The following is a 288,358-nucleotide window of genomic DNA, read 5'->3' as shown; positions in this document are numbered from 1 at the left end:
CTTCTGCCTTCTTTCGATTGCCAATGATAGTGATCACCCCTTTAGGACCAGGCATCTTTAATTTGAGGTACACGTAACATGGTCGAGCCATAAAACGTGCATAAGCTGGCCTGCCCAGAATAGCATGATAAGCACTCTGGAAATCCACGACTTCAAATGTCAACTTTTCTTTGCGGTAATTCTTGGAATCACCGAAAACTACATCAAGGGTGATCTGGCTGAGTGATGCAGTCTTCTTGCCAGGAATAACTCCATGGAAACTCATATTGCTTTCACTAAGTCTGGACATCGGAATGCCCATTCCTTTCAACGTCTCTACATACAGTATATTCAGACCACTGCCACCGTCCATCAGAACCTTAGTCAATCGAGTACCTTCGACTACTAGGTCGACCACTAGCGCTTGCCTCCCAAGGGTGGCTATATGCGCTGGGTGATCGGACTGGTCAAATGTAATGGCAGTCTGAGACCACTTCAAATAACTGGGTGTCACCGGGGCGACCATGTTCACTTCTCTGTTTATGACTTTTAGTCGACTCTTACTCTCAACATCAGCGAAAATCATCAGAGTGGAATTGACGTGGGGGTAACCATCATCATCCTCTTCCTCATCCTCGACTTTGTCCACTTCCTTCTCCTTTTCCTTGGGATGTTTCTCTCGGAATTGCTGGATTAGGAGTCGACACTGTCGAGTGGTATGCTTTGGATAAATGAAATTACCCTCTTCATCTTTCTTGGTGTGAATGTGGCATGGTAAATCTAGCACATAATTTCCATCTTGATCTTTTACTTTCTTGGGGTTCCACGGCCCTTTGGGTTTCCCTTTGAACTTTCCTTGAGTCACGGCTAAGGCTTCACTAGGAGCGGCTGGCTCGGCTTTGCGCTTCTGCTTCCGACTGGAGTTCCCTCCTCCAGTTTCGTGGGCGACTGTTTTGTGCTTGCCACTCCAGAGTCGGTCCTCTTCTTCACCATTGGCGTACTTGGTGGCAATCTCCATCATCCGAGTCAGAGTCATATCTCCTGTACGATCGAATTTCAGATTCAACTCCCGATACTTAATGCCTTCTTTGAAGGCACAAATTGCCTGGTGATCCGACACATTCTCCACTGTGTGGTGCAACGTGATCCATCTTTGGATATAATCCCTCAAAGTTTCATTCGGTTTCTGAACGCAACACTGTAATTCTGTCAGCCCTGCCGGCTGTTTGCAAGTACCTTCAAATGTTCTGACAAACACTCGGGCAAGATCTTCCCAAGTATAAATACTACCAGGCACCAACTGATTTAGCCACGCTATGGCCGAGCCCTCCAACATCAAAGGAAGGTGCTTCATGGCAACCTCATCGTTGCCACCACCAATCTGTACAGCCACTCGGTAATCCTCAAGCCAAGTGTCAGGCTTGGACTCACCAGTGAACTTACTAACTCAAGTCGCCAACTTGAAGTTGGGAGGAATCACTACAGCCCTTATGGCTCTGCTGAAGCACTCTGGACCTGAGACATGCACTCTGTTGTTGGTTGGAAAATCTCTGTTGGGGCCCTCTCTATGAGCTACGTTTCTGTCAACCAAAGCTTGAACGAGAATAGATCTCGCATCAAAGCCCGGTTCTCTAGGGTCGACTGGAATCCTTCATTCACCACTGTGAGGACGTCTGTCCTCATGCTGCCGAGGCACGTATGACCCACTCCTTGGGGGAGGCGTGGGCACTCGACGACGATTATCGTGATCGAGTCGGTGATCATACTGCTCACGGTTTCTGTACTGATCTCGCCGATCCCCACGTCCCTCATGCCTCGGGGCGATCTCGGGTTGTGAGCCGACTGGAATGTGTCTGCAACCACGGATCTGCTATGGATCCTATTCCGCGACTGAGATACTGCTGTATTCTGCTCCCCTGCTGCTCGGAGCAAAGCCCGGATCTGCACCAAACCTCGACCAGCTTCTGACTGGGAAGGTTGAATTGACTCCGCTATTCGGGCCGCAGTTGCGAGATTCTGGATTGGAGTTCGGTATACCTGAGTCGGAGGTGGAAAAAGTTGACATCGACTGGACTCGGGGATACGCTGCCGAGCACGCTCGTCGAGTGCGCGCTGGAGGTTCTCTAGTCGAGTGCGCTCAGCCAAGTTGGCCAGGCGCACCTCCTCCAAGGCCTGGGCCTCGGGGGTTTCTCCAACGATAGGAGTGTGAAGCGCATCCATGTTCCAGCCGCGAAGTTCTTCCCTGCGCTGCGAAGAGAGGGGTTCGGGGTGGTACTCTTCGTGAGCACGCGACGGATCGCCGCCCCCATCGCCTCCATCTTCACGGGTGAAGCCAGGAGGACTACATGGTCCATTGACCATCAAAACTTCCATCGCGGGGTCGCTGCTGTCACACTCGGATGCAGTTTCTACGGAACCAGTCGAACATGCCGTAGAGAGTTTCGTCGGGCTCGATTGCCGTGACTTGGGGGGTGGCCGACTGGCAAGCCACCGCATGCCTCACCCACCGCTGAAGCCTCGACCGACCAGAACGTTTGCTCCGGCGGGCTGCAGGGAGTGAGGTCAACACAAGAGCCGACCGATGCTGAGTCGACGGCTGCCGTAGGAGGACGCCATGGACGCATGCGCGAAAGTGCGTTGCTCCGCGGACGGGGAGCGCCTCGAGGTCGAGTGGCGCTTCTTGGAGCCAAGCGGAGTCGTCGACTACGAATATGAGCGCACCGAGACGGATCTCGCGGCCCTCGGCCAAACCTCCGCCTGAAACCATGTTGATGGGGATCGGAAAAATCGCAACTTCTCCAACAAGTCGCTAAGACACCAGCTCCAAGGTGGGCGCCAACTGTCGTGGTTCTAAGTCTGACAGTAGAATGTAGGGGGGGGGGTAGGAATATAGAGGCAAGATCCTAGCTATGGAGGAGTTGTACATGCGAGGTTTACGAGTTCAGGCCCTTCTCGGAGGAAGTAACAGCCCTATGTCTTGGAGCCCGGAGGCGGTCGACTGGATTATATGCGTGTGAGTTACATGGGGTGCGAACCCTTGTGCCTGTGGAGGGGGGTGGCCTATATAGAGTGCGCCAGGACCCCAGCCAGCCCACGACACAGAGGGTTTAAGGTACATTGAAGAGAGAACGTTACTGGTAACGCCCACATTTAAGTGCTGTGAATGCCAATTAAGCCTATGAGTAAATGCTCGACCGTTGCATATGTAGAGTGGCTTTAGCTCTTCTGCCCGTCGAGTGACTTCTGCGACGGTCGAGTGACATCGATTCTTCCGAGTGGAAAGTTTCATGGTCGAGTGGATGATGGTACCCTTTGGATGATCCTGGCTTTAGGGTGCTGTCCTAGGGGAGGATGTCTAGGTCAAGTCTATGACCCTACCCTAGGTACGTAGCTTCATCATCAGGTACTCACCTTGAGTGTAGAACCTGTCTTCTAATCTGTCAAACTAGCTCATGGAAAAGCAAGATGTCCCTTCTTAGCTCCTCTCTGTAATTCAGCTAGCCCTATCTTTGTAATTCATGTTGTACTATGTACCTGAGCTGAGTTTGAATGAAAGTTTGGCACTCCGGGTGCCTTTTCTTGTTAAAAAAAGACTAAAGCAGCCCACGACGGGGGCATGGATACCATCAAGACACCCTGACACCGTCTCCTTTGCCGACTACCCGCCCTCGCTATCTGCAACGGCGCCATCATGTTGTTGGGGAACGCAGTATTTCAAATTTTTTACCTACGATCACACAAGATCTATCTAGGAGATGCATAGCAACGAGAGGGGAGAGTGTGTCTATGTACCCTTGTAGACCGAAAGCGGAAGTGTTTATCAATGCGGTTGAAGTAGTCATACACCTTCACGATCCGTCCCGATCAACTACCGAACGTACGGCACCTCCACGTTCAACACACGTTCAGCTCGATGACGTTCTCTCCTTCTTGATCCAGCAAGAGGGGCGAAGTAGTAGATGAGTTCCGGCAACACGACGGCGTGGTGACGGTGTTGGTGAAGAACAATCTCCGCAGGGCTTCGCCTAAGCACTACGAAAACTATGACAAAGGATAAACTAGAGGGGACAGGGTTGCCGACACACGGCTTGGTGTTTCTTGATGTGTCTTGGGTGCTAGCTCTACCCCTCTATTTATATGTAGAGCCTTGGGGTCAAAACTTGGAGTAAAAGCCTACACAAAGTCAGTTTCACCCGAAAGGCAAGAGTCCTTCTCGGACTCCAGGACCAGACGCCACAATCCTTGGCATCTGGCCCAGACGCCATGGGCCTCGGCGTCTAGCCCAGGGCCAAATGCCAGGGTCTCTGGCGTTTGGCCCCCTGGCCTCCGCAAAACTCCTTTTGCGCCGACCTAAAGCCTTGTGGGCTTCACCCCTTGGCCGAACCAAATCATCCTATATATCAATCTTTACCTCCGGACCATTCTGGAGCTCCTCGTCATGTGTGTGATCTCATCCGGGACTCCGAACAACATTCGGTCACCAACATACATAACTCATATAATACTATATCGTCAACGAACGTTAAGCGTGCGGACCCTACGGGTTCGAGAACTATGTAGACATGATCGAGACACTTCTCCGGTCAATAACCAATAGCGAAACCTGGTTGCCCATATTGGCTCCTACATATTCTATGAAGATCTTTATCGGTCGAACCGCATAACAACATACGTTGTTCCCTTTGTCATTGGTATGTTACTTGCCCGAGATTCGATCGTCGGTATCATCATTCATACCTAGTTCAATCTTGTTACCGGCAAGTCTCTTTAGTCATTCCGTAATGCAACATCCCGTAACTAACTCATTAGTCACATTGCTTGCAAGGCTTATAGTGATGTGCATTACCGAGAGGGCCTAGAGATACCTCTCCGATAATCAGAGTGACAAATCCTAATCTCGATCTATGCCAACTCAACAAACACCATCGAAGACACTTGTAGAGCATCTTTATAATCACCCAATTACGTTGTGATGTTTGATAGCACACCAGGTGTTCCTCTGGTATTCGGGAGTTGTATAATATCATAGTCAGAGGAACATGTATAAGTCATGATGAAAGCAATAGCAATAAAACTAAACGATCATTTATGCTAAGCTAACGAATGGGTCTTGTCCATCACATCATTCTCTAATGATGTTCCCGTTCATCAAATGAAAACACATGTCTATGGTCAGGAAACTTAACCATCTTTGATTAACGAGCTAGTCAAGTAGAGGCATACTAGGGACACTTTGTTTTGTCTATGTATTCACACATGTACAAAGTTTCCGGTTAATACAATTCTAGCATGAATAATAAACATTTATCATGATATAAGGAAATATAAATAACAACTTTATTATTGTCTCTAGAGCATATTTCCTTCAGTCTCCCACTTGCACTAGAGTCAGTAATCTAGTTCACATCGCCATGTGATTTAACACCAATAGTTCACATCTTTATGTGATTAGTTCACATCTCCATGTGACTAATACCCAAAGGGTTTACTAGAGTCAATAATCTAGTTCACATCTCTATGTGATTAACACCCAAAGAGTTATCATGTTTTGCTTGTGAGAGAAATTTAGTCATCGGGTCTGCCACATTCAGAGCCGTATGTATTTTGCAAATTTTCTATGTCTACAATGCTCTGCACGTAGCTACTCTAGCTAATCGCTCCCACTTTCAATATGTATCTAGATCGAGACTTAGAGTCATCCAGATCAGTGTCAAAGCTTGCATCGACGTAACTCCTTACGACGAACTCTTTGTCACCTCATAACCGAGAAACATTTCCTTATTCCACTAAGGATAATTTTGACCGCTGTTCAGTGATCCACTCCTGGATCACTATTGTACCCTCTTGCCAAACTCATGGTGAGGTACACAATAGGTCTGGTACACATCATAGCATACTTTATAGAACCTATGACCGAGGCATGGGGAATGACTTTTCATTCTCTTTCTATTTTCTGCCGTGGTCGGGTTTTGAGTCTTTACTCAACTTCACACCTTGCAACACAGGCAAGAACTCCTTCTTTGACTGTTCCATTTTGAACTACTTCAAAAACTTGTCAAGGTATGTACTCATTGAAAAAAATTATCAAGCGTCTTGTTCTATCTCTATAGATCTTGATGCTCAATATGTAAGCAGCTTCACCAAGGTCTTTCTTTGAAAAACTCTTTTCAAACACTCCTTTATGCTTTCCAGAAAATTCTACATTATTTCTGATCAACAATATGTCATTCACATATACTTATCAGAAATGCTGTAGTGCTCCCACTCACTTTCTTGTAAACACAGGCTTCACCACAAGTCTGTATAAAACTATATGCTTTGATCAACTCATCAAAGCGTATATTCCAACTCCGAGATGTTTGCACCAGTCCATAGATGGATCGCTGGAGCTTGCACACTTTGTTAGCACCTTTAGGATTGACAAAAATTTCTTGTTGTATCATATACAACTCTTCTTTAAGAAATCCATTAAGGAATGCAGTTTGACATCCATTTGCCAGATTTCATAAAATGTGAAAATTGCTAACATGATTCAGACAGACTTAAGCATCGCTACGAGTGAGAAAATCTCATCGTAGCCAACACCTTGAACTTGTCAAAAACTTTTTGCGATGATTCGAGATTTGTAGATAGTAACATTATTATTAGTGTCCGTCTTCCTTTTGAAGATCCATTTATTCTCAATGGCTTTCCTATCAACGGGCAAGTCCACCTGTGACACCCTGATAGTTAAGCTACAGTAAACCCTGCTAATGATGCCAGGGCATCATGATTAATTTTTGCTAAACCTTACTCATTTCAAACTGAGTTCAATTTCAAATTTAAATAACAAGTCAAATTATAAATTCATCAAACAGAGATTTGAAAAGGTTCAAAGGGTTGTAAATATTCACTAACTAATTATAGAGCATCAATCAGCATTTTGGAAATAATCATGTGCCTCTAAATTAATTAAAACAGGAACCAACTTCATTTCAATTAACCATTTGCGGTTGAACAGATATTTAAACTAATCAAAATTATTTCAAACTTTTTGTGCAACCTAATAATATTGCATAACATTTATGTGTGAAGTTTCGTACTAAACAAAACTCACTAGCTAGCAAAATAATTTACAAAACATTAGCTAAGTGAATAACAGAAAAGAAAAATGAAAACTAAAAAAATAGGAGAAAAAGGAAGCCCCCCACATCCCAGTGGGCCTTAGGTAGGCCTGCTAGGCCTAGGTGCACCCACCTTCTCCTTAACCCTAGCCTGCTACCAGCCTCCTCTCAATCCCCCACTACCCGTGCCTGATCCCTTCGCTCGCGCTCCACCTCCTACCGTCGGCGCCCTGCTATCCTCCGTGCGCCCCGCCTCCTACTGCCGGAGCCCCACCCCTGCCGGCGCACCCGTGCCCGAGGAACCGCCACCTCTGCCACGCAGCTCGTCCCGCTGTCCCTTGCCACCACCTCGCTAGAGCTCCTGCCACGGCCGCCGCCGCCTGGTTTGCTGCATCTGTGCCGCGCCAAGCTGCCTCGTCGCCGGAGAAGGACGGATCCCGGAAGCCCCGTTGCAGATCTGGCTTCCCTCCTTCTCCTCCATGTCCGCGCCTACCCCTCTGCTCCGCCCGTCGTCGCCCCGGCCCGACCACCTCGTCACCGGCGGCCCACACCTCGTCGGCCACTTTTCCGAACCGCTCCGGCTTCACCGAGTACTCCACAGCTTCAATGTGAGCTCCCACCTGCTTCCCCTCTATCCCACTCGAATCAACCACAGAGGCATCGTCCCCTGCGAGCCCCAAAGTTGTCGTCCGTCTTGGCCGATGAATGCATCACTGCCATGCTCCCCGTTGCGTTTTGTTAGTGTGCGCGAGCTCTAGGAGCTGTACAGATGTCACCTGGCCCTTTTCCTCGCCCATTCTCCTCTTGTTTCACCGGATCAGTCAAGCTCTTGTTTCGGCTGCCGCTTGACCTCGTCGTCGGCGTCCATCCCGGCACCTCCAGCACCAAACCACTAGCCTCACTCAAATGCGTGCCAACACGCTCGTCTTACGGATGCTCATGGGTGACCAAATGGTCGCCGAAACGCAACACCGGCGAGCCTCCGCCGTGTACTGTGGCTATCGGCGGCTAAACGCCGATGTGCTGATGTGGCACCACTAACTTAGCTCCTAATGATGCCCTGTGTCTCTGACAAACGGGACCCATCTAATTAATCATGGGCATAATTAAAAGACTAATTAAACAAATCCTGATAGCCATTGACGGTGGGCCATGCAACTATAGCGTTAGGTTTAACTCAAATAAAATCTGTTAGCAATTTGACCCACTGACCACTAGGCCCCACCCCGACAAATTAAGTTAATTAGTTCAGATAAACTCTGTTAATATTGCCACTGTCTATGACATGTGGCCCCACCTTGACCAGTCAAAGTGCTGACCGTGTATCACCTAGCCAATGACAGATGGCCCCCACCTGGAGTGTTCACAATTGACCTGGTCCACTTTGACTGCTTAGTCAGCAGCTGCCTGGACCCACCTGTTAGTCTCTGACTGGGTGTAATACTGGGTGCACTTAATGAAATAGCTATTCAATATTTCGAACTTAATTAAATACAGTAATGTCAGAAAATGAATTGAAACTTTAAAAATTAATATAAAATAATCCGTAACTCGGATGAAAAAACTTTGTACACGAAATTTGCCCAGAGCGATGAGACGAATCCGAATACGCAGTCCGTTCATCTGCCACACATCCCTAGCATAGTGAATGTGCAACATTCCACCTCCGGTTCATCTGTCCAAAAACGGAAACACCGGGAATACTTTCCCAGATGTTTCCCCTCTTTGCCGGTATCACCTACTGGCGCGTTAGGGCACACCTAGCACCGCTCATTGTCATGTCATACATCGTCGTGCATATGTTTGCATTATATTTATTGTTTCTTCCCCCTCTTCTCTCGTTAGACACTGAGATCGACGCCACTGCTACCCAGTACGATTACGATGTTGACGACCCCTCCTTACCAGAGCAACCAGGCAAGCCCCCCCTTTGATCAACCCGATATCGCCTATTCCTTTTCTCTACTGCTTGCATTAGAGTAGTGTAGCATGATACTGCTTTCCGTTAATCCTATCCCGATGCATAGCCTGTCTTTGCTACCACTGTTGTTACCTTTACCTGCAATCCTAAATGCTTAGTATAGGATGCTACTTTATCATCAGTGGACCTACATTCTTGTCCGTCTACCATGCTATACTACCGGGCCATGATCACTCGGGAGGTGATCACGGGTTTACATGATATATGATACATGTGGTGACTAAAGTCGGGTCGGCTCGTAGAGTACGTGTGAGTGATTCACGGATTGGGGGCTGAAAGGACCTTTGTCCCGACGGCCCTCTGGGTGGATCTTTGTGGCAGAGCGTCAGGGCATGTTGAGACCACCTAGGAGAGAGGTGGGCCTAGCCCTGGTCAGCGTTCGCTGTTAATTCAATTAACACGCTTAACAAGATCTTGGTATTTGATCCGAGTCTGGCCACTGGCATATACACACTAACCAACTACGCGGGAACAGTTATGGGCACTCGGCGTCGTGGTATCAACCGAAGCTTTCTTGACGTCAGTGACTGAGCGGCGCACGCCGGATTGAACCGTAAGCCTACGCTTGTATTAAGGGGGCTAGGTCTGCTTCCGACCACGTACGCAACATGCAGGTGTGCAATGGACGACGGGCCCAGACCCCTACGCGCATAGGATTTAGACCGGCGTGCTGACCTCTCTGTTGTGCCGTGGTGGGGCTACGACGTATTGATCTTCTGAGGATGGGCATGACCCAGGAAAGTGTGTCCGGCCAGAGGGATCAAGCGTGTTGGGAAATGTGGTGCACCCCTGCAGGGAAGTTTATTTATTCGAATAGTTGTGTCCCTCGGTAAAAGGACGACCCGGTGTTGTACCTTGACCTTATGACAACTAGAACCGGATACTTAATAAAATACACCCTTCCAAGTGCCAGATACAACCCGTTGACCGCTCTCTCATAGGGCGACGAGGAGAGGATCGTCGGGTAGGATTTATGCTATGCGATGATACTTGGTTAACTTACCATTTACTCTCTTCCACTGCTTCAAGATGGAGGCTGCCAAAAGCGTAGTCTTCGATAGGACTAGCTATCCCCCTCTTATTCTGGCATTCTGCAGTTTAATCCATAGATACTACCCATTTCATTGATACCAATGCATATGTAGTGTAGTTCCTTGCTTGCGAGTACTTTGGATGAGTACTCACGGTTGCTTTGCTACTTCTTTTCCCCCTTTCCCGGTTATTGCGATCATATGATGGAGTCCAGGAGCCAGAGGATCCCGAGGATGATTCTATGTGGAGTTCGACTTCGAGGAGTAGTTAGGAGGTCCTAGGCAAGAGGCCTTGCCTTTTCAATCGTTACTACTTTTGTGCTAGCCTTCTTAAGGCAAACTTGTTTAACTTATGTCTATACTCAGATATTATTGCTTCTGCTGACTCTTGTGTATTTGAGCTTATGTATTCGAGCCCTCGAGGCCCCTGGCTTGTAATATAAAGCTTGTATTATTTTAATTTGTGTCTAGAGTTGTGTTGTGATATCTTCTAGTGAGTCCCTGATCCTGGTCGTACACATTTGCGTGCATGATTAGTGTATGGTCAAATCGGGGGCGTCACACCACCAAAGTTGTCGGGACCCCGATTCTAAGTCACACCGATCTAGCATGTAACACCTCATATCACTTTGCGGCCTCACGCACGGTATTCCCACGGGCGTCGCCTTACCATCGCCCGGGACCGTTTGCGCCTTTTGGCTCACGTATATGATAGTGTTGCTAGCATCCATATGACAGAGAACCCTGGCCGACATGACTAGTCGTGAACCCAAAGTGGCACTAACTTACGGGGACAGGCATACATGAAACAACATCGAGCATGTCGGTCAGCAGCGTGTGAATCCGGGCTGTAGCAACTGGGCTAACAGGACTCCGGGAACCCGGGCTGTAGCAGGCTAGGCAGGACTCCGGATGTCACCGCGTGACATTTCCCCGAAGGGACAGACACAGGAACGAAGTGAATCACATGCCGGCCAGTCTGAGTGTTCTAGAGCAGTAGTGCTGGGCTAGCAGGACTCCGGTAAACCGGGCTGTAGCGGACTACCATGGCTCGGTGGAAGCACTAAACTACATTTCCCCATAAGAGAGGCTACCAAGGATAGACAACTAGGTTGTCGGATCCCACACATAGCAATACACGTTACACGTACGCATAACATGCAAGTATGTGCTGTACAACATGGCATCACAACATAACGCAAGCTCATATAGATAAAGGCCCAGAAGAGCCACATAGCATTAAATACAAACAGGGGTCACATGACCCATCATTCAGAGCATACAAGCAACGGAAGCATTACATGTCTGAGTACAGACAACTACAAAAGAAAAAGGCTAAGAAACCTGACTATCTACAAGTCCCTCCAAGGTACAAGATCGTAGCTGAGGTAACAAGCTACTCGTCGAAGTCCAAGCGACACTACTAGTGAGATAGACGTCTCACCTGCAAAACATAAATAAAGCAAACGTGAGTACAAAGGTACTCAGCAAGACTTACATCAGATCCTATCATACATGCATTTGTATCAAGAAGGTAATGTGGGGTTTAGTTGGAGCAAGCCAGCTTTGACTCAGTGGCTATCCTGTTCTACGACAATGAGAAACTTCTTTGAGATGAGGCAGCGCACACGAGTCCACTAAGCACCACATCAATACACTACTATGGATTCATCCTCGTCTCCTGATGAGGAGGCCATCCATAGCACTCACACTTGTCTTGAGCATTTTAGAGTATCCACTTTAAGTTGTTTATGTACCACGTAAGCATCCAAGAAGTCCATAACTGAGGACACGACTATTCGAATAGATCATGATAACCCTGCAGGGGTGTACTTCTTCACACACGCTCTCACCACTTATCACCATGTACACGTCATGTACCTCGGCAACCTTCAAGCGGAAGCCTGGCGAGGGTGTCGGCCACGACCTGACTAACCACACACGACTCTAATCCAGGTTTATCGCCTATTCGGGTTCCATCCGCAAGGAGATCCGGCCGGGGTGTCGCTCACGGCCCCAAACGATATGTGCAGGGTTCCCAAGCCCACCTCGCCGGATGGATCTACGCTTGGTACATCGTGCCACTTGTGCCTAGTCTGTCCCAAGCCCACCTGGCCGGGTGCCACTTGGTAGACTACTAACACTACCTACAAACACCAGAAACTATTTGCGACTCCTGGACAGAGATCAAGTTGGCTAATAAGTCGAGAGGGGCACTTAAGAATTCCAATGTGTGGTAGTAGCTAGTCATTGGACAACATACACGGAACTCAGTGCTTAAGGACGGTTCCAGTGAGACAACCCACCATGTACTCCTACATGGCCTCTCACCGCTACCTTTACCAAATCGTGTTCACACGCTTAACTCTCAGCACCAGAACATATCGTACCACTCCAATTCATTCCTGATGAATCAGACCTGACACAACTCTAAGCAATAGCAGGCATGGCATGGCAAGAACACAACATGGCTCGATCAACTCCTACACATGCTAGTGGGTTTTAACCATTTACTGTGGCAATGACAGGTCATGCAGAGGAATGGGTTCAACTACCGCAGCATAAAGTAGCAGTTGAATCGTTGTTGTCCTAATGCAATAAATGAGAGCAGGAGCGAGAGAGTAGGATTGTATCGGAATGAACAAGGGGGTTTGCTTGCCTGGTAGATCAACGGAGGGGGCACTGCTCCTCTGACAGGTACTCTGGATCGGTCTCTGGAGCAGTACCTATCGAGAAGGAACGGTGTCGACAATCAATACACAAGCATATGCAACAATATGATGCATGAACATGGCATGAAGATGTGATGTTGTTTGAGCTAATGCAACTAGCATTCATTTGGTTAAAGTCCATTTGAACTAAAGATTCAAATGCAACTCCAAAATAAGCTCTTATAAATGCCATTCATGTGTTTTCATATATACAACATGTATAGGTTGGTTTGTCATGCATGAAAATGGTACAGATGGATAGATTGAATTTTTCTGATAATTTTTCATATATAAATTATTTCAATTTGAGCTACGGTTGAATTTCTATGAATTTTTGAAGTTTATATCATTTTCTGGAATTTCCTGATTTATTTTAATACCGGAAAATGATATATTGCGTCAGCATGACAGCAGCATTGCGTCAACAGGTCAAAGGAGCTGACCAAGTCAAACCTGACGTGTGGGGTCCACATGTCAGTGACTCAATTAGTTCACAGGGGGTTTATTTAGCCTAATTAGGATTAGTGGGCGCCGGGCTCACTGGTCAGTGACTAACTAGGTAACTAACCTAGGTTAATTAGTGTTAAATTAATACTAACTAAATGTCAGGAGGGTGGCCCACGCATCAGTGACACAAGGGGGAGGTCAAACTGGGCCCACCCAGTCAACGGTCAGCGGGGTCAAAGCCACCGGCGGTTTGACGCCGGCGAGCCAGACGCGGCGGAGGGCCTCGGATTTCGCCCTCCGATGACCATTTGGACGGCGGAGACCACTGGCGAGGAGCCAGCGCTCGTCCGCGTCATCTGGAGCAAGTGGGAGAGGCGGGGACGGCCGGAGCTCGCCAGAGCGGAGCTCGGGGCGGCGGCCGGAGCACGGGCTTCAAGCGGGAGCGGGCTGTGGGGCACGGGGAGGCCACCCGAGGGGCTCTGCGGCACCCTCGTGGCACCAGGAGCACGGTGACGTGCTTGGTTGCGGGCTGTGGTGGCCAGGGCGACGGTGGCGACATAGACGGTGGCGAGGAGCTACGACCACGGCGGGGAAAGGGGCTACGACGTGCAGGCGGCTAAACGGAGAGAGGGGAATGGCGTAGAAGCTCATGGTGGTTCGGACGAGGCGGTCGGCGAGCTCGGGGACGCGTTGAAGACGACGGGGCGGCGAAGACGATCTCTGGCGACCGGAGATGAAGACGGCGGCGAGGCGGCTCTCCAGGGCCTCCCGAGGCGCGTGGCTTGACGGAGAGGTGGAGGATGACGTGGCGGAGCTTCTGGACTCCAAGAGAGGGCGAGGGGGAGGCGGTGGCCGCGGCAATGGCGTGCGGCGGCGACGGTGGTGCTCGGGCGGTCGCGCGGAAGAGAACCAGAGGAGGAGGGAGAGCGAAGGAGAGGGAGAGAGGTCGAGGCAGTGCGTGGCGTCGCGCGGGGCATCCAGACGACGAGGAGGAGAAGCAGGAGGTGGCGGGGAACGTGGCCCCGGCCGGACGCGTGGCCGCGCGCGCCGGCGCGTGCCCCTGTCCTTCTGTCGTTGCCAGGAGGACGATGGTTGGCGGTTGGGCCAGTGGGCCGCACCACTGGGCCGGCTGAGGCGCCAGATGGCTGTAGGTAAGCGCCAGGTAAGCTTTCTGTTTTTGTTTCTTTCCTATTTTTCTGACATTTGTTTGGTTTAATAAAAATACTAAACCATTTTATTTTATTATGCCAATTTTTGTAGGGGCTAGTGGTATTATTCCAGAGCTCCTCAACAAATGGCACAATTTTTGGACATATAATATATATATAACATTTATATATCCAAAGCAAATAATTACTGCATTGATTCCAAATGCCCAAAATAAATACTTATGAGCTCCTAAAAATATTGGTTTGATTTTCATCTCTGTCCAATATTTTTAGAGAACAACATGAACATTTTCTTGGACCTTTTTGGAGCAATTTTTATCTGGGTCATTTCCAGAAATGATTCTAAGGGTTTCACAAATCCTCATTTCAAATTTAAATGAAATTTAAACATGATGCACACCTGACTAGCTAGCCTCGAGCATACCAGAACTAGGGGTGTGACAAAAGTCCACACTTTGTTTTCATACATGGATTCTATCTCAGATTTCATGGCCTCAAGCCATTTTGCAGAATCTGGGCTCATCATCTCTTCCTCATAGTTTGTAGGTTCATCATGGTCATGTAACATGACCTCTAGAACAGGATTACCGTACCACTCTGGTGCGGATCTTACTCTGGTTAACCCACGAGGTTCGGTAGTAACTTGATCAGAAGTTTTCATGATCATCATCATTAGCTTCCTCACTGATTGGTGTAGGAATCACTGGAACTGATTTCTGTGATGAACTACTTTCCAATAAGGGAGCAGGTACAGTTACCTCATCAAGCTCTACTTTCCTCCCACTCACTTCTTTCGAGAGGAACTCCTTCTCTAGAAAGGATCCACTCTTAGCAACAAAGATCTTGCCTTCGGATCTGTGATAGAAGGTGTACCCAACAGTTTCTTTTGGGTATCCTATGAAGACGCACTTCTCCGATTTGGGTTTGAGCTTATCAGGTTGAAACTTTTTCACATAAGCATCACAACCCCAAACTTTAAGAAATGACAGCTTAGGTTTCTTGCTAAACCACAGTTCATATGGGGTCATCTCAACAGATTTAGATGGTGCCCTATTTAACGTGAATGCAGCTGTCTCTAATGCATAACCCCAAAACGACATTGGTAAATCGGTAAGAGACATCATAGATCGCACCATATCTAATAAATTACGGTTACGATGTTCAGACACACCATTACTCTGTGGTGTTCCAGGTGGCATGTGCTACGTCTTGAGCTTGCGTTGGTTTTCCCCAAAGAGGAAGGGATGATGCAGCAGGGTAGCGTAAGTATTTCCCTCAGTTTTTGAGAACCAAGGTATCAATCCAGTAGGAGGCCACACTCAAGTCCCTCATACCTGCACAAAACGATAGCTACTCGCAACCAACGCGATTAGGGGTTGTCAATCCCTTCACGGTCACTTACGAGAGTGAGATCCGATAGATATAATATTTTTGGTATTTTTGATATAAAGATGCAAAGTAAAAAGTAAAGGCAAAGTAAAAAGCAAAATAAGATTAAAGTGATGGAGATTGATATGATGAGAATAGACCCGGGGGCCATAGGTTTCACTAGTGGCTTCTCTCAAGAGCATAACTATTCTATGGTGGGTGAACAAATTACTGTTGAGCAATTGACAGAATTGAGCATAGTTATGAGAATATCTAGGCATGATCATGTATATAGGCATCACGTCCGTGACAAGTAGACCAAAACGATTCTGCATCTACTACTATTACTCCACTCATCGACCGCTATCCAGCATGCATCTAGAGTATTAAGTTAAAAACAGAGTAACGCCTTAAGCAAGATGACATGATGTAGAGATATAAATTCATGAAATATGAAATAAACCCCATCTTGTTATCCTCGATGGCAACGATGCAATACGTGCCTTGCTACCCCTTCTGTCACTGGGAAAGGACACCGCAAGATCGAACCCAAAGCTAAGAACTTTTCCCATGGCAAGAACTACCAATCTAGTTGGCCAAACCAAACGGATAATTCAAAGAGACTTGCAAAGATAACCAATCATGCATAAAAGAATTCAGAGAAGATTCAAATATTATTCATAGATAGACTTGATCATAAACCCACAATTGATCAATCTCAACAAAAACACCGCAAAAAGAAGATTACATCGAATAGATCTCCACAAGAGAGGGGGAGAACTTTGTATTGAGATTCAAAGAGAGAGAAGAAGCCATCTAGCTACTAACTATGGACCCGAAGGTCTGAGGTAAACTACTCACACTTCATCGGAGGGGCTAGGATGATGTAGAAGCCCTCCGTGATGACGGCCCTCTTCCGGCGGAGCTCCGGAACAGGCCCCAAGATGGGAACTCATGGATACAGAAAGTTGCGGCGGTGGAATTAGGTTTTTGGCTCCTGTTCTGATCGTTTGGGGGTACGTAAGTATATATAGGAGGAAGGAGTACGTCGATGGAGCACCGAGGGGCCCACGAGGCAGGGGGCGCTTCCTAGGGGGGGCGCCCCCCACCCTCGTGACCTCCTCTTTGACTCCTCGGAGTAGGGTCCAAGTTTGCTGGATCACGTTCGGTGAGAAAATCACGTTCCTGAAGATTTTATTCCGTTTGGACTCCGTTTGATATTCTGTTTCTCCGAAACACTGAAATAGGCAAAAAACATCAATTCTGGGCTGGGCCTCCAGTTAATAGGTTAGTCCCAAAAATAATATAAAAGTGGAAAATAAAGCCCAATATAGTCCAAAACAGTAGATAATATAGCATGGAGCAATCAAAAATTATAGATACATTGGAGACGTATCAGGCATCCCCAAGCTTAATTCCTGCTCGTCCTCGAGTAGGTAAATGATAAAAAGAGAATTTTTGATGCGGAGTGCTACTTGGCATAATTTCAATGCAAATCTTATTAATTGTGGTATGAATATTCAGATTATAAAAATTCAAGACAAAAGTTTATATTGACATAAAAATAATAATACTTCAAGCATACTAACAAAGCAATTATGTCTTCTCAAAATAACATGGCCAAAGAAAGTTATCCCTACAAAATCATATAGTCTGGCTATGCTCCATCTTCACCACACAAAGTATTTAAATCATGCACAACCCCGATGACAAGCCAAGCAATTATTTCATACTCTAACTTTTTCAAAACTGTTTCAATTTTCACGCAATACATGAGCGTGAGCCATGGATATAGCACTATAGGTGGAATAGAATGGTGGTTGTGGAGAAGACAAAAGGAGAAGATAGTCTCACATCAACTAGGCGTATCAACAGGCTATGGAGATGCCCATCAATAGATATCAATGTGAGTGAGTAGGGATTGCCATGCAACGGATGCACTAGAGCTATAAATGTATGAAAGCTCAACAAAAGAAACTAGTGGGTGTGCATCAACTTGCTTGCTCACGAATACCTAGGGCAATTTGAGGAAGCCCATCATTGGAATATACAAGCCAAGTTCTATATTGTAAAATTCCCACTAGTATATGAAAGTGACAACATATGAGACTCTCTATATTAAGAACATGGTGCTACTTTGAAGCACAATATATGAGACTCGCTATATCATGGTGCTACTTTGAAGCACAAGTGTGGAAAAAAAGATAGTAGCATTGCCCCTTTTTATTTTTTTTATTTTTTTGGGCCTTCTTTTTTTCTTTGGCCTTTTTTTGGGACAATGCTCTATTGAATGATGATCATCACACTTTTATTTATTTACAACTCAATGATTACAACTCGATTCTAAAACAAAGTATGACTCTATATGGATGCCTCCGGCGGTGTACCGGGATATGCAATGAATCAAGAGTGACAAGTATGAAAAAATTATGAACGGTGGCTTTGCCACAAATACTATGTCAACTACATGATCATGCTAAGCAATATGACAATGATGAATGTGTCATGGTGAACTAGATGGTGGAAAGTTGCATGGCAATATATCTCGGAATGGCTATGGAAATGCCATAATAGGTAGGTATGGTGGCTGTTTTGAGGAAGGTATATGGTAGGTGTATGATACCGGCGAAAGGTGCGCGATATTAGAGAGGCTAGCAAAGGTGGAAGGGTGAGAGTGCGTATGATCCATGGACTCAACATTAGTCATAAAGAACTCATATACTTATTGCAAAAATCTAGAAGTTATCAAAGCAAAGTACTACGCGCATGCTCCTAGGGGGATAGATTGGTAGGAAAAGACCATCGCTCGTCCCCGACCACCACTCATAAGGAAGACAATCAATAAATAAATCATGCTCCAACTTCATCACATAACGGTTCACCATACGTGCATGCTACGGGAATCACAAGCTTCAACACAAGTATTCTTTAAATTCACAACTACTCAACTAGCATGACTTTAATATTATCACCTCCATATCTCAAAACAATTATCATGCTTCAATCTTTTCTTAGTATTCAACACACTCAAAAGAAAGTTTCACAAATCTTGAATACCAAGCATATTATTATTAAGCAAATTACCATGCTATTAAGAGACTCTCAAAATAATTTAAGTGAAGCATGAGAGATAAATAGTTTCTCTAAAACAAATCCACCACCGTGCTCTAAAAGATCTAAGTGAAGCACATAGAGCAAAATTATAACGCTCAAAAGATATAAGTGAAGCACATAGAGCAAAACTACTTAGCTCAAAAGATACAAGTGAAGAACATATAGAGCAAAACTACTTAGCTCAAAAGATATAAGTGAAGCAAATAGAGTAAAACTACTTAGCTCAAAAGATATAAGTGAAGCATATAGAGCAAAACTACTTAGATCAAAAGATATAAGTGAAGCACATAGAGCAAAACTACTTAGCTCAAAAGATATAAGTGAAGCACATAGAGTATTCTATCAAATTTTAATTCATGTATGGCTCTCTCAAAAGGTGTGTACAGCAAGGATGATTGTGTCATACTAACAAACAAAGACACAAATAATACAAGACGCTCCAAGCAAAAAACATATCATGTTGGTGAATAAAAATATAGCTCCAAGTAAATTACCGATGGAAGTGGACGAAAGAGGGGATGCCTTCCGGGGCATCCCCAACCTTTGACTTTTTGGTGTCCTTGGATTATCTTGGGGGTGACATGGTAATCCCCAAGCTTAGGCTCTTGCCACTCCTTTTTCCATAATCTATCACAAGAATTCACCCAAAACTTGAAAACTTCACAACACAAAACTCAAAATAGAAAACTCGTGAGCTCCGTTAGCGAAAGAAAACAAAAGACCACTTCAAGGTACTGTAATGAACTCATTATTTATTTATATTAGTGTTAAACCTACTGTATTCCAAATTCTCTATGGATTATAAACTATTTTACTAGCCATAGATTCATCAAAATAAGCAAACAACACACGAAAAACAGAATCTGTCAAAAACAGAACATTCTGTAGTAATCTGTAGCTAGAGCAAGCTCTGGAACCCCAAAAATTCTAAAATAAATTGCTGGACGTGAGGAATTTATCTATTAATCATCTTAAAAAATAATTAACTAAATATCACTCTTTAAATAAAAATTATAGCAGTTCTCGTGAGCGCTAAAGTTTCTGTTTTTTACAGCAAGTTCAACAAGACTTTCCCCAAGTCTTCCCAACGGTTCTACTTGGCACAAACACTAATTAAACACAAAAAACACAACCAAAACAGAGGCTAGATAATTTATTTATTACTAAACAGGATAAAAATCAAGGAATAAAAATAAAATTGGGTTGCCTCCCAACAAGCGCTATCGTTTAACGCCCCTAGCTAGGCATAAAAGCGAGGATAGATCTAAGTATTGCCATCTTTGGTAGGCAATCCATAAGTGGCTCTCATGATAGTTTCATATGGTAATTTTATTTTCTTTCTTGGAAATTGTTCCATGCCCTTTTTTAATGGAAATTTAAATCTAATATTCCCTTCCTTCATATCAATAATCGCACCAACCGTTCTAAGGAAAGGTCTACTAAGAATAATAGGGCAAGAAGGATTGCAATCTATATCAAGAACAATGAAATCTACGGGCACATAATTCCTATTTGCAACGATAGGAACATCATTAATTCTTCCCATAGGTTTCTTAATAGTGGAATCCGCAAGATGCAAGTTTAGAGAGCAACCATCAAAATTACGGAAATCTAGCAAATCACAAAAGTCTTGGGAATAGTAGAGACACTAGCACCCAAATCACACAAAGCATAAAACTCATGATCTTTAATTTTAATTTTAATAGTTGGTTCCCACTCATCATAGAGTTTTCTAGGGATAGAAACTTTCAACTCAAGTTTTTCTTCATAAGATTGCATCAAGGCATCAACAATATGTTCGGTGAAGGCTTTATTTCGACTATAAGCATGAGGAGAATTTAGCACGGATTACAAAAAGGAAATACAATCAATCAAAGAGCAACTTTCATAATTAAATTCCTTGAAATCCAATATAGTGGGTTTAGCAACATCTAGATTTTTATTTATTTCACTCCCACTTTCATCAATTTCATCATTAAGATCTAAATACTCCGAATTTTTAGAACGTCTTCTAGGTAAAGGAAGATGAAATTCAGTTTCATCAAGATTCATATTGAAAAACAAAGATTTAATAGGAGACACATCAATAACTTTTAGATCTTCATCTTGATTTTCATAGGAATTGGAAGAACACGCTTTAATAAAGGCATCTTTGGAAGCACGCATCCTAGCGGTTCTTTCCTTACACTCATCAATTAAAATTCTCATGGATTTGAGAGACTCATTGATATCATGCTTAGGTGGAATAGATCTAAGTTTCAAAGAATCAACATCAAGATCAATTCTATCAACGTTCCTAGCCAAATCATTAATCTTAAGCAATTTTTCTTCAATCATAGCACTAAAATTCTTTTGCGAAGAAATAAATTATTTAATATTAGATTCAAAATCAGAGGGCATCTTATTATAATTTCCATAAGAGTTATTGTAGGAATTCCCATAATTATTAGAAGGATTACTAGGATATGGCCTAGGATTAAAATTCCCTCTATAAGCGTTGTTACCAAAATTATTCCTACCAACAAAATTCACATCCATAGATTCATTGTTATTCTCAATCAAAGTAGACAAAGGCATATCATTAGGATCATAAGAAACACTCTTAGTAGCAAATAATTTCATAAGTTCATCCATCTTTCCACTCAACACATTAATTTCTTCTATCGCATGCACTTTTTTACTAGAAGATCTTCCAGTGTGCCATTGAGAATAATTAACCATAATATTATCTAGGAGTTTAGTAGCATCTCCTAAAGTGATTTCCATAAAAGCGCCTCCCGCGGCCGAATCTAAAAGATTTCTAGAAGCAAAATTCAATCTGGCATAAAAATTCTGTATAATCATCCACAAATTCAAACCATGAGTAGGGCAATTACATATCATTAATTTCATTCTCTCCCAAGCTTGTGCAACATTTTCATGATCAAGTTGTTTAAAGTTCATAATATCGTTTCTAAGAGTGATGATCTTAGCGGGAGGAAAATACTTAGAGATAAAAGCATCTTTGCACTTGTTCCACGAATCAATACTATTTTTAGGCAAAGACGAAAACCAAGCTTTAGCACGATCTCTAAGCGAAAAAGGAAATAGCTTCAATTTAACGACATCATTATCAACATCTTTTTTCTTTTGCATATCACAGAAATCAACGAAGCTATTCAGATGAGTAGCGGCATCTTCACTAGGAAGGCTGGCGAATTGATCTTTCATAACAAGATTCAACAAAGCAGTATTAATTTCACAAGATTCAACATCGGTAAGAGGAGTAATCGGAGTGCTAAGGAAATCATTATTATTGGTATTGGTGAAGTCACACAATTTAGTATTATCTTGAGCCATCGTGACAAACAAGCAATCTAACACACGAGCAAACAAGAGCAAATGGGCAAAAGAGGCAAATAGAGAGGTAGGATAGAGAGAGAGAGAGGGCGAATAAAACGGCAAGGGTGAAGTGGGGGAGAGGAAAATGAGAGGCAAATGGCAAATAATGTAATGCGAGAGATATGGATTGTGATGGGTACTTGGTATATTGACTTCTTGCGTAGACTCCCCGGCAACGGTGCCAGAAATGGCTCGTTGTCGGGAGTCAAATCTTGACTTGCGCGAACCTCCCCGCAACGGTGACAGAAATCCTTCTTGCTATGTCTTGATCTTGCGTTGGTTTTCCCGAAGAGGAAGGGATGATGCAGCAGAGTAGCGTAAGTATTTCCCTCAGTTTTTGAGAACCAAGGTATCAATCCAGTAGGAGGCCACGCTCAAGTCCCTCGTACCTGCACAAAATGATAGCTACTCGCAACGAACGCGATTAGGGGTTGTCAATCCCTTCACGGTCACTTACGAGAGTGAGATCTGATAGATATAATGTTTTTGGTATTTTTGTTATAAAGATGCAAAGTAAAAAGTAAAGGCAAAGTAAAAAGCAAAATAAGATTAAAGTGATGGAGATTGATATGATGAGAATAGACCTGGGGGCCATAGGTTTCACTATTGGCTTCTCTCAAGAGCATAAGTATTCTACGGTGGGTGAACAAATTACTGTTGAGCAATTGACAGAATTGAGCATAGTTATGAGAATATCTAGGCATGATCATGTATATAGGCATCACATCCGTGACAAGTTGACCGAAATGATTCTGCATCTACTACTATTACTCCAGTCATCGACCGCTATCCAGCATGCATCTAGAGTACTAAGTTAAAAACAGAGTAACGCCTTAAGCAAGATGACATGATGTAGAGATATAAATTCATGCAATATGAAATAAACCCCATCTTGTTATCCTCGATGGCAATGATGCAATACGTGCCTTGCTGCCCCTTGTGTCACTGGGAAAGGACACCGCAAGATCGAACCCAAAGCTAAGCACTTCTCCCATGGCAAGAACTACCAATCTAGTTGGCCAAACCAAACGGATAATTCGAAGAGACTTGCAAAGATAACCAATCATACATAAAAGAATTCAGAGAAGATTCAAATATTATTCATAGATAGACTTGATCATAAACCCACAATGCATCGGTCTCAACAAACACACTGCAAAAAGAAGATTACATCGAATAGATCTCCACAAGAGAGGGGGAGAACTTTGTATTGAGATTCAAAGAGAGAGAAGAAGCCATCTAGCTACTAACTATGGGCCTGAAGGTCTGAGGTAAACTACTCACACTTCATCGGAGGGGCTAGGATGATGTAGAAGCCCTCCGTGATGACGACCCTCTTCCGGCGGAGCTCCGGAACATGCCCCAAGATGGGATCTCATGGATACAGAAAGTTGCGGCGGTGGAATTAGGTTTTTGGCTCCTGTTCTGATCGTTTGGGGGTACGTAGGTATATATAGGAGGAAGGAGTACGTCGGTGGAGCACCGAGGGGCCCATAAGGCAGGGGGGCGCGCCCTAGGGGGGCGGCGCCCCCCACCCCCGTGACCTCCTCTTTGACTCGTTGGAGTAGGGTCCAAGTCTCCTGGATCACGTTCGGAGAGAAAATCACGTTCCCGAAGATTTTATTCCGTTTGGACTCCATTTGATATTCTATTTCTCCGAAACACTGAAATAGGCAAAAAACAGCAATTCTGGGCTGGGCCTCCGGTTAATAGGTTAGTCCCAAAAATAATATAAAAGTGGAAAATAAAGCCCAATATAGTCCAAAACAGTAGATAATATAGCATGGAGCAATAAAAAATTATAGATACATTGGAGACGTATCAGCATGAGTTGTGAAACTTATTCCACATTGTTTTTAAATGAAGGCCAAACTCGTAACTCAAATATTTTCCTCCGCGACCAGATCGTAGAAACTTTATTTTCTTGTTACGATGATTCTTAACTTCACTCTGAATTTCTTTGAACTTTTCAAATGTTTCAGACTTGTGTTTCATTAAGTAGATATACCTATATCTGCTTAAATCATCTGTGAAGGTCAGAAAATAACAATACCCGTCGCGAGCCTCTACACTCATCAGACCGCATACATCAGTATGTATTATTTCCAATAAGTCAGTGGTTCGCTCCATTGTTTCGGAGAACAGAGTCTTAGTCATCTTGCCCATGAGGCATGGTTCGCAAGCATCAAATGATTCATAATCAAGTGATTCCAAAAGTCCATCCGCATGGAGTTTCTTCATGCGCTTTACACCAATATGACCTAAACGGTAGTGCCACTAGTATGTTGCACTATCATTATCAAATTTGCATCTTTTGGCATCAATATTATGAATATGTGTATTACTACGATCGAGATTCAATAAACCATTCACCTTGGGTGTATGACCACAGAAGGTTTTATTCATGTAAACAGAACAACAATTATTGTTTGACTTAAATGAATAACCGTATTGCAATAAACATGATCCAATCCTATTATGCTCAATGCAAGACACCAAATAACATTTATTTTAGGTTCAACACTAATCCCGAAGGTAAAGGGATACTGCGACGGTGATCTTATCATCCTTGGAATTACTTCCAACACACATCTTCACCTCGCCCTCAACTAGTCTCTGTTCATTTTGTAACTCCTGTTTCAAGTTACTAATCATAGAAACTGAACCAATATCAAATACCCAGGGGCTACTTATGAACACTAGTAAAGTACACATCAATAACATGTATATCATATATAATTTTGTTCACTTTGCCATCCTTCTTATCCGCGAAGTATTTGGGTCAGTTCCGCTTCTAGTGACCATTTCCTTTGCAGTAGAAGCACTCAGTTTCAGGCTTGGGTCCAGCTTTGGGCTTCTTCATGGGAGTGGCAACTTGCTTGCCATTCTTCTTGAAGTTCCCTTTCTTTCCCTTACCCTTTTACTTGAAACTAGTGGTCTTGTAAACCATCAACATTTGATGCTTTTATTGATTTCTACCTCCGTTGATTTCAGCATTATGAAGAGCTCGGGAATCGTTTTCGTCATCCCTTGCATATTATAGTTCATCATGAAGTTGCAGTAACTTGGCGATAGTGACTAGAGAACTCTGTCAATCACTGTCTTATCTGGAAGATTAAGTCCCACTTGATTCAAGCAATTTTAGTACCCAGACAATCTGAGCACATGCTCACTGGTTGAGCTATTCTCCTCCATCTTGTAGGCAAAGTATTGTCAGAGGTCTCATACCTCTCGACATGGGCATGAGTCTGAAATACTAATTTCAACTCTTGGAACATCTTATATGCTCTGTGGCATTCAAAACGTTTTTGAAGTCCCGGTTCTAAGCCGCAAAGCATGGCACACTAAACTATCAAGTAGTCATCATACCGAGCTTGCCAAACGTTCATAACGTCTGCATCTCCTCCTGCACCTAGCGGTGCATCAAGGACATAATTCTTCTGTGCAGCAATGAGGATAATCCTTAGATCACGGAGCTAGTCCGCATCATTGCTACTAACATATTTCAACATAGTTTTCTCTAGGAACATATCATAAATAAAACGGGGAAGCTATACGCGAGCAATTGATCTACAACATAGATATGCAAATACTATCAAGACTAAGTTCATGATAACTTTAAGTTCAATTAATCATATTACTTAAGAACTCCCAGTTAGATAGACATCCCTCTAATCATCTAAGTGATTACGTGATCCATATCAACTAAACCATGTCCGATCATCATGTGAGATGGAGTAGCTTTCAATGGTGAACATCACTATGTTGATCATATCTACTATATGATTCACGCTCGACCTTTCGGTCTCAGTGTTCCGAGGCCATATGATGTGGAGCATCCCAAGGTCATCCCCATGGACCTACCATCGTCTCACCAAGTGACTAGCGGACCAATGACACGAGCACCTGCAAGAGCTCTCGAAACTAAGGTGAACTCACTCCTCTCCGAACTACCACTTTCCATGCATGAGAATTGGGTACTACCTCAAGCGGAAACCCTATGTGTGATCAGGTGCTTGGAGGAAAGCCACAAACCGACTACATTCAACGGACAAGACAGTGATGATGCCAAGTTCACGGAACAAGAAGAAGAACTGCTCGAAGTCCCCATGCTCTGGACGACCGACGAACCCCAGACGTCCGACGACGTCCAGGCTCCGGACGTCCGGCCCTCTTCGGACGACCGACACTCCCATACCTGAGCCAAAACTATGGACTTCCGAAACGCTATGGACGACCGGCGACCTCCAGGCTCCGGATGTCCGACACCGACTGGACGTCTGACCGAAGTCCACCCGAGCCGAATCTACGGATGTCCGACAGGCACCGGACGTCCGGACCCTCGCGAGCCTCCGGACAGCCAGTGACTCCCGAACGTCCGACGCCTGTGTGCTGCCATGAGTTGGGCCGCAACCCATGTACCCTCCATTTCTCCCCCTTTTGCACTAAGGCTATAAATATACCTCCTATTCCTCCTAGCTAGGGTTAGCATTGGTTTAGCTCATATTTAGACATAGAGCATTGCTCATCCACATCGGATCTACTCCACGAGAGAGACCGCGACCCCTCTTTGGAGAAGATCCCTTTGGATTCAAGACCTCCTCACGGAGAAGACCGGCTACCTTTGTATCGTCCTTAGTTGTCCATGGATCGTGTGATCTCTTATGTACTCGAGGATCTAGCACATGTGTGACTATTTCGTGTTGGTTTAGTGTTCCTCTTGTGTTTTTCCCCGTGTTTTCCCTCCTCGGGTTCTTCGTGCTCGTCGCGGGATCCGCTCCTTTCGTGAAAGATCGGCCGATTAGGGTTCCTACTCTACATCATCTTGGTATCTAGAGCCACGTTGATCACGATTTCAGAGCCTCCCCATTGTGTTGCTAGCCTAGTTTTTATTGATTTTGTCCCTAATTCGAAAATTCCCCACAAAAATAGCCCCAATTTTTTTGTGATTTGTTGGTGTGTTGAAATTTTGTTGGATTTGATCCGTGGATTTGCTTTGTTTTGAGTGGATCTAGCTTCCCCCTTTCCCCACCTTTCCATCCACGAAATCGCCCGGATTCGACGAATTTCAACTTCTCCACCTTGTACACGCGCAGTTCATCCCGTGCCCAAAAATCGTCCAGGCACCGGACGTGCGATGACCGGCCCAGCCCGGACATCCGACGATCCCTGACGAAACTGAATTTTTTCAGTTTAGTCACCACCACCGACCCACATTTCCACATACGCACTCCCACCGCTATACAACATCACCACTTCCGCATACCACCACCTTTGCTTACCCGTTTTGCACTCCGACACGTGTTGCCACTTCAAACTTTGAGAATTTGAGTTGCGGTTCCGTATCCTTTTGTGTTTCGGCTATCTAGGTATGTTTCGACATCAACATCACCGCCGCCCATCTTCGCCACGGACGCGTCATCAACAACGACCACCTTGACTACATCTTGGTATTCGTGCCACCATTTTAACACCATACCATACGCAAGAAACGGTAACCTCACCTTGGTATTGGACATATCACTCTTGCCATTACTTTGATAGACATCATAGCCTTACTCCTTTGTGTCGCTTACCCATCAAGACTAGCCGTTGAGTATTGCCGGCAACGAGACTTGTGCACATTAGTGATCATACTTCCCATATAATACATACATCATTGTTGCATATCTTGGTATCATCTCTCATGTAACAAGGTTGTCATCGCATACACAATTGCTATCTTGGTTCGTGAAGCATTGCATGAGAAAAGAGCTCAAACAACAAAGAGCCAAACAAGCTTTTAAGCAAAAGGGAAAGATAAGCAAAGATCTTTTAAGCAAGAACCATAGCATCATACAACATTAAGATTGTCACACTCGATCATCTTGGATCATATCATAGAAACACCTTGCATAGAGCATACTTGGGATAGAAGTCGTTGCATTTTCGCTTAGTAGGTTGTGCACAAGTCTTTGTATCCGCCTATTGTGCAATCATGCTAGCGTCTCTCTAGTGTTTTGCAACGAGAGCATTTTTGTGGATTCCACATTTTGGCTCACCCTTGGTTGCACGACCCCACTTATCCTTTTGCGTGTGTGTTTCCGTGTACCTTATATTGCTTGGTCTACTTGTTGCATTGCTATCTTGCGAATCTTTTCCAACATTATTGAAGCTCACTTCCAATTGCCCTAAATTTTGTGCCACCAACCTAACCAAGCTCCACCATAAGCTTTTACTTGTGTAGGTGTGAGAAACCGACAAGAATTGGTACCAATTGTGCTATTTCCTTGTCCACATTGGAGTGATCATTGATCCACTTTGAACTTCGGTCAAGGTACATTTGGTATTCGTTCTTCTCTTTCCACCACTCACATTTTTCTCTTGGAATGATGGATAGGCCAAGTACCTCTACCAACCCACTCTTCATTGAGCACGACGATGATATGAACTCCTACGTCACCAAGAGCCACCTCTTTGGTGCACAACATGCTTTGCATCAAGAGCAACAAGCAATGAGTGAACACATCGACAACCTCGCCGCCGACTTGCGACTCTCCGAGCAACGTACAAGGGACTACTTCGACCACAAGCTCGACGATCACAAGCAAGAGAATGATGCAAGGATGGACGAGATTTGCGCTTTGTTGCTCAACCGCTCTTCTTCCACTTCATCTTCTTCAAGAAGGAGCCGTTCAAGTCGACACTCCGACTTCACCCTCTCCGACTCAAGTACACCGACATCGAACACTTTTCGATGTGCCGTGCGCAATGATCGTCAAGCAAGCCTCAATCCGCTATGCGACACCAACTCTCAAGAGCACCGACAACGTCAAACTCAAGAGGCTTTTGCGCTAGCAAGAGAAAGGCAACGACAACGCCAACATGAAGCGGAAGAGCGCGCGCGTCTACACCAAGAAGCACAAGATGCCGAGGCACAACATCAAGAGCAACAATTGCGAGATGCTCAAGCACTTGAGGCGCAACAAGCCCTCCAAGATGCAAGTCACGCCATAGCCAACCGAGGCCAACAAACTCGTGAACATGAAGAAGCACTTCGCGAAGAAGCTAACGAACGGAGATTTCAAGATCGCGTGCATCGTCAAGTTCCTCAAGTTCCTCCTCGAGCTCGACAAGCTCCTCCACAAGCTCGCCAAGAACGTCAAGTTCATCAAGAGCATGAATACAATGGAAATCCTCCACGACAAAAGCAACATGAGGTTGACCATCCTCCTCACCAAGAGCAACACGAGTTTGACAATCATCAACCACATGGACGTCATCATCCCCGACCCCAACACAATGAAGAGCAATTCTACGGCAAACTCAAGTTCACCATGCCCAAGTTCAATGGAAGCAATGATCCTGAAGAGTATCTTTCATGGGCATTTAAGGTCGATAAAATCTTTCGTTTGCACAACTATGAAGAAGAGAAGAAGATCGCGATGGCATCCCTTGAGTTTCAAGACTATGTCCTCCTTTGGTGGGAACAAGTCATCGAGCGCCGTGAGGCAAGAGGTGAACCACCCATCACTACTTGGGAGCAAATGAAGGTTGTCATGAGAGCATGCTTTGTGCCTACCTACTACAACCGCGACCTCTTCAAGAAACTTCAACTACTCAAGCAAGGAACCAAGAGCGTTGAAGAGTACTACAAGGAGATGAAGATTGCCATGATATGAGCCAATGTCACGGAAGATGATGAGCAAACTATGGCACGTTTCTTGAATGGACTCAAACATCCTATCAAGAAGATCGCCGACTTCCAACCATACTCGAACCTCATCGAGCTAGTGCATCAAGCTACCAAAGCGGAACGTCAAGTGCAAGACGATTACAAGTATGCCAAGTTCTCATCCAGGTCATACAGTTTCTCTAACACCCAAGCTTCAACGACTCCAACTGATAAGGACATGACTACCTTGGATACGACCAAAAATATTGCATACATGCATATTTGTCAGGTGATTTCCAGTGCAAACTATTCAATATTCTATTTATGTTATCCAGAACAAAAATACTTCACACACTTTTGTGTTTTGTCTAATTGCAGGTGTATGGGACATTTGTACAATCCACATATGAAGATAAGGTAAAAGGAGAAGTTTAGGTTCTGTTCAAAAAGTTCTCTCACGTCACTTTTGGGCCAAGAGAAGATAGAGTCCAAGTCTCTCATGTTCTGCATTCAGATTCGGACTGCACAGACATACCTAACTCAAAACGTCAACAACTTTTTCATATGAACTCCGAATTGGGTGATTCTTTTTTTGTTGGAACATAGATTTCGTGCTCTTTCTAACCCAATTTGAATCACCTTCAAATTCTTCCTGAGCATTGAGATATCGAAGAAACAATCTGACACTGCAGCAGAATCCGAGTCAAACAACAAGTCCAAAGGTGTTGCACCACCTCCACTTGGGCCCATGAGCCTTGTACAACCTAGGGTTTGTTTTAGGCTTCCTTGGGACGTCCTTCCACCTCCTTGGCCGCCACCCCTTGCTCCTATATAAGTAGATCCATCTAGTAGCTTTTTCCTTGGGATTTGTTTAGTTAAAAGTTAGCCATTGCAACTTCGTGTACTTCGTTTGTGTCCAACGACCAGTCCAAGACCGCTTTCGGATCCCCACCTTTATCAATACTCATCTATATTCGCAATATTCAGATTGCATTATCATATTCTTGCTTGTTCTTCGATTGCTTGCAGGAATAGACCTTCGTGGTCAGGCTGACCGTGCTTCCGACATCGTCAGTAACCTCAGGAGATTGGTTTAGCGATTGCTAAGGCGCAACGTCGTGCATGTTTGTAGTCAGATCGTCAAAGTCATCTCCACCAAATTGATAGTTATCATCTCATCGAAAGATCAGGACACCCTCGCCTCTATTACCAACACCGTCTACCAAGCCTTCTACAAGCAACATCGACAAGTCGAGTTCAAAGAAAGCTTCGTCAACTCCAAGTCATCCTCCTACTACAAACAACTTCAAGCCGGGAGCTTCATCATCATCAACCCCCACCGATGAGACCATCAAGACGAGTTCCTTCAAATGCTTCACATGCGGAGGCCGAGACCACAAGTCCTATGAGTGCACCAACAAGCGGACCATGATCCTCAACGACGATGACACTTACGACTCAATAAGTGAAGGAGAAATGGACGCCCTCAAGCAAGTCGCCATGCACCGGCAAGTGAGCGATGAAGAAGAACAAGTCTTTTGCGATGAATATTCAAGTCCCGCTCTTGTTGTCTCCAAGGTCTTGACTCTCCAACATCACCAAGAAGAAGACCAAAGATGCCATATCTTTCATACCAAGGCCGGCATCAATGGACGATCCGTCAAGGTCATCATCGATGGAGGGAGTTGTCATAACCTCGCAAGTGAAGAACTTTGCTCCAAGCTCCAATTGCCCAAGACGAAGCACCCACATCCATACAAAGTTCAATGGCTTAGCGACTCCGACACTCTCCAAGTCGAACATCGAGTACAAGTCTCCTTCAAAATTGGTGCCTACGAAGACACGTTGGAGTGCGGCGTCGTTCCAATGACCGTTTGCCACCTTCTCCTTGGACGCCCATGGAAATTTGATAGAGGTGTCATTCACAATGGCCGAACGAATCACTATGTCTTCAAGATGAAAGGAAAGGAGTACGTACTTCACCCCATGTCGCCAAGCCAAGTGATCACCGACAAGCAAGCCACCCATCATGGAGAAAATAGTGAGAGAGCGAGCCAACAAAAAGAGAGTGAGCGCCACAAGCCCAAATCGAGCGCCTCCATGATGAGCAACAAGAAGAACCTAGTTCTATTTGGCACCAAAAGTGAGACAAGAGGATTGTGTGAGAACCCATCTAGTGTCCTACACTACGTCCTTTTCTGCAAGGACAATGCAACACAAGCTAACACTTCTCACACTCTACCTCTAGTGTTGTCTTCTCTTTTGCAGGAATTTCAAGATGTTTTCCCCGACAAGCTACCTCCAGGACTACCTCCACTACTAGGCATCGAGCACCGCATCAACCTCATCCCCAGAGCACCTCTTCCAAACAAAGCTCCCTACCGCGTCAACCCCGAAGAAACCAAAGAAATATAAAGGCAAGTAAAGCAACTCATAGACCATGGACATGTGCGTGAAAGTTCGAGCCCTTGTGCTGTCCCGGTCATTCTTGTGCCAAAACGAGACGGTAGCTTTCGCATGTGCTCCGATTGTAGACCTATCAATGCTATCACTATTCTATAGGTATCCCATTCCACGCCTTGATGATATGCTTGATGAAGTTAGTGGTGCCACTATCTTTTCAAAAATTGATATTAAGAGTGGTTACTATCAAATCCGCATACAAGAGGGCGATGAATGGAAAACCGCTTTCAAAACCAAGTTTGGCTTGTATGAGTGGTTAGTCATGCCTATGGGTCTATCGGAAACACCGGGTACTTTTATGCGTCTTATGTATCATGTCTTTCGCCCTTACATTGGTGTGTTTGTTGTGGTCTACTTCGATGATATCCTTGTTTTTAGCAAGTCTCTCAAAGAGCATGTCACCCATGTCCGAACCGTTTTACAAACTCTTCAAAAAGAGCATCTCTATGCTAATATGGAGAAATGCCTTTTTGGCGTTGACAAGCTCGTTTTCTTGGGTTTTGTTGTATCTTCTAAGTGTGTTCATGTAGATGAGTCCAAGATCAATGCTATTAAGACTTGGCCCCAACTAACCAACTTGCTTCAAGTGCGTATCTTTCTTGGCCTTGCAGGTTTCTATCGTCGCTCTGTGAAAGATTTTAGCACCATTGCTTTGCCTTTGCATGCTTTGAGCAAGAAGAATGCACCTTTCGTTTGGGGACCATCCCAAGATACCGCTTTCAATGAGCTCAAGAATTTGCTTACTCATGCTCCCGTGCTTTCATTACCCAACTTTGACAAACCCTTTGAGATTCATTGCGATGCTAGCGGTAATGGCATAGGAGGTGTGTTAATGCAAGAGAAGCGCCCATAACTTACTTTAGTGAGAAACTTTCCGGAGCGCAACTCAATTACCCCATATATGACAAAGAGCTATATGCTCTAGTCCATGTTTTGCATGAATGGGAACACTATCTTCGCCCTCACGAATGTATCATTCATACCGATCATGAAACACTCAAGTATATTAAGGGCCAAACCAAGTTGAACAAGCGTCATGCAAATGGAGTGAATTTATTGAGTCTTTTCCTTATGTCATCAAGTATATTAAAGGTAAGGACAATATTGTTGCGGATGCCCTTTCCCGCATATGCATGCTTGTTACTCAACTTGAATTGGATTTCATTGGCTTTGAGCATATAAAATACTTGTATGAGCATGATCCTACTTTTGCTACTCCTTATGCCAAGTGTTTGACGCACACCTCTTGGGAACGCTATTACATCCAAGATGGATGTCTTATGAGAGCTAACAAGCTTTGCATCCCCGAGTCTTCTCTTTGTTTGTTGCTTTTACAGGAATCTCATGGAGGAGGCTTAATGGGACATTTTGGACGCGACAAGACTTTCGCCACGCTCTCCAAGAACTATTATTGGCCCAAGATGTTTCGTGACGTCAACCGCTTCACCAACCGATGCTCTACATGTCGCAAAGCTAAGTCTAAAGCTCAATCCCATGGCCTTTACATGCCTCTCCCAATTCCATATCAACCATGGGAAGACATTAGCATGGATTTTGTACTTGGATTGCCTAGGACTAGAAATGGAAAGGATTCAGTATTTGTTGTTGTGGACCGTTTCTCTAAGACGGCACATTTCATTCCTTGCAACAAGATAGACAATGCTTCACATGTTGCTAATCTCTTTTTTAGGGAAATATTGCGTCTACATGGAGTGCCAAAGACGATCGTCTTGGACCGCGACGTCAAGTTCCTTAGCTACTTTTGGAAGACCCTATGCGCCAAGCTCGGAATCAAGCTACTCTTCTCCACGACGTATCATCCACAAACCGACGGCCAAATGGAGGTGACTAACTGCACACTCTCCGCTCTACTTCGAGTCCTCATCAAGAATAACATCAAGGAGTGGGAAGAGTGCCTACCTATCGCCGAGTTCGCCTACAACCGAGCAAGACACTCAACAACCTGCAAGTCCCCTTTCGAGGTCATCTACGGATTCAACCCATTGTCACAATTGGACATTCTTCCTCTACCACTCCAAGAGCGCATCAATTTGGATGCAAGTGCACGTGTGACTCATCTCAAGAAGGTGCATGAAGATACAAGACATACTATCGAGTGCCAAGTACAACGACTTGTGACCAAGCTCAACATCGACAAGCACGCCATGGTCTTCAACATTGGTGATCTTGTGTGGCTACACCTTCGTAAGGACCGCTCTCCCCAAGAATACAAGTCCAAAGACTCTTCAAGGTGCTTGCATGCTACAACGACAATGCTTACAAGATCAACCACCCCCGTGACAAGTACAACGTGAGCGATATCTTCAACATCAAGGACCTCTCGCCCTTCCATGGTGATGAAAATTTTTATCCGAGGATGGATCTTCCCCAAGGGAGGGGAGATGATGCGGAGCATCCCAAGGTCATCCCCATGGACCTACCATCGTCTCACCAAGTGACTAGCGGACCCATGACACGAGCACGTGCAAGAGCTCTCGAAACTAAGGTGAACTCACTCCTCTCCGAACTACCACTTTCCATGCATGAGAATTGGCTACTACCTCAAGCAGAAACCCTATGTGTGATCAGGTTCTTGGAGGAAAGCCATGGACCAACTACATTCAACGGACAAGACGGTGAGGACACCAAGTTCACGGGACAAGAAGAAGAACTACTTGAAGTCCCCAGGCTCCGGACGACCGACGAACCCCGGACGTCCGACGACCTCCAGGATTCGGACGTCCGACCCTCTCCGGACGACTAACACTTCCATACCCGAGCCAAAACTATGGACTTCCGAAGCGCTACGGACGACGGACGACCTCCAGGCTCCTAACGTCCGACCCCAACCGGACGTCCGACCGAAGTCCACCCGAGCCGAATATACGGACGTCCGACAGTCACCGGACGTCTGGACCCTCGCAAGCCTCCGGACGACCGGTGACTCCCAGACGTCCGGCGCCTGTGTGCTGCCATGAGTTGGGCCGCAAGCCATGTACCCCCACTTCTCCCCCTTTTGCACTAGGGTTAGCATTGGTTTAGCTCATATTTAGAGATAGAGCATTGCTCATCCACATCAGATCTACTCCACGAGAGAGACCGCGGCCCCTCTTCAGAGAAGATCCCTTTGGATTCAAGACCTCCTTGCGGAGAAGAACATCAAGACCTCCTCATGGAGAAGACCGGCTACCTTTGTATCGTCCTTAGTTGTTCATGGATCGTGTGATCTCTTATGTACTCGAGGATCTAGCACATGTGTGACTATTTTGTGTTGGTTTAGTGTTCCTCTTGTGTTTTCCCTTGTTTCCCTCCTTGTGTTCTTCGTGTTCGTTGCGATATCTGCTCCATTTGTGAAAGATCGGCCGATTAGGGTTCCTACCGTACATCATCATGTCTGCATATGCTAGGCTCGTCAAGTTTAACCAGAGTATTCTGCGTGTGCAAAACTGGCTTGCACCCGTTGTATGTGAACATAGAGCTTATCACACCCGATCATCACGTGGTGTCTCGGCATGACGAACTATCGCAATGATGCATACTTAGGGATAACACTTATACCTTGAAATTTTAGTAAGGGATCATCTCATAATGCTACCGTCGTACTAAGAAAAATAGGATGCATAAAAGATAAACATCACATGCAATCAAAATATGTGGCATGATATGGCCATCACCATCTTGTGCCTTTGATCTCCATCTCCAAAGTACCGTCATGATCTCCATCGTCATCGGCATGACACCATGATCTCCATCATCTTGATCTTTATCAACGTGTCGTCGCATGCTCATCTCGCCAACTATTGCTTTTGCAACTATTGCTATCGCATAACAATAAAGTAAAGCAATTATATGACGCTTGCATCTTATGCAATAAAGAGACAACCATAAGGCTCCTGCCAGTTGCCGATAACTTCAACAAAACATGATAATCGTATACAACAATTTATATCTCATCACGTCTTGACCATATCACATCACATCATGCCCTGCAAAAACAAGTTAGACGTCCTCTACTTTGTTGTTGCAAGTTTTACGTGGCTGCTACGGGCTTAGGAAGAACCGTTCTTACCTACGGCATAAAAACCACAATGTGGAATAGTGGTTGCTTTTTGATCTTCAGAAAGAACACTATTCATTGAATCTGATTCAACTAAAGTTGGAGAAACAGACACCCGCCAGCCACCTGTGTGCAAAGCATGTCGGTAGAACCAGTCTCATGAACGCGGTCATGTAATGTCAGTCCGGGCCGCTTCATCCAACAATGCCGCTGAATCAAGAAACAACTAGTGACGGCAAAAAATATGTATATACCCACGCCCACAACTCCTTTGTGTTCTACTCATGCATATAACATCTACTCATAGACCTGGCTCGGATACCACTGTTGGGGAACGCAGTATTTCAAAAAATTTACCTACGATCATGCAAGATCTATCTAGGAGATGCATAGCAACGAGAGGGGAGAGTGTGTCTACGTACCCTCATAGACCGAAAGCGGAAGCATTTATCAACGCGGTTGAAGTAGTTGTACACATTCACGATCCGTCCCGATCAAGTACCAAACGTACGACACCTCCGCATTCAGCACACGTTCAGCTCGATGACGTCCTTGCCTTCTTGATCTAGCAAGAGGGGCGAAGTAGTAGATGAGTTCCGGCTGCACGATGGCGTGGTGACGGTGTTGGTGAAGAACAATCTCCGCAGGGCTTCGCCTAAGCACTACAAAAACTATGACGGAGTATAAACTAGAGGGGACGGGGTTGCCAGCACACGGCTTGGTGTTTCTTGATGTGTCTTGGGTGCTAGCCCTACCTCTCTATTTATATGTTGAGCCTTGGGGTCGAAACTTGGAGTAAAAGCCTACACAAAGTCGGTTTCACCCGAAAGGCAAGAGTCCTTCTCGGACACTGGGACCGGATGCCACAATCCTTGGCGTCTCGCCCAGACGCCATGGGCCTCGGCGTTTGGGCCCCTCGCCTCCGCAAAACTCCTTTTACACCGACCTACAACCTCATGGGCTTCACCCCTTGGCCGAACCATATCATACTATATATCAATCTTTACCTCCGGACCATTCTGGAGCTCCTCGTCATGTCCGTGATCTCATTCGGGACTCTGAACAACATTCGGTCACCAACATACATAACTCATATAATACTATATCATCAATGAACATTAAGCGTGCGGACCCTATGGTTCGAGAACTATGTAGACATGACCGAGAAACTTCTCCGGTCAATAACCAATAGCGGAACCTGGATCCCATATTGGCTCCTACATATTCTACGAAGATCTTTATCGGTCGAACCGCATAACAACATACGTTGGTCCCTTTGTCATCGGTATGTTACTTGCTCGAGATTCGATCATCGGTATCATCATACCTAGTTCAATATCGTTACCGGCAAGTCTCTTTACTCGTTCTGTAATGCAAAATCCCGCAACTAACTCATTAGTCACATTGCTTGCAATTCTTATAGTGATGTGCATTACCGAGAGGGCCCAGAGATACCTCTCCGACAATCGAGTGACAAATCCTAATCTCGATCTATGCCAACTCAACAAACACCATCGAAGACACCTGTAGAGCATCTTTATAATCACCCAGTTACGTTGTGACGTTTGATAGCACACAAGGTGTTTCTCCGGTATTCGAGAGTTGTATAATCTTATAGTCAGAGGAACATGTATAAGTCATAATGAAAGCAATAACAATAAAACTAAAAGATCATTTATGCTAAGCTAATGAATGGGTCTTGTCCATCACATCATTCCCTAATGATGTGATCCCGTTCATCAAATGACAACACATGTCTATGGTAAGGAAACTTAACCATCTTTGATTAATGAGCTAGTCAAGTAGACGCATACTAGGGACACTCTGTTTTGTCTAGGTATTCATACATGTACTAAGTTTCCGGTTAATACAATTCTAGCATGAATAATAAACATTTATCATGATATAAGGAAATATAAATAACAACTTTATTATTGCCTCTAGGGCATATCTCCTTCACATGTTGGGCGGAGGGCAGATCAAACGGAGCGTCTAGGCACACAAATAAACAGCCGCACCCATAGGTCCATGACAGCGGCGGAGTCCACATCACTCAGCAGGGCGCAGGAGCGGTTAGCCGTATCCAGATGCGGATGACAACAACACGACACGTGCCTCCGGGGTGATGACAGACGGCTGACTGATATGTCTCCAAAGTATCTATAATTTATGAAGTATTCATGCCATGTTTACAACAATTTTATATGGTTTTAATATGATTTGATTAGAACTAATCCGGACTGACGCTGTTTTCAGCAGAATTACCGTGGTGTCGTTTTTTTGTGCAGAAATCAAAGTTCTCGGAATGGGCTGAAAATTTATGGTGATTTTTATGGACCAAAAGAGATCCCCGAAGCACAATAGTTGGACTAGAAGCTTCGTAAGGAAGCAGCAAGGCAGGGGGCGCGTCCTCCCCCCGGGAGGGTGTTCCTGTCTTGCCGCTGCCTCGCAAACCCCCTTGATGTGAGACCGACGCCAAAAATTCCAATAAATACCAAAACCCGTAGAAAGAAACCTAGATCAAAAGTTCCGCCACCACAAGCCTCTGTAACCACGAAAAATCAATCTAGGCCCTCTCTGGCACCCTGCCGGAGTGGGCCATCATCATCGGAGGCCATGGAGGAGGAAGCCGGAGGGGGCCATCATCGCCATGGATGCGACCAGAGGGAGAACCTCTCCCCATCTAGGGGGGAGGCCATGGAGGAGGAAGCACAAGGGGGAGACTCTCCCCCCTCTCTCTCGGTGGCGCCGGAGTGCCACTGGGGGAATCATCGCCGCGATGACTATCTTCATCAACATCACCATCTTCATCTCCTTCCTCATCTCTTTTAAGCGGTCCACTCTCCTGCACCCCGCTGTAATCCCCTACTAGAACATGGTGCTTTATGCCGCATATTATGATCCAATGATGTGTTGCCATCCTATGATGTTTTGAGTAGATTTCTTTTGTCTTTTGGGTTGATTGATGATCTAGATTGGTTTGAGTTGTATGTTTTATTTTGGTGATTTCCTATGGTGCCTTCTGTGCCGCACACACATGAAGGATTCCTGTTGTAGGGTGTTGCAATACGTTCATGATTCGCTTATAGCGGGTTGCTAGAGCGACAGAAGCTTAAACCCGAGTAAGGGGGTTGTTGCGTATGGGATAAAGGGGACTTGATACTTTAATTCTATGGTTGGGTTTTACCTTAATGGTCTTTAGTAGTTGCGGATGCTTGCTAGTGTTCCAATCATAAGTGCATATGAGCCAAGTAGAGAAAGTATGTTAGCTTATGCCTCTCCCTCATATAAAATTGCAATAATGATTGCCGATCTTGTTAACAATTGCCTAGGACAATTCCGCAAACCGATGCATCATTATTCCACACTCGCTATTTGTAATATATTATAACTTTATGTTAACAGCACCTACTTTTATATTTTTTTCTCCGATATCATGCAAAGCTATCCTCTTCATACCCACAACGTAGTTTTATTTCTCGTTTCTAGATGGAAGCGAACGTTCGGTGTACATAGAGTCGTATTAGTGGCAGATAGGACTTGACAGAATATTGATCTTACCTTTAGCTCCTTGTGGATTCGACACTCCATACTTATCACTTCCATCTTTGGAAATTGCTACGATGATTCCTTGCACTTGGGGATTACCAAGCTCTTTTCTAGCGCTGTTGCCGGGGAGCAATAGTGTGGGTTGATATTCTCGTGTGTGCTTGTTTACTTTATTCACTAACTATATTTTGTTTTCCCTTTTTTTAGTTGTGGGTGAAACAAACAAAAAATTTAAATAATGCAAAATAGAAAAAAATAATACTTGCCTCTTATGCCTAAAAACTTTTTCAAAAAGAGAAGTGATTGGAAGATTATGCATTGGAGAAGTGAGGGTCGACCTATAACACTTGTGTTCATGCTCATGGAAACAATGTATAATTTTTCATGGAAATTTATCAAAAATAATTGTCCCCTTGTATATATCCATTGTAGTATAAAAATAATATGCCAAGTTTTTGTTTTAGGATGATTAGATTGCTTGTTTTATATGTGCGGTGCAAAAACAGAAACTTTGGCTGTAGTGCGTGAATTTACATTTTTTATTGGAACGTCAAAATTTTCTGAAATTTTGACACAGTACTGCTATGGAAATTGTATATTTTTTCCTAATTTTTTAGAATTGTTGGAGTTATAGAATTATATGAAGTTTCCAGATTGCTACAGATTCTCCTATTTTTGACAGATTCTGTTTTCTATGTGTTGTTCGCTTATTTTGATGAATATATGGGTTGTATCGGGGGGTATGAACCATGGTGAAGTTCTAATACAGTAGATATAATGCTAATACGAAATTGGAATGAGTTTACAATAGTAGCTAAAAGTAGTGATTTGCTTTATTATACTAACGGATCTCACAAGGTTTTTTGTTATGTTTTGTGTGGATGAAGTGTTCGAAGATCGAGGAGTTATCGATATGAGAAGAATAAGGAGAGCCAAGACTTCAAGCTTGGGGATGCCCAAGGCACCCCAAGTAAATATTTCAAGGATACTCAAGCATCTAAGCTTGGGGAAGCCCCGGTTGGTATCCCATCTTTATTCCTCAACAATTATTGGTATACCTCGGTTTTTGTTTTGTTCACATGCTATGTGTCTTTTGAGTTTATTTTTCCTTTCTTTTCCTTTATGCCCCATGCTAGTATGAGATAGTCCTTCATTGATTTATAGAATGCTTCATGCACTTCACTTAAATCTTTTGAGTATGGCTTTATAGAATGCTCTTTGTGCTTCACTTAATTCTTTTGAGTATGGCTTTCTAGAATGCTTCGTGTGCTTGACTTACATATTTGAGCTTGGATGTTGGTAAATCTATATTAATTGTGTAATGCTCCATGAACTTCACTTATATCTTTCTGAGTATGAATAAGACTATGATCGAAATTGGGCTTGGAAGAGTATCATTAAAATATCATGCCTAGCTAGGGGCCTTAAACAATAGCGCTTGTTGGGAGGCAACCCAATTTTATTTTTATGCTTTTGGTTTTTGTTTCTGTTTTTCAATAAATACACTTTATTACCTCTGTAGTAATTTTGTTTTGGTGTATTAAATAGTGTTTGGGCCAAGTAAGACCTTTGGGATGGCTTACGGTGATAGTTGATTTGATCTTGTTGAAAAACAGAAACTTTTGCGCCTAGTAAAATAATTTTCAAAACTCACAGAAGTGTTCTTTTGATCTGAATTTTTACACAAGATTGATATACAAATTGCCTATCTTATCCTAATTTTTCAGAATTTTTGGAGTAGCAGAAGTATGGTTGCTATTCAGATCATTATAGACTATTCTGTTTCTGACAGATTCTGTTCTCAATGCATAGTTTGCTTGCTTTCTAGTTTCTATGGCTTATATTGCTCAATATAAATTGTAGAAATGTTTTGGTACATTAGGCATTGTGTGAGAACACTTATGAATCTTATCTTGATAGTACTAAAGTGAATGATTTGCTCTTTATCATACTAACCCATCTCACGAAGTTCCGTTAAGTTTTGTGTGATTGAAGTTTTCAAGTTTTGGGTTAGATATTGATACGAGGATAATAAGGAGTGGAAAGACCCTAAGCTTGGGGATGCCCAAGGAACCGCAAGGTAATATTCAAGGAAGAGTCAAGCGCCTAAGCTTGGGGATGCCCGAGAAAGCATCCCCTCTTTCGTCTTCAAAACCATCGGTATACCTTACTCGGAGCTATATTTTTATTCGTCACATGATATGTGTTTTGCTTGGAGCATATTTTAATTTTACTTGATGTTTGAATAAAATCATTGGATCTGAAATCTTGAATGAGAGAGAGTCCTCCCATGGCTAGTTAATTATTTGACTACTCATTGATCTTCACTTATACCCTTTTGAAGTAGTTTGTCATTTACTCTTGTGCTTCACTTATATTCTATGAGTAAATGGTTACATGAATTGAATATGATAAATATGAAATTATATATGTTTCATATGCTTATCCCATGGGGAGTAATGACTTCACATATAAGAAGTACAAGTGGCAGAATTTATTGAAATTTAGCAAACACAACATTGGTCACTTGGACAATTCATGAAAGAATATTGAAGGAAGAGAGATTTCACATCTAAATATACTATCTTGGACACCTTCTATGATTGTGAGCCCCATTAGTAATTTTCAAACTTGAGCAAATTAGTTGAAGTTGGACAAGGAAGACAACGCAATGAGTTATGTTTGGGTATATTTGCATAGAAGTTATATTGTTATGGATCCTCTAACATGTGGTGCTTGCTTAGGATCTTTTGCTAGCCAAAATTTTGTACTAAGTAGAGATACTACTTATGCATCCAAAACCCTTAAACCCCATCTCATGCCATGAGTGTCCACCATGGGTTGAATAAGATCCTTCAAGTAAGTTGTCATCGGTGCAAAAAGCAATAAAAATTGCTCCTAAATATGTATGATCTTTTATTGTAAGGGAAAATAAGCGTTGTACGAACTTGTGATGGTAAAGAAATAAAAGTGACGAACTGCATAATAAAGGTTGCTATCACAAAGGGTAATACAATTTGATGTTCCTTTGCATTAAGGGTTTGCACATCCAAAATTAAAAAGCGCATGACAACCTCTGCTTCCCTCTACGAAGGGCCTATCTTTTACTTTCATGTATTTACTTTTATGCAAGATTCAATAGCATTCCTTCTTAGTTTAACCTCAGTTATTCTTTAGTCGGCAAGCATTATGTGGTGGGGAAAGATCTAAGCATATATGGCCATATCAGTCTGAGTGTTGTCTATATTAAAATATGCATCATGAATTATTATTGTTGACAATTATCTATATGATAAATAAGTTGGGAGGCGAAACATTAAGCCTGTATCTTTCTTTGTGTTCGATGGATGCTATTTGTTCTAAAAATATGCTTGAGTGTTAACAATCCTGGAAGACTATATGATAGTTGAGTATGTGGGATTTGGTAAATCAAAGCTCTTACATAGACCCTTCCTGAAAATAAGATGAATTGCAATTGTTTGGTGACCGAGAACATGGTTTGTTAGTTTTCAAGAAACTTTATGGTCTATACTTTAACATATGAATAGCTTGTTACTTGATCATGAGAAGTTTTATGAGATGAGCTACTGTTTATGATATAGAATGATGCTAGAAAAAGTGATTGAAATTATCATTGATCAAACTTATGCACTATGCTAGCATTCACACTTCATAAATTATTTCTTTTATCATTTACCTACTCAAGGACAAGCAGGAATTAAGCTTGGGGATACTGATACGTCTCCAACGCATCTATAATTGATGGAGTATTCATGCCATGTTTACAATAATTTTATATGGTTTTGATATGATTTGATTAGAACTAACCCGGACTGACATTGTTTTCAGCAGACCTACCATGGTGTCGTTTTTTGTGCAGAAATAGAAGTTCTCAGAATGGGCTGAAAATTTATAAGATTTTTTATGGACCAAAAGAGATCCCCGAAGCACAAGAGTTGGACCAGAAGCTTCGCAAGGAAGCGGCAAGGCAGGGGCGCACCCTCCCCCCGGGATGGTGCTCCTGTCTTGCCGCTGCCTCGTGGACCCCCTTGACGTGAGACCGACGCCAAAAATTCCTATAAATACTAAAAACCCCAGAAAGAAACCTAGATTGGAAGTTCCGCCACCACAAGCCTCTGTAGCCACGAAAAACCAATCTAGGCCCTCTTCGGCACCCTACCGGAGGGGGCCATTATCACCGGAGGCCATGGAGTAGGAAGTCGAAGGGGGCCATCATCGCCATGGATGCCAAGGACCAGAGGGAGAACCTATCCCCATCTAGGGGGAGGCCATGGAGGAAGAAGAACGAGGGGGAGACTCTCTCCCCCTCTCTCGCGGTGGCGCCAGAGTGCCGCCCGGGGAATCATCGCCGCGGTTATCGTCTTCATCAACATCACCATCTTCATCACCTTCCTCATCTCTTTTAAGCGTTCCACTCTCCCGCACCCCGTTGCAATCCCCTACTTGAACATGGTGCTTTATGCCGCATATTATGATCCAATGATGTGTTGCCATCCTATGATGTTTTGAGTAGATTTCTTTTGTCTTTTGGGTTGACTGATGATCTAGATTGGTTTGAATTGGATGTTTTATTTTGGTGCTGTCCTATGGCACGTGAAGGATTCCCGCTGTAGGGTGTTGCAATACATTCATGATTCGCTTATAGTGGGTTGCTAGAGTGACAAAAGCTTAAACCCGAGTAAGGGGGTTGTTGCGTATGGGATAAAGGGGACTTGATACTTTAATGTTATGGTTGGGTTTTACCTTGATGATCTTTAGTAGTTGCATATGCTTGCTAGAGTTCCAATCATAAGTGCATATGATCCAAGTGGAGAAAGTATGTTAGCTTATGCCTCTCCCTCATATAAAATTGCAATAATGATTACCAATCTTGTTAACAATTTCCTAGGACAATTCCGCAGACCGATCCATCATTATTCTAGAGTCACTGTTTGTAATATATTATAATATATTCTAAATTTATGTTAACAACACTTACTTTTATATTTAGTTCTCCGATATCATGTAAAGCTATCCTCTTCATACCTACACATAGTTTTATTTCTCGTTTCTAGATGGAAGCAAATGTTCGGTGTACGTAGAGTCGTATCAGTGGCAGATAGGACTTGAGAGAATATTGATCTTACCTTTAGCTCCTTGTGGGTTCGACACTCCATACTTATCACTTCCACCTTTAGAAATTGCTACGATGATTCCTTGCACTTGGGGATTATCACCGAATCTCGCGAATTGATGAACACAGATCAAATCAAACCCTATAGTAGCGGCAAAGAACACTTGGGACAAAGAAGGAAGCTAAAAAAGAGGGGGAACCCCACCGCCAACGGCCTCATCCGATGGCGGCGGGATGAGCAAGGCATCATGGAGGCGGTTTTTTGCATGGCGGCTGTGTCCCTCCCTATTTGTCGGCGAGAACAACATTGTTCGTCTGTCCCGGGGCCATTTGTGCCCTCTTCGAGAATACACAAAGCTTGCGTACCATTCATTAATAGAAGGAGTTAGAACGAGTACAGGTAGGAGTACATTACACAACACAAACGCAAGGAGGCGTGTACATGGCACCCGAAGCAGAGAGAAATGGGATGCTCGGCCCAAGCAGAGGAAACTACACAGCTAAACCCACAAAACCCCAAACAAGAGAAGCAAATCGAATCAACAAGACATCCAACATCGTCAAAGCCAGCATCTAGGACACCACGAGCTACAAGGTCACGCCTTCAAGAAGGAAGGTGGCACCAGAGTGCCGCTGCCATCCGGTTCGAAGAACCAGACCTAAGGGTTTTCCATGAGCTCAAAGAGGGGCGCAGATGAAGGCCATGGTAGCACCTCCAAGAAGGAAAATGACACCGCGAGCGTCGCCGCTGCCAGCACCGGCAAGCTAGGGCCGGAGCCGCCAAGTCTGTAGGGAGTGGTTGGCCGCTGGAAGGTGACACCTAGCACCATCGGACACACAACATATGATCTTCACTGTTGCCGATCTGTTGCCGATCAAGGGGCTAGCCTAGCCAATTGCTCGACCTTGGCAAGGAAGGAGCTTACGGCTCTCACATGGCGGAGCAGATCACATGGCTTTTGCAATGTACCTACCAACCTAGCGAGTAGCTTCTCTGCCCAAGAGTGGACACCTTTTACTGATCCACTCTGTTCTTTTCCCCATACCACTGCATGTGATGATGGCTTTGAATCTGCCTCTAAAAATGATCACGGCTTTGAACAAACTCATAAGAGGTTTTCTTTGGTATGTGCATGCGGAGGCCAGCAGGGGAAACTGATTGGTCACGTGGTCTGTCGTGTGTGCACCTAAGTGGGCAGGGGACTTGGGATCCCAAATCTATGGTGGTTGAACATAGCGATGCAAGCAAGGTGGCCATGCCTGCAGTTTGTTGATCAAACGAGATATTGGCAAGTTCCAGATGATGGTACCTGACGTAGCTTTGCAGTTATTCCAAGCCACAATGAGAGTTACACTCAGAGATGGTCAAAACACATCATTCTGGGAAGACCACTGATTGAATGGTTTCCACATCGAGGAATTGGCATCGACTCTATATGCTAAGGTATCGACAAGAATTCACTAGTTGCAGCGTGTGTGCTATTGGAATACATGCGACTATGGCCTGATCTTGAGTTCAACGTGATATTGGAATACGTGCGACTATGGCCAAGATTGGCAGGGGTAGTACTCCAAGAGGGAGTCACCGATGAGATAGCTTGGTCTAGGGAGAGACAAGGGGACTTCTTTGTCCAATCGGCGTACACGACAAAGTTTGTCGGTCATGAGATTATGCCCATCACGGATATTACGTGGAAATCTCGTGCACAACTACAATGCCGCTTTTTCGCATGGCTTGCGCTACGAAATGTTGGACGCCTGACATGTTGGCTAGGAAGGGCTTGCCTCATCGGGACTCCTGCCTGTTCTGCCATCAAAAAGAGGAAACCATCAGCCACATCCTACTCAGTTGTGTGTTGTCTAGAGAGGTCTGCTTCCGAGTATGTGTGGCGATGGAGGTGTGAGCATGCTGCATGGGTGCCCTCCATGGAGGATACAGTTTAGATGTGGTGCTTCAGCAAGATCAAAGAAGGGCAACACATAAAAGACATTATGGCCATTCTACTTTTAGTCTTATGGGAGTTGTGGAAGCATCGAAACACGGTGCTTTTTTTTGACGAAGCCACTCCTGATATGCATGAGGTTGTGCGACGTGTGGAATGTGAGGGAACTACGTGGCGATCTGAGGGACTGCTAAAGGTGATCTTGATGTGTTCCTAGGAATGCTAAACATGTGGGCGTGTCGAGAGTAGTTGTGTAGGGTTAGTTGTCAAGGTACATGTGTGGATGCCTAGTTAGTGCAACTGTGTAATATGTAAAAAAGTAACACCGGTGGAGGGTTTCTTATGCCCTTTTCCTCTATTTAATAGATGATATACATGCTTGGTGTATTCGAGAAAAAAGGGAAAGACAGTGTCATGGCAACATCAACAGACTGAGAGATCCTTGATGAGTCCTTGCATCACATTTTACCTTTAGTTTTGTGTCATAGTCATAAGTTTTGTTGGAATTTTACCGTGTTTGCGCACTCTTTCTCTCGATTTCACCAGGATCTTAACCGGGGAGGGGATCTGGAGCATTAAAGAGAATGCATGTCTATGGGTGAAAATCACGTTATTTGGCGTGATGGAAACCTGCCATAAAGATGAGCAATGAAGCAAAGTAATTTCCCACCGAAAAAGGGCATCCAGTAGAGAAGACATGCTTGGTACGAGCGCACCCGCTCATAGCAGCACTTGTACCAAGTGGTGTTGCCTCCCCTAGATCGACAATTTATCTCGGTGGCTTCAAATCATGAATGAGAGCATCAAATACACCAGAAACCTCACCAGAACCAAGAACCCTAACCCCTGGAAGGGGTCTGGAGGGGGATTCAAAGGAAAGGCTCTGCTACACCATCATCTCAACCAAGGAAACTCTGGCATCAACCATCGTCATTAACATCCTCTATTCAGCTCTTTGTAATACCAAACCCTAGGTGGAAACCTATGTGTATTACTTTGATCGTTCACCCATGTTTACCATGATTTACCCGTAATGTTTGTCGTCTATATGGCCGAGTAAAACCCCTAGTTCTCAGGGATATGGAGAAACCTTAGTATTTTAGGTGTTGAATATTGATAGAATTAGACATCCTCTTTGTATGTTTATTTTAGCAATCTTCTCGGTGTTGGGTGAAGTCGTCCACTCCACATTTTGTTGGGGAACGTAGCATGCAATTTCAAAAAAATTCCTATGATCACGCAAGATCTATCTAGGAGATGCATAGCAACGAGAGGGGGAGAGTGTGTCCACATACCCTCATAGACCAAAAGCAGAAGCGTTAGGTTAACGCGGTTGATGTAGTTGAACGTCTTCACGATCCAACCGATCGTAGTACCAAACATACGACATCTTCGTGTTCAGCACACGCTCAGCTCGATGACGTCCCTCGAACTCTTGATCCAGCAGAGGGTCGAGGGAGAGTTTTGTCAGCACGACAGCATGGTGATGGTGATGTGATCCGCGCAGGGCTTCGCCTAAGCACTACAACGCTATGACCGGAGGAGTAAACTATGGAGGGGGCACCGCACACGACTAAGAGAACAATTGATGTGCCTTTGGGGTGCCCCCCCGCCCATGTATATAAAGGATGAGAGGGGAGGCCAGCCAGCCCTAGGGGCGCTCCATGTGGGGGGAGTCCCACTAGGACTCCTAGTCCTAGTCGGCTCCCCCTTCCTTCCAACGGAGAGGGGGAAAGGGGAAAGAGGGGGAGAGGGAGAAGGAAAGGGGGGGGGCGCATGCCCACCCCTTGTACAATTCAGACTGCTATGGGGGGGCGCCACCTCCTATGGCCTGCCTCCTCCTCTCCACTATGGCCCATGAGGCCCATTAACTTTCCCGGGGGTTCCGGTAACCTCCCGTTTCTCCAAAAAATCCCCGAACCTCTTCGAAACCATTCTGGTGTTCGTGCATAACCTTCCAATATATGAATCTTTACCTCTCGACCATTTCGAGATTCCTCATCATGTCCATGATCTCATCCGGGACTCCGAACAAACTTCGGTCACCAAAACACATAACTCATAATACAAATCATCATCAAACGTTAAGCGTGCGGACCCTATGGGTTCGAGAACTATGTAGACATGACCAAGACACATCTCCGGTCAATAACCAATAGCGTTACCTGGATGCTCATTTTGGTTCCTACATATTCTACGAAGATATTTATCGGTCAAACCGCAATAACAACATACGATATTCCCTTTGTCATCGGTATGTTACTTGCCGGAGATTTGATCGTCGGTATCATCATACCTAGTTCAATCTCGTTACCGGCAAGTCTCCTTACTCGTTCCGCAATACATCATCCCGCAACTAACTCATTAGTCACATTGCTTGCAAGGCTTATAGTGATGTGCATTACCTAGAGGGCCCAGAGATACCTCTCCGATACTTAGAGTGACAAATCCTAATTTTAATCTATGCCAACACAACAAACACCTTCGGAGACACCTGGAGAGCATCTTTATAATCACCCAGTTACGTTGTGACGTTTGATAGCACATAAGGTGTTCCTCTGGTATTCAGGAGTTGCATAATCTCATAGTTAGAGGAATATGTATAAGTCATTGAAGAAAGCAATACCAATAAAATTTAACGATCATTATGCTAAGCTAACGGATGGGTCTTGTCCATCACATCATTCTCTAATGATGTGATCCCGTTCATCAAATGACAACACATGTCTATGGTTAGGAAACTTAATCATCTTTGATTAACGAGCTAGTCAAGTAGAGGCATACTAGGGTCACTCTATTTTTGTCTATGTATTCACACATGTACTAAGTTTCCGGTTAATACAATTCTAGCATGAATAATAAACATTTATCATGATATAAGGAAATATAAATAACAACTTTATTATTGCCTCTAGGGCATATTTCCTTCAGTCTCCCACTTGCACTAGAGTCAATAATCTAGATTACATAGTAATGATTCTAACACCCATGGAGTCTTGGTGCTGATCATGTTTTGCTCGTGGAAGAGGCTTAGTGAACGGGTCTGCAACATTCAGATTCATATGTATCTTGCAAATCTCTATGTCTCCCTCCTTGACTTGATCGCTGATGGAATTGAAGCGTCTCTTGATGTGTTTGGTTCTCTTGTGAAATCTGGATTCCTTCGCCATGGTAATTGCTCTAGTATTGTCAAAAAAGATTTTCATTAGACCTGATGCACTAGGTATTACACCTAGATCGGATATGAACTCCTTCATCCAGACTCCTTCATTTGCTGCCTCTAAAGCAGCTATGTACTCCGCTTCACACGTAGATCCCGCCATGACGCTCTGCTTGGAAGTGCACCAACTTACAGCTCCACCATTCAATATAAATACGTATCCGGTTTGTGACTTAGAGTCATCCGGATCAGTGTCGAAGCTTGCATCGACGTAACCATTTACGACAAGCTCTTTGTCACCTCTATAAACGAGAAACATATCCTTAGTCCTTTTTAGGTATTTCAGGATATTCTTGACCGTTGTCTAGTGGTCCACTCCTAGATTACTTTGGTACCTCCCTGCTAAACTTATAGCAAGGCACACATCAGGTCTGGTACACAACATTGCATACATGATAGGACCTATGGCTGAGGCATAGGGAATGACTTTCATTTTCTCTCTATCTTCTGCTGTGGTCGGGCATTGAGTTCGACTCAACTTCACACCTTATAACACATGCAAGAACCCTTTCTTTGACTGATCCATTTTGAACTTCTTCAAAACTTTATCAAGGTATGTCCTTTGTGAAAGTCCAATTAAGCATCTTGATCTATCTCTATAGATATTGCTGCCCAATATATAAGCAGCTTCACCGAGGTCTTTCATTGAAAAATTCTTATTCAAGTATCCTTTTATGCTATCCAGAAATTCTGTATTATTTCCAATCAACAATATGTCATCCACATATAATATTAGAAATGCTACAGAGCTCCCACTCACTTTCTTGTAAATATAGGCTTCTCCAAAAGTCTGTATAAAACCATATGCTTTGATCACACTATCAAAGCATACATTCCAACTCTGAGATGCTTGCACCAGTCTATAAATGGATTGCTGGAGCTTGCACACTTTGTTAGTACCTTTAGGATCGATAAAACCTTCTGGTTGCATCATATACAACTCTTTTTTAAGAAATCCATTATGGAATGCAGTTTTGACATCCATTTGCCAAATTTCATAATCATAAAATGCGGCAATTGGTAACATGATTCGGACAGACTTAAGCATCGCTACAGGTGAGAAGGTGTCATCATAGTCAACTCCTTGAACTTGTCCAAAACCTTTCACAACAAGTCGAGCTTTGTAGATAGTAACATTACCGTCAGTGTCGGTCTTCTTCTTGAAGATCCATTAATTCTCTATGGCTTGCCGATCGTCGGGAAAGTCAACCAAAGTCTGCACTTTGTTCTCATACATGGATCCCATCTCAGATTTCAAGGACTCAAGCCATTCCGTAGAATCTGGGCTCATCATCGCTTCATCATAGTTCATAGGTTCGTCATGGTCTAGGAACATGACTTCTTGAACAGGATTACTGTACCACTCTGGGGCGGACCATACTCTGGTTGACCTATGAGGTTCGGTAGTAACTTGATCTGAAGTTTCATGATCATCATCATTAACTTCCTCTCTAATTGGTGTAGGAATCACTGGAACTTATTTCCGTGATGAACTACTTTCCAATTCGGGAGAAGGTACAATTACCTCATCAAGTTCTACTTTCCTCCCACTCACTTCTTTCGAGAGAAACTCCTTCTCTAGAAAGGATCCATTCTTAGCAACGAATATCTTGCCTTCAGATCTGTGATAGAAGGTGTACCCAACAGTTTCGTTTGGGTATCCTATGAAGACACATTTCTCCGATTTGGGTTCGAGCTTATCAGGTTGAAGCTTTTTCACATAAGCATCATAGCCCCAAACTTTAAGAAACGACAACTTAGGTTTCTTGCTAAACCACAGTTCATATGGGGTCGTCTCAACGGATTTAGATGGTGCCCTTTTTAACGTGAATGCAGCCGTCTCTAAAGCATAACCCCAAAACGATAGCGGTAAATCGGTAAGAGACATCATAGATCGCACCATATCTAATAAAGTACGGTTACGACGTTCGGACACACCATTATGCTGTGGTGTTCTAGGTGGCGTGAGTTGCGAAACTATTCCACATTGTTTCAAATGAAGACCAAACTCATAACTCAAATATTCACCTCCACGATCAGATTGCAGAAACTTCATTTTCTTGTTATGATGATTTTGGAGTTCACTCTGAAATTCTTTGAACTTTTTAAATGTTCCAGACTTATGTTTCATTAAGTAGATATACCCATATCTACGCAAATCATCTGTGAAGGTCAGGAAATAATGGTACCTGCCACGAGCCTCAACACTCATTGGACTGCATACATCATTATGTATTATTTCCAATAAGTCAGTGGCCCGCTCCATTGTTCCGGAGAATGGAGTCTTAGTCATCTTGCCCATGAGGCATGGTTCACAAGTATCAAGTGATTCATAATCAAGTGATTCCAAAAGCCCATCAGCATGGAGTTTCTTCATGCACTTTACACCAATATGACCTAAACGGCAGTGCCACAAATAAGTTGCACCATCATTATTAACTTTGCATCTTTTTCCTTCAATATTATGAATATGTATATCACTACGATCAAGATTCAACAAAAATAGACCACTCATCAAGGGTGCATGACCATAAAAGATATTACTCATATAAATAGAACAAGCATTATTCTCTGATTTGAAGGAATAACTGTCTAGCATCAAACAAGATCCAGTTATATTGTTCATGCTCAATGCTGGCACCAAATAACAATTATTCAGGTCTAAAACTAATCCCGATGGTAGATGTAGAGATAGCGTGCCGACGGCGATCACATCAACCTTGGAACCATTTCTGACGCACATCGTCACCTCGTCCCTAGACAATCTTCGTTTAATCCATAGCCCCTGTTTTGAGTTGCAAATATGAGCAATAGAACCAGTATCAAATACCTAGGCACTACTATGAACAATAGCTAGTAAGGTACACATCAATAACATGTATATCAAATATACCTTTCACTTTGCCCTCCTTCTTATCCGCCAAATACTTGGGGCAGTTCCGCTTGAAGTGACCAGTTGAAAGTGCAATCATGCCCTTACATCATGTTTTGGTGTTGATGACAATATACATGTGATGACCCACAAGTATAGGGGATCTATCATAGTCCTTTCGATAAGTAAGAGTGTCGAACCCAACGAGGAGCAGAAGGAAATGATAAGTAGTTTTCAGTAAGGTATTCTCTGCAAGCACTGAAATTATCGGTTACAGATAGTTTTGTGATAAGGTAATTTGTAACAGGTAACAAGTAATAAAAGTAAATAAGGTGCAACAAGATGGCCCAATCCTTTTTGTAGCAAAGGACAAGCCTGGACAAACTCTTATATAAAGAAAAGCGCTCCCGAGGACACATGGGAATTATCGTCAAGCTAGTTTTCATCACGTTCATATGATTCGCGTTCGGTACTTTGATAATTTGATATGTGGGTGGACCGGTGCTTGGGTGCTGACCTTCCTTGGACAAGCATCCCACTTATGATTAACCCCTCTTGCAAGCATCCGCAACTACAAAAGAAGTATTAAGGTAAACCTAACCATAGCATGAAACATATGGATCCAAATCAGCCCCTTACGAAGCAACTCATAAACTAGGGTTTAAGCTTCTATCACTCTAGCAACCCATCATCTACTTATTACTCCCCAATGGTGAAGTGTCATGTAGTCTACGTTCACATGATACCACTAGAGGAGAGACAACATACATCTCATCAAAATATCGAACGAATACCAAATTCACATGGCTACTTATAGCAAGACTTCTCCCATGTCCTCAGGAACAAACGTAACTACTCACAAATCATATTCATGTTCATAATCAGAGGGGTACTAATATGCATAAAGGATCTGAACATACGATCTTCCATCGAATAAACCAACTAGCATCAACTACAAGGAGTAATCAACACTACTAGCAACCCACAGGTACCAATCTGAGGTTTTGAGACAAAGATTGGATACAAGAGATGAACTAGGGTTTGAGATAAGATGGTGCTGGTGAAGATGTTGATGGACATTGACCCCCTCCCGATGAGAGGATCGATGGTGATGATTTCCCCCTCCCGGAGGGAAGTTTCCCCGGCAGAACAGCTCCGCTAGAGCCCTAGATTGGTTCCACCAAGGTTCCGCCTCGTGGCAGCGGAGTTTCGTCCCGTGAGCTTGCTTATGATTTTTTTTCTAGACGAAAGACCTCATATAGCAGAAGATGGGCATCAGAGGGCTGCCAGAGGGCCCACGAGGTAGGAGGGCGCGCCCAAGGGGGTAGGGCGCGCCCCCACCATCGTGGATGGTGGGTGTCCCCCTCTGGTACTTCTTTCGCCCAATATTTTTTATATATTATGAAACATGCTCCCGTGAAGTTTCAGGACTTTTGGAGATGTGCAGAATAGGTCACTAATATTTGCTCCTCTTCCAGCCTAGAATTCCAGCTGCCGGCATTCTCCCTCTTCATGTAAACCTTGTAAAATAAGAGAGAATAGGCATAAGTATTGTGATATATTGTGTAATAACAGCCCATAATGCAATAAATATCGATATAAAAGCATGATGCAAAATGGATGTATCAACTCCCCCAATCTTAGACCTCGCTTGTCCTCAAGCGGAAACCGAGATCGAAAAATATGTCCACGTGTTTAGAGATAGAGGTGTCGATAAAATAAAATACGGACATGAGGGTATCATGATCATTCTTAGGACATCAACATATATATATATATATATTGTCATATGGTTTCTTATGCTAAAGTAACAATTCAATCACAATTTCAAGTATGAATCAGAAACTTCATTGAAAACTAACAAACTATAATCTCAGTCATTGACGCAATTGCAATTTATCATGACATAGGAAAGAGTCAATATAAGAGCTTTTCAGCAAGTCCACATACTCAACTATCATTTAGTATTTCACAATTGCTAACACTCACGCAGTATTTATGGTTATGAAGTTTTAGTCGGACACAGAGAAAGATAGGGGCTTATGGTTTTGCCTCCCAACCTTTTAGCTCAAGGGTAATGTCAAAAATAATAGTTCATGAAAACTTACATCCAATTAACTATATATATATCAGGATCTTTCCAACACATTGTGCTTGCCAAAGGATAAAATGTAAAAAGGTAAGGTGAAGATCACCATGACTCTTGTATGAAGTATAAGACAAGAATAAAAGATAGGCCCTTCGCAGAGGGAAGCAGAGGTTGTCATGTGCTTTTATGGTTGGATGCACGAAGTCTTAATGCAAAAGACGTCACTTTATATTGCCACTTGTGATATGGACCTTTATTATGCAATCCGCCGTTTTTATTTCTTCCACATCACAAGATCGTATAAATCTTATTTTCTCCACACTAATAAATCATACATATTTAGAGAGAAATTTTTATTGCTTGCAACAATGACAACTTACTTGAAGGATCTTACTCAATCCATAGGTTGATATGGTGGACTCTTATGGAAAAACTGGGTTTAAGGATATTTGGAAGCACAATTAGTATCTCTACTTGGTGCAAATAATTTGGCTAGCATGAGAGGGAAGGGGAAGCTCAACATGTTGGATGATCCATGACAATATAATTTATTTCGGATGTAAGAAAACATAACCCATTAAGTTGTCTTCCTTGTCCAACATCAACTCTTTAGCATGTCATATTTTAACGAGTGCTCACAATCATAAAAGGTGTCCAAGATAGTATATTTATATGCGAAAACCTCTCTTTCTTTATTACTTCTTATTAATTGCAATGATGACCAAAACTACGTTTGTCAACTTTCAACAACTTTTATTCATCATAATCTTTATATGTGAAGTCATTACTCTCCATAAGGTCCATATGATCTCTTTATTTCTTTTTATTCTTTCTCTTTTATTTTATTCCCTCAAGATCATAGCAAGATAATCAAGCCCTTGACTCAACACTAATCTTTATTATATATAGCTCACAGACTCGATTACATAGAGGGATCATAAAGCAAAACTCAAAACTATATCATACTAAAACTTTATTCTACTAGATCAAGATATTACCAAAAGGATCGAACTAAGAAAAATGGTAAAGATAAAAGTGTGATGGTGATACGATACCGGGGCACTCCCCCAAGCTTGGCAGTTGCCAAGGGGAGTGCCCATACCCATGTGTTTATGTCTCCTTCCTCGGAGGTGGTGATGATGGAGTTTTTGATGATGTAGGCTTGTCGTCCATCTTCCAAGGCATAGGCTCACCATCATAGAAGGATGATCGAGTCCCCGGGATCCTCAAATCTACAGCCAAACTCATCCTCTTGAATCTATATTCATACTCACAGTTTTGGTTTTGCAGGTCATAGATCTGGGCTTGGAGGCGCTCAATTTTCGCATGAAGTTTGAAGATGGCCTCCCCAATGTTCTTGTCATCCAGCTTGTGGTTGTTGGTGAACTCCGTGATCATTATACGATTGGCGTCGAGTCCACGTTCCACCATCTCCTGGCACTTGAAAACTTGTTGCTCCATTGCGTTGAGCCTTGTCTCCACGCTTCCAGTCCTCCTTGGTCCCTCAGCATCGTGGATGTGCAGCAACCCCTAACGCATCTCAATGGTTTGAGGGTGTTGCAGCACCTCCGCGAGGTAGGGGTTGATCACCTTGTCAAAGAACTTGTCATTGGGGGAGCTTGAAGACGTCATGCTGATCTAGATCTATCAGAAAACAGCTCAAAACAAGGACAGAAGATATTTGCGTGATACGGTGGTCAAAACTTTCGGGAGATTATATAATGAATTTTTACCGACCAAAAGAAGTATCGTGCAAGAAAACGGAGTCCGAAGGGCACACGAGGTGCCCACGAGGCAGGGGCACGCCCAGGGGGTAGGGCGCGCCCTCCACCCTCGTGGACGCCTCGTGCCCTTCTCGGACTACTTCTTATTTTCCTATTTTATTAAATATTCCAAAACGGGGAAAAATTGCTATTAGAACGGTTTTGGAGTCAGTTTACTTACAGTACCTCATACCTCTTCCTTTTCGGACTCTGAAACGTTCTGGAAAGTGTCCCTTATGTATTCCTCCGTGGTTACGGTTTCAATAACATTAGCTTCAACATTTATAGGATTACCTGAGATATAATGTTTGATCCTTTGACCGTTCACCACCCTCAGATTCGTGCCTTCGAAGTTGTTGATTTTTATGTCACCAGAACGATAGACCTCCTCAATGACGTAAGGACCTTCCCATTTAGAAAGGAGTTTGCCTGCAAAAAAATCTTAAACGAGAGTTGTATAACAATACATAATCACCTACATTAAACTCATGTTTTTGTATCCTTTTGTCATGCCATCTTTTAACTTTTTCTTTAAACAGTTTGGCATTCTCATAGGCCTGGGTTCTCCATTCATCAAGTGAGCTAATGTCAAAAAGCCTCTTCTCAACGGCAAGTTTGAAATCATAATTGAGCTCTTTAATGGCCCAATATGCCTTATGTTCTAGTTCAAGAGGTAAGTGACATGCTTTTCCATAAACCATTTTATACGGAGATATACCCAAAGGATTTTTGTATGCAGTCCTATATGCCCATAATGAATCATCAAGTTTCTTGGACCAATTCTTTCTATATCTATTAACAGTCTTTTGGAAAATTAATTTAAGCTCTCTATTGCTCAGTTCTACTTGACCACTAGACTGTGGATGATATGGAGATGCAATTCTATGATTAACATCATACTTAGCAAGCATCTTACGAAAAGCACCGTGAATAAAATGTGAACCACCATCAGTCATTAAATATCTAGGGACTCCAAACCTTGGAAAAATTAACTTCTTTAAGCATCTTAATAGAGGTGTTATGATCATCACTACTAGTTGGAATAGCTTTTACCCACTTAGTAACATAATCAACAACAACTAAAATATGAGTATACCCGTTAGAGGTAGTAAACGGTCCCATATAATCAAAGCCCCAAACATCAAATAGTTCAATAACAAGTGAATAATTCATAGGCATTTCTTGACGTCTACTAATATTACCAATTCTTTGACATTCATCACAAGACAAAACAAACTTACGGGCATCCTTGAAGAGAGTCGGCCAATAAAAACCGGATTGCAATACCTTATGTGCAGTTCTATCTCCAGCATGGTGTCCTCCATAAGCCTCGGAGTGACACTTGTGTAGGATCTGTTCCTATTCATGCTCAGGTACACAATGTCTAATAACACCATCTACTCCTTCTTTATAAAGGTGTGGGTCATCCCAAAAGTAATGTCTTAAGTCATAGAAGAACTTTTTCTTTTGCTGGTATGTGAAACTAGGTGGTATAAATTTAGCAACAATATAATTAGCATAATTAGCATACGATGGAGTAGTACGAGAAGCATTTATGACAGCTAATTGTTCATCAGGAAAGCTATAATATATAGGTAGTGGGTCATCAAGAACATTCTCTAACCTAGACAAGTTGTCTGCAACGGGGTTCTCAGCTCCCTTTCTATCAATAATATGCAAATCAAATTCTTGTAGCAAGAGAACCCATCTAATAAGTCTAGTTTTAGCATCTTTCTTTTCCATAAGATATTTAATAGCAGCATGATCAGTGTGAACAGTTACTTTAGAATCAACAATATAAGGTCTGAACTTATCACAAGCAAACACAACTGCTAAAAATTCTTTGTCAGTAGTAGCATAATTTCTCTGGGCATTGTCCAGAGTCTTACTAGCATATTGGATAACATTTAATTTCTTATCAACCCTTTCTCCTAAAACAGCCCCAACAACATAATCACTAGCCTCACACATAATTTCAAATGGTAGATTCCAATCAGGTGGCTGAACAATAGGTGCATAAATCAAAGCTTTCTTAAGTATTTCAAATGCTTCTACACAATCATCATCAAAGACAAAAGGAATATCTTTTTGCAAGAGATTAGTCAGAGGCTTGGAAATTTTTGAGAAGTCTTTAATGAACCTCCTATAAAAACCGGCATGACCAAGGAAACTTCTTATTCCTTTAATGTCCTTATGACACGACATCTTTTCAATAGCATCAACCTTAGCTTTATCAACTTCAATACCTCTTTCGGAAATTTTATGCCCCAAGACAATACCTTCATTAACCATAAAGTGACACTTCTCACAATTCAAGACAAGATTAGTTTCTTCACATCTCTACAAAACTCGATCAAGGTTTCTTAAGCAATCATCAAAAGAAGTTCCATAAACAGAAAAATCATCCATGAATACCTCAACAATCTTTTCACAAAAGTCAGAGAATATAGCAGTCATACATCTTTGAAAAGTAGCAGGTGCATTACATAAACCAAAAGGCATATGTTTATAAGCAAAGGTATCGAAAGGGGAAGTAAAAGTTGTCTTTTCTTGATCCTCTTTTGACACGGGTATTTGAGAGAAACCAGAATAACCATCTAGAAAGCAAAAATGTGTATGTTTGGATAATCTTTCTAGCATTTTATCAATAGAAGGTAAACGGTAATGATCCTTTTTAGTAGCTTTATTTAATTTGTGAAAATCAATTACCATTCGATAACCTGTGACAATTCTTTGTGGAATCAGTTCATCTTTATCATTAGGAACAACAGTAATACCTCCCTTCTTAGGGACACAATGGACAAGACTTACCCACTGACTATCAGCAATATGATAAATTATACCTGCGTCCAAAAGCTTTAGTATTTCTTTTCTTACCACTTCTTTCATCTTAGGATTTAACCGTCGTTGGTGATCAACAACCGGTTTCGCGTCTTTCTCCAATTTTATTTTGTGCTGGCATAGAGTGGGACTAATGCCCATAATATCATCAAGAGTATATCCAAGAGTAGCACAATGCTTCTTCAGAGTTTTCAATAATTTCTTTTCTTCATGTTCTGAAAGGTTAGCACTAATAATATTAGGATATATCTCTTTCTCATCAAGATAAGCATATTTAAGAGTATCTGGTAAAGGTTTAAGCTCAAACACGGGATCACCATTGGGTGGAGGAGGATCCCCTAGAATTTCAACAGGCAAGTTGTGCTTCAAAATAGGTCCCTGTTTAAAGAATACTTCATCTATTTCCCTTCTTTCGTTCATAAACATATCATTTTCATGGTCGAGCAAATATTGTTCTAAATGATCATTAGGAGGCACGACAATAGAAGCAAGACCAATAATTTCATCTTTACTAGGCAATTCTTTATCATGGGGTTGTCTATGAAATTTAACAAAATTAAACTCATGAGACATATCCCCTAAACCAATAGTAACAACATCCTTTTTGCAATCGATCCTAGCATTAACAGTATTCAAGAAGGGTCTACCAAAATAATGGGACAAAAGTTATCTTGTGGGGAGCCAAGAACAAGAAAATCAGTAGGATATTTAACTTTCCGACACAAGACTTCAACATTTCTAACAATCCCAACTGGTGAAATAGTGTCTCTATTGGCAAGTTTAATTGTAACATCAATCTCTTCTATCTCAGCAGGTGCAATATCGTGCATAATTTTTTTGTATAAGGAATGAGGTATTGCACTTGCACTAGCACCCATATCACATAAGCCATGATAGCAATGATCTCCTGTTTTAACAGAAATAACAGGCACGCCTACAATAGGTCTATCTGTAGCGACCAGACCTCAAATGGTCGAGTCTCTGTGCATCAGTGTCATCCCTGGATCGGTAATGCTGACACACACAATACTTGAGGATTTATAACAGAGTAGCAATCACACACTTATTACATCGAATGTCTCAACAGAGAACTTATTACAATAAATATGGCTTAAGGCCATCTAATACGATAACAGCGGAAGGCTTGGAAGATAAAGTGAGTCCATCAACTCCAACGGCATCACTGAGTGAAAGACCACGACCTAAGGCTCCTTACTCGTCGTTTGAAAAGTCCGCAACATGATACGTTGCAGCCCGAAAACGGCTCAGCACATGGAATATGCTGGCAATGTAACACAAGAGAGTAATGAACAGAATAATGCTATCACTACATGCATATATGGCTGGTGGAGGCTGTATGGTTAAAGGGTTTTGTGAAAAGCCAATTTTTCCCTACTACAAAGAAATATATTTTATTTAACTACAAAGTTGGTTGAAAACATTGAGAATGGTAAACCCCATCTCAATCCCAATTAAAAAAGGTAATTAATAACCCAACAAAAATTAATTTGGAGTGATGAGATCAACATGATAATCCAAGAACCAGATACTCAAGATGTCCATAACCGGGGACATGGCTAACCATGATTAGTTTGTACACTCCACAGAGGTTTGTGCACTTTTACCCACAAGACTCTATCTCCTCTGTTGGATTTCTCGCACTACATGGTGTTTGAGAAATGGATGACCGAGACACAGTCTTTCAGAAGCGTTAGCACCTTATGATGGGTAGACAGTACCACCTACATCCCCTACATCTGCTAGTCTACCACTATAAGAGTTCACACTACTTAATCAACTATGCTAGAGCCCATAATGGTATGTGGCTGCACACGGAAGTTTCTAGTATGAAAAATCTCATGATCCCTTTGAGCCTGGGTGGCGGTCCATAGGAAAATCACACGGTACCCCGGGATTTCCAAAAAATACAGGCAATCACTGGATACCCCAGGTGCCTCAATCCACCTAGATGTGTATTTAAGTTGCCACCTTAAGTTAAACCATTGATTAACAATCTCACAACTGTCATTGATACACTCAACCCAATCCACGTGTACGAGCATAGCATGGCAATATAAGCAACGTAGAAGTAACTCGCAAATGTTTGATAATAAAACAGGTGACAAATTCTACCTCATCATCTACTTCCCAATACCCACATGTTATCAGTCCTACTCATGCAATGTGTGAGGGTTGAAACTAATGCATAAAAATTGGGTAATGAAAAGCATGATCAAAGTGTTACTTGCCTTGCTGATGATCCGTGAAACTTAGAGACTCGACGTAGCACGCTTCCCACTCCGGGTACTCTATCGCAAACAATCAAGCATGCAATAAGCAATCAAGCAAGAGCACGGGTAAAACTCAAATAAGAGATCTAACCAGAAAGTTCAACTTAAGAACTTCGGTTGGCAAAAAGAATTAAATCAAACGAAGCAACAAAACTCAAACGACGAAAGAAAACAAGCTCCGATTACTAATCTGGACTAAAGTCAAATTTACAGTAGCAAAACCTTGTTCAAGTTGATTAAACAGAAAGAGGGTTTCGATACAAAACTCTAGGCGCTTGAATCGTCTGATTCCGATAAACGAGCGAAAAGTTATACTAGAACGAAAATCGGATCAGAAATCGCGATCGAAAATAATCGCGGAAAATCATGAAACCCGTTCGTTAAAACGAACGTAAGGACGGGCGTTCTCTAAATAACTAAACTGGGAAAGAAAAAAAACCGAACCGTATCTAAAAAAACGGATCTAGGGTTTTCTAAAAAACCCGATGGTTTTCTAACGAAAACTGCGGCGGCGTCTACCTTGACGACTCCGGCGAGGGCGACGACGGGTCCGACGGTGGTGGTCGGCGGCGACAGGCGGCGGCTCCGGCTAGGGTTAGGGTTTGGGGCGGGGCGCGGCTGGTGGGTCCGGGGTGCGGGGCGGCGGCTTATAAGAGGGCCAGCCCGAGGTCTCCTGGCCGGGTACGGCCCGAAGTCGGTTTGACTTTTTTTTAAATAAATTTCGACATGCAGAAAAATAAAGAAAAGAAATACTAAACGGACTCCAAAAATCCCGAAATAAATTTTCCCCGTCCTCTAAAAATAGGCCGGACAAGGTGAACATTTATTTGGGCCTAAAATGCAATTTTGAAAACACATTTTTTCCTAATTCTAATAAAATAGCAATAAAACTCTGAATAATAATCTTATTTGATTTTAATATTAAAGCTCCAATATTTCTTTATTTTGAGGAAGTCATTTTATCCTCTCTCTTTAATCTTTATAGAAGAAATACTTGAAGATAAAACAATTAAAATCAAATGATCCTCTTTTCAAAATTTGGGAAAAACTCAAATATGAAAATAATGAAATTCCCAACTCTCTCCGTGGGTCCTTGAGTTGCGTAGAGTTTCTTGGATCTAGCCAAAATGCAATAAAATATGATATGCAATGATGATCTAATGTATAACATTTCAAATTGAAAATTTGGGATGTTACACTATCTTTATTTTTAATATCGGGTCTAGCAATTCTAGAAGCTTCATCACAGAAGTAAATAACATGCCCATCAATATTATCAGTCAAGAGATCTTTAACCATAGAAATACTAGGTTCAACTTTAATTTGCTCAGAGGGTGTAGGTGTTCTAGTATTACTCTTACGAACCACAGTTGAAGCTTTAGCATGATCCTTTATTCTAACAGGGAAATGTGGTTTCTCAATATAAGCAGTAGGAACAACATGATCATTATAAGTGATAGTCTTTTCTTCAACTTTAATAGGTGCAACTACTTTTACTTCAATGGGAGGATTATATTTAAACCACTTCTCCTTAGGGAGATTAACATGAGTAGCAAAGGATTCACAGAAAGAAGCTACTATCTCAGAGTCAAGTCCATATTTAGTGCTAAATTCACGGAAAGCATCGGTATCCATAAAAGATTTAACACAATCAAACTTAGGTATTATACCTGACTCCTTACCTTCACCGAGATCCCAATCTTTAGAGTTGCATTTAATTCTTTCCAATAAATCCCATTTGAATTCAATAGTCTTCATCATAAAAGAGCCAGTACAAGAAGTATCAAGCATGGAGCGATTATCGAGAGAAAGCCGAGCATAATTTTTTTGAATAATAATTTCTCTTGAGAGCTCATGATTGGGGCATTAATATTAATCCTCCCCCAATCTTGAGCGATGCTTTCTCCTTCACAAGGCCAAAAATTATATATATAATTACGATCACGATGAACACGATGCATAGGATAAAACTTCTGATGAAATTCCAATTTCAATTGGTTGTTGTTCCATGATCCCATATCATCACATAGCCTAAACCATGTCAATGCCTTTCCCTTCAAAGATAAAGGGAAGACCTTCTTCTTGAGAACATCCTCGGGCATACCTACAAGCTTAAATAATCCACAAACTTCATCCACATAGATTAGGTGCAAATCGGGATGCAATGTTCCATCACCTGTGAAAGGATTAGTTAGCAGTTTCTCTATCATACCCGAAGGAATTTCAAAGTAAACATTTTAAGTAGGTTCAGTAGGTTGAGGAGAAACTCTTTGCTCTAATGGTCGGGGTGAAGATACCCCGAACAAGCCCCTCAAAGGATTATGTTCCATAGTAACAAGTGACAGTAAATTTCAGCACACTATATGAATTTTTCCTTACCAAATTCCACCTACCAAAAGCGCTTTACTCCCCGGCAACGGGGCCAGAAAAGAGTCTTGATGACCCACAAGTATAGGGGATCTATCATAGTCCTTTTGATAAGTAAGAGTGTCGAACCCAATGAGGAGCAGAAGGAAATGATAAAGCAGTTTTCAGTAAGGTATTCTCTGCAAGCACTGAAATTATCGGTAATAGATAGTTTTGTGATAAGGTAATTTGTAACAGGTAACAAGTAATAAAAGTAAATAAGATGCAGCAAGATGGCCCAATCCTTTTTGTAGCAAAGGACGAGCCTGGACAAACTCTTATATAAAGAAAAGCGCTCCTTCATATGATTCGCGTTCGGTACTTTAATAATTTGATATGTGGGTGGACCAGTGCTTGGGTGCTGCCCTTCCTTGGAAAAGCATCCCACTTATGATTAACCCCTCTTGCAAGCATCCGCAACTACAAAAGAAGTATTAAGGTAAACCTAACCATAGCATGAAACATATGGATCCAAATCAGCCCCTTACGAAGCAACTCATAACTAGGGTTTAAGCTTCTGTCACTCTAGCAACCCATCATCTACTTATACTCCCCAATGCCTTCCTATAGGCCCAAACAATGGTGAAGTGTCATGTAGTCGATGTTCACATGACACCACTAGAGGAGAGACAACATACATCTCATCAAAATATCAAACGAATACCAAATTCACATGACTACTTACAGCAAGACTTCTCCCATGTCCTCAGGAACAAACGTAACTACTCACAAATCATATTCATGTCCATAATCAGAGGGGTATTAATATGCATAAAGGATCTGAACATATGATCTTCCACCGAATAAACCAACTAGCATCAACTACAAGGAGTAATCAACACTACTAGCAACCCACAGGTACCAATCTGAGGTTTTGAGACAAAGATTGGATACAAGAGATGAACTAGGATTTGAGATGAGATGAGATGGTGCTGGTGAAGATGTTGATGGAGATTGACCCCATCCCGATGAGAGGATCGATGGTGATGATTTCCCCCTCCTGGAGGGAAGTTTCCCTAGTAGAACAGCTCCGCAAGAGACCTAGATTGGTTCCACCAAGGTTCCGCCTCGTGGCGGCGGAGTTTCATCCCGTGAGCTTGCTTATGATTTTGTTCTAGACAAAAGACCTCATATAAGAGAATATGGGCATCAGAGGGCTGCTAGAGGGCCCACGAGGCAGGGGGCACGCCCCCACCCTCGTGGATGGTGGGTGGCCCCCTCTGGTACTTCTTTCGCCCAATATTTTTTATATATTCTGAAACATGCTCCCATGAAGTTTCAGGACTTTTGGAGATGTATAGAATAGGGCTCTAATATTTGCTCCTCTTCCAGCCCAGAATTCCAGATGCCGGCATTCTCCCTCTTCATGCAAACCTTGTAAAATAAGAGAGAATAGGCATAAGTATTGTGACATATTGTGTAATAATAGCCCATAATGCAATAAATATCGATATAAAATCATGATGAAAATGGATGTATCAACATGTAGGGGACTAAAAAGGTTCGTCATGTGAATCTCAGGTGTTAGTCCCCGGTTCATCAAAAGTGTGTGGATCATGAGGAGACGAAGTGGATTGTACTCAAGGAAGACGTATCAAAATGAATACATATTTGTTTTCTTGAGTATAGGATCCCGCACTATTAAGAGAGGATTGATAGGGTTAGTAAAATACTTGCTCTTGCCACAAATATCCTTCCCAAAATTCATCAGATCTATCACTATACTCTCTGGCTCATTCTACCTCTGGCCATGCCGGATTTCCAGGCTGCCAGCCGGATGTCCGGGCCTCCTGCCGGATGTCCGGCCGGCACGCCAGATATCCGGACCCTGCTATCCAGAATACAATATATGGTGGTGTTTCCTTCCGGATGCCCGACCCTCCATGCCGGATGTTCGGGCTCTCCATACACCCCGGATTTCCGAGCCTCCATGCCGGATGTCCGACCACCTTGCCGGATGTCCGGTCCTTCCAGTATCGCCGGATGTCCGGGCTGCACCCCGGATGTCCGGATCCTCTATTCTGTTCTCCGCTTTCTGCCTCTGTCTACACTTACTGCACTAATCCGGATGTCTGGACCCTGTCCGGGCCCTGTCCCGGATGTCCGGCCTACCCTGTCACTTACACTACAATGGCCATATTTTCTCACACACTATATATAGCCCTCTTCCCCCATGGGAGAGGGTTGACCATTCACATTGAGCAAACCCTAGAACACATTTCACTCTCTCTCTCACTCATCCACACCAAATCTTAGATCCCTAAGGGATTTGAGAGCATTTGAGAGAAGTTGTCCGACCAAGTGATAGATCCACTCCTTCCCCTTCTTTGCACCAAAGAAATTCATGATTTGAGCAAGTCTTGAGCTTTTCCCCATCGTTCTTGTTACTCTTGGAGGTTGGAGACTCCTAGGCAGTTGGAGTCTTTCGGAGAGGAATCGACCATTCTGATTACCCCCAGAAAAGTTTGTGAGGGTTTGGAGACCACCCCAAGGTCTACCACTAGTGGTTGAGAAATGCCTTTGTGGTGTTGTCTCAAAGGGAGAATAGGGTGAGCCTTCATGGTGTTGGTGTGCCTTCGTGGTAATATCCACCTCTCTAATGGTGACGTAGCTTCTCTCCAAGGAAGTGAACATGGGCATACATCCTCGTCTCCCGGAGTTGCGGTTATTCCTAACCCTAACTCTCTACTTGTGGTTACTTGTCTCTTAGCACTTACTTATATCATATTGTGCTTTATTACTCACATATTTGTGTTACTTGTTTATATTTCTTAGCCCTTAGCATCATACGTGCAATTGTTAGGCTCACTTTCATATTCCGCATTATTGCCTAAAATTGCTAAGTAATAATTAAAATTTGTAATTGTACCTATTCACCCCCTCTAGGTCCATCTCGATCCTTTCAATTGGTATAAGAGCCTCGTGCTCTATTCTTGTGGCTTAACTGCCCTAGAGCGAGATGAACCCCGATGGAACTCCCCTTGTTGCGGATCCGAAGAATACGGGCGCGGCTTCCACGGAAGTCAAGTCCTTCACTTCTGAGGATCTGGAACGGGAGCTTGCTAAGCAAAAGTAGGAGCATGATGCTTCTCTTGAGGCCTTGGTCCAAATGAGACTAGCCACACTAACCACGATGTTTGCACCACTTTCTGGTGGTGCGGCCTCGAGGCCAGCTGTGCCTACACTGGTACGCGTTGGTGCTATACAAACGGTTTTAAACCCCTTTCCACGATGGCATTTGGAACCGTCGCCCAGTGAGTGTGGGCGATAGGGGGGGTCCTTCCCACACGACCCAGAAACCGTTGGGGATATGCCCTCCTAGCACACACGCTCGGCAAAATGAGGTTGTGTGCGACCGACGAGTGCTCAAATATGGAAATACGTACAACAGAGCTAAACAATACAATTCTACATGCAAAATTGTTTTCGGTCGCAAGTACATCCCACACAGTCAGTCCCCGCCAAACGTTTCCGCAAATATGTACATCCCACATAGTCGCTCCAAGGAAAACATTTCTGTTCACAGGTACATCACACACAATTTTCCCGTTAAATCGTTTGCGTTATTGAATGTATCACACACGGTCCTTAGAAGAAACTGTGTGGCAAAGGTTGTCCATCACAGACAGTTTTTATGTGGTAAATGTTTGCGCAAGGTGGCCTAACGCAAACAGTTTTCAAGAGAAAGTCGTGTGTGATTGTTCATTGATCCAACACGGTTTATTCCTAGAAACTGTGTGCGTTGCCTGGGGTCATCGCCCATGGTATTTTTTCAAAAACCATGTGCAATAGAAAAACCCAATTAGCAGGCTAATTTCCCTATTTTTAATAATCCATTTATTAATCTAATTTACATTCATATTAAGCACATAATGTATTTCATTTCCATATTAAGGAAGTAGAATTTCATAATTGAAATACATGAGAGTACAACATTATATAGCTTCAGCACTCAGCTACGCCATTACACAACTGCACCAGCACCAAGTTTCACATGCAACATGTAGAACCGTTTGAAATTAGCATCATAGACGGTATATTCACATATGCATCTCATCTAGAAAACTGCTGAAGCGAAAGTCGAATATTGAGCCTTCATTCATGTCGAAGGTCTTTGTAACTTTAGGCCCGTGCCCGTGGATGATTGACTGTCCATCCTTCATCCTCTTCAGGAACACTTCAATATTGAACCGTGGGTGTTGTATGAAAACCTTCCTCGCCTCCTGACCATAGAGGTGGTTTGAGAGGTAATCATCAGTGAACTGCTTTGGAAAGGCCTGAAAACAAGGATGTGCATAAATATCTTCTCTATATTGGAAATGGGGCAAAGGAATAAAAAAAGGCAAGGTATAACAGTTAGTACCATCTTGTAGTGAACTAATGTCTTCTTCATTGTGCAGACAAAGATCTGGTTGTTTTTGTCGCTAATTTCTTTATCCTAACAATATTTCTGAGTTTCTTGATTTGATTGATATTCATGGACAACTCATTTCCCCATATGCAAGAAAGGGTCAAACAGTGGGTCAAAACCTCTGATAGCAGGACCTACATGTGCAAGACCAAATTGATAAAAACCTAAATATTAGAATGGTTCCTGCAATTGCACAATAATGTGCTATTAGACAACGGACCATGCACGTGCTAACCTCGATTTGTAAACCTTAGTGCATCCCATTGTTTCCCTGCAACACATATAAGGTAGTTAGTCATCAGGTTAAGTAAGGGTTTGAAGGAAATATGCCCTAGAGGCAATAATAAAGTTGTTATTTATATTTCCTTATATCATGATAAATTTTTATTATTCATGCTAGAATTGTATTAACCGGAAACTTAGTACATGTGTGAATACATAGACAAACAGAGTGTCACTAGTATGCCTCTACTTGACTAGCTCGTTGAATCAATGATGGTTATGTTTCCTAACCATAGACATGAGTTGTCATTTTATTAACGGGATCACATCATTAGAGAATGATGTAATTGACTTGACCCATCCATTAGATTAGCACGATGATCGTTTTGTTTGTTGCTATTGCTTTCTCCATAACTTATACATATTCCTATGACTATGAGATCATGCAACTCCCAAATACATATTCCCATTGTTTGATGCGAGACAGCTATTCATTTAAATCAGAGAATAATGGTTGTTCTATTTATATGAGTAATATCTTTTATGGTCATGCACCCTTGATGAGTGGTCTATTTTTACTAAATCTTGATAGTAGTGATACACATGTTCATAGTATTGAAGCCATAAGATGCAGAGTTGATAATGATAGTGCAACTTATTTGTGGCACTGCCATTTAGGTCATATTGGTGTAAAGCGCATGAAGAAACTCCATTCTGATGGACTTCTGGAAACACTTGATTATGAATCACTTGGTACTTGCGAACGATGGCTCATGGGCAAGATGACTAAAACTCCGTTCTCCGGAACAATGGAACGAGCAACAGAGTTATTGGAAATCATACATACTAATGTATGTGGTCCAATGAACATTGAAGCTCGCGGCGGATATCGTTATTTTCTCACCTTCATAGATGATTTAAGCAGATATGGGTATATCTACTTAATGAAACATAAGTCTAAAACATTTAAAAAGTTCAAAGAATTTCAGAGTGAAGTGGAAAATCACCGTAACAAGAAAATCAAGTTTCTGCGATCTGATCGTGGAGGTGAATATTTGAGTTATGAGGTTGGACTTCATTTGAAACAATGTGGAATAGTTTCGCAACTCACGCCACCTGGAACACCACAATGTAATGGTGTGTCCGAACGTCGTAACCGCACTTTATTAGATATGGTGCGATCTATGATGTCTCTCACTGATTTACTGCTATCGTTTTGGGGTCATGCTTTAGAGACGGTTGCATTCACATTAAATAGGGCACCATCTAAATCCATTGAGACGACACCTTATGAACTATGGTTTGGCAAGAAACCCAAGTTGTCGTTTCTTAAAGTTTGGGGCTGCGATGCTTATGTGAAAAATATTGAACCTGGTAAGCTCGAACCCAAATCAGAGAAATGTGTCTTCATAGGATACCCAAAGGATACTATTGGGTACACCTTCTATCACAGATCCGAAGGCAAGATATTCATTGCTAAAAATGGATCCTTTCTAGGGAAGGAATTTCTCTCGAAAGAAGTGAGTGGGAGGAAAGTAGAACTTGACGAGGTAATTGTACCTTCTCCCTTATTGCAAAGTAGTTCATCACTGAATCAGTTCCAGTGATTCCTACACCAGTAAGTGAGGAAGCTAATGATGATGATCATGAAACTTCTGATCAAGTTACTACCGAACCTCGTAGGTCAACCAGAGTAAGATCCGCACCAGAGTGGTACGGTAATCCTAGTCTGGAAGTCATGTTACTTAACCATGACGTACCTACGAATTATGAGGAAGCAATGATGAGCCCAGATTCCGCAAAATTGCTTGAGGCCATGAAATCTGAGATGGGATCCATGTATGAGAACAAAGTATGGACTTTGGTTGACTTGCCCGATGATGGGCATGCCATAGAGAATAAATGGATCTTCAAGAAGAAGACTAACGCTGACGGTAATATTACTCTCTGCAAAGCTCGACTTGTTGCAAAAGGTTTTCGACAAGTTCAAGGAGTTGACTACAATGAGACCTTCTCACTCGTAGCGATGCTCAAGTCCGTCCGAATCATGTTAGCAATTGCCGCATTTTATGGTTATGAAATTTGGCAAACGGATGTCAAAACTGCATTCCTTAATGGATATCTTAAAGAAGAGTTGTATATGATGCAACCAAAAGGTTTTGTCGATCCAAAAGGTGCTAACAAAGTGTGCAAGCACCAGTGATCCATTTATGGACTAGTGCAAGCCTCTCGGAGTTGAAATATACGCTTTGATAGTGTGATCAAAGCGTATGGTTTTATACAGATTTTTGGAGAAGCCTGTATTTACAAGAAAGTGAGTGGGAGCTCTGTAGCATTTCTGATATTGTATGTAGATGACATATTGTTAATCGGAGATGATATTGAATTTCTGAATAGCATAAAAGGATACTTGAATAAGAATTTTTCATGAAAGAACTCGGTGAATCTGCTTATATATTGGGCATCATGATCTATAGAGATAGATCAAGACGCTTAATTGGACTTTCACAAAGCACATACCTTGATAAAGTTTTCAAGAAGTTCAAAATGGATCAAGCAAAGAAATGGTTCTTGCCTGTATTACAAGGTGTAAAGTTGAGTCAGACTCAATGCCCGACCACTGCAGAAGATAGAGAGAAAATGAAAGGTGTTCCCTATGCTTCAGCCATAGGCTCTATCTTGTATGCAATGTTGTGTACTAGACCTGATGTGTTCCTTGCTATCAGTTTAGCAGGGAGGTACCAAAGTAATCCAGGAGTGGATCACTGGACAGCGGTCAAGAACATCCCGAAATACCTGAAGCTCGTCGTAAACGGTTACGTCAATGCTAGCTTTGACACTGATCCGGATGAATCTAAGTCACAAACCGGATACGTATTTTTATTAAATGGCGGAGCTGCCAGTTTGTGCAGTTCCAAGCAGAGCATCATGGCGGGATCTACGTGTGAAGCGGAATACTTGGCTGCTTCGGAAGCAGCAAATGAAGGAGTCTGGATGAAGGAGTTCATATCCGATCTAGGTGTCATACCTAGTGCATTGGGTCCAATGAAAATCTTTTGTGACAATACTGGTGCAATTGCCTTGGCAAAGGAATCTAGATTTCACAAGAGAACCAAGCACCTCAAGAGAAGCTTCAATTCCATCCGCGATCAAGTCAAGGAGGGAGACATAGAGATTTGCAAGATACATACGGATCTGATTGTTGCAGACCCGTTGACTAAGCCTCTCTCATGAGAAAAACATGATCAACACCAAGACTCCATGGGTGTTAGAATCATTACAATGTAATCTAGATTATTGACTCTAGTGCAAGTGGGAGACTGAAGGAAATATGCCCTAGAGGCAATAATAAAGTTGTTATTTATATTTCCTTATATCATGATAAATGTTTATTATTCATGCTAGAATTTTATTAACCGGAAACTTAGTACATGTGTGCATACATAGACAAACAGAGTGTCACTAGTATGCCTCTACTTGACTAGCTCGTTGAATTAATGATGGTTATGTTTCCTAACCATAGACATGAGTTGTCATTTGATTAACAGGATCACATCATTAGAGAATGATGTGATTGACTTGACCCATCCATTAGCTTAGCACGATGATCGTTTAGTTTGTTGCTATTGCTTTCTCCATAACTTATACATGTTCCTATGACTATGAGATCATGCAACTCCCGAATACCGGAGGAACACTTAGTGTGCTATCAAACATCACAACGTAACTGGGTGACTATAAAGATGCTCCACAGGTGTCTCCGATGGTGTTTGTTGAGTTGGCATAGATCGAGATTAGGATTTGTCACTCCGAGTATCGGAGAGGTATCGCTGGGCCCTCTCGGTAATGCACATCACTATAAGCCTTGCAAGCAATGTGACTAATGAGTTAGTGGCGGGATGATGCATTATGTAACGAGTAAAGAGACTTGCCGGTAACGAGATTGAACTAGGTATTGAGATACCGACGATCGAATGTCGGGCAAGTAACATACCGATGACAAAGGGAACAAAGTATATCATTATACAGTTTGACTGATAAAGATCTTCATAGAATATGTGGGAGCCAATATGAACATCCAGGTACTGCTATTGGTTATTGACTGGAGACGTGTCTCGGTCATGTCTACATAGTTCTCGAACCCGTAGGGTCCGCACGCTTAACGTTCGGTGACGATCGGTATTATGAGTTTATGTGTTTTGATGTACCGAAGGTAGTTTAGAGTCCTGGATATGATCACAGACATGACAAGGAGTCTCGAAATGGTCGAGACATAAAGATTGATATATTGGATGGCTATATTCATACACCGGAAGTGTTTCGGGTGATTTCGGAGAAAACCGGAGTGCCGGAGGGTTACCGGAACCCCCCCCCCCCCCCCCCCCCCCGGGGAAAGTTGGGCCTTCATGGGCCATAGGGAAGAGGGGAGGCAGCCCACAGGGGGCAGCCGCGCCCCCTCCCTATAGGGATTCCAAATTGGACTAAGGAGGGGGCGCGCCGCCCTTTCCTTCTCCTCTTCCTCTCCCTTCCTTCCTTCCCCTTCTCCTCCTAGTAGGACTAGGAAAGGAGGAATCCTACTCCTACTAGGAGGAGGATTCCTCCTCCCTTGGTGCACCACTAGGGCCAGCTGGCCTCCCCCTTGCTCCTTTATATACGGGGGCAGGGGGCACCCTAGAACACACAAGTTGTTGTTTCCAGCCGTGTGCAGTGCCCCCCTCCACCATAATCCACCTTGGTCATATTGTAGCGGTGCTTAGGCGAAGTCCTGTTCCGGTAGCATCATCATCATCACCATCATCACGCCGTCGTGCTGACGAAGCTCTCCCTTGACACTCTGCTGGATCGTGAGTTCGTGGGATGTCACCGAGCTGAACGTGTGCAGATCGCGGAGGTGCCATACTTTCGGTACTAGGATCGGTCAATCGTGAAGACATATGACTACATCAACCGCATTGTCATAACGCTTCCACTTACAGTCTAAGAGGGTACGTAGGCAACACTCTCCCCTCTCGTTGCTATGCATCAACATGATCTTGCATGTGCGTAGGATTTTTTTTTTGAAATTATTGCGTTCCCAACAAGGTTCGCATGCTATCAGTAAAATATGTTGATGAAAAATAAGACATTGCAAATTCTAGTGAGCCAAGCAGTTAACTAAACACCGCAACAAATGGACCAAACATTAACTAAGCACCACATTGCACAATATAACATACTCCTAATAGAAGATCAGACAGTTAACCAAACAGTTAACTACAACCAATTGTAGCAGTTGTATTTGTTTCTCATGTATTTACTATAGCCAAATTCAATTTATTCCTCACATGGTATACAATAACAGAATGCACCCACAACTATTGAACATCGCATTGCAGAATTGAACCAAACAGTTAACTAAACACCACAACACAAATGGACCAAACGTTAAGTGAGCACCACATTGCACAATGTATAACCAAACCAAGCATGCTTGACAACTTGGAAATATAGCAATTGTATTCGTTTATCATGTATTTTGTAAATATAAATTCGATTTATTTCTCACATGGAAGACAATACAAAATTGCAGCCTGAAGAATTGAACATCACATTTGCAGAATTGAACCAAATAGTTATCTGGAGACGATAACTAATTAACAAAATAGTTAATAAGTGAGCACCACACTGCACGACATATAGAACATATACACTAGAGCAACAGATTGCATGGTAAAATTAGATAGCACAATTCACTAGAATTTGTGAAGTAAAAGTAGGAGCAGCACACCCAACGGGTAAATTGAGCATGCTTAACCGGTGTAGCTAGCAAATGGCAAGGTGCTCCTCCAAGATCAGGGGGTCGACACGAATGGCAGCCATCGCGACCTCATCCGCGCGTGCAGCCGCGATTTTCTTCTCCACTGCCAAATGCTCCTTGAGATCCTGGCTATACTGCGTGCACCATGGCTTAGGGCAGCGCTTATTTGGTGGAGGGGTCAGTGATTTCGATGGAAGGTGTCACGCTCATGCCGGTGGTTGGGGCATGTGGGATGTGGAAGGAGGAGGAGGCTAGGGTTCGGGTGTGGATTACCTGCCTGGATAAACGAGGCCGAGAAGCGTGAAGGAGGGTCGCCGACGAGGAGGCGGCGCTGCAAGCAAGGAGTGAAGGTTTCAACTTGGAAAGGAAGGCGGAAATAGGGGAAATGTGACTTTTGGTAAGGGGGAGGGGCGGGGAGGTAGATATTTCCGCGGAAGCGAAAATTTGGAATCGCTTCAGCGAAAAAATTGGCGCGCAAAGTGTCATCAGACACCGTCCCTTATTCAGAACTGTGTACGATATGTGAACATTACAAACGATTCAGATAGCTTAACCCGTGTGTGTTGAGTTTGAACGTCAAAAATTTTGGTTCGAATTTCCATGGTTACAGTGGTCATCCACGTTATTGCATAATTTGGGTACACAAAGGAGACTACAGCACACCCACACTTCTTAATTGAGCAAGTTCAGCAATTAAACAGAGCTAGCTGACCTAAACATTACTCTAACAAATTAAAGACTGACGCTCTTAATTAAACAAAAAAAGAGTCTACTACGGCTGGTGCTCGTCGATCTCCGCCGCCGCCTCCATGTCCAGCTCGTGCCTGACGGTCTCCTGGGGAAGGGGCTCCATGGCATCCATCACACCATACTCGGCAAGCATCTCACCATCCACGTCCGCAATGTATTTTGAAAAGGCCACCACGAGCTGGGCGTGGGCGAACACGATCTGTGCTTGGACCGGCTCCGTCGTCGCAAGGTATGCAGCGGAGGAACGGAAGGCTGCTCCAACGCTCTCGGCGATTGCTAACTCCTCGGCCGTGGGTTGCCGACCGTTGTTGGAGAAGCTTCGTTCGATTTGTGCGGTGACCGCCAGGAGCTGGGCCTGGGCGGCCTCCATCAGGGCTAAGGCCGCCGCAGCGGAACGGACAGCTATTGTGCCGCTCTCGCCAGTTGCTATCCCCGAGGTAGATGTTCCTGCCGCCACCTGAGAAGCAACAACTGCCGTTTGGGCTGCCTTGGCCGCCCGGTCGCAGATTGCGGCCGTGCTCATGCACCTTGTGAGCACGCGCAAGGCGGCTGCGGCCGTGCTTTCGCCAGAGTGGGCCACCGAAGTTGCCCTCACGACGCGGGTCCACGTGCCCATCTTTCACGAGCGACGATTGAACAGTGAAATGATATTTGGGGAACGACCTAGCGTGCTTGAGACGCCGACTGTGGACTGTAGCCGACGCACCTTCTCGCGTAAGCCATTGGCATACTATACACTGACGGTGCTCCAGGATATTTTGTGCTGCATGTCACACGGTTGGTGATAATAAACTGTGTGCGATCTACTTGATTTTTCATCTTGATTTGAATTAAATAATGGAGTTACAGTGGCAATGGACGGTGTTTGAATTGCTAGACCTTTTATCTAGAGTGAACATGCAACTATATGTGTGTCGTAAAAGAATAGGAATTATTCAGGGTTCGTTTGAACATTTTATACATTAAGTTGGTTTTCTAGCCATTTCAGGTGCACAATTCAAAATTAAACTACATGCACATGCTCCGGTGCACCAACATGGGTTGTAAAATCATATATGTGTCCATGGGTTTATGCTTATCTCCCATGCAAGAAATGGGGATGAAATTCGAAGACCACAGCACCGTGGCTCTCCGACAAACATCGACGTACATGCTTTTCTAATTCTAGTAAATCCAAAATTCGTCCGAAATTCATGAAACTTGGCATGCTATCATGGAGCGACATTAACATGCCGTGGTAAAAAATCGGTCACATTTGGGGCAGGTTTGGGTATAAGCTTCTCATAAACCAGAGCTTCTCGCAACAAGTGTGATGGTTTCGGTAGGGAACGTTTCACCTTTTTGGATGAAACAATATCCGTTGCCTCTTCTCGATTTCAATTTTTTTTCCTAGTGTCAACATAGAACAACAGGAGTGTTGTGTCAATTTTTGGGGTTTTTCGGGGTTCGCTTGGACACTTTTATACATTAATTGAGTTTTCTATGCATTGATGTGCATAATTCAATTTTGAACTACACGCACATGCTCTAATGCATATAAATTAGTTAAAAAAATTCAAATCTGCGTCCTTGGTTGCCTGCTTAGGTCCCATGCAAGAAATGGGAATGAATGTCAAACACCCTGCCACCGTCACTCGACCGCAAACATTGAGATACCTAGTTTTTAAATTCTAGTAAATCCAAAACTCGTCTGAAATTCATGAAACTTGGCATGCTATCATGGAGCGGCATCAACATGTCGTGGTAAATTTTTTGTCCCATTTGGGGCTGGTTTGGGTATATGCTTCTCACAACAAGCATGATGGTTTCAGTAGGGAACGTACCACCTTTGGGGACGAAACTATATCCATTGCCTCTTATTGCTTTCAAAATTTTTCTCGCATCAACATAGAACAACAAGAGTGTTGTGTCAATTTTTGTGATTTTTCGGGGTTCGTTTGGACATTTTTATGCATTAACTGAGTTTTCAATGCATTTAGGTGCATAATTCAAATTTGAACTACATGCACATGCTCCAGTGCATATAAATTGGTTGAAAAATCAAATCTGTGTCCTTGGGTGCATGCTTAGGTCCCATGCAAGAAATGGGAATGAATTTCAAACACCAGGGCACCGTTGATTCAGGCAAAACATTGAGATACTTTATTTTTAAATTCTAGTAAATCCAAAACTCGTCTGAAATTCATGAAACTTGGCATGCTATCATGGAGCGGCATCAACATGCCGTGGTAAATTTTTTGTCCCATTTGGGGAAGGTTTGGGTATATGCTTCTCACAAACCAGAGCTTCTCACAACAATCATGATGGTCTAGTAAATCCAAAACTCGTCTGAAATTCATGAAACTTGGCATGCTATCACGGAGCGGCATCAACATGCCGTGGTAAAAATTTTGTCCCATTTGGGGCAGGTTTGGGTATATGCTTCTCACAAACTAGAGCTTCTCACAACAATCATGATGGTTTCCGTAGGGAACGTCCCACCTTTGGGGACGAAACAATATCCATTGCCTCTTATTGCTTCCAATTTTTCTCATGTCAACATAGAACAACAAGAGTGTTGTGTCAATTTTTGTGATTTTTCGGGGTTCGTTTGGACATTTTAATGCATTAACTAAGTTTTCAATGCATTTATGTGCATAATTCAAATTTGAACTACATGCACATGCTCTAGTGCATATAAATTGGTTGAAAAATAAAATCTATGTCCTTGGGTGCATGCACAGGTCCCATGCAAGCAATGGGAATGAATTTCAAACACCAGGGCACTGTTGATTGCCGGCAAAACATTGAGATGCATGGTTTTTAAATTTTAGTAAATCCAAAACTCGTTTGAAATTCATGAAACTTGGCATGCTATCATGGAGTGGCATCAACATGCCGTGGTAATTTTTTTGTCCCATTTGGGACAGGTTCGGGTATATGCTTCTCACAAACCAGAGCTTCTCACAACAAGCATGATGGCTTCGGTAGGGAACGTCCCACCTTTGGTGACGAAACGATATCCTTTGCCTCTTATTGCTTTCAAAATTTTTCTCATGTCAACATCGAACAACAGGAGTGTTGTGTCTATTTTGTGTGATTTTTGGGGTTCGTTTGGACATTTTATGCATTAACTGAGTTTTCAATGCATTTATGTGCATAATTCAAATTTGAACTACATGCACATGCTCCAGTGCATATAAATTGGTTGAAAAATCAAATATGTTTCCTTGGGTGCATGCTTAGGTCCCATGCAAGAAATGGTAATGAATTTCAATCACCAGGGCACCGTCGATTGCCGGCACAACATTGAGATACCTGGTTTTTATATTGTAGTAATTCCAAAACTCGTGTGAAATTCATGAAACTTGGCATGCTATCATGGAGCGGCATCAACATGCCGTGGTAAATTTTTTGTCCCATTTGGGGCAGGTTTGGGTATATGCTTATCACAAACAAGAGTTTCTCACAACAAGCATGATGGTTTCGGTAGGGAATGTCCCACCTTTGGGGACGAAACGATATCCATTGCCTCTTATTGCTTGCAAAAATTTTCTCGTGTCAACATAGAACAATAGGAGTGTTGTGTCAATTTTTGTGATTTTTCGGGGTTCGTTTGGACATTTTTATGCATTAAGTGAGTTTTCAATGCATTTATGTGCATAATTCAAATTTGAACTACATGCACATGCTCCAGTGCATATAAATTGGTTGAAAAATCAAATATGTGTCCTTGGGTGCATGCTTAGGTCCCATGCAAGAAATGGGAATGAATTTCATACACCAGGGTACCGTTGATTCCGGCAAAACGTTGATATACTTTATTTTTAAATTCTAGTAAATCCAAAACTTGTCTGAAATTCATGAAACTTGGCATTCTATCATGGAATGGCACCCGACATGCTGTGGTATTTTTCATGTCCATTTTTAGAGAAGGCGCACTCGAATAATGACAGCCAACAAAGGCTTTTTGAAAAAATAGCTGCCACTTTAATATCTCAAATGTTTGTATAATTCAAACCGTGTGCGTTACGTTAACCATTCACGTGACGCCACATGTCTTGGTTTTAATGGCTGTAAGAGGTGCTGTGCGGACAACTGCTTGACCTTGACTGAACGGGATGCGTGTGAGCGCAGTCCAGTGCGTAGGCTGGCCGAGAGGCGTGCAAGCTATCCTCAAATGTGTAGGCTCACCAGGAAGCATGCAAGTTGTACGCTGCGCAGGCTCACTGGGAAGCGAGCCCTTTGACTTCCATGGCCATCCGCCTTTCTCTTCGTGCGTGCGCCCCCCACCCCTTAGCAGCATGGGACGCCGCCGTCGAACGCTATCTCTCAGCGCTGACAACTGCCGTCCTCCCGCGCCCTGCCCATCGACCCCGGGACGACATGATGCAAAGTGATAGCAGGATTTATGTATCTCTTCAGCGCAAACGGTTCTTTTGGATGACCCGTGTGCAACCACTTACAAACAATTTGGTGCGATTTGCATCTATCATATTGGGTATGTTACTATTTGTCAAACTGGAAAGATTGACATTTTTTAATCTAGTAACATTGCCATTTGTGAACCTTGTAACACAGCGATTTGTCAAAATATGAAGCTAAAAATCACTAGCAATATCTAATTTTTGCAACTAAAATTCATTAATTAAGCATAGATTTCATTCATAGATTAAGAAGTCGTTCTTAATTTATACAAACAGTTCAACTCGACAGCTGAACCGACCAAACTTTTCCCCAATTGTTGCCAACCACGTACTGAAATAGCTAGTTCAACTATATATACTAGCTAATTTTAAGTACGTTGTACAGTTAATAATAAACGTTTGCAATTTAATTACCTACTATACCCCCATCCTGGTTTATAAGTATGATTTAAATATTAAAATACGAATGCATGTCGCCAAATATTATATAGTTGGATTCATATTTGAACATAGTTTCCAATTATATAATTTCTATAACATGCATTAACATTTGGTTGGTTAAATTTGAGGGCAAAGTATGGCAAAGAATATAAAGTGGACTGTAGACTAGATGAAGGTGGTAGCAAACGGCCGCTCTCTATGCAGTGACGCAACTGTCGGCCGTCTTATAGGCGACCATTTCCTGCGTGTTCAACTGCTCTATGCGTGTGGTTGCTTGCGGTTCAGGCGGCCGCAGCGCACTCTACTCGTGTCTCACCGCGCGCGCTCTGCTCTCGCGTCCCTCCGGGTGCTCTGCCCTCGTCCCTCCACGCGCGCTGCCAGTGTTTGGGGCCGATGCACGATCACACACGTTCGTGCGCATGCGGTTGCGCCGGGCGCGGTGCTACGATGCAGTTACCCACTGCAAAAATTGCCATGTGGACGCACCGAGGATCCACGCCGCCCAACCCCCTTTTATTCTTGTGGCCATTTACCTTCATCTCTCATCTCACATGACACAATAAGCACACCCATGAGGACACATACAGATAGGACATCCAGCGGTTCCAATGGCGCTCCCCATGGCTCCAATGGCGCTCCCAATGGCCGACGACGATAACGACGGGCAATTCACCATGCAATACATCATGGAAACCCGCGTGAGGGGGAAGGCTCTGTCGGTGGTGTACACGAATGATCCGGTCTCGTTGGAGAGCTCCATCCAAACTATGGAGCAGTTCCTTGCTGAGGACAAGTACCAAGTGGTCGGCTTCGACCTCGAGTACACCATGGGTCATGCCGGGCATGATCAGAAGGTTGCCATTGTCGGATTTCAGGTTCCGGCAAAACCCTTGAGGTTCGAACACTAGGGTGCACATGAAGATCTCCCCCCCTCTCTAGCTCGCACACTCTACGATCTCACGGCCTACCTCGACGAACCCAAAGAACAGGAGACACAAGATTTATACTGGTTCGGGCCACCGTTGTGGTGTAATACCCTACTCTAGTGTGGTGTGGTGGATTGCCTCTTGGGCTAAGGATGAACAGTCACAAGGGAAGAACAGCCTCGCGAGGAGAGGTGTTCTTGTGCTTGGTGAACTTGTCTGGTGGCCTAGGTGGAATGGATCTAGTCCAAGATGAGATTCTTCTCCCTGTGGTGGTGGCTAGTCCTATTTATAGGGGCCTCGGTCCTCTTCCCAAATATTGAGTAGAAAGGGATCCCACAACGGCCAAATTCGAAGGGAGACAACTAGTACAAGCTATCCTGACAAAAGTAGTCTTCGCCTGCCAAAGACTCTGGTGGTGACGCCTTCTTGGGCTCCACGGTGACCTCCATCCTGCCGTCGTGCTGGTCTTGGTCTTGTTGCATCGATATGGAAACCTTTGCTTGATGCCTCGGGACTCCTCTTCTGTGCTTGCCCCTTTAGCACCAAAGAGGAAACGAGGACACCGCGCACGCTGGCGCCCGCCTGGCTCCAGGCGTCATGGCTTGCGTCACAGAAACCTCTCGAGGTACCCCTTTCCTTGATCTTTCCGCCCCTCGCGAGCCAGCCTGGTGAGGCCGCCCCTGAGGAGGTCTTGTGTCATCCGCCTCGCGAGGATTGTCCCCTCACAAGGGTCTTGAGTGTTTGTTGGTGAAGATGGGCCGTACAGGCCGCTGGTGGAGCCACACTGTGGGCCGCAGGGAGGCAAGTCTGGGGACCCCCATTCCCAGAACGCCAGCAGTAGCCCCCGAGCCCAAGGCGTGCTCGGGCTTGGCTTTGAGGCGAAGCCAAAGGGCAAGTGTGGAGCGCCGCGGGCCCCATCAGCCTGAGGCCACAGTTGGCGTGTGGAGACCGATTGGACGGGGGCGTCTCCGCTTCCCCATGCTGCCTCGGCAACTGCCTGACTTGATGGGTCCTTGCTGCATGCAGAAAAAGATCATTATTACCTTAGATCATGGAGGCCGGCGGTTGGCCTCCCCTTGGCTATAACTGGGAAGTGGGGGGGGGGAGCCCTCGTCACCCATCTCTTCCTCGCTTCTCCCGCTTCTTCTTCTTCCTTGCTCTACCTCCGGCAGCGACACCCATGGCGCCTGCGAAGAGGCTCTTGGTTGCAGAGAAGGGGAAGGCTCGCCAGGAGGGGCCCGGCTCACCGCCGCCCAAGAGGGGGCGTGGCCATCCCTACAAGCACACCGCGGCTCCCGTCGTGGCCCCTCGCGGCCGCGGCGGCGCCTCTTCTCGTGGCAGCAGCCGCCCAGGTCGTGGTAGTCCTGTCGATGAGGTGAGGCGTGCCGTGGTTGCGCGGCCCCCTCGGCTGCGCTTCCATTCAGCGGAGGTGATTCCAGAGTTCCTCGTGTGGTCGGAGAACCCGGGCGGCACTTGGCTTTAGCTCCCGCGCTTCTTTGTCGGCGAGCTGCCTGCCACTGGCGCAGGCAGTCTTTGGCTACAGGCGGACGACTGCTGCAATTAGGCTTCCTGGGTCATGGTCGAGGTCTCCGCCACGGGCAACGCGGTCCTGGCTCGCGGATGGCAGACATTCGCCCGCGCACGCGAACTGGGCAGGTGGTGCGCCCTCCACTTCAAGTATGACGGCGACGTGACCCTCTTCATGCGGGTATCTGGGGAAGATGGTCCCCGCGTCGGGTGCTGCCCCGAGGACAACGACAACGATGAGGTGGTCGTGACAAGGAGGAGGGCGGCTTCGTCCTAGGCGCTGGCCATGGCTCGTCCAGCTACGGCGGCTCCTCTTCCGACAGCAGCTCTAGCAGTGGCGGCTACGACCAGCCACCACGCTGCTGCGCCCGCTTCGAAGATGGCAGTGGGTCGTCACATCGTCGTCCTCCAGTGAAGCACGAGGAGGGGTCTGGCTAACCCCATGAGAGCGCCACGGGCCCGTCCTCGTGACCTGACACGGGAGTACGTCCCGTTTTGTTTCTGTAACGCCCCAAGACCATTGCGCCAGGTGTCTTCCAGTTATTCACTGTTGTTGCCTTATCATTTGTTTGCGTGTCATGCATTTCTTTTCATATCATGTCATCATGTGCATCTCTTTTGCATACGTGTTCGTCTCATGCTTCTGAGCATTTTCCCTGTTGTCCGTTTTGCAATCCGGCGCTCCTACGTCCTCCGGCGTCCCCTTTTGTCTCTTTTCATGAGCGGGTGTTAAACCTTTCTCGGAATGGACCGAGATTTTCCAAGCGGCCTTGGTACTACCGGTAGACCGCCTGTCAAGTTTCGTGCCATTTGGAGTCTGTTTGATACTCCAACGGTTAACCGGGGAACCGTAAAGACCTCGTGTGTGTTGCAGCCCAACACCCCTTCAAAGTGGCCCAATAACCCATCCAAAACCCCCTCCACCCTCTCGTTCGTTCGATCACGATCGCGTGGCCGAAAACCGCTCCTCATTTGGACTCTCCTAGCTCCCTCTACCTATAAATATGCACCCTCTACCCCGAAATCTCGCAGTCCAAAACCTAGCCCTCTTCCACCTCGCGCCCGGACAAATTCCCCCCGCCGCCGGACGTGTCCGCCACCTCTGCCCCGGGAATCCCCGTCTGCCATGTCGCCAACCCTGCCGCCGGCCAACGCCTCCTACCGCGCAGGCCCGTCAGACCCAGATCCGGCCCTCCGCGGGCCGAATCGGGTTCGGTCGCCGCGCCCCGCATCCCCGCGCCCCGTCCGAGCGCCGCCGCGCACGATCCCGCTGCTCCTTCGCCGTGCGCCCTCGCCGCCCCGTAGCCGCTCCGGCAGGAGCTCACCGGAGCATGTGCCCCCTGCCTCCTGCTCGCTCCTCGCGCCGCCGCCGCGCCCGCAGATCCCCGTCTCCGTGACCCCACCGCCTTGGAGCTCCGCTCGTCGCCGGCTGGCCTCTCCGTTGCCGGGAACGGGCCCCCCGCGGCCAGATCTGTCCGGATCTGGCACAGCAGCGCCGCCCCGGCGCCTCCCCACATCGGCAGCCGGCAGCGCCGTCTCCCCTGCCTCCCGCTCGTGCCCGCGCATGAGGAGGACGACGCTCCACGTCCGCCTGGGCCTCCCCTGCCTAGCGGGCCTCATGGGCCACGACCCCGGCCCAGCCATGCCGGCCTCACCCCTCCACGTCCTGGGCCGAGCCCAGTGGTGAGCCACCCTCTAAATCCCGCCCGTGCACATTTTAACTATTTGACGCTCGCTGTAAATTCTGCCAAGTCCCAAGTTTTCCACATTATGTGCTCATGTTTGTGATAACGTAACTTCTTGCATACTGCTCCGTTTTGCATGCATATTGTATCAAAATGTTCATCATGATGCCCTCTTCATTTTGTTCCATTGTGCCATGCTTGTTTGAGTCCATCTTGATGCCCAAATTGTTGATGCAAGAGTGCTATAAAATGTTAGTTCCTGTTTCTTATCAGTTTATGAGCATTTGTCATTTTTGCCATGATTATTGTGTGCTGCATATGGGCATGAGCTCTACATGTGTTTTGGGATATGCCATGCCATCTTTACAGGGGTGTATGCCATGTATTTTTGTGATCAATGTGGTTACTAGCACAAGCATGCAAAGTAGCTCCCGTGATGTTGCCGATTTCAGAGACTTAGAATTTCACAGTCTTTGTCTGCTGTTATTTTTATGCCATGTATTCATGTTGCTACAGAGAGATCCATGCCACTTTTGAGTATGTTCAGTAAGGATGATTTTGACATATGGTTGTGCTCTATCCATCCATGTCTCTGTTTGCATTTATGGAGTGCCCTAGCATGACTCAATCTCGCTCTACTTTTGCTATAAAATGTTCCTGGCAGATTGTTTACGTGTTAATCAATTTTGCCAAGGTTGTTGTAGTTGATCCATGCATGCTATGAGATTGTTCTTGCCATGTTTAGCTTCTTGATCATGTCTTCTTGCTGGTAGTATGATTAGTTTGTCATGCAATGCCTTGTGTTGAGTGCATCGAGCTTGCAAACATGCCTACATAATTCTGTTTATGCCATGCCCAGTTTTCTGCTAAGTCTGAATCTGTTAACGAAACTTGCTATGTTTACATGGGTGCCATCATATCTTCTGATCCTTTTTGGCTTATGGCCAGTAAGGGACTTTTGTTATATGCTTGCATAGATTCATGCCATGCCTTTGTTTGCTATGTTAAGTTCTTGTAGCATGTTGTTATCTTGCTCTAAACATTGCTTCCTGATGTTATTCCTGACATGTTATTTTCACTAAGTCTATGATGCTGATATCTTTTGCTCTTTTGTCATGCTTGTTTGAACCTGCTCTTGTGTTATTTAGCCGTAGCTCAGTATTCATCTTTTGTCAAGCATCTTGAGTAGATCACTGACATGTGCTTTTTTGCTATGTTGGAGTGCAGTAGATTAGTTTCTTGTTGCATTCTAGATGGCATCGTGCTGTTAATCGCAGAATTGTGTCATTCTTGTTTTGCTTGCCATTTGCAAACCGTGCATCCGATTCCGGTGATCTTTATATCGATTTCGACCGAAATCAACTCATCTTTCCAGCGGCACTCTTGGTTTGCCAAGTTGAGGCTTGTTTCAACATTTTCCTTCCAGAGCATGCATATGCATTGCATATCACATCCCGCATATCATGCCATGTTTTGCATCATGTTGCTTGCGCATTGCACCGTGGTTGATTGTTGTTTCCTTTGCTTGTGTTCTTGCCTTGGGTAGAGCCGGGAGACGAGTATGTGATCGAGGATCCTGTTGAGTACGCTTACGAGGATCAAGCTTACGTCAACTCGGAGAACCTTGCAGGCAAGATGACCATACCCTCGAAATCACTTCTATCTTTGCTTGCTAGTTGCTCGCTCTATTGCTATGCCACGATACCTACCACTTGCTATATCATGCCTCCCATATTGCCATGTCAAACCTCTAACCCCCTTGTCCTAGCAAACCATTTTTTGGCTATGTTACCGCTTTGCTCAGCCCCTCTTATAGCGTTGCTAGTTGCAGGTGAAGATTCGAGTTTGTTCCATGTTGGAACATGATTATTGTTGGGATATCACAATATCTCTTATTGAATTAATGCATCTATATACTTGGTAAAGGGTGGAAGGCTTGGCCTTATGCCTGGTGTTTTGTTCCACTCTTGCCGCCCTAGTTTCCGTCATACCGGTGTTATGTTCCTTGATTTTGCGTTCCTTACGCGGTTGGGTTATAATGGGAACCCCTTGACAGTCCGCCCTGAATAAAACTTCTCCAGCAAGGCCCAACCTTGGTTTTACATTTGCACTAACAACCTATCACCTTCCCTTGGGTTCTGCAGACTCAAGGGTCATCTTTATTTTAACCCCCCCGAGCAAGTGCTTCTCTAAGTGTTGGTCCAACCCGAGCGATGTCTGGCACCCCCTGGGCAACCAGGGTCTATGCCAACCCGACATCTGGCTCATCCGGTGTGCCCTGAGAACGAGATATGTGCAGCTCCTATCGGGATTTGTCGGCACATCCGGACGGCTTTGCTGGTCTTCTTTTACCATTGTCGAAATGTCTTGTAACCGGGATTCCGAGTCTGATCGGGTCGTCCTGGGAGAAGGAATATCCTTCGTTGACCGTGAGAGCTTGTGATGGGCTAAGTTGGGACACCCCTGCAGGGTTTTGAACTTTCGAAAGCCGTGCCCGCGGTTATGGGCAGATGGGAATTTGTTAATATTTGGTTGTACAAAACCTGACACTTAACTTAATTAAAATGCATCAACCGCGTGTGTAGCCGTGATGGTCTCTTTCCGGCGGAGTCCGGGAAGTGAACATGGTTTTGGAGTTATGCTTGAACGTAAGTAGTTTTAGGATCACTTCTTGATCACTTCTAGTTCACGACTGTGCTTTGCTTCTCTTCTCGCTCTCATTTGCGTAAGTTAGCCACCATATATGCTAGTGCTTGATGCAGTTCCACCTCACTACCCCTTCCTACCCATAAGCTTAAATAGTCTTGATCGCGAGGGTGTGAGATTGCTGAGTCCCCATGACTCACAGATTACTTCCGAAACCAGTTGCGGGTGCCGATGATACCAGTGCAGGTGACGCAACTGAGCTCAAGTGGGAGCTCGATGAAGATCGTGTTCATTGTGTTGTTTCGTTTCCAGTTGATCAGTAGTGGAGCCCAGTTGGGGCGATCGGGGATCTATGCATTTGGGGTTGTCTTTCTTTATTTGGTTCCGTAGTCGGACCTTGATTGTATTCTGGATGATGTAATGCTATATTTATGTATTGTGTGAAGTGGAGATTGTAAGCCAACTCTTTATCCCATTCTTATTCAGTACATGGGATGTGTAAAGATTACCCCTCTTGCGACATGCCTACTATGCGGTTATGCCTCTAAGTCGTGCTCCGACATGTGGGAGATATAGCCGCATCGTGGGTGTTACAGTTTCGTTCTTCCTTCCCTTCCTGCATTAGAGAAAGACAAGTATGGTGCCCTGCTAGGGCGTGCGACAATTATGATTTCTAAGTGGATGTGTTATGTTTATTATTCATGTGTTGTGTTGTGTTGCAGCATCATGTTTTATGTATGTGCGTAGAATGACTTAGCTCGATGCGCCTGAGGTAGGTTCTGCCTCGCGATACACATGTTCCCCAGTGCCTGACGAGAACTCCTATGCTCGGGAGGCGCCTGAGAACTGCAAAAATTCGTTAGGGAATCCTTATCCTTCCGGACCCTGGTCGTAGGCACTGCCGGCCGTAACCCAGTGCTTCACATCGCGGTACCCGGGGGGCATGGATTGAGAGGGAAGCGCTAGCTTGCGAGCTCGAGCGAGGGTGCCTTGCGAAAGACAAGAAAACAAAAACGCTCACGAGGGCGCCTGTCCAGCCCCCTCGCGAGGCACGCGAGGGAGAGGACGGGTCAAAAACAAGGAACCAAGGGCAAAAAAGGAGGCGATAAGGACAATGGAACCAGGCCAGCAAGGAACAGTAGAAAGCAAATTCTCACTAAAAAGAGGGGGCAACCAACTGCGGAAAGCAAATGAAAAGCCTCGTCTGGCACCTAGTCTAGTCTTCTTGTCTTCTCACCAGCGTGGAGCTAAGTGCTGCCACTAGGCGTAGGAGGGAGCCCCCGAGGCCCGAGGGCGGCACTCCTGAGACTCCGGGACGTGTACAGCCCCACCCACTCATTATTATGTGAGAGTGTCACGAGCGGAGATTCTTCATAGGAACTGGGCGTTTGTTCATAGGCACCGGGCCTTGATTCATGGGTAGAACTTCCGGAGGTGCTGGATGTTCCAGGCGTTCTGGATGGGGATCCCGTCCTGTGTCTCTAGGCGCGCGGCGCCAGGCCTGGAGACGTGGGAGACCTGAAACGGGCCCTCCCACATGGGCGAGAGCTTGTGCAGCCCTTCCCTGGAGAGGACCCGCCCCAGGACAAGATCACCCACCTCGAGCATCCTGGAGCGGACGCTGCGGCAGTGGTACCACCGCAGTGCCTGCTAGTACCTGATACGTCTCCAAGGAATTATGTGCCCGTAGATTTCATTGTTCTTGATATAGATTGCAATCCTTCTTGCCCTATTATTCTTGGTAGACCTTTCCTTAGAACGGTTCGTGCGATTATTGATATGAAGGAAGGGAATATTAGATTTCAATTTCCATTAAAAAAGGGCATGGAACACTTTCCAAGAAAGAAAATAAAACTGCCATATGAAACTATCATGAGAGCCACTTATGGATTGCTTACCAAAGATGGCAATACCTAGATCTATCCTCGCTGTTATGCCTAGCTAGGGGCGTTAAACGATAGCGCTTGTTGGGAGGCAACCCAATTTTATTTTTATTCCTTGCTTTTTGCTCCTGTTTAGTAATAATTAAATTATTTAGCCTCTGTTTTGGTTGTGTTTTTTGTGTTTAATTAGTGTTTGTGCCAAGTAGAACCGTTGGGAAGACTTGGGGAAAGTCTTGTTGAACTTGCTGTAAAAACAGAAACTTTAGCAATCACGAGAACTGCTGTCATTTTTATTTGGAGAGTTCTATTTAGTTAATTCATTTTTCAGATGATTAATATATAAATTCCTCACGTCCAGAAATTTATTTTAGAATTTTTGGTGTTCCAGAAATTTGAGTTAGTTACAGATTACTACAGACTGTTCTGTTTTTGACAGATTCTGTTTTTCGTGTGTTGTTTGCTTATTTTGATGAATCTATGGCTAGTAAAATAGTTTATAATCCATAGAGAAGTTGGAATACAGTAGGTTTAACACCAATATAAATAAAGAATGAGTTAATTACAGTACCTTGAAGTGGTCTTTTGTTTTCTTTCGCTAACGGAGCTCACGAGTTTTCTACCTTGAGTTTTGTGTTGTGAAGTTTTCAAGTTTTGGGTAACGATTTGATGGATTATGGAACAAGGAGTGGCAAGAGCCTAAGCTTGGGGATGCCCATGGCACCCCCAAGATAATCTAAGGACACCTAAAATCCAAAGCTTGGGGATGCCCCGGAAGGCATCCCCTCTTTCGTGTACTTCTATCGGTAACTTTACTTGGAGTTATATTTTTATTCACCAACATGATATGTGTTTTGCTTGGAGCGTCTTGTATTATTTGTTTCTTTGTTTGTTAGTGTGCCACAATCATCCTTGCTGTACACACCTTTTGAGAGAGCCATACATGAATTATAATTTGATAGAATACTCTATGTGCTTCACTTATATCTTTTGAGCTAAGTAGTTTTGCTCTATGTGCTTCACTTATATCTTTTGAGCTAAGTAATTTTGCTCTATGTGCTTCACTTAGATCTTTTAAAGCACGGTGGTGGATTCATTTTAAAGAAACTATTGATTTCTCATGCTTCACTTAAATTATTTTGAGAGTCTTAATAGCATGGTAATTTTCTTAATAATAATATGCTTGGTATTCAAGATTTGTGAAACTTTCTTTTGAGTGTGTTGAATACTATGAGAAGTTTGAAGCATGATAATTGTTTTGAGATATGGAGGTGATAATATTGAAGTCATGCTAGTTGATTAGTTGTGAATTTAAAGATACTTGTGTTGAAGCTTGTGATTCCCGTAGCATGCACGTATGGTGAACCGTTATGTGATGAAGTCGGAGCATGATTTATTTATTGATTGTCTTCCTTATGAGTGGCGATCGGGGACAAGCGATGGTCTTTTCCTACCAATCTATCCCCCTAGGAGCATGCGCGTAATACTTTGCTTTGATAACTTGTAGATTTTTGCAACAAGTATATGAGTTCTTTATGACTAATGTTGAGTCCATGGATTATACGCACTCTCACCCTTCCACCTTTGCTAGCCTCTCTAATACCGCGCACCTTTTCCCGGTATCATACACCCACCATATACCTTCCTAAAAACAGCCACCATACCTACCTATTATGGCATTTCCATAGCCATTCCGATATATATTGCCATGCAACTTTCCACCGTTCCGTTTATTATGACACACTCTATCATTGTCATATTGCATATCCTGGTACACCGCCGGAGGCATTCATATATAGTCATATTTTGTTCTAAGTATCGAGTTGTAATTGTTGAGTTGTAAGAAAAATAAAAGTGTGATGATCATCATCATTAGAGCATTGTCCCAGTGAGGAAAGGATGATGGAGACTATGATTCCCCCACAAGTCGGGATGAGACTCCGGACGAAAAATAAATAAAAGAGGCCAAAGAAGCCCAAAAAAAGAGAAAGAAAAGAGGCCATAAAAAAGAGAGAAAAGGCCCACCATATATCTTTTTGAGCTTTCATATACTTATAGCTCTAGTGCATCCGTTGCATGGCAATCTCTACTCACTCACATTGATATCTATTGATGGGCATCTCCATAGCCCGTTGATACGCTTAGTTGATGTGAGACTATCTTCCCCTCTTTTTGTCTTCTCCACAACCACCATTCTATTCCACATATAGTGCTATATCCATGGCTCACGCTCATGTATTGCATGAAGATTGAAAAAGTTTTGAAAAAGTTAGAGTATGAAACAATTGCTTGGCTTGTCATCGGGGTTGTGCATGATCTAAATATTTTGTGTGGTGAATATAGAGCATAGCCAGACTATATGATTTTGTAGGGATAACTTTCTTTAGCCATGTTATTTTGAGAAGACATAATTGCTTTGTTAGTATGCTTGAAGTATTATTATTTTTATGTCAATATAAACTTTTGTCTTGAATCTTTCTAATCTGAATATTCATATCACAATTAAGAAGATTTGCATTGAAATTATGCCAAGTAGCACTCCACATCAAAAATTCTCTTTTTATCATTTACCAACTCGAGGACGAGCAGGAATTAAGCTTGGGGATGCCTGATACATCTCCAACGTATCTATAATTTTTTATTGCTCCATGCTATATTATCTACTGTTTTGGACTATATTGGGCTTTATTTTCCACTTTTATATTATTTTTGGGACTAACCTATTAACCAGAGGCCCAGCCCAGAATTGATGTTTTTTGCATATTTCAGTGTTTTGAAGAAACGGAATATCAAACGGAGTCCAAACGGAATGAAACCTTCGGGAACGTGATTTTCTCACCAAACGTGATCCAGGAGACTTGGACCCTACGCCAAGGCATCAGAGAGGCGGTCACGGGGGTGGGGGCGCCCCCCTAGGGTGTGCCCCCTGCCTCGTGGGCCCCTCGGAGCTCCACCGACGCACTTCTTCCTCCTATATATACCTACGTACCCCCAAACGAACAGAACAGGAGCCAAAAAGCTAATTCCACCGCCGCAACTTTCTGTATCCACGAGATCCCATCTTGGGGCCTGTTCCGGAGCTCCGCCATACAGGGCCGTCATCACGGAGGGCTTATACATCATCATAGCCTCTCCGATGAAGTGTGAGTAGTTTACCTCAGACCTTCGGGTCCATAGTTAGTAGCTAGATGGCTTCTTCTCTCTTTTTGGATCTCAATACAAAGTTCTCCCCCTCTCTCATGGAGATCTATTTGATGTAATCTTCTTTTTGCGGTGTGTTTGTTGAGACCAATGAATTGTGGGTTTATGATCAAGTCCATCTATGAATAATATTTGAATCTTCTCTGAATTCTTTTATGTATGATTGGTTATCTTTGCAAGTCTCTTCGAATTATCCGTTTGGTTTGGCCAACTAGATTGGTAGTTCTTGCCATGGGAGAAGTGCTTAGCTTTGGGTTCGATCTTGCGGTGTCCTTTCCCAGTGACAGAAGGGGCAGCAAGGCACGTATTGTATCGTTGCCATCGAGGATAACAAGATGGGGTTTATTTCATATTGCATGAATTTATCTCTCTACATCATGTCATCTTGCTTAAAGCGTTACTCTGTTTTTAACTTAATACTCTAGATGCATGCTGGATAGCGGTCGATGAGTGGAGTAATAGTAGTAGATGCAGAATCGTTTCGGTCTACTTGTCACGGACATGATGCCTATATACATGATCATGCCTAGATATTCTGTCAATTGCTCAACAGTAATTTGTTCACCCACCGTAGAATACTTATGCTCTTGAGAGAAGCCACTAGTGAAACCTATGGCCCCCGGGTCTATTCTCATCATATCAATCTCCATCACTTTAATCTTGCTTTGCTTTTTTACTTTACCTTTTACTTTTTACTTTGCATCTCTATACCAAAAATACCAAAAATATTATATCTATCAGATCTCACTCTCGTAAGTGACCGTGAAGGGATTGACAACCCCTAATTGCGTTGGTTGCGAGTAGCTATCATTTTGTGCAGGTACGAGGGACTTGAGCGTGGCCTCCAACTGGATTGATACCTTGGTTCTCAAAAACTGAGGGAAAGACTTACGCTACTCTGCTACATCATCCTTTCCTCTTCGCGGAAATCCAAAGCAAGCTCAAGAGGTAGCAGTACCTCGCAGCTCGGAGTGAGGCTTCTCGGCGGCGTTCCTCCCCCAGCATGAGATCCATCCCCCGCATGGCGTCTTACTGTGTTTCATCAAACGCCAGGACGCGCGTGGAGCGATGCCTGACCTCATGTGGGAGAACCGCTTCTGCTCTGTAGACAAGGAAGAACAGGGTCTCGCCTATTGGCCTGGTGGCAGTGGTGTGGATGGACCACAACACAGACTGGAGCTCGTCGTGCTAGCCCCTGCCGCAGGCCTCGAGCTTCTTCTTGAAGGTCCTTGTCTTGAGGCCCCTCAGGACCTCCGTGTTGGCGCATTCAGCCTGGCCGTTTCTCCTGGGGTGCGCCACGGAGGCGTAGCAGATCTGTGTTCCAAGGTTAGCACAATACGTTTTGAAGAGATTGCTAGTGAACTGCGAGCCGTTGTCGGTGATGATGCGATTAGGGACCCCAAATCGACTTACGAGGTCCTTGATGGACTTGACTGCTGACCGGGCTGGGATGGTGCAGACAGCTTCCACTTCCACCCATTTGATGAATTTGTCAATGGCGACGTAGAGGTAGCGGTAGCCTCTAGGCGCTCGAGGGAATGGGCCCAGGATATCCAGCCCCCATACCGCGAACGGCCATGAGAGCGGGATAGTCTGGAGGTCTTGAGCGGGCTGGTGGATCTTCTTGGCGTGGAACTGGCAGGCCTCGCAGGACTTCACCAGCTCGGCCGCGTCGTTGAGTGTCGTGGGCCAGTAGAACCCGCTACGGAAAGCCTTGCCGACCAGGGTGCACGACGACGAGTGGTGCCCGCAGTCTCCGCCATGTATGTCGGCCAGTAGCTCATTCCCCTATTCCCTGGAAATGCATCGTAGAGAAACATCATTTGGCCGCTTCCTGTATAGCTCACCATCCTGAATGTAGTATGCCGTAGCCTGTCGGGCCACACGCTCCGCGTCTTCCTCCTTCTCCAGCAACGTGCCTTGCTCCAGGTACGCCTTTAAATCCTCGATCCAGCATCCCTCCTGAGGCTCGAGCGCCAAGAGGAGGCATGCTCCTGAGGTCGGGCCACAGGCGGGGGCTCCCGAGGCTGGAGGATGAGGGAGTTCCACCTGAGATGGCACCGGCTCCGCAGGCGGAGGTGTTGCTGAAGGCTTGAAGAGCCGCTCCTCGAAGACGCTAGGTTCTTGGGGCAGCCGCTTGGATGCTCTTCTGCCTATGTCATCGGCCTCTTTGTTGGTGCCACGAGGCACATGCTGTAGTTCCAGGCCCAGGAATTGCTTCTCCATTTTGCGCACCTCCGCGAGGTATGCCTCCATGTGCTCATCCTTTGGCTCGTACACCTTGTTGGAGAAGTTGATGAGGAGCTGCGAGTCTCCCTTGATGGTGAGGAGCTTCACCCCCAGGGCCGCCGCCGCTTTGAGGCTGGCGATGAGTCCCTCGTACTCTGCAATGTTGTTTGAGACCTTCTCGCCTCGCTGGAAGCAGAGCTGCACGGCGTAGTAAAGCTTGTCCTGAGTGGGCGAGATGAGCACGGCTCCAGCCCCTGCGCCCTGCCGTGCGAACGCACCATCGAAGTACATGACCCAACCATTTGGCGCTTCACTTCATGGCGAGAGGGATCGATTCTCGCCTGCTTCGAGCTCCGGGGTGTCGGTCCATTCTGCCACAGAGTCGGCGAGTGCAGCCCCCTTGATGACTCTGGTTGTGCTGAACTCCAGGTTGAACGCTTGCAGCTCAATGTTCCATTCGGCGACCCTTCCAGCAGCATTGGGGCTTCTGAGCACTCTCTCCAATGGGTAAGCTGAAACGACCTTGATGCGGTGGCCTTGGAAGTAGTGGCGCAGCTTGCGCGAGGCCACCAGGAGCGCGAGCAAGAGCTTCTGAGCCATGGGGTATTGCACCCTCGCATCTCGCAGGACCGTGCTGACGAAGGATACTGGGTGCTCGACAAGGGTGGGGGAGCTGATGGAGTTTTTGGCTCCTGAGGACTAAGGTGTTTCCTGCGGGTTTCCAGCTCCTGGGGCTTGATGACCTGCCGGGGAAGCCGCTGTCTCAGGAGCATCACCTTGGTGTTGAGCTACCTCATCCGGCTTGGCGACTCCACTTGGCGGGTCCTCGACCTCAGGCCCCTCCCTGAGGGCCACCAGCGCCGCGCTAGCAGAGCGGGGTGTGGCAGATAAGTAGAGTACTAGTGGCTCGCGAGGACGAGGCGCCACCATCACCGTTGGGCTGGTCAAGTATCTCTTGAGGTCTTGAAATAGCAGGTCGGCCTCGGGGGTCCACTCGAACTGACCCTTCTTCTTCATCACCTTGAAGAACGGCAAGGCGCGTTCCCCCAACTTGGAGATGAAGCGCCCCAGCGAAGTCACGCAGCCTGTGAGCTTCTGCATCTTCTTCAGGTTTTATGGTGGGCTCATGTCTTTGATTGCCTTGACCTTCTCTGGGTTGGCCTCGATTCCTCTGTGAGACACGAGGAAGCCCAGTAGCTTGTTGGAAGGGACGCCAAACACACACTTCTCCGGGTTGAGCCGCAGGTCCACCTGGCGCAGGCTCGCGAAGGTATCCTCTAGGTCCAAAATCAAAGTTCTCACCTCCTGAGATTTTACCACAATGTCGTCGACGTAGGACTCAGTGTTCCTCCCGAGCTGTCACCCCAAGGCGATGTGCATTAGTCACTGGAAGGTTGCTCCCACGTTGCGTAGTCTGAACGACATGCAAGTGTAGAAGTACACCCTGCATGGGGTTAGGAAAGCTGTCTTCTCCTCATCTTCCACTGCCATCTTGATCTGGTGGTAACCTGAGAACGCATCCAGGAAACATAGCAGATCACACTCGGCGGTGGAGTCGACAATCTGGTCGATGCGTGGTAGTGGGAACGGGTCTTGAGGGCAAGCCTTGTGGAGGTTGGTGAAGTCGACATACATGCGCTCCTTCCCTCCTTTCTTCGGCATAATGACCGGATTCGCCAGCCACTCTAGGTACCAGACTTCACGAATGACACCCGCTGCCTCCAGCTTGCTGGTTTCTTGAACAATGAATGACTGCTTCTTCATGGATTGCCGCCTTGCCCTCTGCTTCACAGGGCGCACATTGGGGCATACCCTCAGATGATGCTCGATCACTCTTCTCGCCATGTTCGCCCGCAAGAACTCCACCAACTCTCTTTCTTGGTCTGGGGTGAGGTTGGTGCCTATGGTAAAGGTGGCGCCAGAGGCGTCATCCTTGTCAACCAATATCTGCTTCGTCTTGGCTTGACCTTGAGTGAACAACTGCTTCTTCTTGGTTGGCGCAACCCCCTTGGTTCTGGACACTGCCTTGTCGGTCAAGCAAGCTGCCGTCGTGGCCCTGAAGGCGAGCTTGAGGGCCGCCATGACTTCCTTGGTGTCTCCAATCACGGTGAGGACATCCTTGCTTCCTGGCATCTTCATGAGGTTGTAGGCAGGATGAGTGGCTGCCATGAACTGGGCCAGCGCCGGGTACTCGAGGATTTCGTTGTACGGCAAGCCGATGCGGGCGATGTTGAAGTCGATCAGCTCGGTGCGGTAGTTGTCGCGTGTGCCGAAAGTCACGGGGAGATGGATCTGCCCCAAGGGGTCAGAGGAGCCACCGGCGATCCCGGAAAAAGGCTTGCTGGGGCGGAGCCGCTCAAGTGGTACGTGAAGGAGGCTGAAAGCCTCCACAGAGAGCACGTTGAGGCCGGTGCCACCGCCAATGAGGGTCTTGGTAACGGCTACGCCGCAGATGGTGGGCGTGCAAAGCATCGGAAGCACGCCTGAGCCGACAGTGGTGACCAGGTGATCTCTTGAGTTGAAGATCAGGTCGCCCTTGGGCGCCGGCCAACCCGGGGGAGCCCCCTGCCGCATGGAGACGGCGCTGATCTGGCAAAAGAACGGCTTGGCGTGATGATCCGATGGCGGCGCCTGCGAGCCACCGAGGAGAGCCGCGACGACAGGGGGTGCTGGTCCTCCGAAGCGCATGATGAAGAGGTCACACAGCTCTTCCCAGGAGGCCACGGAAAACTCCAGCAGATGGAGGAACCAGGCGCGTGGCACGCCAGTCAGGGACATTGGGAGCCAGTTGGCCATGACCTTACCGTTGCCCCTGGCCTCCAAGATGGCCTCCTCGTATGCCAGCAAGAAGGCTGCTGGATCCGTCGCACCATCGTAAGGGGGAGGCATCTCCGGCTTGAACTTGTGTGGCCACTGCACCTGCCGCAAGGCGGGGGTGAAGGCCCGGAGCCCCACGGCGCTGCGGAGGGCGCCCGTCGATCCAGTCGGAGAAGAGGCGGCATCCATGAGAGTCGGTCAAAGAGGCGAGGCCGTGTGTGTGGGGGGGGGGACCTTTGACGCACCCCTACCTGGCGCGCGAAATGTCGGATTTCGGGTTCCGGCAAAACCCTTGCGGTTCGAACACTAGGGTGCGCACGATGATCTCTCCCCTCTCTAGCTCGCACACTCTATGATCTCACAGCCTAGCTCGACGAACCCAAAGAACATGAGACACAAGATTTATACTAGTTCGGGCCACCGTTGTGGTGTAATACCCTACTCCAGTGTGGTGTGGTGGATTGCCTCTTGGGCTGCGGATGAACAGTTACAAGGGAAGAACAGCCTCGTGAGGAGAGGTGTTCTTGTGCTTGGTGAACTTGTCTGGTGGCCTAGGTGGAATGGATCTAGTCCAAGATGCGATTCTTCGCCCTGTGGTGGTGGCTAGTCCTATTTATAGGGGCCCCGGTCCTCTTCCCAAATATTAAGCGGGAAGGGATCCCACAACGGCCAAATTCAAAGGGAGACAACTAGTACAAGCTATCCTGACAAAAGTAGTCTTCGCCTGCCAAAGACTCTGGTGGCGACGTCGTCTTGGGCTCCATGATGTCCTCCGTCCCGCCGTCGTGCTGGTCTTGGTCTTGTTTCACCGATATGGAAACCTTTTCCTGATGCCTTGAGACTCCTTGTCTACGCTTGCCCCTTTAGCACCAAAGAGGAAACGAGGACACTGCATGCGCTGGCGCCCTCCTGGCTCCAGGCATCATGGCTTGCGTCACAGAAACGTTGCAAGGTACCCCTTGCCTTGATCTCTCTGCCCCTCGCGAGTCAGCCTGGTGAGGCCGCCCCTGAGGAGGTCTTGCGTCGTCCACCTCGCAAGGCTTGGCCCCTCGCGAGGGTCTTGAGTGTTTGTTGGTGAAGATGGGCCATACAGGCCGCTGGTGGAGCCATGCGGTGGGCCATAGGCAGGCAAGTCTGGGGACCCCCGTTCCCAGAACACTGACAGTCATCGCCCAATTGTGGGTGCGACATGACGTCCTCGTCTACAACTACCACCTGGCCACAATGCCTTGCGAGCGTTTCTCCAGGTTCGTTAACAGCTCCGACTACAGTTTCGCTGCGGTAGACACCACTAATGATGTAAAAGTGCTCAAGGTTTCGGGCTTGAAATGCCCGAATCTTGTTAAGATCCAGCACCACTACAAGGTCTAGGGCAGCGACAAAAAAAAACTGAAGTCCCTGGTTGAGCTCGCCTCGGCCATCATCGACCCCTACTACATGAAGATGAAGAATAAGAGCAATAAGGATAGGGACGCCTAGCACAGTGTGTGGCATGAGAGACTGGATGAACAAGATGTCAAGTACGCGGCCATGGATGCGTACACAAGCTACGAGATGTACATGTGGATTGTTGACATGAGGAACTGTCTTATTCCTGACCCAGACGAGGGATCGAGCCACATAGCAGTGGCAGGAGTGGCACAAGAAGTAGATGACTAGACGATCGTTTCTCCTACTTTAGAATGCATGCAATTGTTTATTGAGGTGTGTGCGAATGATCTGTATAGTCACTTATGTAATTGGATGTTTATTTCAATTATATATATACATGTTATTATTGGTCTGTGTTATTATTGGTCTTCGTACACATTTCTGATTACGGACCTGTTTGGCGTGTATCACACACATCTTGTTCAGTTGAACCGTTTCCATTGTGTTGCCTAATCACACAAAGTTCATCCTAGTGAACCGTATGCTGTATATTGCACATGCCTTCATCTGGCTACCCGTTTCTTTTGTTCCTCCTCATCCCAAACAGTTAATTGAACTGAACCGTATGCCCTGCATTGCACACGCAACTAAAATCTGAACCGTGTTTGATGCATCCGTCATCGCAAACGTTTTGCACCTTTTTGACGTTTTTACACCACCGTTTGCGAGTATGGCATCGCACACAGTTTCGTCGAAGGGTCTCTGATCATAGTGTCACGTTTGGACCATCCTACAGTAGTGCTACTCCTTCACTTGGCCAACAACCTCCTAGTAATGAAATCATTGCTCACTTAGGACTTGGAACTGCCTCTTAAGGGAAGATCTTACACATGGTCTAATATGCAAGATAACCCTCTATTAGAGCAGTTGGACTGGTTCTTCACATCTATTGATTGGATCACTTCATATCCTATGACTGAAGTTTTGCCCATGGCCAGAACTGCTTCTGATCATGTGCCATGTGTGGTCACAATTAAAACCTCTATCCCAAAATCTAAAATATTTCATTTTGAAAATTATTAGGTGGAGCTTGAGGGGTTTATGGAATGTGTGCAGAAATCATGGTTGAAACCTTCTAATAAATCTCACATCACTGCCAGGATAGCTGATAAATTTAAGTGTTTCAGAGGTGCTCTGAAAAAGTGGCAACTGAATATTTCTAAGCTGGAAGACTTGATTTCCAAATTCAATGAGGTCATACTATGTCTTGATGGTCTTGAGGAGCTAAGGCCTTTATTTAGACCTGAATTCAACTTCATAAAAATGGTTAAATTGCATGTGGAAAACCTTTTACATCTTCAGTTTCTTTATTGGAAAAAGGTGTACAATCAGGTATATTAAACTGGCAGGAGAGAACACAAAATTCTTTCATGCAATGGCCACTGAGAGACATAGAAGAAACTCTATTGCTTCTTTGAAAGACATTGATGGGCCAGTGGTCTCTCAACATTCTCAGATGGAGGGAATTATCTGGAATTGTTTTAAGAACAGAATGGGAGTTTCTTCTGGTATAGTCATGGGTTTTGACCTCAGTAACTTGCTAAAACCTATTGATGGGTTGGATTTTCTTACTGAGCCTTTCACAAAGGAGGAAATGGATGACACAGTCAAACATATGCCCATTGATAAAGCCCCTGGACCTGATGGTTTTAATGGATTGTTCTTTAAAAAGTGTTGGCACATTATCTGTCAGGACTTCTATGAGTTGGCTGAGTCTTTTCATTCTGGAAATGCAAATCTAGAGAATATTAATGGATCTTACATCACCTTGATCCCTAAGAAGCTGGTTCCTGAAGAAGTTGGAGATTACATGCCAATTTCTTTGACAGGGATGGGGCTTAAGTTTTTATCTAAAATGGCTGCTAATAGGTTCCAGAAGATCATCATGGCATGTATCCATAAGAATCAGTATGGTTTTATTAGGACTATTCAGGACTGTATTGGTTGGTCTCTTGAGTATTTGCATCTATGTCATCAATCCAAGAGGCCTATAATAATTCTTAAACTAGACTTTGAAAAGGCTTTTGACTCAATTGAACATGAAGCAATTCTGCAGATCCTCAAGTTCAAAGGTTTCAATCAGAAATGGATCTCCTGGGTCAAGCAGTTGCTCTCCACTGGGACATCATCTATTCTACTAAATGGTGTGCCTGGTAGGCAGTTTCTTTGTAAGAAAGGGGTGAGGCAAGGGGATTGTCTCTCACCTTTACTCTTTGTTATTGCTGCTGATCTGTTGCAGTCAGTGGTTAATGATATGTTCAGGAGGGGAATTCTACAGCTGCCTATACCATGCCATGATCAGGACTATCCAATAGTGCAATATGCTGATGATACCCTAATCATCTTACCTGCAAACAAAATTCAGCTTCTGGCTCTGAAAGACATGTTACAGGTGTTTTCCACATCAACTGGTTTAGTGGTTAATTATCACAAGTCTACTATGGTGCCCATTAATGTTGATGATGACTCTATCATTGGTTTGGCTGCTGCTTTTGGATGTCAAGTGGGTAAAATGCCCTTCACTTTTCTGGGCCTGCCTATTGGTACTACCAGGCCTAAAATGGTGGATTTTATGCCACTTGTTGACTGTATGGAAAGGAGGATGATAGCCAGTTCTTCATTTCTGAATCAAGGGGAAAGGCTTCAATTCCTCAATTCTGCTATCTTCCTTGCCCATCTTTTATCTTGGTAGTTTGCTGGCCCCTGCAGGAATTTTAAAGCAATTGGAGAGAATTTAGAGGCAGTGTCTATGGAGAAAACATAGGGATGAGCCTTCACCATCCTTGGCAGCTTGGGACCTCATTTGTAGGCCTAAAAATAAAGGAGGGCTAGGGATTTTGAATCTCGGTGTTCAGAACATGGCTCTGTTGCTAAAACATTTGCACAAATTTTTAAATAGAGTTGACCTACCATGGGTTTCTCTTATTTGGGACACCTACCATCACTCTTATGTTCCTCAGGGGACTGACATTTGTGGTTCCTTTTGGTGGAAGGATATCTGCAAGTTGTTGGATCACTACAGAAACACTACTTGGATTCAAGTAAACTCTGGGAACTCTGCTCTGTTTTGGTCAGATAAGTGGAAGATTGGGGATTCAGTTGCACCTTTGCAATCAAGGTTCTCTAGGCTCTTTTCTTATGTGAAAGATCCATGGGTCACAGTATATGAGGTCTTCCAATCGCAGGATATGATTAATATGTTCCATCTACCTCTATCTGCTCAGGCATATCAGGAGTTCTTGACTGTACAAGATCTTATGGCTTCCTGTAGTAGAGAAGTGGAGCAAAAGGACACTTGGTTCTGGCAGGGGACATGTAATGCATTCAAGCCCAAGCTATTCTACTCATTAATGCATTCTGACATGTCCTTCAATCCACTTCTTCTTTGGATTTGGAAATCCTCCTGCACAGTGAAAATCAAAGTGTTTGCCTGGATGTTAATCATGGACAGGCTTAATACTAAGGATATGGTCGAAAGAAGACATTGGCATCTTGATGATGGGGGTAACTGCCTTCTTTGTCCCTTGAGAACTAGGGAAACTAGAAATCACCTGTTCTTTGAATGTAACTTCAGTGTCAGAATATGGAGCTATCTGCAAATTACATGGTCACCAGGGGATGACATGTCTGCCATTGTTATGCAAGCTAAGCAGGATTTTGCTCGGCCTTTTTTACTGAAGTTGTTTTTGTTGCTTGCTGGAACATTTGGATAATAAGGAATGCAAAAGTGTTCAGGCATGAGAGACAAAGTATTAATAAATGGGGAAGTGCATTCATCCATGATATTACACTCATGCAGCACAGAGTCAAGGCTAGATACAAGGAGGACCTGCTCAAATGGATTTCATTCTTACCCCCTTGAGGTTCTTTTGATGTATCAGTAGATTAGTTCTCTTTCCTTTTTTTCCTTTTTGTTCTGATTACCCCTTGTAATCTTTGTACATTGTATCTTCTGCTTTAAATAAAAGTTAAACGTTGTGGGGGGTTCCCCTACAGTTCCCAGTCAAAAAAAACCCTCCTAGTAATGAACACTCCAGTGTTCCTTGGATTTATGCAAGACCCCAAATAGAGAAACCAAAGTATAACCCTCAAGGAAAACCTCCTTGGCTTGATGACACTACCGATTTTGCTTTGTGCAGAGTTGCTATGCAGGATCATCTTTGATATGGAGATGATGAGATGTTGGAGATCTTGGAGTATGGCTACCAAGCAGTTGACTCGAAGAATCTTACTCCAAGAGAGGTATATGACAAGAATCTCAACGACACAATAACCATGTGCATAAGGAGAGGTATGACTGACAAACAAAGGAGACCATACATACATATCACAAGTGCCAAGGAATTATGGGATAACATTGTGAGGACCAAGAGCGGTACCTCCACTCTCTGGCTTGCTCAATATGAAATTGCCAAGGGTCAATTGCAAAACTTTTGTATGGAGAAAGGTGAATCTCCCAAGCAACTCCTTGAGCGTCTCATGACTCTCACCACTAACATCGAGTCATGTGAGTGTGACAAGACACAAGATGGATTCAACTTGACTAAGCGATTTCTCGTGGCTAAGTTGCTCCATGCTCTTGCTCCGTATCATCACCAAATGGTGTGGGACATAAGACAACACCATGGATTCAAGGAAATGACTCCATATGACATCATATCCACTTTCCAACTATTTGAAGAGTCAAAGGCAAATGCTACAAAACATCTTTCCATGCATGGTACCTCAACATCAAAAATCAATCTTGCTTTGAAGGCCAAACATGTATATGAAGAAGAGCAAAGTGAAGAAGACGAAGATGATGCGGACGAAGACGGTGATGAGATTGACTCCAATGAGAGCCCATCATATGAAGACATTGCTCTCTTTGTCAAGAAGCTTAGCGCGGGAAAATTCAAGGGAAGATACCAAAAGAAGAAAGTGATAAAATGTTACAATTGTGAAGAAGCCAACTACTTCTCCAACGATTGCCCCTATGAGAAGAGAGAAGATAAACCAAGGTTTCCCAAGACCTTTCCCAAGAAGAAGTCGCCAAACCCCTTGTACTCAAAGCTCAAGAAGAGAGATGGGAAAGCAATGGTTGCTCATGAAGAATCTGATCCGGATGATGTTCGTGGTGTTGCCGGAGTTGCTCAAGATTCTCAAAACACCTTGAGGCTAGTCAACAAGAGTGGTGATGTTGTCACCTACAACTATATGAAAGACTACAAGGGCAAAGCTCACAAGTGCCTAATGGCAAAGGCCGTGGTAGAAGATGGAGAGGGCCAAAACTCTCTTGACAAGGTCCTACTCCACGATCAAATCCTCCTCTCTTCACACCTCCTACTCCTAGTGATGAGTACCTTGATGTGGAGGATAATTATGATGATAATGATATAGATGACACCATGTTTGCTAAATTAAATAAGGTCATGTGCTCCCTCAAAGGAAAGAAGCTCACTATGTTTCGTATGCTTATGGAGATGGTGGGTAAGCACACCGTCACCATTAAGGAACTCGAAACCCTCGTAACCGAGGAAAAGGAAAATTATGAAATCCTTGAGCGGAAAGTCCAATATGAGGAAGCAAAAAATGATGAACTATGCTTGAAAATTGGTGCAAACATTGATGTTCATGCTAAAGATCTTGCCTCCTTGAAAAATGCTAAGGACTCTTGCGAAGAGTTGACGAATGATAAAATTAAGCTTGTGAAGCCTCATGTTTCTCTCTCTAAGGATTGTGAGCTCCTTTCCGTGCCTCTCAAGACTAAGGAAGAAGAGCTCACCCTTCTTACAAAGAGTTTTGAGACACTCAAGCTTACTTATCTCGAAACTCTAGCCAAGACTTACTCTTCTCCTATTATTAATGTTGATGCTTGTACTACTAACTCTAGTAGTGACCTAGCATCTATTCTTGAGTAGAATCGCTTTCTCAAGGCTCAAATAGAGAAAGGTCTCATGACATGTGCTCAAGGACAAAAGAACCTAAATGAGGTATTGAGCCAACACAATGATGTGTTTGCCAAAGAGGGGCTCGAGTTTGACCCAAGCACAAGCAAGAAGAAGATGACTTATCAAAAGTGCACCACTCCTCTAAAAGAAACATTTGTACGAGAAGGGCACAACGAGAAAGGTAAGGTTGTTAGTGGGAAGGCCACAAGGGGCATGCCCACTATCAACAAGCCAAAAGTGTTCATGCCTCCATCCTATGTACTCCGTAAAACTAAGGATGGAGAAGTTTATGCAAAGTTTGTTGGTCCTCGAAATGCAATCTGATTTTATGCTATTTGGGTTCCTAAGACCCTTGTGACTAACTTGAGAGGTCCCATTGCAAAATGGGTGCCTCTAACCAAGTCATAATTGTGTGTAGGTTGCCTTCTCCGATGGAGTAAAATGGGTGATCGATAGTGGATGTACCAATCATATGACCGGAGATAGCAAATTGATCTACGATTTCATGGAAGCTATTCAAACATTTATGAGAATTGTGTTTGGTGGAGGATCAAAAGGATAGGTAATCGGGTTGGGCAAGGTGGCTATCACAAATTACATGTCTCTTGCAAATGTCATGCTTGTCCAATCCCTTAAATACCATTTTCTTTCCGTCCGCCAATTGGCTTCTGTTGGTTACACTCTTTGGACTAACAGATGTGCAAGTCTTTAAGAGAGATACTCTCGAAGAGGCTTTTGTTGGAGAGTTGGATGGCAACCTTTACACGGTTGATTTCTCGAAAGAGAGCACATTCCATGCAACTTGTCTAATGGCCAAGGCCGACAAGGGGTGGCTTTGGCATCGCCGGCTAGCCCATGTCGGCATGAGAAATCTTTAAGATCTCATAAAGGGTAATCACATCCTTGGACTAACCAATGTATTTTTTGAGAAAGATCATGTGTGTAGTGCATGTATAGCCGGAAAGCAACATCAATCAAAGCACCCACCCAAGAATATTGTGTCTACTTCAAGGACTTTGGAGCTCCTTCATGTGGATCTTTTTGGGCCTCCTTCATCGGATAGTCTTGGTGGGAAAAAGTATGGGCTTGTCATTGTTGACGATTACTCAAGATATACATGGGTGTTCTTCCTCAAGTCCAAGGACGAGACAAAGATTGCCTTCATTGATTTTGCCAAGCAAGCACAATGCAAGTTTGACAAAGAAATCTTGGCAATAAGAAGTGATAATGACTCTAAGTGTTGGGGAACGAAGTATTTCAAAAACAATTCCTACGATCACGCAAGATCTATCTAGGAGATGCATAGCAACGAGAGGGGAGAGTGTGTCCACGTACCCTCGTAGACCGAGAGAGGAAGCATTTAGTAACGCGGTTGATGTAGTCGAACGTCTTCACGATCCAACTGATCCAAGTACCGAACGTATGGCACCTCCGTGTTCTGCACACATTCAGCATGATGGCGTCTCTCGAGCTCTTGATCCAGTTGAGGACAAGGGAGAGTTCCGTCAGCACAACGGTGTGGCGATGGTGATGATGAAGTTACCGGCGCAGAGCTTTGCCTAAGCACTACAACAATATGACCGAGGTGTGTAACTGTGGAGGGGGTACCGCACTCGGCTAAGAGAAGACTTGGTGTGTCTTTAGGGTGCCCCCCTCCCACGTATATAAAGGAGGGGGGAAGAGGAGGCCGACCCAAGGGGGCGCGCCAAGGGGGAGTCCTATTTGGACTCCCGGTCCAAGTAGGATTCGGCCCCCCTTTTCTATTCCAACAAGGGGAAGGAGGGAAGGAGGAAGAGGGGAGAAGGAAAGAGGGAGGCGCCGCCCCCTCCTAGTCCAATTTGGACCAGCCATGGGGGGCGGCCACCCCTTGAGGTCCTTCTCTCCCACTAAAGCCCATTAAAGCCCACTACTTTCCCGGGGGGTTCCAGTAACCTTCCGGTACTCCGAAAAATACCCGAAACACTTCGGAACTATTTCGGTGTCCGAATATAACCTTCCAATATATTGATCTTTACCTCTTGACCACTTCGAGACTCCTCGTCATGTCTGTGATCTCATCCGGGACTCCAAACAAACTTCGGTCATCAAATCACATAACTCATAATACAAATCATCATCGAACGTTAAGCGTGCGGACCCTACGTGTTCGAGAACTATGTAGACATGACCGAGACACCTCTCCGGTCAGTAACCAATAGCGGAACCTGGATGCTCATATTGGTTCCTACATATTCTACGAAGATCTTTATCGGTCAAACCGCATAACAACATACGTTATTCCCTTTGTCATCAGTATGCTACTTGCTCGAGACTCGATCGTCGGTATCATCATACCTAGTTCAATCTCGTCACCGGCAAGTCTCTTTACTCGTTCTGTAATGCTTCATCCCACAACTAACTCATTAGTCACATTGCTTGCAAGGCTCATAGTGATGTACATTACCAAGAGGGCCCAGAGATACCTCTCCAATACACGGAGTGACAAATCCTAATCTTGATCTATGCCAACTCAACAAACACCATCGGAGGCACCTGTAGACAAGGTGTTCCAATTACGTTGTGACGTTTCGTAGCGCACAAGGTGTTCCTCTGGTATTGAGGACTTGCATAATCTCATAGTCAGGGGAACATGTATAAGTCATGAAGAAAGTAATAGCAATAAAACTAAATGATCATTATGCTAAGCTAACGGATGGGTCTTGTCCATCACATCATTCTCTAATGATGTGACCCCGTTCATCAAATGACAACACATGTCTATGGTTAGGAAACTTAACCATCTTTGATTAACGAGCTAGTCTAGTAGAGGCATACTAGGGACACTCTGTTTGTCTATGTATTCACACATGTATTAAGTTTCCGGTTAATACAATTCTAGCATGAATAATAAACATTTATCATGATATAAGGAAATATAAATAACAACTTTATTATTGTCTCTAGGGTATATTTCCTTCAGTCTCCCACTTGCACTAGAGTCAATAATCTAGATTACATAGTAATGATTCTAATACCCATGGAGTCTTGGTGTTGATCATGTTTTGCTCGTGAGAGAGGCTTAGTTAACGGGTCTGCAACATTCAAATCCGTATGTATTTTGAAAATCTCTATGTCTCCCTCCTTGACTTGACCACGGATGGAATTGAAGCGTCTCTTGATGTGTTTGGTTCTCTTGTGAAATCTGGATTCCTTCGCCAAGGCAATTGCTTCAGTATTGTGACAAAAGATTTTCATTGGACCCGATGCACTAGGTATGACACCTAGATCGGATATGAACTCCATCCAGACTCCTTCATTTGCTGCTCCTGAAGCAGCTATGTACTCTGCTTCACACGTAGATCCCGCCACGACGCTCTGCTTGGAACTGCACCATCTAACAGCTCCACCCTTTAATATAAATATGTATCCGGTTTGTGACTTAGAGTCATCTGGATCAGTGTCAAAGCTTGCATCGACGTAAGCATTTACGATGAGCTCTTTGTCACCTCCATAAACGAGAAACATATCCTTAGTCCTTTTCAGGTATTTCAGGATGTTCTTGACCGCTGTCCAGTGATCCACTCCTGGATTACTACCTCCCTACTAAACTTATAGCAAGGCACACATCAGGTCTGGTACATAGCATTGCATACATGATAGAACCTATGGCTGAGGCATAGGGAATGACTTCCATTTTCTCTCTATCTTCTGCAGTGGTCGGGCATTAAGTCTGACTCAACTTCACACCTTATAACACAGGAAAGAACCCTTTCTTCGATTGATCCATTTTGAACTTCTTCAAAACTTTATTAGGGTATGTGCTTTGTGAAAGTCCAATTAAGCGTCTTGATCTATCTCTATAGATCTTAATGCCCAATATATAAGCAGCTTCACCGAGGTCTTTCATTGAAAAATTCTTATTCAAGTATCCTTTTATGCTATCCAGAAATTCTGTATTATTTTCAATCAACAATATGTCATCCACATATAATATTAGAAATGCTACAGAGCTCCCACTCACTTTCTTGTAAATATAGGCTTCTCCAAAAGTCTGTATAAAACCATATGCTTTGATCACACGATCAAAGCGTATATTCCAACTCCGAGAGGCTTGCACCAGTCCATAAATGGATTGCTAGAGCTTGCACACTTTGTTAGCACCTTTTGGATCGACAAAACCTTCTGGTTGCATCATATACAACTCTTCTTTAAGATATCCATTAAGGAATGCAGTTTTGACATCCATTTGCCAAATTTCATAATCATAAAATATAGCAATTGCTAACATGATTCGGACAGACTTAAGCATCACTATGGGTGAGAAGGTCTCATCATAGTCAACTCCTTGAACTTGTCGAAAACCTTTCGCAACAAGTCAAGCTTTGTAGACAGTAACATTGTCGTCAGCGTCAGTCTTCTTCTTGAAGATCCTTTTATTCTCTATTGCTTGCTGATCATCGGGCAAATCAACCAAAGTCCACACTTTGTTCTCATACATGGATCTCATCTTAGATGTCATGGCCTCAAGCCATTAAGCGTAATCTAGGCTTATCATCGCTTCCTCATAGTTCGTAGGTTCGTTATGGTCAAGTAACATGACCTCTAGAACAAGATTACCATACAACTCTGGCACGGATCATACTCTGGTTGACCTACGAGGTTCGGTAGTATTTTAATCAGAAATTTCATGATCAGTATCATTAGCTTCCTTACTAATTGGTGTAGGAATCACTGAAACTAATTTCTGTGATGAACTACTTTCCAATTCGGGAGAAGGTACAATTACCTCATCAACTTCTACTTTCCTCCCACTCACTTCTTTCGAGAGAAACTCCTTCTCTTGAAAGGATCCATTCTTAGCAACGAATATTTTGTCAGTGTGTTTTTCCAGTCTACTTGTGGCTACTTCTTCCTCTAAATAGAAATTTGTCAGTGTGTCTCTCTGTATGACTAATAGAATGCAGCCAATAACTGCACGTGTCGGTAATTAATCATGAAGTTTCCTAAAAAAGGTACTTAGTCCATTAAATCTCCATCGTGTGTGTCAAATTCCTGAACATGAAGCCTGTCACTCTGTACCTACAAAATAGCTAGAACATCAGTAAGTGAAATTTAAGGAAGATGGTGACGAGCTTCCTAGACTTGAGCTGCTGGAGATCCCACAGCTAGAGCTCAATGACTCCAGCAAGTCACTGTTCCGGAATGTGATTGCGTTCGAGCGGACGTACACATACATGAATACTATCTTTTATGACTCTGAATCTTCACAGGAGATGGTTAATGGCATACAAACAATTTGCCTTAATTCTTGAAGTGAATGTTAATCTGATTCTCATACCGAGGAACCATCTTCAGGTACATTTTCTTCACAATCTGCTTGATATGCCTATATTGATAATGTGTGACAATCAGCTACATTCACCTCAACATAACCGAGGACGAAATATTTTTATGACGAGGAAGAAAATAATGATTGATAGAAACCCATCCAACCATGAATAGCTCAGATTAGCTATTTATAATTTATATGTACTACAGTCAAAAATCATAATTTGATCAAAACATAACTTCATCCAAGATTATGTCGCAATGGATTGCTATAAGTCCACCAACGAATTTTAGATTTACGACCAAACTTTCTGCCAGAAGTCAGCCACAATACTGTGCACCAATGTATGCCAAGAATGTGTGTGTGCATGTGTGTGTAGACACACACACACAACACTGATAGATTAACCTTAAGAAGTAATTTACTGCTAGGTGCATGTAGGCCTGGATAGCCTGCTGCAGCCAGAATAGTAAAAGAAACTTGGATTATTCATGTAATGAATATTCTAGAAATTGGCTGCAAGAGACACAATCACCAAACAAGAGTTTAACAAGAATTATTTCTGTGCAAGTATAAAGATATATTTAATGGCTCTTACATAGTTAACTTGGTATTCTAGAAATTGGCTGCAAGAGACACAATCACCAAACAACAGTTTAACAAGAATTACTTCTGTGCAAGTCTAAAGATATATTTAATGGCTCTTACATAGTTATATTGGCTGCACAGATAATTACATAGTAGACTATATATGCTGAAGAAACCATAAGCATCAAGATGGCATATAAATTCTTATGTTATGGCATCGCTGGTCATTAGTGCTCATTGGGCTCTATACTTATCAAGTCAATGCACAGGAGGAAAAATCAAAAGCATAGCCATGCATTCACACCATATTTCTAGACCAGATGAAAACAGGAAAGTATGCTTGTTACCTACATAAAATCTGATTTTGGCGGCACAGATTTGCATAGAGTGGTGGCCAATGTTGCTACAACCGAGGATTAGGGAACTCACCCACCTCTGACTCTCGCATGGCAGCATGGGAAATTTCCCTTTTCTTTCAACTAATCTCATCTGAAAACTTCCATGGTTCGACGAACCTCCCCGTCTCCCTCCTTGGGGCCTTCTCCTCCCAGATCTAGAGGAAACGCCAAGAGGAACAGACAGCCACTAGAGGAAACGCAGTATCGCACATATAGACATGTCCATGTTGAGCTTGATCTAGAGCTTGACAACGGTAGGGAATTGGAGTCCGGCAGGCAGCCTTGGTATGGCGATCTCCTTGACCAGGACGACACCGTCCGGCCGCACGGCCACACCTCCGTCCAGCCTTGGTAATTGTCCAACATAGCACACTGCTGCTCATCGAAGAGATGAGCCTGGAACCACCATGAACCTCCTCATGTACTCGTTTGCATCTTCACCAGTCTAGGGGCTACCTCCACCAATGCTCAAGATTTAGTTTATTAAGTAACAAAATCAAAAGATTGATCCTACAGAGATGAAGGCTTCAGAAGAACAACATGGTAGCGAGCATATTATAACTGAATATAAACTTACAGCATGCACATGTCGCATTGATATGCATAATTAGAATTTTACAGGGCCAGAAAAATGACACTATAGTTCACTGACGCGGTTAGAGGTTTGTGCGTCCAACCATCCAAGTATAAATGTAGATCCTACCTCTAATATCAGTTTCACTCAGTCAGGAAAGTGTGTTGAATGTTATTGTTACCTCTCTAAATGAACAAGAAGTCCTTCTGTTCCTTGAAAGAGATCATCAATGGATGAGATAGCTAAGCATATAAGGCCTCATGATTGCTCTTGCCTAAATGAGGCATAATATTAGAAAAAATATAACACCTCATTTGGCATTAGAGATTTATAAAGTACTTGATCAAGTAAGATCATAGAAAGCAATAGTTGAGCATGTACCTTGTCACAGATCTTCATACTCATCGGTGGAATGTGTGATATGAAGATTTTATGGTAGTTCCTGGTTGTTGTTATATAATCTACACTCCGATCAAGTATTGGGATGAACAATTTTGAGCATAATAAAAGCACGTCATACAACTATATGCGATTAGAATGCAGTTCCAAATTCATACAACTGAAAAGAAGATAGATACTACTTTATATATCGTTTTTGTGAAGCCAATATTGCCATGGTCATGAAGCATTGGATTCTAGATAAGTGTAAATTTAGAGAGTAAGGAGATGGCGCCGTCTGCCTTCCGGAGCTCCCCGCCTTCGATCTCGTGCACACCTCCGAGGACCGCGTTGGTATCGACCTCCCACCTCAATCTGGATGTCCTCCTCCATCTCGAGCACCTCTTCCCTGTGGATCCGGTTGTGGCCAATGTACAGACTAATTCCCACACAAAACATTCATTAAGTTAGCATTGTCTCTTTTTCATCTATAGTTCAACTTTCAACCCGATAGAGTTTTGGAGCCCCCAAACCGGGCAGGCATACAAAATAGGAAAGTGAAGGAAGTAGACCTTGTCGTGGGGGTGGGCGGCGAGCTGTGTAAGGTGCCCCATGGCGCCAACAGCAATCACGGCCCACGCTCCATCGTCGACGTCGTAAGCAAAGCTCCCCATCGCGGTCGCCGCATGGACAAGCGGTCGATGACGCGCCGGGCTCGGCCAGCGCTGCGGCGACCACCGGCACGGTGCCCAGGCCCGCGTGCTCCCCCTCCTTGCGTCCCCCTCCTCCTGATACGCCCAGGCCCGCGTCCTCCTCCTGGTCCACCGACGCCGCCGGGCCCCCCGACCACCAATCTAGCCGCTCATTCCTCTAGCCGCGTCCCCATGTAGAATGGCGTTGAGGAGGACTCCGAAGGCGTGGATGCCGACTGACTCACTGGCGCGGCACCAGATCGACTGCCGCGTGGGGTGGGGCACCTCCTGGCATCTGGGATCAGGAGGCGAGTGGGAGAGAGGAGAGCCTGTTCTCGTGTGGGTTTCTCATTTTTTAAACTTAAAAAGGACCGTGGTTTGAATACCATAAACTATAGGGATTTATTTGGAAAATGGCTGAACAAACCGTTTTCTCACTTAAGAAAGGACTATGGGTTGAATACTGAAAAACTCAGGGACTTTTCTGCAAAACTACCGGGACGTACAACCAGAAGCAATCGGTGATTTATTAGTAGATAAGATGGATGTGAAGAGTGCTTTCCTTAACAGTCCTCTACAAGAAGAAGTATATGTATCAAAACCACCTGGGTTTGTTGATCCCAATCACAAAGATTATGTGTATAAAGTTCATGAGGCTTTGTATGGCCTCAAACAAGCACCTCGTGTTTGGTATGATCTGTTGGAAATATGCCCTAGAGGCAATAATAAAATGATTATTATATTTCCTTGTTCATGATAATTGTCTATTGTTCATGCTTTAATTGTATTATCCGGAAATTGTAATACATGTGTGAATACATAGACCACAATGTGTCCCTAGTGAGCCTCTAGTTGACTAGCTCATTGATCAAGATTTCCTGGCTATGGACATGGGGATGTCATTGATAACGGGATCACATCATTAGGAGAATGATGTGATGGACAAGACCCAATCCTAAACATAGCACAAGATCGTATAGTTCGTTTGCTAGAGTTTTTACAATGTCAAGTATCTTTTCCTTAGACCATGAGATCATGTAACTCCCGGATACCGTAGGAGTGCTCTGGGTATACCAAACGTCACAACGTAACTAGGTGACTATAAAGGTATACTACGGATATCTCCGAAAGTGTCTGTTGGGTTGACACGGATCAAGACTGGGATTTGTCACTCCGTATGACGGAGAGGTATCTCTAGGCCCACTCGGTAATGCATCATCATAATGAGCTCAAAGTGACCAAGTGTCTGGTCACGGGATCATGCATTACGGTACGAGTAAAGTGACTTGCCGGTAACGAGATTGAACGAGGTATTGGGATACCGACGATCGAATCTCGGGCAAGTAACGTACCGATTGACAAAGGGAATTGTATACGGGGTTGCTTGAATCCTCGACATCGTGGTTCATCCGATGAGATCATCAAGGAGCATGTGGGAGCCAACATGGGTATCCAGATCCCGCTGTTGGTTATTGACCGGAGAGCCATCTCGGTCATGTCTACATGTCTCCCGAACCCGTAGGGTCTACACACTTAAGGTTTGGTGACGCTAGGGTTGTAGAGATATGAATATGCAATAACCCGAAAGTTGTTCGGAGTCCTGGATGAGATCCTGGATGTCATGAGGAGTACCGGAATGGTCCGGAGGTGAAAAATTATATATAGGAAGTGCAGTTTCGGCCATCGGGAGAGTTTCGGGGTCACCGGTATTGTACCGGGACCACCGGAAGGGTCCTGGGGGTCCACCGGGTGGGGCCACCCATCCCGGAGGGCCCCATGGGCCAAAGTGGGAGGGGAACCAGCCCATAGTGGGCTGGTGCGCCCCCCTAGGCCCACCCCATGCGCCTAGGGTTGGGAACCCTAGGGTGGGGGGCGCCCCACCTGGCTTGGGGGGCACTCCACCCCTTGGCCGCCGCCCCCCCTAGGAGTTACCATCTCCTAGGGCCGGTGCACCCCCCTAGGGGGCCTATATAATGGGGGGGAGGGAGGGGGCAGCCGCACCCTTGTGTCTTGGCGCCTCCGTCTCCCCTGCTACACCTCTCCCTCTCGCAGTATAACGGCGAAGCCCTGCTGTAGTGACGCCCTGCATCCACCACCACGCCATCGTGCTACTGGATCTTCATCAACCTCTCCTCCCCCCTTGCTGGATCAAGAAGGAGGAGACGTCACGCTGACCGTACGTGTGTTGAACACGGAGGTGCCGTCCGTTCGGCGCTAGGATCTCCGGTGATTTGGGTCACGTCGAGTATGACTTCCTCATCCCCGTCCTTGAACGCTTCCGCGCGTGATCTACAAAGGTATGTAGATGCAATCCGATCACTCGTTGCTAGATGAACTCATAGATGGATCTTGGTGAAACCGTAGGAAATTTTTTTGTTTTCTGCAACGTTCCCCAAAGTGGTATCATGAGCTAGGTCTATGCGTAGTTCTCCTTGCACGAGTAGAACACAATTTGTTGTGGGCGTAGATGTTGTCAACTTTCTTGCCGCTACTAGTCTTATCTTGCTTCATCGGTATTGTGGGATGAAGCGGCCTGGACCGACCTTACACGTACGCTTACGTGAGACTGGTTCCACCGACTGACATGCACTAGTTGCATAAGGTGGCTAGCGGGTGTCTGTCTCTCCCACTTTAGTTGGAACGGATTCGATGAAAAGGGTCCTTATGAAGGGTAAATTGAAGTTGACAAATCACGTTGTGTCTATTACGTAGGTAAGAAAACGTTCTTGCTAGAACCCTTTTGCAGCCACGTAAAACTTGCAACAACAATTAGAGGACGTCTAACTTGTTTTTGCAGCAAGTGATTTGTGATGTGATATGGCCAAAGTTGTGATGAATGATGAATGATATATATGTGATGTATGAGATCATGTTCTTGTAATAGGAATCACGACTTGCATGTCGATGAGTATGACAACTGGCAGGAGCCATAGGAGTTGTCTTTATTTTTTGTATGACCTGCGTGTCATTGAGAAACGCCATGTAAATTACTTTACTTTATTGCTAAACGCGTTAGCCATAGTAGTAGAAGTAATAGTTGGCGAGCAACTTCATGGAGACACGATGATGGAGATCATGATGATGGAGATCATGATGATGGAGATCATGGTGTCATGCCGGTGACAAGATGATCATGGAGCCCCAAGATAGAGATCAAAGGAGCTATGTGATATTGGCCATATCATGTCACTATTATTATTTGATTGCATGTGATGTTTATCATGTTTTTGCATCTTGTTTACTTAGAACGGAGGTAGTAAATAAGATGATCCCTCATAATAATTTCAAGAAAGTGTTCCCCCTAACTGTGCACCGTTGCGGCAGTTTGTTGTTTCGAAGCACCACGTGATGATCGGGTGTGATAGATTCCAACGTTCACATACAACGGGTGTAAGACAGATTTACACATGCAAACACTTAGGTTGACTTGACGAGCCTAGCATGTACAGACATGGCCTCGGAACACAGAAGACCGAAAGGTCGAGCATGAGTCGTATAGAAGATACGATCAACATGAAGATGTTCACTGATGTTGACTAGTCCGTCTCACGTGATGATCGGACACGGCCTAGTTAACTCGGATCATGTTATACTTAGATGACTGGATGGATGTCTATCTAAGTGGGAGTTCATTATATAATTTGATTAGATGAACTTAATTATCATGAACTTAGTCTAAAATATTTACAATATGTCTTGTAGATCAAATGACCAACGTTGTCCTCAAGTTCAACGCGTTCCTAGAGAAAACCAAGCTGGAAGACGATGGCAGCAACTATACGGACTGGGTCCGGAACCTGAGGATCATCCTCATAGCTGCCAAGAAAGATTATGTCCTACTAGCACCGCTAGGTGACGCACCCGTCCCACAGAACCAAGACGTTATGAACGCTTGGCAGACACGTGCTGATGATTACTCCCTCGTTCAGTGCGGCATGCTTTACAGCTTAGAACCGGGGCTCCAAAAGCATTTTGAGCGACACGGAGCATATGAGATGTTCGAAGAGCTGAAAATGGTTTTCCAAGCTCATGCCCGGGTCGAGAGATATGAAGTCTCCGACAAGTTCTTCAGCTGTAAGATGGAGGAAAATAGTTCTGTGAGTGAGCACATACTCACTATGTCTGGGTTACATAACCGCTTGACTCAGCTGGGAGTTAATCTCCCGGATGACGCGGTCATTGACAGAATCCTCCAGTCGCTTCCACCAAGCTACAAGAGCTTTGTGATGAACTTCAATATGCAGGGGATGGAAAAGACCATTCCTGAAGTATTTGCAATGCTGAAATCAGCAGAGGTAGAAGTCAAAAAGGACCATCAAGTGTTGATGGTGAATAAAACCACTAAGTTCAAGAAAGGCAAGGGTAAGAAGAACTTCAAGAAGGACGGCAAGGGAGATGCCGCGCCCGGTAAGCAAGCTGCCGGGAAGAAGCCAAAGAATGGACCCAAGCCCGAGACTGAGTGTTTTTATTGCAAGGGAAGTGGTCACTAGAAGCGGATCTGCCCCAAATACTTAGCGGACAAGAAGGCCGGCAAAACGAAAGGTATATGTGATATACATGTAATTGATGTGTACCTCACCAGTACTCGTACTAGCTCCTGGGTATTTGATACCGGTGCAGTTGCTCACATTTGTAACTCAAAGCAGGAGCTGCGGAATAAACGGAGACTGGCGAAGGACGAGGTGACGATGCGCGTCGGGAATGGTTCCAAGGTCGATGTGATCACCGTCAGCACGCTACCTCTACATTTACCTACGGGATTAGTTTTGAACCTCAATAATTGTTATTTGGTGCCAAGTTTGAGCATGAACATTGTATCAGGATCTCGTTTATATGAGAGATATGTTTTATGGTCATGCTCCTATGGTGAATGGTTTATTCATAATGAATCTCAAGCGTAATGCTACACATATTCATAGTGTGAATACCAAAAGATGTAAGGTTGATAATGATAGTCCCACATACTTGTGGCACTGCCGTCTTGGTCACATAGGTGTCAAACACATGAAGAAGCTCCATGCCGATGGACTTTTAGAGTCTCTTGATTATGAATCATTTGACACGTGCGAACCATGCCTCATGGGTAAGATGACCAAGACTCCGTTCTCAGGAACAATGGAGCGAGCAACCAACCTATTGGAAATCATACATACTGATGTGTGCGGTCCAATGGGTGTTGAGGCTCGTGGTGGCTATCGTTATGTTCTCACCCTCACTGATGACTTGAGTAGATATGGGTATATCTACTTAATGAAACACAAGTCTGAAACCTTTGAAAAGTTCAAGGAATTTCAGAGTGAGGATGAGAATCAACGTGACAGAAAAATCAAGTTTTTGCGATCAGATCGTGGAGGAGAATACTTGAGTCACGAATTTGGTACACACTTAAGAAAATGTGGAATAGTTTCACAACTCACGCCGCGTGGAACACCTCAGCGTAATGGTGTGTCCGAATGTCGTAATCACACTCTATTGGATATGGTGTGATCTATGATGTCTCTTACCGATTTACCGCTGTCATTTTGGGGCTATGCTTTAGAGACTGCCGCATTCACTTTAAATAGGGCTCCATCGAAATCCGTTGAGACGACACCGTATGAATTATGGTTTGGGAAGAAGCCTAAGATGTCGTTTCTAAAAGTTTGGGGATGCGATGCTTATGTCAAGAAACTTCAACCTGAAAAGCTCGAACCCAAGTCGGAAAAATGCGTCTTCATAGGATACCCTAAAGAAACTATTGGGTATACCTTCTACCTCAGATCCGAAGGCAAGATCTTTGTTGCCAAGAATGGATCCTTTCTAGAGAAGGAGTTCCTCTCGAAAGAAGTAAGTGGGAGGAAAGTAGAACTTGATGAAGTATTACCTCTTGAATCGGAAAGTGGCGCAACTCAGGAAAATGTTCCTGTGGTGCCTGCACCAATCAGAGAGGAAGTTAATGATGTTGATCAAGATACTTCTGATCAAGCTCCTACTGAACTTCGAAGGTCCACAAGGACACGTTCCGCACCAGAGTGGTACGGCAACCCTGTCTTGGAAATCATGTTGTTAGACAACGGTGAACCTTCGAACTATGAAGAAGCGATGGTGGGCCCGGATTCCGACAAATGGCTGGAAGCCATGAAATCCGAGATAGGATCCATGTATAAAAATGAAGTATGGACTTTGACTGACTTGCCCGATGATCGGTGAGCCATAGAAAATAAATGGATCTTTAAGAAGAAGACAGACGCGGATGGTAATGTGACCATCTATAAAGCTAGGCTTGTCGCTAAGGGTTATCGACAAGTTCAAGGGGTTGACTACGATGAGACATTCTCTCCCGTAGCAAAGCTGAAGTCCGTCCGAATCATGTTAGCTATTGCCGCATACTATGATTATGAGATATGGCAAATGGACGTCAAAACAGCATTCCTTAACGGTCATCTTAAGGAAGAACTGTATATGATGCAGTCGGAAGGTTTTGTCGATCCTAAGAATGCTGACAAGGTGTGCAAGCTCCAACGCTCGATTTATGGGCTGGTGCAAGCATCTCGGAGTTGGAACATTCGCTTTGATGAGATGATCAAAGCGTTTGGGTTTATGCAGACTTATGGAGAAGCCTGCGTTTACAAGAAAGTGAGTGGGAGCTCTGTAGCATTTCTCATATTATATGTAGATGACATACTTTTGATGGGAAATGATATAAAGCTTTTGGACAACATTAAGGCCTACTTGAATAAGAGTTTTTCAATGAAGGACCTTGGAGAAGCTGCTTATATATTAGGCATCAAGATCTATAGAGATAGATCAAGACGCCTCATAGGTCTTTCACAAAGCACATACCTTGATAAGATATTGAAGAAGTTCAATATGGATCAGTCTAAGAAGGGGTTCTTGCCTGTGTTGCAAGGTGTGAAATTGAGCTCAGCTCAATGTCCGACCACGGCAGAAGAAATAGAAGAGATGAGTGTCATCCCCTATGCCTCAGCCATAGGTTCTATTATGTATGCCATGCTGTGTACCAGACCTGATGTAAACCTTACCGTAAGTTTGGTAGGTAGGTACCAAAGTAATCCCGGCAAGGAACACTGGACAGCGGTCAAGAATATCCTGAAGTACCTAAAAAGGACTAAGGAAATGTTTCTCGTTTATGGAGGTGACGAAGAGCTCGTCGTAAAGGGTTACGTCGACGCTAGCTTCGACACAGATCTGGATGACTCTAAGTCACAAACCGGATACGTGTATATTTTGAATGGTGGGGCAGTAAGCTGGTGCAGTTGCAAGCAAAGCGTTGTGGCGGGATCTACATGTGAAGCGGAGTACATGGCAGCTTCGGAGGCAGCACACGAAGTAGTCTGGGTGAAGGAGTTCATTACCGACCTAGGAGTCATACCCAATGCGTCGGGCCCGATGACTCTCTTCTGTGACAAGACTGGAGCTATTGCCCTTGCCAAGGAGCCCAGGTTTCACAGGAAGACCAGGCATATCAAGCGTCGCTTCAACTCCATTCGTGAAAGTGTTCAAAATGGAGACATAGAGATTTGTAAAGTACATACGGACCTGAATGTAGCAGATCCGTTGACTAAACCTCTCCCTAGAGCAAAACATGATCAACACCAGAATTCCATGGGTGTTCGATTCATCACAATGTAACTAGATGATTGACTCTAGTGCAAGTGGGAGACTGCTGGAAATATGCCCTAGAGGCAATAATAAAATGATTATTATATTTCCTTGTTCATGATAATTGTCTATTGTTCATGCTTTAATTGTATTATCCGGAAATCGTAATACATGTGTGAATACATAGACCACAATGTGTCCCTAGTGAGCCTCTAGTTGACTAGCTCGTTGATCAACAGATAGTCATGGTTTCCTGGCTATGGACATGGGGATGTCATTGATAACGGGATCACATCATTAGGAGAATGATGTGATGGACAAGACCCAATCCTAAACATAGCACAAGATCATATAGTTCGTTTGCTAGAGTTTTTACAATGTCAAGTATCTTTTCCTTAGACCATGAGATCGTGTAACTCCCGGATACCGTAGGAGTGCTCTGGGTATACCAAACATCACAACGTAACTGGGTGACTATAAAGGTATACTATGGGTATCTCCGAAAGTGTCTGTTGGGTTGACACGGATCAAGACTGGGATATGTCACTCCGTATGACGGAGAGGTATCTCTAGGCCCACTCGGTAATGCATCATCATAATGAGCTCAAAGTGACCAAGTGTCTGGTCACGGGATCATGCATTACGGTACGAGTAAAGTGACTTGCCTGTAACGAGATTGAACGAGGTATTGGGATACCGACGATCGAATCTTGGGCAAGTAACGTACCGATTGACAAAGGGAATTGTATACGGGGTTGCTTGAATCCTCGACATCGTGGTTCATCCGATGAGATCAGCGAGGAGCATGTGGGAGCCAACATGGGTATCCAGATCCCGCCGTTGGTTATTGACCGGAGAGCCGTCTCGGTCATGTCTACATGTCTCCCGAACCCGTAGGGTCTACACACTTAAGGTTCGGTGACGCTAGGGTTGTAGAGATATGAATATGCAGTAACCCGAAATTTGTTCGGAGTCCCGGATAAGATCCTAGACGTCACGAGGAGTTCCGGAATGGTCCGGAGGTGAAAAATTATATATAGGAAGTGCAGTTTCGGCCATCGGGAGAGTTTCGGGGTCACCGGTATTGTACCGGGACCACCGAAAGCGTCCCGGGGGTCCACCGGGTGGGGCCACCCATCCCGGAGGGCCCCATGGGCTAAAGTGGGGAGGGGAACCAGCCCATAGTGGGATGGTGCGCCCCCCTAGGCCCACCCCATGCGCCTAGGGTTGGGAACCCTAGGGTGGGGGGGCGCCCCACCTGGCTTGGGGGGCACTCCACCCCTTGGCCGCCGCCCCCCCTAGGAGTTCCCATCTCCTAGGGCTGGTGCACCCCCTAGGGGGCCTATATAAAGGGGGGAGGGAGGGGGCAGCCGCACCCTTGTGTCTTGGCGCCTCCGTCTCCCCTGCTACACCTCTCCCTCTCGCAGTATAACGGCGAAGCCCTGCTGTAGTGACGCCCTGCATCCACCACCACGCCGTCGTGCTACTGGATCTTCATCAACCTCTCCTCCCCCCTTGCTGGATCAAGAAGGAGGAGACGTCACGCTGACCGTACGTGTGTTGAACACGGAGGTGCCGTCCGTTCGGCGCTAGGATCTCCGGTGATTTGGATCACGTCGAGTACGACTTCCTCATCCCCGTCCTCGAACGCTTCTGCGCGTGATCTACAAAGGTATGTAGATGCAATCCGATCACTCGTTGCTAGATGAACTCATAGATGGATCTTGGTGAAACCGTAGGAAATTTTTTTGTTTTCTGCAATGTTCCCCAACATGATCATCTTAAGAAGTTTTTACTCGATGATGGTTTTGTGAGATGGGTGGTCGATCCCACTCTTTTTACTAAGAGGGACAAAGTTTGCGGCTTCCATGACCAAGAACTTTGAGATGTCACTCAATGCAGATTTGAAGTTCTTTCTCGGTTTCCAAATTCAACAATTTCAAGAAGGAATTTTCTTGTCTCAAGCAAAGTATCTCAAGGATATTCTACAGAAGTTTGGAATGTCTGACACTAGTCCACGTAAGACACCCATGCCTATAGAAATTGTACTGACTGAAGACACAAACGGTATTCCTTTCGACCCATCTACTTACCACTCTATGATTGGTTCATTGCTTTACCTTTGATCATCTAGACCAGACATCATGTTTAGTGTATGCATGTGTGCTAGATTTCAAGCTTCCCCTAGGGAAAGTCATCATAAGGCAGTTAAGCATATTCTTAGATACCTTGTTCACACCCCAAAGTTGGGTCTATGGTACCCCAAGGATGCCAAGTTTGATCTCATTGGGTACACCGGATTGGGCTGCAGACAAAGTGGATTGTAAGTCCACCTCCTGTGCATGTCAATTTCTTGGACAAAATTGTGTTGCCCTCTCCACTACCGATGCCGAATACATTGCAACCGCCAGTTGTGCAACTCAAGTACTATGGATGAGGCAAACTTTGAAGGATTACGGTATCACCTATAGAAATGTGCCTCTTCTATGTGATAATGAAAGTGTCATCAATATTGATGAGAATCCCAAAGATCATAACCGCACCAAGCACATTGATATTAGGTATCATTTCTTGAGAGATCACACGGAAAAAGGTGACATTGATATTGCTCATGTTGGCACAGATATGCAACTTGCAGACATTTTCACCAAGCCATTGGATGAAGCAAGGTTTTGTCAACTTAGGCATGAACTTGGTATCTTGGAGCTTGACAAAACATTATGTGAAATCTAGTACCCATCCATATTTGTACTGAATGTCTTGTCTTGATGCAGGCATATATTTAGGGGGAGATATTCAATTCATGAGTACTCTCACCCTACATAATGCATGAATAGAACAAACACTCTCAAAGGTATCATGGTTTTTGAACTATGGTGCTTTAAATGATGGGGTCGTGACTATGTACCCAAAAGTCGCAATCTTTGCGGTACTATGTCCCATGTGCTCAAACATGGTGACCTCGGTCACCGCTCGTGGATTACGTATATGAACCTTTCTTTACTTCATATTGTTAGGTTATTATTGCACATCTTAGTGGCATAGATTACTCAAGTTTTCATCCCTACAAACTTTATATCTCCTTGGCAGAGTCTACATCAATATATCTTAGTTGGCCCTTACAAAATCTTCCCCTACTTGGGCTCCTTGTCCAATTGCTGTACATCCGTCTCCTCAGCCGGACATTTGGGCCCTGGCAGGATTTTGCTGCTAAACTCTTCCATCGAGCACCACCAGTGGCCAGACATCTGGGCCTTAGCCGGACATCCGGGCCCTGGATTTTGCTCTCTGACTTCTATTCGCCGGATATCCGGGCTTGGACCCAGGATGTCCGGCCCGTCGCCCGCAGACACACAAAATGGGGGAGGGCTTGGGATTTGGCGGGCAGTTCCCCATTCTCTCCCTTGCTCTCCCCATCTATTCTAAACAGCCACCGCTGGGCTGTGCTCCGGCGCTGCCCCGGCCATCTGCTCCGTCCTCCTGCCCCGATCTCCTGCCCATGCCTTCATCTCCTCCCGATCTACGTTTCCATCCAATCCATTCTTTGGGTTGCGGTGAGAATCACTCGGGAGGGAATGGTTCGGGTGTTGACTTGTGGATCGACCACCGGAGTTCTTCATGGCGCATACCAAGCAATGCAACCCTCCTCCTTCTTCCCGGGGTATGGCCGCTATCTACTCTTGCCTCTTTTGTGTTTGGCCCAACCATCCTAGGTTTTTATTATCTCTCATGACTATCTTGGTGTATATCTCTCTCTAGAGGTTTGATGTCACTTACCTAGCCTAAAATCCTCTCTGTGTACCTAAACAAGGTAATCATGGGCATGTCAATATTTTGATCTACCACTTGGACTCGTCCTATGGTCATGTTCTAAAATGTTCATCCCATTGTTTAATTTGCTTTATCCTTGTTCATAATTTTGACTCCTTATCGGTACCCTTATCGTGTATCTGTTTCGGTCGATCGCCGACAAGGATCCACCGGCTCCGATGAACATGCTCGACCTAAGAAGAAGAAGACCACCACCGGTCCTAAGAAGAAGCATCGGGCACCATCCCCAAGTCTGTCAGCCTCTTATCCGGATGATGAGGACTATGTTGGGGAGGAAGAGGATGGCATTGCGCCAAGACACTCTGTTGGTCAGTCCAAGCCTGGCACTAGGAGGGCCCCTATGCCTCAAGTCTGTGGTGCTACAATGCCCGTGGTCCATGGTCGTCGCATCTCAATGGAGCTTCCTTTTAGCGGGGACCGCCTCACACATGACTTCATCACTGTGGGGGCTGGTCCATACCTTGAGTTTCGACGGGATACCAACCAATATGAGATGGTGGCTGATGTCGAGGATCCTTGTTTCCATACTTGCATGCAGCAAGATCTTTACTCGAGCTTCGGCCATGATCGTGGACTTGCTCCTCATAAATACCTGGATATTCAGTTCATGTGTGATCATCCTGCCATGTTCCCTGACAACAAGGTCAAGATCATCGATTATATGACTCTAGGTCAAGCAATGACCTTCAAGTGTGATTCGAATGAAGCTGCCCTCCTTTAGTTCTATGCCACCTGCTTCTTTGGGCCAGACAACACTCTCACATGTATGACTGATGACACTATGCTGAGCATCACCTATGACCATTTTGTTCAGATTTTGGGCTTGTCCGGTGTTGGTCATCACATCCACAGTATGGATCCTCACTATAGGCCCAAAGGGATTGATGCTTGCATGTCTCTTCTTAAGCCTATCTCTGAGCTCACTCCAGAGGAACATGCATATCCACCCAATGAGACATCCATTTTCTAGTCTCCCTACTACATTATCTATCAGTGTGTGCTTTGCACTCTCTATCCTAAGAGGGGAGATCGCTCAAGGGATCGCAACTACTACATTGATTTGATGGTCCGTATGCATGATGCACCTACTGAGCCTCTTGACACAGCCCACTATATTTGGCATGAGATCCGTCTCTCCAGTTTTATTTAGACGCGCCAATTCCCTCATGCTCCATTCATTCAGGCAATAATTGATCACACTGCTCCATTTGAGGTTGCTAAGACCGTTGTGCATTCCATTTGGAAGCCTCCTGTTCATATGCGCATGGTCACTCCTGCACCGGCTGCTGCACCTCGGCCACCTAGGAAGTCTCATGCTATATCTCATCCCACGGGTTCTTCCGTGCCTTCCTCCTCGATTGCTCCTCGTGGACGTCTTGCCTCGTTCTTGGGCAAGGCTCAGTCCGCTATCATGAAGGCAATCACTTTCAACTATCAGCAAAACCATGATGTTCAGAAGTGCCTCATCATCTCCAAGAACCAGCTCAACCAGTGCCTTCGCGACTGTGGGAGTCCCGTGAGTGATGACGATCCGATTCCCATAGCTCCGTCCTCTTCCACCTTCGGTTTCCCGTCTCGTGACTAGTTTGCCGAGTTCTTTGATGATAATGACGACATCTTCCAGGAGTGACAGAGTTCTTCTAGTTCTTCGCCCCTTTTTTACTTGTTGTTGTCAAAGGGGGAGCAGTATCTTAGTGTGGTCATGCTATATGTTGGCTATTTGTGTTAGCTATTATTCAAACTTTTAATGTATGACTCTCTGTGCATGCTACATAAGATACTTATCATTTGAGACTATGTTGTTATCTTTGTGGTTATGAAATATTGTTTGTTGTTTCACACGTGTTAATCATCTCATGCTCACAATGAGGGGGAGCTAAAGCAAATAGGAACATATATTGTATTACTTTTTGCTCTCATGATTTACAATGCTAAATTTATTCATTGCATCTATGATACTACATGTATGATTGTCATCAACAAACAAAAAGGGGGAGATTGAAAGTGGAATCATGCCCTTACATCATGTTTTTATGTTGATGACAATATACATGTAGGGGAATAACAATGTTCGTCAAGTGAATCTCATGTGTTAGTCCCCGGTTCATCAAAAGTGTGTGGATCCTGAGCAGACGAAGTGGATTGTACTCAAGGAAGACGTATCAAAATGAATACATATTTGTTTTCTTGAGTATAGGATCTCGCACTATTAAGAGGGGATCTATAGGGTTAGTAAAACACTTGCTCTTGCCAAAAATCTCCTTCCCAAAATTCATCAGATCTATCACTATACTCTCTGGCTCATTCTGCCTCTGGCCATGCCGGATGTCGGGGCCTCCTGCCAGATGTTCGGCCCGCACGCCGGATATCCAGACCTTGCTATCCAGAATACAATATATGGTTGCATTTCCTTCTAGATGTATGGCCCTCCATGCCGGATGTATGGGCTCCCCATACACCCCGGATTTCCGGTCCGCCATGCCGGATGTCCGGCCACCTTGCCAGATGTCCGGGCCTTCCAGTATCACCGGATGTCCGAGCTGCACCCCGGATGTCCGGGTCCTCTGTTTTGTTCTCTGCTTTCTTCCTCTGTCTGCACTTACTTCACTAGGACGGTTGTCCGGGACCTGTCCCGGATGTCCGGCCTACCCTGTCACTTACACTACAATGGCCATATTTTCTCAAACGCTATATATAGCCCTCTTCCCCCACGGGTGAGGGTTGACTATTCACTTTGAGCAAACCCTAGAACACATTTCACTCTCTCTCTCTCATCCACACCAAATATTAGATCCCTAAGGGACTTGAGAGTATTTGAGAGATGTTGTCCGACCAAGTGATAGATCCTCTCCTTCCCCATTGTTCTTGTTACTCTTGGAGGTTGGAGACTCCTAGGCAGTAGGAGTCTTTTGGAAAGGAATCGACCATTATGATTACCCCGGGAGAAGTTTGTGAGGTTTGGAGACCACCCCAAGGTCTACCACTAGTGGTTGAGAAACGCCTTCATGGTGTTGTCTCAAAGGGAGAATAGGGCGAGCCTTCGTGGTAACATCCACCTCTCTAACAGTGACGTAGCTTCCCTCTAAGGAAGTGAACATCGGCATACATCCTCGTCTCTCGGAGTTGCGGTTATTCCTAACCCTAACTCTCTACTTGTGGTTACTTGTCTCTTAGCACTTACTTATATTATATTGTGCTTGCTTACTCACATATTTGTGTTACTTGTTTATCTTGCTTAGCCCTTAGCATCATACGTGCAATTATTAGGCTCACTTCAATATTCCGCATTATTGCCTAAGATTGCTAAGTAATAATTAAAATTTGTAATTATACCTATTCACCCCCCTAGGTCCATCTCGATCCTTTAAATTGGTATCAGAGCCTCGTGCTCTATTCTTGTGGCTTAACCACCCTAGAGCGAGATGAACCCCGATGGGACTCCCCTTGTTGCGGATCCGAAGAATACGGGCGCGACTTCCACGGAAGTCAAGTCCTTCACTTCTGAGGATCTGGAATGGGAGCTTGCTAAGCAAAAGGAGGAGCATGATGCTTCTCTTGAGGCCTTGGTCCAAATGAGACTAGCCACACTAACCATGATGCTTGCACCACTTTCTGGTGGTGCGGCCTCGAGGCCAGCTGTGCCTACTCCTTCACTTGGCCAACAACCTCCTAGTAATGAACACTCCAGTGTTCCTTGGCTTTATGCAAGACCCCAAATAGAGAAACCAAAGTATAACCCTCAAGGCAAACCTCCTTTACTTGATGACACTACTGAGGGAGTCCTGGATTAGGGGGTCCCCGGGCGTCCGGGCTATGTGACATGGGCCGGTCTGGTGGGCCGTGAAGATACAAGATAGAAGACTTCCCCTTGTGTTTAGACAGGGCTCTCCTTTGAGTGTATGGCAAGCTTGGCATCCAGATATGAAGATTCCTTTATCTATAAACTGACTCTATACAACCCTAGGTCCCTCCGGTGTCTATATAAACCGGGGGATTAGTCCGTAGAGGCAATCACAATCATACAGGCTAGACGTCTAGGGTTTAGCCATTACGATCTCGAGCTAAAACAACTCTTGTAACCCCTATACTCATCAAAGTCAATCAAGAAGGAAGTAGGGTATTACCTCCATAAAGAGGGCTCGAACCTGGGTAAACATTGTCTCCCCCGCCTCCTATTACCTTCGATCCTCAGACGCACAGTTCGGGACCCCCTACCCGAGATCCGCTGGTTTTGACACTTGGTGCTTTCATTGAGAGTTCCCCTGTGCTATCGACGGAAGGTTCGATGGCTCGTTCGATCATCTGCAACGATGCTGTTTCGGAGGAGACTTTCCTCCCCGGCCAAATTTTCGTATTCGGCAGCTTCGCACTGCATGCCAACTCGATTGGTCACCTTGAGCAGATCGACAGCTACGCCCCTAGTCATCAGATCAGCTTCGGGAACCTAAACTATGTCGCCGATATCCAAGGAGACTTGATCTTCGAAGGATTCGCAGCCCCGACCGCTGCTCCGGCCTTAGATCCAGAACAGACCATCGGGTCCGAAGACGGGAATTCAGAGCCTGCCGGACTCCCTACAATTATGTAGCTCACTATCAGAGATCTGGAGGGGACGACATCATCAGCAAACCCAAAGAAGAACTGAACTCCCCTTGTCGCTAGAGCGCCGGACTCTCCCTCGGACTCTGAATCCGAACTCTCGAGGTCCGCAACAAGCGGGCGCGGCCAGGAGACCCTCACCCCGGTCGGCCCGGCGGACTCTCGCCTCTATGACCAAACCTCGCTCCTAAAGAAGGCTCTGGACTTAATGCGATCCCTCGCCATAATAGAGTAATCAATTCTGAATTACGCCCAGCCCAGAGTAGGGGCTGAGAGCGGGGAATTTTATGTCCCACCCACCACCCACTTCATAGCGACTGTCGAAGATCTAACCGACATGCTGGACTATGCCTCCGAAGACATTGACGGTATGGATGACGATGCCGGAGACGATCAAGGCCTAAACCCTCCATTTACTGGATGTTGGATGGCCACCTCCACATATGACGTATACATGGTGGATAGACCCAAAGAGGATGACGACGACGGCAAGAAGGATCCGGTTGAAGACAAGCCTGCCGAAGCACCTCCAAAACGTCGACGTCAGCGGCGCCGCTCAAAATCGCATCGCGAAAATGACAACAATACCAGCACCGAAGACAATAACACTCCAGAGAACGCCGAAGACCCTGAAGCCCCTATCGAGCCAACATCCGAACAGGATGATTGGGAGGATGGGCAAGTTAACCCTGACGATCCTGTTAGGAATGAGGACTCGGAGGACACTGTAACTACTTACCGATCTCCGAAGAGAATGTGAGCCTCGGCGAAGAAGATTTCATCGTGCCGGAGGAACCCCTCGAACAAGAGCGCTTTAAGCACCGGCTAAACTCCACTGCAAGCAGCCTGAAAAAGAAGCAGCAGCAGCTTCAAGCTGATCAGGATTTACTCAATGACAGATGGACTAATGTCCTGGCAGCCGAGGAGTATGGCCTCGAACACCCAACTAAGAGTTACCCGAAGCGCAAGCTATTACCACAATCTGACGACGAGGCCTTGAGCCAATACCACCAAAGCACAAAACTGCTGATGAGCCCAACCGACCACCACGTGGACGGGACAGAACGACTACTCATGCCGAACACTAGCCCGCGCCACCCCACCGTCGAGGTAGGGGGCAGAGGCCCCGGGCTACACCTACGACCTACGCAATGACCTGGTCAATAGAACCGGTCAGACAAGATCAATCTATGGATCGAGGGGGTGTGTCCCAACGCGAGAGGACGGCCATCAGACCTGGCGTGACAAGCACAACCTCACCCGGGCCGAAAACCGCATATGGCCTTCGTTCGAACTACGCCGCGACATCGCCCGGTACAAGGGCGCCGCACACCCCCTATGCTTCACCGACAAAGTGATGGAACATCAGTTCCTAGAAGGTTTAAACCCATCAACATTGAATCATACAATGGTACGACAGACCCCGCATTATGGATCAAAGATTTCCTTCTCCGTATCCACATGGCACGCGGCGATGACCTCCACGCCATCAAATATCCCGCTCAAATTAAAGGGACCAGCTCGGCACTGGTTAAACAACCTCCTAGAGAACTCCATCGGCAGCTGGCAAGACTTGGAGGATGCCTTTAGAGACAACTTCCAAGGTACCTATGTTCGGCCTCCAGACGCCGATGACCTAAGTCACATAGTCCATCAACCCGGAGAGTTAGCCTGGAAACTCTATACCAGGTTCTTAATTAAAAAGAACCAAAGTCTGGACTGTCCGAACGCTGAAGCCCTCGCAGCCTTTAAACACAACGTCCGAGACGAGTGGCTCTCCCGACACCTCGTCCAAGAAAAGCCGAAGTCCATGGCAGCCCTTACCGCACTTATGACCCACTTTTGCGCGGGAGAAGATAGCTAGCTAGCTCGTAGGAGCAATAGCACCAGTGACCCTGGCACCTCCGAAGCCAGGGATGACAATGGCAAGCCACGATGCAACAAAGCACAAGCGTCGAAGCAACAACCAAGATACTGAAGACACGGCGGTTAATGCCAGATTTAGTGGCTCTAAACCCAATCAGCGGAAGAAGCCATTAAAAGGAAACAGAGATGGTCCATCTAGTTTGGACATAATACTCGATCGGCCTTGCCAGATTCACGGCACCCTCGATAAGCCTGCCAATCATACCAACAGAAATTGTTGGGTCTTTAAACAGGCTGGCAAGCTCAACACCGAACACAAGGGGAAACGGCTGCCCAGCGAGGACGATGATGAAGAGCGTCGCCCATAGAAAATAGGGGGACAGAAGAAATTTCCCCCCGAGGTCAAAACGGTGAACATGATCTACGTCACTCACATCCCTAAACGGGAGCGCAAGCGCGCATTAAGGGATGTCTATGCCATAGAGCTAGTCGCCCAAAAATTTAACCCATGATCAGCTTGTCCGATCACTTTTGATCGCAGAGACCATCCGACCAGTATCCATCACGGAGGCTCGGCCGCATTGGTTCTCGATCCAATTATCGATGGATTTGCACCTCACGCGAGTCCTTATGGACGGCGGCAGCAGTCTTAATCTGCTTTATCAGGACACCGTCCGTAAAATGGGCATTGATCTATCAAGAATCAAGCCCACTAAAACCACCTTTAAAGGGGTTTTACCCAACGTAGAGTCCTGTTGCACTGGATCCATAATGCTGGAAGTCATCTTCGGCTCACCGAATAACTTTTGGAGCAAAGACCTGATCTTCGACATTGTCTCCTTCCGAAGTGGCTATCACACACTACTCGGACGAACCGCTTTCGTCTATTTCAATGTAGTCCCAGACTACGCTTATCTGAAACTTAATATGCCTGGACCACGTGGCGTTATAACAGTCAATGGAAACATGGAGAGCTCCTCCGTACGAAGGAGCATACCGCTGCCCTCGCGGCCGAGGTGCAGGGTGGCCTCGCTAAGCCGAAAACCACACTACCAGTCAAGCCCCCGGACATTGTTAAACGAGTCCGGTCTACCCTACAGAACGACAGTCCGGCTCATCTAGAGTTAGATTAGCAATTCGGCCTCCGCCAATACCTCAGCCTGATGGCAGCATATGTACCGCGCGTACATAACTACGCGCTAAAAATACCATGGGCTAGGACGGAGGCATGCTAAACATAGGGTCCACGATATGGCTTAACCCTATCCGGACCTACATATTGCTCCACATTTTTCTTCTTGTTTTTATTTTTTCAGGTTCTTTACAACCCGCATCCATTTCTAGATCTAACAAGGGCCCCCTTCTAGGCCCCTTAAACATACTCGATTGTCGATCCTCTCAAAGGATCCTAAACCAAGGTGAAAAGCGGCGCAGACGTGCAGTAGTATGTCCAAAGGATCTTCTAGATCATTTTTCAAATTGAGGACCTGTATACAGCTTTCCCTTGTTCTTAGCATGTAAAATACCCGTGATGCTTATTGCATCTTCTGTGAAAATACGTTTTGACATACCAATCAAATTATAATGGAAACAGTTTCGCCCCGCCTCGTTTGGTATTGGCCTTTTTTCTGTTTTCCCACTTTACGTTCAAATTGGCATATACAACTTGGTACGACTTAAATCGCCAAGGGCTCTATTCAAGCCATATAAATATCTTCAACAATAGAAAGTCCAAACACTCAGAGTATACTTCAGCGTCCCGAATACTACATTATATGCATCGGCTCTGAATCATGTCTTTAGTCAATAGTTGGGTTGCGCGGCTCCTGTGCTTGCCACCTTACGTTTTGTTTTTCGACTAAGGTAGTAAAGGGAGAACTACTGCGATTATGTTTCGGCTAGCCCGGTCAAGCACCTCAGTAGAGAAAGCTGAAAATTGACTGTCGTGATGCGGCGAGAGCTGGTCCGCAATTCGGTGACTTACTAAATCTCTAGCGATTTCTTTCGTATTACACAGAGGTCTGGCTTTGTTCAGACACGCGTCTAAAGGCATCTAAGTTCAATAGCTGCATATGCTCCAGGGGCTATCTTACAACCCCATTGTCAAACTCCTATGGCTAAGTGAGAGTGGTAAAGCTGCATAGTCCGATTGCCTCGCTCGCCGCACTAACACCTCCTTTACAAACAAAGACGTTGGGTCAAGAGTGATTATGTGCTATCCCGAACACCCCCGTACTAGTTACATGGGGGCTGAAGCCGACGACTGGGAAACTCTCAAAGATACAAACGGCCGCACAGGAGAAGTAATTCAAGATAACAGGACAAATATATTACAAAAGCTTCGGTTTAGGATAAAATGCTTGGGTGGCTCGGATACTTGTCACGACCGGTTTTCCAATAAAAATATTTATTGAGAAACCAATCTTTTGAGTCCAGTATGAGAGAAACCCTCCTCACTGGTAGAGAAATTCTTGATACAGTAAGCCAGTAGCATAAAATATATTACAGGGTCGAACTACGGTTGCTCAACCAAATTATTACAAGCACGCCAATAATTATACATAATGGCGGACATGACATAGTCGTGTGGAGGAATACTACTGACTCGACGATGGGGCGGTGGTGGAAAAACACAGCGGGGAGAGAGATACAAGACTCTAAAACTGTCATCTCATCGAGCGTCGAGGTGAGGCTCGATGAATTTATTTGGTAGCGGAAGCGGATATAATACAATGACCAAATCCAGGGTCGCACGAGACTGACTGGGACTCCTCTAGGTGTCGGACTCGCTATCAAATTCTTCATCCATGAGATCGCCTTCGTCAGCATCTGGCCAAATCAACAAGCCAGTGAGTACTTTGGAAGTACTCGCAAGATAGTTCGGACGTAAGATATAACAAATGCATGCATGAATGCGTCATGATTAATTCACCAATGTACATTCAAAAATTAGCATAACGAAGTAAGTAAAAGGGAAAAGGCGGTAGTCCGCCTGAAATCCCAACAAAACATAAATGAAAACCGATCGGGTGTCTGAAGCGACGCCTCAAAAGGTGAACAAATAAATATAAGGAAATGATGCCACAGTCGGGCGTCTTAGCGACACCACATAAAGGGCTTTAAAAGAAATGCCACAGTCGGACGTCGGGGCGACATCACAGAAAGGGCTTTAAAAGAAATACCACAGTCGGGCGTCTGAGCGACGCCACATAAAGGGCTTTAAAAGAAATGCCACAGTTGGGCGTTTGAGCGATGCCACATAAAGGGCTTTAAAAGAAATGCCACAGTCGGGCGTCTGAGCGACGCCACATAAAGGGCTTTAAAAGAAATGCCACAGTCGGGCGTCTGAGCGACGCCACATAAAGGGCTTTAAAATAAATGCCACAGTCGGACGTCTGAGCGACATCGCAGAAAGGGCTCTTATTCACAAGTAAATAATACTCATAATAAACATTCAATTCATGAAAATAAACGGGTTAGTCCATCCACAGGAATAAGCATTTAACCGGACTTAGCACTCATGCGATTCACCGGAGTCTCTGTCATCAAAACTGGCACTTGTCAGGATAAGATAATACTGAACTTGGACATGGAATAGATGATTCAAGGAATATATGACTCTGCAGAGTTTGTAAAAAATTTCCCACAGCCAACGGATTTCCGTAGTCACGAAGGACTAGTTCCGTTTACGGTATTTCGGAAGAAAACACAGCTAACCAGTACACACCCATCCTACCTCTCGATGCTAGGAATCACCCTAGACATCGTCCAAGAAAAACTTTTGAGACGGGGAGATCACAATCTCGAATAGCATGGGATCAAATTTATATACGCGCGCTCTAAGGGGTGCCCCCCTCTCGGTCCCAACCGGAAACACCCATGCCACCTGACCGGATGACTGGCTTTAATCCAGGGCCATGGAACCATCATCACGGCCTCTCCTTTTTGGTGTGTACCAGGTAAGCGGTGTACAACTTACTACGCCATATTCCTTGCGGAAAACATGTGGTAGTACAGGGAAGGAAGAATGGAAGGAACTGGAATGATACGGGTTGACACTGAAGTCATATAGTCTGGCCTAAGACTGGCATGCTACAACACTGCCATCTTACCCATCCTCATGCCAACACATGGCCATTTATACTCACATCCATCCACTTATGGATCATCGAACTCACTTACCTCAACAATGCATGGAAATAACGTTCATCGGTATGCTCAACAACATGCCATGAGACTAACTAAATGCAAAACATGCCAAGACACTCATCATATCAAAAGTTCAAACATGCTTGCCTGGTTCGGAGTAGTCGGAGCCTAGCTCGGTGAAGTTCGCGGCTCCGTCACCTCCTTCGGTATCTACGATATAAAGAAAATATATGCGCTGTCGTAAATACCAAGAGGTGCACAAAAAGTATTCCAATTATTTCTCAAATAAATCTGATAAAAAACTAGACAAAATTTTAAAGAGGACAGAAAAAGAATCAATCAAAAATACTTTTCTATTTAAAAGTTATAAAGGTTTTTGTCCAGGGACTCATCTGTAATGAAACAGAAGGTTTCCAGGGGCTAGCTTATAAAAACAAAAAGCGCTTCGGTAGCGACTACGCCAGTCCAGAGGGAAAGCGCATTTGGCAGAAGACGTTTTCAGAAAACGCTTCGCTCAGACAGGATAGAGAGGCTGACAGGCGGGACCCGCCCGTCAGGTTTGAATGTTCAAACGGGGCGGCAGAGTTCGCCAGTGCCCGAGAGCCGCGGTGGTCGCCGGCGGTGATCCACGGCGAGGCAGGGAGATCAGAGGGTACCTCCGTGTTCAGGGCGCCCTTCCGCGTCGGTTGGTGGTGGTGGTGGCGGTCGGCGAGCACCACGTCGACGGCGAGCCTCGCTCCGGCGGACGGCGGCTCGGGTGGTCGTGGGACTCGTCGGAGGGAGCTGCGAAGGCCAAATTGAGGAGGGGGTTAGACTTCTGGAAGCTAGAGGGGGTAACTGGCAGGGTTTGGGCGCCGGAGACGGCCTCACCGGAGCGAATTGAGGTGGAGGCCGAGGCGGAATGGGGCGGCCGGAATCGGGCGAGGAGACCTCCTCGAGGCTCCTCCAGTGGCTTGGCGGGGTGTTTGTGGGGTGCAGAGGGAGTGTGTGCTCGAGAGCGAGTTTGGGAGCCCCTTTTATAGGCGGTCCGAGGCGGTGGCCGAGAACGGGGTTCTCCGGCGAAGCTTACGGCGGCGCAGGGCATTGGTCTGGGAGGTTTAGGGGTCGAGCGCCGTCGTGGGGGTCCACTGGGTCCGTTTTGGTGCTAAACTAGCCAGGGTTTGGGTGTTTAGAGGGAGCTCGACGGAACGGGGCGGCGCGGGCCCGTCGGCGGCAGGGAGCGTGCCCAGTGCTTGCCGGGCCACGGCGACGGTGCAACGAGGTGTGCTGGCGTGCACGAGGCCACGCGGAGCGCTAGGGAGCGTTGGGCGGCGCCGAACGGCGTTGAGCCGCCGTTCTGCTTCCTGTCGGTTGCTACGGGGTTTCGGCCGCCGCAAGACACGCCGGCGCAGGCGGGCCAGGGCGCCGCCGACGCCGGGAAGGCGCCAAGCGCACGTGTGGTGCTCCAGACAGGAGGAAGAAGCGGCGAGGAACGTGCCAAGGCACTGTGAGCATGTGACTGAACTTCTGACGAAGATCGACACTGAACTCTGAATTTTCTGAATATGAACAGCAACAGTGCATGCAAGGTGTTCGACAGAATGAATTTGGCCTCTGGGGATTTTTCCTTGAGCTGATTTTTGGTGGAGTGGCTACTCATTGCTCCAGTAGGCTGCCTGAATTTTGGTGGAATTTTTGGAGAAGTGTAGATATGAATTTCACCAAATTTGGCAAATCTGGTCCAAACTTGCAGAGACTGAATTTTGAAAAATTTGAAAATAGGAGGAGTGGATCAAGATGGTTCTGGGTTGTGGGTACTAAGGACTATCCAGGAGAGTTGGTTTGAGGTCAAAACTCAAATGCAAAAGGGTACTTGCTTTGAAAATCCCTCAGGCTCCAAATAATTTGCAGAAATGATTTGAGGGGAAAAATAATTAGAATAAAATCTAAAACTTGCTTGGATTAGTTGGGACAGAGAACTTAGGTTGATTTCAAGGAGGAGGGGAGGTTTTGGAGGGGTTTTACCACATGGACTAAATACAAAGTCATGGGTGGTTAACAAGATATGAAAATCCCAAATTTTCATAGAGTTTCCTTTTAAAAGAAAAAGATTAAACTCCCAAAGTAATTTGAGAGGGAACCAACAGAGAAGAAGTTTTCAAAAGATCAAACACCATAGTTTGAAGAAAAATAAAATCCTTGCCAAAGAAAAGGAAGTTTTTAAGAGGAAGGATTTCTGGAAAATTTTAAATGGCCTCTTTTTTCAAAAACCACAAAGTTTTTGCTGAAAACCAAATAAAAAAAATTGGAGTGTCACAACACCTACCCCCTTAGGAAAAATCTCGTCCCCGAGATTTCAGCTGATCCTTAAATAAGTATGGATGTTCTGTCCGAAGAAAATCCTCTCTTTCCCAAGTTGCTTCACTTTCGGTGTGATTGCTCCACTGAACTCTGAAAAACTTGATGGTCTTCTGTCGGGTTCTCCTTTCAGACTCCTCTAATATTTTTACTGGGCGTTCCCGATAAGTGAGGTCTGGCTGTACGTCAATGTTCTCATGGGATACTTGCTTCTCTGGTTTGCTTACGTACTTCCTTAATTGTGAGACGTGGAACACGTCGTGAATGTCGGACAAGTCTTCGGGTAAGTCTAGCTGGTAGGCTACAGTGCCTCTTCGTGCCACTATGCAGAATGGTCCAATGAATCTTGGTGCTAACTTTCCTTTAATCTTAAACCGTTGCAGTCCCCTCATAGGTGATACTCGTAGGTACACAAATTCACCGGGTTCAAAATTGACCCCACGATGTTTCTGATCGTAATAACTCTTCTGTCGGCTTTGAGCGGTCTTGAGTCGGTCCCTGATTAGCTTGACTTTTTCCTCGGCTTCTTTGAGCATGTCTGGGCCGAAGATACGGCTGTCTCCGGTCTCTGACCAATTTAGCGGGGTACGACACCTCCGTCCGTATAGGGCTTCAAAAGGTGCCATTCGCAGGCTGGCCTGGTAGCTGTTGTTGTATGCGAACTCGGCATATGGCAAACTTTCTTCCCAACTGGTTCCATAGGTGAGGACACATGCTCTCAGCATGTCTTCTAAAATTTGGTTTACGCGTTCAGTCTGTCCATCAGTCTGGGGATGGTAGGCTGTACTGAAGGCCAATTGAGTTCCCAGAGCCTGTTGTAAATGATCCCAGAATTTCAAGACAAATTGAGTGCCTCTGTCGGATATTATAGTCTTCGGGACTCCATGCAGACAAACTATACGGGAGAGATAAATCCTGGCAAACTTCTGAGTGTTGTAGGTTGTCTTTACTGGAATGAAATGTCCCACCTTGGTTAATCTATCGGTGATGACCCATATGGCATCATTCCCGTGTCGTGACCGAGGTAGTCCGACAATAAAATCCATCCCTATTTCATCCCATTTCCACTCAGGTATTTTGTTTGGTTGCAGTAGTCCGGCTGGTTTTTGATGCTCAACTTTTATGCGTTGACAAGAATCGCAACATGCAACGAATGTGGCTATGTCCCTCTTCATACCGTGCCACCAAAATCTTTCCTGAATATCCTTATACATTTTGGTTCCTCCAGGGTGGATTGAATATGGAGTGGTGTGTGCTTTAGCTAGGATTTGCTGTTTGAGGTCCTCTATGTTTGGCATGCAGAGTCTGTCCCCGTACCGTAATATTCCATCATCGCCTATGACAAACTCCGAGACCTTGCCCATACTCACCTTTCTTTTAATTCCTTCAATGCTGGGGTGACCAGGCTGAGCTTCTTTAATTCTCTCCACAAGGTCGGGCTTTATTTCCAAGTTTGATATGGTGCCTTCCGTGATCATTAACAAGTTGAGTTTGGCAAATTCTTGTTGGAATTCAGGTCTCAAACTTTGCAGACTGTTTTCGTCGGAGCTGGGGTTCCGACTAAGAGCATCGGCCACTACATTTGCTTTCCCTGGATGATAGTGGATACCAACATCATAATCCTTTACCAATTCCAACCAGCGTCGTTGCCGTAAGTTTAGTTCTAGCTGTGTGAAAATATATTTGAGACTTTTATGGTCCATGTATATTTCACATCGATTCCCAAGTAAGAAATGCCTCCATTCTTTAAGCGCATGAATGACTGCTGCCATTTCTAAGTCATGAGTGGGATAATTCTCCTCATGCCTGCGGAGTTGTCGTGAAGCGTATGCGACAACCTTGCCTTCTTGCATCAACACGCACCCGAGACCTTTTCGGGATGCGTCACAATACACCTCAAAGTTTTTGTGTATGTCTGGTACAATTAATACCGGTGCTGTGGTTAATTTCCGTTTTAACTCTTGGAAACTTTTTTCGCAGGCGTCTGTCCATTCAAACTTCTTGTCCTTCTTGAGCAACTGCGTCATTGGCTTGGCTAGGGTGGAGAATCCTTCAATAAATCTACGGTAATATCCTGCCATTCCCAAGAAACTTCGTACGTCCGTTACGCTGGCTGGTGCCTTCCAGTCAAGTATGGCCCTGACTTTCTCCGGGTCCACTGCGATACCGTCTTGGGTCAGCACGTGACCTAGAAAGCCTACTTGTCTTAGCCAAAATTCGCACTTGCTGAACTTGGCATACAATTGATGTTTCCTGAGTTCTCCTAGCACAATCCTAAGATGTTCCGCGTGCTCTTCTGGTGTTTTGGAGTATATCAGAATATCATCGATAAATACCACAACGAATTTGTCCATAAACTTCATAAATACTTTGTTCATGAGGTGAACAAAATATGCGGGGGCGTTTGTTAATCCAAAAGGCATAACTGTGAACTCATATAGTCCATATCTGGAGGTGAAGGCTGTTTTGGGGATATCTTCTGTTCACTGATGGTATCCTGACCTTAAGTCAATCTTTGAGAATACCTTGGCCTGAGCGAGCTGATCAAATAAATCATTTATTCGTGGCATCGGGTATTTGTTCTTGACTGTGACCATGTTAAGTGCTCGGTAGTCTATGCACAATCTTAGTGTTCCATCCTTCTTTTTGGCAAATAAAATTGGTGATCCCTAAGGTGAGGAGCTGGCTCGAATGTATCCCTTGTCCAGTAATTCCTTTATTTGTTTCTTCAACTCAATTAACTCGGATGGTGCCATTCTGTATGGTTTCTTGTATATGGGAGTGGTTCCTGGTGCTAGCTCAATGCTGAATTCTATTTCTCGGTCTGGTGGCATGCCTGGTAGTTCTTCGGGAAATACATCTGGAAATTCACATACCACTGGAACCTTGCTTAACTCAGAAACGTCCACCTTATTCAATCTCGGCTGCCGGGGTATTTTTCTTTCCTTGGCCGATACTTTTATTGTCTTCCCGTGGTGGTGCGTGAGAATTACGGTCCGGTTGAAACAGTCAATAAAACCTTTGTTGGTGGTTAGCCAGTCCATCCCTAGGATGACATCCAGTCCTTTATTTTCCAACACAATAAGATTGGCGTAAAATTTCAATCCTTCGAACTCAATGACCACATTCTGAAAGTAACTCTGAGTAACTTGCTGAATCCCAGGGGACTTGATGATCATGGATTTTTCCAAGGGAAACATCGAAAAATTATTTTGCAAAGCAAAACTTTTCGAAATGAATGAGTGAGAAGCTCCAGAATCAAACAAAACCGTTGCAGGTATTGTGTTGACAGGAAACGTACCGAGTACGATATCCGGAGCATCTTGTGCTTCTTCTTTGGTCACGTGGTTTAGATGACCCTTCCTGTGGTTGTTGTTGGGGTTGAAATTGTTGCGCTTGGGCGCTGAATTATTTCCACCATTGTTTGGCTTCGGGGTCGAGTTCCTTGGCTTGGGGCACTGTTTGGCGTAGTGCCCTTCTTCTCCACAAGCGTAGCAAGTAACGCCTGGGCGATATGTGAACTCTTTGTCCCTTGCATGGAAATTCTTGGTTGGGCGAGAGATGTTTGCTGTAGGTTTGTGTGTCCCACCTTTCTGAAAATCTGTCCTGCTTCGGTGGTTGCGTGCAAGAGTAGTCTGGTCTCTTTTTCGCTTACGTAAATCCTCCAAGCTACGTCTCTCATTTTCCAGAGTAATAGCTTTGTCCACTAGTGTCTTAAAATCTGGAAAAGTGTGAACGACCAGTTGGCATTTAAGCGCGGGCGCTAGACCGTCGAGGAATTTCTCCATCTTCTTGCTTTCAGTCATACGTTCTTCATTGGCGTAGCGGGATAATAGAGTAAATTGACCGTTGTATTCTGACACTGTCATGTTCCTTTGTTTGAGGTCATCGAACTCCCTTTTCTTGATTTTCATAATACTCTTGGGAATGTGTGCACCACGGAAACCTTCCTTGAAATCATCCCAGGTTATATCATTTTCGTTGGGGTGCATGTGCAGAAAATTCTCCCACCATGATGCAGCTGCTCCTGTGAGATAGTGTGGAGCATATAGTACTTTCTCGAGATCTGAACATCTTGCCATAATTAATTTTCTCTCCATATCTCGAAGCCAATCCTCGGCTTCAAGAGGTTAGTCAGTATGAGAAAATGTTTGGGGACGTGTCTTCTGTAGCTCAGATAACTTGGAATGCTGCTGATACTGTCCATGGTGATTTCCCATGTTGATGACTTGGTTCATCATTTCCCGATGTTGTTGCTGACTCTGCTCATAAAGGCGGCACATTTGTGAAAGTGCCGATTCATTGCCCTGTTGGCTTGACTGTCCTTGTGTGAATTTGTTGCTGGGTTGTGTATCATAATTTTCCTATGGTGGAGTTGGCACGGAACGAGTCCAAGGACGAGACATTTTTCACTCTGGGGATGTATTTTCTAAAACCCATAAGAAAAGCGAAAAGAGTCGCAAAACGATTCCATAAATGCATAAAGCTGGCAAATAAAAATTAAATAACCAAGCTTACTTAAGAAAAGCAAATCGATTTGCGCACGGAGAAGGACTGCTCATTACATATCTTACACGCGAGCAGTAATTATACAATACATCACTCAGGATATGCGTACATAATCCTGACATGTTATTTAGGCTAGTGCACTCCTCCAGATCCTACATGACGCGCAAACAGGCTACTTCTCACAACCTATGTACATATAAACATATCATACAAAGCGGTACATTGCATGGCGGCTAAGCGTACTCAGGCGGAGATGTTGACGATCTCCTTTGCCCTGCCGAGGGTGAGGCGTAGCGAGGCTGGGGACTCGACTTCCTCCTCACTGATAGGCTCCATACGAGTAGAGTTGCGCTGGGTAGATGGAGCGGGTGCTAGGGGCAGAACAACACGAACAGGAGTGGGCGCGCAGGGTGGTGCAGTGCGCGCTGGAGTGGGCGCAATAACTTGGTTGAACTCTTCGGTAGAAGGCAGGCGACGAGTAGGTGCATAAGATGCTGAGGACGAGACCAAAGTCAGTGGTGGTGCGGTGGGTAGGAGCTCCCTCCTGTTGGCAGCACAGCCATGAACTGAGTCCATGCGGGCAGCCACGAAGTCGTCCACCAGGTTGTCGAAGGCTGCCTCCAGGGCCCGGAGATACTCAATGAGCATCTCAAAAGCCTCGTCTCGTTCTCCTCTGGGGCAGGAGAATGCGTAGTGACAGGTGTAAGGCACATGGCATGGAAGATAACGGTAACGACGAGTCTTCATCACGGGGAGGACATCCCTGAGACGAGCTATCGCCTCGCGGGCTGCCATCTGCATAGCATGCCTCTCCGTAGGCATGGCTCTTCCCAAGAACCGGAAGTGGCGTAACTCACCACGCCCTCCCTTGAACTGCACCGCGGCCTGGTGCATGGTCAGACTGTCGTTGACTCGGTGCTGGCAGAGTGTGAAGACTGGGCGCACAGATGGCCCCATCGTGACCTGAACGATGAAGGAAAGAAGCTTGACGAACCCATCGGGCACGTTGGCGAAGGTCTGAGACTCGCAGCTGTTGTAGGCCATCTACAAAAGTAGGCAAAAATTCTGCATGGTCAGATCATAAATTTATGCTGACTGACAGAAAATGACTATAATCAGGAAAATATATGGAAAGGCTCAATCATGCTAATAACCAATTAGCGATCGCACCTAGTGGCTTCCTACAGTCAGCCTGGCTCTGGTACCAAGCTTGTCACGACCGGTTTTCCAATAAAAATATTTATTGAGAAACCAATCTTTTGAGTCCAGTATGAGAGAAATCCTCCTCACTGGTAGAGAAATTTTTGATACAGTAAGCCAGTAGCATAAAATATATTACAGGGTCGAACTACGGTTGCTCAACCAAATTATTACAAGCACGCCAATAATTATACATAATGGTGGACATGACATAGTGGTGTGGAGGCATACTACTGACTCGAGGATGGGGCGGTGGTGGAAAAACACAGCGGGGAGAGAGATACAAGACTCTAAAATTGTCATCTCATCGAGCGTCGAGGTGAGGCTCGATGAATTTATTTGGTAGCGGAAGCGGATATAATACAGTGACCAAATCCAGGGTCGCACGAGACTGACTGGGACTCCTCTAGGCGTCGGACTCGCTATCAAATTCTTCATCCATGAGATCGCCTTCGTCAGCATCTGGCCAAATCAACAAGCCAGTGAGTACTTTGGAAGTACTCGCAAGACAGTTCAGACGTAAGATATAACAAATGCATGCATGAATGCATCATGATTAATTCACCAATGTACATTCAAAAATTAGCATAACGAAGTAAGTAAAAGGGAAAAGGCGGTAGTCCGCCTGAAATCCCAACAAAACATAAATGAAAACCGATCGGGTGTCTGAAGCGACGCCTCGAAAGGTGAACAAATAAATATAAGGAAATGACGCCACAGTCGGGCGTCTTAGCGACACCACATAAAGGGCTTTAAAAGAAATGCCACAGTCGGACGTCGGGGCGACATCACAGAAAGGGCTTTAAAAGAAATACCACAGTCGGGCGTCTGAGCGACGCCACATAAAGGGCTTTAAAAGAAATGCCACAGTCGGGCGTCTGAGCGATGCCACATAAAGGGCTTTAAAAGAAATGCCACAGTCGGGCGTCTGAGCGACGCCACATAAAGGGCTTTAAAAGAAATGCCACAGTCGGGCATCTGAGCGACGCCACATAAAGGGCTTTAAAATAAATGCCACAGTCGGACGTCTGAGCGACATCGCAGAAAGGGCTCTTATTCACAAGTAAATAATACTCATAATAAACATTCAATTCATGAAAATAAACGGGTTAGTCCATCCACAGGAATAATCATTTAACCGGACTTAGCACTCATGCGATTCACCGGAGTCTCTGTCATCAAAACTGGCACTTGTCAGGATAAGATAATACTGAACTTGGACATGGAATAGATGATTCAAGGAATATATGACTCTGCAGAGTTTGTACAAAATTTCCCACAGCCAACGGATTTCCGTAGTCACGAAGGACTAGTTCCGTTTATGGTATTTCGGAAGAAAACACAGCTAACCAGTACACACCCATCCTACCTCTCGATGCTAGGAATCACCCTAGACATCGTCCAAGAAAAACTTTTGAGACGGGGAGATCACAATCTCGAATATCATGGGATCAAATTTATATACGCACGCTCTAAGGGGTGCCCCCCTCTCGGTCCCAACCGGAAACACCCATGCCCCCTGACCGGATGACTGGCTTTAATCCAGGGCCATGGAACCATCATCACGGCCTCTCCTTTTTGGTGTGTACCAGGTAAGCGGTTTACAACTTACTATGCCATATTCCTTGCGGAAAACATGTGGTAGTACAGGGAAGGAAGAATGGAAGGAACTGGAATGATACGGGTTGACACTGAAGTCATATAGTCTGGCCAAAGACTGGCATGCTACAACACTGCCATCTTACCCATCCTCATGCCAACACATGGCCATTTATACTCACATCCATCCACTTATGGATCATCGAACTCACTTACCTCAACAATGCATGGAAATAACGTTCATCGGTATGCTCAACAACATGCCATGAGACTAACTAAATGCAAAACATGCCAAGACACTCATCATATCAAAATTTCAAACATGCTTGCCTGGTTCGGAGTAGTCGGAGCCTAGCTCGGTGAAGTTCGCGGCTCTGTCACCTCCTTCGGTATCTACGGTATAAAGAAAATATATGCGCTATCGTAAATACCAAGAGGTGCACAAAAAGTATTCCAATTATTTTTCAAATAAATCTGATAAAAAACTAGACAAAATTTTAAAGAGGACAGAAAAAGAATCAATCAAAAATACTTTTCTGTTTAAAAGTTATAAAGGTTTTTGTCCAGGGACTCATCTGTAATGAAACAGAAGGTTTCCAGGGGCTAGCTTATAAAAACAGAAAGCGCTTCGGTAGCGACTACGCCGGCCTAGAGGGAAAGCGCATTTGGCAGAAGACGTTTTCAGAAAACGCTTCGCTCAGACAGGATGGAGAGGCTGACAGGCGGGACCCGCCCGTCAGGTTTGAATGTTCAAACGGGGCGGCAGAGTTCGCCGGTGCCTGAGAGCCGCGGTGGTCGCCGGCGGCGATCCACGGCGAGGCAGGGAGATCGGAGGGTACCTCCGTGTTCAGGGCGCCCTTCCGCGTCGGTTGGTGGTGGTGGTGGCGGTCGGCGAGCACCACGTCGACGGCGAGCCTCGCTCCGGCGGACGGCGGCTCGGGTTGTCGTGGGACTCGTCGGAGGGAGCTGCGAAGGCCAAATTGAGGAGGGGGTTAGACTTCTGGAAGCTAGAGGGGGTAACTGGCAGGGTTTGGGCGCCGGAGACGGCCTCACCGGAGCGAATTGAGGTGGAGGCCGAGGCGGAATGGGGCGGCCGGAATCGGGGGAGGAGACCTCCTCGAGGCTCCTCCAGTGGCCTGGCAGGGTGTTTGTGGGGTGCAGAGGGAGTGTGTGCTCGAGAGCGAGTTCGGGAGCCCCTTTTATAGGCGGTCCGAGGCGGTGGCCGAGAACGGGGTTCTCCGGCGAAGCTTACGGCGGCGCAGGGCATTGGTCGGGGAGGTTTAGGGGTCGAGCGCCGTCGTGGGGGTCCACTGGGTCCGTTTTGGTGCTAAACTAGCCAGGGTTTGGGTGTTTAGAGGGAGCTCGACGGAACGGGGCGGCGCAGGCCCGTCGGCGGCAGGGAGCGTGCCCAGTGCTTGCCGGGCCACGGCGACGGTGCAACGAGGTGTGCTGGCGTGCATGAGGCCACGCGAAGCTCCAGGGAGCGTTGGGCGGCGCCGAACGGCGTTGAGCCGCCGTTCTGCTTCCTGTCGGTTGCTACGGGGTTTCGGCCGCCGCAAGACACGCCGGCGCAGGCGGGCCAGGGCGCCGCCGACGCCGGGAAGGCGCCAAGCGCACGTGTGGTGCTCCAGACAGGAGGAAGAGGCGGCGAGGAACGTGCCAAGGCACTATGAGCATGTGACTGAACTTCTGACGAAGATCGACACTGAACTCTGAATTTTCTGAATATGAATAGCAACAGTGCATGCAAGGTGTTCGACAGAATGAATTTGGCCTCTGGGGATTTTTCCTTGAGCTGATTTTTGGTGGAGTGGCTACTCATTGCTCCAGTAGGCTGCCTAAATTTTGGTGGAATTTTTGGAGAAGTGTAGATATGAATTTCACCAAATTTGGCAAATCTGGTCCAAACTTGCAGAGACTGAATTTTGAAAAATTTGAAAAGAGGAGGAGTGGATCAAGATGGTTCTGGGTTGTGGGTACTAAGGACTATCCAGGAGAGTTGGTTTGAGGTCAAAACTCAAATGCAAAAGGGTACTTGCTTTGAAAATCCCTCAGGCTCCAAATAATTTGCAGAAATGATTTGAGGGGAAAAATAATTAGAATAAAATCTAAAACTTGCTTGGATTAGTTGGGACAGAGAACTTAGGTTGATTTCAAGGAGGAGGGGAGGTTTTGGAGGGGTTTTACCACATGGACTAAATACAAAGTCATGGGTGGTTAACAAGATATGAAAATCCCAAATTTTCATAGAGTTTCCTTTTAAAAGAAAAAGATTAAACTCCCAAAATAATTTGAGAGGGAACCAACAGAGAAGAAGTTTTCAAAAGATCAAACACCATAGTTTGAAGAAAAATAAAATCCTTGCCAAAGAAAAGGAAGTTTTTAAGAGGAAGGATTTCTGGAAAATTTTAAATGGCCTCTTTTTTCAAAAACCACAAAGTTTTTGCTGAAAACCAAATAAAAAAAATTGGAGTGTCACAATACATTTGCTCGAACATAATATCCTTCGAGCATTGACCCTCTATTAAACGGGAACCCTCAAGGACATCGTCGAAGTAGCGCTCTGGCGTGCGGTGGACCATGTCTCTGGGCGGACCTTCAACGGCTACGTTGACGGCCTTCATCTTTTCCCAATGCATCTTGACACGGGCAAAGGCCGTCCGCGCGCCCTCAATGCATGCAAGCACTTTACTGCCTCTATTCGGGGCAAGGCATCGCCGAGACGCTTGACCAGGCCAAATTAGTTGCTCAAAATGGGTCCGGCTGGCGACAGCCGGACTATGATGTCCTTCATGGCCAAACCGGACATCCTGTGCAGCTCCGCTAGCTGCATCATCGGATTGTTGAGTAGCGTTGGTCGCTCCAGCGCCAAATGCTGCGACCAGAAGAGCTTCTCCGTCGCATTCCTGTCTTTGGCCCAGAAATATTGGGAGGCATTAGCCGCACTCCTGGGGAGATCCGCAAAAGCGTCTGGAGCACTCCATAGTCGATTTAGCAAAGCATATCTTCGACCGCCGAATATACTCCATAAAAGAAAAGGCTTACCAGCCGCTATCTATCTGGCCTGCTTGATCTCCTCGCGAGCAGCCCGGGACTCAGACCGCGCCTCCTTCACAGCTTGAAGAGCCTTGGTAAGATCGGCCGCTTGGGCCTTATTACTCTCCTCCAAGGACTCACACTTGGTGGCGGCCTCCTGGTGCGCTTGCTCTACTTTGGTCACCTTCGCCTCATACTTAAGGCGGACGGCCTTTTCGGCCTCCACATCCACAACTGCTTTCTCTGCGGCTGCTTTGCTTAACCTCGCCTCCTCAGCTTCGGCAAGGGCACTCTTGAGGGCCTCGACCTCGGTCGTGTTGCCTACAATCATTAATAGTTGGGCATGAGCGTAAAACTCTACGTTTGCATTATAATTCAGGCTTGTAAGGGGTCTTTCAAAAGAATACCTTGGGCCTCATCGAACCGCTTGTTAATACGGTCGATCTCATCATCAGCCAGCTTCAGTTTCCGCTGGAGTTCGGAAACTTCCGCGTTCTTGGCCGAATCTGCCCGCAGCGAAGCCTGTTCACCAAAATAGAAAAGTATGTTACCTCTGGAATATTCGACCCTCTGTTCGACTCTTTCTTCAAAAAGCCGAACAGTCTCAGGGGCTACTATCTATACATAGGTGTATGATTATACAGGCAAAAGCGACCACAAATATTACATAACATACCTCAAAACGTGTTAGCAGGCTAGTGAATGCTTCGTTCGGTCCGATTTTGGCAGACTGAACCTTTTCAACCACCGTACCCATCAAGGCACGGTGCTCATCCATGATGGAAGCACGGTGAAGTGCTTCCCTCAATGTATCCGGTGCCTCCGGATTGATGGAGGTCGTCAGTGGAGTTGGCACTCCCCCCTCTTTCGAAGGGGACTACTCGCTCGGGTCCGGAGCCGTGGGGGACTCCGGAGCAGTATTCGACTGGGGGCCGGACTGGTCAAGGCCCCTGCCATCAATATCCATGGGGATTATGCCCCCCATATCTCCATCCGCCGAGGCATTGCCCTCTGGCGTCGTTTCAGTGGCCCTCCGCACTTCTCCCTGTCCCGGAGAGGTCCTTTGGGATAACACCTCGGTGTCATCCGTGGCATGTGGAGGGGAGGCTCATGGAGGGGACTTGCTCTCCATCATCTCCGGCGCCAAAGAATTCCCCAAAGACAATGATTGTTGGGGGAGATCACGGGCCGGACTAGAAAACATAGATGATATATCACCCTATAATTTATAAAAAGCTGGACATATGCATTATCTTTGAATACTTACGATTCGGCCAGGGGCTTCGGTCTGGGGTTCCATTCGGGGATGGCTTCAACGTCTGATTCCGAATCATCCAAAAGGGAGAGTTTCCCCTTCTTGGACGCCTCCGCCTCTAGGTCTGCGGAAGCCCCACTTTTATTATTTCCTCCCTTAAGGGGAGAATTTCTCTCCTCCTCTCCCTCTTCGTCTTCGTCTCCCTCGTGGGAGGAGGGAGCTTCGGTATCTTCGAATGTTATGTCCAAAGTACCTTTATGGCGAAGGCCACTTCTGGCCTCCTTGCCCTTCTTCTTGGCCTTCTTCTCCGGCACCTGGTACGGCACCGGAACTAGCATCTTCGTCAGAAGAGGAATAGCTGGGTCTTCAGGAAGTGGAGCCGGACACCAGATCCGCTTCGCCTTCTTGGTCCAGTCCTGAAGAATAAGGGGAAGGCTTAGTATGCTCCTTGGATCCACAAGTTGAGGATATGTTTGGAAATCTGAAAAACTTACTGGAGTAGCCGGATGAACACGGTCAAGGCCAAGGTGTTCGGTCATTTTCGGCCATGACTTCTGGGCCTTGAAAAGCAGCTTCCATATATCTTCGTGCATTGTGCCGAAGAACCGCTGCAAGGTCCGGGACTGGCCGGATCAAACTCCCACATATGGAGAGTCCGGCGCTGGCAGGGGAGAATCCAGCGAAAAAGCATCACCGGGATCATGTTGGTAAGGTTGGTGTTCTTCTCTATCATGCTTTGGACCCACTTCTACAATGTCATCACCTCATCGGACGATGCCCAGTCCAGGCCCTTTTTGATCCATGATGTAAGCCGCATTGGAGGACTGGATTTGAATTCAGGGATGGCTTCCCATGTGGTGTCATGGGGTTCTGTGATGTAGAACCACTCCTGCTGCCATCCCTTCACGGTTTCCACAAAGGTCCCCTTGGCCCAGGTGACGTTAGGGAGCTTGCTCACCATGGCGCCGCCACACTCCGCATGTTGACCCTCAACCACTTTTGGCTTCACATTGAAGACCTTGAGCCACAGGCAGAAGTGGGGGGGGGGGATCCGGGGAGACGCCTCGCACACGACGATGAATGTCGAGATGTTGAAGAATGAATTCGAGGCTCGATCGTGGAAATCTAGCCCGTAGTTGAACATGAGCCCGCGGAAGAAAGGGTCGAGTGGAAACCCTAGCCCGCGAAAAAAGTGGGGGATGAATACTACCCTCTCATTGGGCTCCGGGGTGGGCATGATCTGTGATACGTCTCCAACGTATCTATGATTTTTGATTGTTCCATGCTATTATATTATCAACCTTGGATGTTTTATATGCATTTATATGCTATTTTATGTGATTTTTGGGACTAACCTATTAACCAAGAGCCCAGTGCCAGTTTCTGTTTTCCCTTGTTTTAGTGTTTCACAGAAAAGGAATATCAAACGAAGTCCAAACGGAATGAAACCTTCGGAAAAGTTATTTTTGGAAAGAAAGCAATACAGGAGACTTGGAGTGCGCATCAGGGGATCAACGAGGAGAGCACGAGGCAAGGGGGCGTGCCCACCCCCTGGGCGCGCCCTCCACCCTCGTGGGCGCCTCATGGCTCCCCTGATGTATTTCTTCCACCTATATATATATATATATCCATATACCCTAAAACTATCGAGGAGCACAATAGATCGGGAGTTCCGCCGCCAGAAGCCTCCGTAGCCACCGAAAACCAATCTAGGCCCATTCCGGCACCCTACCGGAGGGGGAATGCCTCTCCGGTGGCCATCTTCATCATCCCGGTGCTCTCCATGACGAGGAGGGAGTAGTTCTCCCTCAGGGCTGAGGGTATGTACCAGTAGCTACGTGTTTGATCTCTCTCTCTCTCTCGTGTTCTTGAGGTGGTACGATCTTGATGTATCGCGAGCTTTGCTATTATGGTTGGATCTTATGATGTTTCTCCCCCTCTACTCTCTTGTAATAGATTGAGTTTTCCCTTTGAAGTTATCTTGTAGGATTGAGTCTTTAAGGATTTGAGAACACTTGATGTATGTCTTGCGTGGGATAACCGTGCTGACAATGGGTTATTCTATTGATCCACTTGATGTATGTTTTGGTGATCAACTTGTGGGTTCCGCCCATGAACCTATGCATAGGGGTTGGCACACGTTTTCGTCTTGACTCTCCGGTAGAAACTTTGGGGCACTCTTTGAAGTACTTTGTGTTGGTTTGAATAGATGAATCTGAGATTGTGTGATGCATATCGTATAATCATACCCACGGATACTGGAGGTGACATTGGAGTATCTAGGTGACATTAGGGTTTTGGTTGATTTGTGTCTTAAGCTGTTATTCTAGTACAAACTCTTGAATAGATTGATCCGAATGAATAACTTTGGGGTGGTTTCGTACCCTACCATAATCTTTTCGTTTGTTCTCCGCTATTAGTGACTTTGGAGTGACTCTTTGTTGCATGTTGAGGGATAGTTATGTGATCCAATTATGTTATTTTTGTTGAGAGAACTTGCACTAGTGAAGGTATGAACCCTAGGCCTTGTTTCAACGCATTGCAATACCGTTTGTGCCCACTTTTATCATTAGTTACCTTGCTGTTTTTATATTTTCAGATTACAAAAACCATTATCTACTATCCATATACCACTTGTATCAGCATCTCTTTGCTGAACTAGTGCACCTATACAATTTACCATTGTATCGGGTGTGTTGGGGACACAAGAGACTCTTTGTTATTTGCTTGCAGAGTTGCTTGAGAGAGACCATCTTCATCCTATGCCTCCTACAGATTGATAAACCTTAGGTCATCCACTTGAGGGAAATTTGCTACTGTCCTACAAACCTCTGCACTTGGTGGCCCAACAACGTCTATAAGAAGAAGGTTGTGTAGTAGACATCAAAGCTCTTTTCTGGCGCCGTTGCTGGGGAGGTTAGCGCTTGAAGGTATATCTTTAGATCTTGCAATCGAATATTTTTGTTTCTTGTTTTAGCACTAGTTTAGTTTATAAAAGAAAACTACAAAAAAATGGAATTGAGTTTGCCTCATACGCTTCATCTTTTTAATATCTTCCGTGAGTATGATGGAAAGGAAAATTGTGCCAAAGTGTTAGAAGAAGAATGCATTAAAATGTTTGGCACTAAATCTTTGAATGATGAGCATGATTGCAATGTTGTTAGTATGAACTCCTTGAATATCCATAGTACTAATGATGATTGCACTAGTTATGATGAAAATGTCTCCTATAAACATTTCAATTTTCGTGGAGTGCATTGTGTTTGCAAGTACACACCAATTAGGGAAGATAGATTTTGCAAGAGGCATAAGTACTTAGAAACTAAATTGTTGCAAGAAAGGCTAGATGTTTGTGCTGAAAATTTAAATTTTCTTGGCCATACTTGTGAGCTTTGCAATGAACGTGGTCATTTAACCATCCGATGCAAATTGTTTCATGATCTAATCGTTTCCAAAAATTGTGATGACTTGATTTCTCTTGCACATCATAATGAACTTAGTTTGCTTATGGGTTACGAAGAAATGAAATGTATAACTAACTATCTTCCAGTATTTTCCCGTGATAAACTTCTTGGCTTTGATCTAGAGGAAATTTATATGTATTGTGCGGTGAATTGTAGTGAAAACCCTTATATTGCTAATTACATAAAGAAAAGAAAACAAATAGAAGATGAAGAGAATACTAATGAAAGGGAAGAGACTTCCCAATATCCTCCTATTATTTCTTATGATGAATCAGGTAATGAGGAGGAGCCTTCTATTCAACCAATCTCATTAATAAGGAGCTCCAAAAAGAGAATTGAACCCACACATGATGTGGTGAAGAAGAAGAAAAGAAAAAGGAAGAGAGGTAAAAAGATATCTCCCCCAAATAATGTTGCTCCTATTATTGTTGTGCCTCATGAAAATGAATCAAAAATAATTGTGGAAGATGATGCACTTGATGATGATCTCGTTATGCCTATTTCTTGTTGTGATGATTATGATTGGGAAGATAATGATACTTCTTATGATCTTGAAAATCTTTTTGGCACTTGCTTGGAAGAGTATGATAATTGCTATACTATTGGTGCTATCAATACTATTCATGATGAGAGTGATTATGCTTATGATATGAGCAGGCCCAAGCTTGGAGATGCTATGTTTGATGAAGATGATGTTTTTGAGAATATATTTGCTGCAATTAATGTTTGTCCCAAGCTTGGGAATGCTACGTTTAATGAAGATGATATTTTTAGTCTCCCAAGTTTTGATATGCAAATTTATAATGATGATAGCCCTCCTACTTATGATGATTATTGTGATGATACTTATGCTATAAAAAGTAGTGATTATATTTATAAAACTTGTCATGATTATGATTACCCCTTTTTTGAACATTACTCTTTTAATGTGGAAACAATTTATAGTATTCGAGTCTCTTATGATACTCCCACTATTCAGAATGAGAAGAATTTTGCTTATGTGGAGAGTAATAAAATTCTATGCTTATGAATCATGAAAATAATGCTTTAGGTGCTGGTTATATTGTTGAATTCATTCATGATGCTACTTAAAATTATTATGAGGGAGGAATATATGCTTGTAGGAATTGCAATAATATCAAGTTCCCTCCCTATGTCCTTAAAGTTTCAAAGTTATGCTTGTTTTGCCTTCCTATGCTAGTTGATTATTGTTCCTATAAGTTGTTTGCTCACAAAATCCCTATCCATAGGAAGTGGGTTAGACTTAAATGTGCTATTCATATTCTTCATGATGCTCTATTTATGTTTCAATTCTTATCCTTTATGTGAGCATCATTGAAATCATCATGCCTAGCTAGGGGCATTAAACGATAGCGCTTGTTGGGAGGCAACCCAACTTTATTTGTATTCCTTGCTTTTTGTTCCTGTTTAAGTAATAAATAATTCATCTAGCCTCTGTCTAGATGTGGTTTTATGTTTTAGTTAGTGTTTGTGCCAAGTAGAACCTTTGAGAAGACTTGGGTGAAGTCTTTGCGATCATGCTGTAAAAAACAGAAACTTTAGCGCTCACGAGATTTGCTGACATTTTTATTGGAGAGTGCTATTCAGTTAATTATTTTTTCATATGATTAATAGATAAATTCCTCAGGTCCACCAATTTATTTTAGAATTTTATGAGTTCCAGAAGTATACGTTTGATCCAGATTACTACAGACTGTTCTGTTTTTGACAGATTCTGTTTTCTATGTGTTGTTTGCTTATTTTGATGAATCTATGCGTAGTATCGAAGGGTATGAACCATAGATAAGTTGGAATTCAGTAGATATTACACCAATATGAATTTATAATGAGTTCACAACAGTACCTAAGTGGTGATTTATTTTCTTATACTAACGGAGCTTACAAGTTTTCTGTTAAGTTTTGTGTTGTGAAGTTTTCAAGTTTTGGGTAAAGATTCGATGGATTATGGAATAAGGAGTGGAAATAGCCTAAGCTTGGGGATGCCCAAGGCAACCCAAGGAAATATTCAAGGACAACCAAGAGCCTAAGCTTGGGGATGCCCTGGAAGGCATCCCCTCTTTCGTCTTCATTCATCGGTAACTTTACTTGGAGCTATATTTTCATTTACCACATGATATGTGTTTTGCTTGGAGCATAATTTTATTTTATTTAGTTTTGCTTGATGTTTGAATAAAATACCAAGATCTGAAATTCTTAAATGTTAGAGAGTCTTCAAATAGTTGCATAATTATTCGACTACTCATTGATCTTCACTTTTATCTTTTGGAGTAGTTTGTCATTTGCTCTAGTGCTTCACTTATATATTTTTAGAGCACGGTGGTGGTTTTATTTTATAGAAATAATTGATCTCTCATGATTCATTTATATTATTTTGAGAGTCTTTTAGAACAGCATGGTAATGTGTTTTGGTTATGAATTTAGTCCTAATATGATGGGCATCCAAGATGGATATAATAAAAACTATCATATAAAGTGCATTGAATACTATGAGAAGTTTGATACTTGATAATTGTTTTGAGATATGGAGAGGGTGATATTAGAGTCATGCTAGTTGAGTATTTTTGAATTTGAGAAATACTTGTGTTGAATTTTGTGATTCCCGTAGCATGCACGTATGGTGAACCCTTATGTGACGAAGTCGGAGCATGATTTATTTATTGATTGTCTTCCTTATGAGTGGCGGTCGGGGACGAGCGATGGTCTTTTCCTACCAATCTATCCCCCTAGGAGCATGCGCGTAGTACTTTGTTTCGATAACTAATAGATTTTTGCAATAAGTATGTGAGTTCTTTATGACTAATGTTGAGTCCATGGATTATACACACTCTCACTCTTCCACCATTGCTAGCCTCTCTAGTACCGCGCAACTTTCACCGGTATCATAACCCACCATATACCTTCCTCAAAACAGTCACCATACCTGCCTATTATGGCATTTCCATAGCCATTCCGAGATATATTGCCATGCAACTTTCCACCATTCCATTTATTATGACACACATCATCATTATCATATTGCTTGGCATGATCATGTAGTTGACATCGTATTTGTGGCAAAGCCACCATTCATAATTTTTCATACATGTCGCTCTTGATTCATCGTAATCCCGGTACAATGCTGGAGGCATTCATATAGAGTCATATTTTGTTCTAAGTATCGAGTTGTAATTCTTGAGTTGTAAGTAAATAAAAGTGTGATGATCATCATTATTAGAGCATTTTCCCAGTGAGGAAAGGATGATGGAGACTATGACTCCCCCACAAGTCGGGATGAGACTCCGGAAGAAAAAAAAGAGGCCAAAGAAGCCCAAATAAAAAAATAAAAAAAGAGGCCATAAAAAAGAGAAGGCCCAAATAAAAAATTAAATAAATAAATGAGAGAAAAAGAGGGAAGGGACAATGCTACTATCCTTTTACCACACTTGTGCTTCAAAGTAGCACCATAATCTTCATGATAGAGAGTCTCCTATGTTGTCACTTTCATATACCAGTGGGAATCTTTCATTATAGAACTTGGCTTGTATATTCCAACGATGGGCTTCCTCAAAATGCCCTAGGTCTTCGTGAGAAAGCGAGTTGGATGCACACCCACTAGTTTCTTTTGTTGAGCTTTCATACATTTATAGCTCTAGTGCATCCGCTGCATGGTAATCCCTACTCACTCACATTGATATCTATTGATGGGCATCTCCATAGCCCATTGATACGCCTAGTTGATGTGAGACTATCTTATGCTTTTTGTCTTCTCCACAACCACCATTCTATTCCACCTATAGTGCTATGTCTATGGCTCACGCTCATGTATTGCGTGAAGATTGAAAAGGTTTGAGAACATCAAAAGTATGAAACAATTGCTTGGCTTGTCATCGGGTTTGTGCATGATTTGAATACGTTGTGTGGTGAAGATGGAGCATAGCCATACTATATGATTTTGTAGGGTTAACTTTCTTTGGCCCTGTTATTTTGAAGAGACATAATTGCTTACTTAGTATGCTTGAAGTATTATTATTTCTATGTCAATATTAAACTTTTGTCTTTAATATTATGGATCCGAATATTCTTGCCACAATAAAGAAGAATTACTTGGATAAATATGTTAGGTAGCATTCCACATCAAAAATTATGTTTTTACCATTTAGCTACTCGAGGACGAGCAGGAATTAAGCTTGGGGATGCTGATACGTCTCCAACGTATCTATAATTTTTGATTGTTCCATGCTATTATATTATCAACCTTGGATGTTTTATATGCATTTATATGCTATTTTATATGATTTTTGGGACTAACCTATTAACCCAGAGCCCAATGCCAGTTTCTGTTTTTCCCTTGTTTCAGTGTTTCGCAGAAAAGGAATATCAAATGAAGTCCAAACGGAATGAAACCTTCGGAAAAGTTATTTTTGGAAAGAAAGCAATACAGGAGGCTTGGAGTGCACGTCAGGGGATCAACGAGGAGAGCACGAGGCAGGGGGGCGCGCCCACGCCCTGGGCGCGCCCTCCACCCTCGTGGGCCCCTCGTGGCTCCCCTGATATATTTCTTCCGCCTATATATATCCATATACCCTAAAACTATCGAGGAGCACAATAGATTGGGAGTTCTGCTGCCAGAAGCCTCAGTAGCCATCGAAAACCAATCTAGACCCGTTCTGTAACCCTACCGGAGGGGGAATCCCTCTCCGGTGGCCATCTTCATTATCCTGGTGCTCTCCATGACGAGGACGGAGTAGTTCTCCCTCGGGGCTGAGGGTATGTACCAGTAGCTATGTGTTTGATCTCTCTCTCTCTCTCGTGTTCTTGAGGTGGTACGTTCTTGATGTATCGTGAGCTTTGCTATTATAGTTGGATCTTATGATGTTTCTCCCCCTCTACTCACTTGTAATGGATTGAGTTTTCCCTTTGAAGTTATCTTGTCGGATTGAGTCTTTAAGGATTTGAGAACACTTGATGTATGTCTTGCGTGGAATAACCGTGGTGACAATGGGTTATTCTATTGATTCACTTGATGTATGTTTTGGTGATCAACTTGCGGGTTCCTCCCATGAACCTATGCATAGGGGTTGGCACACGTTTTCGTCTTGACTCTTCGATAGAAACTTTGGGGCACTCTTTGAAGTACTTTGTCGGATTCAGGTTCCGGCAGACCCTTGAGGTTCGAACACTGGGGTGCGCGTGGAGATTTCGCCTCCTACCTACTTGCGCCCCTCCGCCTCGCTAAGGAAAGAACAACACGAGAGACACAGGGTTCATACTGGTCCGGGCCACCGTTGTGGTGTAATACCCTACTCCAGTGTGTGGTGGATTGCCTCTTGGGATGATGATGATGAACAATACAAGGAAGAACAGCCTCGCGAGGGTCTGTTCTTGGCTGGGGGGATGAACTGGTGGGAGGAGTTCAGTCACCCTTCTCCCTCTCTCTCTCTTCTCGGTTGTCCTCCTTTACCTCTCGTGGGTGGCTGGTCCTATTTATAGAGGCCCTGGTCCTCTTCCCAAATATCAAGCGGGAAGGGAGCCAACAATGGCGGGCTAATTTGAAGGGGGACAGCTAGTACCAGCTATCCTAACAAAAGTAGTCTTCGCCTGCACAAAGCTCTGGTGGTGACGCTATCATGGGCTCCACAATGACCTCCATCTTGCAGTCCTCCTGGTCTTGGTCTTGTTGCACCGAAATGGCAACCTTTGCCTGATGCCTCGGTACTCCGCGGCTGCGCTTGCCCCCTTTGCACCAAAGGGGAAAGGAGGACACCGCGTGGGCTGGCACCTGCCTGGCGCCCCTGGGTCGTCATGGCTTGCGTCACGGGCACCTCATGAGGTACCCCGCCTTGATCTCTCCGCCTCCTCGCGAGCCAGCCGGACGAGGCCGTGCCTGAGGGAGCTCCGTGTCGTCCGCACCGCGAGGCTTGGCCCCTCGCGAGGGTCTTGGGTCTGTGTTGATGAAGATGGGCCGTGCTGGGCCCCCCTTTGAGCCACGCCGCAGGCCGCAGGCAGGCAAGTCTGGGGACCCCTGTTCCCAAAACGCCGACAGTAGCCCCTGGGCCCAAGGAGCGCCCGGGCTTGGCCGTGCAGGGAGGCGAAAGGGCAAGAGCGAAGCGCCACGGGCCCTAACATCCTGCGGTCTTGGGTGCCGCGTGGCGGTTGATTGGACGTGGGCGTCTCCACTTCCCCATGGCGCCTCGGCAACTGCACGGATTGGACAAGTCCCTGCATGCAGAGCGGGTCATAATTACCTGCGATAGTGGGGGCCGTCGGTTGGCCCTCGCCAGCTATAAGTACGGATCGGCGCGCGCCCTTCCGGTTCATCCCCCCTTGATTCTCATTCTTCTTCATGGCCCCGTCGAGGAGGTTCTCGGCCGCAGAGAAGGGGAAGGCTCGCCAGGTTGAGCCTACCTCTCCCCCGCCCAAGCGCGGCTGAGGGCGCCCTCGCAAACATCCTGTGGCCACCACGGCAGCTCCCCGCGGCCGTGGAGACGATTTCCAGCACAGCGACGGGCGGATTGCTGCGGCCGGGGGGCGCGCTCCGGTTGCGCGTCCCCCTAGGCCGCGCTTTCGTGCTGCTGAGGTGTTGCCGGAGTTCGTTGTGTGGTCGGCGGAGCCGACTAGCACCCGGCTTCCACTTCCTTGCTTCCTCCTCGGCGAGCTCCCGGCCGGCGCCCCGGGCGGCCTCTGGCTTCAGGCCGACGGCTGCTGCAGCCAGGCCTCATGGGCTTCACTGGAGGTCTCCGCAGCCGGGAGCCTGGCTCTGGCCCGCGGTTGGCAGACGTTTGCCCGCGCGCGTGGCCTGAGCCGTCGGTGCACCCTGCACTTCAAGTTCGACGACGATGCCACCCTCTACGTGAGGGTGTTTGGGGAAGATGGTCACTGCGCAGGGTGCTGCCCCGAGGGCGACGACCGCGGCCGGGAACCCAGCTCCGGCGATGATGTAGAGGGCAGCGCTCGCGTGGCTGGCGGCGCTCAGGGTTCCCCAAGCTTCTCCGGTTCTTCTTCAGGCGGCGACTCTTCTAGCGGTGACCGCGGTCAGCCTCCACGCCGTCGTATCTGCTTGGGAGGTGGTAGCGTGTCCGCCCGCCGTCGCGCCCCGGTGAAGCGCGAGAGGGAGTCTGCCTGAGCCCCGGAGGCAGCTCGGGTCTTCCCTGCGGGCCGGTGTGAGGCGAGCTGCGCCTGATTTGTTCTTTCCTTTCCTTTTTCCTGCGTAAAAAGACAGTAGTGTGGAGCCCCGCGGGGGCATGTTTGGGTTATTGCTGTTAATCATCGTTTTGCTTCCGTTATCGTACCTTCCGGCTATGTGCCCGCGCGTGGATAGTTCCCGGCCCCAGCCGTGGGGGGGCGACCGACCCAGGCCCTGTGTTCGTGTCGCGGTGCCCGTGGGGCACGGACTGGAGGGGTACTCCTGTAATGGGCCCAGGTCGCGAACCCTTTGAACGACTAGGATAGGAACACTCGCGAGGACGCTCGGCTGCCCCCCCCCCCTCGCGAGGCCTTGCATAAGAGAAATCGAGGCAGGAGAGTGAAAAGTCGAAGAACCACAAGCCAAAGATGGCAACAACTTCAATAAAACTTCGAATGAGAAGGAACGAGCCAACTGCGGAAAGCAAATGAAAAGCCGCGTCCGGCACCTAATCTAGTCTTTGACATCTTCTCACCAGCGCGGAGCTAAGTGCTGCCACTGGGCGTGGGAGGGAGCCCCAGGGCCTGAGGCCGGCGCTCCTGAGACTCCGGGGCGTGTACAGCCCCAACTCATTATTACGTGAGAGTGTCACGGGCGGCGAGCTTCACAGGCGTTGGCCTTCTTCACAGGCTCCGGGCCTTTTCCAAAACATGACGGCTTCACAGGAATTCGCCTTCTTCACAGGCTCCGGGCCTTTTCCAAAACGCGACAGCTTCACAGGCATTCGCCTTCTTCACAGGCTCCGGGCCTTTTCCAAAACGCGACAGCTTCACAGGCATTCGCCTTCTTCACAGGCTCCGGGCCTTTTCCAAAACGCGACAGCTTCACAGGCATTCACCTTCTTCACAGGCTCCGGGACTTTTCCAAAACGCGACAACTTCACAGTCATTCGCCTTCTTCACAGGCTCCGGGCCTTTTTAGGGGTAGAACCTCCGGAGGTGCTGGATGTTCCATGCGTTCTGGACCGGCACCCCCTCCTGAGTCTCCAAGCGCGCGGAACCGGGCCTGGAAACATGAACAACTTTGAACGGGCCCTCCCACATGGGAGAGAGCTTGTGCAGCCCCTCCTTGGAGAGAACCCGCCTGAGCACGAGGTCTCCTACCTCAAGAGTTCTGGGGCGGATGTTGCGGCAGTGATATCGCCGCAGTGCTTGTTGGTACCTAGCCGCTCACAGCGCGGCTTCTCGGTGACGTTACTCCCCCAGCACGAGGTCCATCCCCCGCATGGCGTCCTGCTGTGCCTCGTCAAACGCAGGACCCGCGTGGAGCGACGTCTGACCTCGTGAGGGAGGACCGCTTCGGCTCCGTAGACCAGGAAGAACGGGGTCTCTCCAGTCGGCTTGGTCGCGGTTGTGCGGATGGACCACAATACGGACTGAAGCTTGTCGTACCAACCTCTGCTGCAGGCCTCCAGCTTCTTCTTGAACGTCCTTGTCTTGAGGCCCCTCAGGACCTCTGCATTGGCTCGCTCGGCCTGGCCGTTGCTTTGGGGGTGCGCCACCGAAGCGTAGCATATCTGCGTTCCAAGGTTAGCACAGTATGTTTTGAAGAGGTTACTGGTGAACTGCGAACCGTTGTCCGTGATGATGCGGTTCGGCACCCCGAACCGGCTCATGATGCCCTTGATGAACTTGACCGCGAAACCCGCGGGAATGGTGCGGACAGCCTCTACTTCAGCCCACTTGGTGAACTTGTCCACAGCGACGTAGAGGTAGCGGTAGCCCCCTAGCACCCGAGGAAACGGGCCCAAGATGTCCAGCCCCCAGACTGTGAATGGCCACGAAAGGGGTATGGTCTGTAGGCCTCCTGCTGGCTGATGGATCTGCTTGGCGTGGAACTGGCATGCCTCACAAGCTTTCACTAATTCGACGGCGTCATTGAGCGCGGTGGGCCAATAAAACCCACCGCGGAACGCCTTGCCGACGAGGGTCCGTGATGATGAATGCTGTCCACTGTCTCCGCCGTGTATATCTTCTAGCAGTCCTTCCCTTGCTCCCTGGAGATGCAGCGCAGGGATACATCGTTTGGTCGCTTCCGGTAGAGCTCTCCATCCTTGATGCAGTACGCCGTTGCCTGGCGTGCCACTCACTCCGCTTCCTCCTCCTTCTCCGGTAGGGTCCCTTGTGTTAAGTAACTCCGGAGCTCCATGATCTAGCATCCTTCCTGAGGTTCCATCATCAGGAGCAGGCATGCTCCTGAGGCCGGGCCACAGGCCGGAGCTCCCCTGGCAGGTGGCTGGGGGAGCTCCTCCCGAGGCTGAGCCGTGTTTGACATTGACGGCAGGGCTGAGGGCTTGAAGAGCCGCTCCTCGAAAACGCCAGGCTCTTCAGGTAACCGCCTGGACGCCTGTTTGGCGATGTCGTCGGCCTCCTGATTGGTGCCACGGGGCACATGTTGCAACTCCAACCCGCAGAACTGCTTCTCCATCCTGCGGACCTCCGCAAGGTAGGCTTCCATGTGCTCATCTTTCGGCTCGTACACCTTGTTGGAGAAATTGACAAGGAGCTTCGAATCTCCCTTGATGGTGAGGCATTTCACTCCCAGGGTAGCTGCAGCCTTCAAGCCCGTTATTAAACCTTCATACTCCGCTATGTTGTTGGAGACCTTTTCACCTTGCTGGAAACAGAGCTGCACAGCGTAGTAGAGCTTGTCCTAAGTGGGCGATATAAGCACCGCCCCAGCCCCAGCGCCATGCCTGGAGAACGCCCCATCGAAGTACATGACCCAGCCTTCTGGCGCCTCACTTCCCAGGGAGAGGGACCTATCCTCGTCTGCCTTGAGGCCTGGTGCCTCCGTCCATTCTGCCACAAAATCTGCCAACACTGCTCCCTTAATGACGCTGGTCATGCTGAATTCGAGCTGAAATGCTTGCAGTTCTATGTTCCACTCAGCGACCCTTCCAGCTGAGTTAGGGCTCCTGAGCACTCTCTCCAGGGGGTATGACGAGCCGACCATGATGGGGTGACCCTGAAAGTAGTGCCGCAGCTTGCGCGAGGCCACCAGTAGTGCGAGGAGGAGTTTCTGAGGCATGGGGTACCGTGCCCTCGCATCCCGCAACACCGTGCTGACGAAGTACACTGGGTGCTCAACGAGGTTGGGTGCGTCAGTGCTGGCGGCTCCATTCGGAGACCATGGCGCCTCTTGAGGCGATGAGGCCTCCTGAGACTGGCCATCTAGGAGAGGGGCCTCTTCCGCCTCTGGTGCATTCCTCTGCGGCGGCTGATCCTCCTCAGTCGCGGTGGCGGTTTCTGTGGGCCTTCCTTGTTCCTGTTCTTCCTTGTCCCGGGCTGCTGCCGCGGTTTTGATTCGACGCTCTTCTCTAACTGCCACCAGGGCTGCGCTGGCGGAGTAGGGAGTGGCGGCGAGGTAAAGCACCAGGGGCTCTTGAGGGCGCGGAGCCACCATGACCGGTGGGCTGGTCAGGTATCTCTTGAGATCCTGGAACGCCTTGTCGGCCTCTTCAGTCCACTCAAAGGGCCCCTTTTTCTTCATTAGCTGGAAGAAGGGCAGCGCTCGTTCCCCCAACTTGGAGATGAAGCGCCCTAGCGCGGTCACATGCCCCGTGAGCTTCTGTATTTCTCTGAGGGTCTTTGGCGGGCTCATGTCTTCCACCGCCTTGACCTTTTCTGGGTTAGCCTCGATGCCTCGGTGGGACACGAGGAAACCCAAGAGCTTGCCCGAGGGGACTCTGAACACACACTTCTCTAGGTTGAGCCGTAGGTTCACTGCGTTGAGGCTCGCGAAGGTTTCCTCCAGGTATTGTATCAAGGTCCTGGCCTCCCGAGACTTTACCACAATGTCATCGACGTAAACTTCAACATTCTTCCCGAGCTGCGGGCCCAAGGTGATGTGCATCAGCCGCTGAAAGGTCACCCCTGCATTACGCAGCCCGAATGGCATGCATGTGTAGCAGTACACCCCACACGGGGTTAGGAAGGCTGTCTTTTCGACGTCTTCTACCGCCATCTTGATCTGGTGATACCCAGAGAAGGCATCCAAGAAGCATAGCAGGTCGCATTCCGCAGTGGAATCGACGATCTGGTCGATGCGGGGGAGCGGGAACGGATCTTGCGGGCATGCTTTGTTGAGGTTGGTGAAGTCGACACACATGCGCTCCTCCCCTCCCTTCTTTGGCACGACGACAGGGTTGGCCAACCAATCCGGGTATCGGACCTCGCAAATGACCCCAGCGGCTTCTAATTTGCGGGTCTCTTGGACGATGAAGGCCTGCTTTTCTGTGGACTGCCGCCTGGCCTTCTGCTTCACAGGGCGCACGTTGGGGCACACGTTGAGGTGATGCTCGATTACACTCCTAGGGATCCCTACCAACTAGTCAGGCTCCCAAGCGAATACCTTCTTGTTTGCGCGCAGGAACCCGACCAGGGCCTCCTCCTGCTCGGGTTCGAGGTTGGCGCCTATGGTGAAAGTGGCTTTGGTGGACCCGTCCTCATCGACGGGTATCTGCTTGGTTTCTGCCTTGTCTTGGGTGAACAACTGTTTCTTCTTGGCGGGTGCAGCCCCCTTGGGCTCGGGGGTCTCCAAGTCGGCGGGCTGTGCCGACGCCGCCGTCTTGAAGGCGAGCTTGAGCACCCGCAGCGCGTCTCTGGTGTCCCCGTGCACGGTGAGGACACCGCTGCTCACGGGCATCTTCATGAGGTTCTTCATGAGGTTGTACGCCGGGTGCGTCGCGGCCATGAACTGGGCCAGCGCTGGGTAGCCGAGGATGGTGTTGTAGGGGAGGCCGATGGGGGCGATGTCGAAGTCGACCAGCTCCGTGCGGAAGTTGTTGTAGGTGCCGAAGGTTACTGGGAGCCGGATCTGTCCCAAGGAGCTGGATGATCCGCCCCCAACGCCTGAGAAGGGCCGGCTGGGTTGCAGCCGTTCCAGGGGTATGCAGAGGAGGTTGAAAGCCTCGACCAAGAGCACGCTGAGGCCTGCACCGCCATCAATGAGAGTTGTGGTGACGGCCACCTGGCAGATGGTGGGGGTGCACAGCATGGGGAGCGCACCCGAGCAGGCCGAGTTGGAGGGGTGGTCCTCCGAGCTAAAGGTCAGGCTGGTCTCGGGCGCCGCCCGGTCCAGGAGAGCCCCCTGCCACGTGGAAGTGGCGCTGACCCAGCGGATGAACGGCTTGATGTGGTGACTTGTAGGCGGCGCCTGCGAGCCGCCCAGGAGGGCCGCGATGACCGGGGGTGTTGGTGTAGCGCGATGGGCGGGGAAGAGGCTGCAGGGCTCTTCCCGAGAGGCCACGGAGGCTGCCGGCAGGTGGAGCAGCCATGTGCGCGGAGCGCCGGTGAGGGCCATGGGGAGCCAGTTGGCTACGACCCCATCGTCACCTCCGGCTTCAAGGAGGGCCTCCTCGCTCGCTAGTAAGAAGGCAAGCGGGTCTGTCGCGCCGCCGTAGCGCGGCGGCGTCGTTGGCTTGAACTTGTCCGGCCACCGTACCCGTTGCAGGGCTGGGGCCAGGGCTCGGAGCCCCCTGGCCCCCATGCTGGCGCCGGTGGCCGGAGCGGGCGACGCGCTACTCATCGCGAGGCAGGCTGTGGCAGTGGCGGAAGAGAAAACTCCGGCGCACCCCTACCTGGCGCGCCAAATGTCGGATTTCGGGTTCCGGCAGACCCTTGAGGTTCGAACACTGGGGTGCGCGCGGAGATTTCGCCTCCTACCTACTTGCGCCCCTCCGCCTCGCTAAGATCTGAGCTACGGAATGAACAACACGAGAGACACAGGGTTTATACTGGTTCGGGCCACCGTTGTGGTGTAATACCCTACTCCAGTGTGTGGTGGATTGCCTCTTGGGCTGATGATGATGAACAATACAAGGAAGAACAGCCTCGCGAGGGTCTGTTCTTGGCTGGGGGGATGAACTGGTGGGAGGAGTTCAGTCACCCTTCTCCCTCTCTCTCTCTCTCCTCGGTTGTCCTCTTTTACCTCTCGTGGGTGGCTGGTCCTATTTATAGAGGCCCTGGTCCTCTTCCCAAATATCAAGCGGGAAGGGAGCCAACAATGGCGGGCTAATTTGAAGGGGGACAGATAGTACCAGCTATCCTGACAAAAGTAGTCTTCGCCTGCACAAAGCTCTGGTGGTGACGTTGTCATGGGCTCCACAATGACCTCCGTCTTGCAGTCCTCCTGGTATTGGTCTTGTTGCACCGAAATGGCAACCTTTGCCTGATGCCTTGGTACTCCGCGGCTACGCTTGCCCCCATTGCACCAAAGGGGAAAGGAGGACACTGCGCGGGCTGGCACCCGCCTGGCGCCCCTGGGTTGTCATGGCTTGCGTCACGGGCACCTCATGAGGTACCCCGCCTTGATCTCTCCGCCTCCTCGCGAGCCAGCCTGACGAGGCCGTGCCTGAGGGAGCTCCGTGTCGTCCGCCCCGCGAGGCTTGGCCCCTCGCGAGGGTCTTGGGTCTATGTTGATGAAGATGGGCCATGCTGGGCCCCCTTTGATCCACGCCGCAGGCAGGCAAGTCTGGGGACCCCCATTCCCAGAACGCCGACATACTTTGTGTTGGTTTGAATAGATGAATCTGAGATTGTGTGATGCATATCGTATAATCATTCCCACGGATACTTGAGGTGATATTGGAGTATCTAGGTGACATTAGGGTTTTGGTTGATTTGTGTCTTAAGGTGTTATTCTAGTACGAAATCTTGAATAGATCGATCCGAACAAATAACTTTGAGGTGGTTTCGTACCCTACCATAATCTCTTCGTTTGTTCTCCACTATTAGTGACTTTGGAGTGACTCTTTGTTGCATGTTGAGGGATAGTTATGTGATCCAATTATGTTATTATTGTTGAGAGAACTCGCACTAGTGAAAGTATGAACCCTAGGCCTTGTTTCAACGCATTGCCATACCGTTTGTGCCCACTTTTATCATTAGTTACCTTGCTGTTTTTATATTTTCAGATTACAAAAACCATTATCTACTATCCATATACCACTTGTATCACCATCTCTTCGCCGAACTAGTGCGCCTATACAATTTACCATTGTATCGGGTGTGTTGGGAACACAAGGGACTCTTTGTTATTTGGTTGCAAGGTTGCTTGAGAGAGACCATCTTCATCCTACGCCTCCTACGGATTGATAAACCTTAGGTCATCCACTTGAGGGAAATTTGCTACTATCCTACAAACCTCTGCACTTGGAGGCCCAAGAATGTCTACAAGAAGAAGGTTGTGTAGTAGACATCAATCTGCTTCTTAGCAGGGAGCCGGTGGGTGTTTTCTTTCGCTAAGTACCCCGCTTCCCGGAGTTCCTTGATGTTCTCCTCCGTGACGGAGGAGACTATCCACTTGCACTGCGCTGCAGATCTAGACATGGCTAGAGTGTTGGTTGGGGGCGGAAGGGGTTGAAGCTGGGGCGCTAGAGCTCGAGGACAGATGGGCTGAGGAGGAAGAAGGCATGGGGGTAGAAATGTGGATCCTTATCTTCTTAAAAAGGCAGTGAATATCGAGCACCCCCACAAGCCTTAAAACTCGCCTATTCCCCAGGGGTCATGCTAACGACACAGTTGGATTACCCAAACCCGTATTGATGAGAATCCCACAATAAGGGGGAACAATCTCCACTTTGATGAGACGTGTCAATGAAGACCGCATATCAAAACGCGAAGCGGGAGGCTGAAAAACGGTTAGAAATAATAATAAGGCCAGAACACAGCGCCTCGCTGAAAGAGCTGTCAGAAGACATGACCTATTTTAGTTTAAGTATTTTGCCCTTGTGGTTTAGAGTTGTAACTATAGTATGGAGCCAGATATAGTTCTTTTGATCAACTACTTTGGAGTGTTCGGAGGAGGAACCCGCCTTGGAATGCTGAAGACTATCTGCGTGCCGGACACATTGTCATTGAATCCTGGTTTAGGGGCTACTGAGGGAGTCCTGGATTAAGGGGTCCCCGGGTGTCCGGGCTATGTGACATGGGCCGGACTAGTGGGCCGTAAAGGTACAAGATATAATACTTCCCCCCGTGTCTGGATAGGGGTCTCCTTTGCATGGATGGCAATCTTGGCGTCCAGATATGAAGATTCCTTTCTCTGTAACCCAACTCTATACAACCCTAGGTCCCTCTAGTGTCTATATAAACCAGGGGTTTAGTCCGTAGAGGCAATCACAATCATACAGGCGAGACTTCTAGGGTTTAGCCATTATGATCTCGAGGTAAAACAACTCTTGTAACCCCTATACTCATCAAAGTCAATCAAGCATGAAGTAGGGTATTACCTCCATCAAGAGGGACCAAACCTAGGTAAACATCGTGTCGCCCGCCTCTTGTTACCTTCGATTCTCAGACGCACAGTTCGGGACGCCCTACCCAAGATCGGCCGGTTTTGACATTGACAACTACTGATTTTGCTTTGTGGAGAGTTTCTATGCAGGATCATCTTCGATATGGAAATGATGAGATGTTGGAGATCTTGGAGTATGCCTACAAAGCGGTTGACCCAAAGAATCTTACTCCAAGAGAGGTGTATGACAAGAATCTCAACAACACAACAACCATGTGCATAAGGAGAGGTATGACTGACAAGCAAAGGAGACCATACATACATATCACAAGTGCCAAGGAATTATGGGATAACATTGTGAGGACCAAGACCGGTACCTCAACTCTCCGGCTTGCTCAATATGAAATTGCCAAGGGTCAATTGCAAAACTTTTGTATGGAGAAAGGTGAATCTCCCAACCAACTCCTTGAGCGTCTCATGACTCTCACCGCTGACATCGAGTCATGTGAGTGTGACAAGACACAAGATGGATTCAACTTGTCTAAGCGATTTCTCATGGATAAGTTGCTCCATGCTCTTGCTCTGTATCATCACCAAATGGTGTGGGACATAAGACAACACCATGGATTCAAGGAAATGACTCCAGATGACATCATATCCACTTTCCAACTATTTGAAGAGTCCAAGGAAAATGCCACGAAACATCTTGCCATGCATGGTACCTCAACATCAAAAATCATTCTTGCTTTCAAGGCCAAGCATGTATATAAAGAAGAGCATAGTGAAGAAGAAGAAGATGACGAGGATGAAGATGGTGATGAGATTGACTCCGATGAGAGCTCTTCATATGAAGACATTGCCCTCTTTGTCAAGAAGTTTAGCGCGGGAAAATTCAAGGGAAGATTCCAGAAGAAGAAAGTGAGAAAATGTTACAACTCCGAAGAAGCCAACCACTTCTCCAACGATTGACCCTAAGAGAAGAGAGAAGATAAACCAAGGTTTCACAAGACCTTTCGCAAGAAGAAGTTGCCAAACCCCTCGAACTCAGAGCTCAATAAGAGAGATGGGAAAGCAATGGTTGCTCATGAAGAATCCGATTCAGATGATGTTAGTGGTGTTGTCAGAGTTGCTCAAGATTCTCAAAACACCTTGAGGCTAGTCAATAAGAGTGGTGATGTTGTCACCTACAACTATATGAAAGACTACAAGGGCAATGCTCACAAGTTCCTAATGGCAAAGTCTGTGGTAGAAGATGGAGAGGACCAAAACTCTCCTGACAAGGTCAAGGTAACTCCACGATCAGATCATCCTCTCTTTGCACCTCCTACTCCTAGTGATGAGTACCTTGATGCGGAGGATAATTATGATGATAATGATATAGATGACCCCATGTTTGCTAAATTAAATAAGGTCATGTGCTCCCTCAAAGGAAAGAAGCTCACTATGTTTCATATGCTTATGGAGATGGTGGGTAAGCACACTGTCACCATTAAGGAACTCGAAACCCTCGTAACCGAGGGAAAGGAAAAATATGAAATCCTTGAGCGGAAAGTCCAATATGAGGAAGCTCGAAAATTGGTGCAAACATTGGTGTTCATGCTAAAGATCTTGCCTCCTTGAAAAAGGCTAAGGACTCTTGTGAAGAGTTGATGAATGATAAAAGTAAGCTTGCGAAGTCTCATGCTTCTCTCTCTAAGGATTGTGAGCTCCTTTCCGTGTCTCTCAAGACTAAGGAAGAAGAGCTCACCCTTATTACAAAGAGTTTTGAGATGCTCAAGCTTACTTATCTTGAAACTCTAGCCAAGGCTTACTCTTCTCCTATTATTAATGTTGATGCCTGTACTACTAACTCTAGTAGTGACCTAGCATCCATTCTTGAGGAGAATCGCTTTCTCAAGGCTCAAATCGAGAAAGGTCTCATGACATGTGCTCAAGGACAAAAGAACATAAATGAGGTATTGAGCCAACACAATGATGTGTTTGCCAAAGAGGGGCTCGGGTTTGACCCAAGCACAAGCAAGAAGAAGACATCTTCTCAAAAGTGCACCACTCCTCTAAAAGAAACATTTGTACGAGAAGGGCACAAGGAGAAAGGTAAGGTTGTTAGTGGGAAGGCCACAAGGGGCATGCCCACTATCAACAAGCCAAAAGAGTTCATGCCTCCATCCTATGTTCTCCTCCATCTTGCAGCTATAGAACTTGTTGGAGACTTCATATCTCTCAACCCGGGCATTTGCTTGAAATATTAACTTCAACTCCTGGAACATCTTATATGCTCCATGACGTTCAAAACGTCTTTGAAGTCCCAATTCTAAGCCGTAAAGCATGACACACTAAACTATCGAGTAGTCATCAGCTTTAGTCTGCCAGACGTTCATAATGTCCGGAGTTGCTGTCTTGCACCTAGCGGTGCTCCCAGGACGTAATTCTTCTATGCAGCAATGAGGATAATCCTCAAGTTATAGACTCAGGCCGTATAGTTGCTACCATCATCTTTTAACTTAGCTTTCTCTAGGAACACATTAAAATTCAAGGGAACGGTAGCATGAGCCATTGATCTACAACAACATAGATATGCAAAAACTATCAGGACTAAGCTCTTGATAAATTAAAGTTCAATTAATCATATTACTTAATAACTCCCACTTAGATAGACATCCCTTAAGTCATCTAAATGATCACATGATCCATATCAACTAAACCATGTCTGATCATCACGTGAGATGGAGTAGTTTTCAATGGTGAACATCACAAAGTTGATCATATCTACTATATGTGTCAGGGAAAATATATAGGGGCGGACATTTTCCCCTGACTCGTGCACGGACAAGCCAGGGACAAGTTAGAGATTGAAGAACCAAGAGGTTCGAAGAACAAACATGCAGCTCAGAAGGACCAAGATTGAGCCTAAGGAGCAACATATCGGCAAGAGATGGGCCTCCCTTGCCAGGCAGGCGAGCCCGGCAAGGGGCAAGGCCACCACAAGAAGCAAACTATTGAGGCTCCCCGGCAGAGTCTGCCAGGGCTTGAGGGGACAGAACCACCCCACTAACTACTCAAGTACTCACGTCGTCAATCAGTGCAGTGTCAAGCCGCAAGATGATTAAGTGGCAGCCATTCACTAGATGGCAGCCATTTCCTACAAAGATGCCTGCAAATGACAGCCGTCCTGCGACATGTCAAGAGAACAGGTGCGGATCTCACGAGATAGCCCGGCAGGCATTGCCGGGCGCCCAGTGATGTGACACTAAGCAACACATTTAATGCACCCTGTCAGCCCACAAAGTTAGGTATGGCAGCACTGTTTGCTATCATATCAGTGGATAATGACCACTTTGCCATAGTGGTGACCCCTTAATCTATAAAAGGAGGCCCATGGCACTCGTAGGAGGGGGTTAGGAGGTTGGAAAGTTGACAACCCCAAGCCACCACACATGTGTAGTCGCTGCGCCCATGAGGCAAACCTTGCAGGGCTAGTGTACTATGCACCACCACATTCATTCTTCCATCAATCCACTAAAGCAGGAGTAGGGTCTTACGCCTTGCAGTAGCCCGAACCTGGGTAAATTGCTTCTGTGCTCTCTACTGTGCTGCCGTATGCTTGTCTGCTCTTTGTGCAACGCGTCGTCCCCCCGCCGAACCAACAAGGGGCCACCCGGTCCCATAGGTGGCCGCGGAAATCCCGCGACATCTTTGGCGTGCCAGGCTGGGGGAGTGCTTGGCGAACCTGAGAGCGTACACCACGTGTCATCTTCATCAAAATCTTCATCCTCGACTGTGCCATCGACCGTGGCGCCCAAGGAGGCGCAGAAGTGGAGCAGGGGAAGATTCACCCTCGCGCCGTGTTGCCACCTTCCAAGATTTACCATGGCAACGGTCACGACCAAGACCATGGCTGATGGCAATAGATTTACTCTGGTGGCTCATATGGCGTTATCGCCATCTAAACGCTGTCTAGAGGAAGGGGCACAAGATTTGCGGACACGAGCTCCATCCTTCCTGTTTCCCCCACCTCGTCAACAGTCGAGTTGCTTTAGCCTCAGCGTCATCAATGTCAACGATTACCACGCGACGCTCGGTCCAGTATTTTCCCCATCGTGGGAAATCCTGATCAGAATGATGGGATGATTCCATCGATTGATGCCCCGGCAAGCACACTTCGGCGAGGCTGCCCGCACTGGCACATTATATACGACGGCAGCCGCTGCACTGACTCGAGGGGGGGAGCGAAAAGGAGGAGGACCGAGGAAGCCTGACACCATGTCGCTATGCCCGCCAGCTACAAGAGATAAACACACACTTAAAGATCCAGCTAGAAGTATCAGCCTCGCACAAACACTAGAGATGAAATGACTAAACACAAAATATACATCATGTTCTGTTACAGGACTAGAAGGGATAACTTAAAAATGGAGAACCCTGTCGGCAAGGGGAGCGACCTTCCTCTCAGCAGCGGCAACGTCAGCACCCGCTAGTGGCTTCCTGAAGCCATCACCAAGGTCGAGCTCTGGGTGGAGACAGGTGATGTTGCTCAAGACCATGAAGAGGGCGTCATGAGTGAGCCTCCGCGACTCGGCCGCAAAATGCTCGACCCTCCCCTCTTCATGCACCTTCAACTTGTCAACCAACTCGTCGAAGAAGATCCCGAGCTTGACACTCGGGACCTCCTGCGTGCTGGCTAAGTAGATTGGGCCGTCCATGCCCATTGCCGCAGCTTGGGCGCCAAGACGTTCTGCAATGTCAATCAGGATCTTGATCCAGAGGTTTTTCATGTCGACCCGGTTCTTCAGCCTGTCCTCTTCATCTTGCTGGAGGCGCTTGGCGGTCTCCAAGTCCTTGGACAGTAACTGGTGTTGGGATTCAAGGGATTCTACCGACTGCTCCAGCGAGTCGATTCTTGCCTTCATATCAGAGATGTTGTCGTTGGTGGTCTCAAGGCTTTGGGTCTTGGAGGAGAGCTGAGACTGCACGTCAGCCAAGTGAAGCTCTGCTTGTCGTGCTTCTTCTTTGAGTGCACTACAAAAAAATACACTTCCGTGATGATATGTGTTTGTCACAGTAGGTCGCATTTTTTGTCATGCATGTACATCCATGACAAATTTATGAAAGAATCAAGATAGTCATACCTGTGCTGTCAAAGAAGTGTTCCATGACATTACCAAAATTATCATCACGGAAGTGTCCACTTCCATGACGATAAATCGCGAGCCACAGAAGTGCTTTCGTCAAGGGTGGCCGACACGTGGCATCCACCGTAACGGAACACCGTTAAGCTATCGGGTCGGGTTTTGGATCCGATAACCCATTAACAGCCCCAACCAATGGGGATTTTCCACGTGTAAAATCATCATTGGCTAGAGGAGACACGTGTCAGGTCCGCGTTGGCACAGGGTCACTCATCCAATGGGCGAGACACGCCTATGATATGTTGACACGTGGACCGACCCATCAAGTTTAAATGGGCCGGCCCAACTGAAGGCCCACAAGATTTTGCGGACCATAATGGGCCGGCCCAGCTAAAGGCCCACGAGATTTTGCGGACCATAATGGGCTAGCCCAGCTAAAGGCCCACAAGATTTTGCGGGCCATAATGGGCCGGCCCAGGTAAAGGCCCACAAGATTTTTGTGTGCCATAATGGGCCGGCCCAGGTAAAGGCCCACAAGATTCTTGCGGATCATAATGGGCCGGCCCAGCTAAAGGCCCACGAGATTTCGCCGACACTAATGGGTCGGCCCAGCTATAGGCCCATAAGATTTTGAGGACCCTAGTAGGCCGGCCCATTAACTGGCTGCCATGTTTTGGGCCAAATGCCGGCCCATATTTGATCCAGTCCATTAATGGCCTGCCACACTCCGGGCCTAATAGTGGCCCATATGAGATCCGGCTCGCTAAAAGCCTACCACGTTCTGGGCCAAATTATGGCCCAGATCAGGTCCGGCCCTTTAAGAGGCTTTGGGCTCAATTATGGCCCATATCAGATTCGGCCCGTCAACTGGACACTATGCTTTTGGGCCCACTTGCTAAAGGCCCACTTAGTAATTCGGCCTGATATTAGTTTTGGCCTATTAAGGGCCCGTTTAACATTTCGGCCCTATATTAATTTCGGCCTGTTAAAAGCCCGTCATATAGTTGGGCCTAACTACGGCCCAGTTTTGCATCCGGCCTGCTCGCAGTCGATATCTGATTGGGCCAAACAAGGACCGAGACAATTTTGGCATGTTAAAAGCCCGTGATTTGATTCGCACAATCATGGGCCGGGGTTAATTTTGGGCTGTTGCCGGCCTATGAGCTGTTCGGCATGTTTCAGGCCCAACCTACATCGTGATTGCATGACGGCCCGATTATGTACCATAATTTTATAGTTTGGCCGATTTACTGCGAAGACAGGATATATATAGTAAAATAATTGCGGCATCGTGAATAAGAAAAAACCTAGACTATACAATAAAGAAATTACGGCATATTACATCCACTGGGCAGCAAAGTTCGCCACTATGATAATAAAGCACAAGCAGACATCAGAGTACATACACGAGGCATCAAAGATCGCCACCAGTGCAAATAAACACGCTGACAAAATAATATACAAAACTCAATAGAGTTCAAGAAAGATTAGCCCTGCTGGGGAGCTGCAGCGCAAGCAGCTGAGCAAGATGATGAGACTGTGCTTGTTCAACACTTATATCTTCCTCACTCTGAAAGATAAACAAGCAGACAGATGACAGGTTTTTCACATAAAAGTATCAGTGCTGACAATTCATCACATTTCTTACTGACGAATAAAGTGACACAATTTAAAATTGCATTAACACAATATGGTATTATTCAGGTCAAGACATGGCAGGAAATGACATTATGAAGGAGTTGGCAGCTTCACGACACCACTGGATTACAGATCAAGAACTCATAAGTATCAATGGTTACTGTGCTGTCAATTTATACCATTTCAGATTGGCAAATAAAGAGACGGTTTAAATAATAGTAGAATGATATGACATTGTTCATAGTTAAGACATTGCAGAATATGACATTGTGCTGTAGTGGGTAGGTTCACCACACCACTGGAATACGGATGAAGAACAGAAGCATACATGCAGTGCAAAAGAAGATCACTTGCTCTGTATAGTTTAATTTACATGGTATGAAGAAGGAACTTGGTTGTACAACTAAACACTTAAATTGAGAAAGGACAAACTTTTGTTTATGAACTACATAATAAACTCTAAACAAGCAATTTGATGCAAACACCAAAAATAAATAGCTGTTGCAGTCATACCTAACCAAATATATACAACAAAGTTTGAAGGCTTGAGATGGACAAACTTACATTATTGGTGAAGACAGGCTCTATAAAGGCCTTGTCCATGCTGATGGGGGGGGGGGCAATTCAAGAAGTTTACCACAGAATCTTCTTCAAAAGCATTGCCTTTATTCTACATTTTGTTAAGAGTAAATATAGATGTGATAATATACGAAAAAATGGAGTATATTTAAGATAATATGAAGAGTGATGCTACATAACCAAGTAGCTATAAATGTAAGTGCAGCGATACAGGCAAAAGGTACAGCCAAGAGCAATGCACAACTAAACTTCTTCAGTACCAACCTTATGGTAAGAGTAAATATAGATCTGATGTGTAGAAAATGGAGGGCAAAGGAAAATAAGCTGCAGAGTGATGGTACATGAACAACTACCTGTCATTATAAGTACACTGATAAAGGACAACATGTACTTACAAGAACAATGCAGAGCTAAAAAAACATTGGCATTGGATATATTCTTCACTAATGTAACCATTCATACAGATTAGATAATTTGAAGCGAACAATTGATAAGCAAGCTATCATGCATACTGCTGTCACATAATGAACCAGGTATGTATGCAAGTACAATGGTACAAGACAATAGGTACTAACAAGAGCAAAGCAGCGGGCAGCATATTTGCGATATCCTGTCGTTCTTGTCAAACCAGAATTCTTCTTCGAGCAGATTTCCTGCAAAAAAGATCCGTAAGGCACATGCAGAAAAGTAGAAGTTCAAATTGTCATGTGATTTCATAGACAGTACCTCATCCTGGGAACGAGACCAGTGCATAACAAGGTTTTTCCATTCAATGTCTTCTAAATTTAGCATTGGAGACTTCACCGGAAATTCGTTTATAGACTTGCCATCAAAGTGTGATTTCCTCAGGTAACACCGATACTACTGCAATGCTTCCTTGAAAAGCACAAGCAAGCTTTGCTTGTCATGACTATCCAGATTGACCCTCGCCTAGTTACAACAATGTAATGTAAATCATTGATGTGTTCAATCAGCAGAAAACAGGAAAATGATAACCATGAATAATAGCACTTACACGTAAGTTGGATAGGAAGATGTGAAAATGGTGTTTGTCTTCACAATAATCTTCCCATGATGGGAATATATGCACGTAGTCCCTAACAACATTGAAAGCATTGTATTTTAAACTAGGAATAAATGGAATGTGGTTCCAATCTGCAGGAATTGGCCGTCTCTGCAGTTGGGATAGGTCTTCGGCCGGTGGACTTGCTGTAGTTTTTGCTGGAGTGGGATTTTTCTGTGGTACAGCTGGTGCTATGGCAAATGAAATCGGTATGCCTTTTGCTGGAGTGCAGGTGATGTGTGGTGGGGCTAGTGGTGTGGCCAGTGAAATATGGGTACAGTCTGCTGGAGTCGGTCCTACATTTTGTGTCACTGGTTGTACAACCAATATAAGTGGGGTGTTGTCTGATTTCTCCGGCACCACCACGTTTTTCAAGGACTTTGCTGGTGCTCCTTCAGGTTCGGCAATCACCCTCTTCCTTTTTGATGTTTGATGCACAAGAACAACATTTGAGTGGAAAAACATGGTATGATGATAGATGGAATATGTATTGATAATGGATGGGGATGGCATCTCGACATATATGATGAGTAAACTAAGCACATGGCGGTGCAACAAAGTAGAAGAAATGCAAGACAACATATGCAAGATACCCGTAATCAATAAAACATTGCCAAATTAGAACAGGCACCTTGATGGGTGAACAGGACAGGCCATCTGCCTTTGACTCCTCGAGGTTAGAATAGTCATTAGGATCATATTCTGAACAAGAATCAATAGGTGGGGAGCGTATGAGTTTCATTGCATCCAGAATGGCACTCAATGCCTTGGTGCTAATTTTGTAAGTCATTGCAGTGTTTAGCTTCAAGAGTGGACTGCTGCTAGTGCAACACAAAGCAGCTACACAGAACATAGTGTAGATATAATAGGAAAACCTTAAGCATCAGAGTAAAATCAACAAAGTGGAACTTGTTGGAATATATGTGCTAGTATTGCCGGTACAGCTAGAAAGGCTTCGGATACCAGATCCCTTCAAGTGAAGGTGCGGTACTATTAATATTAGTGTAACTCTCAAAGGCGACACAGCTCCCCGCATTTCCTTGCTATTCTTATAGGATTCAAGTGGGCAGGCCACTACAAATCCTATTCCTATGTTTACAAGATTCTACGAATCAAAGAGGCTCAAAGTGTCCATCACAACCGACCGTATAGACCTCTACACTGCAAATATCCCTGCTCATCTTCAGTACAAGGAACATACTGTACTACTATCATACTCCCTCCATTCCGAAATATAAGTCTTGGTAGAGATTTCCACTATGGATCACATACAGATGTATCCAGATACATTTTAGAGTGTTGATTCACTCATTTTGCTCCTTATGTAGTCCATGGTGGAATCTATACAAAGACTTGTATTTAGGAACGGAGAGAGTACATATTAAAGAAGAACGGAAGAGGAACATGGTAAAGAAGAGCAAGCAGATTTTGGATAATAAAATGTTGGTTGCGCAGTGCCCACACATGATGAACCAAAGCGCATTAAGAATGCAACTCCTAGCTGTCTCTCGACCATTTCAGGCAGTTGAATGAAGATCCTACGTCTCTTGACCATTCTTCTTCCTCGTCTCTAATTCTTCCCATACAGAACACCGCACGGGCCGCCGGCCCCCACCGCCTGTGTTCCTCCGCCACCCCCACCCCCACCCCTGCCCCAACCCCCACCCGCGTTGAGTTTTCTTCATTCAGCAAGGCCCCACAACCATCCGAGCCCCTTCGATCGCACCGGCGAACTCCGGTGAGCTCTGAAAAATCGACTGACCCAATTTTGAAATTTAGTCTACTATGATTTAACTAGTGTGGAATATAAAAGGGGAAAACCATAAGCATTGGGAGTATAGTGTTGAGCGTGCCATGGCGGATCTGAAGGTGCAAACCGGACAAAGGTAACTTCGCAACCAAGACAAGAAATCGGAGTAAAGCAGTGGCGATCTATTTTCTTGCTGCGACAAATAAGTTGAGAAGATTTGAAAGAGTACCGCCTCTGGTGTGGCACCGTGTACGCATCTGCTGAGAATTTGACGGTGCTGCGGTAGCGATGGCTGTCAGCGGCGTGGAAGCAGATCTAGGAGGGTAGACAGTGGCGGCAGGGTGCGGTGGACGAGACGGTCGTAGGAGCGGTGTTGGCAAGGTGGACGACGGCAGGGATGAAGCGAGAGGACGGGATGCAAGGATCCCGGTCCGAAGCCGTGGATGAGAGAGGTCGATCTCTTGTAATGGACGGCGGCGTCGGGGTATCAGCTGAGGCATGGTGGAGGAGGACGGCGGTGGATGGGGTGGAGGATGGCGGCGGACGGAGGAGGGTGGGGTGGAGAGGGTGTTTTGGCGCCGACGGAGTACGAATGGGGAAAATGGATGTAGAGAGGAAGGGGGAACCATGTATTCAGGGCGCGCTTGTCTCAAATGTGAGCAAATTTACAAACTTATCCCCTGTTTCAAATTTCTACTACATCACAGCAACATTAGTCGGCTGGGGATAGGACGGTAATCTCGCATACACCGAATATTTGCCGACGAGAGTTTGTTTTTGGCGCCCACCGTGTATGAATCGGGGAGGGAGTTGATTCCAGTCGAGGACACACTGTGTTTTGGCGCCCATCATGTGTGAATCCGGGTGAGAGGCGGTTATGTCATGTTTGGGTGAAATTACAAACCTACCCCTATCGAAACCTATAGAAATCCAGTAGATAGGCTTTGCGTGGCAGGGATAGGCAGTAGTGATTTCCATGTCGCAGATTTTGGTTTCGGGCGGTTACTGCGACTTTCCCCATTTTGTTCAAATTTTGCAGAGTGCACGTTTACCGTGCCAACTCAATTCGAATCCCGTTTGTATCCTATTTTTTTCGGGCGGGATCCATTTTCAATTGGAATTACATTCTATATACATCATTTTTTTATATATACTTTCAAAAGCACAACAAAGAATTCTGCTCCTTTATATGTATAATATGATTTACAAATACAACAATATTGAAATCTTAAGGTTGAATTTGAAAAAATTTAACCAAATTATGTTCTACTAAAATGTATGGATCAGTAATATCTACATATTAAATAACATAGATGTGTGTGAATTCATATGAGTACGCATGTTTGATAGATTAATTTTGGTTCGAGTATGGATTACATGTATTATCATCTCGAATTCAAATATTTGAATCCCTTTTTGTTCACTCCTTTCATGCTCATCTCTCTCGCATGCATGCTCCTTCAGGTAGCTATCACTCTCTTTTCTCCAGCTCACTTGCACGCTCACTTCATGTTTCTCCTATCCTCGCAAACATGGTCTCTCGAAGTCTCCCTTGAGAAGTGTCACACTCTCCCTATCATTATACATTACACAGTTTTCATTATCTCTCACGTCTCTACTGTTCTGTAGTATCACTCGGTACCTAAGCTTTCTTTTTCACTGCCACACACACACACTCTCCACTCGTCTTTCACTTTGTCTTTCTCTCTATTGGATTCTCTCACACACCCTATATGTCTCTACATATGACTCATACCACTAAAATTACTCTCTCTCTCTCCTGTAAACACATCACTTGTTGCGGTCTCCTTTTCGTCTCCATCCCAGACTGACATTATTCATTTGTTTACCGATCAGACAACCCCGACTACTATCTCCTCTCTCTCACAGACACACACACACACACAACTCCTGCTTCCACTCCCCTTCCTGACTACCGTCTCTCTCTCACACACAAAACTCTGGCTTTCGCTCCCCGACTCGTATTTCTCTCACAAACATTTATCGACTAGCTAGCCTCTAGAGAGGTTTATACACCCGCACACTCGTGCTTCCACCATCGCATACATGTCTCTCTCCCGCTCCTTGTATCTATGTAGATTTTTCTTCCCTTCTTGAGACACGCCCTCTTGATCATGCACACACACACTATCGCCTCATTTTAAGCTGATACCTATCGCACACACACTCCTTGTGTCTTTGTCACACATGCACTCCGTCCTCCTCCACTCTCCCTCTCTCTCACACACACATGGGCTTTTTGCAACAACTAGCAAGATGCCCATGCGTTGCACGGAACATCAAGATGCATTTATATGAGTAGTTTATCTTGTGGGGGAAAAGGATGAACGAGGGAAGGCCCTATTTGCAAATGTGGAGAGGGGTGTGGGTATCTTTTTGCAAAATTGCCATAGTTTCCTTCCTATCTGTCAGATTTAGATCAGAAGGCCTATATTGCAGGATGGCAGGCACACGATCATCACCGACAATGCTTTTTATAAGAGTAGGGATAAAAAATAGAGTTGGTGATGATGGTGGGCCTGCCATCCTGCAATGTAGGTCGTCCGATTTATATCTGACGGATAGGAAGGAAAATATGGCAATTTACCCGCACTCTTCACCACATTTGCAGATAAGGCCTTCCCTCGTTCATCCTTTTCTCCCACAAGATCTTGATGTTCCGTGCAACGCACGGGCATCTTGCTAGTAAGAGTAGAAATTAGACATATACCACTTCTTGAATCTTGAAACCAACAACATTCCTCCCTTATCTCATCAAAACCGCCAAAGGAATATATTTTGAGTGAAACATAACATATTTTTAGTGATATACGTATTTCAAAACTAGACTTTTTTTCTATCAAATCGGTGAATATGTATTAATCTACTTTGATCGTGTGGCAACGCATTGGCACATTGCTAGTAGTTATTATAAATTTTTGGACACCAGACAAATGGTGGAGTACATATACGAAAAGAAGAGGCGCACGCACGCAGTCGGCCTCCCGCTGTCTCGCACACACGAGTGTTACGTAAAGGTGACATTAACAAATAAACCCTCAAACCCTAGGTGCACGGTTGCTGCATTCGCGGGTACCGGGTTCGTGGTGGAGCACCTTTGTAGGAATAGTCAGCTGAGCACGCCTCCTCGCCACGTAATTGCTCTGACAAGGACACGACCTCTCATAGCGCAGGAATTGAACCGGCGCGCCGGCCAAGAGGGCCGCACTCGCTGCAAGCTCGGCTAAGCACGCCTCCTCGCCGCGTGCAACCAGCTTAAGACTGCCCCGCCTGCCTTCATTGAATCCGTGCATGTGCTGGCAACACGTCCTTCCGCGAGCCGACAAGCATTTTAGAACACAAAAAATGACTAAAATATAATTAATTTACGCATGGTCTTTACTTCTTGTGCTCGCACTGGTAGCAGGAACTAGTAGAGGATTTTCTTTATTTATAACTCTCCTCACATTTTTTTGGCTTTGAAGTGAATCATGGTTGTGGACATTATGTATGAATGTACATATATCTGTGGACATGAGTTTGATGTGGAAGTTGAACTTGGAATGTCGGGCTTGCGCGTGAACTATACCATGTCCAATGCTTCGTCTGTTATTGTTTGGAAAGTAATTGCTGTTATTACATGACCCGAAAAAATACATTTTGTGCCACATTAGTAGATGCACGGACATCACAACAGGCATGCTGACTGGATAAACATTTGAACCTAGCTATTATGAAGGAAATTTTGTATTGACAACAATTTTAGATAGCAGGAGACGCCTAGCCTGCTCTTCCTCTGCTAGCTTATTTCTGGCTTCTTCCATCTCTTCTTTTGCTTGGGTGAAGAGAGCATCTGATTTCTCTTTTCTCTTCTTCAGGAACTCAGCTACATTCTCAAGGGCTGCTGCACGCTTTCTTTCAGCCTTTACTAATGCCACGAGGACACGAACAGCTGACGACTCCACCCGGCTTGTGTGTAATCCAGCATCATCTGGGAATTTGCACCTTGTGTCTAATCCAACATCATTAGCGAACTGGCACCTTGTGTGTAATCCAGCCTCATTTTGGAAACATGATCTCGAGGTTGACCATACTTCCCTCCTCGCAGGAACTGCATCCTGACATGAAGTTACTTATTTTTTAGATCAATACTCAAAGCAACCTAGATCCATTTAGTAGAAGCAGATAAATAGAACTCAGAGAAGTGAATTCAAAATGAAAAATAAAAAATAAAAACAGACTACAAGGTGAGAACACCCACTTCCTACATCAAGCTAAAAACGAAAGCATTAGGACGATTATGACTCTTCTTATTACACATCGAAGAACACCACGCTTAAGAGAAACAGAAACTACAACATATACACATCGAAGAACACAAGGCTACACGAAAGTAATTGAAAGGGTGTTACTTACCAAAGCTCGTTTTACAGGTTCGGTGGAGCTCCTCTTTAACTTGCCACGCTCCTTGAAGATGCCCCGAATATCCCGTGTTTGGTCTTCATTGTTCCTCTGCATGTTCGCACTCGTGGTTTTAAAATCTCAACATGGAAAGAAAAATATACTACTAGTAATACTCGCGCATCTTGTGGGCAACATTAAAGCACTCGTCTGCCATGTTAGAGCATCTCCAACAGAATCGCAATGCGCGGTGCTTTAAAAATCTCAACATGCTATCTCTACTGTTACATTTATTTAATATTTAATATTTATCTCTACTTCCTTTACTGTCTACTTTTTTTCTTGCAATATAGGTCGTCTGATTTATATCTGACAGATAGGAAGGAAAAAAATGGGAATTTTGCAAAAAGATACCCATACCCCTCTCCAGATTTACAAATAAGGCCTTCCCTCATCCATCCTTTTCTCCCACAAGATAAACTACTCATACAAATGCATCTTGATGCGTGCAACGCATGGGGATCTTGCTAGTTCTAAAAACCTTTCCATCATTTGCCACACTACTGGTTGCAGATGAAAAACCTACCCAAGCACAACACGATACAGGAGTGACGCACAATTACAAGCTGATATTCTGTTGGACAATGGAGGCTATAACCAATTACTTTTATGGGAACAATAGCACCCAGGAAATTTGAAGGGTAGGTATGAACAAAATTGGAACTGCACATGTACTGCTAAGTGATTCAATACACACATTACCAATCGAGGAGGAGAGCGATGGTCGCGGCGGCCTCTGTGAGTCATGGTCGGCAACGACAGTCAGTTCATTGTCCACGACGGTGGTACTTCTGCGCTTGGCGTTGGCTTCCGGGAAGCAGATCTGAGACCATGGAAGACGATGCCAGGGAAGAGGCTCCGTGTACGACGACGATGGTGGACCAGCTCCTGTGCGGCGTACGAGGTCGTCGATGAGGCAGATGCACTGCGGTGGACGAGTGTGCCGATGTAAAGGGGAGGAGCACGAAGGCTGTGGTGCCATGGAGAAGTCTATTTTGCAGTGGGGATAGAAAATGGGGAGTATTCAGGTGTACTACTCTGGGTGCCGGGGTGGGGTTGGCTGGGTAGGGTGAACTTGAAGTTATGAAAACAGCCCCCTACCAAGCGTCATCCGTAGGCCTATTCCAAAGGCTATGATGGTAACTTCCCACTGCTCGAATCAGGGTCGCGGGAGATTTTCCCGCCGACCTCAAAATTTTGTGACACTGGACTCCCCGTGTGGCATGTTGAGTGATTCGGCTAAGCAACTAGCGAGTAGTAGTAGTAAACTCTGCATATTAGGTTTGACCGAGGTCAAACTTCCTAAAGTTTGACCAAGTTTATAGAAAAATATAAACATTTACCATAACAAATATGTATGATGTGAAAGTACATTCAATAATGAATCTAATGGTATTTATTTGTTATTGTATATGTTAATATTTTTTGTTATAAGCTTTCTGAGAGTTTACAAAACTTGACTTTGACCAATGCTAATACGCGGACTTGAATAAAAACGGAGGGAGTACACATTTGTTTTCTTAGTTTGTAGTGAACTAATCATTTGCTGAAATTGTGAAATAAATATATTAGGCTATTGACTTTGAATGTAATGGTCTATACAATTCAGTAGTTACAATCATTGTCGAATCCCAAGATGTATACAAGGTCTATAGTACTTCACAACATGCTCAAACTCACATAATCCTAGTCAAATGAGAATCTAAATGCATTTCATAGTTATTACTTTGTAGGATGCAACAAAAACAACCAACTCTACATCAGCCATTATAGAAGCAACATTTTGACATATCCCAATGTGTGAATGAAATGTGCAGAGAGAGCTTTTGAAGATGGAGCAGATAGGGCGGGAAAGATTGTATGTATGTGGACGAGAGAGTAGGAGACAAACCTAATGAGACACACCGAGAGAGAGAGATAGATAGAGAAAGATAGAGGAAGAAGTTAGGTCTATGAGAAAGATGGATACATGTAATATACATGAGATGCGTGTGCATCTGGATTCTGTATACGTGGAAGGAGAAGAGACAACATGTTTGATGAGAGTGCTGGAAAAACATGGACGAGAGGGGAAGGATCTCGTGGGTTGAGGGATTTACAATTTTGTGCAGGGGAGAGAGGGATTGGTAATTTTGTGCAAGAGAGAGAGAGAGAGAGGGTGGGGGAGGAGTCAGTCAGCCGTCGTCACATCACCCTGCTTCCAAATGACACTGCATTCTCTAGCGCGGTGTGGTCGCCGTCTTCGATCTGCTTGATGCCCTCTTTGAAGATTGAGGTGTTGTGCATGTTGGGGTGCAAAGAAGCACAAGCGAGAGTGGTCGCCGTATAACCTTGGATGGGGATGAATTGTGTGCTCGAGGAGTGTGTGTGTGTTGTGCTACGTGTGTCTCTGTGTGTGTGTGTGTGTCAGATATTGAGAGAAAACAAACCTAAGGAGAGAAATGGGTATTCACGAAGAGATTGTGCGGGCCTTGAGGTGGGTAGGGGCCGGGTGAGGGTGTCAAAATGTGCGCGTTGATGCATGTGTTGCATGCTACCTTGCGAGGGACGAACGAATCGAGAGAGATGGTTGTTGTGTTATGGATGCTCCTCTCTCTATCTCTCTCTCTCGCTCTCTCTCTCACACACACACATACAAGTAAGGCCCTGTTTGGTTCCAAATAAGTCACCAACTTATAAGTCGAGAAGTGCAAAAAGTGACTTATTTTGCCAAACGGACCCAACTTTTAAGTCACCCCAACTTATAAGTCATAAGTTGCTCCACCCCAACTTAAAACTTATAAGTCACCCCTTTTTATGTGGGTCCCATCACCTTTACATTAAAAAAGGTGGGAAGGTGTGGTCAGGTGACTTATAAGTCAGATGACAACCAAACAGGCGTGACTTATAAGTCACTGATTTTAAGTCACCTGACTTATAAGTCAGGTGACTTATTGGAACCAAACAGGCCCTAAACTAGAATACCGTTCTCTCATGTATACACAACGTATCGGCATCTGTCTATGTCTCACTCATGCATGATCATTTTCACATTCACACCTCTCTATGTCTGTATCACACGCACACCGTCTCCACATTGCCCTTCCGCCACAACACACATATGGACACATACACACATTCTCTCTCAGTCACACACACAAAATCAGTATTAAAAAAAACTAGGGCGCACCTAAAACGTCCAAATCCAAATAAACACGAACTGGAGCTAAATTCAAATATATGGAAATATTGCAGCGTCAAGAACTTTCACAGGAAAAAAAGTTGAGTAATATTCGAGGATTGTTTTCACACACACAAAAAGGTTCGGTGGATGTCCTTCGAGCACGACATGGTGACACACCGTTCGATCGACCGTGCGGCCGCGGTTCACACGCTTGCACAAGATTCCGTATCGTGGCTGTGGTACTAACTAATAAAAGCGCTGCCTAAGTCTAATGTTTACGTGTACTAGTACGGTTTTATTTTAAGTTTGACCAACCTTATATATATAACTAAATTAAGCTCCCACATGCGCACTCATCAATATGCCACCGCCGTTGCGCATGCCGGCGCCCGCCTGCTGCGGACAACAATTTCTCGCCCATCACCGCTGTGTCGCTGCCATCCCTGTGCCATGAAGCCGAAGGCTCGCCCGCTCACGTCGTCTGCAGTCCCTCCTCGCGATGCCACCGTGCTGCCAAGCACGCGAGCAGTTGGTGGAGCCGCGTCTATGCATGCAACGTATGAAGAGGAGGACGAGTGCGTGCTCCAACACGCCGGCGAGGAGGAACTACCGTGTCATTGTCGTCTCCGGCCGCGCGGAGGAGGCGCGCATGGTGGCTGTCGCGGCAGAAGCCGGTCGCGCGCGCGTCGAGCCCGCAAATCGGGTGCGGACGCAAAATCTACCTTCGAGACCTTGAATGCCACGTGGATCCTGCAATCTGAAGGAGCAATTTGGGTTAGTCGACTCATGTGAGCCATTTGATGCAACATGGATGGCTAGAAGGGCTTCTTCCACCTCTTCTGCCGTCTTCTTCCTTCGCTCCGTCGAACTTCTTTCACAAATCTACTGACCCAAATTATACTACTAGTACGAACGTATTAAGTACAGTAGGAACACGAAGATACGAGCAGTAGTACCAACTGCAAGAAGAACAGTAGTAAGACATAGTACTAGTACTACTGTACGTACTAAAGAGTTCAAATAACGAGAAAGAACATAAACATAGTTCTACTGGGGCCTCAGCACAACACACCCTTGAAAATAAACTAAGCAACTAGTCCGCTTGACACTGCAGTAGAACCAGCATGAGCGATGGCACTGCCACCTACTCGGAGTTTGAGTCCACGTCCTCGACTTCGTCCTCGTCCCTCTTCCTCTTCCTCTTCGCCGACGCTTCTTTGCTTGAACCGGACACTGGGCTCTGCTTCTTCATCCAACCCTTGTAGATATTTAAACAAAGGTAGGCATCCATTGCTGCGTACAGGATGTGATCTTCATCTAATGTCTTCGACTCCCATGCATGATGAAACTCGTGATGAGGTTTCTTCAGTTTAGCGTACGAAGGATCAATCATGGCTGCTGCCAGGGTCAACATTGAAGGTTGAGAGGAGGACACCAGGCTTGCCTTCTGGAGATCGAAGGGCTGGCCTACAACGGGACCTATCCGACGCAGGACATTCCTGTCGTTCTTAAAGCCTACAGTAACGAATTTCACTCTTTTGTCCTTGAGGAAGTTCTTAAAATCCTGGCACTCAACATCGGCATGGCATATGTGGTAGACCAAGCAAACGTTATGTACGCAAACCTGGATCACGGCGGGATTCTTCCTCTCTTCGTCCTTTAGATCCTTCTCTCGTCCCAGGACTGTGGTGTACTCAACATCTAGCCCAGTGACCCACTCACACGTTGAACTGTTGAACATGCGTAGGAAGCGAGCAAGCCATGCTTTCACCGTCTCAGATCCACGTGTGTAGATGACGATGAACTGATCGCCGGTGATGGCTCTAACCTGGTACTTAGCAGCGACCATGGAGATTTGGGAGGCCATGGATTCTGGAGGAGGGTTAGGAGAAGTTGAACTGTTGTATGCCGCAAAAAAAACTGGGAGCGAACTAATGTGAAAGGACGGGAAGACTGGGAGCGAACTGTTGTAAGGTAAGACGGGGACGAGTAGGGCGTGCGAACGACGTGGGGTTGCTGGCTTGCCCGGTGGATAAACGACTGCAAGCCCCCAAAGAGTTATCGAGAACTATGCGGGACCCACTAGATGTCATGTCTACTAGACCCATATTGTAGGCCTGACGGTATAGCTTCTGCCTATTCGCACGCCATGCCGGCGTGTGGATGTAACTTCACTTAATTCTGTCAAACGTCCCGCCTCCCATGACCTTCGCCTCCCTCGCACGGTCGCGCCCTTTGAGACTTCGACCGGCTATAAATGAGCAATATTTTTTTGCCTTTTTTTAGACAAGCAATTTTTTTGCCTACTCCGCATGCATGATACTCCCTCAGTCCTTTTTACTCCCGTCAACCATTTGCAAAGTGTTTGACCAAATTTATACTTTTTTTGAACACCACCTTATATTAATTAACCAGCCACACCAGTACACTCATTCGATACAATATTCACCACACAGGGCGGTACGTTATTTACAAGAATACCATCTAATCTATTGTCAAAGCTATACTTAGTGATTAAGTGTGCCACCTTATTAGCGAACGGCTAATCTTTGACAATTGAAGATTGTTGATCAACTTCGAGATGCACAACGCTTTCATCTTCAGGTCACGCATAGCAGACCTGTCATAGTCCCCCGATGCAAGAGACGCTACCACAAAAGCGCAATCAGTCTCTAAAATTACAAGATTATGAAGAGAAATACCTATGTAGAGACCGACAATGCAAGCCCTAAGCTCCGCTTCCTCCACGCTTTAACATGCACCAATGAAATCCCGTGACCAAATTTATACTAAAAATATCAATATCTACAATACTGATTATAATGAGTATAAGAACTACGTTTTATAATGAGTGTAAAATATTGATTTGACATTGTGAATGTTGACACATTTTTCTATAAGTCTGGTGAAAGTAGAGGTACACTGACTTCAGACAAAATTAAATGCGCAATGCAGACTAGTTCCTCCATCCAGGTGCGTGCCATGTCCTATCTTGTCATCACAACAAGGTTAGCTATTGGAGTACCACTACCTCCCTTCTAGTTTAAAGGGCTCGATTCAAAAATTTCACCTACTCTTAGCAAGATAGTAGAGGCGGTGGAATAGTTTTTGAAGTCTGCAAAAGTACTCAACTAGTGCTGTCGTTCTTCACAAAAAAATGCGTTTTTACCAATGCATGCATGAACACTAGTTACTCTAACCCCCCTCTCTTCTTTAATTCTTTGCCACATCAGCATGTTTCCTATTCCCGTGTGCATGATACCAGCTAAGATACCACCATTATGGCCGACCTTAATCATTGCATGCAATAATTTAGTGCACCTTGAAATATGAACATGTGTGGGGCGTGTATGTTTTTAATGACTTGAGATTGTACCTAGCTCGGCATGCAAGATGACTTACTATGCACCGTTCCCCATACCTGGAGGAAGCCCGCTCGTCTCCAAATCTTTTCCTCTCCATGTGTGGAAACAATATGCCTGCCAAATTCTCCTTCTCCCTCCGGCGGTCCCACCACTCCACCCCGTGTGAAAAAATCTGCATGCATGACTCTCCTCCCCCCACGCTCATCCAATCCATTGTGACCAGCAATATTTCCACCCCTTCGCTCCCCCGTAATTTACTCCAACAAATATGCCCATGTAGCTGTTACTTAACTACAGGTGCATTGGGTCACTTACATATGGGCCCAACAGGGGTCTGGCCCACATGTCAATGAAGCAACTGGACCTGCAATTAAGTTAGTGCAGCTCAGCCCATATCTTACCTAGGTGTGCCATTGCTCACTATAAATACTGCGCCTCCCACGACATCGCTATCTCCTCCCCCTCACGTTCACGTTCATCGCTATCTCCTCCCCCTCCCTCTCACGTCGATCCTCCAATGACTCCGGCATGGTGAATAGGTAGCACGTCTCGTACTTGATGTTCTCCGCCAAGAGCCAGCAGTGACCGCTGCACGCATCCGTGAGGTGATGCACCATGTCGGCTGGCGAGCCACAAAACGGCATCGGGCACTCATAACAGTGGACGAAGGGCTCCTTGGAGGCATCGACCAGGCCGTCCATGAAACGGGAGTGGCTGTAGGGGACGTTGCACCAGTTGAATATATGAGCAAGTTACTACGAGATTTAATCCGAATAAGCACAAAATAAATCATGAATTCTACCACGATTTCGAACAGGAAGGACAGAAACACATACGGTGCAACGGGAGCAGCACCGTTGGCGTTGAGGTTGTCGCCCATGTCCAAACACCACGTAGACACGGTCTTTGAGTATGGCTCGTAGTCGTTCCACTCTCGGGCATTGAAGTTTGTAACTATTTTAGATTAGAATATACTACTCCTCCGGTGCTAGTAGTAGAGCAGAGTCCTACTCTACTACTCTACTCAAGCAAGTTAGGGCATAGCACTGTAGGGAGTACCAATACTGTGATCACTCAAGCAAGTTGTCTGGCATCGACATGACCCTACGCTGCTGGTATGTGTCTCGTAAGTCAAGCGGTGTGCTGTAGTCATCATCACCTGTCCACTTCCCGCAGCACATGTTCACTTCTCCATCTTTGTCCGCACATAATCTCGTCCAATCTTCCATCCCCGCTAAGGCGCCTCCCCCTCGTCCGAAACCTAAGCACTAACAATGGAAGAACCGAGCAGCGTACGCCGAAAGAGTGGCTAGAATTCGCTCCCCACAGAGGTAATCAAGCTCATTGTTTCACGTGTGGACAATCTCAGTACCATGCCGCTCGCCGCGTGCTCGTCGGGGCTGTACCGTTTACTCAAAGCCCTCAGGCCGGAGCTTTTTAAGACAGCTCCTTGCTTGCTGATGTCGCATGATCTTCAGAAATGGCATGTCACGCAGAATAACGATCATAGGGTGGCGAGCATCAATCCCCTTGACTGCGATCCGATCCCCGTCAGCCTCAACTACATTAATGGTATGTACTGGGTCGACATGAACACGTCTTGGATGGTGCTCGTCGACGGTCGCGGCAGCTGGATGCTCGTGGAGGTCTACACCCGGCGATTGATCCCCCTTCCTTCGATTAACACTGCACTGCTTTGGCACCGTGGCCCAGAATACTCGGAATCTTACAATAGCCAACATGATACCAAGTTTGATTTGCTCAAGGCTGTAATCTGCCAAGTGCCCACAAGATCTGCGAATTATAAAGACTTCAGGCTAATTGCGTTCTTCAACCGCGGTCTCGCCTATCTAATAGGTCACTGCAGTAAGTGGATAAATCTGCACGTCCATCGCAGGATCATACATCCTCCATGGTTCTCTGATGCCATTGAACACAAGGGCTTCATTTATGCTGTCGACTCCTTCTATAGCTGGACGTATTGCTGGCCTACTCCAGTCATTGCTACAAATAGCTGTTACAACAGTATGTTACTTTCCTATGATATCATGATGGCTTGCTTATATTACTGTCAACATTTGCTAAAAAAATATTCATGCTCATAACATGCTGTTATTAAGATTGACTAAATCAAGAGCCCTTTTTTATTTGACTCCAACTTGATATGATGTTGTAGGCCGCCTGGTGTCCCTACCCTTCCTAATCCCAAAACCTTTCAAAGAAAAGCGGCATGGCAGTTGCAGGTGGTTCCTGGCTTGATCAGATGACGGCGAAAGATTGATGATCGTTCGCACGTACCGGACGTGTTGTTTCGCGGAATACAATCACAGTCACTGCAAGGTCTTTGAGCAGGATCCTAGCTTCTCTGGGCCTTCAGGAATTTTTGACTGGAGGCTGGTAAGTAGCCTTGGTACATGCTCTCTGTTTGTCGGACTGAATTATCCGATTAACCAGGAGATAACCGACGGCTAGGATCATGATGGCAGTGCGGTTTCGTTCATCAGGCAAAACTGTGTGTACACAGCGTACCATGCGTCTCTGCATGCACCATACCCTGATATGTGCCGCCACGCTCTGCAGCCCAAAGTAGGAGAGAGGGTCGCAAGTATCATACTTCGACCTGCTAGCTGGAGTTTCCCCCGTCAGGCACCCATTTGGTTCAAGCCGTCAGCCAATCTCCACAGCTTAATAAATAGTAACGTCTAACTGAGCCAGTTAGTTAGATGTGTACACTTGGTGTAGTAGGATATTTATTTAGTTTGATGCATACACTTGTTCTTTTTTGGTAGCCCTTTTGTAATGATGGCTGATGTTTGGTTTGGAAGAGAGAGTTGCGTCTTCACTCTTCTGGCCTGCTTACTACTTCTGTTGCACCCCTAGCCCTGGTTGTTGCTGCTGCTGCTGTTTCCAGTGTACAATCGGTAGTATATTTTGTCTGTTGGTTGAATAAATGTGTTTTTAGAACGACAAACATAATGTTTTGGAAGTCGTTGCACGGTTCGATCCCTTAGTGCCCCGTACCGTACGTAGCGCATACTATTTTTTGTACGGAACACATTTTCCACTTGTTGATAACAAGCAGCCCACTGATGAAAATCCAATAGAGAAGCCCATAATTAACTGGAAGGGAGGCTCTCACATGAATCCGGCCCAGGTACATGCTCATGGTCCCCTAAACATAAATAAGTAAATAAATAAATAAATAAAGCTAAATGCTCATGCACCAGTTCTTTGGGAAAATAGGCAGCCCAGTATTTATTTTTGAAGAATACCCAAGCTAGGCCTATTTGTTTTCTCTGAATTACTGGGCTGCAAATCTTTCAAGACGAGGAGGGATGCATTCCGGCCTGGCTTAAGAGTATGGTCAATGTCTATTAAAAGTAATATCAAAAGGGGTTGAAAATTCCAAAAAAATTATAGCAATTGGGATATAAGTTTCTTTTTTTGTTTTTGTTCTTCACTCATATCTTATACGTATTTCATTGGATTTAACATGACATAGTACTAATTTATTTTTATATTTGTTTTAGTATGGCTATTAATTTTTGGATTAAGAATATTTCGTTCCCGAGCAAAAATTTGCGAATTTTCAAAATTTCCCACATATTTTGTTAATTTTTTGACCCTGGTACTGACCAGAAAATGGCTAGCAATTCTAAAAATGGAAAACGGGCTGCAATAAATTCCATATGAATTAGAAAATGAGTAAAAACTATAAAAATAATAGCAAATGGGCTATACACGCCACAGATTTCGAGGCTGGCTTGTTTACGGAAGGCTTTGTCAGTGAACACACGATTCTAGCAGCAGTGACTGTTGGATGTCCATCGAACGGCCGACGTGCTTCTTCAATCTCTGATCTTCCTGCTCCAGCCACCTAAACTAGCGCCGGCGGGACTGCCTGCTCCCTCCTCTTGTGGCCCGCTGTGATGCCGCGCAGGCTTCCCCGGCCCACCCTACTCCCTCCGCTGGCCTGGCCGCACGCAATCAACTGCCTCCTTATTACGCGAAAAGAATGATTCCTCCCACTGACATCGGGGAGCACCGGTTGGGAGGCTGACCTGTGGGCCTACTAAGTTGACGCGTACGCAGGGCTTGTCAACTTAGTCAACAAACGATTCTAGTAGCAGTAACCGTTGAATTTGAATCGAATGGTCCTGCTGCTTCTTCAATCGCTGCTCTTCTTGCACTATCCGCCCAAACCAGCACCGGGGAGACCGCCTGCTCTTGCCTCCAGTGGTTGGCTGTGCTGCCGTTGAGGCCTCATCGCCCCCTACTACTCCCACCGCTAGCCAGGCCCTGCGGTGACGGCAGCCTCACACCGCAGCCGAACCAGTGAACCCTCGTACTCCTCTCCGCATGGGCATCCACTGCCATGTCTTCCCCGGCTCCACGTCGTCCCCTTCCTAGGCCTCGCCGTCGTCCACCGCCTTGGTACTCTCGGCGCGGCGTGGTCAACGACATTCCATCGGAAGAGTACTATACGTGGAGAGGCTGACAGCTGGGTCCACAGCCACAACCCAATTTTTTTGTGATTTGCCAAGTAAGTCGCTTTGTGAGGCCTGTTGGGCTGCAAAATTTTCAAGACGAGGAGAGCTTTCATTCGGCTGGCCAAGAAAATGGCCCATCGGTAATGAGAAATGGGTTGTACATTTTTAAAACACATCAAACCGGCAATTAGTTTCAAATATCTTTTTTTTTCATTTCGAGATTTTAAATTACATTAATTTTTATGCGTGGAGAATTTGTTGGATTTTATATTGATATACATTTATTTTTAAAATCAGTTTGAATGTGAGTCGAAATTTCGGGATTAAAAACAGTTCGGACTGCACCGAAATATGCAAAAATTTCGTATAATTTTTTAACCATGGCCACAATATGGGCTATAATGCTAACAAAAAGAATATGGGCTCCAAAAAAACCTTAATAATTAGCAAATGGGCTGTAAATTATTAGAAATAATGGCAGATGGGTTGTATGCTGTTTTCCACAGATTTGAGGCTTTCCTAAAAAAAGGTTGACGCATAAGCAGTGACTGTTGGATGGCCATCCAATAGCCGTCGTGCTTCTTCAATCTCTGCTCTTCCTACTCCAGCCGCTCAAACAAGCGCCGGCAGGACTGCTTGCTCCCTCCTCCCCGCGGCCGGCTCTGCTATCGCGCAGGCCTCACCGCCACACCATACTCCCATCGCTGGCCTAGCCATCGCTCTAATCACCCACACCTGCTGTTATTCTCCAGCAACAGCAGACGAACCAGTAAACCTCGTACAGTCATACTCCCCTCCGCATGGGAAACAACTACCGAGTCTTCCCTGCCTCCGTGTCGTTCCCTTCCTAGGCCTCGCCGTCTTCCACCACCCTGGTGCTCTCGGCGCGGCCTGGTCAACATGGTCAACGACCGACATGCATCTGAAGTGGACTGTACGTGGAGAGGCTGATAGCTGGGTCCACGGCCGCACGCAAGGAAATGCCTCCTTATTACGCGCAAAATAATGATTCCTCCACCTGACATCAGGGACCCACCGAAAGGGCCTTTGTATTTCGCGAAAAAACGTTACCGCCGCTGACAGCTCGGACCCACCAGCTATATCTTCGCACGCAAGGAAGTGCCTCCTTATTACGCACAAAAAAATGAATACTCCAGTGACCGTACGATGTATAGTGGCAGGCTGACTTGTGGGCCTACTAAGTTGACCGTGACGGAGGGCTTTGTCAACTTAGTCAATATGCATGATTCTAGCTCCAGTGACCGTACGATGTCCATCCAACGGCCGTAGTGCTTCTTCAACCTCTGGTCTTCTTGCTCCAGCCGCCCAAACCAGCGCCGGTCGTGCCTCGTGCTCCTGCCTCCCGTGGCCGGCTGCAATGCGGCGGAGGCCTCACTGCCCCCTACTACTCCCACCGCTGCCCAGGCCATCCCTCTACTCACCCACACCCCCTATTATTCCGCGGCGATGGCAGCCTCACACCGCAGCGAACCAGCGAACCCTTTTACTTCTCTACGCGTGGGCATCCACTGTCGCGTCTTCCCCGGCTCCGTGTCGTCCCCTTCCTAGGCCTCGCCGTCGTCCACCGTCCTGGTGCTCTCGGCGCGGCGTGGTCAACATGGTCAAGGAACGACTTCCATCGGACGTGGACTGTACGTGGAGAGGCTGACAGCTGGGTCCACGGCCGCAGCAAGGAAGTGCCTCCTTATTACGTGCAAAATAATTATTCCTCCACCTGACAGCGGGGACCCACCAGACGGGCCACCATATTTCGCGAAAAAAACGTTTCCCCCCTGACTGCTTGGACCCACGAACTACACCTTCGCACGCAAGGAAGTGCCTCCGGGCAAAAAAAAAATGATTCGCCCCCCTGAATGCTAGGACCCACCAGCTACATCTTCGGATGCAAGGAAGTGCCTGACAGTCGGGACCCACCTGGTCGAAGCGTACGTAGCGTTGTCATTCTGGTCGCGAATGTGTACGTACATACTGGTCGATGTAGAGGCGCGCACGTGTCGTAGTAGAGGCGCGCACGTAGCATGTACACGTACGTACAGCGGCCAGGGTGCAAGAAAGAAAATACGACCACGTATGTGTACATACGGGCGGGGTCTCGAACGCCTACTCACGCATACGTACGGCCAAGGCTCGTGTACATGGCTGTGTCGGAACGGAGAAACAGCGTCGTCGTCGTGTTCATGGGGAGGCAACGGAATGCGTCGTGTTCATGGGGAGGCAACGGAATGCATCGTGTTCATCGGGAGGCAACGGAACGCGTGGGAGCCAACCGGCTGGGTCGGAACGGAATGCGTGGTCGTGTTCATCGACAGGGCTTGGACGGAACATGTGATGGAACGAGGCCTGGCGTACCGCAGAATGGAGGAAACGGACCTCCTAGGGCGAAGCAGGGGTCCTGTTGATCGGGAGGGGTGTGGCGTACCGCATAATGGAGGAAACGGACCGCCTACGGTCGAACCGGGGGTCCTGTTGATTGGGAGGGGTGTGGCGTACCGCAAAACGGACGAAACGGACCTCCTACGGTCGAAACGGGGGTCCTGTTCATCGGGAGGGGTGTGGCGTACCGCAAAACGGGACTCCACGGGATACTGTTCATCTCCACCATCGACCTCCTCCAGCCTCCAAGGGCTACTGTCGACCTCCTCCAGCCTCCACGGGCTCCTATTCATCCAGCCTCCACCGCGCGCTACTCCACCGGCTACTGTTGAACCACCCCTCCACCGTCTAGTGTTCATCCAGCCCTCCACCACACCGCAGGGTCTTGTTCATCCAGAGGCAATGCCACCACTCACTGTTCATCCAACCCCCCGCAACGCTCACTGTTCATCCAATCGATCGGCTTCAGTTAGCAGCAGTAGCGAAGGAATCACTCGATCGGGTTCAGTTAACAGCCATCGATCGATCGCTTGGGTTCAGTAACGCATAGCCTGCAGTGCAATCGCTCGGGTTCAGTTAGAGCCCAACGCCTCGCTCGGGTTTAGTTAGAGCCAACGCCTCACACACATGCGCGTACGTGTACGAGAGAAACGCGCATCACTCGGCCCCCGACCTCCCACCGTAACCGGGAACTCCCCGAAATTTTCCTCGCCCTCACTTCTAGCATGGTTTTTTCCGTCATGGACGGCCCAAAGAATGTCATGCAGCTGCGTCTCCGGCCCGCCCAGGACGAAAAACCCATTTTCTTTCATGATTTTTTGTCATAGAAGTAGTAGCCCACCACATCTATGATGATACCGGGTTTTGTCACAATTATCATCATAAAAGTTTCATATGTATGACAGAAATTTGTTTCATTCGGCCCAAAAAGTCATGGATGTGTCTTTTTTTTGTAGTGGTGCCTTCACCTCCTTGGCACTCCCGGCAAGGTCTTCATTTAGTTTGGCCACCTGCCGGTCGAGCTCGGCCTTGGTGGAAGACACAGCATCCAGATCTTCAACAAGCTTCTTCAGGTGGGCAGCATGGTCAGTAGTGAGGGTGTCCAAAGCAGCCCCATGCTTGTCATTCAATTCCTTGGTGCGTTGCTACACAAAGGCCTCCAGATTTTCATCCTTGGCACGGAGGGTAGCTTCAATGTTCTCCTCCAGAAGGGAGATCTCTCGCTCCCTGGCATCCAAAGATGCTTTGTGGTCCGCCAAGCGCCCCTCCCGAGCCACGAAATCTTCCCTCATCGTCTGAATGACCTCTTGCTGCCTCATGAGCGCCTTGAATTGCTTTTCATACCATTCCCGCAATTCTAGGCACTTGTCCTTCAGCTTCTGATCCACTTTGCTGATGGATTCGCGCCGCTCCTTGAGCTCCTGCCACTTCTGGTTGTGTCGGGCCTACAGTTCCTTCAAGCCCACCGCCATGGGCTCGATGAAGGACAAATCCATGGTGATGGCAGCTGAGTTGTCGGCCTCCCCACCTCCCAGATGCAACGGTGCCAGAAGATGCTGAAGCTCTTCGCCGAGCTCTGCGTTTGTCAAGGACGGGCCCGGGGCTTCGATATCAGGCAACAATGGCGCCACGACCAGCATGTTGAAAGAAGATGACGGGGCATCAGCAGCGCCCCCGGAAGAAGGGAGTGGACCCATGGTTTGAAGAGGAATCTTCGCCTCGATGACCACTTCATCCACCAAGGAGCTTTCCAGGGGATGCTCCACCACTGCCAAGGAACCTTGGGCTCCCCCGACATCCATATCCTGTCCCTCAGTAGCCGCGACATTCACGACTTCATCTGCGGCAGACCTCCCTATGTCCGCCACCACCTCCAACAAGTCTGGTTCTTCAGCCTGGGGGGCCGCAGATGGAAGGGGCCAGTGAACAAACGAAGGAATGGAAGTCTCGAAGCAAATAAAGAAATCATTGGAGACAGCCAGAATATGAAAGGGAAGAAGGATTAAGCTAGATACCTGGCAAAGTCTGCCGGGCATGGGTCTTTGTTTCCCCGACAACAGTCGTTGCCGGGTCATGAACCTCGCCCTCTGCCGGGAAAGATCCGACAACCTTTTGTGTTGTCTCTGCCGTGGAGGATTCCATGACCACGTCTTCAACTTGAGCGGCAGGGGACACATGCTCCTCTAGAGGGAGCTCGTCCTGTGTTACCTCGCCCCCTCCTCCGCGTGATGGGGCGGAAAGACTGTCTCCACCACCTCCAGCGGGCGAGGCCAAGTCTCTGCTCCCAGGCTGGGGGCTGGGTTGGGGGCTCGACACGAGGTCTTCGACGTCCCTCCCCGCCGAAGCCAAGCCCTCGACGCCCTCTAGTGACCCAAAGCGCCGAAGCTTCCTCCGGGAATGATCGATGAGGGTCTCCATCTCGTCTTCCACTTCCCTACTAGCAACAACAAGAACAAGAGGTCAGTCAGCAAAATCATTCAAATCTGCTTAGGAAGATGTTTGCCACAAAGAGAAATTCTCCTTACTCTTCCGCAATGAGCATGGAGTTCAAGTTGAACTCCGTGGGAGGAGGGGACTCTCATCTTCTCTTTAGAGATGGAAGGGTGGAGCTCTCCTGCAGCTTCAGCGCCTGCCGTGACTTCAGGGGCTCCAGGGGAGATGAGCTCTGCGAGGAGCTCTAGCCAGAACATGAGCTGGACTCCGCCTCCGTGGCCACCGGCCTCTTGGCAGAAGGCGCCTTGGCCTGAGCAAGGCGAGGGGATTAGCGACATGCCACCTCGGACTTGGAAGACTTGGTGGAGATCTTCTTCACCTTCTTTGTGGGTGGCATCGGGTTGGAGGTCATCGGTCCTCGACAGGCGGCATGCCTACGGGTGCGCTGGTCTAGGTCCGGTGCGGGGGCTTGCGGCCCTACCGCAAGCCATTCCTCTTTAGGGGCCGCTGCCGCGCCCTCCTTCCACTCGTCCCCCTCTCCCTCTTGGAGCTTCGTTGATGCCGCGGCTAGAGCGTCTAGCCCGTCAAAGTTATCCCCGGCAAGCTCTCCCCCGGTAGTATCATCTGTGGCTTGTGTATCGCTGCCGCCCTGGGAAGAGCTCCCGTTCCCAGCCTTCCCTTTGGCTTTCCCGGCCTTTGCGGCCTTCTCCATCTGTACGCGGCGGGCATCTTTGTCCTCCGCGACGTTCTTCAGAATGAATGCTACCTCTGCAGCAGAGGTGAGTTTATACATTTCCCCTTCGTCCCTGGTGGCCTTCTCCACCAAGGTGCTCAACCACTGGAGCTCTTCATCAAGGGAAGGGAGCTGCTAAGTGCCCGATACTCCCTCAGTGTTGCAATCTGGCATCCACTTCAGTATCTGATCACGGGCAGAGTTGGTGTTCAGGGGAACGACGGTAGCTAAGAGCTTGAACATCTCGAAGCGACCAAATAGCTGGTCGCACAACCAAGCATGGCCATAAACTGACAAGTTATTGGCCGACCCCGACAACAGTCTCATCCTATCCGCAGCGCCGCTGTACAGCCACGCAGGCCTATCCCCCTCCTGCAGCATTGAGATGCGGTAGAGGAGGAAATATGCCCCCACATGCTTGATGGTTAACCCGGCAGCCGCCAGGCGGATGATCCTATTAATTGCCGGGCGCAACCTATCCTCAGAAAGGCCCTTGGCGCTCCAATCCTTGCCGCACTTCACAAAACTCGGGGGCTTCTTTGTCCTGAGTCCAGCACCAATCCCCTCTACATTCATCCCATCCCTCGCGTTGGTACCCCGGGAGGTAATTCTTCTTTGACTGTGGTATCCAACTGATGATCCCAGAACGGTTAACTTTGCTCTCCACCCGCGGGACGAAGTAATGCCGGAATAAATCCACATCGGGCTTCACCCCGACGAAATTCTCGCACAAGTGCGCGAAGGTGGCCATGGTCGCCATTGCATTTGCCGTGAAGTCAAGGAGGTGAAATCCGTAGATGTTCATGATTGCCTCAAAGAACTCAGAAAAATGAGGACAAAGACCACAGATGAAATAAGCGGCAAAGAACAGATAAGAATCGGGGGGATTCACCTCGCCCGCTTCAAAGACCTCGGACACTCCGTGCCCTTTCTCAGTGGGCCGCCCCCACAGGTACCCGTACTTTGCCCGAAGGATGGGGCTGCTCAAGGTGGATGGAATGAATACGACGTCCTCACTCTGCTTCTTGTTCAGCTTCACCAACCTTTTGTCCCCCTCGGCGGCGGGCTCCCTCACCACGGTCGTCGACTTCTTCTTGTCCGCGGGTCTCTTCCCCATTGCTGCGGCAACGAGAGAAGGATTCATTGGAGAGAGTGGCGGCGGAAGGGGGAGCGAGATGGGGAATTGTCGCTTGGCTTGCGGAGGAAGAAGATGGGGGAGCGGGGCGAGAAACAGATGGATCGTGCCGCTCCAATTTGCCCTACTCTTAAGGGGGGGGGAGTGGGGCAGAGGCGTGACACTTCAGAAAGTTACCGTTTTACCATAACTACAACCGCCCCACGACCCCACGATGCGTAGTAATTGTGCAAAGTGAACAGTGGATTGACTAGTCATCGTGGCAAACCGTCACAGCCCTCTCCCAACATGTGTTTGTGCACTATTTGGGGCCTAACCCAACGTGCCACATGACACGTATGGCTAAGGCCCGGGGGCTTATGTCGAGGAAAATATATAGGGGCGGACATTTTCCCCTGGCTCATGCGTGGACAAGCCAGGACAAGTCAGATATTGAAGAATCAAGAGGTTTGAAGAACCAACATGCAACTCTGAAGGACCAAGATTGAGCCTAAGGAGCAACATATCGGCAAGAGAAGGGCCTCCCTTGTCGGGCAGGCGAGCCCGGCAAGGGGCGAGGCCACCACCAGAAGCAAGCTATCAAGGCTCCCCGGTAGAGTCTGCCGGGGCTCGAGGGGACAGAACCACCCCACCAACCACTCAAGTATGACTCACGTCGTCAATCAGTGTGGTGTCAAGCCGCAATATGATTAAGTGGCAGCCATTCTCCACATGGCATCCATTTCCTATAGAGATGCCTACAGATGACACCCGTCCTGCGACGTGTCAAGAGAACAGGTGCAGAGCTGGCGAGATAGCCAGACAAGCCTTGCCGGGTTCCCAGTGATGTGACACTAAGCGGCGCATTTAATGCACCCTGTCATCCTGTAGAGTTAGGTATGATAGCACTGTTTGCTATCATATCAGTGGATAATGACCACTTTACCACGGTGGTGACCCCTTAATCTATAAAAGGAGGCCCACGGCACTCGTAGGACGAGCTTAGGAGGTTGGAAAGTTGACAACCCCAAGCCACCACATGCACGTAGTTGCTGCGCCCACGAGGCAAACCTTGCCGGGAAAGTGTACTACGCACCACCACATTCATTCCTCGATCAATCCACTAAAGCAGGAGTACGGTCTTATGCCTCGTGGCGGCCCGAACCTGGGTAAATCGCTTGTGTGCTCTCTGCCTCGCTGCCGTACGCTTTGTCTGCTCTTTGTGCAACATGCTGTCCCCCCACCGAACCAACAAGGCTCCACCCGGTCCCATAGGTGGCCGCGGAAATCCCGCGACAATATGATTCTCGTTCGACCTTTCTGTCTCAGTGTTCCGAGGTCATTTCTGCATATGCTAGGCTCGTCAAGTTTAATCCGAGCATTCTGCACGTGCAAAACTGGCTTGCAGCCGTTGTATGTGAACGTAGAGCTTATCACACCCGATTATCACGTGGTGTCTCGGCAAACAAACTATAGCAACAGTGCATACTCAGGGAGAACACTTATACCTTGAAATTTAGTGAGGGATCATCTTATAATGCTACCGCCGTACTAAGCAAAATAAGATGTATAAAAGATAAACATCACATGCAATCAAAATATGTGACATGATATGGCCATCATCATCTTGTGCCTTTGATCTCCATCTCCAAATACCGTCATGATCTCCATCATCACCGGCTTGACACCTTGATCTCCATCGTAGAGTCATTGTCGTCTTGCCAACTATTGCTTCTACGACTATCGCTACCGCTTAGTGATAAAGTAATGCAATTACATGGCGATTGCATTTCATACAATAAAGCGACAACCATAGGGCTCCTGCCATTTGCCGATAACTTTTACAAAACATGATCATCTCATACAACAATTTATATCTCATCACATCTTGACCATATCACATCACAACATGCCCTGCAAAAACATGTTAGACGCCCTCTACATTGTTGTTGCAAGTTTTACGTGGCTTCTACGGGCTTCTAGCAAGAACCGTTCTTACCTACGCATCAAAACCACAACGATTTTTTGTCAAGTGTGTTGTTTTAACCATCAACAAGGACTGGCCATAGTCAAATTCGATTCAACTAAAGTTGGAGAAACAGACATCCGCCAGCCACCTGTGTGCAAAAGCACGTCAGTAGAACCGGTCTCATGAACGTGGTCATGTAATGTTGGTCCGGGCCACTTCATCCAACAATACCACTGAATCAAGATAAGACATTGGTGGTAAGCAGTATGACTATTATCGCCCACTGATGTCACTCGAAGCTACGTTGGTATTTCCCCAAAGAGGAAGGGGTGATGCAGCACAACGGTAGTAGGTATTTCCCTCAGATGTTAAACCAAGGTTATCGAACCAGTAGGAGAACCAAGAAACACAATGTAAATAGCACCTGCACACAAATAAAAACTACTCGCAACTCGACGTGTAAAAGGGGTTGTCAATCCCTTTCGGGTAGCGGCACCAGAAATTGGCAAACGAATGTGAGGGAGTTGTAAATATTGATAGATCGAACGCCAAATAAAATAAATTGAAGCAAGGTATTTTTGTATTTTTGGTTTAGTAGATCTGAAAATAGAAGGAAAATAAAATAGATCGCGAAGGCAAATAATATGAGAAAGAGACCCGGGGGCCGTAGGTTTCACTAGTGGCTCTCTCGAGAAAAATAGAAAATGGTGGGTAAACAAATTACTACTGGGCAATTGATAGAACTTCAAATACATGATATCCAGGCAATGATCATTACATAGGCATCACGTCCAAGATTAGTAGACCAACTCCTACCTGCATCTACTACTATTACTCCACACATCGACCGCTATCCAGCATGCATCTATTGTATTAAGTTCATGGAGAAATGGAGTAATGCCATAAGAACGATGACATGATGTAGACAAGATCTATCTATGTAGAGATAGACCCCCATCGTTTTATCCTTAGTAGCAACGATACATATGTGTTGGTTCCCCTTCTGTCACTCGCATCAAGCACCGTAAGATCGAACCCACTACAAAGCACCTCTTCCCATTGTAAGATAAATAGATCAAGTTGGCCAAACAAAACCCAAATATCAGAGAGGAAATACGAGGCTATTTGCAATCATGCATAAAAGAGATCAAAGAAATTCAAATACTTTCATGGATATCAAAAGATAGAGCTGATCATAAACTCGAAGTTCATCCGATCCCAACAAACACACCACAAAAGGAGTTACATCGTATGGATCTACAAGAGGCCATTGTATTGAGAATCAAATGAGAGAGAGGAAGCCATCTATCTACTATCTACGAACCCGAATGTCTACAAACAACTACTCACGCATCATCGGAGAGGCACCAATGGAGGTGGTGAACCCCATCCGTGATGGTGTCTAGATTGGATCTGATGGTTCTGGACTCTACGGCAGCTGGAATTGATTTTCGTCAACTCCCCTAGGGTTTCTGGAATATTGGGGTATTTATAGAGCAAAGAGGTGGTTTGGGGGGAACACGAGGTGGGCACAACCCACCAGGGCACGTCTGGGCCTCCTGGCACGCCCTGGTGGGTTGTGCTCTCCTCGGAGCACCCCCAGGCGCAGCCTTGGCCCATTAGGTGTCTTCTGGTCCATTTCTAAGTGTATCCATGGGTGCCTTCCATACCAACACTTTCCAAGGAAATTATTATTTGGCAACATAAAGTAAATTCAATTCTCATTTCGGGACTGGGCATCCCTAATACCTTTGCCTTACTCTCGTGCAATGGCAAGTGAATAAACACTTATCGTGAGAATAACACATCTAGCATGGAAAATATTAGCCACCTCTCACTGCTTCGTGAGAGAAACGAACACACAAAAGAGAAGTTTATTTTGAAAATTAGTGATGGCACATACAAATTTGCTTAGAACGGCAAAAGAATACCGCATATAGGTAGATATAGTGGACTCATGTGGCAAAACTGGTTTAAAGGTTTTTGGATGCACAAGTAGTGATCATACATAGTGCAAAATGAAGGCAAGCAAAAGATTGAGAAGCGGCCAACCAAGAAACGAATAATCTCATAAGTGAGCATTAAGCATAACTAACACCGAATAATGCACCACAAGTAGGATATAATTTCATTGCATAATTATTGACTTCCGTGCTTGCATAGGGAATCACAAACCTTAACACTAATATTCTTACTAAAGCATAATTACTCATCAACATAATTCACATATCACATCATCATATCTCAAGACTATTACTAAGAATCAAGTTTATATTGTCCAATGATCTTCATGGAAGTTTTTATTATATCCTTCTTGGATATCTATTACTTTGGGACTAATTTTCATATGTTGCTTTTGACAAGCTCAAACAAATATAAGTGAAGATCATGAGCATAATTTTTCTTTCTCTCAAAATAATTTAAGTAAAGAAAGATAGAATTTCTTGAACATTTTACTAACTCTCAAACAAATCTAAGTGAAGAAAGAGAGCATTTCTTCAAAAATACTAAAGCACACCGTGCTAAAAAAAGATATAAGTGAAGCACTAGAGCAAGTCCATAGGTCATAAATAATTTAAGTGAAGCATAGAGAGCAATTCTAACAAGTCATGACATAATTTTGGCTCTCTCAAATAGGTGTGTCCAGCAAGGAATCAAGACTTAAAACACACAAAAAAACAAGAAAATACTCATATCATACAAGACGCTCCAAGCAAAACACATAGTATGTGACGAATAAAAATATTGCATCGAGTAAAATACCGATTGTCGGTAGAAGAAAGAGGGGATGCCACTCGGGGGCATCCCCAAGCTTAGTTGCTTGCTCTCTTTTTGATAATAGCGGGGGATGCTGGGACATCCCCAATCTTAGGCTCTTCTTACTCCTTATTCCTTCGTCCATTGTAAGATAACCCAAAACTTGAAAACTTCAATCACACAAAACTCAACAAAACCATCGTGAGATCCGTTAGTATAAGAAAATAAATCAATAATATAAGTGTTCTATCAGACCAATTCATATTTTGTTCTTGAATTATATCTACTGTATTCCAACTTTTCTATGGCAAAAACTCATCAAAGATAACCATAGAGCCATCAAAACAAGCACACAACACAAAGAAAACAGAATTTGTCAAAAAATAGAACAGTCTGTAGAAATCTGGACATTTTGAATACTTTTGTAACTCCAAAAATTCTGAAAAATTAGGACGACCTGAGAAATTTGTATATTGATCTACTGCAAATAGAATGGGTATTTTATCACTCTCTGGTTAAAAATGGTAATTATTTTCATGAGCGCAAAAGTTTCTGTTTTTTCAGCAAGATCAAACAACTATCACCCAAGAAGATCCTAAAGGCTTACTTGGCACAAAGACTAATTAAAACATAAAAAACAATCATAACAGTAGAATAATTGTGCTAACACTCAAAATAAGGAAGCAAAACAATAATAAATTTTTATTCATTGGGTTGCCTCCCAACAAGCGTTATAGTTTTTACGCCCTTAGCTAGGCATAAAGCAAGGATCTAAGTTTTGTCATCTTTGGTTTGAGATCCATAAAATGCCCTCATGATTGCTTCATAAGGTGGCCTAATTATTGTTCTAGGGAAGTGTTCCATACCCTTCCTCAAAGGAAATTGGAACTTGATATTGCCTTCTTTCATATCAATCACGTCAACGATAGTGTGTAAAAACGGTCTACCAAGAATAATTGGACAAGACGGATTGCAATCAATATCAAGAAAAATAAAATCTATGGGCACATAATTCCTATTTGCAATAATAGGGACATCATTAATTCTTCCCATAGGCTTTTTAATAGTAGAATCCGCCAAGTGCAAATTTAAAGAACATGATTCAATATCGGTAAGACCATGCACATCACATAAAGATTTCAGAATAGTAGAAACACTAGCACCCAAGGCACACAAAGCAAAACACTCATAATTTTTAATCTTGACTTTGATAGTAGGTTCCCATTCATCATGCAATTTTCTAGGAATTGAAACTTCTAATTCCAACTTCTCTTCTAAAGCTTTCATCATAACATCAACAATATGTTTAGTAAAAGCTTTATTTTGTTCATAAGTATGGGGTGAATTTATCGTGGATTGCAACAAAGAAATACAATCCATAAAAGATCAAATATCATAATTAAAGTCTTTGTAATCCAAAAGAGTGGGCACATCACTAGCTAAAGTTTTGACCTCTTCAAACCCACTTTTATCAATTTTCTCAAGAAGATTTTCACCCTCTGAAATAGCGGGACGCCTTCTAACTAAAGTTGACTCTTCTCCAGTCCCTTTTTCATCAATCTTAAATTTACTAAACAAGGAATCAATAGAAGAAACATAAATCATTTTAAGATCTTCATCACTTTTGCGAAAGTAATCACTAGAAAACACTTTTTCCAAAAATTCTCTTTTAGCTCTAAGAATAGCGGTTCTTTCCTTACTTTCATCCATAGAAACATAAAGAGCTTTAATTGATTCCTCAACTTTAGGCACAAAAAATTTCATCTTGAGATTTTCTACATCATGGGAAATTCTATCAACACTTCTAGACAAATCATCAATCTTATTCAACTTTTCTTCTATGGTAGTGTTGAAAACTTTTCGCATGTTGATAAATTATTTTATATTATTTTCAAGATCAGAGGTGTTCCTATTATTATAAGATTGATTTCCATAGGAATTACCATAATTATTAGAGGAATTACTAGGAACAGGCCTAGGATTGAAATTACCTCTATAAGCATTGTTGTTGAAATTATTTTGAGAGATAAAATTCACATCTATGGCATCACTATTTTTCTCAATCAAAGTAGACAAAGGCATATAATTAAAATCCATAGGAGCACTTCTACTAGCAACCATTTTCATAAGAGCATCAACTTTTTCACTCAAAGATGAAATTTCCTCAACCGAATTAACTTTTTTACTAGTAGGAGCTCTTTCGGTATGCCAATCTGAATAATTTGTCATGATATTATCAAGCAATTTTGTGGCTTCACCTAAAGTAATTTACATAAAAGTACCACCCGCGGCAGAATCTAAAAGATTACGATAAACAAAATTCAATCCCAAATAAAAAATTTGTATGTTCATCAAAGATTTAACCCATGAGTTGGGCAATTCCTTAGCATCATTTTCATCCTTTCCCAAGATTGTGCATCATGCTCATGTTCAAGTTGCTTGAAATTCATGATCTGGGTTCCAAGGGATATATAGTTTTTGCGGGCGGAAAATACTTAGTGATAAAAGCATCTTTGCACTTATTCCAACAATCGATACTATTGCAAGGCAAAGAAGAGAACCAAATTTTTGCAGAATCACGCAAAGAAAACGGAAATAATTTCATCTTCACGACATCATTGTCCACATCTTTTTTCTTTTGCATATCGCATAATTCGAAGAAGGTATTAAGATGGGACGCGACATCATTAGGAGTACCGGAAAATTGATCTTTCATAACAAGATTCGGCAAAGCAATATTAATATAGTAAGTCTCTGCACTAGTGGCGGGAGGAGCAAGCAGAGTGCCAATAAAATCATTGTTTTTGGTATTTGAGAAATCACACAACTTGGTGTTCTCTTGAGTTATGATGACTACACAACAAGATTGCACTAAAAAAACAGACCCAGCAACAAAACGGCGAACGGGAAAGAGGGGCGAATAAAGCATCAAATTTTTGTGAAGTGGGGGGGGAGGAAAATGAGAGGCAAATGCAAATAATGTAAATTGCAATGATATGAGATTTATGATTGGGAACCTGGTATATGTTGATGATCCCCCCCGACAACAGTGCCATAAATTCCTTTTGATGTCGCTTGAAGCCATGTTGGTATTTCCACAAAGAGAAAGGGATGATGCAGCACAATGGCGGTAGCTATTTCCCTCGGATGTGAAACCAAGGTTATTGAACCAGTAGGAGAACCAAGCAACACAACGTAAACAACACCTGCACACAAATAACAACTACTCGCAACCCGACGTGTAAAAGGGGTTGTCAATCCATTTCGGGTAGCGGCGCCAGAAATTAGCAAACGGACGTGAGAGAGTTGTAAATATTGATAGATCGAACGCCAAATAAAATAACTTGCAGCAAGGTATTTTTGTATTTTTTGTTTAGTAGATCTAAAAATAAAAGGAAAATAAAATAGACTGCGAAGGCAAATAATATGAGAAAGAGACCCAGGGCCGTAGGTTTCACTAGTGGCTCTCTCGAGAAAAATAGCAACTGGTGGGTAAACAGATTACTGTTGGGCAATTGATAGAACTTCAAATACTTATGACGATATCCAAGCAATGATCATTACATAGGCATCACGTCCATGATTAGTAGACCGACTCCTGCCTGCATCTACTACATTTACTCCACACATCGATCGCTATCCATCATGCATCTAGTGTATTAAGTTCATGGATAAATGGAGTAATGCCATAAGAACGATGACATGATGTAGACAAGATCTATCTACGTAGAGATAGACCCCATCATTTTATCCTTAGTAGCAACTATACATACGTGTTGGTTCCCCTTGTGTCACTAGGATCAAGCACTGTAAGATCGAACCCACTACAAAGCACCTCTTCCCATTGCAAGATAAATAGATCAAGTTGGCCAAACAAAACCCAAATATCAGAGAAGAAATATGAGGCTATAAGCAATCATTCATAAAAGAGATCAAAGAAACTCAAATACTCTCATGTATAAAAAAGATAGATCTGATCATAAACTCGAAGTTCATCCGATCCCAACAAACACAACGCAAAAAGAGTTACATCATATGGATCTCCAAGAGAACATTGTATTGAGAATCAAATGAGAGAGAGGAATCCATCTAGATACTAACTACGGACCCGAAGGTCTACAAAGAACTACTCACGCATCATCGGAGAGGCACCAATGGAGGTGGTGAACCCCATCCGTGATGGTGTCTAGATTGGATCTGGTGGTTCTGGACTCTACGGCAGCTGGAATTGATTTTCATCGACTCCCCTAGGGTTTTTGGAATATTGGGGTATTTATAGAGAAAAGAGGTGGTCCAGGGAGCACCCGAGGTGGGCACAACCTACCAGGGCGCGTCTGGGCCTCCTAGCGCCTTGGTGGGTTGTGCTCTCTTCGGAGCACCCCCCAGGTGCAACCTTGGCCCATTAGGTGTCTTCTAGTCCATAAAAAATCTCCGTAAAGTTTCCTGGCATTTGGGCTCTTCTTGGTATTGATTTTCTGCGATGTAAAAAACAACAACTGGCACTTGGTACTATGCAATAGGTTAGTACCAAAAAATGGTATAAAATGACTATAATAAAATGATTATAAAACATCCAGGATTGTTAATATAACAACATGGAACAATAAAAAATTATAGATACGTTGGAGACGTATCACCCACAACTCATTGTGTTCTACTCGTGCAAATCATCTACGCATAGACATGGCTCGGATGCCACTGTTAGGGAACGTAGCATGCAATTTCAAAAGTTTTCCTATGATCACACAAGATCTATCTAGGAGATACATAGCAATGAGAGGGGGAGAGTGTGTCCATGTACCCTTGTAGACCGAAAGCGGAAGCGTTAGGTTAACACAATTGATGTAGCCGAACGTCTTCATGATCCAACTGATCTTAGTACCGAATGTACGGCACCTCCGTGTTCAGCACACGTTCAGCTCGATGATGTCCCTCGAACTCTTGATCAAGCAGAGGGTCAAGGGAGAGTTCTGTCAGCCCGACGGCATGGTGACGGTGATGGCAATGTGATCCGCACAGGGCTTCGCCTAAGCACTACGACACTATGACCAGAGGAGTAAACAGTGGAGGGGGGCACCGCACACGGCTAAGAGAACAAGATGTGCCTTTGGGGTGCCCCTCGCCCCCGTATATAAAGGAGGAGAGGGGAGGCCGACCCTAGGGGCACGACAAGTGGGGGGAGTCCCACTCGGACTCCTAGTCCTAGTCGGCTCCCCCTTCCTTCCATTGGAGAGGGGGAAAGGGGAAAGAGGGGGAGAGGGAGAAGGAAAGGGGGGCTGCGCCCCCAACCCTTTTCCAACTCGGACAGCTATGGGGGCACACCTCCTGTGGCCTTCCTCCTCATCTCCACTATGTCCCATGAGGCCCATTAACTTTCCCGGGGGATTCCGGTAACCTCACGATACTCCAAAAAATCCCCGAACCTCTTTGGAACCATTCTGGTGTTCATACATAACCTTCCAATATATGAATCTTTACCTCTCGACCATTTTCGAGACTCCTTATTATGTCCGTAATCTCATCCAGGACTCCAAACAAACTTCGGTCACCAAAACACATAACTCATAATACAAATCGTCATCGAACGTTAAGCGTGCGGACCCTACGGGTTCGAGAAATATGTAGACATGACCGAGACACATCTCCGGTCAATAACCAATAGCGGAACCTGGATGGTCATATTGGTTCCTACATATTCTATGGAGATCTTTATCGATCAAACCGTAATAACAACATACGTTATTCCCTTTGTCATCGGTATGTTACTTGCCCGAAATTCGATCGTTGGTATCATCATACCTAGTTCAATCTCATTACCGGCAAGTCTCTTTACTCGTTCCGTAATACATCATCCATCAGCTAACTCATTAGTCACATTGCTTGCAAGGTTTATAGTGATGTGCATTACCGAGAGGGCCCCGAGATACCTCTCCGATACTCGAGTGAAAAATCCTAATCTTGATATATGCCAACCCAACAAACACCTTCGGAGACACCTGTAGAGCATCTTTATAATCACCCAGTTACATTGTGACGTTTGATAGCACACAAGGTGTTCCTCCGGTATTCGGGAGTTGCATAATCTCATAGTCAGAGGGATATGTATAAGTCATGAAGAAAGCAATAGCAATAAAACTTAACGATCATTATGCTAAGCTAACGGATGGGTCTTGTCCATCACATCATTCTCTAATGATGTGATCCCGTTAATCAAATGAGAACACATGTCTATGGTCAGGAAACTTTGATTAATGAGCTAGTCAAGTAGAGGCATACTAGGGACACTCTATTTTCTCTATGTATTCACACATGTATTAAGTTTCCGGTTAATACAATTCTAGCATGAATAATAAACATTTATCATGATATAAGGAAATACAAATAACAACTTTATTATTGACTCTAAGGCATACCTTCACATTTTCCCTTAGGGACGCGATGGTGGGTTGCAGATGTACTGCGGTGACATAAGCTATCTCCCTCCTTCCCTAAACATTCGATGGGAGATTATCATAGACCGCCTTTAGGTACATCCAGTGGAAACCCTTAATCAATGTTCTATAACCTATCATGGGAATAAATGGTGGTGGCATATGTGATATGTGCCCATGACATGTATGCACATATATGTACTTGGGTGCCAAAGAATAAGCAGTTTTCATTTCTGCTTGCTCGTGGGCAGCATGCTTCAATGAACTATGTCCAAATCATCCTCACCGTCCTCAAAACCTGTCCCTTTGAGTTTCTCTTCTGAGGTGCACCATGGCCACCTCGACCCCTCCCACGGAACCTACCACGAGGGTAGGTTGACCCGCGGGCTATCTCCTGGCTGCCCTGGATCACTCTCCTCTTTGCTAGTAGACACTTACCCCATTATATGTTTGTCGGAGGATGTACTCCATCCCTACATTCTTCCATGTCATGACCAAGGAGGCCACAAAACTACACAAAACTAGCCAATTTTCTTGTACTTGATCTTAAGAAAAATTCTCTCACCGGCGAGATTCAGGGGCGTCCAACAGATTAACGGCGTTGAGACATCTATGCTTGCCCGCACATGCACATAATTCCCTTCAAAGTACCGAGTTGGATTGAGCTCGGTACTCTGGACTATGTTGATTCTCCTTGCCAACTGATCAGCTATGGCTTCCTTCCAGTATAGGTTTGGGATTTTATGAATTTGAGCCCAAACTGGCGCCCTCTGCAAATTTATCGATTCTAATGCGCGTTTACCGTCAAACTCCTCGCTTAGCACCATAAGGCCACGGAAGATCCATGGACTATGGAACATTACCCGCTTCCAAACTCCAAGGCACAAAACATGGATCACGAACAAGTTGTCGTCCACCTCTCTACAACAACTAGATGGGACTCCTCCTTTGCGATCTTCCCGATCTCCTCTTCTCCCACATAAACCTCGTCAAGTTCCCCCACTGGTACAGCGAGGTGCTATACAAACGGTTTTTAACCCCTTTTTGTGATGACATTTTGAACCATCGTTGTGTGAGTGTGTGCGATACGGGGGTCCTTCCCACATGACCCAGAAAACCGTTGGGGATAGGGAGCCTTGATGCATACAGTTGTCCCTATAGAAGTGTTCACTACAAAAAAAGACACATCCGTGAAATTTTGGGCCGAACGAAAAAAAATTCTGTCATACTTATGACACTTCTATGACAAAACCTGGTATCAGCGTAGATGTGGTGGGCTCCTACTTCTATGACCAAAAATCATGACAAAAAATGGGCTTTTCGTCCTGGGCGGGCCGGAGACGCAGCTGCATGACATTCTTTGGGCCGTCCATGACGGAAAAAACCATGGTAGAAGCGAGGGCGAGGAAAATATCGGGGTGTTCCCGGTTACGGTGGGTGGTCGGGGCCGAGCGGTGCGTGTTTCTCTCGTACACGCACGTGCGTGGGTGAGAGGTGTTGGGCTCTAACTGAACCCGAGCAATTGCACTGAAGGCTACGCGTTACTGAACCCGAGCGATCGATCGATGGCTGTTAACTGAACCCGATCGAGTGATTCCTTTGCTACTGCCGCTAACTGAAGCCGATCGATGCTGCCTCTGGATGAACAATGAGCATTGCTGGGGGGGGGGGTGGATGAACAGTTCCCGGTGGGGGTGGATGAACAGGACTCCGAGGTGTTGCCTCTGGATGAACAGGACCCCGATCAATCGAGCCGGTTGGGGCTAGATGAACATGACCCCGTGGAAGGCTGGATGAACAGGACCACCCCGTGGAGGGCTGGATGAAACAGTAGACGGTGGAGGGCTGGATAAACAGTAGCTCGTGGAGGGGTGGTTGAACAGGAACCCATGGAGAGGGCTGGTTGAACAGTAGCCGGTGGAGTAGCGCGCGGTGGAGGATGAACAGTAGCCCGTGGAGGCTGGAGGGTCGACGGTGGAGATGAACAGTATCCCGTGGAGCCCCATTTTGCGGTACGCCACACCCCTCCTGATGAACAGGACCCCGTTTCGACCGTAGCGCTCCAACACAAGTCCGTTTCCTCCGTTTTGCGGTACGCCACACCCCTCCCGATGAACAGGACCCCCGTTTCGACCGTACGAGGTCCGTTTCCTCCATTTTGCGGTACACCAGACCCCTCCTAATGAACAGGATCCCGTTTCGACCGTGGCCGATCGAACACAAGGCCGTTTCCTCTGTTCTGCGGTATGACAGGCCTCGTTTCCATCGGCTGTTCCGTCCAAGCCTTCCCGATGAACATGACGACGCATTCCATTCTGACCCAGCCGGTTGGCTCCCCATGAACACGACGACGACACAGTTTCTCTGTTCCGACCCAGCCATGTACATGAGCCTTGGCCGTACATATGCGCGAGTAGGTGTTCGAGACCCTGCCCATATGTACTTACGTGGTCGTATTTTCTTTCTTGCACACTAGCCGTTGTACGTACGCGTACATGCTACGGGCGCGCCTCTACTATGACACGTGCGTGCCTCTACATCGACCAGTATGTATGTACATGTTTGTGACCAGAATGACAACGCTACGTACGCAACTACCAGGTGGGTCCCGACTGTCATGCACTTCCTTGCATGCGAAGATGTAGCTGGTGGGTCCCAGCAGTCAGGGGGCGAATCATTTTTTTATCCCGGACGCACTTCCTTGTGTGCAAAGATGTAGCTGGTAGGTCCCAGCAGTCAGGGGGAACGTTTTTTCTCGCAAAATATGGTTGCCCGTCTGGTGGGTCCCTGCTATCAGGTGGAGGAATCATTATTTTCCGCGTAATAAGGAGGCACTTCCTTGCTGCGGCCGTGGACCCAACTATCAGCCTCTCCACGTACAGTCCACGTCCGATAGAAGCCGTTCCTTGACCATGTTGACCACTCCGCGCCGAGAGCACCAGGGCGGTGGACGACGACGAGGCCTAGGAAGGGGACGACGCCGAGCCGGGGAAGACGCAACAATCAATGCCCACACATAGAGGAGTATGAGGGTTCACTGGTTCGCTATGGTGTGAGGCTGTCATCGCCACAGAATAATAGGGGGTGTGGGTGAGTAGAGGGATGGCCTGGCCAGCGGTGGGAGTAGTAGGGGGCGGTGAGGCCTTCGCCGCATCGCAGCCGGTCACGGGAGGCAGGAGCACGAGGCACGACCGGCGCTGGTTTGGGCGGCTAGAGCAAGAAGACCAGAGGTTGAAGAAGCAGTACGGCCGTTGGATGGACATCGTACGGTCACTGGAGCTAGAATCATGGATATTGACTAAGTTGACAAAGCCCTCCGTCCCCGTCAACTTAGTAGGCCCACAAGTGAGTCTGCCACTATACTGGGTCCCAGCTAGCAGGGGGAGTATTCATTTTTTTGTGCGTAATAAGGAGGCACTTCCTTGCGTGCCAAGATGTAGCTGGTGGGTCCCAGCAGTCAGGGGGAAATGTGTTTTCATGAAATATGGTGGCCCGTCCGGTGCGTCCCTGCTATCAGGTGGAGGAATAATTATTTTGCGCGTAATAAGGAGGCACTTCCTTGCGGCCATCATGGACCCAGCTATCAGCCTCTCCACGTACAACACTCTTCCGATGGAAGTCGTTCCTTGACCACATTGACCACGCCGCGCCGAGAGCACCAGGGCGGTGAATGACGGCGAGGCCTAGGAAGGGGACGACGCGGAGCCGGGGAAGACGCGGTAGTGGATGCCCATGCGTAGAGGAGTATGAGGGTTCACTGGTTCGCTGTGGTGTGAGGCTGCCATCGCCACAGAATAACAGAGGGTGTGGGTGAGTAGAGGGATGGCCTGGCCAGCGGTGGGAGTAGTAGGGGGCGGTGAGGCCTCCGCGGCATCGCAGCCGGCCACGGAAGGCAGGAGCACGAGGCACGACCGTCGCTGGTTTGGGCGGCTAGAGCAAGAAGACCGGAGGTTGAAGAAGCACTATGGCCGTTGGATGGACATCGTCCGGTCACTGGAGCTAGAATCGTGCGTATTGACTAAGTTGACAAAGCCCTTCGTCCCCATCAACTTAGTAGGCCCACAAGTCAGCCTCCCACTATACTGGGTCCCAGCTTGCAGGGGGAGTATTCATTTTTCTGTGCGTAATAAGGAGGCACTTCCTTGCATGCAAAGATATAGCTGGTGGGTCCAAGATGTCAGTGGCGGTAACGTTTTTTTTTAGGAAATACAGAGGCCCTTTCGGTGGGTCCCAGATGTCAGGTGGAGGAATCATTATTTTGCGTGTAATAAGGAGGCATTTCCTTGCGTGCGGCCGTGGACCCAGCTATCAGCCTCTCCACGTACAGTCCACTTCAGATGCATGTCAGTCATTGACCACGTTGACCAGGCCGCGCCGAGAGCACCAGGGCGGGGACGACGGCAAGGCCTAGGAAGGGAACGACACGGAGCCAGGGAAGACTCGGCAGTTGTTTCCCACGCGGAGGGGAGTACGACTGTGCGACGGTTTACTGGTTTGTCTGCCGTCGCCCGAGAATAACAGCAGGTGTGGGTAAGTAGAGGGATGGCTAGACCAGCGATGGGAGTATGGTGGGGCGGTGAGGCCTGTGCGGCAGCATAGCCGGCCGCGGGGAGGAGGGAGCAGACAGTCCCGCCGGCGCTTGTTTGAGCGGCTGGAGCAGGAAAAGCAGAGATTGAAAAAGCACGACGGCCGTTGGATGGACATCCAACAGTCACTGCTTGTGCGTCAACCTTTTTATTAGGAAAGCCTCAAATCTGTGGAAAACAACATACAACCCATCTACCATTATTTCTATTAATTTACAGCCCATTTGCTAATTCTTAAGTTTTTTTGGAGCCCATATTCTTTTTGTTAGCATTACAGCCCATATTGTGGCCGCGGTTAAAAAATTATATGAAATTTTGCATATTTCGGTGCGGTCTGAACTATTTTTAATCCCGAAATTTTGAGTCACATTCAAACTGATTTTAAAAATAAATGCATATCAATATAAAATCCAACAAATTGTCCATGCATAAAAATCAATGCAATTTAAAATCTCGAAATGAAAAAAAAGAATTTTGAAACTAATTGCCTGTTTGATGTGTTTTAAAAATGTACAGCCCATTTCTCATTACTGATAGGCCATTATCTCGGCTAGCCGAATGAAGCTCTCCTCGTCTTGAAAGATTTGCAGCCCAACATGCCTGACAACGCGACTTATTTGGCAAATCACAAAAAACTGGGCTAGCCATTTTCAGAAGAAAAAAAACTACTGGGCTAGTCTATGGTAAACATAAAAGAGAGGGCTGTCTAGACAGGCCAGAGTGCCCCACACAGCCCAGTTGACACCCTGCTTCCATCTCAAAAACAAATTAGATAAATACCACTCCAATTATGGTGATTCATAAAACTGCCATTGCAATTTCCAAACTTTGAAAAATGCCACTGCAATTTTTGCAAACTTTGGAACGCCACTGCAATTTGCACACTTTGAAAAACGCCACTCCAGACTTCGAAAAATGCCACTAGAAATGGCATGAAATGACATTTTTCAAAGTTTGGAAATTGCACTGGCATTTCTCGGAAACACCAGATTTGGAGTGGCATTTATCAAATTAACCCAAAACAAAAATAACTGGGCGAGCTGCTGGGTCCCTGGTGTCAGCCGCTCGTTGTGCAATTCTCTCATTTATTGACTATGTTGACAATGGCATGGGACCAATATGTCAGAAATCCATTAAAAGGAGCCATTTTTTATTGGCTTGAATATAAGGAGGCACTTGCTTGCATACTGCCATGACCTTGGCGGGTCCCTTCTATCATCCTCTCCACGTACACTCATCTCCTGATTGTGTACGCGTCAACTTGGTAGGCCCACAAGTCAGCCTCTAAACCCGTAGAGGACAAATACAACTAATACGTCTCCAACGTATCTATAATTTTTGATTGTTCCATGCTATTATATTATCAACTTTGGATGTATTATATGCATTTATATGCTATTTTATATGATTTTTGGGACTAACCTATTAACCCAGAGCCCAGTGCCAGTTTTTGTTTTTTCCTTGTTTTAGAGTATCGCGGAAAAGGAAAATCAAACGGAGTCCAATTGACCTGAAACTTCACGGAACTTATTTTTGGACCAGAAGAAGCCCACGAAGTAACGGAGGTGGACCAGGAGAGCCCCGGGCTGCCCACGAGGGTGGGGGGAGCACCCACCCCCCTGGGCGCCCCCTGCCTTTTGGACAGCCCGGAGGTCCACCGACGTACTTCTTCCTCCCATATATACCCATATACCCTAAAAACTTCGAGGAGCAGAATAGAGCGGGAGTTCCACCGCCAGAAGCCTCCGCAGCCATCAAAAATCAATCTAGACCCGTTCTGTCACCCTGCCGGAGGGGGGAATCCATCTCCGGTGGCCATCTTCATCATCCCGGCGCTCTCCATGACGAGGAGGGTGTAGTTCACCCTTGGGGCTGAGGGTATGTACCAGTAGCTATGTCTTTGATCTCTCTCTCTCTCTCTCTCGTGTTCTTGAGGTGGTACGATCTTGATGTATCGTGAGCTTTGCTATTATAGTTGGATCTTATGATGTTTCTCCCCCTCTACTCTCTTGTAATGGATTGAGTTTTCCCTTTGAAGTTACCTTATCGAATTGAGTCTTTAAGGATTTGAGAACACTTGATGTATGTCTTGTGTGGGATACCCGTGGTGACAATGGGGTATTCTATTGATCCACTTGATGTATGTTTTGGTGATCAACTTGCAGGTTCCGCCCATGAACCTATGCATAGGGGTTGGCACACGTTTTTGTCTTGACTCTCTGGTAGAAACTTTGGGGCACTCTTTGGGGTCCTATGTGTTGGTTGAATAGATGAATCTGAGATTGTGTGATGCATATCGTATAATCATACCCATGGATACTTGAGGTGACATTGGAGTATCTAGGTGACATTAGGGTTTTGGTTGATTTGTGTTTTAAGGTGTTATTCTAGTATGAACTCTAGGGCTGTTTGTGACACTTATAGGAATAGCCCAATGGATTGATTGGAAAGAATAACTTTGAGGTGGTTTCGTACCCTACCATAATCTCTTCGTTTGTTCTCCGCTATTAGTGACTTTTGAGTGACTCTTTGTTGCATGTTGAGGGATAGTTATGTGATCCAATTATGTTATTATTGTTGAGAGAACTTGCACTAGTTAAAGTATGAACCCTAGGCCTTGTTTCAACGCATTGCAATACCGTTTACGCTCACTTTTACCACTTGTTACCTTGCATATTACAAAAACCATTATCTACTATCCATATACCACTTGTATCACCATCTCTTCGCCGAACTATTGCACCTATACAATTTACCATTGTATTGGGTGTGTTGGGGACACAAGAGACTCTTTGTTATTTGGTTGCATGGTTGCTTGAGAGAGACCATCTTCATCCTACGCCTCCTACGGATTGATAAACCTTAGGTCATCCACTTGAGGGAAATTTGGTACTGTCCTACAAACCTCTGCACTTGGAGGCCCAACAACGTCTAGAAGAAGAAGGTTGTGTAGTAGACGTCAAGCTCTTTTCTGGCGCCGTTGCCGGGGAGGTGAGTGCTTGAAGGTATATCTTTAGATCTTGCAATCGAGTGTTTTAGTTTCTTGTTTTATCACTAGTTTAGTTTATGAAAGAAAATTACAAAAGAATGGAATTAAGTTTGCCTCATACGCTTCATCTTTTTAATATCTTTCGTGAGTATGATGGAAAGGAAAATTGTGCCAAAGTGTTAGAAGAAGAATGCATTAAAATGTTTGGCACTAAATATTTGAATGATGAGCATGATTGCAATGTTGCTAGTATGAACTCCTTGAATATGCATAGTACTAATGATGATTGCACTAGTTATGATGAAAATGTCTCCTATAAACATGTCAATTTTTGTGGAGTGCATTGGGTTTGCAAGTACACACCAAATAGGGAAGATAGATACTGCAAGAGGCATAAGCATTTAGAATCTTGATTTTTGCAAGAAAGGCTAGATGTTTGTGCTGAAAGATTCAATATTTATCGCCATCCTTGTGAACTTTGCAATGAACATGGTCATTTAAAGCTCCAATGCTATTTGTTTCATGATCAAGTCGTGTCCAAAAATTGTGATAACTTGATTACCCTTGAGCATCATAAAGAGCTTAGTCTTCTTTTGGGTTATGAAGAAATGAAACGTATAATGGAGGGTATTCCAACATTTAATCTCGATAAATTTCTTGATTTTGATCTAAAGGAAATTTATATGTATTGTGCGGTGAATTGCATTGAAAACCCTTATATTGCCAATTACATAAAGAAAAGAAAAGAAATATAGGATGAAGAGAATACTAATGGAAGGGAAGAGACTTCCCAATATCCTCCTATTATTTCGTATGATGAATCAGGTAACGAGGAGGAGCCTTCTATTCAACCAATATCATTAATAAGGAGCTCCAAAAAGAAGATTAAACCCACACATGATGTGAAGAAGAAAAAGAAAAGACGGAGAAGCAAAGGTAGAAAGGTATCTATCCCAAATAATGGTGCTCCTATTACTCATTGTGATGATGATAATTGCTATACTATCAGTGCTATCCATACTATTGATGATGAGAGTGATTATGCTTATGATATGAAAAGGCCCAATCTTGGGGATGCTATGATTGATGAAGATGATGTTTTTCAGAATATATTTGCCACAATTAATGTTTGTCCCAAGCTTGGGGATGCTATGTTTAATGAATATGATATTTTTATTCTCCCAAGTTTTGATATGCAAATTTATAATGATGATAGCATGCCTCCTACTTATCATGAATATATTTATGAAAGTGGATTTGGAGAGGTCATGACTTTATTTAGTAATGATTCCACTATCTTGGAAGAGGTTTCAATTGATTATGATGAGAACAAAGTTGCTACTTATGATGATTATTGTGATGACACTTATGCTATAAAAAGTAGTGATGATTATATTTATAAAACTTGTCATGATTATGATTACCATTTTTCTGAACATTACTCTTTTAATGTGGAAACAATTTATAGTATTCGAGTTTATTATGATACTCCCACTATTACGAATAAGAAGAATCTTGCTTATGTGGAGAGTAGTAAATTTTCTATGCTTGTAGATCATGAAAAGAATGTTTTAGGTGCTGGTTATATTGTTGAATTCATTCATGATTCTACTGAAAATTATTATGAGGGAGGAATATATGCTTGTAGGAATTGCAATAATATCAAGTTTCCTCTCTATGTGCTTAAAGTTTTGAAGTTATGCTTGTTTTGCCTTCCTGTGCTAGTTGATTATTGTTCCTATAAGTTGTTTGCTCACAAAATCCCTATGCATAGGAAGTGGGTTAGACTTAAATGTGCTAGTCATATTCTTCATGATGCTCTCTTTATGTTACAATTCTTATCTTTTATGTGAGCATCATTGAAATCATCATGCCTAGCTAGGGGCGTCAAGCGATAGCGCTTGTTGGGAGGCAACCCAATTTTATTTTTGTTTCTTGATTTTTGTTCCTGTTTAGTAATAAATAATTCATCTATCCTCTGTTATGATTGAGTTTTTATGTTTTAATTAGTGTTTGTGCCAAGTAGAACCGTTGGGAAGACTTGGGGAAAGTCTTGTTGATCTTGCTGTAAAAAACAGAAACTTTAGCGCTCACGAGAATTGCTGCCATTTTTTATTGGAGAGTGATATTTAGTTAATTCTTTTTGAAGATGATTAATAGATAAATTCCTCACGTCCAGAAATTTATTTTAGAATTTTAGGGGTTACATAAGTTTGCTTTAGTTACAGATTACTACAGACTGTTCTGTTTTTGACAGATTCTGTTTTTCGTGTGTTGTTTGCTTATTTTAATGAATCTATGGCTAGTAAAAGAGTTTATAAACCATAGAGAAGTTGGAATACAGTAGGTTTAACACCAATATAAATAAAGAATGAGTTAATTACAGTACCTTGAAGTGGTGTTTTTTTTTCTTTTGCTAACGGAGCTTACGAGTTTTCTGTTAAGTTTTGTGTTGTGAAGTTTTCAAGTTTTGGGTAAAGATTCGATGGACTATGGAATAAGGAGTGGCAAGAGCCTAAGCTTGGGGATGCCCAAGGCACCCCAAGGTAATATTCAAGGACAACCAAAAGTCTAAGCTTGGGGATTCCCCGGAAGGCATCCCCTCTTTCATCTTCGTTCATCGGTAACTTTACTTGGAGCTATATTTTTATTTACCACATGATATGTGTTTTGCTTGGAGCATCATTTTATTTAGTTTTGCCTGCTGTTTGAATAAAAACCAAGATCTGAAATTCTTAAATGTTAGAGAGTCTTCACATAGTTGCATGATTATTCGACTACTCATAGATCTTCACTTATATCTTTCGGAGTAGTTTGTTGTTGCTCTAGTGCTTCACTTACATCTTTTTAGAGCACGGTGGTGGTTTTATTTTATAGAAGTAGATGAAGTCTCATGCGTCACTTATATTATTTTGAGAGTCCTAAAAAGAATGGTAATTTTCTTTGGTTATGAATTTAGTACTAATATGATAGGCATCCAAGTGGGATATAATAAAAACTTTCATATAAAGTGCATTGAATACTATGAGATGTTTGATTCCTTATGATTGTTTTGAGATATGGAGATGGTGATATTAGAGTCATGCTAGTTGAGTAGTTGTGGATTTGAGAGATACTTGTGTTAAAGTTTGTGATTCCCGTAGCATGCACGTATGGTGAACCGTTATGTGATGAAGTCGGAGCATGATTTATTTATTGATTGTCTTCCTTATGAGTGGCGGTCGGGGACGAGCGATGGGTCTTTTCCTACCAATCTATCCCCCTAGGAGCATGCGCGTAGTACTTTGTTTCGATAACTAATAGATTTTTGCAATAATTATGTGAGTTCTTTATGACTAATGTTGAGTCCATGGATTATACGCACTCTCATCCTTCCACCATTGCTAGCCTCTCTAGTACCGCACAACTTTCGCCGGTACCATAAAACCACCATATACCTTCCTCAAAACAGCCACCATACCTACCTATTATGGCATTTCCATAGAGATTTCGAGATATATTGCCATGCAACTTTCCACCGTTCCGTTATTATGACACGCTTCATCATTGTCATATTGCTTTGCATGATCATGTAGTTGACATCGTATTTGTGGCAAAGCCACCATTCATAATTCTTTCATACATGTCACTCATGAGTCATTGCACATCCCGGTACACCGCCGGAGGCATTCATATAGAGTCATATCTTGTTCTAAGTATCGAGTTGTAATTCTTGAGTTGTAAGTAAATAAAAGTGTGATGATCATCATTATTAGAGCATTGTCCCAGTGAGGAAAGGATGATGGAGACTATGATTCCCCGACAAGTCGGGATGAGACTCCGGACGAAAATAAATAAATAGAAGAGGCCAAAGAAGCCCAAATAAAAAAAAGGAAGAGAAAAGAGGCCATAAAAAAAGAGAAGGCCCAAATAAAAAAAATAAAAAATAAAAAATGAGAGAAAAAGAGAGAAGGGGCAATGCTACTATCCTTTTACCACTCTTGTGCTTCAAAGTAGCACCATGATCTTCATGATAGAGAGTCTCCTATGTTGTCACTTTCATATAGTAGTGGGAATATTTCATTATAGAACTTGGCTTGTATATTCCAATGATGGGCTTCCTCAAAACGCCCTAGGTCTTCGTGAGCAAGCGAGTTGGATGCACACCCACTTAGTTCTTTTTGTTGAGCTTTCATATACTTATAGCTCTAGTGCATCTGTTGCATGGCAATCCCTACTCACTCACATTGATATCTATTGATGGGCATCTCCATAGCCCATTGATACGCCTAGTTGATGTGAGACTATCTTCACCTTTTTGTCTTCTCCACAACCACCATTCTATTCCACATATAGTGCTATGTCTATGGCTCACGCTCATGTATTGCATGAAGATTGAAAAGGTTTGAAAACATCAAAAGTATGAAACAATTTCTTGGCTTGTCATTGGGGTTGTGCATGATTTAAATATTTTGTGTGGTGAAGATGGAGCATAGCCAGACTATATGATTTTGTAGGGATAACTTTCTTTGGCCATGTTATTTTGAGAAGACATAATTTTTTTGTTGGTATGCTTGAAGTATTATTATTTTTATGTCAATATTAAACTTTTGTCTTGAATCTTATGGATCTGAACATTCATGCCAAAATAAAGAGAATTACTTAGATAAATATGTTAGGTAGCATTCCACATAAACAATTCTATTTTTATCATTTACCTACTCGAGGACGAGCAGGAATTAAGCTTGGGGATGCTGATACGTCTCCAACGTATCTATAATTTTTGATTGTTCCATGCTATTATATTATCAACTTTGGATGTTTTATATGCATTTATGTGATATTTTATATGATTTTTGGGACTAACCTATTAACCCAGAGCCCACTGTGAGTTTCTGTTTTTTCCTTGTTTTAGAGTATCGCAGAAAAGGAAAATCGAGCAGAGTCCAATTGCCCTGAAACTTCACGGAACTTATTTTTGGACCAAAAGAAGCCCACGGAGTATCGGAGGTGGACCAGGAGAGCCCCGGGCTACCCACGAGGGTGGGTGGTGCGCCCACCCCCTGGGCGCGCCCCCTGCCTCGTGGACAGCCCGGAGGTCCACCGACGTACTTCTTCCTCCCATATATACCCATATACCCTAAAAGCTTCGGGGAGCAGAATAGATCGGGAGTTCCACCGCCAGAAGCCTCCGTAGCCACCGAAAACCAATCTAGACCCGTTCCGGCACCCTGCCGGAGGGGGAAATCCCTCTCCGGTGGCCATATTCATCATGCCGGCGCTCTCCATGACGAGGAGGGAGTAGTTCACCCTCGGTGCTAAGGGTATGTACCAGTAGCTATGTGTTTGATCTCTCTCTCTCTCTCTCTCTCTCTCTCTCTCGTGTTCTTGAGGTGGTACGATCTTGATGTATCGCGAGCTTTGCTATTATAGTTGGATCTTATGTTGTTTCTCCCCCTCTGCTCTCTTGTAATGGATTGAGTTTTCCCTTTGAAGTTAACTTATCAGATTGAGTCTTTAAGGATTTGATAGCACTTGATGTATGTCTTGCGTGGGATACCCGTGGTGACAATGGGGTATTCTATTGATCCACTTGATGTATGTTTTGGTGATCGACTTGTGGGTTCCGCCCATGAACCTATGCATAGGGGTTGGCACACGTTTTCGTCTTTACTCTCCGATAGAAACTTTGGGGCACTCTTTGAGGTCCTATGTGTTGGTTGAATAGATGAATCTGAGATTGTGTCATGCATATCATATAATCATACCCACGGATACTTGAGGTGACATTGGAGTATCTAGGTGACATTAGGGTTTTGGTTGATTTGTGTCTTAAGGTGTTATTCTAGTATGAACTCTAGGGCTGTTTGTGACACTTATAGGAATAGCCCAACGGATTGATTGGAAAGAATAACTTTGAGGTGGTTTCGTACCCTACCATAATCTCTTCGTTTGTTCTATGCTATTAGTGACTTTGGAGTGACTCTTTGTTGCATGTTGAGGGATAGTTATGTGATCCAAATATGTTATTATTGTTGAGAGAACTTTCACTAGTGAAAGTATGAACCCTAGGCCTTGTTTCAACGCATTGCAATACCATTTACGCTCACTTTTACCACTTGTTACCTTGTTGTTTTTATATTTTTAGATTACAAAAACCATTATCTACTATCCATATACCACTTGTATCACCGTATCTTCACCGAACTAGTGCACCTATACAATTTACCGTTGTATTGGTTGTGTTGGGGACACAAGAGACTCTTTGTTATTTGATTGCAGGGTTGCTTGAGAGAGACCATCTTCATCCTACGCCTCCTAAGGATTGATAAACCTTAGGTCATCCACTTGAGGGAAATTTGCTACTGTCCTACAAACCTCTTCACTTGGAGGCCCAGCAACGTCTACACGAAGAAGGTTGTGTAGTAGACATCAACAACCCATTTAAAAACTAACAACCCATTTCGTACGTTCAAACGGAAAGTTCAACATTTAGAGCAAAGTAACAGTTCTGATCCACATATAGAGTACTAAACTTCCACGTTGACAACCATCATAGCCAAGTTAACTATCTACTCCCATTAATACTCTAGTAGCGTATAAGTACTAACTTACTCTTAGCTAACTAGACGACGCTGGCCGCCATCTATGGTAGACGCTAAACGCCGGCACCGGCGTCCTCCACCTCGCCTCAGACTTGCCAGAGGTGCGATAGGGCGCGTTGCTTGCATGCGTTGGCCCTTTCTATGCCAGCGCGGTCCATCGAAGCTTTGGCTTCTAACCGGGAAACCCACTTGACGAGCTGGTAGTAAAAATCGGCGTCGCGAACACATGCGTGCCCGACAGCCTCCAGGGCTATTTGCCGGGCGCCGGCCTCCTCATAGTCAGCCCAGTTGCGGGTGCTCTGCTCATGACTCAGAGCATCGGTGCGCTGCTCCTCCATGTCCCGCTGGCGGCGCAAATTAGGAATACGCTGCTCCTCCGCCAGGTGGTCGCGCTCCAACAACTCCACATAGTCCGCATTTCCATCTAAAGACCGATAGAATGCCTCCTCCCTCCGTCTACCTTCCGGTGAAAAACCGCCTCCGGTGTCGCCTATCACGGACGGGTGGGGGCATGGCAGACGTGGCGAGAGCGAGGATAAGTGGCGTGCGACGTCAGGCTGGTGGGGGCTTATGAGGATAGGGCGTGTTGGGTGATGGTGCCACCGGAGAAGCCTGGGAAATAGTAATTATAGGCGGAAGGTAGGCGAACTAGCGTGTCGCAGGAAACGCGACAGTCATCGCGGTCATCGGAATTCAATGCATAAGCAGGCATGGCTTAGCGCGCCAGCTTGACGTGAAAAACTAGAAAAACTGAAATTATGACTGTGCCGTCCCGTCCTGTCTGTGGTGTGTCCCATCCGTGCTGGGTCGCACGCTGGCATGATGGTCAAACGACTCGAATCATCCATATGAGGTACTCCCTCCTTGGCAAAAATGATTCCACCACTCATCATCTACCTTGGTTGGTTAGATTTTTGAATTAAGCCCTGGAAACCGGAAAGGAGGTAGTATGTGCGTGATCTGCTATTTATTCGTGTAGGATCGAGTAGGTCATTTTTTGAATTGAGCCCTGCAAACCGGAAAGGAGGTAGTACGTGCGTGATCCACTATTTATCCATGTAGGATCAAGTAGGTCGGATAGTGTACATGTAGGATCGAGTAGGTCGGATGGTGTACGTGTACAATCGCATTAGCAGATGAACGTTCGCTGGGAGATAAGGCATTTGCGAACGTTTTTACTGGAAGTTTCTTCAGATTCGCATGGCATTTTCTTCAGACCAGCTTGTTAGTTTTTTCAGAGGTAGGCATTTTTATTCAAAAACTACCACTTCGGATCTTGCCCCGATCTGAAAGATGACGTGGTGGGGGAACTCATTGATCGGTGCGACGTCATCACCTCGGCTAGCATGGCAGGTTCGTTCAAGACCATTCTCGACTCAACTAATAACATCATTACAAGGAACCCAAGGGTCCAGGAGCAGTTTGATCTCCCTTATCTTCTTCGCTATTACCTGTTCGCATGGGCGCGGATGACGGAGGCCTCACCTTGTGCAAGTTGATGCCGATTTATAACGATACATGTGATGTCAAGATGCCATCGCTTTAGGGTAAGGCCCGGGCTGGCGCAAATGGAGATTGGGTTGTTTATATTGGGTACAATTGCGAGTGGGAACTTGTGAATGTGTACACTCGTCAGCGGATTCCACTTCCAAAAATCTCCGAGTGCCCTGAGGTTGAGCACACAGATGATCTACGTACGTTCAAATACGATCATGGTGACTGTCATCTATGGAAGATAGCAATTTGTCGAGCTCCCAACCGCTCTTGGAATTACAAGAACTATCAAGTTGTTTCTATCTTTGACAAGCTTGTTTCCGTCCTTCGTGGTTCGACTGGATGGATATTGCTCAAAAATCAGTTTCTATACACGGATGTGTACTGTGATGCAATTCAATAAGAGGGTCTTGTGTTTCCTGCCACCACTCGTGGCACTGTTTTTGCATGGGATCCTCGTAGTTTCGGTACGTTTGTCTTCCACCGTAATTATAATTTTTTCATCCACATGCATGCGGGTTAGCAAGTTTCCCGTTACTAATTAACCTTCTTCTTGTGTTTCCAAGGTCCTGTGAACATTCCAGCACCTATAATTGAAAAAATTTATAACCAAGGGGGAGATGAGATGGTGATGATCACGAGCATGAGGACGAGCAGAACTTATATACTCAGTGGCGCCTGGAAACTAATTCCGATGGATCACCTTTTCTTGTCTATATACAGTGCACTATGATTGTTACTACTGAGGTAGCAGGTGTTGTCTCCCATGGTCGCCCTCTCCGGACCTATTCCAACACCAATTGCAGGGTATTCGGGATGGATACTAGTGTGCTAGCGCCAACACCTTCTCCCTGGTACAGTATTGATAGTCTTGGAGAAAACTCGCTCTTCCTTGGACAAAACTATCCAATGATGGTGAAAGGCGATCCAGCTGCTGTTGACACAACGTTACTACCATTTATGAGAAGCAACTGTATCTATACCTCGGACATTGCGGTGGTTCCCTACCCTGGTCCTGATATATGCCGCTTCAGCCTGGATGATCAGTCCTGTGTTGCTCTTGATATTGACAATAGCTGGCCCTTCCCAGAGCACCTACGGTTCAAAGCAAGCGTTTCCAACAACGAGGATTGGTTGAGTTGAAGTTCAATTCATTGCTTGTTATTTGTTGTGTGATGAAAACTTCAGTATTTACTAGAATGTTTTGTTGGAAATAATCTATAATCCAACATGTATCCTTGTTGTCGTTGTGTGTTGATGACTTGTTGTATGTAATGAATGGTACATTTGCAAATGCATGTCATAGACTCAATTTATGAATGGTTTTCGAGTCACTTCTTGGATTGTGAGTACCGTAGTAGTATAGCCAGCATCTGGTTAGTATATGAAGTTGCCACATCACATAGAGCCAACCTAATATTGGAGTATGCTAGCCCTCCACTAGCGCGCCGCTTCAAATGGCGGAGGAAGTGAGAGGTTGCGTCACCTTGTGTCCAGATCTGAGATGCGATGTGTACCAGATGAATGACTCCAAGTTCGACCACCTTGATGCTAGGTGCGAGCCGAGGGACACTGTTGGAGAGACCCCCCTCATAATTTTCCTACATTGGTCGTTTGATTCATAGGATAGAATGCTATAGGATTTTTTCCCTATGTAATCATGTTTTAATTGGCAATCTAGCATCCAATCCAACTTTTGTTTCACTTCCTTTGTTCCTACGAAGAGAGTACTTGCTCTAAATGATGTGCCGCTGCAAGAGCCGCCTATATTAATTAACCAGGCTCTAAAAAGGTGGACCAACTTTGGCTATAGTAGTACTGTACTAGTGTAACACCCACGATGCGGCTATATCTCCCACGTGTCGGGGCGCGACTTAGAGGCATAACCGCATGGTAGGCATGTCGCAAGAGGGGTAATCTTTACACATCCCATGTACTGAATAAGAAAGGGATAAAGAGTTGGCTTACAATCGCCACTTCACACAATACATAAATATATCATACATCATTGAGAATACAATCAAGGTCCGACTATTGAACCAAAATAAAGAAAGACAACCCCAAATGCTAGATCCCCGATCGCCCCAACTGGGCTCCTCTACTGATCATCCGGAAAAGAAACATAGTAACGGCCCGAATCCTCTTTGAACTCCCACTTGAGTTCGGTAGCGTCCCCTACACTGGCATCATCGGCACCTGCATCTGTTTGGAAGTATCTGTGAGTCACGGGGACTCAGCAATCTCACACCCGCGAGATCAAGACTATTTAAGCTTAAGTGTAGGAAAGGGTAGTGAGGTGGAGCTGCAGCAACGCACTAAGCATATATGGTGGCTAACTTACGCACAAGAGAGCGAGAAGAGAAGAAAAGAACGGTCGAGAAGCTAATAGTGATCAAGAAGTGATCCTGAAGCTACTTACGTTCAAGCATAACATGAGACCGTGTTCTCTTCCCGGACTCCTCCGAAAAAAGACCATCATGGCTACACACGTGGTTGATTCATTGTAATTAAGTTAATGTCAAGTTCTCTACAACCGGACATTAACAAATTCCCATCTACCCATAACCGCGGGTGCAGCTTTCGAAAGTTCAAAACCCTGCAGGGCTGTCCCAACTTAGCCCATCACAAGCTCTCATGGTCAACGAAGGATATTCCTTCTCCCGGGAAGACTCGATCAGTCTCGGAATCCCGGTAACAGGACATTTCGACAATGGTAAAACAAGACCAGCAAAGCCACCCCGATGTGCCGACAAATCCTGATAGGAGTCGCACGTATCTCGTTCTCAGGGCAACACTGGATGAGAATAGCTATGAGTAAAACCAAACCTCAAGTTTCTCCGAGGTGGCCCCGCAGGCAGCTCGGTTCGGACCAACACTCAGAGGAGCACTGGATCGGGGGGGGGGGGTTAAAATAAGATGACCCTTGAGTCTACAGAACCCAAGGGAAGGTATGTAGTGGTAGGTAGGAAAATGGTAAAACCAAATTTGGGCCTTACTGGAGGAGTTTTATTCAAAGCGAAATGTCAAGGGGTTCCCATAACACCCAACCGTGTAAGGAACGCAAAATCAAGGAACATAACACCGGTATGACGGAAACTAGGGCAGCAAGAGTGGAACAAAACACCAGGCATAAGGCCGAGCCTTCCACCCTTTACCAAGTATATAGATGCATTAAAGTAATCAAGATAGAATAATGATATCCCAACAAAATCCATGTTCCAACATGGAACAAACTTCATCTTCACCTGCAACTAGCAACGCTATAAGAGGGGCTGAGCAAAGCGGTAACATAGCCAAACAATGGTTTGCTAGGAAAGGTGGGTTAGAGGCTTGACATGGCAATATGGGAGGCATGATATAGCAAGTGGTAGGTATCGCGGCATGGCAATAGAGCGAACAACTAGCAAGCAAAGATAGAAGTGATTTCGAGGGTATGGTCATCTTGCCTGCAAAGTTCTCAGAGTTGACGAAAGCTTGACCCTCGTTAGCGTACTCAACAGTTTCGTCGATCACGTACTTGTCTCCCGGCTCTACCCAAAGCAAGAACACAAGCAAAAGGACCAACATCAATCACGGTGCAATGCACAAACAACATGATGCAAAACATGGCATGACATGCGAGATGTGATATGCAATGCATATGCGTGCTTAGGAAGGGAAAGAAAGAACAAGGCATCAAATTGGCAAACCAAGTGTGCCGCTGGAAAGATGAGATGATTTCGGTCGAAATCGATATAAAGATCACCAGAATCAGAGGCACGGTTTGCAAATGGCGAGCAAAACAAGAATGGTACAATTCTGCGATTAACATCACGATGCCATCTAGGATGCACCAAGAAACTAAGCTACTGCACTCCAACATATCAACAAAGCATATGGCCGTGATCTACTCAAGATGCTTGACAAAACATGAACACTGAGCTACGGCTAAATCACACAAGAGCAGGTTCAAACAAGTATGGCAAAAGTGCAAAAGATATCAGCTTCACAGACTTGGTAAAAATACTAACATGACAGAAATAACATCAGGAAGCAATGTTTAGAGCAAGCTAAAACATGCTACAGGAATATATCATAGCAAAAGAAGGCATTACATGAATCTACTCAAAGCATAGAACGAAATTACCTTACTGACCATGAGCCAAAAAGGATCAGAAGATATGATGGCACCCATGTAAACATAACAAGTTTTATTAACAGTTTCAGACCTAGCAGAAAAACTGAGCATGGCATAAACAGAGTTATGAAGGCATCTTTGCGAGCTCAATTCAGCACCACAAGGCATTGCATGACAAACAAGCATAGCATCAGCAAGAAGACATGTTCATGAAGCTAACCATGGCAAGAGAAAGTGCATAGCATGCAAGGATCAACTACAACAACCATGGCAAAATTGATTAACATGTAAACAATCTGCCAGGAAAATTTTATAGCAAAAGTAGAGCAAGATTAAGACATGCTAGGGCACTCCATAATTGCAAACAGGGGCATGGATGGATAGATCATAACCATATGTACAAATCATCCTTACTTAAGGAACTCAAAACAAGCATATATCTCACTGTAGCATCATGGTTACATGGCATAAAAATAACAGTAGGACAATGACTTGGTAAAATCCTAAGTCCTTGAAATCAGCAATATCACGAAGGCTACTTTGCATGCTTGTGCTAGTAACCACATTGATCACAAAAATACATGACAAGCAGCTCTGTAAAGATTGCATGGCATAGATCAAAACACATGTAGAGCTCATGCCCATATGCAGCACACAACACAAGTGACAAAAATGACAAATCCTCATACTCTGATAAATAACAACAACTAACAATTTATAGCACTCTTGCATCAACGATTTGGGCATCAATATGGACTCAAACAAGCATGACACAATGGAATGAAATGAAGATCACATCATGATGCACATTTTGATATATCATGCGTGCAAAACAGAGCATCACACAAGAAGTTATGGCATGTCAAAGGAGGCACCAGAATGCAATAATTAAAAGACTTTGGATTATTTCAGGGTCAACCTCGAAAATGGATCTGGTTCGGGGAGTCCGCCGGACTTGGCACCGGAAATGAGGAAGGAGAGGGCCGGCGATAGAGGAGGGGCTCGCCGGAGTGCTCCCGGCAACGAGGGCGACGCGGAGGCGCGGGAACCGACCGGGAGGCGCGAGAGCGCACGCGGCACAACGGGGTGGCGACCGGGCGGCGGCACGGAGTTCGTCGGCGGCAGGGCGCGGGAGGTGACGGCTGGCGACCTGAAGCGGCGGCGGCGGTGAGCGCGGGCGGCGCGGCGAGCGCGAGGAAGTGAGGCGGCGGCGGGGGCGCGCGGCGCGGGCTTGCCCTGGGCCAGGCGGGCCGGCGGCGCTGGGAGGCGGCGGAGCGCCACGTGGCGTCACGCGGTTGGCCGGACACGGCGGCGCGACCTGTCTGGCCGGTCCCGGACGTGTCCGGCGACGGCGGGGGAGGATTTTTTTACGGTTTCGTCCATGAATTTGGAGGAGGGGGCACCTATTTATAGCTAGAAGGAGTTTGGAGTGTCCAAATGAGGTGTAGTTTTTGACCACGCAATCGTGATCCGACGGCGGAGGACATGGGAGTGGTTTGGATGGGTTATTGGGCCGTTTTGGAGGGTTGTTGGGCTGCAACACACACGAGGCCTTTGCAGTTCCCCGGTTAACCGTTGGAGTATCAAACGGACTCCAAATGACACGAAATTTGACAGGCGGTTTACCGGTGGTGTACCAAGGCCACTTGGCAAATCTCGGTCCATTCTGAGAACTAACACCCACTCACGAAAAGAGACAAAAGGGGGCGCCGAAGGACGTAGGAGTGTCGGATTGCAAAACGGACCTTGGGGAAAAATGCTCGGATGCATGAGACGAACACGTATGCAAAATGAGATGCACATGATGACATGATATGAAATGCATGACAAGGATAAAATGCAAAACGAGATAAAACCCAACCACGAAGGGAATCTCATAACTTAACGCCGAAAATGGCAGAGTCGGAGTTACAAATATGGCAAGTTACATCCGGGGCGTTACAACTAGGTTAGTAGGTGACCTTGCGCTTGGCTCTTCTCCTCTTCCGGAAGTCAAACAATAATGATGGTACTACAATAGTACTTATGGCAATCTGACACAAAATGAACTGGTGCACCTCCACCGCTTGTAAGCAAAAGTTTCTTCTCGTGCTGCGAGCCACCGCACATGCGTTGGCGAGGGAGAAGGCGTAGTAAGCAAGCTTATCGTCATTCTGCGAGTTGACGGGACACATCAAAGTTATTTATTAGTACTCTCTTCAAAAAGGGACGACCATGTCCATGGCTACCATCATGTGCTCTGTCATTGAGTACGTGCACTATTCACGTGCCATCGAGGAGAAAAAATATTGCGTAGTAGTACTAGGTGCCATCGAAGTGCACGACTCACTTACGCACTGCATATCTCCATTTTCTTGCATGACACGCCACCTTGATGCTAGATGTCCCGCGTGTCATGGAGGCATATAGTATGATCTTGTAAAATGGAGGCATATAGATGTCCCACGTGTCGGCAAAAGGATGAACAAAACTCATGTCTTAGACGAAAGAGTGGAAGAACATAGATTCCCGACGACCGAGAAGGAGCAACAAACCTTGGGGTGGAGCGTCTGCACTCATAATATTTTATATTATGTAGCGATATAAAATCAACAAAATCTCTCCACATTCCTATGCCATTCTATAGTATGAGAATAACTTTGAACGTAAGCCATTGATTCACTCTATCCAATGGTCATAGTTGGAAAATCCAAACAAAACCAAGCATTGGATCAACTCTTTTTTCGAGATCAACTCTTTTAGCACTTAGATTGTTGCCGCCTGCCCACCTAGCCCACCTATATATCCGCTCATGTGTGATGACCACAGGAGCTATCCACTCAGATTGCATGTTAAAAAAAGGTCGATAACTAATGGGGCACCTCGGGCCACGCGGCCAAATCGCATTTTGCACGAGAAATTACACACCATGTTTCGTTGACATGTGGTCCCGTTCCAACATGTCGGTGAGACGACGGCGAGCCCTTTTGTACAATTTTCGAAAGGACGTGTAGGCCGGGGTGCCTCTTCGTGTACCATGGAAAACTGGCAACCGTCCACTGACTCTTCGCCTTTCCCTCTCGATTTGGAACTGCTGTCGCACGCTCTTCCTCCCTCCTCCATTTTCCTTCACCCTTCCTTCTGACATTGTTCGATCGTCTTCTCCATGGAGGGAACAATCAGGAAACGACCCCGTTATTCTTGCCCCGATCTGAAAGATGACGTGGTGGGGGAACTCATTGATCGGTGCGACGTCATCACCTCGGCTAGCATGGCAGGTTCGTTCAAGACCATTCTTGACTCAACTAATAACATCATTACAAGGAACCCAAGGGTCTAGGAGCGGTTTGATCTCCCTTATCTTCTTCGCTATAAGCCTGTTCGCATGGGCGCGGATGACGGAGGCCTCACCTTGTGCAAGTTGATGCCGCTTTATAACGATACATGTGATGTCAAGATGCCATCGCTTTAGGGTAAGGCCCGGGCTGGCGCAAATGGAGATTGGGTTGTTTATATTGGGTACAATTGCGAGTGGGAACTTGTGAATGTGTACACTCGTCAGCGGATTCCACTTCCAAAAATCTCCGAGTGCCCTGAGGTTGAGCACACAGATGATCTACGTACGTTCAAATACGATCATGGTGACTGTCATCTATGGAAGATAGCAATTTGTCGAGTTCCCAACCGCTCTTGGAATTACAAGAACTATCAAGTTGTTTCTATCTTTGACAAGCTTGTTTCCGTCCTTCGTGGTTCGACTGGATGGATATTGCTCAAAAATCAGTTTCTATACACAGATGTGTACTGTGATGCAATTCAATAAGAGGGTCTTGTGTTTCCTGCCACCACTCGTGGCACTGTTTTTGCATGGGATCCTCGTAGTTTCGGTATGTTTGTCTTCCACCATAATTATAATTGTTTCATCCACATGCATGCGAGTTAGCAAGTTTCCCTTCTCTACTAATTAACCTTCTTCTTGTGTTTTGAAGGTCCTGTGAACATTCCACCACCTATACTTGAAATTTTTATAACTAAGGGGGAGATGAAGATGGTGATGATCACGAGCATGAGGACGAGCAAGGCCCATATGCTCCCTGGTGACTGGCAACTAATTCCGATGGATCACCCCTTCTTGTCTGTATACAGCCCACTGCTGATGTTACTACTGAGGGATCAGGTGTTGTCTCCCATGTTCGCACTCTCCGGACCTATTCCAACACCCGTTGCATGGTATTCGGGATGGATACTAGTGTGCTAGCGCCAACACCTTCTCCCTGGTATAGTATTGATAGTCTTGGAGAAAACTCGCTCTTCCTTGGACAAAACTAGCCAATGATGGTGAAAGGCGATCCAACTGCTGTTGACACAATGTTACTACCATTTATGAGAAGCAACTGTATCTATACGTGGATATTGCGGTGGTTCCCTACCCTGGTCGTGATATAGTAGGCTGCTTCACCCTGGATGATCAGTCCTGTGTTAGTCTCGAGATTGACAGTAGCTGGCTCTTCCTAGAGAATCGCTTGTGGTTCAAAGCAAGCATTTCCAACGCCGAGGATTGGTTGAGTTGAAGTTCATTTCATTGCTTGTTATTTGTTGTGTGATGAAAACTTTATTATTTATAATGTATCCTCGTTGCCGTTGTGGGTTGATGACCTGTTGTATGTAATAAAATGATATGCCTATGATAAACTTACTAAATTTATGAATGGCTTTCGAGTCACTTTTTTGAGTGGGTGCTGCGATGAGGCAAAAAAATATTTTCCGAATACATAATTGTACGTGCATTGCAACAGGTTATTAGATGAGGCCAATCAACAATAGTACACTATTTGTACTAGCTTCACATGTTGCACTATCTCTGCGTCTACGTACGTAATACAACAAGTTTTAAACTTGAGACCAGCCACCCATCCTCACAAAGAACACTTTTTAACCTAGCACAGACTCCAGGAAATTTGGCCATAGTGTGAGGTGGGCCATATGTTAATGTGTTCGCTGTATGTAACCAGCACCTCGAATCCTCGATACTACTACTACTATAAGTAGTAGGAGTAGTAGGGTGGCATGGGCCAGAACAAGCATTCACGTCCAGGAGTACGGCACATGCCACCAGCACGACTTCCATTTGACACCATATTTCTTGGAGTCCATGCTACAACAATCTCTTCAACCTCATCGTTTCTCTAACTCAGCCATCGCGCAGCGGGTGAGGTGGGGGTTTGCCAATAGTCAGTTTCCTCAATTGTGGTCCCACTTGTAAGGCCAACTCCAACGCACGACCCCAAATGAACCACCATTTTTCCCGGATTCTGTCCATTTGGGTAGGGCAATGGGGTCGTGTCCGGGCCATTTCTCGGATGCGGTGGCCGTGCGCTGAACGCGCGAACGGATCTCGGCCACGTACATTTTTCTTTGCAAACATATATCTTTTTTCATCATTGATTTTTTGGTACATGGAAATACATCACCAAAATTTTGACTAGAAAAGCAAGACCAAAGAAAACAAGAACCACAAGAATACATTTTAGAAGATATCCAACTTCCATAACTGCTCCTGTAAGTTGGATTAGTGCCTTCTTGATGCATTCATTGTTGATCTGCGGAGGCTCGATCTTGTGTGCTTCTTTCTTCTTTGAGTGTAAAGAAGTAGACGTGTCTAGCATCTATTCTATCAACAAGTGCACTAGTCTCATCTCTAGCCTCTATGCTAGGTAAAAGTGCTAGAACACCTACTAAATTGCGCTCTATCAATATATAGTTGTACTCTTCTTCCCAATACCGAAACTTGCATCCATTCTACACAATAAAATTTTAAGTTAGCGCAACTAGTCTAATCCGATAGCACAACCGAAGATTTGTTTGAGTTCTTCTTCCTTTTGCCGACACGTGGAACATCCATCATCTAGGTCGTGTCATGCAAGAAAATAAAGTGGTAGTTGAAGCCATGTGATGTGCATATTGGGTTAAACTGTAAATAGAATCTTACTACTCTTGAGTAACTCCAAAAGAGGCCATCGAAGATCTTTATTGGATTTGTTTTTCATCACTAGCACGTCGAGGTGAAAGATGTGCAGGTTTAGTGGGTCCTCTTGCTTTTTCACTGACATGTGGGACGCATATGAGCAAACAAACGATGGGCTCCGTGCGTCTGCTGGCTGGCTGAGAAGAGAGATAGAGGAGGGCTGAGCACCGACTCCAGGAATTTTTTCTCCATAACCAGCAGCTCAATATAGTGGGATGGCATGGGCCATAACTAGCATTCATGTCTAGCAGTATGGCACACGCCGCCCACACGAGTCCCATGCAACACCAATTTTCTTGGAGTCTGTGCTACAACCATCTCTTCTCCCTCCTGTTTTCTCAGCCATCACGTGGTGGGTGGGGTGGGGGTTTGCCGATAGTTGGTTTGCTCAACTACGGTCCCACTTGTAATTGAAAATGCAACACAACACACATTCCCCCTTGAGCGGCGTGCCTGACCAACCGTGTGGGCGTGCAGCACGAACATGGCAGGCTTTTCCTTTTGAACTTGTAACTTGTAAATATTGGTTCTACTCCATGGCGCGACCGATAGATAGAAATAATGATTTTCCCTAGAGTAATGAGAAGTTTGGTTCTAGCGCGGTTCATGCATGGAGTACGTATGAAAATTACGAAGTTGATGCAAAAGGTAAGATAATTACTAGTAGTACCATATACTACTACATGGATTTGACGAAAAGATAAAGATACATACGGATCCATCAACGACATCCTCACGCGCTAGTGCACCGGGTCACCAACCGACGTGTGAGGAGCAATGGTGTTGGCCGCAAGCTCAACGTGCTTCTGAACAATGTCGTCCAAGGTTGCCCTGCGGTCCAAGAAGGCCAGCATCCTATCGTCCTCCTCTTGCATGTAGTAGTCCTTGTGGACGATTTGCGCATAGACGTGCGTGATTATGTCAATGGTGTCTTGCTGCGCCAGGCGCTCCACGGCGAGCGTGACCTCGAGGTGGACATTCTCTGGCGCGACGGCGGGTAGTCGCAGGTCCACCAGTGTGTCGAAGGGGTTTACACCATAGAGGCCGTTGAGGGTGGCAGCCATTGCAGAGCCTGGGCACGTGGGCTGGAGGCGTACGTCAAGGTCGTCCGCGAGCTTCTTGACGATGGTGAACTTGTCAAGGAAGCCGACGAGGACCTCGTCGAACAAGGAGATGAAGCTGTCGTCCAAGCGGCCTCTCGCCATGGCGGCCTCAAGCACTACTTGGAGACGTTCCTCGGTGCCGGGCCGTAGGCCGGTCTCGTGTACCATCTGGCACAGCCGGCTGATGCTCGCGCTCATCGCCTCCATGGGCCTAGCTTCTAGTCAACTAATCTTGCAATTGGAGTGATCACTCTTGCCCTTGGGTGCGTAGGTGCATAGGATTTCATAGATTGGACTGGCGGGAGCCTTTATATGAGAAGTGCAGACTGCGTTGAATTCATGTGCGTGTTGGCCATCTACTCCTCGCCCCTCTACTGCACCTGACTTTGGCTGTATGATAGGTTGGCCATCCACCCGTTGGGCCCATGTGTCATACACCCAAAGGTAGGTGCAGTAAGTCAATGAAGCTGCGTCCCCCTCCGTGCCGGTGTAGTATAGTCATCTCATCGGACCTCTAGTTGGGGCCAAACGAGAGAACTTTGATGTTTACTGGTTTATTGGTCCCCTTTGCATTTTGCGCCAAGTTTTGACCTTTGATTTAACTAATAAAATGTTAATGCATGTAACAAAAAATGTTGTGTATGTCACCTTACGAAAACCAAAAAATCCCAAAACACTTAGGCACGATACATTAACTCCGTCCTCGTTTCTTATTTCTTACTTTCAATGACTTGAGACTACCAAAAATCACATGCTATGGTTAGTTCATTGCATGTAATCCTATTAAGTAGCAAAAACACATTAAGTTATCTCGCTGATAGGAATAAAACAATACACCATGTATTTATTTACAGAGGGAGTAGTACATTTTTTGTGACATGCATTACTAGATATTGCTAGTCAAATACTAAATCGAGATGGACATGGCAGTACTACTAAATCTAGATGGTGGTGCTAGTACTAGTAGTAGTACTACCAATGTAGTAGCACTGCACTGCCCATTGGTTAAATTATTATGTGCTGCTCCTCACAGTGAAGTGACAAGACCCTACGCCGGAGATGACACCTGAGTATAGGCGCCGTGTTCGGCATACCATAGTCAGCCTCACCGTCTGCAGTCACTATCATCATGGCTGTAGACCTAGCCTGCTTACAACTAGCCGTGTTCGACATAATTTCCCGTGCGTAGATGCCCGTGCATTGCAGGGAACACCAAGATTGGGGGGTGGACGGCGCCGGCAGCGGCCATCGCTCCAGATTTTTCCATGGCCTTCTAGATGTGGTGGGGAGGAGATAAGGCTGATTGTGAGAGACAAGGAGTTGTTTGTAAATAGGGAACAAGTGCAGGCATCTTTTCGCAAAACTGTAGAAGTTTGGTTTGTATGCGTCAGATCTAGATCCGAGTGCTATTGGTGAAAGATGGCAGGCAAAACATCATCACCAACTCAGGAACTGTTTGATTCGCAGGATTTTGAAAATGCGGGAATAGGACATGGCAATATTACAAGTTTCAAACTGATATTACAAATGTTAGGAGTAATGCTGCACCTACGAAGAGGGAATTACTAGGAAGTTTACGTAAGAACATTCGTTACTTTAGGTGGATGCAGCATTATCGTCCAAACTAAAATCCACCGCCCTGACAAGTCACTAATGGGCAAATAAGTTTTCGAGTCTCTGGCCACTTGATGTTTCAAAAACAAAGTCAGCTTCTGCGGAGACTTTGTCATTTAGTCTTAGACGCTTGCGGTGATTAGCACGCCATTCATTGTTGCACCAGAGAACGCCAAACCTCATTACCCTGAGCACACTTGCCTCCAGAACAAAGGACCTGGCCAATTTAATCTCTGATGTGCTGCCTCGGTAGTCGATCAAATCAATTTCCGTAAGATGGAGATTAAGGCATTCGATGAGATTGTTATAGTGCAGCACATTTTTCACTTTCGGGTCTTCTTTTATCTACAAAAGAAGAGAACATATTAGAGCAGCTGGCTATATAAGATTGTCGTGTCATCAAGAGGTACTAATATCATTCGCTCATACGATAGGGTTGGCTGGCTAGTGATATTTTTCACTCTCTCTCTCTCTCTTTATCTTTCCTCTCATTTACCTAGGAGTACGTGAAGAGCTTGGGAATTTGTTGCCTTCCACTATGTGGCCGATGCCATATTTTGCAAAAGTATGCCACATAATATGCATCGATGTCAAATCAAAAGATTTTGGCACCGCTCTCGCGATGTGAGAGAGTTGGCACCCCTGTGCACACAGACCCACATGTATAAACAAATCAATCAAACCAACTACACCAGCCTCTCACTCTCCCAAACAAGCGGTTTTTTTATTTCCTCAGTCCTCTCTCTCTCTCCCACGCAAGTGTTTTTTCATTGCGTGAGTTAATTTGGCACCGGAGCAAAGTAGGTGATCCAGATTGGGGCACTAGGTGAGCAATGGAGGGGCATCAATGCCAAATGCATCACAAGTGAATTTGGCACATGTTTTGGCCTACATAGTGGAGGGACGTTATAGCCCACTTTTGTACTACCTCTTATTTAGTATAATATTTTGACCATAGACTTACGTAAGAAAATGGCAATGCATGTCACTAAAAATTACACCATTTGAAAGTATGTTCAAATACGAATCCAACGTTATAGTTCTTAGTGACATGCATTAACATTTTGTCAGTTAAATCTATGGTCAAATTTTGATACTACAAAATAGGAAGAGTAAACCAGGGCGGAGGTAGTACTTGCTCTTAGGGTAACCATAGAGTTACTGGAGTAGTCTAAGTTACTTTCCACTATGACTAGCCTAGGCTACTACAGTAGTACAACAAAAAACGATGCAGGTGATCACGTGAGAAAAAATACTAAAAACATTTCTTTCAGTGCAGTGCATAGATGCAGTTTTGAACACTACACTTTTCATCGTAATTTGGGAAAATTACGAAGAAATTGAGCTACATTGCGATTACCGTTTACAAATAGGAAAGAAGTTTCACCTCTATGAGTAGCTTTTCCGTGCACGGAAAGCATGTAAGGAATCCAACAACTTGATCCAGATTGGGGCCGACAGATATTATTGCCAAGATCTTCACTGTGCGCATAGACTGGGTCAAGCTTGTGGAAATCATTCTCTTGAAGACGGTCGTAAATACATCAAGAAGAAATCTAAAAATGTGAATTTCAAGAAGACGGAGAAGAAGATGAGTGATGTACCTGAATGATTACGGATCCAATAAAGAGTTCAGAGAATTTGGCAGACGAGTGCACCAACGCTGTCAATTTCGGCGCGTCAATGACCCTGATTTTTGTTGGACCTTCTAGATCTGATACAAGCAATCTCTCAAGGAAAGGCACATTCTCAATGACCATTACGTGGAACAGCTGAAGTGATCTCTTCCAAATTGATGTCTTGTTGTGGGGCCAGCAAGACACATAAATCCATCGGAGATTTCATCGAGGCGATGTGGAGGCTAATGAACCCGTGGATCTGCTCAAGACGAAGATACTCGAGCGCAGTACAGCTGCGGAGCAGGTGCTCCATACCCTTCTTCAAGATGACAACGTCGAAGAGGTCGAGCTGCTTGAGTTGAGGGAGAAGAAGGGCGGGCGTGGCATTAATCTGGGGAAGATAGCAGGAGCTGAAGCTGGTGCGGCACAGCATTGGCACGAGGCAGAGCGCGGACGATGGCAGAGAGCGACATCGTCCAACTTCAAAGCTGAGCTCCTCAAGCTGATCTAGGGCGGGGGATAAGAACCACTCGTCAAACTTGGGTTGGACCTTGCAGTTGGTACTGAGCATGCGGATGTCAAGGCGTCTGGCTGGCCTAGGGTGCGATGAAAGGATCTTGGAGACTGCAGCCATGCGTTTGCAATCCCCATCGCAGAGGCAGCTGTCGACAGTGAGGTTGAGGGGGACGCGGCGCCAGAGGGGGCGCCACCACCGGTAGAGCAGGGCGGTCCGCACGGCAGATTTGGTGGGGAGGAGGCCGATGATGACAAGCAGCATGTCGTCGGGGAGGCTGCTGATAAAGTCCAGGCTCGCTAGATGCGGTTTTGGCTCGAGCCACCTCCGCTTTTTGGCTGCCTCGCCGTCCATCTCAACCAGCGGCGACGCCGGTGTACACGTGTGCTGGTGTGTGTTGTGTGCTGAGTGTGCGCGAGTACGTCCTTCTGTGCATGCCGTCGCGCAGTGGTGAATTGTGCGCGAGTGCGTCCTTCACGCAGAAGAAGTGTGTCCTCAATGCGCCCTCAATTTACTAGCGTGCGGGTGCTACCCCAAGTGGTTTCAACTTTGTTTACTTCACCGCGTGTCAGATGGGCCTCTAGTTTACTTATTTTCACCCACTATCACATGGGCCAGCACACGAAGATATAGAACACGAGCTGACAAGGCAGCATGTGGACTGGTTAACCGGTCAACTAAACAATATACGGAGCTATACGCTGACACGGTGAGCGTATAATCCGTCGGTATAGAGTGTTCGAGGGAGAGGGGAGGCCCGTGAGAGATAGCAGAGAGAGAGATAGAAGGAGCTACTCCCTCCGTTTGATAATGTAGTTCCAACATTTTTTTAAAAGTCAAACTTTTGAAACTTTGACCAAGTTTATAAAGAAATTACTTATATCTACAATAACAAAGATAAATGATAGTATGAAGTAAGTACATGTTGTGATGAATCTAATGATCGTTCCAGATGTAAATCTTTTTCTCCAAATATACCTAGTCAAACTTTTATGAAGTTTGACTTTTCAAAACATCCATATGCTTATGGATGTGATAGAGTCCCTAACTAGAGAGAGAAAGTGAGAGAGAGAAATAGAAAGAGTGAGTGAAAAAAGTGTGTGTGCGTGTGTGAAAGAGACATGGACAACACTCAATAAAAGTCGAGAAAAAACGTGTGTGTCTTATGCAAACATATCACACATGCATCTTCGACAACGGAAGCAAGGTGAGGAGATAGTGTGTGGTTGTTTGCAACCGAGAGAGCAATACCCCTAGAATGTGGCCAAGAGGGGTCTAACAAACAAGGGAGAGAGGTCAAGAGAGACATACGGAGAAAATGCAGACATAGGAAGGAGAGAGTGTATGTTTGTCATAGAGAGATCCCCTGGAGATCGTGATGGGACTACATGGGTGGGAGATCGAGTGACAAGGTGTGTGCGCGATAGAAGATACCCCGAGAGATATGGAGATAGACGTATGGATGGAAGGAGACAATATGTGTGTTCCTGATGGCTAGTGAGAGATAATCATACTTAGGGGGGAGTGCTTGCGCCTATGATGGAGTGAGGGATTATGGTACTTATTTGGGGGGGTGCCTGTCACATAGAGAGAGAACAAGGGCGGAGAGTGTTGGATGGGTCTATATGTATAGCGCGAGCGAGACATGTGTATGTGTGAACCAGGGAGATATAAAGTTTGAGAGAGATTGAGGAGCCCCGATAAGGCTGAGTGGTGCGTCAGATAGCTGAGAGGGTGGGAAGAGATATTCCATCCGCTCGATAATGCAGTGCATGTAAATTTTTTAGAAGTCAAACTTTGGAAACTTTGATTAGGTTTACGCAAATGTTATTTATATCCGTCGGCGTCCTGGGAACGGGGGTCCCCAGACTTGCCTACCTGCGGCCTACGGCATGGCTGAGCCTACAGGCCGTACGACCCATCTTCACCAGCAAAGCATCCAAGACACTCGCGAGGGTCCAAGCCTCGCGAGGCGGATGACGCAAGACCTCCTCGGGAGTAGCCTAGCTAGGCAGGCTCACGAGGAGTGGAGATATCAAGGCGGGGCAAACCTCACGAGACACTCATGACGTGAGCCATGACGCACGGCACCAGGCGGGCGCCAGCGCGCGCAGCGTCCTTGTTTCCTCTTTGGTACTAAAGATGCCAGCGCAGGCGAAGAGTACTGAGGCATCAGGCAAAGGTTGCTATATTGGTGCAACGAGACCAAGACCAGGAGGATGGCAAGGCGGAGGTCATCATGGAGCCCAAGACGGCGTCACCACTAGAGCCTTTGGCAGGCGAAGACCACTTTTGTCAGGATAGCTTGTACTAGCTGTCCCTCTTCGAATTAGCGCGCCATTCTTGGCTCCCTTCCCACTCGATATTTGGGAAGAGGACCAAGGCTAGTATAAATAGGACTAGCCACCACCTTAGAGAGGGGACGGGTCATTCAGACCATCCTGACACACGCAAGCTCACCGAGCTCAAGAACACCTCAACCTCACGAGGTTGTTCTTCCTTTGTACTGTTCACCATCAGCCCTAGAGGCAATCCACCACCACCACACTGGAGTAGGGTATTACACCACAACAGTGGCCCGAACCAGTATAAATCTTGTGTCTTTCTGTGTTGCGAGTTCATCGAGTTCGTCCGCAAGATCTTAGTGAGCTAGGCCGTAGATTGGTAGGAAGGAAATACTTCGCACGCACCCAGTGTTCGAACCTTAAGGGTTTGCCGGAACCCCACATCCGAAATTTGGCGCGCCAGGTAGGGGTGCACTAGGGCTCCTCTCCACCAACCTTGCCCCGCACCGCTGCACTACGCTCCCATGGCAGGTGCCCCGCCGCCCACCTCTGCGGCCAACGCCAGCAGCAGGGAGTCTGGGTACCGAGCCCTGGCCCCCGCCCTACGGCGAGTGCAGTGGCCGGCCAATTTCAAGCCGGACATGCCGCCGCGTTATGACGGTGCAGCAGACTCGGCGCCGTTCCAGCTAGCGTACGAGGAGGTCGTCCTCGAAGCTGGAGGCGATGACAAGATCATGGCAAACTTGTTCGCCCTAACCCTCACAGGCGAGCCACGCGCCTGGCTGCTCAACCGCCCGGGATCCACGGTGACATCCTCGGGGGAACTCCGTGACCTCTTCACTGCGTGCTACGTGGCGGCGGCAGACCACGCAGTCGCAACACTACTGGGTGGCTCCCAAGCCCCTCCTTCAGATCACCATGTCAAGCCTTTCGTCCGTCAGATTGGGGAAGCCTGCAAGCGCCCGGGGGCTCCGCCGAGTTGGGCTGCACTGGAGGTCGACCTCACCTTCGGCTCAGAAGACCACCCCGGCTCCACCACCGGCTTCGGGATGCTCCCGATGCTCTACACGCCCACCATCTGCAACATGGCTGTTACTAAGACCCTCATCGACGGCGGCGCTAGCCTCAACTAGCTCTCCAAGGAAGCCTTCAGCCTCCTTCATGTGCCGCTCGAATGGCTCGGCCTCAGCAAGCCCTTCACAGGAGTGGGTGGTGGAGCTGCCCACCCTCTGGGGCAGATCCGCCTCCCTGTCACCTTTGGCACGTGAGACAACTATCGCACTGAGCTGGTGGACTTTGACATCGCTCAGTTCATGGCGGCGACTCACTGATACGTCTCCAACGTATCTATAATTTTTGATTGCTCCATGATATATTATCTACTGTTTTGGACTATATTGGGCTTTATTTTCCACTTTTATATTATTTTTGGGACTAACCTATTAACCGGAGGCCCAGCCCAGAATTGCTGTTTTTTTTGCCTATTTCAGTGTTTCGAAGAAACGGAATATCAAACGGAGTCCAAACGGAATGAAACCTTCGGGAACGTGATTTTCTCACCGAACGTGATCCAGGAGACTTGGACCCTACGCCAAGGCATCAGAGAGGCGGTCACGAGGGTGGGGGCGCGCCCCCTGCCTCGTGGGCCCCTCGGAGCTCCAGCGACATACTTCTTCCTCCTATATATACCTACGTACCCCCAAATGAATAGAGACGGAGCCAAAAACCTAATTCCACCACCGCAACTTTCTGTATCCATGAGATCCCATCTTGGGGCCTGTTCCGGAGCTCCACCGGAGAGGGCCGTCATCACGGAGGGCTTCTACATCATCATATCCCCTCCGATGAAGTGTGAGTAGTTTACCTCAGACCTTCGGGTCCATAGTTAGTGGCTAGATGGCTTCTTCTCTCTTTTTGGATCTCAATACAAAGTTCTCCCCCCCTCTCTCGTGGAGATCTATTCGATGTAATCTTCTTTTTGCGGTGTGTTTGTTGAGACCGATGAATTATGGGTTTATGATCAAGTCTATCTATGAATAATATTTGAATCTTCTCTGAATTCTTTTATGTATGATTGGTTATCTTTGCAAGTCTCTTCGAATTATCAGTTTGGTTTGGCATACTAGATTGGTTTTTCTTGCCATGGGAGAAGTGCTTAGCTTTGGGTTCGATCTTGCGGTGTCCTTTCCCAGTGACAGAAGGGGCAGCAAGGCACGTATTGCATCGTTGCCATCGAGGATAACAAGATGGGGTTTATTTCATATTGCATGAATTTATCTCTCTACATCATGTCATCTTGCTTAAAGCGTTACTCTGTTTTTAACTTAATACTCTAGATGCATGCTGGATAGCGGTCGATGAGTGGAGTAATAGTAGTAGATGCAGAATCGTTTCGGTCTACTTGTCACGGACGTGATGCCTATATACATGATCATGCCTAGATATTCTCATAACTATGCTCAATTCTGTCAATTGCTCAACAGTAATTTGTTCACCCATCATAGAATACTTATGCTCTTGAGAGAAGCCACTAGTGAAACCTGTGGCCCCCAGGTCTATTCTCATCATATCAATCTCCATCACTTTAATCTTGCTTTGCTTTTTTACTTTGCCTTTTACTTTTCACTTTGCATCTCTATACCAAAAATACCAAAAAATATTATATCTATCAGATCTCACTCTCGTAAGTGACCTTGAAGGGATTAACAACCCCTAATCGCGTTGGTTGCGAGTAGCTATCGTTTTGTGCAGGTACGAGGGACTTGAGCGTGGCCTCCTACTGGATTGATACCTTGGTTCTAAAAAACTGAGGGAAATACTTACGCTACTCTGCTGCATCATCCTTTCCTCTTTGGGGAAATCCAATGCAAGCTCAAGAGGTAGCACTCACACGTCCTACAACCTCATGAAGATGCCAGGGAGCAAGGGCATCCTCACCATCAAGGGGGACGCTAAGGAAGCCGTGGCAGCGCTCAGGCTCGCCTTCAAGACCGCGGCAGTAGCACAGCCAGCCGGCGTAGGTACACCCGAGGCCAAGGAAACCGCACCCACCAAGAAGAGGCAGCTGTTCACTCAAGACAAGGCGGAGACCAAGCAGGTGCTGGTCGACGAGGACGGGTCCTCAAGAGCCACCTTCACCATAGGGACCGGCCTTGACCCGGGACAAGAAGAAGATTTGGTATCGAACTTCTCGGAGATATTCGCGTGGGAGCCTAATCAGCTGGTAGGGGTCCCGAGAGAGGTAATCCAACATCATCTAAGGGTGTGCCCAAACGTACGCCCCGTGAAGCAGCGAGCAAGACGACAGTCCACTGAGAAGCAGGCCTTCATCGTCCAAGAGACACGCAAGCTGGAGGCGGCGGGTACCATCCGAGAAGTTCGATACCCTGAATGGCTAGCGAACCCCGTCATAGTACCAAAGAAAGGCAGGAAGGAAAGGATGTGCGTCGACTTCACCAACCTTAACAAAGCGTGCCCCCAGGATCCGTTCCCGCTTCCACACATCGATCAAATCGTCGACTACACCGCCGAGTGCGACTTGCTATGTTTCCTGGATGCATTCAAAGAATACCATCAAATCAAGATGGCGGTGGAGGATGTGGAGAAGACAGCCTTCCCGACACCATGCAGGGTGTACTGCTACACCTGCATGCCCTTCAGGCTGCGCAACGCGGGCACGACCTTTCAACGGTTCATGCAAATCGCCTTGGGGCGGTAGCTCGGCAGAAACACATAGGCCTACGTTGATGACATAGTGGTTAAATCTCGTGAGGCGAGGACATTGGTTCAAGACTTGGAGGAGACCTTCGAGAGCTTGCACCAAGTGAAGTTGAGGCTTAATCCGGAAAAGTGTGTGTTTGGCGTCCCCTCCGGCAAGCTACTGGGGTTCCTCGTATCCCACAAAGGGATCGAGGCGATACAGGAGAAGATCAAGGCCATCGAAGACATGAGCCCACCACAGACCCTCAAGGAAATGCAGAAACTAGCAGGGCGGGTGACCGCGTTAGGGCGCTTCATATCCAAGCTAGGCGAGCGCGCCTTACCCTTCTTTAAGCTCATGAAGAAGAAGGGCCCGTTTGAGTGGACCCCGGAGGCCGACCAGGCCTTCCAAGACCTCAAGAAATACCTCACCAGCCCCCCAGTGATGGTGGCACCACGACCTCTTGAGCCTCTGGTGCTCTACCTTGCCGCCACCCCATATTCCGCCAACGCGGCGCTGGTGGCAGTTCGGGAGAAGCGCCAAGACAAGGGTGTGTCACGCCAAGCCAGAGCTGATGCAGCGCGGGGTCAGGAAGGCGCGACAAAGCCATCAGTGGCGGAAGACCAAGCTCAACAGGGAAACATCGCAGAAGCTCCTGAGGACGGTCGGGTCTCAGGAAACCCACCACCTCAGGGTATGCCACAATCTTCGCGGGACCTGAGCCTCGACAGTGTGCCAGCCCTCGTCGAGCACCCGGTGTACTTCATCAGCACCGTACTGCGGGATGCGAGGGCGCGCTACCCCATGCCGCAAAAGCTCCTTCTCGCACTCTTGGTGGCCTCGCGCAAGCAGCGGCACCACTTCCAGGGTCACCCCATCAAGGTCATCTCAGCCTACCCATTGGAGAGAGTGCTCAGGAGCCCCAACTCAGAAAGAAGGGTTGCTGAGTGGAACATCGAGTTACAAGCATTCCAATTGGAGTTCAGCACTACCAGGGTCATCAAGGGAGCCGCGCTCACCGATTTTTTGGCAGAATGGACAGATGCCCGGGCTCTTGAGGAAGGAGAAGACCGGTCCACCTCCCTAGGAAGCGAGGCACCAGACGGCTGGGTCATGTATTTCGATGGAGCCTTCGCGCATCAGGGCACGGGGGCTGGAGTAGTTCCCATCCCGCCCACTCAGGACAAGCTCTACACGCCGTGCAACTCTGTTTTCAGCACGGCGAGAAGGTCTCTAACAACATCGTGGAATACGAAGGCCTCATAGCTGGCCTAAGGGCTGCACGGCTCTAGGGGTTATGCGCCTCACCGTCAAAGGCGACTCACAGCTCCTCGTCAACTTTTCCACCAAGGTATACGAGCCGAAGGACGAGCACATGGAGACCTACCTCAAGGATGTGCGCAAGATGGAAAAGCAGTTCTCAGGCCTGGAGCTGCAGCACGTGCCGGGGCACTAACAAGGAAGCTGATGACATCGCCAGGAGAGCATCCAAGCGGCAACCGCAAGAGCCCGGTGTCTTCGAAGAGCGGCTCTTCAAGCCATCAGCTTCGCCACCTCTTTCAAGCATGACTCAGCCTCGGGAGGAACTCCCGCAGCCCCGGACCACGTGAGCCCCAGCTTGCGGCCTGACCTTAGGAGCTCGGCTGCTCTTGACGCTCGAGCCCCAGGAGGAGTGCTGGATCAAGGAATTCAAGGAGTACCTGATGCACGGGACGATGCCAGAGAAGGAAGAGGACACGGAGTGCGTGGCCTGGCAGGCCACAGCATACTGTATCCAAGACGACGAGTTATACAGGAAACGACCGAACGATGTCACGTTGCGCTGCATCTCCAGCGATCAAGGAAGGGAGTTGCTGTTTGACATACACGATGGTGATTGCGGACACCACTCGTCATCACGGACCCTCGTCGGCAAGGTGTTCCACAGTGGGTTCTATTGGCCTAGAGCACTCAACGCGGCCAAGCTGGTGAAGTCCTGTGAAGCTTGCCAATTCCACGCCAATCAAATCCATCAGCCTGCTCAGGGCCTCCAAACCATCCCGCTCACATGGCCGTTTGCGGTCTGGGGGCTGGACATCCTAGGCCCATTTCCCCGGGCTCCAGGGGGCTACTGCTATCTCTATGTCGCCATCGACAAGTTCACCAAGTGGTCGGAAGTGGAAGTCGTCCGTACCATTCCAGCCGGCTCTGCTGTCAAGTTCATCAAGGGCCTCGTGAGCCGCTTCGGGGTCCCCAACCGCATCATTATAGATAACGATTCGCAGTTTACTAGCAACCTCTTCAAAACCTATTGTGCTAACCTTGGAACGCAGATCTGCTATGCTTCGGTGGCCCACCCCAGGAGTAACGGTCAGGCCAAGCACGCTAACATGGAGGTCCTGAGGGGCCTCAAGACCAGGACCTTCAAGAAGAAGCTGGAGGCCTATGGCAGGGGCTGGCAGGACGAGCTCCAGTCCGTGCTGTGGTCCATCCGAACCACCGCCACCAAGCCAACGGGCGAGACCCCATTCTTCCTCGTCTACGAAGCTGAAGCAGTCCTCCCTCACGAGGTCATGCATCGCTCCGCACGGGTCCTAGCGTTCGACGAAATGCAGAAGGACACCATGCGGGGGATGGATCTTGTGCTGGGGGAGGAACACCGTCACGAAGCCGCGTTTAGGGCAGCAAGGTACCAACAAGCGCTGCGGCAATACCACTGCCGCAACATCCGCTCCAGGACGCTCGAGGTGGGCGACCTCGTCCTGAGGCGGGTCCTCTCCAGGGAAGGGCTGCACAAGCTCTCGCCCAGGTGGGAGGGCCCGTCCAGGGTCGTCCATGTCTCCAGGTCGAGTGCAGCGCGCCTGGAGACACAGGACGGGATACCTATCCAGAACGCCAGGAACATCCAGCACCTCCAGAAGTTCTATCCATGAAGCAAGGCCCAGATCCTGAGAAGCAAGGCCCAGAGCCTGAGAAGCAAGGCCCAAAGCCTGAGAAGCAAGGCCCAGAGCCTGAGAAGAAAGGCCCAGAGCCTGTAAAGAAGGCCTGGTGCTTGTGAAGAATCGCCGCCCGTGACACTCTCACGTAATAATGAGTGGGGATGTACACGCCCCGGATTCTCAGGAGCGCCGGCCTTAGGCCCTGGGGCTCCCTCCCACGCCTAGTGGACATCACTTAGCTCCGCGCTAGTGAGAAGACTTGAAGACTAGATTAGGTGCCGGACGCAGCTTTTCATTTGCTTTCCGTAGTTGACTCGCTTTTCCTCAATCAAAGTTTGCCTTTGGCGTTCCTTACCAATTTGATTTCGTCGCCTCTCACTGCACTTTTCCGGCTCAAATTTGCTCGTGTTCTCTCTCTCGCATGCCTCGCGAGGGGGCTAGGCAGGTGCCCTCGCGAGCATTTTTTTCTCCTTTCTGCCTTCTCGCGAACCACCCTCGTTCGAGCCCAAAGGCTGGCGCACCTCTCCTAGTCCGTGCCCCTCGGGTACCACGACACAAAGTGCCAGGTCAGGGCCAAGATGAATGACAAATCTTTTAGCGCACTTCCTAACGAGTTTTTCGCAGTTCCTGAGCGAATGCAGGCCATCGAGGTAAGATGAATGCGAGGAAATAAACGCTTCGTGAGGAAGAGGACGTCCTAAGTATACCAAGTTAAGTTATCTTTGCGCAAAATAACGACATAACACGAGAACAGCACGCATACTGATATAACCAAGGAACCATAGTTCGTACACGCCCCTTGGGCCCATGCTGGTTTCATTCTTGATGCAGGAAAAGAGAAAAACAAAAGTAGAGTTGCAGCGATCCATGAGGACAGGCACCTAGCACTACCCCGAGCCTAGACAGATCCTTCCTCACGGTTCACGGAGGTGCGGCGATGAGACAACCCACCGCCGCCTTCAAGACGGGCGCGGCTGGGCATAGCCACCACTGCTGGAGCTGTAGCCGGAGGAAGAGCCGCCCTAGCTGGACAAGACATGATCGCCGGCGAGGGCAGGCTCGCCCTCGTCCTCGTCGCGACCGTCCCCAAGGCCGAGTACCTCCTCACCGTCGTTTGCCTCGGGTTAGCACCCGGCGCGGCGACCATCTTCCCCAAACACCCTCACATAAAGGGTCGACCCACCATCGTACCTGAAGTGGAGGGTGCACTGCCTGCCCAAGACGCGCGCGGGGGCGAATGTCTGCCAGCCGCGGGCCAGGGCTATGTTGCCCATAGTGGAAGTCTCGACCGCAACCCAAGAGGCCTTGCTGCAGCAGCCATCTGCCTGCAGCCAGAGTCCGCTTGGACCAGAGGCCGGCAGTTCGCTGGTGAAGAAGCGCAGGAGTTGGAGCCAGTTGCCGTCCGGGTCCTCTGACCAGACGACGAACGCCGGCGACACCTCCGCCGTGTTGAAGCGCGGACGAGGAGGCCGCGCCACCATGGCACGCCTCCCTCATCAACTGGACCACCACGTCTGGGATGACCTGCTCCGCGTGCCATGGCGCTGTATCGACAATGGGCCACGGCAGGGGTCGCGACATGTTTACGCGGGTGGCCGCGGCCGCGCTTGGGCGCCGGGGTGCCGGGTCCCTCGCGAGGGGCTTTCCCCTTCTCGGTGGCGGAGAACTTCCTTCGTGGTGCCATGGGTGTCACTACAAGTGATGGAGCGAGGAGGAAGGAGCAAGCAAGTAAGAAAGAGATGGGCAACGGGGGCTCTACCCCCTCCCCATTTATAGCAAGGGAAGGCCAACCGGCGTCTCCCATGATCGTAGGTAATGATGGTTTTCCTCGCATGTCGCGGGGAACTGACAAGTTGAGCAGTTGCCGAGACAACATGGGGAAGCGGAGACACCCATGTCCAATCAACCGCCACGCGTCAACCAAGGCCATAGGCTTTTGGGGTCCACGCCGCTCCGTACTTGGCCCTTGGCTTCGCCGCGAAGCCAAGCCCGAGTGCACCTTGGGCCTGGGGGCTACTATCGGCGTCCTGGGAACGGGGGTCCCCAGACTTGCCTGCCTACGGCCCGCGGCGTGGCTGAGCTTGCAGGCCGTACGGCCCATCTTGACCAGCAAAGCATCCAAGACCCTCGCGAGGGTCCAAGCCTCGCGAGGCGGACGATGCAAGGCCTCCTCGGGAGTAGCCTAGCTAGGCAGGCTCACGAGGAGCGGAGATATCAAGACGGGGCAAACCTCACGAGAACCTCATGACATGAGCCATGACGCACGGCACCAGGCGGGTGCCAGCGCGCGCAACGTCCTTGTTTCCTCTTTGGTGCTAAGGAGGCCAGCGCAGGCGAAGAGTACCGAGGCATCAGGCAAAGGTTGCTATATTGGTGCAACGAGACCAAGACCAGGAGGATGGCAAGGCGGAGGTTATCGTGGATCCCAAGACGGCGTCACCACTAGAGCCTTTGGCAGGCGAAGACCACTTTTGTCAGGATAGCTTGTACTAGCTGTCCCCCTTCGAATTAGCCCGCCATTGTTGGCTCCCTTCCCGCTCGATATTTGGGAAGAGGACCAGGGCTAGTATAAATAGGACTAGCCACCACCTTAGAGAGGGGACGGGTCATTCAGACCATCCTAACACACGAAGCTCGCCGAGCTCAAGAACACCTCAACCTTAGGAGGCTGTTCTTCCTTTGTACTGTTCACCATCAGCCCTAGAGGCAATCCACCGCCACCACACTGGAGTAGGGTATTACACCACAATGGTGGCCCGAACCAGTATAAATCTTGTGTCTTTCTGTGTTGCGAGTTCATTGAGTTCGTTTGCGAGATCTTAGTGAGCCGGGGCGTAGATTGGTAGGAAGGAAAGACTTCGCGCGCACCCCAGTGTTCGAACCTTAAGGGTTTGCCGGAACCCCACATCCGACAATATCTACAATACCGAAGATACATCATACGAAACTACATCTCATGGTGAATCTAATGGTATATGTTTGCTATTCTAGATGTAATTGTTTTTCTCCACATACATGGTCAAACTTTGTGATGTTTGACTTTTCAATAAATCAATATGCTATAGACCGAGGAGAGTGCCTAAGTCGAGAGAGATCAAGTTCGTGTGAAGGAGAATGAGTAAGTGTACAAAAAGAGTATGTGTGTGAAAGAGAAAGTGACAACAAACGATAAATTAGAGAGAGTGTGTGTTTTTTCGTTTCTTAGGCAAACATCTCACGCATGCATCCCCGGGATAGAAAAGCGAGGCAAGGAGATACACGAAGATAGCTAGTGTGTGATTGTTTGAAACGGAGAGAGACACCCCTATAGCACATGTTCAATAGAGGTCTGGCCAACAAGGAACAAAGGTCAAGAGGGACACATGGAAAACATGGACGCATGGGGAGGGCGAGAGGGTGTGTTTGTGATAGAGAGATCCCCTCGAGATCGTGAGGGGACTATATGGGTGGGAGATCGAGGGAGGTGCGTGCGCGATAGAAAGACGCCCCGAGAGAAATCGAGATAGACCATGCACATCTTTGTAATGGAGACTAAGATTAGCTAGTCATATACATATAGGGGGGACTGCGCGTGCCTACAATTGAGTGAGAGACCATCATACTTCGGTAGCTAGGCATGAGATTGTGTGTGTGTATGTGCATGTGATATGGAGAGAGAATGAGGGAGAGAGATAGAGTTTTAGATGGGCCTATCGAGTGCAAGTGAGATATGCATGTGTATGTGTGACCCGGGTAGATGGAGAGTTTGAGAGAGGGGGGAGAGCTCCGAGACGACAGAGTGGTGCGTGAGAGAGTTATGGGCAACGAGCCAAGGAATTTGTGTGCGTACGATGAGTGCACCCAAGATATCTAGCTTGGACTAGAGAATCATACATAGTGTGCGAGAGAGACCTATAGATGGAGTATATATGCATGCGAACTAGAAAGACCCCCCCCCACACACACACACAAAGAGAGAGAGAGATGGAGAGAAAGCGAGAGGGACCAACAAGGTTTGTGTGTTGGATGCGTGCGACATAATTGAATATTGTCAGGGAGAGAGAGAGAGAGCGGGAGTCCGGGAGAGGGCGAGGTCGCATTTTATGCAGCAAAGACTGATATAAACCATGTTTCGATATAAACTTGCATTCAAATATTTAAATTGGAGAACATGTTGTCTGCAATCCACACATGAATGGATATATGCGTATATCAAACAAGTTCATTAATTTGACTTTCGACATGTTCATGGAGTACTATAATACTGTACAACATGCTACTCGATTGAGGTGTTCAATTTTGGATTTAGTTCACTATTTTGACCTGGTGAACGAGCTATTTCATTGAATCGAGATATTTCATTTTGGTTTTGATTCCCGTTTTTAGTGGGTCAACTATTTCTCATATAGTAAATCATTAGCAACGAGCATGTAAAAACACATTACTCCCGAGCATCATCTCTCCATCTAAAAAAGAAGTGGCAAGCTAATATTTCAAAATTTGATTCGAATCGACTTGGTAAGGTAGACGTGGATGCTCGTTCTCCCAAAATTTAAACGAACCATTAAACATCCTCTGCTCGGTGGAATTCGCCCGAGCAAATAAATGGGAGACGCGAAATTACCGCCCTATGTGGTACACGCATCAATTGGCCCATTGTACATCGAGGGTAGGTTCGTAAATTCATCCAAGCGCGCCTTCTCCTTGGCCGAAATGACATGTGCCGAATAATTCATAAACCATGGTCGGCAAAACACGCTCTCCTCGCCCGAAATAGCTCGTGCCCACTATTTCAAAACACGCTCTCCTCGCCCGAAATCGCTCGTGCCCACTATATTTCAAAACACGCCCTCCTCGCCCAAAATCGCTCCCACCCACTATTTGGGGAGAAGCAAAGTTACTCTACTATCCCCGACCCTCAGTACACAAACCCAAGCTGAGAAGCCGAAAGGAAGGGGTAGAACTGTAACTCCCCCTCACATTCCGTAAAACATGGTTCCACTCCCCTCCCAATCCCCCCCCCCATTCATACCTTGTGGGTGCCAAATCACCTTCTACCCGGAAGCTCCCTTCTCCCGAGCCGCAAAACCTCAGCCCCTCCTCCCTGGCGCCCCGACCGTACCAATTTCACAGCTACCCTCCTCCCTAATGCCAGAGACGCTGTCCATTTGCCGTCGTGCACTGGGTCGTGTGCCTCTTACTCCGTGCTGCTGGAGCTGCCTCGACGACGGCCGTGTGAACCGTACCGGAGCAGATTCACCCCCGCCATTGTTCACGACGCCAGAGCGGCTCCAACTTCGGATCCATCCAGAGTCCTGGCGCTGCTTCCCCGTAGCCGTCGACCGTCGCGACATCGCTGTTTCCCTGCCACCGGTCACCACCGCAACCGCGCCGGCCTCACCACTCGGCAGCTAGACCTACCTACTTCACCATGCCGCCAGATAGGTCGCATCCTCATCTCAAATCACATTATTTAGGCGTTAGTTGTCTGAATTTTTATTCTGGGCCAATTGATTCCCAATGGGAAGCTGCACCCCTCGAGGCGGCTAAGCTCCTAGGCTGCCGGTTGGCTGGTGTCTAACATAAGGGTGCGGGGCCGCAAGTTCACCACGGAAGCAGCTCTTAGATGGCTATCTTAGAGTTGCGTGGGTTAAAGGTACTACTGCCGCCGGATCTGGATGACGGGGAGTCTTTGTGGATTGGCCTGGGGGCGGCGCAACCATGGCAGTGCGGTGGGGCGGGGAGCGGGATTTTGGCTGGGGCCATGGACGGCGGAGGCAGGCTGCTCTGCCGTTGGTCGCTGGCTCTTCGGGGAAGATTCCTAACAGTGTCAGTCGAGAGGCACAAGAAGGTCATCAAGCCATCCGACGTAGATCGGATAGTACCAAAATAAAATAAAATCATGTGACCCCAATTTTGTCTTTAGTCAACAGACGTGTGACCACTCTTGTACCTTGATGTTGATCTCTTAGTGTATTTCTTCAGATCAAAGAGATGTGTCATTCTTAACATTATGCGTTATCTGCATCTTCAGCCACACCGTCTTCCGACTCACCGCAGCTGCTCCAACAAGGGAAGCGTACACCAGAAGGGAGCTATAATCCCCACTCAACAGTTCCCTGCATTGAATGTGCGTGCCCGACATGGACAGCCACAACATCTACAGGGCCATCGACAAGTCAGCACATGATGCTCACTCCTATGGATGGTGGCCAGATAGGTTGTACCCTCATCTTACTTGTGTGCAACATTTATGGCTTTGTTATTCATCTAAGCATGGAAAATAGATATCACATTTCACTGTATATTCATGATGATCTCTTACGGGTCTTGTTCAGGAGTTAACGATGTTCCATAGTTTAGCTAAGATACTTCTTCTTTAGGTAACGTTGTTCCATAGTTATCATCCATCAGCCAATGCTATCCCACAGGCTGGTGATTATAGTATTATACCACTTCTAGTATTACCTATGTTGTTCTTTAATACTTTTGTGTGCCATCTAGTTAATCTCGAGTACAAACGATACATATTCTGTAGCTTTCATCTATGTTCTCCCTTTAGTTTTTGAGACCCGTTGCTGCTAGTTAACCCCATTCCTACTATTTATGTCGTCTCCTGCAGGCACTCATTACATAAATCTAACTACTAGTCGTCTTCCATGCATGTCAGATATTATTGCACACACTGATATATCCACAAGAACCTCACGGAGCAATGTAATGGCCAATAAACTTGATGTCAATGATACCCAATATGATGGAACATGTAAAGGCAGTTCTTAGAAGACTTGCAGAAAGATGTTGAATCCTCTTCACCCCACAAGGTCCTTGCTCTAATTTGGCCCATGATATGGGTACAACATGCATATAATGTCCTGGAGTGTATCTACTCTGTTGCAATGCCATGTGCTTAGCATGCTAATCATGCATGTAAATAAGTCATGCCTTCCTGTTTTTAGTACCTATTCCATTCATGATAACATGTTTTCAAATTCAAGTACTGTCATTCTACTCTATCGCAATGCCATCTACTTAATTTGGACATTATGTTTCTGAATATCTTATGCATTGTTATTCATCCGTATGTACTTCATCTGTCTACCATACCATGTTTTTTACGTTGAAGTGCTGTTCTAGTGCTCTGTTGCAATGCCATCTTAGTTTCCCAATCATACACGTGTATGTTGCCTTAGTTTTTTCTATGCGTATTCCGCTAGCATACAGTTTTACATTCAACTAGTGTTTTTTTACTATGTTGTCCTGTCGTATCCCTAGCTCTTACACCATACTCCCTCCGTCCAGATTACATGTTGCCGAAATGGATAAAAAAGGATGTATCTAGAACTGAAATACACCTAGTCCCATCCATTTTTTTCCGGATGGAGGGAATACATCTCAATATGTCATGCCTTTCTATTCTTCATTACCTATTCCATCTCTCTGCTATAGCATGTTTTATAATTGAAGCACCATTCTTCTATACAAGGCATGCAAGGGGAAGACGACTATGTTAGAATCTGAAGGGTTACAAACCAGGTCTTTGCAAAAGATCCAAACCCCAGGAGATAATAAACCAACTTCAGTTTTTATAGATACTGCTCCAGCACAGAGAAACCCAACTCCTACTGATAATAAGCAGATTCCAGTTGCCAAAGAACTAGTCCGCTCCAGTCCAGCAAAAATATGTCAACTCATTCTAAAAAGCGTGTATCCTTGCATCATGAAATTTTATAGAATGCTGATCATATTTTCTACATGTTTCTTACCCATCTCTCTTTTAGAAAATAAGCTTAATAGATAGAAGAATTTCTGCACTGGTATCATCTATGAGGAAAGATTCTTGCGGGAATTCTCTGTGCTCCAATGCAGATGTAAGTACCTGTTGTATATCACTATATTTTTACATCAGCATGTATTTTGTTAATCAGCGTGAATCCAACCTTTATCTGATCTAAATTTAGTTGTAGCAAAATGTATGATTAAAGGCCAGAATGTTGATTTTTGTAAGGAAAACTGCCTGGTAGTTTTGCATCCTTAGCTGCATGAGTGTACAATCTCATATCAGTGGGTTTGATCACTTTGGTTCTGCAGTGGGTTTTCAGTGTTTTTTTACTGTGTTGTCCTGTCGTATCCCTAGCTCTTACATCATACTCCCTCTGTCCGGATTACATGTCACAGAAATGGAGAATACTAGATGTATCTAGAACTGCAATATGCCTAGACTCATCCATTTATTTCCGGATGGAGTGAATACATGTCAATATGTCATGCCTTTCTATTCTTCAGTACCTATTCCATCTCTTCTATAGCATGTTTTATAATTGAAGCACCATTCTTCTATATACGGCATGCAAGGGGAAGACGGCTATGTTAGAATCTAAAGGGTTACAAACCTGGTCCTTGCAAAAGATCCAAACGCCAGGAGATAATAAACCAACTCCATTTTTATAGATACTGCTCCAGCACAGAGAAACCCAATTCCCACTAATAATAAGCAGATTCTAGTGGCCAAAGTACTAGTCCGCTCCATTCCAGCAAAAGAATCTCAACTCCATTCTAAGAAGCGTGTGCGTATCCTCACATCATGAAATTTTATAGCATCCTTATCATATTTTCTACATGTTTCTTACCCATATCTCTTTTAGAAAATAAGGTTAAATGATAGAAGAATTCCTTCGTTGGGATTGTATTAGAGGAAAATATCTTGCGGGAATTCTGTGTGCTCCAATGCTGATGTAAGTACCTGTTGTATATCACTATATTTTTACATCAGCATGTATTTTGTTAATCGGCGTGAATCTAACCTTTATCTGATCTAAAATTAGTTGTAGCAAAATGTTAAAGGCGCCAATGTTGATTTTTGTAAAGAAAACTTCCTGGTAGTTTTGCATACTGAGCTGCATGAGTGTACTATCTCGTATCATGCCCATTACTGAATTGTAGTGCTGCTCTGGTTGCCCGTTCATTCATTGTGTCAATCTTGCTTTCGTATTACCTTACCTGTCTGATGATAGTTGTGCCATATTGTGTTAATTTGGTGTTGGCTAGTTGCCCAAACATTCATTGTGCCAATGTTGCTTTCCTATTATCTGACTTGGCCAATGATAGCAATGCTAGTGTCTTAATTTGGTGCAGGCTGCTGAAGATAAGAAGACAAACTCTAAAAACAGCAAGGCAACCCCATTGTTTCTTTCCAATAAATCTAGGCCAGGTAATATGGCAATAACTCATGATTAATCTGTTTGGTTCCCCTCCTAATTTATGTTATGATGCAGTGGTCGAGACACTCTCCACTATCAATAATACAAGCTTGCCAAAATCGCCATATGAATCTGTTCAGTATCCTCTGTCTTGAATGCAACAGAAAAAATGTATGCTTGTGAACAAATTAATGGCTGAAGGAATGATGGAGATGGTGGAGGAATCAGAGGTGCAGAGTCATGTGACACAACAACTGATCAATGTTTTCATAGACAGTGTAGCAAAGCAGCAAGAACTTGCCCACATGCTTATGGGCATCATCCGTGCTGAGGTTGTAGATTGTGACGTTGTAGATCATTAGGTTCTGTTCATTTATTTGCACTGGCATCAATCTTTGATTGCCAAGTGGATGTAATTTCCTATAATATATGCTGGATGTGCAACGTTTTTTCCTGTATGTCATACCTTTGCTTGATCAATTTTGGTCCAGTGCATAATTGCTCGTCTTAGTGGGCTCAAATTATCTAATTTGGCCTAAAGACATGTATGAACTTTAGTGGGCCCATTAAGTTAATGGGCCGTTACCAGGCCGAAAGTTAATGGTCAGCCGTCTTAACTCCCGTGTCATTAACAGGCCGACATCAAACCGGGCAACAAGTGGGCCCAATTGATTTCACGAGTCATTAACAGGCCGTTACTAAGTTCGGGCTTTATATGGCCCAACTATACTGTGGGCCTTTAGCATGCCGAAAGAGACAACGGGCTTATACTGGACCATGAAGAGCATGGGCCGCTAAGAGGCCGAAAGTAAGGTCGTATTGTAAATGGACCAACTGTATTATGGGCCTTCAGCAGGCTGAAAGAGAAACCGCGCTGGTATTGGACCATGAAGGGCATGGACCGTTAAAAGGCCAAAACTCAGGTCCGACTAGAAATGGCCCCACAGATATATGGGCCATCAACAGGCTCAAAGACACACCGGGCCAGAAATTAGCCCAACACTTAAATGGGTCGCTAAAAGGCCAAAACTCAGGTCCGACTACAAAATGGCCCAACTCATTTATGGGCTGTCAACAGGCTGAAAGACACATCGGGCTGGAAATTAGCCCAACATTTAAATGGGTCGCTAAAAGGCCGAAAGATGTACATCGTGAAAATTAGCCCATCCACTGAATGGGCTGTTAACAGGCCTAAATCTCATCGGGCCGATATTGAGCCCAAATATATAGCTGGCTGTTAACGGGCTCGAACTGACAATGGGCTGCAATGGTGTCAAATCTTTAACGGGCCGTTGACGGGCCGAATTGGCACATCTCGTATGGGCCGTTGGCTTAAATGGACCTGACACAAGTAGGCCTTATATGGGCCGACCTGCTAATTTTTACTGGGTCGACCTTTTTCACCAGAATGGGCCACTGTTGGGCCGTGCCACGTGTCGACCTATCAGAGGCGCCTCCTGTCCAATGAGTGGATGACATATGTCCCAATGGTGAGGCAACACGTGTTTCCTCCGGCCAATGATGATTTTACATGTGGAAAATCCCCATTGGTCCAGGCTGTTAATGGGTTATCGGATCTAAAACCAGACCTAATAGCTTAACGGCGTTCCGTTGCGGTGGATGCCACGTGTCGGTCACCCTTGACGAAAGCACTTCTATGACGCGCGATTTATTGTCATGGAAGTGGACACTTCCGTGATGATAATTTTGGTAATGTCATGGAACACTTCTACGACAGCACAGGTATGACTATCTTGATTCTGTCATAAAATCGTCATGGATATACATGCATGACAAAAAACGCGACCTACTGTGACAAACACGTATCATCACGTAAGTGTATTTTTTTGTAGTGGTTTCTGATATCTCGAATATCCCAAATGCTTCATCCTTGCTACTCATTTGTCCTCGCATTGCTGATACGTCTCCATCGTATCTACTTTTCCAAACACTTTTGCCCTTGTTTTGAACTCCAACTTGCATGATTTGAATGGAACTAACCTGGACTAATGTTGTTTTCAGCAGAATTGCCATGGTGTTATTTTTGTGCAGAAATAAAAGTTCTTGGAATGACCTGAAAATCAACGGAGAATATTTTTGGAATATATAAAAATACTGGCGAAAGAATCAAGGCCAGGGGGCCCACACCCTGTCCACAAGGGTGGGGGCGCGCCTACCCCACTTGGGCACGCCCCCTGCCTCGTGGGCCCCCTAGTGCTCCACCGACCTCAACTCCAACTCTATATATTCACGTTCGGGGAGAAAAAAATCAGAGAGAAGGATTCATCGCATTTTACGATACGGAGCCGCCGCCAAGCCCTAATCTCTCTCGGGAGGGCTGATGTGGAGTCCTTTCGGGGCTCCAGAGAGGGGAATCCATCGCCATCATCATCATCAACCTTCCTCCATCACCAATTTCATGATGCTCACCGTCGTGCGTGAGTAATTCCATCGTAGGCTTGCTGGACGGTGATGGGTTGGATGAGATTTATCATGTAATCGAGTTAGTTTTGTTAGGGTTTGATCCCTAGTATCCATTATGTTCTGAGATTGATGTTGCTAGGACTTTGCTATGCTTAATGCTTGTCACTAGGGCCCGAGTGCCATGATTTCAGATCTGAACCTATTATGTTTTCATGATATATATGTGTTCTTGATCCTATCTTGCAAGTCAATAGTCACCTATTATGTGGTATGATCCGTTAACCCCGAAGTGACAATAATCGGGATACTTTCCGGTGATGACTGTAGTTTGAGGACTTCATGTATTCACTAAGTGTTAAAGCTTTGGTCCGATGCTCTATTAAAAGGAGGCCTTAATATCCCTTAGTTTCCGATAGGACCCCACTGCCACGGGATGGTAGGACAAAAGATGTCATGCAAGTTCTTTTCCATAAGCACGTATGACTAGATTCGGAATGCATGCCTACATTAGATTGATGAACTGGAGCTAATTTTGTATCACCCTATGTTATAACTATTGCATGAGGAATCGCATTCGACATAATTATCCATCACTGATCCATTGCCTACGAGCTATTCACATATTGATCTTTGCTTATTTACTTTTTCGTTGCTACTGTTACAATCAGTACAAAACCAAAACTGTTACTTTTGCCACAGTTACTGTTACTTCCATATTACCTTGCTACTAAATACTTTGCTGCAAATATTAAGTTTTCCAGGTGTGGTTGAATTGACAACTCAACTGCTAATACTTGAGAATATTCTTTGGCTCCCCTTGTGTCAAATCAATAAATTTGGGTTGAATACTCTACCCTCGAAAACTGTTGCGATCCCCTATACTTGCGGGTTATCAAGACTATTTTCTGGCGCCATTGCTGGGGAGGGAAGGACAAAAGATGTCATGCAAGTTCTATTCCATAAGCACGTATGACTATAGTCGGAATACATGCCTACATTACATTGATGAACTGGAGCTAGTTCTGTATCACCCTATGTTATAAGTATTGCATGAGGAATCGCATTCGACATAATTATCCATCACTGATCCATTGCCTACGAGCTTTTCACATATTGATCTTTGCGTATTTACTTTTCCGTTGCTACTGTTACAATCAATACAAAACCAAAACTGTTACTTTTGCCACCGTTACCGTTACTTCCATATTACCTTGCTACTAAATACTTTGCTGCAGATATTAAGTTTTCCAGGTGTGGTTGAATTGACAACTCAGTTGCTAATAATTGAGAATATTCTTTGGCTCCCCTTGTGTCGAATCAATAAATTTGGGTTGAATACTCTACCCTCGAAAGTTGTTGCGATCCCCTATACTTGTGGGTTATCAAGACTATTTTATGGCGCCGTTGTCGGGGAGCATAGCTCTATTCTTTGAGTCACTTGGGATTTATATCTGTTGATCACTATGAAGAACTTGAATGATAAAAGAACCAAGATTTTTCCCTCAACTATGAGGGGAGGTAAGGAACTACCATCTAGCTCTGCACATGATTCACCTTCTGTTTTGAGTAAACTTGCGACACCTACTCCTGCTATTCATTCTGATATGTCGCATGTTATTGATGATGCCACTTCTGCTTTGCATGATGCTTATGATGAAACTACTTCTATGCTTGATAATAATGTGCCTTTACGTGAATTTCTTGATGAACAACTTGCTAGGGTTAGAGAGAATGAAATTATTGAAACTAATAATATTGATGAAAATGATGATGAAGATTCTCCCCCTAGATATGAATTGCCTGTTGTGCCTGAGGGTTATGTTATGGATGAAGAAACTGCTAGAGACTTCTTAGCTTGCAATGATAGATATGATCTTAAGAAATTATTAGCTAAGCTAAAAGAAAAGCCTTTGAATTCTAAAATGAAATATGACCCTAATTTTGCTACTTCACCTATCTGTATTTCTATAAGTGTCGGTGGAAACGACACCTATGGGATCACAAGAATCCCTCCTGTGGTTAGCGGGGCGCGGGGTCGTGAGAAGAGCGGATCTAACAGGTAGCACATGGTTCGTTTATCCAGGTTCGGACCGCGAGGATGCGTAAAACCCTACTCTTGCTTTGGTGGATTGTATATCTGTGTTCTTGAGTTAGCTATGGGGCGTGAGGAGCTCCAAAAAGCCGAATCCTTCTCCTTGTCGCCTCGGGCCTCCTCTTATAGAAAAAAGGGGTTGCCATAGTGGCACACAGGAGCTGGAAAGGGTAGAGTGATGCGAGGTTATCCCTCGCATTACATGACAAGGCGCATTTAATGCGTCTTGCTTAGGTGTCCTTGCTTTATCGGGGACGGGGGAGAGATCTGTCTCGTCCGTCGCTGCTCCTTCTTGTGTCGACACACGCCCTGGCCAGCGATGCCTGAGATGCCACGTAGGTAGGCAGGCAGCTAAGGTGGCGCAGTGGTGGGTCTTCACGAAGATCTGCATGCCGCCACGCAGGTGCCTGCCCAGCTGGTTGGGTCGGCAGCTGCATGCATGCGGTGGTGGAGGTTTAGTCGGCGTGGGCCTAATGGTGGCCTCGTGGGTGTCCTCAGGAAGGGCCTTGCCAAGGCGCCTGCTGTCATCCCCGGCAAGGCGCTTCCCGGGGGCCTTGTGGTCTTCCTCGGCTGGGATCCCGCCAAGGGTTGTCGTCTCCTTAGTGCGTATCTGATCTTGAATGTCTTTACAAAGATCTGCATGCCGCCACGGGGATGTCTCCCGAATCCTTGCCCTTTGGGGGCAGTGGACTCAAGGGTAATTTGGTCCGTAGGCGTGGGACGAGTCACCGCGGCAAGGGTCTTGCCGGGGCTGCTAGAACTGTCTCCCGGCAAGGATCTTGCCGGGGGAGTCCGCTTCGTCCCCTTTGCTCTTCGTGGTCTTGGCCTTGGTGTCATAGTTCTCTTGAGCTTCGGTCTTACCCTGGCTCACCTTCCTTGCCTTGCTTGGTGTGGTGGTGCCCGTAGCTCAGACTGCCCGTGCACAGTTATAGGGGTACAAAAAGTGTACCCCTCTTTTTGTACACCGACAGGAGCCCCCGGGCCTGGGCCACACATAAGCGCAACGCGTTGTTGGGATAGGCCAAAACGGTGCGTGGGCAGGCGGGGCGGTTTTTACCGCGGTAAGATTCTTCGCGTGCTGCGCTTCCCACAACTCCTGCGCGTGGCGCGGCGTGGGGAGGTGCGTGTGACGTGGGAAACATGCGTGGGGTTGGTTCCCGCAGGCATGCGTCATATCATAGTAAAGGGGCGGTTCGCGCCTTCCCCATAAATGGAGGGAGGCGTGGAGGCGCGACCCATTTACTGAATGGGGCTGAGGCACGGTCTTCAAGGCGTCCACTCCCCATGATCACGGGGTGGGGAGTGGTCGTCTCACCCGTCCCCTCGGTTCTGCACGTCCGCCACGTGTCTCCCTTGCGCCTGGGGTGGCAAACGGTGGAGGCGGGAAACCGGGCCATTGCTGGTTGGGGCGGCGGGTCGGTCCTGGCTCCCTGCGCCTTTCGTATCTTGATTGGCCGAGCGGGGCGGCCGAGCCCCAACCCCGACCCTTTATAAAGAGCGGGAGGGGGGATGGCGTCCCGCATTCTTTCATCTTCTTCTTCCTTCAGCTTCTGCTCCTCCCTTCCATCCGTCATGGAGAGAGGGAATCCCGGTCCTGCAACAGTGGCGGCGAGGGTCGCCGCTCGACAACGCGTCCCTCCTTCCCCTGCGCCTGCGGTGGCAGAGCCAGCCGCGAGGGGAAGGGGGAGGGGGCGAGGCCGTGGGTAAGGCCGGGGCGCTCGGGGAAGAGGAGGAGGGGCCGGCGCACCGGCCTCGCCTCCGCCAGCAGCTCCTCCTCCAATGGAGGGCCATGTTGGGGATGACCCTTGTGAGTTCTTCGTCAGGCTGCGCCAGCCGCCGCGTCGTCGCCTTCGTCTCCCGACTCCATTTGCATGGGAGATGGAGCTGGATGTGCCGGAATCGTTGCGGCTGCACATGAGGGGCTGCGGTTTCAGCGGCACGTGGGTCCGCGTCGACTCCCCCGCCCCTCATGTGATGTATCTTTGTCGGGGATGGAAGACGTTTGCTCATATCCACCGCTTGACGGAGGGGCTCACTCTCCATTTTAAGCTGATGGAGGGTGGCCTTCTCTCCGTCAAGCTCTTCGGGTGCTTTGGGACCCGTGCATGGTGCTGCATGGAGAGCTCTTCTGATAGTGAAGACTCCTCCTCGGGCGGGAGTGACGAGGAGGACAGCGGCAACGACGGCGAGGGTAGTAGGCGGCAGGATGACGGGTCCTATTAGGCGTCGGGTGCCGCTACGTGCGGCACCGGCGACCCCATCATCCGTGTCGCCGGCTCCCTGAACTTCTCGGGGTCGTCTCCTTGGGAGGCTGGCGTTGGGAGGCTGCGGAAGAGGAAGAAGGCGGGCGACAAGGCCGTCAAGTCGGATTACGCGGGCACCGACGCCTTCGACGCGTGCTGACGTCCTGCCGCCTCGTCTTTGAGCTCTGCTTCTGGCACCGCCATCACCATCCAGCCTTTGGACGACCACCAAGAAGTTCTCTTGGTGTCTTCTGCCACCCGTAGCTCGCCTAGGCACTCCTTTTGTCCCTTTCGCCTCCTTGACCTGCCTCCTGAGGAGAGGGACAAGAAAGGGATTACGGGCACCTTATCTCTTTTTAGTTTGTAAGCCTTCAGGCCTTTGTTGAATTTAAAACTTGTAATCCCATCATTCATGTTTTTCATTCCCTATGGACTGTACCTGAGTGGAATGTTTTTTTAATGAAAAAGGGATGCTTGCCGGGTCATTTGTTTGCGGGTGGAACCCACGACAAGGAGTAAATCCTTGATATCTTCAAGATAAACATTTCCTTGCCCGGCAACAGGCCTTGCCGTCTCCCCACTTCGCTCGACCTTCCTCATGCCTTCGGCGGAGGCAGCGATGAGGCGGGTTCAGGCTCCTTGTTTCATCCTTTCGCTGCCGCGACTACGACCAAACTTGGACCCAGGAACGAGCCCTAGGGCCTAGAGTTATGGGAGCACGGTAGCTTAGGGGAAAACGAGGTTTCACATACCTCAGTCCATAATGGAAATGCATGATAAGGGATGAAGAACTTATCTGAAGCTGCAGTCCCCGCCAACCCTGGTTCGCCGTGGGTGAATCTTTGCTCTTGCAGCCCCCGGCAATACTGGCTTGCCAGGGGCTAGATGCTGGTCTGTTCCTCTTTTTTTTCCTCTCCAAGTGGTTCAGCACGGATATCTGTGTGTCCTGTGAACCAAAGAAGACAAAAGAAAGACAAAGAGACACACACTCGACCTCTAAGCTAGGGGTTAGTCGCCGCTAAGCACTATCAACCCTAACCAAGGACGAGACTCGACCTAGCATGCATGCTATAACTTAGGGCGCCAGCGCTTCATTTACTTATGCTCAGGGTCTGTGCCTGGCTTTGTACAAAGGGTTACATGCGTCATCGGCAAGGCTCGTACAAAAGGTGGCTTGCCGGGGGGCCCGGCAAGCCGCGCCTCATGGGTAAAACTTGCGAAGATGCTCAATGTTCCAGGAGTTACTCACCGGAACAGCATCTTCGGTCTCGAGGCAGACTGCGCCGGGCCTGGTGACTCGTATTACCCGATAAGGGCCTTCCCACTTTGGCGTCAACTTGTTGGAATTCTTGGCCGATTGAACACGCCGAAGAACAAGGTAGACTTCCTCAAAGCTTCGGGCATGAACCTTGCGGCTATGGTAGCGGCACAAGGCTTGCTGGTAGCGCGCTGCTCTCACAGCCGCCCTAAGACGATCTTCCTCAAGGAGCGTTGCGTCATCTTGCCGCAATTGCTCTTGCTCAAGCTCGTCATAAGCGAGTACTCGAGGTGACCCGTATATGAGTTCCGTCGGGAGAACTGCTTCTGCCCCGTATACCAGGGCAAAGGGTGTCTGGCCGGTGGCTCGATTTGGTATCGTTCTGATTGACCAAAGAACCGCCGGCAATTCATCAATCCAGCACCTTCCACTCTTGCGCAGTCTGTCAAAGGTCTTTGTCCTCAGGCCTCGCAGTACTTCAGCATTTGCCCTCTCAGCTTGACCATTGCTTCGTGGGTGAGCAACGGAAGCGAAACAGACCTTGTTGCCGAGGTCTTGAATATATTGCATGAAGGTGTGGCTTGTGAACTACGTGCCGTTGTCGGTGATAACCCTATTGGGTACACCAAAACAGCACACCAGTCCTTTGAAGAACTTGACGGCTGACTGTGCTGTGACCTTCCTCACTGCTTCCACTTCTGGCCACTTTGTGAACTTGTCGATTGCAACATACAAGTACTCAAAGCCCCCGACAGCGCAGGGGAAAGGGCCCAGTATGTCGAGCCCCCAGACCGAGAAAGGCTAGGAGAGAGGAATGGTTTGAAGGGCTTGAGCTGGCTGATGAAGCTTCTTTGAATGGAACTGACACGCTTCACACCTGGTGACTAGTGTCGTCGCATCCTGGAGGGCGGTGGGCCAGAAGAAACCTTGCCGAAACGCTTTGCCGGCAAGGGCCCTTGACCCGATGTGGGATCCACATATGCCTCCATGTATCTCCGCCAACAGCCCCAGTCCTTCCTCGAGGGATACACTTCAATTTCACGCCATTCGGCCTCTTTCTGTACAGGACGTCATCGACGAAGTGGTACATAGTAGAGCGACAGGCTACTTTTTCCGCTTTTTCCTGCTCCTCAGGAAGTTCCCCTGTTTGGAGGAATCGGACGGTATGATGTGCCCACGCTGGAGCCTGGGGCTCGACAGCGAGGACTAAAGGCATTTCCTCCGCTACAGGAGCGGCTGTCTCGACGGCAAGAGCTTGATGCTCTGTCGGAGCTAGCCGTCCCGTGGCGGGCTCAGTGTCTCCAGCAACATCCTTGCCGGCGGCTTCGGGGAGCTCGGCGGGAAAGTACTTGCCGGGCCCTGATTTTCTCCTCTTGTTCTGCTCTATTGATGGATCAACGGATGGCTGAGTTAGCCGAAGCACAAAGGTACCTGGTTCCACAGGTAGCTTGAGGGCAGCGCGTTTTGACAAGTAATCGGCGATATCATTCTCCGCTTGGGGAACATATTCTGCCTGTATACCATCAAAACGCTCTTCCAGCTTTCTCACTTCATCGACGTAGGCCTTCATCAACGGGCTCTGGTAATCCTTGTTGACTTGCTTGACGACAAGTTGCAAGTTGCCTCTGACGACGAGTTTCTTGATTCCGAGGTCCGCCGCGATCCTAAGACCGGCAAGTAGCCCTTCGTACTCAGCCGTATTGTTTGTTGACACCTCCCTAGGGAAGTGCATCTGGATCACGTACTTGAGGTGCTCTCCGGTGGGCGCGACAAGCAGTACGCCAGCCCCGGCGCCCTGTAAGGAGAAAGCTCCATCAAAGTACATGATCCAGTCGCAACTTGCCTCCTTGCCGGGGAGAGCAGTCTCTTGGGTTTCTTCGTCAGGCATCGCGGTCCATTCTGCAACGAACTCCGCTAGGACTTGGCTTTGAACCGTCGAGGTACTCTCAAACTTGAGGCCAAAGCTGGACAGTTCCAGTGCCCACTCTACGATCCTTCCCGTTGCGTCTGGATTGTGCAATATCCGTTGCAGAGGGAGGCGAGTGACGACAGTGATTTCGTGCACATGGAAGTAGTGACGCAGCTTCCTTGAGGCCATAAGAAGGCCGAAGAGCAGTTTCTGCACACCGGAGTACCTCGATCTAGCCCCCTGCAGGAGGGAACTAACAAAGTAGACCGGGTGCTCCATCATTTTCTTCTTCGGCGGCACTTCAATTGGCTGCATCGTCTCGGCATCGGGCTCCGTCGCTGCTATTACCTCATCATCAATTTCTCTCTGCGCCACTAGTGCGGCACTGACCACCTGGTTCGTTGCCGCCAGGTACAGCAGCAACGGTTCCTGTGGCCTAGGCGCAACTAGTATTGGCGTGGAGGAGAGGTACCTCTTCAAATCTTGCAATGTTGCTTCGGCTTTTGGCGTCCACTCCATCGGGCCCGCCTTTTTCAAAATCTTGAAAAAGGGAAGGGCACGCTCGGCGGACTTGGAAACGAACCTGCTCATGGCGGCAACGCAACCAGCAAGCCGACGCACATCCTTGACTCGCTTGGGCGCTTCAATCTGCTCTATAGCTTTGATCTTGTCTGGATTGGCCTCTATCCCATGCTGTGACACAAAGAACCCGAGAAGCTTGCCAGACGGGACGCCGAAGACGCACTTCTCAGGGTTCAGCTTGAGATTGATCTTGCGTAGGTTTGCAAATGTTTCTTGTAAATCTGATATGAGGGTTGCCCTGTTATTGGTTTTGACCATTATATCATCCATATAAGCTTCCATATTTCTATGGAGCTGGGGTTCAAAACCAATCTGGTCTGCCCTTGCAAACGTTGAACCAGCACTCTTCAACCCGAAAGGCATCCGTATAAAGCAATACGTACCACATGGGGTGATGAATGCCATTTTCTCTTCATCTTCCCTTGTCATGAAGATCTGGTGGTAGCCGGAGTAGGCATCGAGGAATGACAACCGATCACACCCAGTTGTGGAGTCAACAATCTGGTCGATGCATGGCAACGGGAAGGGGTCTTTGGGACAAGCCTTATTAATATCTGTGTAATCAATACACAACCTCCACTTCCCATTTTCCTTGCGCACTACCACCGGATTGGCCAACCACGTTGGATGGAGCACTCCTCTTACCAAACCCGCTGCTTCCAGTTTCCGGATCTCCTCTGTGATGAACTCTTGTCGTTCCAAAGCTTGCTTTCTGACCTTCTGCGTGACGGGCCGTGCATGAGGACAGACAGCAAGGTGGTGCTCAATCACCTCCCTGGGAACGTCGGGGATGTCGGATGCTTGCCATGCAAACACATCGACATTTGCCCGCAGGAAGGTGACGAGCGCGTCTTCCTATTTGTCGTCAAGGGTGGAGCTTATGGTAAAAGCTCCTCCCGTGCCGTCCTCCTTGACAGAAACCTTCTTGGTTCCCGGCGGTGTGGCCCTGGACTTCTAGTTTCTGTCGGCGGAGCTCTCTGGCACGTTCTCGACGGGAGCGCTACACTCCGAAGAGGTGCACTTGCCGGAGTGGGTGCCTGAGGTCTCACCGGTCTTCTTCTTTTGCCTTCCCGGGGCTCCAGCGGCAGGAGCAAGTGCCTTAGCAGCGGCGGCTGCTGCAACTGCTTGTTGGTAGAGTTGGTCAGCGCAAATTAGCGCAACCTTCTTGTCTGATAGGACGATGATGATCGTCACAGGCCCCGGCATCTTCAGGGTGTTGTAGGCGTAATGTGACGCCGCCATGAACTTGGCCAGCGCTGGGCGGCCAAGGATCCCGTTGTAAGGCAAGGGGATCTTGGCAACGTCGAACACAATCCTTTCTGTCCTGTAGTTCAGATCACTCCCAAAAGTCACGGGCAACGTGACCTTTCCCTTTGGTTGACTTCTTCCCGGGTTGACCCCCTGAAATGTGCCCGTCTCTTCGAGGTCTTCATCAGGAATCTGCAATTTCTCGATCACGGCAGGTGAGATTAAGTTCAGACCGGCCCCGCCATCGACTAGCATCTTTGTCACCTTGAGGTTGCGTATTGTTGGTGAAACCAACAATGGCAAGCACCCGACTGTAGTAGTGCGATCAGGGTGATCCTCAGTGTCAAAAATGATAGGTGTGCTGGACCACTTCAGCGGCCTTTGGGCATCAAACGATGGTTCCGCCACTGTAATATCACGCGCCCACTGTTTAAGCTGGCGGTAAGAGGTATGCAGCGAGGCGCCGCCATTGACGCACATGGCCTCTGTAGCTTTCTGAAATTCTTGGTCACCAGACTCATCGTCCTCTTCGTGATCATCGTCTTCTGGCTTTTTGTCATGGCCCCGAGCGGGCCTCTCCTGCTGTTTATCTTTGCCGCGACGGCCCGCCTGGCCACCATGCTTCTTGCCGGACCCCTCAGCACTGTCCTGGCCTTTCTCCTTGTCCCGCCTCTCATATTCAGCCCTCTGCTTCTCAGCAAGGAGCTCAACCTGTCGGCAGTTCTGGAGATCATGGCCTTTGGTGCGATGGATCTTGCAGTATTTCTTGTCGGAGTTTCCTGGCTTCTCGGCAGCCGCCAAGGCCCGGCAGGCGACACATCCAGCAATTTCCTTGCCGGGGTCATCTGCCTTGGTTTTCTTGGCGGAGCCGGTGTCGTCAGATCCCTCGACGGCAAGCACAGCTTTACCTTTGCGCTTCCTGTTGCGGCGCCGGCCTTTCTTCACCGGGGCGGCAGTATCCTCATCTGAGGAGTCGGTTTCCATGCCGGCATCTTCGCCGGGGTACTTCCTTCCCTCTTCAGCTCGGGCACATCTGTCAGCAAGAACATAGAGTTCTGCCACATCTTTCACCTTGTTCATTGCCAGTTCTTCGCGCATCTTGTAGTTACGCACGTTCTGATGGAACGCGCTAATGATGGCGGCAGGGTGAACATCAGGGATATTGTACTGTACCCGGCTGAACCTCTGTATATACTTGCGCAGACTCTCGCCTCCCTTCTGGGGAATGACATGCAGGTCGCTTGCTTGGCCATGGGCTTGGTGACCTCCAGTAAAGGTGCCTACAAACTCATGGCACAAATCCAACCAGGAGGAAATAGAGTCTACCGGCAAGTGCATCAACCACGACATGGCGTTGGGTTTAAGAGCCAATGGAAAGTAATTCGCAAGCACCTTATCGTCACGGGCTCCGGCGGCTTGCATCGCGATGGTGTAGATGCTAAGGAACTCAGAGGGGTGAGTCTTGCCATTGTACTTTTCACCAACGTCAGGTTTGAAGGTGCGGTGAGTGGGCCACTGGAACTACCGCAGCTCACGGGTAAAAGCCGGACAGCCTACCTCGTAAGGTAGGCCTCCAGGGCTCTCCGGGGCCGGGTGGTTCACAGCAGGCCCTGCTCGCCTGTCTGACTGGTGGCGTGCTCCGCGCCGGCGCTCGATAGTGGTTCGAGCATCTTCATGGGCTCGTTCCCGAAGAACTTGGCGCTGGTCATAGTAGGTCCGCGGGTCAGACGATGCTATGGAGATGGCGTCGCCCGCAACGTCGCGATGAGCCGGTGGCCGCGGTACCGGATGGGGGAGAGGTGAATGCACCGTGGTCGCGGCGCCGCCGGCTTTTCCGCCACTGGTCCGTGGGACTCCATCGGAGCATCGACCCGGGGGGCCCACTGGACTTGGTTCATCTTTGTTGGCCACCGCAACAAGGCTTCGGATAGTGGCTCTCCATTCGTCGAGTTTCCCCGTAGTGGGAGGAAAGTCGAGGAGCAACTGTGCGCGTGCCAGGGCCTCTGCTGGCGTCGGTGGTGGCGAAACCTGCACGGATCGCGACACGCTTCGACTTCTGACCATGTCAGAAGGAGCTCTATCACGACCCCGCGGTCGCATGCCGTTTTCACCAGCGCCTCGGCGAGTGGGCAGGTCTTCTACGTCCCGGGAGTGGCACTCGGGGCTCTTCCCGCGGTGACTCCCGGGATCTTCGGCGTGATTACGCCGTTCGTCGTGCGCTGCCTGGGAGGAGCGCGCTGTTGGCGCCGGCGTGGGAGTCTTGGAGGTCCTTGCGTCGCCTTCGGGCGGGGCGGCGATGACCTTGGAAGGCCCCGCTCCACCCGCGAAGGGCCTGGCTCCGCCTTTGGATTTGGCGACGTGTGGCCCGTTACCAGGCGCACAAACATCGCCGCCTCCCAAACTCCGGCTGCTGGGATGGTGTTGGTGTTCGCGAGTAGCGCCCCGGGTCCTTTCTGCGACCGTTCCGCTGCTCGCCCGCGTCGGGACGGGCTGTCCGGCTTCTGACTAGCCAACCGCCACCGTCGTCTTCTTCTTGGGCGCCATGATGATGAAGAAGCACCGAACTAACTGCTAAAGTCGATTCTCACAACTGCGCCCCCCTACCTGGCGCACCAAAGATGTCGGTGGAAACGACACCTATGGGATCACAAGAATCCCTCCTGTGGTTAGCGAGGCGCGGGGTCGTGAGAAGAGCGGATCTAATAGGTAGCACACAGTTCGTTTATCCAGGTTCAGGCCGCGAGGATGCGTAAAACCCTACTCCTGCTTTGGTGGATTGTATATCTGTGTTCCTGAGTTAGCTATGGGGCGTGAGGAGCTCCAAAAAGCCGAATCCTTCTCCTCGTCGCCTCGGGCCTCCTTTTATAGAAAAAAGGGGTTACCACAGTGGCACACAGGAGGTGGAAAGGGTATAGTGATGTAAGGTGTTCCCTCGCATTACATGACAAGGCGCATTTAATGCGTCTTGCTTAGGTGTCCTTGCTTTATCGGGGACGGGGGAGAGATCTGTCTCGTCCGTCGCCGCTCCTTCTTGTGTCGACACGCGCCCTGGCCAGTGATGCCTGAGATGCCACGTAGGTAGGCAGGCAGCTGAGGTGGCACAGTGGTGGGTCTTCACAAAGATCTGCATGCCGCCATGCAGGTGCCTGCCCAGCTGGTTGGGTCGGCAGCTGCATGCATGCGGTGGTGGAGGTTTAGTCGGCGTGGGCCTCATGGTGGCTCCGCGGGTGTCCTCGGGAAGGGCCTTGCCGGGGCTCCGGCAAGGGTCTTGCCGAGGCGCCTGCTGTCATCCCCGGCAAGGCGCTTGCCGGGGGCCTTGTGGTCTTCCTCGGCTGGGATCCCGCTAAGGGTTGTCATCTCCTTAGTGCGTATCTAATCTTGAATGTCTTTACAAAGATCTTCATGCCGCCACGGGGATGTCTCCCGAATCCTTGCCCTTTGGGGGCAGTGGACTCAAGGGTGATTTGCTCCATATGCATGGGACGAGTCACCGCGGCAAGGGTCTTGTCGGGGCTGCTAGAACTGTCTCCCAGCAAGGATCTTGCCGGGGGAGTCCGCTTCGTCCCCTTTGCTCTTCGTGGTCTTGGCCTTGGCGTCGTAGTTCTCTTGAGGTTTGGTCTTACCCTAGCTCACCTCCCTTGCCTTGCTTGGTGTGGTGGTTCCCGTGGCTCAGACTGCCCGTGCACAGTTATAGGGGTACAAAAAGTGTACCCCTCTTTTTGTACACCGACAATAAGGATTATGATTTCTCTTTCGACCCTGAGTGAATTACTTTGGTTGAATCTAATCCTTTTTATGGCTATGAATCTAAAACTGTTGTGGCACATCTTTCTAAATTAAATGATATAGCCACCCTGTTCACTAATGATGAGAAAACTCGCTATTACTTTGTCCTTAAGTAGTTTTCGTTCTCATTAAAGGGTGATGCTAAAACATGGTTTAATTCTATTGATCCTCGTTGTGTGCGTAGTCCCCAGGATATGATTTATTCCTTCTCTGCTAAATATTTTCCCGCGCATAAGAAACAAGCTGCTCTAAGGGAAATATATAACTTTGTGCAAATTGAATAAGAGAGTCTCCCACAAGCTTGGGGGAGGCTTCTCCGATTACTTAACGCTTTGCTTGATCATCCTCTTAAGAAAAATGAAATACTTGATATCTTTTGTAATGGACTAAGTGATGCTTCCAGAGACCACCTGGATAGTTGTGCTGGTTGTGTTTTTAGGGAAAGAATATTTGATCAAGCTAAATTGCTATTGAATAATATGTTGAGTAATGAAAATGATTGGACACTTCCTGAACCAACTCCTAAGCCAACTCCGAAGAAAAGGGGTGTTCTATTTCTCAGTCCTGAAGATATGCAAGAGGCAAAGAAATCTATGAAAGAAAAAGGTATTAAAGTTGAAGATGTTATGAATTTACAACCTATTGAAGAAATACATGGTCTAGATAACCCGACACAGGTAGTGAAGGTAAATTCTCTCTATAGATTTGATGAAGGTGATATTCATCGTTATAAGTCAGCTAGCCAATGCTTGGATGAGTTTGATAATTTTATTGTTAAACAAGAAAACTTCAATTCTTATGTTGGTAGACAATTGAAACGTAATGCTTATATGATTGAACACTTGAGTGATTATATGTCTAGAGTTAAAGGTGAACTTAAACTTATTAGTAAACATGCTTCTATGGTGACCACTAAAGTAGAACAAGTACTTAAAGCTCAGAATGATTTGCTCAATGAATTCAATAGTAAGAAAAATGATAATGATGTTAGAGTTATGACTAGAGGGGGTAGAATGACTTAGGAACCTTTGTATCCTGAGGGCCATCCTAAGAGAATTGAGCAAGATTCTGAAAGAACTAATGTTGATGCACCTAGCTCTTCTAAGAAGAAGAAAAAGAAAAATGATAGGACTTGGGATGCTTCTAGTGAACCTGTTGTTGACACACCTGAGAATCCCAATGATATTTCTATTTCTGATGCTGAACATGAACCTAGTGATAATGTTAATGATGATGCTCATGTTAATGCTCAACCTAGCAATGACAACGAAGTAGAAATTGAACCTACCATTGATCTTGATAACCCACAATCAAAGAATCAACGTTGTGATAAGAGAGACTTTGTTTCTAGGAAGCACGGTAAAGAAAGAGAACCATGGGTTGAGAAACCCATGCCCTTTCCTCCTAAACCATCCAAGAAAAAGGATGATGAGGATTTTAAGTGCTTTGCTGAAATGATTAGACCTATCTTTTTGCATATGCGTTTGACTAATATTCTTAAAATGAACCCTTATGCTAAGTACATGAAGGATATTGTTACTAATAGAAGGAAGATATCGGAACCTGCAATTTCCACCATGCTTGCTAATTATACTTTTAAGGGTGGAATACCAACGAAACCAGGAGATCTAGGAGTACCAACTATACCATGATCCATTAAAAGAAACTATGTTAAAACTGCTTTATGTGATCTTGGAACCGGTGTTAGTGTTATGCCTCTCTTTATATCATAGACTTGAATTGAATAAGTTGACACCTACTGAAATATCTTTGCAAATGGATGATAAATCAACCGCTATACCTGTCGGAATTTGTGAGGATGTGCCTATTGTGGTTGCAACTGTTACTATTTTAACGGACTTTGTTATTCTTGATATTCCCGAGGACGATAGTATGTACATTATTCTTGGAAGACCCTTTTTGAATACTGTAGGGGCTGTTATTGATTGCAACAAATGCAATGTCACTTTTCATGTTAATGGTAATGAGCATACAGTACAATTTCCGAGGAAACAACCTCAAGTCCATAGTATCAATTCTAATGGAAAACTTCCAACAATTACTATTGGAGGTTTTGAATTTCCTCTTCCTACTACTAATAATAAATATGATATTCTTATTGTTGGGGACGTGCATATCCCCTTTGAGGTAACCTAGTGTTATTTGAAATTTCTCCGGTTTCATGCAATTCGGAATGAGTTTGTTAACAAGACTTGATCAACCTTCTTAGTGGATTCCTTTTGATGAGCGTGAGATGGATGAAGTTAGAAAGCACAACTCTCTGTACCCTCTTTTTACTTTCTTTTATTTAGATTAAATAAAGCAAAAATAGTATTTCCTGTCTGTTTTCTGAATTATCCATGCAATAAAAAATACCTCGAAAATAAAAGTTCTCCAAATGCCCCGAAAATGAAATATGATTTTTCTAGAATATTTAAGTATTATTGGCACTGAGAACACACCGGGGGGCCTCACCATGTGCCCATGAGGGTGGAAGGCGCGCCCACTCCCCTGAGCGCGCCCCCCGCCTCATGGACCCCACGTGGGCCCCCTCCACTTATACTTGCACCCACACACTTCATCTTCCTCCAGAAAAAAATCCCCACCTAGCTCAAACCCGTGTTCAAGCTTATCTTGCTGCCATTTTCGATCTCCTTGCTCAAAGCTCCATTCACAAAACTTCTTTGGGGATTGTTCTTCGGTATGTGACTGCTCCAATGGTCCAATTAGTTTTTGTTCTAGTGCTTTATTTATTGAAAAATTTTGCTGCTTAGGTGACCCTGTTCTTGAGCTTGCATGTCAAATTTATGTGGTTAAAAGTAGTTTTAATGCATGATATGGCCTCTAGGCACTTGTAGGAGTAGTTGCTATCAATTTTGTTGAGTTTGTTTCACTTTTATTTTTGATTTACTAAAAATTTCAGAAATTTTTCAAAGGAAGAAATATGTTTAGGAAAGTGTACCAAGGTGGTTAATCAAGGAAGCAAGGACCCAAGCCCCGATATGTGAGCCGGACTATGAACTACCATGAGAAGCTCAAGTATGGCCTTGTGAATGGCCGTCGGAATATTTTATGGTCCAAGCAGGAATTAAGGAGGAATTTGACGCGTATGTGCGTAAGGCTGAACTTGAGGGCTTCATGTCAGATAAGTGCCCCCAATATTATCACTTAACTGATTCCTTTGTGGGAAGGTTTAAATTTACATCACCACGCAATTCTCACACTGTCCTATTTGATCTCTATGATAAATCTTATACCATGGACTTAGAAGATTTTAATATTGCTTGTAAACTCCCGCAGTGGGGTAGTGTTAGTGAACCTTGCAAATCTGAATTTAAAGAATTTCTTGCTAGTATCACTGTGGAGGAATCTAGAGAAATAACACAAGCTACCATAGGGAGCATTCATTTTCCTGCCATACATTATTTTGCTCTCTTCGTGGGTAGATGCATTAACGGTAAAGATGAGGCTTGACACATGTGCGTTCCAGATCTTAGTGTCCTCAAGAGTGCGATATTGGGTGATAAACAATACAACTTGGGGGCTATCGTTGCACGTAGCCGATAAACAATCCAATAGGCTTTGGATTTCCACCAAGACAGCTGTGGCCATAGACCAACTTAGGCTAGAAGCCTAAGCTTGGGGGAGTACGTATTTCTCACTAACATTACATTCATGTTCACACACTCATGCCAGTTGTCGGTGCTCATACTTTTTCATTGTATCACCCATGCTAGTTTAATTTCTTTTTAAGCCTTCTTCATGTGTGTTTGAAAAACCTTAAGAAAAACCAAAAAAATTAGTTGTAGCTTTTAGCTAGTTTACTTTCCATGCTTGTAGTAGTAATAATTAAAAGAAAACCCAAAAAGAGATCTCGTTCTTCTTTTGCCTGTTGGGAGCTTTCCCGTGTAAATAGTTTTATTTCTTTTCTTGTGCTTTGGGGGTCGAGAGGAGAAGACCATAATGAAAATGTTGAGTGGCTCTTATATGCATTATTGTTGATCTAACAAAGAGCCCATATTACCTTGTCTTCTCCCTTGTATTGAATGCTTGCAGATTCCATCTTAGTCCAATGCACGTGCACTATTATTATTATCCACACTATTCGGTTGTGCAAGTGAAAGGCAATAATGACAATATATGATGAACTGGTTGAGATGAGAAAAGCTGGTATGAACTCGACCTCTCTTGTTTTTGTAAATATGATTAGCTCATCGTTCCTGAATCAGACTATTATTAATGAAACATATTTGCAATGACAATTAGAGATTATAGTTGCTCATGCCATGCTTAATTAGCTAGGAGTTTATAATGGTTTACCTTGCGTGTCAACATGCTATTAAAATGGTTGTGATGTGGTATGATAGGGTGGTATCCTCATTTGAACGATTCGAGTGGCTTGACTTGGCACATGTTCACACATGTAGTTGAAACAAAATCAACATAGCCTCCATGATATTTATGTTCATGGTGAATTATATCTTACTCATACTTGCACTCAGTGTTGATTAATTTTAATGCATGTTCATGACTGTTGTCGCTCTCTATCTGGTCGCTTCCCAGTCTCTTTCTAGCCTTCACTTGTACTAAGCGGGAATACTGCTTGTGCATCCACTTCCATAAACCTCAAGAGTCCACCATACCTTCCTATATTCTGTATCTACCTGCCGTTCCAAGTAAATTTGTATGTGCCAAACTCTAAACCTTCAACTGAAATTCTGTTTTCTATGCTCGAATAGCTCATATATCAACTAGGGTTGTCTGTATCTTCCATGCTAGGCGGGTTATTCTCAAGAGGAGTGGACTCCGCTCCTCATTCACGAGAAAATGGCTGGTCACCGGGATGCCCAGTCCCATGCTCAAATCAAATCAAAGTAACTGCAAACAAAACTCCCCCAGGATGGTTCTTAGTTGGAGGCACCCGATGTTTCGGGCAAGCCATGGATTGATGCTTGTTGGTGGTGGGGGAGTATAAACTTTACCATTCTGCTTGGGAACCGCCTATAATGTGTGTAGCACGGAAGATATTGAGATCTCTCGGTTGTTATGTTGATAATGAAAGTATACCGCTCAAAATATTATTCATCTCTATTTCAAAACCGAGCTCTAGCACCTCTACAAATGCCTGCTTCCCTCTGAGAAGGGCCTATCTCTTTACTTTTATGTTGAGTCATCATCCTCTTATTAAAAAGCACCAGTGGAGAGCACCGCTATCATTTGCATGCATTGCTATTAGTTTACATTGAGTATGACTGTGACTGGATCTCTTTTACCATGAATTACAATTTCCAGTCAGCCCTTGATCTTCAGAAGTGCTCTGCATTTATGTTTAGCGGTCTCAGAAAGGGCTAGCGAGATACCATCTTGTAATATCATATTATGATTGTTTTGAGAAAGTGTTGTCATCCGAGATTTATCATTATTGCTTGCTAGTTGATTATGCCATTGATATGAGTAAACATGAGACCTAAGTGTTATTGTGAATATGGTTAGTTCATAATCTTTGCTGAAAACTTGAATGTTGGCTTTACATATTTACAGCAACAAGAGCAAACAGAGTTTGTATTTTTTTTTTCTTTATCACCTTCATTTTGTCAACTGAATTTCTTGAGGACAAGCAAAAGTTTAAGCTTGGGGGAGTTGATACGTCTCCATCGTATCTACTTTTCCGAACACTTTTGCCCATGTTTTGGACTCTAACTTGCATGATTTTAATGGAACTAACCCAGACTAACGATAGCCATGATTTCAGATCTGAACCTACTATGTTTTCATGAATATATGTGAGTTCTTGATCCTATCTTGCAAGTCAATAGTCACCTATTATGTGTTATGATCCGTTAACCCCGAAGTGACAATAACCAGGATACTTACCGGTGATGACCGTAGTTTGAGGAGTTCATGTATTCACTAAGTGTTAATGCTTTGGTCCGGTACTCTATTAAAAGGAGGCCTTAATATCTCTTAGTTTCCGATAGGACCCCGCTGCCACGGGAGGGTAGGACAAAAGATGTCATGTAAGTTCTTTTCCATAAGCACGTATGACTATATTCGGAATACATGCCTATACTACATTGATGAACTAGAGCTAGTTCTGTATCACCCTATGTTATAACTATTGCATGAGGAATCGCATTCGACATAATTATCCATCACTGATCCATTGCCTACGAGATTTTCACGTATTGGTCATTGCTTATTTACTTTTCCGTTGCTACTGTTACAATCAATACAAAACCAAAACTGTTACTTTTGCCAACGTTACCGTTACTTCCATATTACCTTGCTACTAAATACTTTGCTACAGATATTAAGTTTTCCAAGTGTGGTTGAATTGACAACTCTGCTGCTAATACTTGAGAATATTTTTTGGCTCCCCTTGTGTCGAATCAATACATTTGGGTTGAATACTCTACCCTCGAAAACTGTTGCGATCCCCTATACTTGTGGGTTATCAATTGCCATCACAGTCGATATTTTGTGGTGCTACGTTTCCGATGCATGGCCCATCGCAAAAGGTTCACGATTATAGAATGTGTATGATAAGAAGACAATCACGCACATTCACTTTTCCCGAACCATATGTGATAACTAATTAAGAAGATTAGCTAATCATCGTACGGGTGTCGGATAGGATTATGAAACATCAGACCGTCGTAACATCGTCGTACATGATAAGTATCACACATGCTATTCTGTGGTGCAACGTTTTGATGCGTACCACATCAGAAATAGTTCATTGTTGCAAATCGTGTATGATAAGGAAACTATCACAAACGTTTAGTTTGCCCGCATCGTTTGTGATATTATCTGACATCACACACGGTTTGCAAAACGGCAATTGTGTGCATGCTCACACATGTTTCCTCTTTGGTGAACCGTGTCAGATTATGGTGTATATCACAAACATTTGTGTTTTACCGACTGTGTGCGCCGTAATGACCCGCAGAGCATAATTTCACCATAATTTAATTGTTGCTATTTCAAATTGTACCGGATTTGAATTTGAAAGTATGTTATAGATTTATTCATATCCATTTGGTTCAGAAAACCAATGCATTATTTGATTTACAGGTACATATGTTCAAGAATTACATAAGCACCAAATAAAGAATGATGAACCACAGTTGTATAATTGTACTATTAAAGATGGTAAAGAAAGAGGCAAAATACATTCTATTTTTTGAACAAGGTGAAGCGGAATGCCCATATTGTGCCCTCCTCCAAGCAGAAAGCACGCACGACTCTAGTCCAACCCCTTGTGATGGCCGACCGCCCATCCTTCACCATCTTCTTGAACACATCTAGATAATCATCGTGTTCTGGTAGAGATACTTTAACCTTTGCATGCCCACCAATCATGTAGTTTGAGAGGTAATCTTGAGTAAACTGCTTTGGGAACAACTGTAAAGGAAAAAGATTCAGACATTGTTATCTAACACTACTCTTTATAGGTAGTAAAAAGAAGGTTGCAGAGTTCTTACTTACCATCTCGTCGTTTGTTGTTGTCTTGGATAAATGGTAAACAAATATTTTAATTGACACCTTTTGACCCGTTTTACTAACAATCTTTATCAGCTTCCTCACTTGATGTTAGTTCATCAATATCTTATTGCGCCATACGCAGAAAGGGTCAAAGCGTGGATCTTTACCAATGACATATGTACCTAAAAGCACCATATTAGAAGGTAAACAACAATTGCACAATGATGTAGTACAACACTCCCTCCGTCCCATTATATAATATCTTGATGATAACTCATTCTTACGTCAAACTTGGAAAATAATTTGAGAGTAACTCCGAGAAAATAGAAGAGTCAGGTAAGATCCTGGGAAAAACCTGTGGGTTAGGGCCCACTCAAAAGACACACCGTTGGAAATGATTTAAAAGAGAGATTGCACAGGTTGAATTAAATGGCTTGTATGAGATAACAACCTCGAAGTAACTTGAACGGATTGAGAATGGAAACGTGAATCTTCTAAGATATCTTCGGCACTCCGGAACAATTGAATAGCGAGAAGTGAATGATTAGGGGTGTGCACTGGCATGAGAAAACATTTGAAATAAGGAAAAGAATATGATCAACACCGAAAGCTTGAATTGAATCCACCGGAGAAGAAAACGAGTGAAGAGTGACAAACTTGAAGATCCCTTAGCATCTTCATAAGAAACACCAGGTACAACATTGAAAGAAAAGACTGAAGAGACTTCTCACAAATAAAAGGTTACATGGTTAAGAAATCTGAATCCTTGAAGAAAAAGGGTGGGAGGGCGGGAAAACAAAAGGCAGCTTGAGACGGATGAAACGAACACCGTTGAGAAAGCTGAGATTGGATCTGGCAAATGGGAAAAATGATAGGATCATCTTGAAGGGAATCGCACTGGTTGGAAATAGAATTGAGATGACAATCTCGATAAATAAGAAGGGTTAGTATTCACATAGGAATATGAGAACACCGCTTAGGAAAGGTATGGAATCAACACTTGACATTGAAGCAACTCGAATACCGCAACTCAAAATAAAATAACGGATTGGCTCGTAGAATAAGCCGGAACAAACATATGATAGATCCCATATCGTATCATGTGTTCATTGTAAAGATATCCTACGATATACTTGAATTCCCACTTATATACTCCCTAAACTTTCTGGTTATGCAATCAGGTGTTGGGGATACAGGGGAAGCAATATATCTCACCCAAACTAACAATCCCTACATCTAGCTGTATCCATCCTTCAACACATAACCAAGAAACCCTCGGAAATCGTGTACCTCAACCTTCGAAAAGCATCTGTTATACGAGTTATAGTAATACTCCCGAACTCCCGCCCCAGTACTGGGTGGCGTTGAGGTTATCTCACCAACAACTGCATAAAAGAGATTTTCGATGTCGGCGAACTCAGGTATTCCAGAACTGCAATGATAAAATTGTGACGACAACACCTCGGAGCTCAACTCCCTGGGACACTGCCACAACCCCAAAATGTCAGGAGGCACCAAAAACAATGTTCTCATCACAAAACCATCAGAATGATTCCAAGATACCCGCGTGATCCTAAAAAATTCATGAAATTTGAGGAGAGAAGAGTCAAAACTCTACGTCAGGAGGCCTCACCAGAGCGACGAAGGGACTGAGCACTAAAAAGAATCCTACTCTCCAATATATATAATCCTAAGACTCAATTTTTTTTGTTCTAGACTCAACAACGTCAGATATTCGATCAAGCTCTGATACCAACATGTAACACCCACAATGCGGCTATATCTCCCATGTGTCGGGGCACGACTTAGAGGCATAGCCGCATGGTAGGTTTGTCGCAAGAGGGGTAATCTTCACACAATCCCATGTACTGAATAAGAAAGGGATACAGAGTTGGCTTACAATCGCCACTTCACACAAATACAAATTAAACATACATCATCCAAAGTACAAACAAGGTCCGACTACGGAACCAAAATAAAAGGAAGACAACCCCAATTGCTAGATCCCTGATCGACCCAACTGGGCTCCACTACTGACCAACAGGAAACGAAACAACACAACGAACACGATCTTCATCGAGCTCCCACTTGAGCTCGGTTGAGTCACCTGCACCGGTATTCTCGGCACCTGAAACTGTTTGGAAGTATCTGTGAGTCACGAGGACTCAACAATCTCACACCCGTGAGATCATAACTATTTAAGCTTAAGGGTAGGAAAGGGTAGTGAGGTGGAGCTGTAGCAAGCACTAGCTTATATGGTGGCTAACATACGCAAATAAGAGCGAGAAGAGAAGCAATGCAACGGTCATGAAGCTAGAAATGATCAACAAGTGATCCTGAAACTACTTACGTTCAAGCATAACACGAGACCGTGTTCTCTTCCCGTACTCCACCAAAAAGAGACCATCACGGCATCACATGCGGTTGATTCATTTTAATTAAGTTAAGTGTCAAGTTCTCTACAACCGGATATTAACAAATTCCCATCTGCCACATAACCGCGGGCACGGCTTTTGAAAGTTCAAAACCCTGGAGGGTGTCGGTGTACAAAAATAGGGGCGCATCTTTGTACCCCTTTTCCTGTGCACGGCAGTCAGAGCCGCGCCCACGGCCACACCAAGGAGAACGAGGGAGGTGAACCAAGGTAAGATTGAAGCCCATGACAATCAAAGCAATGCCAAGGCCAAGACCACAAAGAGCAGAGGGACGAAGCAAGTTCCCCTGGTAAGACCCTTGCCGGGTGGCCTCAGCGGCCCTGACAAGACTCTTGCCGGGACAGCTTGCCCCGCACCAACAAAGCGAGCCACCCTTGAGCCCACGGCCCCCAGTGCCATCATCAGCGTGGGGCCAGGGCTCGGGAAGGCACCCCTGTGGTGGCATGTAGATCTTTGTGAAGACATATTCAAGATCAGATTAGAAGATGACGATCCTCGGCAAGATCCTTGCCAAGGAAGGCCACTAGACCCCCGGCAAGATCCTTGCCGGGGACGACAACACACCACGGCGAGAACCTTGCCGGGCCACCCGGCAAGGCCCTCGCCAAAGACGCCGGCAAGGCTACCGCCAAGCCCATGTCAACCAAGCTTCCATCGCTATTCACATGCAGCTGCCAGCCCAACCAGCTGGAAGGGCACCTGCGTGGCAACTTGCAGCTCCTAGGCCAACTCATCAAGCGCCTGTGTGGTGGCATGCAGATCTTTGTGAAGGCTCCACCACCGCGCCAACTTAGCTGCCTGCCTGCCTACATGGCACCGCACGCATCCCTGGCCGAGGCGCGTGTCGAAGCGAGGAGAAGCGGCGATGGACGGGATGGGCCACGCCCCCGTCCCCGATAAAGCAAGAGGACACCAAAGCGATGTATTAAATGCACCATGTCCTATAATACGAGCGATAACCTCGTGCCACTGTAGACCTTTCCACCTCTTGTGTGCCACTGTGGCAACCCCTTTTTCCTATAAAAGGAGGCCCAAGGCGACGAGGAGGGGGATTCGGCACTTTGGAACAACACGCCGACCACAGCTAGTTCGAGAGCTCAAGAACTCTCAGAAATACACCCACCAAAGTAGGACTAGGGTTTTACGCATCCTCGAGGCCTGAAGCTGGGTAAATGATCCTTGTGCTGTCTTCTAGCCCTGCTCTCCTCGCAACCCTACGCCCCGACAACCGTAGTAGGGATTCTTGAGATCCCATAGGTGTCGTTCCACACCGACATCCATGGCGCGCTAGGTAGGTGGGCGCAATTGTGAGAATCAGGTCTAGTAGTTAGCCTAGCAGTTATTCGTCGCCATGGCCCCTAAGAAGAGGACGGCCACGGCAATCGATTCGTCGGGAGCCGAACGACCCATGCCGGTGCGGACGGGCAGCGGACCGGTCGTAGAATGGACCTGGGCCGCGGCCCGCGAGCACCAGCATCGCCCAGGCAGTCGGAGCCTGGCGAGCTGTGTCGTTCGCATGCTAGATGACCGGCTACACGTCGCCGGATCCAAGGACGGAGCTGGGGCCCCCGCAGGCGCCGCGGGGCCCTCCAGGGGCGTCGTTGTGCCGACTTCGGGCGGCGCGGCGACCTCCAGGACGCCTACACGGGCGACCACCGCGCGTTCTTCCCATGGTGTGCGCGCCGAGCAGCGTCACCACGATGGTGACCCTGGGCACCGCCGTGGGAAGAGCCATGTGCATCATCGGCAAGATCAGGGGGTTCAGCACGCTCACCGAAGCACTGGCAAAAATGGCACGCAGCCGCTGGGTCGTGACAGAGCTCCTTCTAACGTAGTTAGAAGTCGAAGTGCACCACGATCCACGCAGCTGTCGCCGCCGCTGATACGTCTCCAACGTATCTATAATTTTTGATTGCTCCATGCTATATTATCTACTGTTTTGGGCATTATTGGGCTTTATTATCCACTTTTATATTACTTTTGGGACTAACCTATTAATCGGAGGCCCAACCTAGATTTGCTGTTTTATGCCTATTTTAGTGTTTTGAAGAAAAGGAATAACAGACGAAGTCGAAACGGAACGAAATCAACTAGAGAAGTTATTTTTGGAAGGAAACACACCTGATGGACTTGGACCTCACGTCAGAAGATACGAGAGTTGCCCATGAGGGTGGGGGGCGCACCCATCCCTTAGGGCGCGCCCCTGCCTTGTGGGGCCCCCGTGGCTCCCCTGACGTGCTTCTTCTGCCTATATAACTCCATATACCGTAAAACTTCCAGAACAGAGATTAGATCGGGAGTTCCGCCGCAGAAGCCTCCGTAGCCATCGAAAACCAATCTAGACCCGTTTCGGCACCCTGCCGGAGGGGGCAATCCTTCTCCGGTGGCCATCTTCATCATCCCGGCGCTCTCCATGACGAGGAGGGAGTAGTTCTCCCTCGGGGCTGAGGGTATGTATCAGTAGCTATGTGTTTGATCTCTCTCTCTCTCTCATGTTCTTGAGGTGATACGATCTTGATGTATCGCGAGCTTTGCTATTATAGTTGGATCCTATGTTTCTCCTCCCCCTCTTCTCTCTTGTAATGAATTGAGTTTCCCCTTTGGAGTTATCTTATCGGATTGAGTCTTTAAAGACTTGAGAACACTTGATGTATGTCTTGGTGATCAACTTGCGGGTTTCGTGACATTGGGAACCTATGCATAGGGGTTGGCACACGTTTTCGTCGTGATTCTCCGGTAGGAACTTTGGGGCACTCTTTGAGGTCCTTTGTGTTGGTTGAATAGATGAATCTGAGATTGTGTGACGCATATCGTATAATCACCCCCACGGATACTTGAGGTGACATTGGAGTATCTAGGTGACATTAGGGTTTTGGTTGATTTGTGTCTTAAGGTGTTATTCTAGTACGAACTCTAGGGCTGTTTGTGACACTTATAGGAATAGCCCAACGGATTGATTGGAAAGAATAACTTTGAGGTGGTTTCATACCCTACCATAATCTCTTCGTTCGTTCTCCGCTATTAGTGACTTTGGAGTGACTCTTTGTTGCATG

At 46.2% G+C, this 288,358-nt stretch overlaps 1 long non-coding RNA gene across 1 annotated transcript; it reads right to left on the bottom strand.

The window, feature by feature from the left end:
• Window positions 1-109,254: 109,254 nt before the first annotated feature.
• Window positions 109,255-112,677, bottom strand: LOC125548376 (uncharacterized). The gene is made up of 3 exons (XR_015599729.1): window positions 112,115-112,677; window positions 111,915-112,007; window positions 109,255-111,611 (listed from the first exon to the last, which is right to left on the bottom strand). It is a non-coding gene; the product is annotated as an uncharacterized LOC125548376 (long non-coding RNA).
• Window positions 112,678-288,358: the final 175,681 nt, after the last annotated feature.

The sequence above is a fragment of the Triticum urartu genome, chromosome 3A (genome assembly GCF_056163025.1).
Source record: "Triticum urartu cultivar PI428250 chromosome 3A, HENAU_Tu73, whole genome shotgun sequence".
NCBI lineage: Eukaryota > Viridiplantae > Streptophyta > Magnoliopsida > Poales > Poaceae > Triticum > Triticum urartu.
Note: the sequence above shows the minus strand (reverse complement) of the source record. Positions and strands in the feature narration are given on the sequence as shown.